Source organism: Ictalurus furcatus, chromosome 28, assembly GCF_023375685.1.
Source record: "Ictalurus furcatus strain D&B chromosome 28, Billie_1.0, whole genome shotgun sequence".
Taxonomy (NCBI): Eukaryota; Metazoa; Chordata; class Actinopteri; order Siluriformes; family Ictaluridae; genus Ictalurus; species Ictalurus furcatus.
Window position 1 is genome coordinate 4,061,363 of NC_071282.1, and position 288,358 is coordinate 4,349,720.

Sequence of the window (288,358 nt, forward strand, 5' to 3'; positions counted from 1 at the left end):
ATCATTTCTGGAATTTCTTTTAACTTTGGCATAGTGTGTTACTCCGTAAGACCTTTTAACCAACTTCAGGTTTGCAGTAATCAGGCCTGGTTACATCTAGTCCAGCTGAACCCCGTTATGAATGCAGTTTCCTAGATTTAGGGAATTATTAACTATGGGAGCAAACACAATTTCACACAGGCCCGGTTGGTATTGGACAACTTTTTGTGCTTCAATAAATAACATTATCATGTAAAAGCTGTATTTTGTGTTTACACAGCTTGCCTTTGGTTTTTTTAGCTTAGATTTTGTTTTCATTTCTGAAACAATTTAGTATGAGATATACACAAAACCAGAAGAAATCATGACTGTACAAATGGTTAAAAGTACTACAATGTGTAACTCATTAACCCTTTAATCCATCAATTATTTTAAAATATATCTAGATCATGTCTTTTTCTTTAAAAAAAAAAAATCTTTTAAAAAACAACAACAAAGAACTAGTTTTAAAAGCTAAGGCATTCATTGGAATCTGGCACAAAAATAATTTCTTTTACTTTTCATTCAGGATTTTGTTTAGAATTGAGAATTGAGAACTGAGAATGTCCAAATAGTCCAGAAATCAGGATAATGAATTATGTTAAATTCCAGCATTGCTCTGATTTGAGATTTTTCTAAAATACCAACCTTAAATTGACTGTCGAGTTTATGGACGTATGCAGGAAAGGGTTATCCATCCATCCATCCATCCATCTTCAACCGCTTACTCCTTTTCAGGGTCACGGGGAACCTGGAGTCTATCCCAGGCAGCATCGGGCACAAGGCGGGGTACACCCTGGACAGGGTGCCAGTCCATCGCAGGGCACACAATCACACACACATTCATACACTACGGACACTTTAGACACGCCAATCAGCCTACCATGCATGTCTTTGGACTGGGTGAGGAAACCGGAGTACCCGGAGGAAACCCCCGCAGCACGGGGAGAACATGCAAACTCCGCACACACAGGGCCGCGGGAGGAAAGGGTTAATAAATATAAAAACGTAACCAATATAAGATGAATAAAGCACTTCAAAATGTGCTGTTATTGGAAAATAATCTACATTGTAGTAGTAACGGTGAATCCACTTCACGCCAGGCTGCATCACACCACCTTGTCACTGATCATTTTCTTATAACAGCACACTCTACTGTATTTTAATCCTTACTTGGTGCACAATGAGGTGTTTGAAAAGCCTAGTAATGCTGCAGTGCCTGATACACTCCCACCACCGCAGCGCTCACTAACATGCCACCCCAACATTAGTATCAATGCTGTTCTGAGATCTAATATAAAGACGCCTTTATTTATCGCATATACATTACAGGACAGTGAAACTCTTTTCTTCACATACCCCAGGTTATTATGAGGCTGGAGTCAGCCATGATGCAGTACCCCTGGAGCAGAGAGGGTTAAGGGTCTTACTCAAGGGCCCAGCTGACATGACAGTAAGTCTTTTGTATACCTCCAAAGTGCACCATAATGGTAGGTTTACTCGATAAACTGGATAGAATAAACTGTTAGTGTATAGAATGTAGTTCTGGATTCAGTGAATATAAATACTGAAGCTGGATAGTTTTCGAGAGAAAAATGCAAAGATTTAAAAACAAAAAAACAACAACAACAGTAACATGACCCATCTCCTCCCATTAGCCTCGCGCATGCGCATGCGCAGTACGCCTCGATTCTACAATGACGTTGCCTAGTCTATGGTCGCTTGTTTTGTTTGGCACTCCCTAGTTTTGTTTCTTCGAGCCGGCGTTTAAAAGTCTGCCCCGGAGAAGCCATGGCCGAAGAGGCCTCGGGAGCCGCCCGCCCGCCCGAGCACGACGGTAAGACCCGTGGGACGCTAAATGTTCTAGTTTGCGGCTTCTTTTCGGTTGAATCCCTCCATGTAGGCCTGCAGGCCTGTGCGCGTCCCCGGACTCGGCGGCGCGCAGTAAGCCGGTGACGCGCTCGCGCTTATCGGATAGAATTTCAGCCTCAGTTCTATGTCATCAAAGTGTTGTTGTTGTTGTTGTTGCTTTTTGCAGCAGTAGCAGCATGTTCAAATATGTCATTAGTCTGTTTACATCTGAGCTTCCGAGCATTAGCCGGCATGCTAGCACTTGCAGGCGCGAAGGCGAGCTGTCAGTCTGCTGGTGAACTTTGACAGCATCGATTCCATGCAGAGACCTGGTGATGCGAGGTCTGTGCACGCTGATAAACACCTGATCACTGTGTCAGCTTGATGGATTTCAGATGAAACCACAGGATGTGGGTGTATTTTAGGGATTGCACATGTCATGATCCTGTACGTTGGTCTGTTTCGTGGAGCTCATAAGCTCAAATGATCCTGACCCTGAGTCTTTACTGATAACACACTGGTGCACGTGCTTGGTTGTCACACTGTGCATCATATGAAACCCATTAAAGGAGTGGCTCATGACATTTACACACATTCATTCTTTTTTTTTTTTGTGTATTTATTTATAGATATATGGCTGAGAGTGCAGAGCAGTGAGCATTAAACATTTTTTTTTTTTGGTTGTCAATTGGAGTGTTCACACCCAGGCGTAAAACGCATGGCGTCAAAGCATCAATTTTGTGTTTTAACGTCAATGGGTTCGTTTTCGACCAACTGGCCAAACCAATAAGATTTGCACTTTTGTTGACGTGCCCGGAGCCGCTGAAGTTACGTAAAAGTACGACTTTGTACTCGAGTACGAAACTGTCTTGCCGCCGAAGAAGAAGCCAAAGGAGAAGATGCAAGCAAGTAGCAAGATGGAAGTTGAGCTACTGGTGTCTTTGGTGTCTGAACGCCGAGAACTTAATGATCAGTGCCACCGCGACTACAAGAACATTGATAAGTGGGAGTTGTTGTGGCAAGGAATATTATATATAATACATAGATATATATATGTGTGTATAATTGCATGTAACTTTAATGAATGAATAGCAGATGAGAACTTCATGACTCATTTATGATGCGTTGGCTATTTTTTGGACGACACTGAAATGCAAGCATATATTCTACATAATCCTACACTAGATCACACTTCCTACACGAAATAGCATCGTTTCTTTATTTGTCTCTTCCCTGCAGATGATAATCCACTGATTGACAGTCCATTGTATTTATTTTGCACCTGGCATATTTATATCTTATATATGTGTATATATATAAGTATTCTTGACCTCTAAAATAGCCAAGTGCCCCATTATTGAGTCGTTGTAAGCTCATATTGACCACAAAAAAGACTATTCATTGTCAGCACTTCATCAGTCTGCAGAAACATTAACATTTTTGGGCACAACAATAGTTGCCTTATACCCACCCCCCCCCCCCCCCCTCCCAAAAAAAATCCAGGTCTTCCCATAAGTATGTGAATGCTATTGCTGTGACTTTGAATGCATTCGAATCATTATTTATTTAAAAAGAGTATATTGTTTAAAATGAGAGCTTCAAGGATTTAGCTTTAAATAAGTATTTATTGCAGTGGCCAAAAAACCAAGGACCTTACGTTTCGATAGAACATGTTCGATCAGAATTGCTGTAGTGAGTGCTGGTGCTTACAGAGATTATGAATTAATCTCATTTAGCCAGTTCGCAAAACGTGTGTGAACTGCTTTTTGCAAAGACGTAAATACCGGCTCTCTTCTTCTTCTTCTTCTCAGTGATGAGCGGGTGTCAGAAACGGAAAGTTGTGCGGCGCCACCTCGTGTACCGGGGGTGTACTTTCATTCAGCGCGTCGCCCGCGTTTAACGCCTGAGTGTGAAAGCAAAAACACGCTGCGGGATAAACGTACCGTTTAACGCGCTGCGAAAAACGTACCGGTGTGAACAGGCCTTAAAACGCTGCCATCGTCGCACACAACTTTATCTCGCATGCACGGTTGACCGAAGGCTTGGAAAGCAGCCAATCGTAGTGCGAACCGTAACTGTTGTAACGTAGGTGTAGATGCATTCGGGTAGTTGTGTTTATACAACTGTTCACGAGCTTCGATCGGGTCACTCGCACCGGTGCGCCTAAACGTCTTTTCATACAGTCGTTTTCGGTCGCAAACGAGACTGAAATGCTCACACTGTAGAGCCCTGCCCAAACAGGCTAGCACTCTGACGCCTTGTTTCAGAAGGAAACGCGTAAACATGCAGCGTCGATTTGGGGACTTAAAGAGATGGAAGCCACTGACCACCCTTGGGTATTCTTCAGACTAATGTGGTTTCCTATGTCACAAGTTGATAAGTAGTCTTGAATAGACTGACAAACCTGCTTTCGGACAGTGATTTAATGGTATTACTTTAAAAAAACTTATCCGAAGTGTGTTGCAGAGGTGTTAACCGTAATGGGTACACTGCTCGGTTTGATGTAGGCGTGCACATTCTTAACATTTTATCACTTGGGGAAACATTGCTGAAGAACATTGGAGGCAACGAATGCGATTTGAGCAAAGAGTTCGCATGTTGCTAAATGGTACTAATAAGCGTCCATTAGATAAATTAGCCATAATAATGATAACACAGGCTATGTGCGACATTAGTAGCCCGTTATTGATGGTACATTGTTCACACGGCGTGTCGATGTGATCGAATCGAACACTGACAGAAGTGAAGCTCTTTAAGCAAGCTGTGATCTGTGAAACTTTAACATATATACATACACATACCTGGGCATCTGATATTTCTTTTATAATCTCATGCCGCCTTACAAAATGGGGGCTATTTTTATCTTGCAAGCACAACAGTGTCCAAAAAAAGCGACTTGCTCGATCCAAAATGGAGCACCGAATGATGTAACAGTTGCCTGTGGTACAGTATGATGTGCATCAAATAGAGGTGGTTCTATGATTTTTATATATATATATATATATTATATTATATATATTTTCATGGGGAGCCAAGGGGGGATTTAAAAAAAAAACATTACCCAGCTGAGGATATACATGTGATGGACCCCTTCAGATTCCTACATCTTTTCCTGCAATGTATTTTGGGGCTTTTGGTCGCACGTGATGATCCTGAATATTTCTCTGTAAACGTACATTTTCACACTCGGCCCAAATATTTGATTCCACACCCAGGACCAGTTCTGGGTTCATTTGAGAGAGGGGCTCATAATCATGTTAAAGAATTCCTTCTGAACTGTTGCTCAGTTACACTATATGATTAAAGGTTTGTGGACACCTGACCATCACAACTATATGTGGGACTTCCCCCAGACTTTTGTCATAAATTTGTACAGGATGCCTTTGTATGCTGTAGCATTATAATTTCCTCTTCACTGGAACGAAGAAGTCGAGCCCAGACCTGTTAAAGCATGACAATGTCCCGGTGCACAATGTGAGGTCTATGAAGACATAATTTGCCAAGGTTGGAGTGAAAGAACTTGAGTGGCCTGAACAGACCCCTGAACACCCCTCCACCCCACTGAACACCTTTGGGATGAACCGGAACGCCAGGCCTCCTTGCCGGACATCACTAACGCTCTTGTGGCTGAATGAGCACAAATCCATACAGCTCCACTCCAAAATGTCGTGGAAAGCCTTCCCCAGAAGAATGGAAGTTATTATAGCAACAAAGAGGGGAAATAAATCTGGATGTTCAGAAAGCACATATCAGTGTAATCGTAAGGTGTTCACAAACTTTTGGCCATATAGTATATTTGACTTTTGGTAGTAAAATGACAAGTTGAACCAGTCACATTACTCTGCTCACAGTACCGACTTAAGATAGCACCAGGGTTCAATCGGAGCAAGCCGCAGACCACCATTTTCAAGAGTACGTCAACAAATGTACCCCACAGACACATGTGTGATGGGATTTTCACTGAAGGCTGTATAGATATATCTTGCTCACAATAAACGAAATGTGGAGAATTTGAGTTAGCACACTGTTATTGTGCTGATTGACCCCAATGGTAAACAATGTTCTACTGCTGTGGCAGGGCTTCTCCAGCAGCGTATCGAGGATCTGGAGCAGGAGCGGGCCGAGTTCCTCAAGCTCAAACAGCAGCTGGAGATGGAGTTCAACCAGAAGCGTGCCAAGTTCAAGGAGCTCTATTTGTCTAAAGAAGGTGAGCATCAAATACTGTTACATGCCAAAAGTTTGCGGCTACTTAAAAGAGAGAATGTGATCCAGTCGATGGCAAGATACTGCAAGATACCTTGCAGTCTTAAATGTCTTGTTATTTAGCTGAATGCTGGGTCACTGGTGCTCCTGGGCTTCAAACTCACTACCTTCCAATCCTAATGTCACAGTCTTAACCAATAGGATACCAGACACTCTATCTCTCTCCATTACCCGTTCATAACTGGATTACTAAGAGCTAAGAGACGCCAGGCAGTAAAGCAACGGTCCATTTAATGGAAAACTCAATCCATCCGTGTAACAGCTGCGAACACAAACGATACCGATTAAAAATTCATATTCGGGTAAGCGCAACCCGTGTTAGAATTCACCTTTAAAAAAATAAAAATAATTTAAAAATTCCATCGCTCTTTTTCTACCTCATCATCCTCGCTAGACTGACTTTTCCACCTCAGCCACATTTTTTTTTAAAAATGAAGTGGATGGATGTCCTAATGGTCCAGTGCACATTAGAGATGATGTTTGCCTTCAAACATAGCACTCGGACAGATTCACACGTTATGTTTTGAGTGCAGTGACATTCTCCTGAAAGCCCACTTTAACATTTACTCTCGTTCAAAAGGCGTGGGCTGCCTGCCATCTAAATTCACTTGATGGTTCCATTAAATACTGTAACGTGCCAAAGGTTTGTGGCTACTTAAAAGAGAGAATTTGACCCGGTTGATGGCAAGATACAATCTTGCAGTCTTAAATGTCTTGTTATTTACCAGCTGAATGCTGGTTCTGTGGTGCTCCTGGGCTTCAAACTCACAACCTTCCAATCCTAATCTCATAGTCTTGACCAGTAAGATACCCGACACTCTATCTCTCTCCATTACCTGTTCATAACGCCATGACACAAAGAGTGGGCTTCCCCTTTTTCTCATGACACATTTTAGCTTATGTGTCACGGTTAAACTCGGATATGCAAATCAATACGCTGTCGACGCTGGAAGGGTTATTTCCTGCAGGCCAGGATGCCGATCTTTCAAATGTTTCAGATCCAAAAATTTGAATGAACCGCCAGAGCAAAGTGTGAAAACCTTTGCGATATTTTTTCTTGTCTGTGCGTGTAGACTTGCATAAAAACCAAACGGATGGAAACCCTAATAGTGGTGTAACTGTCACTTTTCACTACTGCACCTTAAACAAGCACCTAAAACGTTTACGTTTACATCCACACACGCCTTCATTGTGGACATGGTCAAGCGAGGAAGTTCGGAAAGAAATCTGTGTCTGAACTGCTCTGCCACGTTTGCGCTGATTAGCTGGTATCTGGTGTAGAAACTGGTGGGACACCTGCTTGAAATGAGCTGCCAGTCAAATACAAAAGCCTCAAATGATAAAATTATAGCCCATAAATTCCCGTTAGATGAACCTTTTGTTAAAACTCTCAAACTCCTTGCGGTCTACAGCCCACTGTTTTTTGTTTAATGGACAGCTAGTATTCTCGTACGGTTCTGGAAGATGATGAAAACTCAACGCTCTGTTTTGTTTTTTTTTTTTGCTTCCTCGGTGTACCTCTCAGTGGAGCTGAAGCGTCAGGCGGCATCTCTGGAGAGCGCCCAGGCAGAGCTGAGCCACCTGCAGACCCAGCTGGCCAAGGCTACAGCCGAGATGGAGAACATCAAAGCCGTGGCCACCGTCTCGGAGAGCACCAAGCAGGAGGCCATCGACCAGGTCAAGCAGCAGTGGCAGGAGGAAGTGGCGTCCTTACAGGCCATCATGAAAGGTAAGCGTGCGCTGAAATCCACGAGCGGTTCAGGTTTAGCCCAGGTGGAGCTAAGGAGACGGAAAATCTCATCAGAGCCCTGAAATGTTTTTTTTTTTTTTTTTAAATGTGGTTTTTCCTAAGGTATTGTGTTATTTCCTAAACTGTCTTTGGAATTTGGTGACTCGTTCAGCTTGAGAAACTACAGCTTTAAAGATTTTCGAGGGAAAGTGCTTCTAACGCATCTCCGTTACGGAGGTGGCAACTCCTACAGTTTAGTCGTGTTTACGATTACTCAGCTGTTGTTAAAGCGATACAGGAACCAGCTGAAATAGACTCCAGACTATGCACCGATAAACTCTGATTGCTGGAAAGGTTAATTTAGGACATGGAACGTGGAAAGCGCATTTGCGGTTACGTTCACATTAGCTCTGCGAGCTTTGTGGTGAATTCTCAGACCTCATTCTTGCAAAGCTGCAGGTTAAAATGTCCTCCGAGTCGCCATTTCATATTTCTTTGAGTATGTCACTGGCCTACTTCATAATTAGCTTTATTTATTATGTACTGAGCTATTTTGTGTTCCTTGGGCAGACAAGGTATTGTTTTTATTTTGATTATTTTTTAAATAAATACATACTAATATTATACACTTTTATACGTTATTATTATTATTATTATTATTATTAAGTGCAGTGTAAGATGGACATGGACCAGACTGCTAGGTTTTTGCTAGGCAATGTTGGCGCCTCTGTAGTCGTCACTTCAGCGTGAATGTTTTCGTTGCCGTGACAACTTCTTGTTTTTAAAAATAAATTCAAGCGTGTGAGTTCTTTCTCACGTATTATGCTTGTAGCAGGTGCACGTCTACAGTTACACCGACCATGTTAACCATGTTACGCTTGGACTAATGCAGAAGTTATAACACAGTAAACACGGTCTGGAACTTAGGCTAAATAAAAATCCCCCTGCTACCTCAGAGCAGTTCCTGATTTAAATACCGTCCTGAACGGTATCTATGCTGTATCTGACCCGTGTTCAGACACGTTGCGGGACTACGAGGTGCAATTCCACCAACGACTGGAGCAGGAGCGAGCGCAGTGGGCGCAGTATCGCGAAGGGGTCGAGAGAGAGCTGGCCGAACTGCGGCGCCGCCTGTCTGAAGGCCAGGAGGAGGAGAACCTGGAGAACGAGATGAAGAAGGTCAGTAAAAATCACTAATATTTCCTGAAAACGTGAGGCTAATTTTGCTCGAGAAGAATCTGGTGTAATTTTGGTGCGCAGTAGTCATGTTTTCTCGGAACAACGGAAAAACAAACAGTGACTGAGCGGAAACCGGTTTTCCCCCAGGCCCAAGAGGATGCTGAGAAGCTTCGCTCTGTAGTGATGCCGATGGAGCATGAAATCGCTGCTCTCAAGGCCAAGCTGACGAGCGCAGAGGAGCGGGTTAAGGAACTCGAGGCAGCTAAGGTCGGCTATGAGGAAGCGAGAGTCAGACTGCTTCTAATTATTAGAAATGCCTGATTTGACCTTTCTATTTAGTTTCTTGAGAAACTTTAGGGAAGGAAGTACAGCTTGTAAAAGTGTGACACTTTGAATATCTGTGCGTTATTGTTGCACAGGTGAAGGAGCTCAACCACGTTCTCGAGGCCGAGAAGTCGTGCCGGACCGATTTGGAGATGTACGTCGCTGTCCTCAATACCCAGAAATCTGTCCTCCAGGAGGACGCAGAGAAACTTCGGAAAGAGCTCCACGAAGGTGCGCGTTTAGTGTGCAGTGCTGATTCAAGGTCTCACTGTGTGTGTTTCCTTTAGTCAAAGTCAAGCAGCTGCACCAGTTCTAATAATAAACTTGTGCTTAGAATCATTTGCATTTCTTTAAATGGTGCCAAATGGCTTGGGGTCTTAACAACGATCCAAACTTCACGTCCTAATGTTCACAAACGACCAGAGAAACTGTCAAAAACGTGTACTTTACGTCATAGACGTCATTTAAAACATCGCTAGATGGACATCAGGTATAAAATATAAAACGTGTGTGTGTGTCCACGCAGTGTGTCACATGTTGGAACTCGAGCGGCAGCAGCACAACCAGTTGAAGCACACTTGGCAGCGCGCCAACGATCAGTTCCTGGAGTCGCAGCGGCTGCTGATGCGAGACATGCAACGCATAGAGAGCGTGCTGAGCTCTGAACAGCTGCGCCAGGTGGAGGAGATGAAAAGGAGGGACCAGGTACAAGAAGTTCCGCTTTGTCAAACATTAGACCTGTTTATGATGCATTATAATAGCGTCCTCTCTTTCTTTTCGCTTCGGATGCAAATCGAATTCTCACGCTGATGTATATGTTTTTTCTTCTTTCAGGAGGAGGACGAGAAGGAGCGGCTTAGTCAGGCCCAGGAAGCCGGCGAGGACGATGGCGCAGACCACACGGAGGCCGCAGAGGACTCTTTCCTCGGTATTTCCATAGAGGAGGTACCAAAACCACAGCATTAAAAGCATAGTACGACAAAGTCAAGGGCCGTACTTCGTATCGAGCGTCGACTGTTTGACCAGTCCGATATCAGACGCTTTTGCCGGGCTTGTTACCAAGACGACAAGTTCGTAAGCTCGAACTCGCTTAGGATGAGGCTTGTTTTAAGGTAAACAAGACTGGATTTGCACATTTAGAGGCATTTTATATTGAAACGTTTTGATTTCCGGACTCCGATCTAGTATAACCCCACCACACTAAACTAAACCGCGCGCGTATTACGACACTGTGAGCAGGAAGAAGAACAAAACAAACACTTTTCTTACCGTTTTAAATAGTCACTCGTTGACTCGCCGGTCGTAGTTTTGAGTCTTGATGCAGCTCCCCTCAATCTGGCCGGACGTATCCGGTTCTCAATCGATATCGGCGGTTTATTACGAATTATGACGAGTTGTAAATCTTGCATATGGAACTGGGCCCTGCTTTGTTAAACGTCCTCATTTTATTGTCGGCTAACGCCGTCGATACAAACACACCGTCCTGAATCGAAGCCATTCTCCTAAATTGTGTCTTCTGCGCCTTTTCACGTCAGTCCCACCTGAACCACAGCATCCACAGCTCTATACACTCGCTGGACGAGGACGGGCCGGACTCCTGCGATCCCTGTAGAGACGGCCTCCGCCGCGTCCAGTCCACAGACAGCCTGGGCTCGTCCGGAAACGCCCTGCAACCCCAAGGACTCAACCACAAAGCCAAATCAGCCAGCAACCTGGACGAGTCGGAGTTCGGCCCGCTGGTCGGGGCCGAGTACAACCCCTCCGTCGCACCTTCTATCGGCTCCCTGCCTTTCCTCCTCACCAAGGACCAGGAGAAGGCCATCAAGGCCATGACGCCCGAGCAAGAGGAGACGGCATCGCTGCTCTCGAGCATCTCGCAGCGACTCGACGCCACGTACCTGCCTCCAGCCGGCTACCGATTGGTCAGCGACTTGGAGTGGAACCTTCTTCAGCAGGAGGTAGGAGGATCAAAATAACAGAAGGAAAAAATAAAAAAGGGATGTGCGAATAGTATTTGATTGAAGTGCGATTGAAATGCAGTTGGAGCGAAGAGGTTACGCTCACGTAGTGGTGGCCTTTGAACACGAATGAACGTTGGAGAGCTAACAACATGAAGCATATTCGGTAATATTTATTTCAAAATATTAGGTAATACGTTATAATTAATAACAAATTAAATATAGTATATAGATATAGCGAGTGAATTGTGTTGATTTATTTATTTATTTATTCCTTGTTTTCTTTCTTGTGAAGTATTTCTCAAAAATTCTGTACCAACTTTTTGATCTCAATCCATTTCAACCACGTGACTGTGTGGAAGACTCCTAACCGAGGACCACACGAAAATAAAGGTTTAATAGGCAGACAGAGGCGGCCTATTAAATGATTTAAAAAAAAAAAAAAATTGTCATCTGAACTGTGGTGTACAAGTCACATGACGAGTCAAAAGTGCTTTCGATTTTTGTGTGTTCCTCTATCAGGGGACTTTCACATTCTATCCATCGTACCTCATACCCAAAATTAAGGCGCAGATACATGTCCTTTAATTATATATGGTACTTTATTTCCATTTGGTAATATTATGGAACAGTATTATATAAAAATGATAAGACACTTTGTAACGTGTGTGTGTGTGTGTGTGTGTGTGTGTGTGTTGATCTGGCGAGCAGTTGAAGAACGCGGGGAGGAAGTTGGGCCGGCGTTGTGACATGTGCTCCAATTATGAGAAGCAGCTTCAAGTCATGCAGGGGCAGGAGGCAGAGACACGAGATCAGGTCAGACTCATGCTTCTCTTCTATGCGCTTGAGTTCCTCCAGTTTCCTCCCGAACCACTTCTGGCGCTACTCTAAATTGCGCCTAGGTGCGAGTGTGTTTGAAGCATAGCCAGTAGCCATTTTGTTACAGTGGTGGACATGCGAGTTACTTTTGAGTTCTTATAGTTATTAACCTCAATAGTAAAAGTTATAATTATAAAGCTCAAGTACTCTACATCTATATCTCTATCTAATATATATATATATATATATATATATATATATATATATATATATATATATGTCCACTTGATTCTAGTATGTTCTGTTAGTGGAAAGTTCAAGAATTAAAAAGCTCCATGGATGTGATAGATAGCCAATATAGTATTGTGTACACATAAATAATGAGCCTCACTCTGTTCACCTTTGGCCCGTTCAGGTGAAGAAGCTGCAGGCCATGCTCCGGCAGGCCAACGATCATCTGGAGAGGACGATGAGCGAGAAGCAGGAGTTGGAAGACGCTGTGAAGCAGGGCCATGAAGAAACCAACACTAAGGTAGGAAACATTTTTAGCGTCACCGTGCGCCTCGAGTCCGGACGGGCGTGGCCTCGCAGCGACGAGACGAAAGCGTTCCACTTTGTCGTCGTTTAGCAGTGATTTAAAAAAAATTTTTCAAAATCATACACGCACGAGTAGAACTGGAATAGACACCGTGCCGTTTTAGTCAGACGGATGACGCCCGTGTCCAACAGGTCTCGGCGCTTATGCAGAAAGTCCAGGAGTCGGAGACGACGCTGAGCGCGCTCCAGCAAGCCTTCAGCCAGGCCAAGAGGAACACCCAGGAACAGATGGTACGGTCACCACACACACACACACACACACAAACACAAGATCACTGAATGGCTATACGCTGATATTTCACCCAAATAGGAGCTAACAGGAGCTTTTAGTTTATTTTCCAAAAATTTGACAGTGAGGACAATAAAAGTGACTGCAGCCATCCATTCATTCATCTTCATCATCATCATCATCATCAGCAGCAGCAGCAGCAGGAGTGGACACATCAAGAGCAGTAGAATAATTACATCTCCAGGCTATTAGTATGTTATCGATAGTAGACATTTCGGTATGCAGTTTGGTGTTAAGCGTAACCAATCAGGAACAGACAATGCCGCTAGCTCCGCCCCCACGATACCCACATACTTACTGTACAAGTCTTTTGGTTACTTTGAACCACTGAACTGGTGGCCAGTGGAAACAGAATATTTTCTGACACGAAAGGATCCAGAACTCACACAGTGAACCTTTCAGTTAGATCACCAGTTAGATCGTAATTTGTTATGATCTTACCCCCCCCCCCCCCCCCCCCTCCCCCAAATTATTCAGAACCGCGGACGCTCGTTAAACCTTCAGCTTTTTTTGCCTCTTGCTCTGTTGGTGTTGTACCAAGCAGGTGATTTCCTTTTCCTGGGACTCTTCAAACTTTTCTGTACTTTCCTGGAGATTTTATATTGTGTTCTCTGTAACAAACGTCGTGTTTTATTGCACTCGGGAGCGTTCACGCCATTCGTCCGCGTTTCAGCCGCACCTTTTACTTTCTTTTTGTGTGTGTGTGTGTCTAAGGTAAACACTTCTGGAGTTATGAGCACGTGTGTGAACGTATCGTGTAACCCCTGCGCTCTTCAGAAAGAGAGAGGCACGCAGACGAAACGTTAGATGATACGTTAGCCTTTCGAATGCCGGCGACACCACGATTAAAATATCTTTGCGCCTAGTTAACAGTCTACTCTTTTAAAGGTTAAAAAAAAAGTCGTTTTGTTCAGCTCGCTGGAATTTGAACCGGGTCCGAATGGTCTTCTGAAGCCCATGGTTTAAATACCGCACTGGTTTTGCTTTAGCCAGAAGCTAGAAACACTCCTCAGTCATTGCTTGTCGAAAAAGGGAGTTCTCACCAGTCACTGGCTGAGAAAACGACGCAGAGCCGACGCCTACAGCGCTGCTCTCTGTGCTTCATTTAATAAGTCGTGCATTCCTTCAGATCGCTCAGGGTAACATTTGGAGACGGATATCCAGGACGGGGTGAAAGTGGTACAATGCTTAAGTTTTTTTTTTTTTTTTTTGGTCATGGCAGAGCGTTCAAAGTTGAAAAAAATGTCATTTTTCCAAAACGCAAAACCCCAAAACACTGCATGACATCAGGCTCTCTGGACCAATCAGGTCACAAGTTGGAGGCAAGCACGAAAACCAAACAAAAGGTACTCCAACCTGTTTTCGTGTGTGTACTAAAGCACCCTGAATATGCCATGTAAGCTGATTGTGTGTGTGTGTGTGTGTGTGTGTTTCTCCAGGCTGTGTTGCTGAAGTCCCGGGAACAGGTGGCTGAGGAGCTGAGCAGGCTACAGAGAGACAACGAGAGTCTTCAGGGCAAACACAGACTTCACCTGACGCTGCAGCAGGAGGAGAACTTCCAGATGCCCACAACCACCCAGGTACTGCCGAGATCCTCATTTAAGAACACAACTCCTGATTGAAATGTTTTATGGATCTTGAAGCTGTCCAGTCCTAGCTGTGGATAAATTTCTGTCCGAGGAGAGACTCGGACAGCGGACGATGTCCTTCTGTATTCTGAACGGATGTCTGTGATGTCTGTATAACACAACCATGCTGATTTCAAAAATATCGAATTGAAGTGTTGAGGCAATGTAAAAAAAAAAAATAATAATAATAATTTGGTATACATATCCATGTGAACGTTTTACTGTCGTAGTTAATTGTAGCTAATTTTTGGTCTCATAAACCATGGATTCGGATAGTAAAGGATCTTTAAACCCATATTCGCCCCTTAGGAGCTCCAGTCTCTGGTGCTGCAGTACCGCGAGGACATCGTCTCGGCGCGCACGGCATCCGAGCACCTGGAAGAGAAGCTGAAGGCCGAGATCTTGTTCCTGAAGGAGCAGATCCAGGCGGAGCAGTGCCTCAAAGAGAACCTAGAGGACACACTACAGCTGGAGATCGAGGGCTGCAAGGAGGAGATCGGTGAGCCTCTGAGCCGTATAAAAGACGTGTGTGTTGGAGTAGAAGAAAAACTGAATCAGGGAAAGGAAAAAAAAAAAAACCCCATCCAAATGGTTGGAACGTAGCACGTTAGGAATGAAAGGAGTGTTCAGATCCATTGAGCTGTTTTTATTATATTTTCTATTTTTTTTTTTTTAGAGAATGATGTTGAGGTTGCGTACACTTCAAAGGAGTTCTCAAGGAGCTGGTTGCGCCAAGAGGGTTGATTCCTGATCATAAGATGGTTGTCATTTTCTGGATGGGAAAATTAGCACTGTTCCACCACCTAGGAGTCATTTTATTTAAATCTTTAGAAATTTAAGCGTCAACGAATTCTAGACCGTCCCATTTGTTTACTGTTTTCCAGTTTGCGCACCAGCTAGCTCCTCCTTATCGAACGATCGCTACAAACCCGAGAGCGGAAGGCTAACGCCTACGAGACGCGAAGCCTCTGCATGTTTCCAGACGTCACGATCCCGAGCCAAATGTTTCCGCAATTTCAAATAAATAAATAAATAAATAAGCTACAATGGGGAAAATACTATAAATTATTGCATCTACAGGTTGGAACGTTTGAGTCGGAATAGTTTGCAAGCGCGCGAGTATAAACACGACGAGGCCGTAGTAGATGAGTTTTTCCTGTCCGGCGTGATTACGTTTTTACATTTACGGTATTTGGAAGACGCTCTTATCCAGAGCGACTTACGTTTATATCATTTATACAACTGAGCAATTGAGGGTTAAGGGACTTGCCCAAGGGCCCAACAGTGGTAGCTTGGCAGTGCTGGGGCTTGAACTCCTGACCTTCTGATCAGTAACCCAGAGCCTTTAACCACTGATCCACCATCGCCACACGTGTTGACGTTCAATGTCCCCGACGACCTCCGTAGTCCCGTTTAACCATGTTATCAACTGCCGTTTTCAAGACGCGTAAAAGCTTAACAAAACCGCGAGTGGAGTATTCCTGACGTATTTTACGTCGTAGAATATAACGTGAAAACACCTTGAGCTTGTGTTAACCACAGACCTTATTCCAGGCGTTTAACCAAAAACCCTTCGACTTCGGGAACACGGAACCGGAAGTGCTGAGATGTTAACTCGTTTCCGTGTTTTTATGACTCATTTTTGCAGCACTCTATTGCTATTCCACGTTTATTTCTCTTTCATAGCTCCAATGTTCACATTAAACCGATTCGGCTCCCCCTAGTGGTGTGGAGTGTTGTAGAATATCAGTTCTTTTTGAGTGAAATGACTTGGAAGTAGTTCCTTTTTCTTTTTGTTTTGTTTTGTTTTTTTTTGTTCTTGTCCTTCAGAACATGGAGCAAGTACTAGGTATTTGATTGAGGTTGCGGTCAAATCGAAGCTGGTTAAGAAATTACTTTCTTGCTTAACGCCAAAACAAAATGGAAGACCCAGTTCCTCTCATCTGCTCTGATTCAAATCTTTGTTTTCCCTCCCCACCCCCTCTCCTTCTCCTTCTCCCTCTCCCTCTCCCTCCATTGGGGACATGTGTTCAGACATCCTGGAAGGTATGATTCACTGGCTGACTGTAGGTACATGTGTGTAGGCTGTCTGTCTCCACTGGTCGTACTAATTCCATTTTAACGCTCACAGTACATAACATAACACATCACATTAATCTCATCTGAGCACACTGTGTTCTGGAGTGACCGCACCGCTTACACAGACGTCTAGAAGTAGCCGTGTGGCTGTGTGTTGGTAGCAGACCCTCGTGTGGCATGCCCTTGTGTGTGGTAGTCTTGTCTGATGACGTCAGTCACGTTTGTTTCCATGTCGTAAACGTCAGCAGACGAGGTTATGGTGCGTTAACGGCCTGTAGAAGGATAGAGCTGAACTTATGGCTTGTGATTGGGAATGACCGAAGCAAAGACGTGTTTAAATACGTTGCAACCTTTCGTACGAGCGGTTTGACAAGCAGGGAAGAAAACACAAGAGCGTGTGCCGCTGTTATAGGAAAATAATCGACGACCGTCGATTATTTTTTAATATCGGCACATCCTGATGTTTTATTCCTCTTATAACACGGCCATTTTCCAACGCGAACAGGTTTAAGATACAAAAGGACAGCAATGTTATGACTTGCGTTATGTTATAGCAGCGATAAACCATCGTTTACTCAGTATCTTTTTCTAATTTTTTTATTCTTTCTCTTAGAGGTCGACCGATTGAGCGATTTTGCCGGAACTATCGGTTATTTGCAAAAATCCACACCGATAGGTTTTCCCGGTTGAAAAAATCCACACCGATAGGTTTTCCCGGTTGCGTCCGTTGCGGGAGCGGTCGAGAAGGGTCCGCCGTCGTTATACAGTACGAGAGCGGCCTCTAGAGGCGAAATAAAAACCATCGCTGACCAATTTTGCCCTGTTATTTGAAGTGTTTTTAAAATAAATTTTTTTATTTAAATTTTAAAATTTATTTGGGGTGCTACTTTTTGGTTCAGTTTGGATGTCTGTCTTTTATTTACTTTAATATTTATTAATAGTTAATATATATATAAATATTTATTTCATTAAAAAAAGTACAGTACATGTTCATAGTACAGTCAGTACTGTTTATTTTTGTAATAAAGTTCAGCAGTATTTTACTTTGAGTGTTATGTTTTCATTCAGTATCAGTTTTAAAAACTATCGGCCGATTTATCGGTATCGGTAAAATCCACTATCGGTCGACCTCTCCTGTCTCTTTGAGTTAATTAAACAAAAAGCGCAATCTTTTACAAAACACCGACTCTGGAGTCTCCTGCCAAAAATGTTAAATAAACGTCTCCTAATAGCAAGCGTCACCACGTCAACAATTAAACTTTTTTCCTTTGTTAATAATAACAAACATGTCTTTGTTTATTATTATTATTATTATTAATATTAGATTATTGTAAAAATAAAAGTCCTCGTATAAGCAAGGATAACGTATTAGAACAAGCGCGTTAATATAAAAACCATAAGCCTTGCATCCAGCACCATGTGTGTCTTCCGACCATTCAGCAGCACTGTGGTAAAATGTACTTGTCCCTGTGTGATGCTCTGATATCTAACCAGCACTAATGTTCTAGTGTTCTCGCTCTAGATTATGCTTTGTCTTGCTAATGGGACATTTTAATCACCATATCAAGTCTAGTGCTACATACCGATCATACAGTACACAGCGTTTAATTCTGACTTCCGTCTCATCTTCCAGCGTCTTTCTCCAGCCTGAAGACGGAGTTGGAGCGAGTCAAGGCTGAAAAAGAGCAGGTAAAGAACCCTCCGAACTAGCTGGAACATCCCGAATGATAACTGAATAATGGATTGGAGGTGTTTTGAATTTGGCTGAACGTGTCCTGTTCTGTTGTGAACAGCTAGAGAGCAGCTTGGCGGAGAAGAGCCAGGCATTACAGAGTGTCCAGGGTCTGAAAAGCAGCTTGGAGGAACAGCTCAAAGACACACTCTCCAGCAAGGTGCGATCACGTGACTAGAACAGCAAGAAGGATTCGCTCATGAAATGTCCGCCATTATTCCGCTCCCTTTTGGTGAAAATTGCTAACGTGGCCGATTCTAACTCGCCCCTTCTAGGCTTTATTCTTCAGTGTTACGTTTGAATGTACATTTGCCGACTATGAATCACTTTTATTTGCCGAAAGTCTCACTGTGTTCAAAAGTTGGCTTTCATGTTGGAAACCAGTGTGTAAAGTGTAAATATATATATAGCCAATCAGATTAAAACTTTCCAGATCCCGAAGCTCTTGCGACGAGCCGATTCGCCAAAATACCAATGGGAACTTCGGCTCTTTTTAAGGAGTCAGATCGTTTGGTTCGGCTCAATACTGAGAGTCGAGTCTTTTGGCTCCCGAACAGCACGTCGGCGTTTATTTCTCTAAACTGGACAAATTTTTCCAGAAAGGTTGTCGAATAAACCATTAGAAGTCGCATTTCATCCACAGACGACACTGTTGGGACTGACGAAAAGAAATCCGCGGGGGGGGGGGGGGGATTGAATCGGTGAGCCGAGTCAAATAAATCTGACTCCCTGGAACTGTGCGATATCGAAACCAATTGCTGACGGGGTTCAAAACCCACATAAAACCCTCCAGTGAAAGGAGCTAGCTCTGACGCCTGTTACAACTGACTTCTGTCCAACTGGGTGTGCGTTCGGGTTTTTACAGACCGCCCTGGAGAGTCAAGTGTTCGACGAGAAGGACAGAGCACAGAGACTACAGACAGAGCTGGATGTCAGCGAGCAGGTCCAGAGAGACTTTGTCAAGCTTTCACAGACTCTGCAGGTAAATATCATGTTAGTCTCGCGCACCAAATTAAACCTAATCAGGGGATTTAGCATCCTGGGCGCGTTCATTATAGAGTAGGCAGCCATTTTGAAAGTCTTGTGAATTGTATTTTTATCAGCATTACTGTCGTACGTTGTGCTGTTATTGGAAAATGATCACCTCCTGGGTTTGATTTCATACCCATTGCTTACTTTTATGCAATCCCGGGTCTCATTTAAGCCTGTCCTCCTTTTCTCTCAGGTCCAGTTGGAGCGAATCCGGCAGGCGGACTCTGTAGAGCGAATCCGTGCCATCCTCAATGACACCAACCTGACAGACATCAGCCAGCTTCCTGAGACATGATACTCCCTCTTCTACTACTTCTTCTCCTTCTTCTTCTTCTTCTTCTTCTTCATCATCCAGCATCCTTCTTTCTTTCCCTATCTTCTCACACACACACACACACACGAACACACAATTTCGTCCCTATGTTTCTCAGATCTCCCAACACCTCACTGCGTCTCCTAAAACCCTTGCTGAGGGGCGGGACACTGGCATGAGGTGGCCTGGGCTTTTTAAAAACACTTCAGTGTACCTCTAAAGAAAAAAAAGAAAGAAAAGAAGGCTCTGACACACGAGAGGTTGGAGAACACTACGACATTATTACTACAGCTCTTCGAGCATGTGACTAAATGTGAAACGTCTCTGTCATTTTCCCCCCAGTTCATGCTTCACTCTGTTCCTGGCCACCTTTCCGACTTCTACACCATCTGCTGAGCCTAAAAGACGGAGACTTTATGAAGGATCTGCTAGTAGTATTTGTACATACGTGTGTGTATACAGAATATATGTATATTGCGTTAAGTTAATTTGGCCGTACATGTGGCTTCCAGCCGTTTTTCCTGCGTCCGTGACTCATTTCATAGTCATAACCCGTGCTGTGTCAGTATTCCTCCCCTATGTCGTTTTTTTTTTTTTTGTCCCTTTTCTTCGAGTTCAAACACTTACCAGACAAATCGAGGACCTCCACCACTCTGCGATGTTTCGACTTCGGTGGGTCTGATGCCGTTTATAGACGTCCCGTTTTCTATCCCCGGACCTGGCGATTTTTTTCCACCGCTGCGTCACGACACGCTTTCGGAGATGGCCGTAAAGACGGACGAGAGGACACTAAGTCTGTAGCTGCTGCTATGTCCTGAAGCTCGGTGAGGCGAATACCGTGTTCGTCATTTCTACTATAGGGAAACCGTTGGGATTTGTGTCACAATTTCTGAACCGAACGCAAGCGATTGTTTTTTTTTTTTTTTATGAGAATATTAGTCTGGCTGCTTCTTAAACACCTGAATTAGTTCTGGATTAGTCTACTCAGGGGTGGACAAATCGCATGTTTTAAGGCTTGGAAACCTAACAGTCTTTAAAAGAATTAAAAAAAAGAGTAGATAACGTAATGTAATACCATATCCCAGGCTATTTTGCTAGTTATGTATGTGAATGAAATCATCCGTGCAGCTATTTAATCCGAGTCGTAACATCCCGTGTGTGTAGTGCAGCAGGTGGTGAAATTCGGAAAGAGTACTGTGCTGTAGCTACAGCGTTGAGGGGAAGAATCAATTTTGATTAATCGATTTTGATTGATTGGCTTAGCGGATAGCACGTTCGCCTGACACCTCCAGGGTCGGGGGTTCGATTCCCACCGTGACCCTGTGTGTGCGGAGTTTGCATGTTCTCCTCCGGGTACTCCGGTTTCCTCCCCCAGTCCAAAGACATGCATGGTAGGCTGATTGGCGTTTCCAAAGTGTCCGTAGTGTATGAATGGGTGTGTGTGTGTGTGTATGTGATTGTGCCCTGCGATGGACTGGCACCCTGTCCAGGGTGTACCCCGCCTTGTGCCCGATGCTCCCTGGGATAGGCTCCAGGTTTCCCCGCGACCCTGAAAAGGATTAAGCGGTATAGAAGATGGATGGATGGATGGATGGATTCATACCAAATACCAAGTGGTTTTTGGTTGTTCAACAACCAAAGAAAAAAAAAGTCCAGACACGTAATCATCATCATCATCAGGTGATTTGTCCACTCCTGCATGTGACTCACTTTTCTAAACCAGATCATGTGGTAATAACATTACATGTATAGTTTGTACAAATTACGACAACTTATTTTTCACTAGAAGCGCAGCCGTGATTGAGATCACGATGTCGAAATGATGTTCCTCGTGTTGGTGTGGCAACGCGTTTCTCTGGCGCGACACGCACACAATTTCGTTATTAGTAGCTGATGAAATACGGCTTCCTTTTTTCTTTCTCTCTCTCTGTCTCTCATTCAGATGCGAACGTCTAGACAACACGAGCTTACGCAAACGCTGCTGGTTAAATGTGAGCAGCATTTCATGGCTTGAAGAATGTTTTTTTTTTTTTTTTTTTTTAAACTGACGTGTGTCCTCTTTGCCTTTTTAATTCATATCCATCCTGTCCATCTAACACTCAACACACACACACACACACAGGCTACAGTTGTGGATTTCTGCTGCTTCCCCGTTTAATTCTATCCGACACGATGAACTTTCTAACTATTTTTTTTTTTTTTTTAAATATTCACAAAGCTCTAAACGACAATAATATCGTGTGTGGATTAAACCGAGTGACGAGTTCATGTTCCTTTAATCCGGTATGATTTCATGGTTCTACTTGCTTTGTGGAAAACCGTAGTTTAACGACATCATTAACGTTCTGTTCGCATGGAAGATTTATAAACTGTACTGTGTACATATCTCTGTACATATCTAATAAACCAAACTCGACTTAAAGCACAACAGAGGGGTTGATCTTTGGATGATTCGACTTGGTTCATACGTCACAGTTGATCTGACCTCAACAACCACAACACCACACACACACACCCGCATCATTTGTGATGTATACAGTTGTCCCCAAAAGTTTGCATACCCCTTGCAGAATCTGCTCAATCTTAATACTGTTAACAAAAATAAGACGGATCATAAAAATCCCATGTTTATTTATTTAGTACTGTCCCGAAGAAGTGATCTCACGTAACAGATGTTTACATATAGTCCACAAGGCACACTAATAATGTACATACACTTGATTTTTAATACTGTGTCGTTACCTGGATGATCACCGACTGTGTTTGTTTTGTGAGAGCTGTTCATGAGTCCCTTGTCTATCCTGAGCAGTTCTTCAAAAAAATCCTCCAGGTCCTGCACATTCTTTACTTTTCCAGCATCTTCTGCATATGATGTTCGGCTATATGATGTTGAGATCCATCTTTTCACACTGAGGACAACCAAGGGACTCGTACACGACTATTGCATAAGGTGCAAACATTCACTGACGCTCAACACCATACATTAAGAGCCAGGGGGGTGTAAACTTTTGAACAGCATGATCGGTGTAAATAGTTAGTTCCATGTCTCCCAGAAGGCAAAGTACGATCTCATTTAGCGTCTGAAGGGCAGTAGTAAATGAAAAACAAAAAGACCTTTAAACAAAATTTACACCGTTCGTCCTGTTCAAAAGTTTACACCCCCCCGGCTCTTGAGCATCACTGAATGTTTGCACCGTTTGTAATAGGGCACAACTATAAATACAGTTATGTATAAATGTGTCTGAAGGTGGAATAAAGAATCTTTGAAATAAATAAAAACGCACCAAACAATGCAGCCACTTCCTCCCACAAAACCTACTGCTCATTCTGTCACTCAATGATACTCCATTTGTGCACACAGCAGGATGTGGTGGCTCTTTCGTGAGATATAATGCCACAGATAAAAAAAAAATAGCTTCCGTGCCATAAAAGAAGACCACAAGCTTTAAATATCCCTGTTTCTTAGCAACATTAATAGCGCTGGCCGTCTCTGGCAGAACAAGTCGTATACTGTACATATTACTTCTAGACCAAATATCATCTATGTGAGGAATAAAATCAAAATGCAAAAATAAAATCACGTCGCAGAGGAAATGCAAAGTTCTCTCTCTTGAAGTGTCAGTGTTACAAAACACTGACACTGGAGACTCCTTCCGAATGTGTTAAACAGTTTGTATGGAGCGTCGATCGTAGCTAATATGTCCAAGTCCCTGTGTTAGGTGTTAATATAAAAAAACGAAAACATATTTGCCTTACTGCCAGAACTGGCGTCCAACATTTTAAAAATCAACACCTTCTGACCAATCAGAATCGAGATCAACAGTGCTGCGGTGCGCTCACAAATAACCAAGCCTTCTTAAATGTACAAAAACCTTTTATTTCCACCAATGGATTGTTACACTTGTAGACATAACCTAGTAAAGCTACCGTATACAAAGGCGTCAGCTTATCTTTCGTCCTCGTCGTCATCGGACAAGCTGCAAAGGAATCCCAGCACCGTGAGCTGAAAACAGTGTGATGTGTGAGACGTGGACAGCTCTCGCTTCTCGGTCTGCTCTTCAGAAGCTGAAATGGTTCTTGATGTCTTTGATCTGCTTCATCATGTCAGCGATGTGTTCACTCCTACGAGGGAAATGAAAGGACAAACAAGCACTTAACTTGAAGTTTCGGTACTAGCGTCAGTTAGATTTTCTGGTTTTGAATTGATTAAATGACCATGTTGTCACTTGCTGTAGAAAGAGGGTTCTGAATGAATACATTTAATTTACAGCCTACCGCTCACTTGGCATGTCTTGGCATGTCTCACTACCTGGCATGTCAAATGGAGGTAAATAGCAGCAGTAAAAAAAAAAAAAAATATTACTGAGAGTGAGTATGTAAAGCAGTAAGTACATACAGTCAGTAAGCCTGTAATTAAGTCAGTCAGTAAATGAGTATGGCAGTAGGTATGCAAGTCAGTAAGTTAAAAAAAATAAAAAATCAGTATGTCAGGGAGTATGAAAGAAAAACAGTTCTGACAAAGTCAATGTCAGTAAACGAGTCAGTATGCCGGTCAGTAAGTATGTAAACGAGTCAATATGCCGGTCAGTAAGTATGTAAACGAGTCAATATGCCGGTCAGTAAGTAAGTAAACGAGTCAATATGCCGGTCAGTAAGTAATTAAACGAATCAGTCTTTGTCGGTCAGTAAGTAAATGAGTCAGTATGTCGGTCAGTAAGTAAGTAAATGAATCAGTATGTCTGTCAGTAAGTAAACGAGTCAGTCTTTGTCAGTAAGTAAGTAAACGCGTCAGTATGTCGGTCAGTAAGTAAGTAAACGAGTCAGTATTTAGGTCAGTAAGTAAGTAAACGAGTCAGTATTTGGGTCAGTAAGTAAGTAAATGAGTCAGTATGTTGGTCAGTAATTAAATGAGTCAGTCTTTGTCAGTAAGTAAGTAAAGGAGTCAGTATTTGGGTCAGTAAGTAAGTAAATGAGTCAGTATTTGGGTCAGTAAGTAAACAAGTCAGTATTTGGGTCAGTAAGTAAGTAAATGAGTCAGTATGTTGGTCAGTAAGTAAGTAAACAAGTCAGTATTTGGGTCAGTAAGTAAGTAAATGAGTCAGTATGTTGGTCAGTAATTAAATGAGTCAGTCTTTGTCAGTAAGTAAGTAAAGGAGTCAGTATTTGGGTCAGTAAGTAAGTAAACGAGTCAGTATGTTGGGCAGTCAGTAGGTAAATCAGTAAGTATGAAAGAAGGGGAGTTGAGACAATGATGCCGCAGGCCCCTGTGATTATTTTTCACCTCATGTGGTTTATGTGATGAACACAGTGTAGCAGTACAGTGTCATTTGTAATATTTGACACGATTTCTTTTTTTTTTTTAATAGCTGGCAGCCCTAAAATATACAGAGCGAAGGCTGATGGTGGAAGTATTTGAAGCTCTGTGTATGTGTTGACTCACTGTTCCTTTAAGACGCCCTGAACACACTTCCTCTGGTGGGCGTTTAGGGTTATAGTGGCTCGGGCCGAAGACGAGCCTTTATCCATCTGCTTCTTCTGGTAGTCCTTCTTCATGTTCACCTGAGAAATTGTCAGATCAGGAGATGAGACGAGATGATTATTTTTGGGTCTCTATGCAAATAAATAAACGACGGCTCAGACTGTCTAGACTGCTTCTAGTGAATGAATGATGTAGATATCCAACATGCACGTGAATATTTTGCCTTAATATTGCTCCGCCGTTGTCTTGTGAGGTCAAGTGACCAAACATGCACACTACCACGCGTTACGGAAATCCCCCGACCAGCATGACCACGGCATCTTGCTCATGTTCTATTCTTACTTATGTAAGAACACTACCCACGGAGTCGAGCGTGCAGGACAGCACCTAAAGTAACCAAATACCGACGGACACTTTTCCAGAACTTTATACTCGGCATGTTTTGATAGATCCTTGGTCTCCGTGACGCTCCATTCGACTTCTGATGTCGACCAACTAAATTTTGGGGCTTTCACAGCAATGGGGGCGACTGTTCGAGTGCAAGCATGCGGCAACAGGAAGTAGAACGTGTGCCTTCCAGTGCAACTGACCTGTGTGATTCTGTTGTCGAGGTGACGCAGCTGGTCGTTGATGGTCTGCAGCTCTTTCTTCATGTCCTTCTCGCTGTCGGACAGCACGGGAAGCTGACTGCGCAGGCTGCCCAGCACATTCTTCATCCTATATACGCCCACGCAAATGAGTGACCACATTTTTTTTTTTTCGAAATTGGCTGAATTGACGTGAACGTCCTGTTTATAACGAGCAAAAATACTTTTCACCCAGCATTATCTCCAGGAAAAGTCGGAACAAAGCACCTACCTGTTCATAATGGCTTCCTGCCGATATTTAGCGTCCTCGTACTTGTCGGCCAGGCGCTCTGCTGCCTCCCTCAGGCTCTTTCTGTTCGATACAAACCACAGAATGAGCAAAACACCGTGTACTACTGCTGGAAGCCACAAAACTAATGACTGAGGAAAGGCAGTGGGGCATTTTTGTTGATTTACTCTACAGCTAATGACAGCAGAGGACGATGAGGGCGGGGGATAAAAAAGAAATCAGTATTTTACTGATCCAGTGCATCAGATATAAATAAAACAGCTTAAAAAGATACACTGAGGTGGTTTTGGTGCATATTGATTCAAGTCATTTTGAATCAAGGCAGTGTTGATGGCTACCTCTCCTCCCGGCACATTGTGAGGTCCTCCAGCTGCTTGTTCTTCTGGCTGGTCAGCAGTTTGACTCTGTGAGTAAAACAAGCAGCCACCATGATCACAACTGATGTAATAGCACCATAATTAATAAAGCCTAATAATAGTAATAATAAGGAGAGTCTATTCTAGACAAATAAAATCGATTTAAACGTGAACCTTTTCTGCATTTCCTCGCGGGCCAGGTCCAGCTTGAGGATGTACTCCTCCCGAAAGACCTGCGTGGCTCTGTTCAGTAGCTGCAGACACTCTGGAGTGGGAGGGGAGGAGTCCTTATCCCCGGACCTGAAACACACACACACACACACAAACACCAGTCATGTTTACATAATGGAGCCATTATTAACTTAAGATTCAATTAATTCATTTAGTAAATATTGTGCATCGTTGATTATTATAAGGCATGATTATTCTAGAAGCAATTTGCAAACAGCGCCTTCAAGTGACAGTTCTATGATTTGTGTAACTTACCTGAGCATGAGCGGATTGGTGGAGCTGCGTGCCAGTATGTTCCGGATGTGCTGCTCGAACGAGTCGTGAGCCAGTCCACGCAGCGGGGAGCTTACAGACGTCTCCTCCGCTCCCACCCGCGAGCACAGCAGAGGAGGAGACGGAGGACGTATAGAACTACTGCAGGGTGAACAGGGGTTAAAAAACAAAAAAAAAAAATCAGCGTTAACGTCTGCCGTGGGTTCGTGGCTTAACGACGAGACGTTTAGCTAGGACAGAGTTACGGGTCACTTGCAGCAAAGGAAGCAGGAGACACTCGTAAGTGCTGGTGATGCAGATCAAGGTGGCACCCAGAGACAGATCAGACACGATCCAGAAACCACGAACTGGAGCTGGTAAACTATGTACACACACAAGCGCACAAACAAAATGATGGTCAACTCAACCTTAACTGTTTATCTTGAATCAAAAGAAATTACTTCATTATTTAATATCATCTCACACGATATTACCAGGGTCACTTAGCCAAAAAAAAAAAAGGGAAAGGGGGGGGGGTTTCCTATATTGTTAATTTTTTTTTAAATTCCAAATTGAATCTATTCTCACAGCTCTACTACGATGATGTAGATTTTCGCTCTTCTGTTATTACATGACTGTGGATTTTCAAATCTACCTGCTTGCGAGGGGTTTGGTGCAGAGGATGTGCTCGACTATGCAGCGCTGCTCAGCTGTCAGCTCCTGCAGGCTGTCCTTATCCTCCTCATCTGCACATACACATACATCACTTTTATTTATTTTTTGCTGGACTAGCACAAGATCCGAAGACATGGCGTTAAGGCGACGCCGCTACAGCGCGTCCTCACCCGACTGCAGGAACTTGTGGAGTTTGTTGAACCACGTGAGTCCTACACTGTGAACGCCCGCCTCGTGTGTACAGTGGTACCTGTGCTGACAAAGAGGGTCTGAAAAACAAAAACAGACATTTGTATGTATTAAGGGGAGCTATTGATACAGAGCAGGAACAGTGTATGCTGTTGGTAGAGGTCCACTGATTGGTCGGTTTTGCCAAAATCCACAACCATAGTCCGCTGTCGTTATACAGTACGAGAGCGGCCTCTAGAGGCGAAATAAAAACTATCGCTGAGAAATTTTGTTGTGTTATTTGAAGTGGGTTTTTTTTTATTCGTTTTGAATGTCTATAGTTTTATTTGTTATGCTACTTTTTGGTTCAATTTAGATGCATATCTTTTTATTTACTTTAATATATATTAATATTTATTTCATTTAAAAAAAAATTACGGTACATTTTCACGGTACAGTCAGTGCTGTTTATTTTTGCAATAAAATTCAGCAATATTTTACTTTGAGTGTTATGTTTTCATTCGGTTTCAATATTAAAAACTATCGGGTTGATTAATCGGTTATCGGCAGGTACGGCCAGACTTAGTTATCGGTTTCGGTAAAATCCATTATCCACCTCCATGTAATCGGATCGGGCAGGTGAAGTCCGAATCCGCTGGCTCCTCTTCTTCCCCGGCAGCCAGTTTGAGAGTGAGCTCCAGCTCTATGCACTCAAATACGTAGAGCGATGGCACCGTCTCGGATCCTCGCGACCACCTCTCTACGGCCTGAACACACACACACGCAGCAAATATTACACCATATTAACACTGAAGATGAAATTTTTTCAATTAAAAAATTATTGTTTTTTTTTTTTCATTTTTGATTCAATACCAGTATCAGAATATCAGCCAATGTCCAACACTTTAACCAAGGGTGGTAATAATTTTGGACCGGAGTGTAGTGCACTACTGCTGAACCTATACAGACTTTTAAAGTAATTGGAAATGTGCACACTTTATTAAAGGAAGTTTGTTTGTACGTACTCCACCGTCTTCTTCCCCCTCTGCCTCCAACACGACGCAGTGATAGAGGATTCCTGCTTCAGTTGCGATCACCAGGATGTTGGGCACGCAGGGCAGACAGAGCACGGCGCAGGCGTCGTATCCGTAATTATCTTCTGCAGCAGGGTACATGGGTAGAGGACCCAGGAGCTTCCCGAGATTACTGACACACACACACACAGAGAGATAGCAAAACAATGAAAGTGAAAACCCTGCACAACCTATTACACTGAAAACATTCAGAATGTTCTGAATATTACTTAAAATTGAGGGTAATTAATATATACATAATTAACTGCTCTGCGTTTCTAAACAAGAGGTCTTACGTGTAGGTGAGAGACGTGTAACTCAGAAACGTTTCCCCGTTCCCATAGAGGATGTATAACGGGTAAACCAGCAGGTGTTCCTTCAGGCGCGTACCGGCGAGGTGGCGAGGGGCGCTGACTAACGGCCCGAAGTCGAACGCCACCGCGATCTCGCCCAGAGAGGCTGCGTACGAGCGCCTTAGAGGAGAGAAGCAACCCAGTAAAGGGTTTGTTAGAGTAAGTATCGTTAATATTGGGATTCAGTCAACTGCCGGTTTATTCGCAGTGCATGACTTCTCATCTCAGGGCAGCTCCGATTAAAATGCAAGTGACTACACGGTAGGAAAAAAAAAAACGTGTTTACCCTCTTGGGTGGATGCTGGTCTCCTCCTCAGACTGAGACACGGGAAGCATTCGGGCTGGAGTCTGAGGCTCTTTAAGACTGTAGAACCTACAGACACAAACATCAGGTCTTTATAGGTTATTTTGTTTTAGCACCGTTTTCTGATTTCTAACAGCAAAGTCACGTCAATGGAATTTTCTGGAATACATATTGGACAAAATAAATAAATACATAAATAAATAAATAGATAAATAAGTCCCAACGAGGTGATATATATCTTTTAAGTCTTCGGGTCAGAAGCAACTAACTCTTCGATTACAGATCTCTTTATTCATGCTGTTCCCACGTGCTCACGGCTCTCGCGAGTACCTGATGGTGTTGTCTGAGGTGAGCAGCACTAGGTGGGGCTCCTCCGTCTCACTGGGGTACCAAGCAGCCTGGCGCAAGGTCACAGAGGTCAAGCTGGTGAAGAAGCGCTCAGCCACAGGAATAGTCCTGAGAAGAAAGAAGATTATTAGATTAGATTAATGGTACGGGTACGAGTACGAGTACAGGTACGGGTACGAGGACGAGTACAGGTACCGCCCATCCCCCAATCCCTAGAACCATTCATCATCACAGCGGTAGCTCTTGTGAACATTATACGGCGTGGCGCATCATTACTCAACTCACTTGCAATTGATCTCGAGGCGTCCACCTTCGAATTCGGACTTCTTGCCCCATCGTTGGGGTAACTCCAGCACTGTCGCCCCACGCTGACCAACGAGAGCCACATGATACTGAGTGGGACTGAGAAGCACCTGACACACTTCGAACAGCGGTGGGTTGATGCACATCAAAGTCTGTAGACAGGACCAGATAAAAAACAAAACACACACTCAGCAGCAGTCAGACACACAAGAGACTAACACTCAGAGAGGAAATATGCTTTGTTTTGTTTTGCTTTGCTTTTTAACTCATGGGATTTAAACACAGTCACTGACACCAGGAACAATTCTGACTGTCATTTGCAAGCCAAATAACATTAGCTAGCTAGCTAGCTAGCTAACTTTCTATAGTAAAACACTGTGCTGTCGTTTTCTGCAGGTTGGAAGAAATATAAATATATATATATAGTAATGTCTTAACACACTGGCTAATTAGTGAACACGCTACACTTCTAACCTGGTATTTCTCCGTGTGTGAAGGAAGCTCGGAGTTGAGCTGCCGGAGGTTTGTTGTATAAAACACGCTTTCCAAATTGTCCCACACAAACAAATCTCCGTTCAGGCAAAACGTAAGGTTTTTAACGATCCTCCTGCTCGTCCCCTGTGGCTCCAGATTCCGGCTCTCTTGCAGTTTACAGAATATTTCGTGATTAGGGAGCTCATCCCTCCAGCGGTCCCCAGCCAACATCGCCATTATTTTCGTGTGTGTGTTTCGTCGCAGGATGATGACGTCACGCAACTGGCGGGCTCCGTTTTATTAATGGAATATGTTTGTGCGGAGATGTTTGGGATTTGTTTAGTGAATCGCTAGTTTGTTAGTTGGTGCCGTAAATATAATATAATATAATATAATATAATAAACAAATAAACCGAAACAAATCATTTCCTTAAATTATGTCAAATGTTTCCTGTAAAATCAAGGTGTAGGTAGGTGTGAGGGTGTAGGTAGGTACCGTGCTGAAAAAGAGAAAGAAAAAGAAAAAAACAATAGAAACCCTTATAGAATTTGTCATAGTTTTAATGGTTATAATGGGAATTCTGTTGGTTTTAATGGAAACTGTAATGGTCCCTGTGGGTCTCTAGTGCTAATTTGTTGGCTTTAATTGGTGGCAAGTGATGTCTAGTAGATACCATTAAGGACTGATAATGGTAATGGATTTAATGGTTAACAGCTGATGGTTTGTAATGGTAGATGTAGTGGAAACCATTCAAATTTATGTGATGGTTTCTATTGTTTTTTTTAGCATGGTATGTAGGCAGATGGGTGGGTAGGTAAGTGAATGGGTAGGTAGGTGATAGGTAGGTACATAATTGGTTGGTAAGTGAATGGATAGGTAAGTGAATGGGTGGGTAAGTGTGTAGGTAGGTAGATGATGGGAAGGTATGTGAATGGGTAGGTGGATGATGGGTAAGTATGTGAATGGGTAGGTAGATGATGGGAAGGTATGTGAATGGGTAGGTGGATGATGGGTAAGTATGTGAATGGGTAGGTAGATGATGGGTAGATGAGTGAATAGGTAGGTAGATGGGTGACTTAGGACTTTTTTTTTTTTTTAAGTTTCCAGTGCTTTAAGTTAGGGGTTCACAAACCTTTCCAGGGCAAGGCCCCCCAAATGGCATTAACATTTGACCGAGGTAATTCTTACATCTTACATCTTTACATTACATTAGGAATTGATTGTGTGCGTGTGTGTGAGTGTGTGTGGTTGTCTGAGAGTGAGAATTTATTTTTCACACCAAATTGCTGAGGCCCCCGGGCGCCCCCTGGCGGCCCCCACTTTGAAAACCACTGCTTTGAGTGATTTATCCTTAAACAATCAAAATGACAATAACATTGCCACAGTCTAAAAAAGGAATTTTAAAACAAGTCTTTATTGGCAATGTTTCACTTGTGTATTATGCATGCTTATTTGATTTTACTGCATATGGTGTGTACTATAATCTTAATTGTAGTGCCCCTACTAGATGTTCCTTATATCTTTGTACATGATTTCATTTCTTTACATTCTCAAACAGATACAACTAATATACAGTCACATCGTATTAATTAACCCTCCTGCGACAGCATATCCTGCCACAGATGAAAGTGATCATTGTCTTCAGGTGTTGTTTCTGTTTGCTAGACCAAACATCATTAGTAATTTGCACTGTACGATGAAGATGAAGAGACCACCTGTGCTGTGACATTGGTACAAAATACAGATGCTGGGAGGCCCAGAGATATAAAATATAATGCATTCCTTTTTTTTTTTTTTTTTTTAAATATGTGATCATTAAAACTTTGTCGTTGTCCCCTTAAAGTTATGACAATTCCTGTACAGAGGAGAGTCCATCTACCTCCACACAGAATCTTGGCAGTGTAAAAAAAAATTAATTAATTAATTAATTTCCTGATTAAAAATATTTGGTCTGTGTATGTATTACTGACATTTGTAATATAAATTATATTGAATTATCATTCTGTCTTCCTGCAAAGGAGCTGTATAAGGTCCATCTTCAAAGGCAAATTAGAAAAAGTGACCTTCTACAACTTCAATTGCAGGGGAAAAGGTGAACATAAAAAAAAGTCCAGGCTTGAAATTGAATTGTTGAAGCACTGGTTAAAGGTGGACAAAGTGTTTGCCTACTGATTATTATTATTCTGCCAATTATTGTTGAATGGTATATTCTAATATCTGGACTATAGAATGGTATATTCTATATTGCGGAATGGAATATTTTATATTCTGAATACAGAAAATAAAGAAACAATGAACCTCAACTGTTCACTTTGTGCATTAGACATTTAATTAGAAATGATGTGGGCAGATCACATCTTATAACACCCTGCCATCTCGTTGGCTCACTGGGGGTTCCTCTTGCCATCTTCATCAATGGTTCATCATGGTTTATGGCACAAAATTGTGCTGTGTGAGTGCAAGGCACACTGTATGAATGGCCCTACACACCGTTGCCTTTTCTACATGCTCGGCGTCACCCACATTATATACAGAAAACTCCTTGTGGCAAAAAAAAAAAAAAATGAAGGGCAATGCATAAAAGGTGCTCGGTGTTAGGCATTGATCCATGATGTGTCATGTTGGCGATGTGAGGTTTCAAAATCTTACATTAATGATTCTCACGAAAAAAGGTAACACTCCCACAAATATTCATCTGAGTATGAAAAAGCAACAACAACAGCAGCAAGAACAACAACAACACCAACAAGAACAGCAGCAACACCACCACCAACAACAACAACAGCAGCAGCATCAACATTAGCAGCCACAAGAACAACAAAAACAACAGCAACACCAACAGCAGCAACAACAAAAACAACAGCAGCAGCAACACCAACAGCAGCAGCAACAACAGCAACAGCAACAACAACAGCAGCAGCAGCATCAACATTAGCAGCCACAAGAACAACAAAAACAACAGCAACACCAACAGCAGCAGCAGCAGCAACAACAAAAACAACAGCAGCAGCAACACCAACAGCAGCAACACCAACAGCAGCAACAACAAAAACAACAGCAGCAACACCAACAGCAGCAACAACAAAAACAACAGCAGCAGCAGCAACACCAACAGCAGCAACAACAAAAACAACAGCAGCAGCAACACCAACAGCAGCAACAACAAAAACAACAGCAGCAACAACAAAAACAACAGCAGCAGCAACAACAGCAGCAGCAGCAACACCAACAGCAGCAACAACAAAAACAACAGCAGCAGCAACAACAAAAACAACAGCAGCAGCAACAAGAACAGCAGCAGCAGCAGCAACAACAACAACAACAGCAGCGAAATAACAAACCAAACGCAAGGAACCAAGAGGCTATCAGGCTACACATGGACACCAGCTGTCTGGGTCTTACTCCATAGGCCATGCCACAACACAGATATTTATCTGTTGTTCCTGACAATTAAAAATAAAGAAATAATTTTTTGTTTGTTTGTTTGTTCTGCCTGCATATTTTTTTTCTGTTCCTGACACAAAACCGAATGACCAAAAGGTACACGGATCAATGAAGTATTTTGGGGAAGTATTGTTCTCTTTTCCAGTTTTACACGGACTGAAAACAACTTCTGCAAACTTCTACACACACACACACCACAAGATCCGTGATCTCAAAATAACAACATGTCCATTCACGGCCCTCTGAGAGCCCTTTCCCTTGACGGATGATGTAGAACGAGGCTGACAAACCGCGCAGAGCAACAGGTGATCTACACTCACTCAATTCTACACTCACTCAATTCTACACCTACAAAGTACCGGCTAAACCCGGCCAATCAGCGCAGGTGCTGGACAGGGGGTGTTTCAAATAAGGTGGCAGTCATTGGACACGTACAAGTCGCTCGCCCCCTTGTGGCCAAGGAAAGTCTTGCACCACAAGTGCAAACGTGTGATATCCTATTGCATTGTCTCAAAACAGTGGTGTGCGTTCATACCGATGAGACCTCCTCCGCCTGCTCCTGCTCCCTGCTCGCGCAGCTCGGCTCGGTTACACTCGGCGCCTTGCACGAGCGAAATGCAAACCCGAGTCGTTTAATTCGTTTTTTTTTTTTTTTTTTTTTTAAACGGGGACTACAATGTCCCAGAAGAGGGAAGTGAACTCTTGCCCGGACGGGTACAGGGTCCTCAGCACGAGTGAACTACGGGAGCTTCTTCAAGATGAAACAAAAATGGACAAGATCGTGCGCCTCAGTGAAAAGGTGAGATATTTCTGCTTTGGAATTACGACGTGAACTGCACTGGTGCGCGCGCTCTTCCCTTTTCTCTCTCTCTCTCCCTTTTTTTTTTTTTTAACCATGCATCTTTTTGACCGTGCAGATGTTTGGCCAGATTTCCGCTGTACCGGCGTCCAGACCCGCATTCCCCCGCACTCACCGGGGTCGGATTTACGACGCAGTCGTATCGTTTTCTCTGCGGCGTGGTTGGCATCGCTAATAAGCGCGCGCGGATTTTTTTTCTTTCCTCTCTCCCCTCAATGCAGTTCCAAAAATGCCCCCCCCCCAAACCCCCCAGCTCAACAGATAGGCGCTTTAATAGTCTAGATCTCACCTCGGGATTGATTGCGTCATGAATGAACCCCGCATTAATGAATTCATCGCAGCCTAATCACGTGTTTTAAAGTTTGAACCCGAGTTGCATTTCCACGCAGGGACTTTTCACGGATTATCAGGCTGTGATCACGTTGCACGCGCTCCATCCAGCTGTGTATGAACTCTGCTGGCTGGTTTTGACATATGGGCATGACAGCAAGGCATGGCACTTCTCATCATGTCCACCATCAATTTCATATTATGACTACATGACTAATCAGTGTCTAATGGCGTGGTATTAGACTTTGGAACAGAAAAGGTTTTAAAGGGATACCTTGGCAATGGATTTTGATTTTGATGATCACACAGCAGCTTGATCCATATCCAAATGGATCGATCTTGCTGAAAAGAAAACCCCTAATAGAAAGCGTCGCAGTATTTCTATTATTGTAATGCTTATAATGGGAAGCGTATTGGTTTTAATGGAAACTGTAATGGACTGGCACCCTGTCCAGGGTGTACCCCGCCTTGTGCCCGATGCTCCCTGGGATAGGCTCCAGGTTCCCCCGTGACCCTGAAAAGGAGTAAGCGGTAGAAGATGGATGGAAACTGTAATGGTCCGTCTGGTAATTTGTTGCCTTCTATTGGTGGCTTGTTATGTCTAGTGGAGACCGTTAATGGTTAGCTGATGAATTGTAATGGTATTTGTAGTGAAAACCATTAGAATTTCTGTGATGATTGCTATTGTTTTTGTTCAGCATGAGAATGTCCACCATTCTGTTAGGCCACCAGCGGTGGCAGATTTTCAGATTTCCACCTTTAAATCTAAATCACAAGTGGTGGCCCATCGCTGAGGAAATGTCAGCAATGCTGTTGGGTGACTTTGTTTACCCAATGTCATTTTTCCCATTGTGCCACCAGGAGCAACCGACTCTCAGCCACCTTTAAATCCACCTTGCCAAATGTTCTGAAAAGTGCTCTTTAACCACATATAGGCACGGCCAACATAGCCACCCAGAATACACGCTGGGCCGACGTTAGTTTGCTACCTGCATAAGGAGCAAGCCTGAGGTGATCGTGGCAAGAAAACCTCCATGAGAAACCTTAACACGGAACCCATCCTGTTCTGGGCGACACTGCATAGTGGGATTGTAAATCATTACTCTTCTACAACATACATCCTATAAAGTCAAACAGTACTAAATTTATTGAACAGATGTTCAGTTCGTGCATGTTGTGAATAAGAGTCCTGGCATGAGCACAAGACTTTAAGTCTTTATGATACAGAAACAGTTCTCATGTACAAATCTACTCTATCCAAATCATATTATGTCCTGACGCGAAGGCGAGATTCGAGCGCTGCTAATTTGTATTTGCATTGGCCGTCGTCCACTTGGGTGGAACATGTCGGCAGGTGTCACCCTTGAAATAAGCCTTGCCTTTCCAGTTGCTGACCGATTATGTTTCCGAGAAGCCTGTGCCTTGAAGAATCATATGTAGCTGATTAAATCAGAACCGTAGCACTGCATGGATTTAAATAATAACATGATATTAATAATAGAGCAATTCCTAACCCACCGTAACGCTATGTTGTGGCCGTTCGTTCCGCAGCACCACTGATAACCCATCATTCAAAACAAAGTGCGTGCAGTCTTTGTTTTTTTTCTTTTCTTTTTTGTTTTGGCGTCTCTGAACACTCAATCTTTTTGCAGCCAGAGTGCATATTCACAGCGTAGGGAACATTTTATCTTTTAAAAATGTTTCCTGTGTGTAAACGTGCTCCATCCCCGACTGCACTGCTGAAAGTTTATCACCGCCGACCAGCCGTGGGGCTGTGCAGGGTCACGTGACGCCTTGCTCTGGCGCTCGAGCCTCGTCGTTGGCGAGTGATGCACGACGCGCGAGCCGAGTCGCGATGCCTAAATTCATTAGCGCGCAAAGGTCTCCAAGGGCAACTGCTCGGGGACTGCTGTAACGGCTCAGTGAGACGGATGAGAGTCCTCGCCTGAGTGGGTTTCGCTTTACCGTGTACATTACCTGGCATTGTTGTCTTGAAACACTATTCAAGTATGCAAAGCTCCCGTTTGTCTACTTTTAGCAGCGGAGATGAATGAGAGCTTGTTTTCTCATTACGCCGAAGTAAATAAAGGGTACACTTTATAATCTTCACAGAGTCCTGAAGAATTTGGCAAATCCCCCCCCCTTGTAAAACTCTCATTTACGACTTTGACTTGTAATTCACACTTGGCGTGATTTCAAGTGCTCCTGGTGCATATCGCCAACTAAGATGGATGCTGTTCTTGTCGGAATACAGAGAGCCGTGTCGTTTTCTTTGTTCATTTTGTCTCATTTCAATCGCCGTACTGGATATCCTGTGTTTCCAAGTCAAACGCAGTGGTCGTGTGTAACATATTTATTATTTCTGACCTGCAGGGCCGTAACCAGGATCACCATTTTAGTGCAGAAACGTGTCCTAGTTAATACATCACAATCGCAGTATTGCCAGTTTCTCATGCCTCCATTCTTCCACTTCTTCTGCACTGACTCTTGTTAGACCGTTTCATTTTACTGAGGTAAATACTGTATTGTGGTTTAATATTTACGTTCCTTGTTCATTTCTGAATGATGTTACATGATACTATGTCATCAATAGTTAATAACACACTTTTAATCGTGCTATTACGGAAGTTATGTGGGAAGTGGCGGTACAGCGGTTCAGGTTTAGGCGACTGATCGTAAGGCTTACGATGACTTCCCATCAAATTCCCATTAAGTGTTTATTTATAGCCATGTAAGGAGCTTGTAGCGTCACCTGATCAGCTAACATTACTGCAGACAGTAAGCTGATCTGGCTAGCAATGTATATATATATATATATATATATATATATATATATATTAAAAACAAGTACAATCTGAGACGAACATGCTACAAACTGCTAATTTCCCTTATAAACAATCACATATATGGTATATATTGTCTCATAACCTCACACATTTATATCATCGCTGTGTCAGATGCGTTCCATACCGTACCTACTGTAAGAAATGAAAGTCCTCTCATGAAAGATGAACATAATAGGCAGTTAGGTCTATGAGCGATCTTAAAGTGTGCTTAAAGTGTGAGGTCAGCTAGTCGTGCTCATGCGGACATGTTACAAATATCGCTCCTTGTTTAATGTGACGCTTCACCCTAAAACCATCGGAAGTCATATTTCACCCTCCGTAAACAGAGCTCCAGACGAAAATATATTGCAGGTCATGTTCATTTCCTTGACCAGACTTTCTCGGTTTTTAATAAAGTAGGTGTTGCTGTGTCTGCGCTTTCAGCAAGGGGGTGTCGAAATGTGTTGATAAATCGTACAGCAGATGGATTTTGACTTGATAAATCCAGAAAAGTGCAGACACAGTGACACCGGTTTTATTGAAACAGACTCTGCTTGAGGAAATCACAATCTTTTTTTTTTTTTTTTTTTTTTTTTTTTTTCTTCCTTCCTGTTCGATTTAGTTACGGATTGAGGTCTCGTTGTGGGTTGAAGCAGTCTATAATTTTAACCGATGAGTGGAATCAGACGTGTGCAGAAGCGAGTTCTCATCACTTATAATGCTTTATACCACAGCGTTGTTGAATTCTCCAATCTGATTGGTTAAAAAGCTGTTGATGTGCTGTTCTATAGCAGCAGTTTGGTTAGTAGTGCCAGCTGTGAGGCAGATCACGGGTTTATATTAACGCGCTCGTTCTAATACATTAGACGTTTATTTATCTGTGTGGAAGGACACTCAGGAGAGTCGGTCAGAGGTCGAGCTGTAACATCTGTGGCACATTTTTTGAATTTTTCAGACACATCTTCATGTGCTAGAGGGTTCAGTTTCTCCGTGACATGACAAGCTGCATTTTTTTTTTTCAGTCTTAAGCCGGGTGCACGCTGTGCGATTTTTTTTTTTTTTTTTAATAGTCTTTCGTGACTGTCGCTTGTCAGACATGATCCTCGCTGTAAGCCGTGTCACACTGTAGGATTTCAGTTGTCATTAATGTCAGACGGTACGCCAGTCAAGACGTGAATAACGGACGCACGCAAGAAGACTCGCTACAGGACCGTTCCTCAAATCTTCTGACGCTGCCAGAATTTAATCGGAGGAAAAATGTGATCGCGACGGCCGTTAATCGGAACGCGTCAAACTAACGATCAGAGACTACAGATTTTGGCCTAGGATTATAGGGATCTTTGTCTCGGACGACCAAACCGTGGCCACAATCGTACAGTGTGAACCCAGCTTTATTAACTTTGAGAGAACGAGAGGCCGGTTCCTGTGGTATAAACGACTTGGGACGTTCTGTTGCTGGAAAAAAAAAATCGACTTTGGGGTGTAACAATCTTCACATCACATGCCGCATCACATTTTCCTATAACAGCACACAAAAAACCTTGTGTTTAATGTCTTATTTCACAGTAGATCTTGTGGGACAAACCCAGGTCTGTTTGACCTTAAAGTTGAGTTTGGGGCGCTTTTAAGGCGCTTTAGCCTGTTTCAATTGAATCCTGGTGTGTTTACTCTCTGGTGTTTGGGCAGGTGTAAATATTATAGTAGTAGTACAGTATAAAAACAGTCGGGTTTTACTTGTCTAGACTGCTGTCTGTATGAAAACCGTCTGGACTAATCCGCTGTATATTTCGTTAAACTGTTTTAAAGTCACCATTTGCACCAAGATCGCAGGCAAAGGGTTATCATGGTGCAATCACAGAAAACTAGAGATTTAGGTGGATAAAAAATATTAACGCACATATAGAAAAGAATCCTATAAATCATTCAAGTGCAGCAAACCATCGTTTTTTTTTTTGTTTTGTTTTTACTTTGAACTAAGTAACTCGGAGTTTGTGCTCTGAAAGACAGAAAGCTCAAACGATGAATGATGGCCTGAAATGGTTACGAGTAAAGTACCCAGTACAGCTGTCACTGCTGTCTTCTTTAAAACTTTTATACGCCTGCAGCTCACATTCTGTCCTAGTTCAGTTCCCAACATGAACTCCAATGCAATATGTGCCATTGTCGTTCTTGCTGTCTTTGTGACATTTTGATTGTAAAACATAAAACGCATTGCCAGGGAGCAGAACACACAGTTTTCCATTTTATCTACAAACCTCATTGCCAGGCGACAATGGTAACCAGCTGCCTCTGGTGCTCAGACTGATGATGAAAGTGTTACACGAATGTGCGTTGGTTCGGAACAACAAAATAAAGTCGGAAAGCGAAGCGGGGGCAGCAGGCGGAGGGATTCGGTCTCCGTGAAATCGCCCTTAAAGCAAAAATGCACCCTGGACGACTTGCATATTTATTTGTTTTATATAATTAATTTTCACGGCATACAAACGATTTTTTTTTGTCATTTAATTCTTGAGTTGATTTCTTTCATTGGTTTCTTACATTACCCACAATACCCACGTGGGTGCCAGTGGCATTTAGCCCTCGCTTCATCTCTACGTAAAGAGACCGACGCGGCAGCGCTTTAGCGCTTTCATCTATCCAGCTCTCACACCTCTGCTTAAATACATCAACGGTATCACGCTTGTCATCTCATAGATTTGGCTAACTAGCCAAGCCGAGACTCTCCTGTAACCCTGTAGCGCGACTGTGTCATATAGCTGCATCGCATTCTGGAACGTTGAATTAGGGCTGCACGATTATGGCCAAAATGACAATCACGATTATTTTCATCGATATTGAGATTCATTGATTTTTAGGGACGACATATTTTTATTGCGCTTTCACATTTAAATAAACAGACCGCTGCTTTCACCTCCATGTTGTGCTACATTCCTGCTCATGTACAAATCTTTGCATCAAATTAGACCGGTCCTTAAAGTGCATCATCTCGTAGAAGCAAAATATAAATAAAATTGTACCCAAATTATAGGATAAGTCAAAATAATAACGCCATCAACCAAATGAAAATATCAAATTCATCTACATTGTTTTTTTTTTTTATGGGGGGGGGGGGGTTCAGCGTGATGACGGTTAATGTCCCCGACAATGTCTGTAGTCCCATTTAGCAACATGTTAACAATTTTTCAATACACGTAAAAACTTTATAAAAAAAAACAAAACAACCTCACGAGTGGGGTTTTAGTGGTGTATTTTATGTCGTAGAATAAAACATGAAAATATATTCAGCTCGTGTTCACCACACACCTTATTTCAGGGTTTTAACCAAAATCCCATTCAAAAAACCCACTGACTTCGGGACGATGGAATCGGAGTGCTAAAATGCTAACCCGTTTCCCGGTTTTTAGCGTTACAAAATGACGCCATCCCTGTGAGCGTCGCTCTATGGTGACAGGCTGTAAGTTTAGGAAGCGCTTGATCTGATCTGCAGCGGAGTTTTCTATGAGCGGAGGACGTACTTTAAACGTCAGTATCGCAGTCGATCGTGTTCGTGTAATCGTGGGCAGTCAAAATCGTAATCGAGATCGATATTCGATTAATTGTGCAGCCTTACTTTGAATCCAGTATTTGCACAAATCTCTCAACTACTTCTACATTAGATTTAGTATTAATATGATTGCTGGACAACGGCGCGTGAGGAAATAAGTTCTTGTTCTTTTGTCCTTAGAAGCTGACGGCAAAACTTGACTGTTCTACTGTATGTTTGAGACGTTATTGGACATTTCACATATTTCAGGGTGGAGTTTTCCTTTAATTATCTGATGCCTTCATGTAACAAACCTCTGGGAAAATAGCCTAGAATACTATGGAATTGTTTCCTGTAAGACAGCCTAGAATGGTTACCTGTAAGACAGGTTTACTGGAAAAATAGCCCGTCAGTAACGGTTTGCTTTCAAATACAGCTGATACTCAGCATTTAGCCAAAATTTAATCCAAGTAAATCCTTGAAACTGGATTTTAATCCAAGGATTGGTTTGACTACTTAAGCTATGGCAAGTTTGCATGCTTTCTGATTTGTCAAGTCAGTTTGTTCCTCAAGTCAAGCACATCAGACTAAACAATGCATTTAAATCCCCAGACACAATAAAACTGGAAAAACACCCCCGTCCATCCAACGCAAAGGACCTCGACTTTATTATCTGACTGCCACCCAAGCGCATGACTTCAAAGTGTGTTTCCAGACTGTTTGGTCTATGTAGCTTGCTGTAATACCCAAATAGCGTGGCTTTGGAGTGTTTGAAGGATGCAACTGCATTTTTCTCACAGCTGGTGAAAGGCTACAAAAAGGATTTTAGACCAAGTGAATCATTTCCAATAAACCGGATACACAGTAAAAAAAAAATTAAAAAAAACTAACTTTGACCGATCTGCCATGGTAAACAGCTCTATATTCATTTTATGGACTATATATCATCTTAATCACACGGCCTCCTGAGACTTTGTATCCATGAAGTGAGCAGACAGAAATCAAGCGCTAGAGGAAATGGATAATCCATGTTGATTCCTGTTTAGGGTAAGACTGGGAGCTGTTCAGACTGCACTCTGTGCTGTGCTGAGATTGTCAGAATCACAGCAAGAGAGGAAACAGTGGAAGAATAAACACAGTGTTAAGTCTAAGCCAGTGATGTCTTCTGAAGATGGGCCAAATGCTCGGGATTCCAAAGGCTCTGAAATTCAGCGGTCGTGGTTGACGCTGCGATCTCGTTATCCGAGATCGGATTCAAACGGGCCGAGAGACGGCAAAAAAAAAATAAAAATAATCGAAATAAAATGGATGAAGCTCAGACGGTTATGGACTCCGGGTGAGTTATGACACATCTGCAAAGTCAGTAGGCCGGCGTATTAAACGGTCAGGAAGTACGTGCAAGTAATAGAAAGTAAGAGACGAACAGACGACTTTGTAAGTCATTTGCAGCGGTATGCATGTTTTTCCTGGTAATGGCATGGCGTCAAACCACATCCTTTACGAAACACAAGGTGCAAAAGAATCCCTTGTGGTACGAGTTCAGTCTGGTAGGTGAGAATTAATTGTGCTTAAAGGAAATAAAAAATGATTTAATTGTTTGAATGTATACCTTAGGCAAATATAAAGAGTTGAAATCAGTGAATGCCTTTGAGCAGTATTTGACGTAGAATGAACTAGAACGTTCCTCTGTAAACAGGACCAATTACCATGCATGTCCTAAAACGAATTCAAAGGCTTTGGACGCCCCCTTTTTTTAAAAAAAAAACAAACAAACAAACTTTTTCATCATTCTCTGCAAAACCCTGAATATTCATTAGTCCAGTATGGCACCTAATTAAAACCTGAATGCATCATCTGCTATACCATACACAATCAAGCTCAAAAAAAACATGCTCCTTCTTTCCAATCCGATGAATATTCATTAGTGTAGTGTTGGCGACGTAAGTGCTATCCTTCAAGTGTTGGATAGCTTTATTTTGGGTGGCACAATTAAGATGTAGATCCATAACCATACACATGCAAAAACCACAACAATTAAGAACGTTCAGAAATGAGCCTTATATCAACAACTTTGTGCCGATCAGATACATTGGAACCTATGATCGTGAGCCAGCCGCTTTCATCAGCTTAAGTATTTGGCACGAATCATGATTTCTCGGCAATCGTAATGGACGTGCCGTGATATCGGAAACATAGAAGCGTTCAAGGCAGATCAGATTTACAGCACGCAATAGCTCAAGTCCAGTGGAAGCCAACTTTTTTTTTCTCTCTCTCTCTTCTGGAATCAGATTCATTACCCAATCCATTCGTCATTTTGTCGTCTCTATTGCCGAAAAGGTCTCGAGATGTTTAGATGATCCATCTCGGCTCGTACAGCTATTTAGTGGTGGAGAATATGGGTGTCTCTAAAATGGATGGAGAATCCTAGAGGGATTCCATGGGAGCAGGGTTGGCTTTTATTTAGACTGTGAAACCAAAGAACCGGAGAATAATAACTGCTCATGATGGGCTTGCATACAGAACTGTGGGGTGGTTTTTCTCACGCTAATGTAGAACAGGCCTTGAGATCCAAGTAAGGAATAAAGCATGCTGGAACATGCTGTTATAGGATAATAATCAACAACAGGGTGGTGCGATGCCACACAGAGTTACTGTTTCCAATAGCATCATGGTCTGAAGTGTTGTGTTTTGTTTTTTTGTTTTTTTTATTCCTCGTATAGCACGTTCATTTGCCAGTCTTAATTTCGACATTTTAAAAATGTATTTATAGTCGTGTTTAATGTTTCAGAAACTCCGCGAAACAAGTTCATTTCCGATTACATTATAAAAGCTGTAAACAGTCATTCCCTAACCAGCCTCACTTAAATAATTTCCTTAATAAGACCAAAAAAAAAGAATTGCAGCTTATCATGTTATCAGGAAACCGGAAAGCCTTCTGTCTTGAAGACTTTCCTGTGGTAGAAGTGTCACGGTTTCATCTCACACTGTTACTGGAGACTCCTTCCGAAGAGTCTAAATAAAACGTCTCCTCACAGAATGTTTTCGACGTATTAGATAAAGCACACGGTTTTCAGTGCCTTTAAACCAGAAGTACTGTCCGAGCTGTCGTTCGCAGAAAATGAATCGACACCTTTTGAGCATTCAGCAGCGCTTTGGTGTAAAGCATTTGAAAACATTCTTTGTGTCGGGGATGCCAGTCACAACAAAACATGCAAACACGCGGGTTGTTTTGTCTAAGGTGACTCGGTTGATTCGTGTTTTTGAATTTGTCAGTGGTAAACAAGCACAGTGATGCTTATACGTTCGCCGCTGTAATTATTTTGTCTTAGAAAAGCTTGTTCCAGACACACACACACAAACACACACACAATTTCCACTCAGTGGCTTTTCTCCGAGAGGCACCATTTGTTATGTAGAAATTTAACATTTCATTTTCAATCAGTTAAGACCCATGGATAGAGAAAAGAACCATGTGAGTCTGTGTTTGATTCCAAGCCATGCATTTGCGTTAATTACAAAAGGATTACCTAAGTGCACTAAGTTTGTCTGGGGAAAAAAAAAAACCAAAAAAACAGGTGCTGTTGTGTGGGGTGAAATGTAGAATATTAATGATGATTAGCTGCAGCGATGAATTGCACTGTCGGTGCCATGAGGCAGGGAATTTACAAAGGCAGTACATGGCCCTGCTGAGAGAGATAAAAAAAATAAATAGTTTTTTTTTTTTTGAAAAGTTTGAAGTTGGAAGCTATTTTCACAAAAAAAAGGAACCTTACATAACCCCCAAAAGAGAGATTTTTAATCAATTAATTAATTTATTTATTATCAGTCATGCTCTTTTAGGTCATCCTAAGCAGCTCAAGTATGGCTTGTTTGTGTGAGCGTGCAGAAAATCTTCTTGGCGGTTTCACTTTTCCCTCTTAGGAAAAATGGAGAGTGAAATGGAAATGGATCTAGTGGGGATACCAGAGCGGTGTTTGAAGTTATACTGAGGAATAGCAACAAAGGCAATATTCTCCTATTCATCGAGCAAATACAACATTAATCCTCTTATATGCTCTGCTAAGTACAGTAAGGCTCTGCGATATTGAAACACATGAAACTAGTAGTTAAGGCCACCTCCTGGATTCATCTTAATATTTCTGGCTTAAACTAGGGGAAAGAAACACAAATTCCACAAAATTCCAGGACGACCCATACCTCATACTCTGGCACGGGCAATTATGCTTAGCGTAGAGAATGTGGTTTTTCGGGATGGCTGAACTTTTTGCGAATGCTTTCCATTAGGACGTTGGTTTGGAGGTTTGGATTCGTCTCTGCCGTTCCCCAAAGGGCTGGAGTTAGTGGTCTTGGGCAATGTCATGGAGGGCAGAGTTACCAAATGACGTCCTGAACTGTTAAGCAACACATCGTGTACAGGAGTTTTATAATTAGATCTACAGCGAGTGAGTCGTGGCAGACTGAGGCGGTTGTTCATTAAATATCGTCTCCACCACAGCTTCAGGCCTTGGCTCTTCCTGTGTGAGTTAAATATTGTCTTTCATCTGGAAGTCATTCATTTGCACCCACAGCAATGAGTTGGATTATTGGCTTTCGAAAGGTTTTTTTTTGTTGTTGTTGTTTTTGAACGAGGCATCTAAGATGCTTTGTCTATTTCTCGGTGATTCTTTACAGCCGTTCCACTTGCTTGTACAAGGAACACCGAGTTCCATTAACTTAACCTCCTAGATAAAAATAAATCAAAAGCCTGAAAAGGGAATTAAGCAAAACCCCTCTCAACTGAAGCTAGTGCCAGGTTTATAGCTCAAAGTTTACAGCTATATGGTTCCATGCCAAACCCTTTAAAGCATTCACTCTGTCCCTATGAAACACGAGCAGCGCTGTAGCCTTGACCTGGAATTCAAGCTCAATACCCAGCAAGGTGGATCGCCACACCGGTATGAAAAGGCCTGTGGCTTGTACAGGCTCATGGGTGGTCTGCGGTCACAATAAGACTTGTCTACTCATTTTCAAGCTTTCTTCACCATGAATAGTGTGAACTGTCTCCCTGTGACCCATCTGTGGCTCCATACACAGATTTGATTCCTCTCACACTGCTTATGCACATAAATATAAATTTAAAAAAATCCCCAAGAGCTCTATGTGCTAGCATTTCCTCTCTGCTGTAGTCAGACCTTGAACACTGTGTCATGTGTGGAACTGTTGCAAGGCACTGTTGTTGGTTTATTGGGGTCCTGGTGGACAATAAAAAGTCTTGGACATGGGAAAGTTGGAACGCAGTGTGTGCAGGTGTGGATCAGAGATGTAAATCAAGAACAGGAAGAATGAAATTGTTGACTGGCGGAATTTTTTCCGTGTGTAAGATGATGTGCTTTGGGATGGAGTTTCGTTAAGCATTTGTGTGATGGGTCCTTCAATTAGATACAAAGGCTTATTTCCTGCCTTTGTGTTCACTCTTTTTCTAGTTTCTAGTGTTTGCTCGTTGTGTTTTCTTTGCAATTTTGGGTCCCACCTTAAAATTTGATTAGGCTTTGTCTCAAGACCTTAAACTTGCTCCACCTGTCCAATCCTAACAAACGGACGGAATCGCCTGTTGTTCTTGGCTTTCGTGGTTTAATTGGGAATTTGTGTTCAGTTTCAGGAGCTGCAGGTGGAGAGGGAAGCCATGCTGGTGATTAATCGAAGTCTCGCAGAAGAAAGCCTTGCACATCGGCCCCGGCTCCAGAACGGTAAACTTCAATTGGCTGCTAAGTACGGGGAACTCGCAAAGCTGGCCGCTTCCTACAGGGAAAAGCAAAGCCGACTTGGTGAGTAACCGTGCTGAATATGCCAAGGATCTCAGTTCACACGACTTAACCGTTGTGTTGTTCTGCTACCTCTTAAAGTACACTCGTGGTGAGTTCTAACAACGGATGAAAGCATGACCTGATTGTTCACTGGTCCTCAGTAGCTGTCCTTCATTTTTAGGATCGTTAGTATATTTGTGTGACGCCTTTTTTAACCGTCAGTGTTGTTCATTGGAGTGAGCTGTGTTAGAAACACTAAAGCCCACGCGCTTTATCCTTACACACACACATTCAGGACATGTTCCAGAGGGGAAAAAAACAAAGTGAATTAATAATGAGCCAGTGAGCAGCGCTGTACACAGTGCTGTCTTCACCAAGATAGAAAATCCTTGATGGAAGATGTGATCAGCACACCGTTTCAAATGAAAGCTGTCATTAGTGCACCGTTATTTTTATCATTCGCCCATAAAAAGCCCATGTTAAGAACGGCATTTGGACACTCTCAGCACCTGCTAGTGATATTTCGTCATTGCGAGGTGAACTTGTTCCATAATAACATGACCCGATGGTCTGGTGCCACCTTATTCATGAGGTGAACAGACGACTGTTGGCATTCCGACCTCTTCCTGAACTGATCATCCACACATCCCTTAGCACTAGAACAGCCCACCCTATCGACCCCTCCATCCAGGGTGTGGCAGAGTAATTCGGTCCCAAAGGGTGATCCGAGGTCATCAGGTCTCCACCTGGCTTTCCCACCTCCTTTCAACAGGGGCCAGGAATAACTGCTGTTAACCAAAGCAGGCCTACTTAAAGTGCTCAAGTTTCATCGCCCTAACTGAACCACACAATATTAAGCGAGCAGTTTGCATTTGTTGTTCTTTCCTCAATCATTCTAGCCAGAATAAGAGAAATATTATTATCTTCCTCTTCACTGTTCCTCTCTTGGCTAAAACTTTAAGTTTGTCTAGTTCTCACACCCCATTATTTTTCTGTGGTCTGTAATGACCCCTTGGGTATTATCAGCTAATAAAAGTTGAAGCTTGTGGAGATTTTCTGAAAACTAGAGAACATCTGATGGTAAACTGTGGACGAGGTGACCTCGATTGCAAAGTACAAGAGCCAATTTAAACGAAAAAGAACCAACAAGAACAGTGAGCGAGTCTAAACCGCAATGGTCTGGACACTGGGTTTGAACAGGATGACTGCCCATGCTTGCCTGCACTGGTGTTTGCTGGAAAACAAAAGGCTGTAATTAGAACGGCCCTGCAGGGACCTCAGAGGAAGATCTCCCACTCCCTCTCTTTCTGTCTGTCTCTCCCTTCCTATCTTATGTCGGCTTGGTCTGTTTACACTCCCAGCCTATGAAAGATTCAAAGCTGTTGGACGCACTCATATTCCTCCTGGCTGCATTAATTCTCATTAAGGAATGAGAAGCCCTGGGGAGCTACCTCGGCAACAGCCCACCACGATCCTTAAACACCTCTTACCCTCCTTCCTTAAACACCCCTTTCCATCTCCATTTGTAGAGGGAGTCTACATTCCAACTCTCAGCCCAACAAAGCCAATATGAATTATTTGTTGACATTTTCCCAGGACCCTCCCTGCCATTCTACAGACGCAAATGGCGAGGCAGATCCATTTGAAAGGGCCTTTGTTTGGACCACTACCTCCAGTGCAGTTCAAAGAACAAAGCCCAAGATTTGCAAGATTCTCAAAGGTCTTGAATGTGCAGGTTTAGTGTTCACTAGTCCATATCGCCAATGCCATCTTCATAGCACAAGAAGTGCTGTTCTATCAACACAGTCTTTCTCTGTTCCTCTCTTTCCCCCTCGGAGCAGCTGGCCAGTGATGGAAGAAGGGTGGAATGTTCACCTTCCTGTCACCATGTTGCACACGCGAAGCCGCTTCTCCAGCTGCAGCCTGGGGCAGGATGGGTGGGAGAGAGATCCTTCCTCCAACTCTGAACATCTGATTCTCATTCCACCACGGCTACAGGAAAAGTGTGACCGAACGAGAGATACACGTTGAAAAGGACTACATTCCCCTGCACGACTAAGGGAAAAGCCTTGTCTTATGTCTCCGAGCTTTGCATAACCAGGCTCAGACATCAGAGGTGTCAAGAGGGAATAACGCCTATGAAGAGTAGTTCAGTTTCAGGCTTAGAATCTTTAACGGTCTGTTCGAAATGTTTTGCAGGGTTGTTTTTTTCTCTCTCTCGGTATAGTACCGTCACTCTGCTGCTGATGCCTTTACTGGCATACAGATAAGCTTCCTCAAAAATCTTCAACAACATTGTTCTGCTGCTATGCCACATGTTTCCAATAGCACATTCTTGGCCTACATTTTTCTCTGGAGAGTGACATCTTTGGTATGCTTTAGACTATTTGTTCTGCTTGTAAAGCAGCGGTAGTTGTCATAGTTTTGTAATGTGACATAGCAGCTTGGCCTGCTGCTGTCGGACACAGGGAAGCTTGTTTCTGACCATTTTAGCAAGACCGCTTGTAGAAAGACTGGTCTACATACCCATCTGGAGCATGTAAAATAAAGAAATGAGGTGGAAACAGGTGGAGGGATTTGGGGGGGCTTAGGACAAGGCGGAGACGTAAATCATCATCTAGCGTCAAAAAGGGATCAATTCTATTTGAAAGCTCTAGTAAATCAAATGTAGCAATCTATAGCCTAGATGAAGGCTTCACTAACTGTTTAGTATCTGTGAGATTATAATATTTCTTTAGAATAAAGAAAAAACCCTTAGAATAACCTTACTGGTAGATGTGATGCTATTTACAACAAAAGCAGGATGATGGTGGCGTCAATAACTGTGTACAGATGTTCTCGATTGACCAGGACATGAAAATATTGAAGCCATGCACATAAGTTCATTATTGTCCAGTTGAACTTCCTACATGTTTGGCCATTCTACCTCTTTCACATTCAAATAAGGCTTCATGAATCCCAATCAGGGTTGCCAGGTCTCAGCAAACATTTTAAACCCAATTAAATCGCAAAAACTGCACCAAAATCGCTGAAACAAGCCACAAATGTTCAGGCATTGGAACAGGAAGATGTATTTTCTTCTCAGGCGTTGCATTGGAAACAAGGCACCGTGGTGTGCGTCCCCTGGTACGGACATTATCCACTCCTTAATCCCCCTTTCCGTCTCCCAATCCTTGCAATATATCTTACAAAAGAAATGGTTATGTACATGGTGTATACAGTATCTGCACTTACACTTTCCCTTTGTTTGCCTATGTTTGTGGAAATTGATTAGAGATCATTCTGATTATTTGCTATAAAACAAGATCTTGGCGGCCACAGACTACTTTTAAACTAGCCCCCAAAAAATTCCACCCGAAGACTTGCTTCGTATCACCCACAGCCTTGTTTCAAAATTAACCCAATTTGGTGTGAATCCTGAAACCAGTGTGCCGTAATATACACTAACTTATATCATTTGATAGCTAGTGATCTGTGCTGAGATTCATTACAGCAAGAAGAATGGAAACTCAAAGGGAGGTTATAACACTGCTCAAGGTAGAAAACGAAATCTGTCAGATTATATTGTTCCTCTGGGTTCAAACGAACATTACCATAGCTATTATATTACCATTAATGTCTACTGTCTAGCTGGCTTACCATACATTATAATAGTGCAGGAAAAGCCAGTAGAGTGAAAACCTCTCTTAAAATGTCACACACGTGTAGTGCAAAGCTAATACACATCCTTGCTCATGTTACAGTAATTAAGGAATAAAACACAATGGGGTGTATTGTTATAGGTCAATGAGTAATAATCAGTATACCATAGCAGTATGCCAACTGCATGTCACTGCACATCACATAGTTTAAAAAAAAAATAATGTTTTTTAATCCATAATCATTATCGTTAAGTGTAATGGTGTTAATATTTGCACAACATTAAATATAAAATTCAACATGATTTTATTAGCCTATATTATCGGTTACAGGACTGTAGCGGATAATATCGCTTTATACTGTTAGTAGCGGTATTGGTGAGAGAATTTTCATATGGGTTGGGCCCTACTAGAAACCAAAGAGTGTTGGGTGTTTTTTTTTTTTTTTTGTGAGAGAGTGTTATAGTTCTCACTGGTGGGAGAGTTTATGTTTAACAGGATTTGAGTCCCCTGCTTTTTGCCTCTAAGTATTTTAAATAGGACGGGGTGGATATCAAAGTTGGATTAGGGCTATTGAGCTACCCCACACCTTGGCTTAGTCTCTCAGTAGGAGAACGAGGCCTCTCGCAGACGTTTGAAATTCATCCCTTGAAAATCTACCCAACTGCACAAGTCCCTGGAATAATATACTTTCCATTATTTCATCATTGCTAGCCTTGGGTGAGGGTTCACACGAGTTCAAACACACTGAGCGTAAAAAATTAAATTTGAGACATTATTACAAAAAGAACAAAGTGAAGTTTAAATTAATATGCCGTTATGGCACGTTCAGTAAGCATGCTATTGTTGCTTATGGTAGGTTTTGATGAAAACAAGACACGGGCTGATAATATGCAAAGTAAAAAATAACATTATCACGTGTGTAAAACAGCTGCCATGTACTTATTTAACAACATTATGTAAGCTACTTAGCTAATGAGCTTAGCTGTTACTCTTCTAGCAGTAGCTATTTGACTTTAGTAGCTAGGCTAAGTAATTGTTAGTAATACTAAGCACAATCACGCTAGCTACGATTAAGATGTTATATTGTGTAAACCAAGTTAGGTAAAATTAAGCTATTATTTTGTGTGAACTAGTTCCAGAGGTCAATACCAAGCTAGCTAACATTTAGCTAACTCCTCTGTAGCTAAAAGCACTAGTCAGGTTTGCAATTGTGTTATGTAAAACATTAACCAAGTGTAAGCCTTCAGGCTCTCAGTGTTGGTGAGACTTACGTGGTAGGGATTGGCTAGGACAAAATTGTACGGAATAGTAAACATTTCTGTTTTTGTCCAGGGGCAAAAAGCCTGATAACATGTGAACATGCCACTTATCTAATAAATTATTAATAACGATAATAAATTTGCGAAAGGGATAAACGTTTGTAAAAGTGTCTCTTAACACGTGCACTGTCCTAAGCAGTAGACGTGTCTGCTTAAGTAGCCCTTGAGCCTTTTTTTTTTTTCCTGATTCTCTCTCCATCTTTGAGCTCGCATGTATTCATGTGTTTGCATGAGAGGAAACGTTTCCGAAATTGACCCCAAACAGCCGCTGTATAAGGGCCCTCGTGTGCGTCGCCTTTACTCAATCTGCTCCTGTAACGCTCTCACAAGGCTGAGCTGGAGAAATTGCCCGGCTACAGATGTCGGCTCAATGCCTTCGTCAGGAAGTGAGTGAAAACAAGAGCATGAGCAAGGAGTTTGTGCCAGTCGAGCTCATTTTAGCATCCAAACTGGTGCCTGAAGTCATTTTTTCCCCCCCTCTTTTTTTTTTGTTGAGCAAAACAGTTGGCGGTATTTATCTTCAAAAACCACAAGAGAACACCCACTGCTCTGGTGTTTTGACAGGAAGTGTGTATGTTTCGGTGGGGTTGAGTGTGCCTATGCACATGTGAGCAAAAAAAAAAAAGAGCGAGAGAGACCCATTTTCCTGTTTATAGAAGCTTAGCAAAAAAATCTATTTAAATCTATAAAAACTATTGCTTTGTGGAACATCTAACGCGAGACTGTCCGTTATTAATGCCAAAGGTACTGTTCTGATTTTTCAGCTTTCCGTCCTAGCCAAGCAGGAGCTACAGCTGATTTCACTTGTTTAAATCTCGGCCATCAGGTGCGGCCGCGTTTAGTTGAAACGAAAGCCTGCAGTCAGATAAAATCAGACTCCACTGCCGTGAAGTATTCAGATTGATCATTCTTTTGAGCCACGCTTGTAATTTTTAAGTCTACTGGAGCTACTGCTAGTTTCAAACAAGACCCAACCATTGGGAGCATATAAAAGCAAATACTGAAAACGATGTGGTTAGTATGGAGAAATAAAGCAAGTCCCAAAATATGGAATCTCAGAGAAAAGATGCTTTCAGAGAGAAGATAACTATTGGAGAAGAATCAGAAGGGGGAAAAAATCCTTCACGGTGGTTTTCACCAGTGGTTTTTCCTTCTTCTCAGCCTCCTATTGAAGGTTTTGTTTGCGCACCATAAGAACCATTTATTTGCTGCGAATAGAGCTCGGAACCTATAATTTAGTCCTCCAGAAGCCTCTTATGCCTCCAGACCCCTTTATAATCTCATTAGTCCCAATCGTTCCATAGCATTTCGGCAGTCTTTTTACAGCTATAGGTTCTTGGTCGTATCCTGATTGTAAAAAAATAAATAAAAAAAAAGCTGCATTTGTGTGCAGTTTTGTGTCATTCATCTATGCATTTTAATTGAATTGGGACCGTATTCATTTTCAAGTCTCGGTTGCTTTGTTTTTGTGGGGTTTATTTATTTTGGAGGATATCAGGGGGACAGTGTTGACACCATTGTGACAGCCTTGCACTATAGTTCTCGCTTTCCTGGTTCCCACAAGCCTCTAGGTTTTATTGGCTGTAAAGTACCCACCCCCAACACACCCTCCGTCCATGTGAAGTGCCGGAGTCCCGAGGGGCCAACTAGGCAAGTTCTCCCTAGAATGTAGGTCACCTACAGCTGCTCCCTAAGTGAATGTTTCGCTTTGCCTGTCACCTTCGATTACTACTCCTACATCTGGCTAGCGGGGTCATGCAAGTGCCAAGCCATTCATACTCCTTTTACAGCTTCACAAGGTGGAAAGCACTCTAAAGTGATCCAAGCCTGTTTTAGACTGTACGAACTCCAGTTCCCAGACTTCAACGCCACAGACAACCACTACGTCAAACTTCATTTCCCAGCATCCTAATTAAATACAAACTCCACCACACGGCCAGTCACGTGATTAATACCCCAGACCGCAGTCACCCGATTGAGAAACTCAACCCCCCTGTTTGCAATAACACGCTTCCTTTAAACAAACTGGACTTTCATTCGTTCTGTACGAAGTTCGCTCTCCTAGCGCAGCTCTTGTGATGATTCCATGACCATGTATTGTTCATGCACTTTGAGTCTGGTTTTTGCCCCGATCAGTCCCTTGCCCTCGGATTGTGTTTTAGTAAACTCTCGGTTTGCGTCCGACACGTGACTCGTTCCTGACAGCTACGGTGTGCGATTTTTCTCTGTGGCAGCGAAATCAGGGTGAAAAAAATCATACTGTGTAAAACCGGCTTAAGTAGAACAGAGCACACACAGGCAGGGGAGGAAAGATGGCGATGTTATCAGTAGAGGCGACTCTGGCAAGGCAAATTAGTTTTGTTGAATTCTACCGCGTGCAAATCAGACCTTTAAATGTCGCAAGATGTTTAAAGATCTCCCAGCCTGCCGTGCTTGTGTGCATCACATCAACAATTTCCATCTTCACGGCGTGTTCCCAAGCCGAATATGACACGTCAGTCCATTTGGAAGGTATTGTTTTCTCAGGGTTGCGTGGTTGATGAAAAGCTTGCATGCTTTCTATTGTGAGGGGGAAAATTCCTGTATTCAGGTGGCTATGAATCAACACAAGTTCTAACAGGTTTAAAAAAAAAATTTATTTTTTTTTTAGAATGTTTCTAATGCGATCATATAATTTACATACAGTACAATGTAGTAAATGCTACTTTGGCAACCTAAAACGAGGCTTTAAATATAAATATCTCATTTATATCCCAGTATCATGTCCTTATTCCTTTGGCTTCTGACGGTATAGAAATGAAATAAACACAACCCCCAGAAATAACGTTTTTTGAGATTCCCCCAGAGCGACATCGTTTTGTTAATTGCTATAAGTACACGTCTACAAAGCAGACACACACACGCACAAAGAAAAGTTTCCCAACAAAAGAGGCAACATCTGCTTGTAAAATCACAGACGCATATCCACACAAGAGTAAAATGATCAGCCCACCCTTGAGTTGTTGGATATTTGGAGCTGGAATTTTCCCAGGGGCGGAGGGATGGAACTGCTGATCTGGACAGAAATAAAATCACAGTAGCACCTGAAAGGGTGAAATTACCCGTAAAATTACTGCTGACCAAACTCCATTTCTAACAAGTTGGCTTGAATTAAGGAACATAATGGAGGCCAGTTGGTGTCATGGTGCTGACCTGCGCTTGCCCTCCTTAGCTACTAGCGCATACTGTCTTTGCTCATCCTCCCCGTCCCACCCCCCCGAAAGGACTCGGACATGTTAAACTGGCTGGTCGCTATAGCAACCCCACAAGAGCACTCTCTATGGGACAAGACCCCCCCCTGTACTTATTAGTGGAGATGAGCTAACAGAAAATGATTGCTTCCTCTGTCCCCTACAAAGACACTCTCACACAGCAAACAGCACAAGCCCACAGCAACCCATTACTGTGTTTGTGCAAAGCTAACCATCGGGGCTAGTTTTAAAGAAATGTTTGGTGTTCACGCTCTCAACGGCGCCTTGTATTTCTTTCATAGCAACAAACACGATGTGGAAAATCCGTCATAGCCGACCCTCTCGGTGTGAATTTAACTCGCGGTGGTAACGGTAGCTGAAATGTTTTGTGCTCTTTCAGAGACCCACATGCAGAAGCGCGGTCCACAGACGGCTCAGAATCTCCTACAAGATGAGGTGGCACGTGCCGAGGAGCAATCTGAGGTAAACTAGACTACTTATTGACGCACTTTGCAAGCTTCCTCATGTAATGACGGTCAGTGCTACCCGTGTTCTCGCAGCACAACTCGCTGCATTGCTTGCAGTACCACTTATGCAATGCTAAACACACCAGAGAGGAAATGGAGGGGGGAGAAACGGAGAGAAGAAAAAAAAATAACAACTTGGTTAGAAATTGTTTACTGCTTTCAGGGTGACCCAGAAAAGCGTGCAGAGAAACATTATGAACCTCATGTACAAAGCCGTTTCCATTTCCAGGTGTAATCAGGCTGCATTCCGTGTTAAAACCATTGGATGAAATTGGCATACGAATATAACCATCCAGTTCATGCACTTTGGTGAAAAGAAGTACGTGCTTTAATACTGCTTGTCCATTGGGCCGCTTCCGTCCCCCTGTTCGTAGCACGTACTGCAAATTCCGAACATCTCCATACATTTCCCTCAAATCTGACCCATTAAACAGGCCTCTCTCCAAATTTCTGAATCGGACTCGACTGCAGGATGAACGGAATCCAGTCTCATTACACACTTTTCATATAAAGTCTTTTCACACGTATCCTGTTCGTTATCTTCATACAATAGATCAGCCATATTAATGCCTTCCAGACTGTTTATTTGTTCATCGTGAACACATTCATCTCTTTCGTTACTGAATGTGAATTTCCTGTTTAGTCCTACAGTAAGGTGTCGGTCAGCTCACTGCTCGACCGTTTCCACCATTTTGCAGCTCTTAACCTGTAATTCGTGTGTAAACTCGAGTAGAATCCATTTAGCATTCGGATGCGCGAGCGCGTTTTATAAGTCGTGTTTAGCGCTGCACATCATCACGTACGTGACATCTGGCCCTAAATATCTCACTAAGTGGCACAATTTTAATGGGGACTCCAGTCAGATGTAGAACACTATTAATACCTGGGTGTTTTACTAAAACCAGCGGACCATTTTGAAGCCTACTTTATTTAGATAAATTATTGATATAAAGCAAGAGCGCCTCTACAGCAGATACGCCGCAGATAATGTAAAAGTAATGTGGCAGTAAAAGTAAGGCAGATAATAAAAGCTAAAGTGAAAAAACATGTTTTTAGCTGGGGTTTTTTTTTTTGTTTTTTTTTAAATCGGCGATGGAGCCTGATGAACGTTTATTGGTAACGTTTTCCAGATCTGTAGTGCTTTAAAACAAAAGACCGCTTCAAAACTACTTATTTAAAGTTTCATACTGTATATGGAATGTGGAGACGGCTGGCACTAGACGATCTCGAGACACGATTTGGATCATAGTTTATTATTCAGGGATGGTATGAAGGTGGTTCGCGTTCAGAGATTTAAAAACTAGTCATTAAAATTTTACTCAATTGAGATGGTTACAGAATCAATGAACACGGCCTTCTAGTTATTTTCACGTTGCCTCTGACGAGCCACAATTATACCGTATGTGTTTATATTTATAGAGGTTATTAATGAGTTGGGTGTTTTGTTTTTTTTTTTGTCTTTTTGGTCAAATGAATACGTTTGACGTTCGATTCGGTTCGATTTGATTTGTCTGCCACTTTTAACAATAGACGTCATCAACAAAGCAGCTTTAAAGAAATCCAGATATAGATTCAGATCCCTAATGAGTAAGCCAGGTTCGGCGGTTTGTGGCACGCCACAAATGCGACGTGTAACAATATAATCAAACATGCTATTTTTATCCATATCTAACAGCCAGTCTTCCTTCACTGTGGTATTCTCTCAATGTTACGAGCATGCACACACACACACACACACACGCACGCACGCATTCGATAAGGAATGCTTAATTTTTTACATTCTGTTTGCTCGTCTCTCCAAAGATCCACACTATATTCAATATTTAATCTCCTCGCATTAGGAATCCTCCAGATCGAAGCACATAAAGCAATCCAGTGATAACATCGGCTATCCAATTACCATAAACCTGATGCTATTACGTTAACCATAATAGAGTCATGGACAGGATAAAAATGTACACATTTGCTGAGCAGCATGAAAATGACCTTTGTATTCCTCCTGCTGGTGTGGCACCAAACCGAATGAAAAGAACCGTATCAACTCAACAAGACATTATAGCTGAGCTTAACCCTGCTATTATGTCATGGGTCAATTTGGCCCATTTTCACATTTGAGATGTCTGGAAAAACTGCTTAATCTCTCTTTTTCTCTTTGAATTTTTCCCTCATTTCGAGTCATGAACTTACATGCAAAAATACTTCATCGTATGGCTCGTCTCGGACAAGCCGTAATAAAAGTTTACAGTTTTAAGCTGCTCTTTGCTGGGGTTTTTTTTTTTGTGTGTGTGTGTATATTTAAACTGTAGAAGAGATATTTTAACGCATAACGTAATGGATGTAACTTTTTTCCCCCCCGACATAACAGGAGGGTTAAAATTGCTCGTCATGAGCCGTGAAAGCAACACAAACCGATTAACAGGAGCTAAAATCTGTTGAACGCAATATGGCTTCAGTATATGGAGATGATACTCTTACAGTCAGATCTCGCCAGCTTCTCAGCCGGTGTGCACCCGGATCGATCGACGGGCCATAAATAAACATCCTGCTTTCCAGCCCACTGTCAAGGCCTGACTGACAGCCCTGAGACTTCGAGTCATTAAGCTGCTCTGCTCTGATCGATGGCCGGGCTAAATGGATAGTCACCTTGTGCCTGGTATTGCTGTCAGCCAGGTATGAGCAGCCAGCATTTTGTTGGAGGCAAACGTCCCCGTGGCCTATCCATTTACCTGCTGGATTAGAGCCATCGATTTCCTGCCGGAGCAGACAGACTGACATGCAGCATGCTCATATTATAAAAGAGACACGCTAAGCTGTGCAGTGTATATATAAGTTGAGTGACGCGAAAGCGTAAATGAAGTTATATTGACTATATAACATTTGGCTATTTTCTGAGAAGTTTCTAGAAGCTAATTAGTTCGTTAATCCTGAAGGCAGGTATTACTCCGTGCTCAGCAGGGAAAATATTCAGAGTTGTGTCATCCAGAGCTTTAACGTTCTTCTCAGCTGTTCGGTAGAGCACATTTTGAGTCGCTAGATCTGATTGAACAATTGTGTTGAACTTAACTCAGCCTGATTGCGCCATCTGTACGACTCGGTTTAGGTAATGTTATGTTAAAAAGATTCACTAACTGTTGCGGTGTCTTGAAATAGTGTGCCTTTTCAGTTTGCCTTTCAGTTTACAGGAAGTCAGCAACAATAAAGGCACTCCAGACATCCGCCTCTTGGTTTTATTTGACTTTTTCTAAACGTATTTGGTGAATGTATTTATACTTTTACCATAAAGTGACGTTTGGCCTATACTAAAAAAAAAACAACTGTGGGTCTGTTAAAAAACAACAGCATCGTTGTTGTTATTGACCCAAGGAAATAAAAAAAAAAAAGATGCAAAGAAAACAATTTCCCATCGCCTTTTTCTTAGTGAGGATGGTAAAGGGCTCTGAGTCCTTAGTAAGGATTTGATACTGAAATTGCTCAGTATTCAGACCTCGTGTGTAACTACAGACTTAAGCACTATTCAGAAGTTAGATGTAATAGTTGCACAAATGGGGTGGAGTTTGAATGAAGAGGCATGTATTAGGGATGCAGAGTTGTTTAGTGGTTAGCACGTTCGCCTCACACCTCCAGGGTCGGGGGTTCGATTGCCACCGTGGCCCTGTGTGTGCGGAGTTTGCATGTTCTCCCCGTGCTGCGGGGGTTTCCTCCGGGTACTCCGGTTTCCTCCCCCAGTCCAAAGACATGCATGGTAGGCTGATTGGCGTGTCCAAAGTGTCCGTAGTGTATGAATGGGTGTGTGAGTGTGTATGTGATTGTGCCCTGCGATGGTTTGACACCCCATCCAGGGTGTACCCCGCCTTGTGCCCCATGCTCCCTGGGATAGGCTCCAGGTTTCCTCGCGACCCTGTAGGATAAGCGCCATAGAAAATGGATGGATGGACAAATCACAATAGCAGATCCTAATATCCTGCACATAGCCTTGTGGCTTCATTAAGTTTTGCGCACAAATCATTTTCAGATCACGATATATATATATATATATTTTTTTTCTTTAAATGCACAATAACAGGAGGTGTTATTTTATAAGCTGCTGCATAACTAAGAATTAATGTGATAATTACAAGACTCTGATTAGATGTTTATTTCAGTGCTTGCCATTTATTTGCTTGCCGTTTATTCCTGCGCTTGTGATATATCATCATATTAGTATTCTTATTTTTAAGTTGTCTCTTGTTTTTAAGTTACAGCATATTACATTTTACAGCACTGTAAAAAAATTTAAAAAAATAAAAACCCTTCCATTTTCAGTCCATAGTTTCTATCAAGGATTTTTTTTCAGTCTTAAAGGCAGTGGTCTAGTTGTCTAGATGCTATTGGAAAACAGTGCCTCGACACGGACTATATTGTGTTTAACAGGGTGGAAATCAGCGTGAGGCAGCTGGAAGACACAGCAATCATCAATAATTTAATTACCCCGTATTGGGTTGGATAAGGGCCTACCACCTGCTCTCTAGAACAGAATCTCCTGTGGACACGTTAATATCATGTTAAATTAATCACATGCCGTGATCACGCGACTGACTTATGTGTACAGACATGTTAATGTATTGAGTCCCATTCAGGAACTCTTCCTTTGACAAACAGGAAACAAGTACATGAGTGAGAAATGTGTTTCCTGTGAATATTTGCGTTAACAGTGAATTCCCCAGGTTGGGTTTTTTTATTATCATTATTTATTTATTTATTACACTGGAATTATTGTGCTCAAAATAACCAAAAAAAGAGACGTGGTCTGGAACAAGATGAGTCAAAGAATGCTGCATGCTTGTGAATCCGGTCTGACTTCCTGCTCTCTGATAGCTGTTGTTTGACCTCCATAGGAGCTTCTGAAGAGATTCATGGAGGGCCAAGTCCCGCTGGAGGGCTTCCTGGACTCTTTCCAGAGCTTCAGGAAGACGTATCACGTCCGCCGGGCACAGGTTGAGAAGATCCAGGAGCTCAACCGGCCGGAGAGGAAGCAGACCAAGCGCTCGGAGGAGGACGAGGAGGAGGCGGAAGAGCAGAAGAAAAAGGATCAGGGGTCAAAGGAGCTCCGGCCCAACGGCATTACCTCCCACGGGTCGGCTCGCATCTTCCAGGTGCGTTACGGCCTCACGCCGGCCATCCTGGTACCCCTGTCTACGTCCTCGGCTCCATCCACCAGCTTGTCTCCTCTGGACTCGTGCCCAGGACAGCGCCAGGCTTTAGGGCACGGTGCCCCTCATCCGTGCCCTGGGCAACCCGTGGGCCTCAGAGTGATAGGACAGTTACCAGGCTGGCCGATCAGACCGGTGCGGTTACAGCAGCTCTATAGGCCCAGTCCACATCAGCATGAACCTCCATATCGATAACGTCCAAACACTGTGCAGCATTAATGTCTGACTCGAGACCTTTGGGTTAATGTAAACATTTTCATCGGTCAACACAAAGGTCGCTTTCATCCGCCTAAAAAAAAAAGGGAGATGATTGGAAAGCCATAAAATGTCTTGTCTATGTTGTGAACAAGCCAGTGGATTACACAACTCCAGGGCGTCTCTGTCATTGTTGCCTGTTTGTGTCGTTTTGTTTTCTTCCTGTCCCTTTTGTCGGGATATGGCTGCTGCTTTTGTGAAGGAATGAGAGTCGTTAAGACACTGATTTCTGACTGGAAGGACTTGTTTGATGCCAATGATGTTCTGAGAAATGCCAGGCTAATGATATTGCCTTGTTATGGTGATGATAATGATCAATAAAGTCCTATTATAATGTTTATTATAAACCAGTATTTCAGTGCTTCCCAAAGCCCATTTATGTCCTTTATAGGTTGTTGACCAATGCACAGCACTCTCAGAAAAAAAAAAAAAGGCACTAAACTGTAGCTTTCCTTGTCACAGCTGTGGACCTTCTGTTGCTATGTATCTTTTACATGGTAATGTCAATGTAAACGTTAAAGTGTTACTCTAAATGCTAATTCATGGTACAAGACTGACCCTTAAGGTTCTATTGTCTACCTTTGAATGGTTTTTTTTTTTTTTTTTAAAGGTACACTACATTCACACAACCATGTAAAAGATACACACAAGGAATGGTACAGTTTAGAAGTTTACAAGCTGTATTCCTAAAAGTCGATGGCTCTTCACTGAAAATTCTAAAAAGATTGTATTATTTATTCCTTCAGTTGAGACTGTTGGTCCCAGGCTTCGCATAAGACTTGTGTCGCAGAATGTGTTTGTGATTTTGCTCCTGCTGTCAGAAGTGTGGGTCTGTTTCACGAGATACAGACAGATTCATTAACCAAAATTGATTGCAGCTTTCCAAATAAATTGGGGCAAGACACAAAAAACGAACGCGAGTGTGTTCCCACATTATTCAGACTGGAAGTCATATCAAAGAAGGCAGAATCTATTTATTTATGGAAATCCTGTTTAAAATGGAGCGCCATGCGTCATCTTGAAATGCAGCTTGTGTGCTGTGACTAAAAAGACTGGTTTTAATTCCAGGCGCGGTATATTTCATAGCCGCGTAAAAATAAAAACGACTTTTCATGGCGATATGTAGATGGCGATTGCTTTGTGGACAGTTGGGATCGGCAAGACGCTAATATGAAATCGTGTCGTAAGTATCGCAGGAATTGTCAATACTTGTATAACTTATCGTCAATACTTATATACTTCTATATCTGTATTTGTGCCAGCTATTTCATTTTTCTCGCTTTTCCTACAGCGTTAAATTAGCACACCGTATCGCCAAACGTATTTGGACACCTGACCATCACACGCATTTGTGAGCCTTCCCTAAACTGTCGTCACAAAGTCGTAAGCACACAACTGTGCAGAATTCTTTATATGTTGTAGCGTTACAATTTCCTTTCACTGGAACTAAAGGGTCCGAACTTGTTGCATCATGACAATGCCCCTGTGCACAAAGCAAAAAAAGTGGAAAGCCTTCCCAGGAGAGTAGAGGCTGCTATAACAGCAAAGATGGAGACCAACTGTGGGTGTGACGGTCAGGTGTCCACATACTTTTGGTCATATAGTGTATAGAATCGAGCCACGGTATTTTTTAAACGTGGTACTGCGGGGTTTGCTGCTCAGGAAAGCTAAATATACTGAAGATCATCTATCAAGAAGTCTACAAGTGATTGAATATTTTTGCCTTATACCACAGTGCTGTGAAATTCTCAATTCTGATTGGCCAGAAGGTGTCGGTTAACTTTCTATAACGGCAGCACTGATAGCAGTGACGTAATTCGAAGCCGAATAATAAGCAGATTAAACGTGTGGTGTTATGTAACAGAGAGAAACCTTTTAGTCATTGATATAGTGATTTTTTTTTCTGTAAGGAGTCTCCAGTGTCAGAGCGTTGTAACAAACCCTGAGGTAATATATTTGTAAGCTAACTTTCGCCATGGGAAAGTCTTCAGGACAGACGGCTTTGCGGTTTCTCAGTCGATACCAGGAACTCCCTTGATTCATGCATGTTCCATAAATCATTTAAAAAGTACAATGCATCACTCTGTAATTAATAAACAATTGGAATCATTGGCTAATTGCTGTGATATGAGATATTATATTATATTTTGGGAGAAGCTCTAGGAGATAAAAAAACCAGTTGATATTCAAAAGCCTAAAGTATGACCTTTAAAATACATGCATGGATTTAAACATCTGACCTTGCAAATGAGTTCCTTCTTCATGCGTTACTCCATTTCATTGCTGCTATAGCAACAGCCAGCAGTACCTACGGAGATATAATTAATGTTTTGTCCATTGTTGTTTAAATGTCTCAGCACTGAAAGAGAGGAAACTTTCATTCTGCTGGTACAAAGGTTGCTCATGGAAACAAAGTTCCTTCTGCTGTAGTGATGCCAGAGGACAGAAAGGTGAGGAAAACTTGACGCAAATGCCATCTTGAATGGTTACAATGTGACATTCTTTGACGTTTATGGGAGATTACTGGTGGTTCCTATAAAATTTGAAGGTTATATATATGCTTCCCCCAGATAACATCTGGTCAGTGGTGTTCCACTGATGGATGGAGGGGTGCTGATTAATTCTGCACAGAAACAGATGGGCTTGCAATGGACTGATGTCCATCCAGGGTGTATTCCTGCCTCGCACCCGGCGTTCTCCGGATAGGCTCTGGATCCTAGATGAAGTGGTTACTGAAAGTGAGCGAGAAAAACAGATGGGCTTCAGCGAGGAACTGTATACCTACAAAGTGCATCTATAATGTAGGTGTATCTGATAAAATGGCCAAGGAGTGTAGCTCTAAGGTATAGGTTGTGAAGCTAATGAGTTATCCATTGGCGTATTCCAATACGGTAATGAGATTACTTTTTCCGCTGTATAGAAAAGTCAGTATAGAAAAGACATTTACTCATTTGGCTGATGCGTATTATCCAAAGCCACTAGACTAACCTAGGCGTAAATTAACATATATTATACCGCAATACTGTTGAATTCTCAACTCTGATTGGTCCGAAAGTATTTATTAAGTTTCTCCAACAGCAGCTATGACTGTAAAAGAACAAAAAGCACAATGTTTATTAACAAATACAATTTTTTAATCATTTGGGAAATTACTGTGGTATAAGAGGATTAAAACACTTTACAGGATGTGTTGTTAAAGGAAAATATTCCGCTCCACTTCACTTCCACACACGCACGGTCACGTTTTATTCCTTATATTTCTTCTGGAGATGAATTTAGACCCCACCCTGTCTAGAGCATTTCCTAGATGTCACTCGTCTGTGATAGAATCAGCCCATAGGGTCAGGTGGGGTCTACGTTCTAACTGGAATGACCTATCTACCGTAAACGTGAGCCTAAATGGGCCAAGCCTTGGACTCATACATGCATCTCAAAAAGTTTTAATATCGTGGAAAAGTGACTTTTTTTCCCCCCGTAATTGAATTCAAAAAGTGGAACTTTCATATATTCTAGATTCATTACACATAAAGTGAAATATTTTAAGCCTTTTTTTTTTGTTTTGTTTTAATCTCGATGATTATGTCTTACAGCTCATATAAAAAATTCAGTATCTCAAAATATTCGAATAAAGAATTTATAATACAGAAATGTCAAAAAGCTCTGATCAGCGAATGAACTCAAAACACCTGCAAAGGTTTCCTGAGGCTTTAATCTCTCAGTCTGGTTCAGTACACAACCACAATCACGGGGAAGATGGAAGTAAATGTTGCATTTCATTTGGAAATCAAGGTCCCAGAGTCTGGAGGAAGAGTGGAGAGGCACAGAATCCGAGCTGCTTGAAGTCCAGTGTGAAGTTTCCACAGTCAGTGATGGTTTAGGGTGTCGTGTCATCTACTGTGTCGGTCCACTGCGTTTTCTCAAGTCGAGAGTCGATGCAGCGTCTACCAGGAGATTTTAGAGCACTTCATGCTTCCATCTGCTGACGAGCTTTACGGAGATGCTGATTTCCTTTTCCAGCAGGACTTCACACCTGCCCACAGTGCCAAAACTTCTAGTAACTGGTTTGCTGACCTGTGCTCGATCGTTCAGACGACTCGCCTGACCCGAACCCCATAGAGAATCTCCGAGAGACACCGGACTCAACAATACAGACGAGCTGAATTCAGCAGTGTCTCTTGTTCTAACATGAATTATCACAGGGTAGATGGTGTTTGGATTACAAACGCTTTGCCAGAGAGAGGCAAGGTGTCATCTGACTTCTGCGACGGAAACGTTTTTTAAACTTCACGCAGTAAATACGAAGCTGCAGTCATCTGATTACAACAGTGCCTCGCGGTTCAAAAACCCGAAACCTGATATTGGAGTACACTGGAGTACGGTTGGTTTTAAGATGAACATGATAACGGCAAAATTCCCCAAAATCAACAGACCATATCTGAATCATTGGCTGCCCGGGTGAAGATGCAGGCTCGTTGCCGTTTGTTCATTTGGTTCCCATGCAGTTCAGATCTTCTTATTTTATCCAACAAAAGCGTGGAAATAGGACGGCACTGAGGAGCTGAAACGGTGCCAGATTTTTTGACTGTTTTGCATAACAAGAATGTCATATAAAAAAAGGAACAGAGGTGTCGGCTCCTTGAGACAAAACCTTTGAAGAATGTCAAACAGCATGTGTCTTGAGGCGAACCACCCCCTGCTGTCCTGTGATGCATTTCAATAGCCCTGGCTTGACGCAGGGAAGCTTCGGTCGTGTAAAAGTGAATGGTGAATTTAAATGAGGTGGGAGCTGCTATACCTCAGGGCTTTATGAGGGAATATCGATTTGTATGGCATCACAGAGCCGGAACCGGTCTGTATACTGATATGTTGTCATGCGCATGTAAGCCTGTATGTTTGTGTTTTGAGATGTTCACAAGGAAATAAAAGGCAGATTTACTCCATGTTGTGTGAGTTTCATAATCATTTCCAGCTCAAATGATATTGTTTACATTGCTGTAAACTGGGGCAGGATCCAGGATTATGTATGCATGATGGGATTCGTCACTGTACCAGAGAGAGAATGCGTGTCAACTGACTTCTGTAATAGAAACTGATTTCATCTTTCTAAATAAATGCAGTCTAATATCCGATTACAAAATGATGCCTTGAAGTGCCAATCAAATAAAAATCGAAAGATTTCCCAAGAAACGTATCTGTAACATGAAGCTACCCAATGAAGATGCAGGTTCATCGTCATTTACTTTTAAGAAGACCACTTCTCATTTTATGATTACCAACCTGTGAAAAAAAAAGAGAAAATGATACTTCCTGGAACTAAGATCCAAGCATGTCCTCCATACTTTGGAGCTCATCTTTCTATAAGGCAGAACCGTCACTGCTGTTCATTTTCTGCTTGACTTGATGCCCTCAGAAGGAAGATGAAGGGTTACGACCCTATCCTCCCCCACCTCATGCTCCAGACTGTTTGTGAGCTGGCTAGCGGAACCCCCAGAGCAAGGCCAATCTAGTACAGGATGAGCACAGCAGGGTTTATCGAGGTCGATGGCTTTGGATGGCAGGAGCTGTTTATCTTCTTCAAGAGGTTCTGCATGCAAACGACTCCACGATGTCGGTAATGCGAGCCAGCTCGGCCAACGTTACCCCGCAAACGATCCCTATCATTCAAATGGATGTGTCGCTCAGAAACGCACAGTTTACTAAGAGTGGAACTTCTTTCATTTGCAATGTTATTGTTTTTTTTTTTTAATGAACCTATTACATCTACCAAATTTATAGTATTTAAGGTAATCGAATATACTTAATATCAGTACATAGACTCCAGGCTGTAGGCTCCAAAACCCAGAGTCTTTCATTAAGAGGTGTTATTTCTAAAATTTCCAAAAAATGTGGCTTAAAACGTATTATTATATGAAAGTGCTGTGATTCTGATTCTGACAGTCAGTAGGCCAGTCTGTATTACAAACCACAGGTTTACACGTATATATATATTGCGCTCGTGTTAATATGTTTCGTTTCTGTAGTAGCAACTCATCTACAAGGACGTGATCTAAACCTAATGATAAAAAGAATTTTAAAAAGTGTATTATGTAATTATATATACAACACATAATTGTTGATATGTTCAAGTTTTCTGTAAGGAAATGTTTTAACATTAATTGAAGGAGTCTCCAGTGTCAGTGCTTTGTAACAGCCAGTAACAGTCTTCAGGACAGAAGACTTTCCAGGTTTTCAGAAACATTTGACTTATGGCGAAGGAGCGACCCTTTATAGCTGTTATAACGTAGGTGATAACAGGAACTAACTTGGATTTGTGGATGTTCCACACCATTAAATGTAAGTATAAACAGATAATAAGTATGATGTGTTGTTCTTTAATGTTATTTCATTCTTTATTGTAATTAAGAGGTATAAAAGACTCTAGGATGTGCGGTTATAGAAAATAATCAACTTAGGGGTGGTAAGAGTAACTGTTGGACGTTGAGCCAGATCGCATCAAAGCATGAATTATTTTCCTATAACAGTACGCCCTCAAGTGTTTCATTCCTTCATTCAACAATACATTAATTTGAAATGGAGATAAATGCCATTTTAGCAAGTCAAACAATCCTGCTATGAAATATATCAGAATATATATATATTTTTTTGCACAGTTCAGCTGTTGTGATTCCCCAGATTTGATTAAAATTTTAATACATATATTCACCTAACACAGTGTTCATTGTCATCTCTTAACAACTAACACCCGATATTGTCTCAGTACACTGATTGTTAGGCATTCTCCTGACTGTTGCTTTCAGTCAACAGCAAACAATAATCCATCAGTAGTCTATTAGTAAATAATAATTCAGTCTTATGCGTAAAAGTAATTAATATAGTAAAGTAATGGTAAAAGGTATAGTAAAGTGTAATTCCTGAATATAAGACAGTTCTTGGTAATGACCTCTACTTTCACAGTGTACTGCACAAATCTAAATAGAGTCGAATCTACATTTATTTTGGAGTTTACTACGCAATGTGTGCCAAAGAATTGCTGGCACGTTCCTCCAAACCATCTTTACAGAGTCATTTATTAAACAGGGAACCACGCACAGGCTTCCTCGTGAATTCTCTGCAATAATTGCTACCTTGTCAATAATTAATATTCATTTCGTCTATGACATTGCAGCTGATGCTAATAGAGTCTGCGGATTGATTGGCTTGCCCTCAGGCTCCTCGGAGTCTGGGCTCAATATTCCTGCTCTAATCCCTCACCCCTCAGCCATGATGGAAAACCCACCACATTTCCCAATGTTCAAAGATGGATGGACTCTATTAAAACGGATCACTTCCCTCCTTTTCAAGTCAACACAAGGCCGTAGAGTCATACACATATGGGTTTGATGTTCGGTTAAAGGTCTCCTCCAATTAAAACAACCATGTCCGTGGAATTTGTGGGCTTTTTCGCCTGCACGTTCAAACACAAGGGCTGTCCCAAAGAGGAGCCGATGACATTTTTGGCTTAATTTCCACCAAGTTGCATTGACCATAGTAAAGGAACTGCATCATCAAGTGCTGTCACTAAATTGTTAGTGTTTGGACTGTCGTGGAAATTAGACAACACTCGCAGACTCGTCCTCTGAAGGTAAAAACGTTTATTACAGAAAGATGGTTAATACAGGATCGAATAAAGCAGGATAGAATAATTAGAGCGCTCTGAAGTGCTTGTGCTGAACCACTACTATATATATGAAACGCAGAGCGTGACATGATTCTGTGTACCGATAAGAAGCGGTTTGAGGCAGTTCAAACAGGCTTCGTTTTAGGATCTTGGAAGATGTTTAGACGAACCTTGAACCTTTGTGTCTCTGTAAGCAGATAAACATTCTGTACTAATCTCAGTGACATGACATGGCCTTCTTAGGCGTTATCCTCACATGAGAATGAAATAGAACAAGAACAAAACTATTACAAAGTAAAAATTAATAATTTCCCTCACATGACTTATATTGTTTATGTCTGTGCAATCAGGAATAATCAAACTTAGGAATGTACGCACGCAAGGAATGGTAAGACTTCGCAATGAGCTGCTTAAATAGTCAAAAAACTGGAAACGTCCCAGAAGAGACAGCAGAAATTACACTAGAACTCCAGTCAACACAACCTCTGCTGGCAGGTCGGGGAACTGTCCTGACTTCACACTGGTTGTCTGAATAACCAGCTCATTTAAAGTTTAACCAGTTGTTGTCAAAAAAAACAAACAAAAAAAAACCCCACAAACTAAATGAAATATTTATGAGACATTCAAATCTTTGAGAACTTAAACGTGATGAGTGAAGACAGGATGCAAGTACATAAACTATATTTTATTTCAGCATATTCGTAGGCCATATTGAAGGTCAAAGAACAAGCAGGCAGCATCAGACAAGAAAAATCCATAATCAAAAATAAGGAACACACGGAAACTTGGAAAACAGGGCTTGGGCTTAACAACACTAAACACATGATAAGACTTCGCAACAAAACAATAATAGTAGGTTATAAATAGAGAAACTAATTAAGGGATAACAGCAAACAGGCGAACACAACAGGTAAACAAACCAATAACAGGACAGGGGCAGGGACACATGGTGAATGAGAGTCCCTTCCGTTTTTGGTGCTGGGGGAACGGATGATTCCACAGACTCTCAGTAGATGATGGTCTAACGTAACTGTAAGGAAGTAAAATTGTCCGGGTGAGGTCGAGGCAGACTTCATATTGGCGCCCTTCACTGGAACCTCTGATACTGGACCAGTAGAACAGTCACGGTTTTCCAGTGTCAAAAGTTTCCTCTCGAGGTTTATGTTCCTTGTGTCATCTCAGGGAGATTTTCCTTGCCACCGTCGCCTCTGGCTTGTTCATTAGAGATCTAAATCTACATCCATATTTCAGTAAAAATATGCTTTTCTCACTTTTAAAATACTTTGCGTTGTGGAAAAAAGCACAGCACTTCTCAGGGTGGGGTGTTGAGGCTGAGAGAACTTCATTATATCAATGTCTTAGGGTTTTTTTTTTCTCCCACTTGCTGTTTAGAAGGATTAGGCTTCGAGCCTTTACCCGCTGTCAGCGGAATGACTAATGTTCTTTGGATGGAGTAGAGAACTTGAGGTGACATTAATGTGTGTGTGTGGGAGGAGTTGGGATCTGATATAACCCCTGGGATTATACGAGACGCACACAAGCGCCTTTGGACAGCGCTATCTTCTGCAGCTCCGCTGCAGCCTGGACCTGAAGCCCAAGTTTACATAGTATATCATCTGACTCATCTCATCAGATCTCTCTCTTAATCTATTTCCTCTCCATGCGAGCATCCTGTTATGTAACAAGGCACCGCTCGCCGTGCATTACCTCATTGTTGGTGTCACAGGATGGAATTGGGTGGACAGGACAGGAAAGTTGACCACATGAAGGGACTAGGAGACGTCTGAGTCAGAGTCCACGTTGCGATGGCTGCCAAGACATATTAGGACCCACACTTTGTGTGTTTAATCAACACACACACAACTAGCACGGACAAGATTCGACTCTAACACATATACATGTGCACTCGTGTGAATCTAGAGACGTGCACTCGGAGCAGCACACACACGATGCTGTATGAAGAACACGTCGCGGCATGCAAGCTCGCACACATACGAAAACACGGAGACATATAGTGTGTACGCCACAGAAATCTCAGCGGTGTTCTCGTTCACTTGAATGACTGGTTTCAAGGATGTTTATATACAGCTGTAAAAATAGCACGTCCATTCTTTCACACCATGGCATGGCGTCTATATAAATATATACACATGTTTCAAACAGATGAACTTCATCAGCCATGAAAGCACAGGAAAAGCGGCACGGAACCAAATTATATTCAAAACTCCTGCGTGTTTATGCATAATTGAACTCGCACGAATTGAACCTGTGTAGATATACACAATCCCAGTGGAAGTTGTTACCATAGAAACGATAACGTGCTATAGCGAGACTTGAACGGCGCTATAGTAGAAATCTGTAGAAAGTTGCTGTTAAAGTCATTCAGCTGTAGTAATAATAATGAAAAATTAAACTTTATTCTATCTGTACTAACCAAATAATCAGCTGCTCTTTTTTCCCCCCCCAGTTCTGCAATATCGAGTGTACTGCAGTAGAAACTGCAGTGATACACAATGAGTCAAGCGTGATGGTGTTATATATCCTCATATACATTCATCCCCAGTGCCCAAGACTCATCCCATTAACCTGAACCTTGGGGTCAGCAGGCCATTAAAAATTAACAGCATTATTGGATTGTTTTGCTGTAATGGGATTTGCACATGCAGTGTGTGTGTGTGTGAGAGAGAGAGAGAGAGAGAAAGAGAGAGAGATCTCTCTGCAGCACAGGTCTGTTTCATTAATTCAGGGGGCTGAGGGACCACAGCTCCTTTAAACAGCGTTAGGTTTCACGGAGGTGTGTGCGACGAGGGGACGGTGCTCCTTTCCCACATTAATGGTTGACTCTGTGTGACAGGCATTTCAATGCTCCTCACTTAGGCGTAGCATTCCTTTTCCAAGGAGATGTTCTGAAATAATAATGAAAAAAAAAAGCAGGAGGAGAAAAAGACAAAGAAAACAAAAAGAAAAAAAAAAAGATCTAATGTTACCTGGGGCAACAGCCTGTTTGCTGCATACACAATGAAAGGGTTACGGCATACGTGTGGAATGTAAACGTAATAAGCCATCATATGGGAAAGTGTGGGTGAGGCATATGTGTGTGTGTGTGTGTGTGTGTGTGTGTCTAGGTGTTTCCCAGGCGATGAATGCAGAGTGCCCGAGGAAAATGCGTGTGTCTGACATGTAAGAGTATATTCAATAAGAGATACTGACTCCACCTAAGGGCAGACAATAGATTTGAGAGCTTGCTTAGTAGTAATTATATGCTGTGGTTGACTATGTTTAGTGGACTGCTCATATCCTTTATAGTTCCTATCAAACATACCTGAGTCAAGTTCAATTCAATTCAGTTTTATTTGTATAGCGCTTTTAACAATGGACATTGTCCCAGAGCAGCTTTACAGAAATATATGAATTCAGAATATTAATGTTTTAATTGATGAATTTGTCCCTAACGAGCAAACCGGAGGTGACGATGGAGAGGAAAAACTCCCTGAGACGATATGAGGAAGAAACCTTGATAGGAAACAGAGTCAAAAGGGAACCCGTCCTCATCTGGGTGGCACAGAATAGTGTAATTATAAATCCCTTCTATAGATGTACTAATACTACATGGTCAAATAGTGCAATTGTGTAACCAGGAAAATTCATTACAGTTTTTACATGAAGTCTGTTCTGTTGAACTTCTCTACTGTTCACTGATGGAGACTTGAGCGCAAAACCGTTTGTGGTGATTGCAGTGCTGAGGCTATAATAGCAATTTGTAGTCTTGGCCATCATAGCATAACTGTTCACATGAGTTGAGGTCCAAAGCCATCCTCATGGTCTTCAAGGGGCATCATCTTCAGCAATCCCAGTGACCGCCAGGCTGCAGCACGTGGGGCCATCCTCAGCAGGAGCACGTAACTTCCAAATGATGAAAACTCCAACCAGAAGTAGGGCATGAGGATGGATCAGATAGATCCAGAGAGCAGAAGGGGTCAGGATCACTGGTATATCAGGAGTATCATGTGCAGCTTGACAGAAAGTGAGAGGAAGAGAAAGGGAAAGAGAGAGAGATTATTAGGTATGGTTATTGTCCCGTGTTGGTTAAGGACGATGTACATTGTGTGAGTGCAAGCAGGGACTCTATGACTAGCTATGACAGCATAACTAAAAGGGAGAGCCAGAAGGTAACAGACATGATGGCTCTCTGGAACATAAAGCGGCCAGCCACTGCACCATCAACAAACCTGGGTGAACGTGAAAGTGGGGGAGCGACAGTATCCAAACATCCCAGTTCACCACAACACTATTCCCAGAAAGCTTGAGTAAACAAATATGCTTTCAGCCTGGACTTAAACACTGAAACAGTGTCTGAGTCCCAAACACTAATTGGAAGGCTGTTCCAGAAGTGTGGGGCTCTTCCCCCTGCTGTAGCCTTCACTATTCAAGGTACCAATAAATAGCCTGCACCTTTTGATCACAGTAGGCATGGTGGATCATAAAAGACCAAAAGTTCGCTCAGGTACTGTGGCATGAGACCATTCAGTGCTTTATAGGTCAGTAGTAGTATTTTATAATCAATGTGAAATTTTACTGGGATGCAATGTCTCCATTTACATCTACGAACTGATAACAATCAGTCCAATAAGACCTGAGCCAGGAGAGGACTGTTCCCTTAATGCCAACATTTTCTAGTCTATCAAGGAGAATAGATGATCAGTGGAATCAAAAGCTGCACTGAGGTCAAGCAACGCATACAAGTAGATACAACCCTGATCAGAGGTCAGCAGTAGGTCATTTACCACTTTAACCAGCGCTGTCTCTGTGCTACGATGAGGCCTAAATCCTGATTGATACATTTGATGAATGTTATTCTTATGTAGGTACGAGCATAGCTGCTGTGCTACAACCTTTTCTAATATCTTGTTGATAGAGGGCATATTTGATATTGGTCAAGTGGCAATAATTACTCTAATCTAATATCAATATATAATATTTAGGTCTGTTTTTATCTTCTCAAAACATGTTGTTACTCGAGTAAAAGCCATAGACCTATATATCCAATAAAATAACATAATTCAGAATTCTACAATATGTATGGAAATTGAGTCATCAGTGTCCCAATGTGTAGTGACCCAAGGTTGGTCTTGAGAAGGTACGAGAAGCGGTGCAGAGCTCGGGTTGACCGCTAGGTGGCAGTAGGTGTGCTCGTCTCATTTCCCGGATTTATTTACTAACCCGAAGAAGAACGGACCAGATGGAAAAACATGGCGGCGTCTGAGAAAGACTCGGCACCAGGGAAGCCTCCAAAGAAGGAGTCGCAGCCGTTAATCATTGCCAAAACTCCCGCAGAGGAGCAGCGGCTCAAACTGGAGAAATTAATGCGCAACCCGGTGAGTTTTATACTCACTTAGTTAGCCACATGCTAACGGATTCATTCGCTCGGTGGAGGATAAACATCAGTGCTGCGTCTTGAGCCGCGCGCTGAACATGTTTAGTACTTATAGCGTCAAATTAGTGCGTCTCCTGTAGGTAGTTAGCGGTTTTTGGAAAGTAACCGAAATTAGAAACAAGCAGGTGTGGTGATATTTTTTACAGGATAAACCGGCGCCGATTCCGGAAAGACCGAAAGAATGGGCTCCGCGCTCCGCCCCAGAGTTCGTGCGTGACGTCATGGGTAGGTCCACGCGCGCTTATAAGCGCTGCTCAGTGATTGGCTGACTGTTTATTACTGAGCAATATAACCGAGGATATCGGTTTGACGGTATCACGGTATTAATCGGTATTAAAGTATTTAAAACACACATTTACAAGCTGGTGGTGAACACGAACTAAAATTTATGATTTGTGATCAGATTTTTCTACAAAATTGTCTATGTATCTAGAGCTGAATGGACTGTTAGTATACAGGTTACCCGACTGTATCTCTTACAAGTCTAATAATCGTATCTGTAAACAGGTTCCAGTGCTGGAGCAGGCAGCGGCGAATTCCACGTCTACAGGCACTTGAGGCGGCGCGAGTATCAGAGACAGGACTTTCTGGAAGGACTGTCTGAAAAGGTATCCGCTTTATCCGGACGAGATGAGGCGTCACATGTTCGACACTTTCCGAGTTCCGGTGTAGGTCTGTGGTCAGTTAGACTTGAAGTAAAATTCCTGTCTTAAGTACTGCTCAGGTGGGATTAGATTTCCCGACGTCTGCAAGCGTCTTTACGCTAAATATTTCACACGTGCGTTACGTATACGTCGTTTGAAGGCAAACCGATCTTGCTCTTGTTGTGGTGTACGTGCCGGTGCGCGTTGTTGGATTATTAGTAGATCACATGACTAAGTATATAGGCTGTACTGCTGACGTGTAAGGAAGTCCAGTAAGGCCATGAGTTATTTATATTTTTCTGTATTGTTATCTTGATGTCACAATTAACTTTTGTTCGGTTGTTTTCTTGAGAGGGCGTTTTTATTTTTCTCATGATGTCGAAATGTGCTACTAAGCATCGCACGATAGGTACGTAATGGATGGGCGCATCTGTTTTTTGTTTTTTTTTAAAACTTTAATCAGGGACTAACACGAGAGAAAATGTGCAGTTTTCGAGTTTCTGGGTTCGATACTGAGCTCAGGTGACTGTGGAGTTATGTTGTATTTCTCCCCCTAAATTTCCCCTTTGGGATCGGTAAAGTCCATCCACCCATCGATCCATCTCTCCACCCACCCATCCATTCATCTATCCACCCATCCACCCATTAACTCATGGCCTTTCTGGACGTCCGTGGTCCGATCAGCCATAACGTTTAAACCACCTGCCTAATATCGTGCAGGTCCCCCTTATACCACCAAAACACCTCTGATCCGTCGAGGCATGGACTCCACAAGACCTCTGAAGGTGTGCTGTGGTATCTGGCACCAAGACGTTAGCAGCAGATCCTTTAAGTCCTGTAAGTTTCGAGGTGGTGTCTCCATGGATCGGACCTGTTTGTCCGGCACGTCCCACAGACGCTCGATCGGTTATGATCTGGGGAATTTGTAGGCCAAGTCAACAGCTTGTCGTGTTCCTCGAACCATTCCTGAACAATTTTCGAACTAACCACTGCATACCCGGGAACACCCCACAAGACCTGCTGTTTGGACGATGCTCTGACCCAGTTGTCCAGCCATCACAGTTTGACCCTTGTCAAAGTCGCTTAGATCTTTACACTTGCCCATTTTTCCTGCTTCCAACACAACAACTTCGAGAACTGACTGTTCACTAGCTGCCTAATAAATCCCACACCTCGACAGGCACCACTGTAACGAGATAATCAATCTTATTCATTTAAAATGACCTGTTTGATTGACTTAGGTGCTAAAAGGATTACCTAACCTGAATAGACACAACCAGAAACTGGAATACTGCTTGTTATAATCTCTAGAAACGTCTATACGTGCTGCATGTGAGGGTTTGTGTTGTATTTTTTTTATTTTTTCAACCAATTACCAGCATCCTGGTTTATGCAAGTAATGTATTTACTGCCTGAGAATGTAACACGGCCGTATTATTCCCCTACTTCAGCAAAAGCTGGATGAAGACTATAAGAAGAAAATGAAGGAAAATGCGCAGGCAGCTGAGGAGAGGACAGCCAAACGCAGGAAGAAGAGGTGGCCATGTTGTTTCTCATGTTACTTTAAGGGGAGGGAAAAAAAAACCCCAACAGTGTTAATGAGATAAAAAAAAAACTTTAGTGAAACAGTTTGTCAAACAAATTCAACCAGCAACTGACTCATTATTATTATTATTATTATTATTTGGCCGGTAAAAAAATTTTATGTAGCACTTGTCATACAGTGCCCTCCAGAATTATTGGCACTCTTCAGTAAAATTATTCTTAGCTGCCTTTATTATTATTATTATTATTATTATTATTATTATTATTATTATATAACACAATTTATTCTTTGTGTTTCTGGCTGGTGGTTCAGGTGCTCTTAAGAAGACTGAAGACGGCTTATTTTTTTAAACACAAAACCTAGTTGCCAGGCGGTTCAGTCGTGGTCATTGCTAGAGCTTTCAGCAAGATGATGAGCCAAACGTTCTTCCACCTCAACACCGAAACGGTTAAAGAATACACAAAAATCAGTCACATGTTTTGCACTGACCGTCTCAAATCACCGAAAACCCGTGGTCTGACAAGGGAAGGGCACAGACTTAAAAATGTTCAAGGAACTTGTTGGAAAATGTTCTGCATGAAGGAAGGACCCATTTGAAATACAATGTCCCTGTATGTATAGTATCTTTAGCTACCCCCCCCCCCCCGTATTAAGGTTCGTGAAGGGTGCCAATAATTCTGGAGTGTACCATACATACAGGATAAATATACAGCATGTAATGTGAATGAGATTTACGATAAAGTACAAAAGAAAATGTAAAAAAGCGAAAGTGATGCAATATTTTACATGAGTTTTTTTTTTTAATCCCCTTTTTAAAGAACTGGTAATAAAGCACGACTGGCAAATATCAGAAAGTAGTACTATAGCGATTAGGAGCATAAAATAAAGCGGCTTTTCTCGTTTAGGGAGAAGCTCAAGCAGAAAAAGTTGATGGCCAAGAAAGCCAAACAGGAGAGCAAGAACCAAACAGGTATGACACATCCTTCCCACAATATTTCATATTTAATACTTTTAAACCTGCACAGTCTGATCATTAACTGATAAAAATGTCTCCTCAGACTCTGATAACGAGCAGGAGGAGTCCTCGGCGAGCGAGAAAGAAGAGGAGGAGGAAGAGAAAGAACAGGAGGAGGATGGTGCTGAGGAGCCCAGCTTTGTCATGGGAAAGAGGTGATTCCTGAAGACTCTTCTCAGGAAAGCATCATGGTCCTGAATCCCTTCAACATGGAGAATAGACTTTTCTAAAAGCTCAGATGGAATGGTCAACCAGGACTCGTAGAAAATTACCAGACGTTGTATTTCTTCTCAAGAATGTTCTCTCTCCTTAAGGTTTTTTTTTTTTTGTTGTTTTTTTTGTACATATTATATTTTTTAATAAACATCACACAAACACCGGTCCATCTTATTGCCTTGTTGTTAACATGATTTGTTTTCTTTCAGGGAGCGTTGGAAAATTGTTTCAAATCCGTGACATGAAACAAACGACAATTCTCAGTCTTCTAACGAGATTTGTTTTCCCAAAGCTTCCCGCTTGCACCTTGAACAGTATCGTTGCAAGAAATAAAAGGTTTCCAGTCAAGCAAAGCCACCAGTTTGTGTTTTAAGCTTGAAAACCACAAAACCGTATTCATTCTTTAAACCACAACAGCCAGAGGATGTAAACACGAGTTTTATAGCTGCTCTGATTTGACTGTACCGTCAGTACCACTCCGAAGGGTTCGGTCAGAAGGAGGCTGTAACGTTCGTTAGCACATCTGGCCAGCAAAGTACTGTTTCCAAAACTGTTGCTATGACCAAATCTTATGTAAGGAATGAAACACTTCGGGATGTGCTGTTATTATATAGGAGCATGATCACGCGCGGGGTTACTGTTACCACCCTGACGTTCATTTCTTTCCAAGAATCATTCCTTTTTATATCGTAGCTATTTTGCAATGTTACGTTTTTAATTCTTAATTAAACAACGACGTCATATTTGATCCATTTATAGTCGCATTAATGTTGTGGTTAAGGCTCTGGGTTACGGATCAGAAGGTCGGGGGTTGAAGCCCCAGCACTGCCAATCTGCCACTGTTGGGCCCTTGAGCAAGGCCCTTAACCCTCTCTACTCCAGGGGGTGCTGTGTCATGGCTGAACCTGCACTCTGACCCCAACTTCCTGACAGGTTGGGGTATGCGAAGAAAAAATTTCACTGTGCTCTACTGTATATGTGACCAATAACGACTCCTCATCATTATGTTGTAACAGCTATCAACATCCGCAGTTGTTCTATCAATTAATAAGTAAAAAGTGGATGTGGATGTGAATGAGCTGTTACTATAGAAACCGAGCAGGTTTATGAGTTCAACAGCGAACAAATGAATATACAGCGAGGTCTGTAAGTATTTGGACAGGGACACAATTTTCGTCATTTTGCTTCTGTACACCAACACGATGGATTTAAAATGAAGCAACCGATATGGGATTGAAGTGCAGACTTTCGGCTTTAATTTAAGGGGTTTAACAAAAACGCTGCATTAACCGTTTTGGGAATTTCAGCCATTTCTTTACAGAGTCCCTCCATTTTCACCGGCTCAAGAGTAATTGGACAATTGGCCGATAAGCAGTTTCATGGCCAGGTGTGGCCTGTTTCCTCGTTATTTCATGACCGATTAAGGAGATAAAATAGGTCTGGAGTTGATTCAAAATGTTGAATTGTTGTTTGGTAGTTGTTCATAGGAACTCTCGACATGCTGTCCAAAGAGGTGTCGATCATTAGGCTGAACAAACAAAACAGACCGGTCAGAGAGATAAAAGAAACTTTAGGAGTGGCCAAATCACCAAAAGAAGGAATGCACTGGCAGTCTCAGCAACACCAACAGGCCTGGAAGACAACTAAATTGGATGAGCGCAGAATTATTTCCTTGTTGAAGAAAAACCCCTTCACAACATCTAGCCAAGTCAAGAAGTATAATCACCCAAATCATACCACAAAAGCAACCCAAAGGCGTATTAAGGCAAATAAATTCAATATTCTTAAATGTCCGATGAACTCAACCCAACTGAGCATGCCTTTTGCTTAGTGAAGACAAAACCGAAGGCAGAAAGACCCACAAACAAGCAGTAACTGAAGGCAGCTGCAGCAAAGGTCTGCCGGAAATGCAGCACCAAGTATATAGTCACACCAAGTATTAAAAATAATCCTAATATTTATGGTTGTTGGTTTGTCCGATTACGTTTGAGCCTGTGAAAATGGAGGTACTCTGTAAAAAATAAATAAATAAATAAATAAATGGCTGTAATTCCTATGTTCCTAAATGGCTGTTACTGTTACTGCAATATTTTTTTGATAAGCCCCTTGAATTAAATCTGAAAGTCTGCACTTCAATCACATCTAGATTGCTTCATTTCAAATCCATTGTGGTGATGTACAGAGGCAAAATGACAACAAAAAAAACTGTCCCTGTCCAAATACCTGACTGTATCAGTTTTTAAAGTGTCTTTCCTGGCAATGGCTCTCTTTCGTGGCTTCCAGAGGGTTCTGCCTTGTAGCAGGACATGCCCAATTTTCATTTTTTTAAGACCTTCATCTGAATTTCATTTGTCGGTAGATAAATTGACCGGAGTATTCTTTTCCTTTTTCATTTCCCGTTCACCGAAAACTGTACAATATTGTGATAATATTACGAATAAAAGTTGAAAACAAATAGCCCACTGTATGTTGGTCTGTCCTGTTTCACTGCTTTGACTCGGACTCGTATTTCAGCTTAGTTAGAGGGTTTTTTTCCCCAGCGAATCTGAGTCATCATAAACAGCGGTGTAGTGTCTGTGCAGGCCCTGGGCGAGCTGGTTTCACCCATCCCTTTTATTTTCGACTCGATAATCTCAATAGATGTGGCGTTTACATTTGCTGAGTTTGACTGGTGCATATGTGGGACTCTAGGAGAAATTCTACAAAATTCTTGTATTTTTTTCAGCCAACATCATTGCTCTGGACATGTAACTGGTTTGTGGAAAGACTCGCTTAACCAAATGGTGGATTATCGAAGCGTAGATGATTTCATTTCATTTTGTTATTTTTATTCATGCAGGAAGTGGTGCGGTTCCATCATCCATTCGGGAAGACTCGATGGATGCCATGACATCATTAAATAAAATGATCATGAAATAAATCTTGTCGAGGAATAAAAACAAACACCAAACTCCGACTCTCCGTCTGAACACTATAAATGTTTGCGTTTGTGTGTTTACACTCTCAGGAAGCCTTTTCCACTCTGGTGTCAAGTGTCTCTTGTTCACACGGTTGGATCTACGCTTGATTTGATGATTTGGAAAGTGAGTCTTCAGGACTTCAGGGGCCTGTATGGCCCCATGACAAGAGTTTAAAAAGTCAAGCTTTACAAAAAAGATCTGAACCATCCTTTGATTCGTCAGGACATTGTCATTTGCACCTCCCAGTTTCCACTAGAAATGCAAAAACACACACACGCTCCACTCCCTGTAATTGCTATATCCTCCTCTAACCATGGGAGGGATGATATTTAATGGAAAGGCTTTTAAGCGGTAAAACCTGCCAGGTTTGATCCACACGACATTTTATTACAAGAAAGAACGCAGTGTCCTTACTGCTGAACTCCAAAATGAAATCCTACCTAGTGGTCTGTTGGTTGTATATGATGCTCCTTGAGATCTTTCCAGTCAGTGAGTATTTGTTTCCCCTTTATTGCTTTAAAAAAAAAAAAAAAAAAAAATCCTGTATTTGAGTTGTTATTCTTTTGTATTTGTTCATTTATTGTTCATCCTGGAAATTGGCTCACAGCACTAACATGTGGTTATAGTCAACATATAAGTTTTGTGACAACAGGTTATTGTAATGGAAGCGCTGTTTATGCAGATAAAATTCCACGTCTCACTGTTTCTGTTTCGGAAGAAAGTTTTGTGAACCGAGCTCAGAATAGAAATTTATCACCCAAAATGACAAAACCAAAATTTATTCAGCATCTTAAACAGTTCTTGAGTTTGTCCATCTGGGGGAAATGTAAATGCTCTAGAACCCCCTTTAAAAAATGTTATTTTACAATGCTTTAAACCCTGAGAATACTTTATTTCTGTGAGAATTTTTTCTTGCTATGTCTGTATATAGCTTGTCAAAGACATACATATGCGTGTTATATACTGTATATCTCGTACTTGTTCTCTCTCTCTCTCTCTGTATATATATATATATATATATATATATATATATATATATATGACTTTGTCCATCTGGGAGAAATGTGAAGGTCCTATAACATTTAAACAAATCTTCAAATATATAAATGTTCTTTTTAGATTTATTTAATCCCATTCCAGATTTATTCCCCCTTTGCTGTTATAATAACCTCCACTCTTCTGGGAAGGCTTTCCACTAGATTTTGGGGCGTGGCTGTGGGGATTTGTGCTCGTTAAGCTCCAAGAGTATTAGTGAGGTCAGGTATTGATGTCGGGTGAGGAGGCCTGGGGTGCAGTCGGTGCTCCAGTTTATCCCAGAGGTGTTCAGTGAGGTTGAAGACAGAGCTCTGTGGAGGACACCGTAGTTTCACACAGTCACCAGATTGAACTTTCATGGGAGATTTTGGAGTGGCGTGGAATATTGTGGAAATGTATTTTGGAAGAATGGTGTACCCCGTATGATTAAGTAGAGTCCTGGTGGCACTTAATGTTGTGCCTGGTGGCACATAAACATGCACACTGGTAAAGTTCACAGTCAACTGTGTGGTTATGAATACTCCCCTGAAAGTTTTTAGAGTGTAGTCATGACTTTACCATTCAGAGCCTTTTGTCCTTCCTGGTTTATCCTGTTTGGATTAACTATTCAGTCATTCAGGCTACATCATAAACCATACACTCCCATACTAAATATTCACTCAAAACACTACCCCACCTATTGTGGCATACCTTTTTGACCTATTGTTTCCACAATACTCATCGTTTAATTATCACAAAATCACCTACACCGTGAACTAGGTGTGGTAGTCACTGATCCCTGTGTGCTAATTATGACACCTAAATGTGTGGAATTGTTCGTGTGGAATGATAATTTTGCTTTAATTTTGCTACAAGTTTGTAGAATCTAAATTTAAAATTTATATTATATATATATACACTGTAAAACCCTAGATTTTCAGATTCACAGTGTTCAGACATGTTTACTGAGGAAAAGAAGACAAGAAACTCAAGACAAGACTGAACTCGTATGTTAATAATCTTTCTTGGCAATGGCAAGCCACTTCAACAGGTGCAAAAGTAAACAGCTACAGTATTTAGGTCTACAGTTATAACGGATAACATGAAGTAATGATCAAAACACCCGAAACCATACACTGTTGCACTAACTAATACTTCAGAATTGATGATGTCGTGCATGTACCCGAGCGATACATTTGTCTTGTAGTATAGATTTATATTTAAGGTTAGCTTAACTGACCCTTGTATTGAAGTTCAGCCCATAATTTACATGTATGGCCTTATCTAGAACGACTTACATTTATCTCATTTATACAACTGAGCAGTTGAAGGTTAAGGACAGTGCTGGGATTTGAACTCATGACCTTCCAATCAGTACACTCTCAGAAAGCATGTGTTAATATCCTACTCACCTGTTGTGTTAAATTATCCAGTAAATTTAAAAAAAAAAGAAACAAAAGAAATTCACACGAGTGACCAACACAACATTAAGTTATTAAGTTAAATTATTGTCCAATCACGTTGCGGACTTCACCGCCGACGTCATCATCCAACTCTGAACTCGCCTCAAAGAGAATGTTCGTTGCTTTGAGCTTTTGATTGTGAAGCCTGCGGTGAGGAAAATAAATCATCACCATTTAGCGTTAACGCTGCTGAAAATGCCTGGCTGGAGTTTGTGATATTTAGGCAGGGAGCTCTCGAAAATGTATTTATTGGAAAACTGTAACTCAGCGAGTGAATATTAACTTTACCTATCGTGAATATCACGTACTGCTTCCTCAGTGTTGGAGTTACACTACGAGTGTCATGCGTTTATATTCGGCTGTGAAATATGGACTGAGGTTTTTCTATAATTCTCTGGGTCTGCAACTTATCTGAGGCTCCGAGTTAGCGTTAGCTAGCTGGATGCTGTCACCAATCACAGTGGGGATGAGTGACGCTAACCTAGACGCTCATCTGAGTTGATAACATGACTTTAGCATACAGCTTCTAATAATGTTAGATATTCCCGTGACCTTTTTGAAAGTTAACGATAGCGTAGCATTACAGCTATTCACCACGATGTAATACAGAGAGTGGGTTAACGTTAACTACATTTAGCAAGTGTCTTGGACGAGGCAAGCTGTAGAAATCAGCATTAGGAGGATAGGTTAGAGCTGTGTTTCTTCATGTATTCGGCGAATGTTAATGCTGGGTAACAGGTGCAGAGAGTCAGTGGCTAACGGAACTTAGCTAGCGCAGTAATGTCGATGCCAAAAGTTCTTCACAAGGTTAACGTGACAAAAACAGAGGATGGAATTTAGGTTGTAATGCTTTCCATTATCTCTGTAATGTTGGGTGACTAACTAATTAACTAACTAATTAGGAGCTGGAGGCGAGGTGCTAAAGGCAGAAAAATAAATATTCGCAAGTTAGCGAGATTTTCCCGGTGGAGTCTACAGCATCATTTTGTTCAGTAGGAGGGCAGAGGTCACATTTACAAAATTACACAATTTGGGATCCTGTAACGCAATTTCTCAGTTAAAGCCTAAAGGCATCTGTCCATATTTTGTATCTAACAACTACCCAACACTCTTTTTCCTCTTTTACAGCTTCTCAAGTGGCCAGTGGTAAGAAGATTCATCAATTCCAATTTTACATCTGTCAAATGTCACCTGAATTTCATGCAATTGTTTGTTTATTTTGGGAGCATTTTAGTAGAATTTTAGCATACAAACAAATTGCGTTTTAGGATAACTGTAGGGGGGGAAAGTATAAACAACACGTCTCTGTTATTTCTGTGTTATTTTTAACACATCTTGGTGTGGAAATGTACTAACACACAGCATGTGTTAAATGTACTAACACACTGATTGTGTTGAAAGCAACGCAAAATGTGTTGTCCTTAACTAGACACACAGGTGTGTTAAAAATTAACACATGATCCGTTTTAAGAATGTAGTCCAACATCTTAACCACTGAAGGGTGTTGCCCATTATAATATTTATAGTTTTTAAAAGGAACAACATTGTCAAAATTTAGGAACACGCAGTAATATAGGGTGGTTGTTTGGTTTTTTTTTTTTTTGCTAATTTACATAGACTTACTTTTAGTCATGAGTTGATTAAACCTTAGCCAGTACATGTGTATACAACTAACATTGAAATACTCAACATCAATTAAAAATGTGCACACGTACTTTGGTGAATTTGTTAAGGTTACTTGTGGTTTATTACGGCTTAAGTTAACTTGTACTAACATTAAATAATGCAGTTAGTTAAGGCAAGACACTACAAGTAGAAATGATCATTTTTGTCAATACTTTCTTTGAAATTTTTTTAGACAAGTTGCACCTGTAACACGTCAATTTCCTTTATAAACCTTTATACTGTAAATTTTACAACACACACTAACTAAAGTGGAAACGCATTAAAACCGTATCTCTTAAAATCGGTGGGGGGGGGGTTTCCTCCTATATTCATATGCCAACAATCTCAGTTTCTAGATGATGAAGGATATACTACAACAAAACTTTCAAAATGTTCATTAGTGTAGATGTTATACTGAAAAAGTTATATACAGGTTGACCTCAGCCACCCTATCGTGTTTTTGTGGAAATTTGCTCAACATATTCAGACTTTTTGGGAACAACAACCAAAGACTAGATTTTTAATTGGTTTGAAAATCCATAATTTAAAAAAAAAAAAAAAATGCTTTTAAGAATATCATTAATCAACTGGCAAAGGTTGAATGTGATATCTATTGTTTAAACCTGTAGTGTCTAGCCTTAAAGGAACCTTGGTGTAAAGCATTACCATTATTTACTATTTGATTTCCAGTAGGGTCTAGAATATGTAGTTTTTAACATAGCCAAGTCTTAACCTGTCTGGTTAACCACGTTCATTTTGTTCAACAGTTCTGGTTGATCCAATACCAACTCTTTCACAAGATGTGGTCGTACCGGTCACTACCAACACCGTGTACCTTCAGAAGCCATTTTGTTACTTTCAAACAGTCAGTGATCCAATCTGTCTTTCCCCAAACACATGTAGTGTATGGCTGGTGTCTGCACTGAGCACAGGTGAGTTTTAAAAATGTTTTTGACGGGTTAAAACATTTTATGTCTAAAGGAAAATTATGCTTTGATGAAAAATGACAAATAGATAAACTACAGCAAATGGGTGGAGTTTAAATCTTTTTTTAAAATCTTTTAGTACTAATGAAATTTCTCTCAATTCTTAGAATTTCCCTACATTTATGTGCGCTATCAGTACAAATATCCTGATGCTAACTTATAACAAGCTTCCACCTGACTAGCTAACCACATGTTAACATTTCAAGGTGATCTTGTGAAATTTCTATTAAAGTTTTTCATTAGCCACAGTAAATCTTAATTTCCGGTAGTGAAGTATGTTTATTTCCATTAGCCCATTCCATTGTTTTCCCCTTAATGACTAGCATCATCCTAATATATCCCCATAGTTCTTTTGGTAAAATGTCAGCTGATATGAAACAATGTCTGTGTTTTTTCCCCCTTCATCATAGCAAAAGACACATTTGACAGCGACAAAACCGTTCCAGATTTCGTTAACGCCTCTCCATACCCAACTGCGTTCAATCCTGGCGCGAAGAATTACTTTATGACCCAACTTAATCCACAGACTGATTACCCCTGCCCACCCTTTAGTACTCCTACCACTTTCCTAGTTGGAGCACAGGGTGCTTGCAGTAGCGCTAACTGCAATGGTGTGTTGCCTAATGGCTCGACTATGAGGTAGTCCAGATGATGATACTGTATCATTCTAGTTGGTTAAACATATTTTGTCTCTATCTGGTGATCATTTTCATGTTAATGTCTGATCTGTTATTGTTTTTTGCCCACCTAGCTTTAAGTATGTACTTGTCAGTGCAAGCAATGAACTTGTTGCAGAGACAAATTGGTCTGACAACATTACCCTCAACACCGGTAAGGAATCATCAGTCCTCTATTCCAGTCCTTGGAGTGAGCCATTTCAATGAAGGCAACAAAATGTTCAGTCATAACATTCCTCTGTTTTGTTTCCACAGTAAAAGATCCAAACAGTCTTGGTAGCGGTTACGCTGGAAGGTCTGCCGCAATGGTGGTGATCACGGCAATTCTTGCCACTGCTGCGGCTCTGCTTTTGCTGTTGCTGCTGATTGCCTTGATCCTGGCCTGGTAGGTCAACCGCTAAAAATGATTAATATTACCAGCCATGGCTGGCTATAATATTAGACAGAAGGCTAAAATGTAAAATCTATCAATAGCTTGATAATGAAAGCATTAGTGATGAGTCACGAGGTCTCATCGATACCGTAAAAAGAACAATATTAAACACACTAAGAAGCAGAGAGGTAGCTGCGTTCTGAATTTTCTCCGTAATGCTACACTAAACTAAATACTGTTGTCTGTCCTTTTGTGTAAGTTGTACTTTGATCGGATATATACTTAGTCCATCTGCCTGAAGGTTTCTCGTCCGATTTCATAACCTACCTCAGTCAAGTCCATTAGACCCACGATTGTTGGATGTGTCAGTAAAGCATGCTGGAAAATATTAGCGTAAATAGAGAATAAATCTAATGACATGACTGTCACTGAAAGGCCACATACTGTATATCTACAGTCAGGGCTAGAAAGAAATCAGCCCTAGCCCCACTTCTTCGTACCATTCTGTGTGTTTTTCCTTACAACCATTGGTGGTACTGTTGCATTTCGTTCCACAAAAATCCACTTTATTATGATATTTGTTAACAAATAATCAGATATGGATGCCAAAAATGACACGGTTTATCTTAGAAAGACAGGAGGCGTAGCCGTGCTAATCCACTTATACCAGCCGCTAAATATTTCTGATCAAGACGAGGTTCAGTTTCGATACGTTTTGTTCCAGACAACCAGACACCTCAAATGCGTCTAACATAGACGAACGTAAATGAGTCTAGTTCTCATGTGCATGATGTCAAAATGTTCTTAATAGGTCCATTCGTTCAAACAAATGTTGCTATTTTTGGCTATAGCTTTCTCAGAAGGAAATACTCCAGTGCTCTAAATGTTGTAATAAGACATTCAGTAAAAGATTGTCCGAGTTCTCTACACGCTGTTGTCGAATCAGGCTTCACATGTTTTGTCTTGTTCTTAAGCGAAGCGTTAAATGCAAATTATGCGCAAAAGAGTAGGAAAAAAAAGCCGGAGAGTTTCCGCTGTAGCCATGCTGTCACTCTGATATGAAAAGCTGACAGAAAGGTTTCTCTTCCAGCTGCTACAGCAGAGGGAAAACACAGTCAAGCGGGGCGAGACGTCAGACTTCATTGATAGGGTCCCTCCGTATCCCCAGCTATGACTTGCACCACCTGAAAAAGCCTTCCCCCTACGACAACCCTGTATACGAGCAAGACCTCAGGAGGAAGTACACCACGAATCCCACCCTGCCCCAGAAAACCACCACGATCATCACCACGGTCAACTCTGACTCTCCGGACACCATCACCCTGCAGAAAATGTAAAAGAAACTGGAGAAACTCTACGAATTTCACGGCATGCAGGATATCTGACACTTTAGGAAACAATTTGATTAAATGCAAATGTGGCTAAAATCATTGGAGGCAAAGCACAACATGAAAGACTACTAACTAGTTTGATGTCTTTAATTTGACTCTGAGATGAATTTGATTTTTAATGTATGTTTTACTGAAATATTTCAGATTTGATCACCTTTTTCTCACAGAGGTCTGATTTGAAGATTTCACTGTTAAAATTCTCTTTAAAACTCCTATTACTACTACTGCAAATATTAATAATATTAAAATTATAATAGTGATAATAATCTTTATTTAAATCGCACAGTCTTTGTGTTTGTAATAAAGCCCAATATATCAAATATGAAAACCGCAGTAAATCTGTAAGTATAATTATACTTGTTGGGAAAAAAAAAAAAAAATGCTAAATAGTAAAATACGCTAAAATAACTCAAATTAGGTCAGGTTAAACAAGTACATTTTGGCCTGGGTTTACAATTTATAACTTTTTGGAGAAATTGTACAGAACCACCTTGACCACGAATGCTAAAATGGGCTAACAATGAATTCAAGGTAGCAGTACGACTTGTTTAATAGTAAATCTCCTCCTTTATAATGAAAGAATTTCGACAATATTACCAAAGAGTATGTTATAGAAGCGGTGTTGGGGCTTAATAGGCAAACGTTGACCGAAACGGTGTACATAGCAGTAAATAAAATAAAGGTTTATACAGGGGTGGATGAAGTACTAAGAAATTATGAATTAACTAAGTGAAAGTATAGACAGTATGGCAGAATCTGATTAAATTAAGTGTATGTCAGGCTTTCTTGCTAAACGTAAGTGTAGTCAGTTAGATTTTTGTTTCTATTTTGCTGTCTAAGTTTGAAATATTTACCATTAGCTAGAATTTAACTTGCTGCCTAACCAGTTGTGCTAGCTATTTAATCAGTGCTAGTGTCACCTGGCATTAGCAAAGGAAACAAGCTGACTTAGTTAAATATAGCCAGTTAATGTTAGCAAAACTTATGTCAACATACCTCTAGTTTTCAAATTAGATGGAGTTCATGCCTTCTAGAGAGGCAAAAGAGACGGCTCATTTGATACGAGTCTTTGCTTACTCCAGTATATTGAAAAGTTTTACTGAGGTATACGCCAGTGGCTTATCCATACTTAATACTTAAGCATAGTAATGAAGTACAATTATTCAATTATTTTCCACCGTTTGATTGATAAGTCTTGTGTGTATTTACATTCAGTGGAACCTGTGTGTAGACATATTGTACCTATTCTTCTATTGCCACCGCTTCAGTTACTGAAAATAGACTTAACTCCAATGTACCAATGTACCATTTTAAATGGCATAAGTCAAATATATCAGATATATCAGTAATGTCTGGTAGAATAACCAGAAAAGAACAAATGCTGGAATGAACGCTGCACTGCTTTTAACTTTCAAGGCAATATGAAATAAATCAGAATGTTTACCAAAACCCAAAGGGGTGTGAAAGTGCCATAATTAATGTTTAATGAATCGTGATGTTCACCAGGTGGAGCTGTTTGCCATAAAGCTCAATTACACATTTTATAACCTCTAATGGCAAATTATGAGGGACTGCTGAGCAGAGATCATGAGTTATCTTTTAAATCAGACCTTTGACAGATATCTATACTCTGTTTAATGCTGCCTGGACGTATACAACACAGGATTGGACATATCTGCTGAGACGCTAAATCCAGTGTGTTATTGGATAAAAACGGAGTGACCACTGAATCCTAATTCAAACAAATCGGTAGCTACTACTAGCACGGTTGAAAAAATATTATGAGTTAATACTTGGCTGCAATAGAGTGTAATGATGGATTATTTGTAAATGCTTGAGCACAGCCACGGGAACTGGGAGCTAGAACAGTTTGGGCAAATTTATTCATATATTTATTGAGAAATTGCATTTTGAACAGAAATCTAGCCAAAACCTTGTTCCAGACACTTTAAAAACAACATAAAGTTGAAATAAGTGTTAAATACATTGACTATATTATAGACTATATTATAACTTTAAAGTGGCAGTTTGATTTTTTAGGGCCCTCTGCTGTCTGTGTGGCAAATTGCAATTGCCGATTTATTTATTTTTTTTTTTGCAAGCTTTTTCCTTCAACACACCTATTCCACCCCCTGCTGAAACTATTCACACATCATGGGCTTCCTTTTCAGCAGAGTTTTTTCTTTCAGGGCCAGAAAAAAAATCTAAACACAAGCCTGAAATGAAGAAGCTAACCAAATCCATTGCAAGGAAATTTAGCGAATGGATTTCTTTCTTTTTTTTTTTTTTTTTAAAAAAAAAAGGCATCTTTGAAATGATATTCTTTTCAAATGTCTAGAAACACTTCACTTCACTTCACTTCAGATTACAAACAGCACCTTTAAATGCACTTAAAGGAAACCAGTTTCAATAGAAATATCAGGAGCACTTCTGATGTGGGATTTATTGAGGTTTATCTGCCTTAAAGAGATCCAGGTGCAGTCCATTTGGCCATCACCTCGAACAGCTTGAATTCAAGGTGTGCTCTGTGTGTTTAGCTCGACAAAATGATACATACACTGAGGATTTTTGGGTTCTTTAAAGAAGGTTAAATACTTCTCAGCCAACTCTGAGTCCAGTTTTTTTTTTTTCTTCTTTCTTCCATCTTTGACCTCAACGGATAGACGGTTGAGTCACAGAAAGCCCACATAAGCTGGTCTGTCAACTCCAGGTCACCGTTCTACGGGTAAAGGATAAACTTGTGAGCCAGTGAGTCACCCAAGCCCACGCACACACACACACAGGTGCAATACCTTCCTCTTTAGGGATTACTCATGCACAAGAAAAGATCCATTTAATTTAAAGAAGCGCCTTAAGCACTCTGGTTTTCAAGGGAGATGCTGCGCTCGCAATCGTCAATAATTGGTATTCATTTTATTTACAAATTTACAAATTCTTGTCCTCCCAAGGAATCCCTGACTGATGGGGAAAATCTCTCCGGAGCACGAACAGTTCTCTAGCATCCCTGGAAAACCCCTCTGCAAGCTGGGGAAGAATGAGTCATCCTTCGCTCACACCATAATCATGGCAGACCTTTTTTTTTCTTCTTCAAAACCTTAACATTAATCCCTGTGCAAATATTACTGTCAAGCAGCTCCCCACAGTGTGTGTGCATTTAGACACTTTCTCTCCCCCGCTGTAGGCTTGCAATCTTTTTTTTTTTTTTTAATCTAAAAAAACAAACATGACATTTGTCCTTCGGATTTTTTCCCCCCTTGAGCGCCCGATGCTTTATCTTTCCATGTAGACATATGGTTGTGTTGATAAGACTTTTATATCAAGGCACTTTTGTTTGCATTGTGAAAAGTTTCAGTTCCCTTGGTTTTTTTTTTTTTTCCCCCTGGTTCCAACATTTATCAGCAATCTCACCAAGACACAAACACACAGAAGGCAACCGAAACTGCTACATACTCTGAAATCAATTTAAAACAGCGGGTAGAGCTCTGAAGGCAGATATTTCATAAAAATGCAATGTAAAATCTTTTTTTTATTATTATTATTTATTCTGTAAGTAACCATGCACTTGCAATACAAATAGTCACGGCTGAAAAAGAAATGGTGCAATGTATTATTTTTAACTGACAAAACAGCCTAGGTACATCTGTATACCTTTTAAAGAATGCCAAGAATGTATAAATATTCATGAATATGGAAATTGAAAATGGCCTCACTTGTAATCCCACCTCCTTCTTACATTACATTGTTCTGTTGCCAATGATTTATAAGAAATGCAGGCATAGATGCTGGAGAAATCCATCACGATGTTTACGATTTATTCAAAGCTAACATTTGCTACGTACAGTATGTGCAAGCATAATCTTCTGTAGCAGAACGGTTCCTGCTACCGTGCCGTTATTTTTCTATTACACCACAGTATATATTGACAGTAGCCCAACTGATAGGTTTATATTAATGCGCTCGTTCTAATCTGTTATCGTTTCTATAGTAACAGGTAATTCACAGGGATTAAGTGCTTTTTTATAATCTACTACTACTACTACTACTACTACTACTGCATTTATAACATGCTTTTCAATGCCCTAAAGATGCTTACAAAAGTTAACACAGAGAGATAAATCCAGATTAATTTAAACATTCCAAAGACAATTATTAATAATAAACTGTTTAAAAAAAAAAGAAACATGTTCTGATTAATTAACAAAGAAAAATGTCATTGTTTTCTTTTTTGAAGGAGTCTCCAGTGTCAGCACTTTGTAAGTTTTCCACTACTGGAAAGTATTCAGAACCAACAATCACAGCATGGACAAAAAAAACCCCCAAAACAACAACAATTGCATGTTGTCATGCTTATTAAAGTTGTTGTTTTTTTAAAGGTAAGTTTGTGTTGTATAGTTTGTAAGGTGTGAGACAAATTGAACACATACAGGGTCAATTATATTACAGGTCCATAAATATTTGGACACGGAAAGTGTGTTCATTTTAGCTGTTATTTGTTATTTTAGCCGTTATGTGTTGCTTTAGCCGTCTAGCACAGTATACTGGAATTAAATAATGAATATAAGCTCAAAGTGCAGCTTTCAGCCACATATAAAAGGTGCTCAAATTCCCATACTGTTCACCAGATTTGGATGTAAAAACCCATCAAAAATGAAAGTCTGCGCTTATCTAATTTCAATTCCAATATATATTGGTAGACAGCTGAAATAACAATAAATTTGTGAATGCACAAATATTTATAGACCTGACTGTAAATGAATTAAACCCCAAAATCGTCGGTACTTTCATGTGGCGGAAAACTTCCCGACTGTTACTACAGGCTGAAACTCGAGACTCCCCTGCTAGAAAAAAACACAAAACAAAACAATAGAAACTCTCATAGAATTGGTAATGGTTTTAATGGTTACAATGGGAATTATATTGGTTTTAATGGAAACTGTAATGGTCCCTCTGGGTTGCCTTCTACTGGTGGCATGATATGTCTATTGGATACCATTAAGGACCAATACCGGCAATGGTAATGGTTGTAACGGTTAGCTGATGGTTTGTAATGGTATTTGTAGAGGAAAATGTTAGAATTTTTGTGATGGCTTCTATTGTTTGGTTGTTGTTGCTTTTTTTCAGATGGTTTCTATTGTTTTTTTTTTTTTTTCATATCGAAAGTTATCTTTCCATAACTGTTAAAGAAATCTCCTTCCACAAAGCTTCACAATTTCAGTGATTACACAGTAGAGTTTGCATCCATTTACGTGAAAGTCCCAGTGTTCTATAGTTTCTACAGTACTATACGATCGAGCGCATTAATATGAGAGTGCGATTCGCCTTGCAGCCGGAACTACTGTCAGAGCTGCTGGTCCAGACAGAATTCCACATTAGGGTTCAGACCGTCCGTATACATACACAAATACCGTGTTTTTCTGTGGAATTTTACCCAGTTATTAGTCAGTTATTATTAAAACAGCAGGACTTCATGTTAAAGTAACCTGACAGAAAACCCCATCACTCCTGTGGAAGAGTATGGAGATATCAAAGGCTGCCACGCCCTCTTTCAGGGTTGCCAAAAGGAGCTGGTTTTTTATTCATCTATTAATTTATTTAAAACGAGTTCGTCTATTTCAAATGTCGTTCCCTTGTTGAATGTTTCTGGGTGTGTTTATATGAGGTGACGGTAGCACTTCGGATGATATTAAAGTGAACCGAAGAACGGTTTAAAAAAGCGGATTAATGGTGCGGGGATTCATAGCATTCTGGCAACCCGGATCTTCACTCTGGGGTTTGCACGCGCGCTGAGCGTGTCATCCTCGGGGTAAATCTGTCTGGAGTGACCAGCGCGCGCGTGTACGCATGTGCCAGCTGTGTGTCAGCTGTTTGACTGAAATGACTTTGAGTTGTGTTGATATTTGTCATGTTCACAACATCACCTGTTAGTGGATCGAAACGCGCCGAGCCGTGAGAGCTGGTACACCGGTACAGATGGCCAAGAGGAGCACTCTCTTCATCCGGATCGTGGAAGGCAAAAATTTGCCCATCAAGGATATGTGAGTGACAGTTTTATGTCATTTCCGGGGAGAACTCCAAGGGTTTTGGGTTTGAATCCTGGAGGTGTGTGTATGTGTGTGTGTGCGTGTGTGTTGAAGTTCAAGTTCAAGTTCAAGTTCAAGTTCAAGGCTCACAGGATGTGCACAGACCTGGGCAAATGTGACTTGTTACAATAAATAAATAAATAAACAAACAAACAAACATAAATAAATAAATGCATGCATGCAGGATTAAGTTTTTCATACAGGCTGTGATGATAATTCTCAAGATTAATTCTCAAGATCAGAAAACGTTGCATTATTATGACCATACTGTCCATTCCTTTGTATACACACACACACACACACACACACACACACACAAACACACACAGAGTATAATATGTCATTACGTTTGCCATGTATCAGAACAAAAATGTTAATAATAGTAATAATAATAATAATAATAATAAATTCATAAATTGCTCTGTAATCGCCCTAAAACCAATTTCATATCACTTAATCCTACCACAGTGTTTGCTCGACTGTGGTAAACTGTCCTTATGCGAGAATCAATATTTAGCTCAGTCGTGTAACATGATATAATATGACAACGTTAATCCAAATGTGAATAAAAATAGGCATGACACCATAAAAAAAAAAAAAAACCAAAGAGGATTTTATTTCCTCAGTTGATAGCTGTATATGTAATAATATGTATTATTTATTTTTTTGCTTTATATTTCCTATAGGTGGACAGCTGGATACTGTATTGAATGTCAGGCGATTCATTATTACAGTCTTTATTGTTAAACATTGGATCTAGAAATGTATAGGGAAAAAAAAATGGTATCCTGGTTAAAGATGTAAATTCCCTTCATTTTTGAAATGGAGGATTTAAAAAAAAAAAAAAAGGGAAGAAAAAAAAAAGAAGCACTGTTCGCAGTTATTGCCGAGCATGAAAATAATGTGTCTCTTGAATACAGCACGATGGATGGAGCTTCATTCCTCTTAATGGAGTGTGTGCAGAGAGTGCACTTTTCATGGGAACGGTTCGGCGTTAGCGTGTAAGCACACGTCAGATGAGTCTCTAAATATTTGCTCCAGGTGACATGATGATAAAAAGTCGAGCGTGTTCCCTGGATAGTGCTGCCCGTTTGTTTCTGGCAGGTCTTTGAACCAGAATTGAAACAAGTGCTTTTTTGTGTGTGTGTGTGTGTGTGTGTGGGGGGGGGGTATCGGTTATGAAACTTCTCCTTGCCCGCAGCCTCAGCCAGTGTCTTTCCATGTTGCGTTAAACAAATATCCGCGTCATCCGTCAGTTCGCAACATCTGCTGCCTACTGACCCACTGTGCTGAAGTTTTGGGAAGATTTTGAGTCGCCCCAGTTTCTGTTGTCTTTTTCTGTAGGCTTAGTGACATTACGTCGTGTGTGTGTGTGTGTGTGTGTGTGTGTGTGTGTGCTGGCGCTGAGGGACAGATGTCGTGTGGAGTATTTACACTGACACCGTGGTGAGTTTGCCAAGCGGCGCCGCGACAGATTGCAACCGAGCGGCTTCGCCGACAGCCCTTACACACTCACACACACACACACACATTTGGGAATATGAGAATAAATGCCGTTCCATCTGCAGAATTATTTTCAAGAAAAGAGCAGTTGTATTTAAAAGGACCTGAGCGATCAAAGTCCTGCGTGTGTCTTTATGAGTCGTTGCGCTTTATTATGTTTGCGCAGTTTTTCTGCTCATTTTGAAATCTAGCGAATTGTAGATAATGCCGTTTTCTTTCCCGGCCTGCTGCCGTTTAGGATCAGTCGATCTTCTATGAGCAGACGGATCAAACAGTCTCGCACGGCCTTTAAAAAGTTCAGCGGTTGGCTTTGTTACAGGACGGGTGGCTGGACTTCGTCGTCCTTAAGACTGTCCAGACGTGCATTCCAAAAGAGGTTGGGGAGGAACATGTGTGACCCTGTGGGAAAACCTTTATTTATTTATTTATTTATTTATTTATTCATTCATTTTTACAAAGGCAACAACTTGCATTTAAAATACAACAACAACAACAAACTAAAACAGTCTAAAGGGTTTCTTTTAGTTCCTGAGGTTAAGGCTAGGGTTAGATTTAGGTGCAGGCATTAATTACTTAGGTGCAATAATAATGACGTCAGTGGAAGGTCCTCACGAGGTTTGTACTGTAAGACAAACGTGTGTGTGTGTGTGTGTGTGTGTGTGTGTGTGTGTGCGCGTGCACATCATCTACGCTATCATCTTTCTGCAGGTACTGTGCAAACGAAAGCGTGTGGTTCAACTGCCGAGCCACGCAGCTGTCTGATGTAACACCTGAGTCTGACATACAGTTTTTCACCCTTACACTGATAACAATAGTCAGAGATGAATCACCTTCTCCACTGGCACCTTCTCCCTTATTACACACACACACACACGTGCACATATATACACAGCACCAGTGAATGCTAGCACTTCTGGCAGTTTTTACTCCCTCGACGAAGGTCTTCACACTCTCAGCAGCACTTGCTCTATATATGTACCTCGCCTTCGTTATGAAAACACCGCTGTTCCAGGTCTCTAATGACTTTTTTTTTATTGATTAGATTTGCAAGCGTGCCACTGCCGGAGTGAAACAACCAACACGCGGACAAAAACGAGGGGTCTTGATTGACTCGACTAATAATACCCGACGTGCAGCAACACCGTCGGACGGTTTAATCAGAGCTGTAATATTACCTGTACACAGAGTACATGCTATACATTATGTGTATCCCCCCCCCCCCAAAAAAAATACCCAAAAACATTCCAGATCTCATTTTGAAGTTTCGAAATGCCTAAAACATAGGCATGAAAGAAATAAAAGACTTTGAGGTACGACCCCCGATGACGAGCAGTTTTTTTTTAGTCACTTTTTTGGGTCGGTTTAAATTTTGAGAAAACGACTTCAATTGTATTTGGGGGGGGGATCAACTGGTCGTCACACTCAACATCTGTATGAGTAGTGACACATCATGTTTGCGATGACATCAGTGCTTGGTTCATTAGTGACTCAGTGACTGGTGCACTTGGTGTTGACATCACCAAAGGACGTAGAAGAGGACTGCAGTGCGTAGGGTGCGGTTTAGGACGTGTGATTTCAAAGTAATGAACCTCCCCTTTATTTTATTTTTTTTTGTGATGCGTGACATTAAAGCACGATTTCGGCCGGGCAGTCAGACACATCTATCGGTTTGTGCGTCTGTGTCTCTGTCTGTCTGTCAGGCCACCCGTTTGTAACGTGTATATCTTGCCTGGAGGCTGCTTTGAACTGATGCTCTCCAAAGGCTTCACTAGGGACTCCTTCACGTAGGCGTAGCCTTTGGCGTTGGCTTTGACACACCAAAGGATTCACGTCTCTACCTGTGGCACATGGGATGAAAGAGCAATAGGAGCAGGAAAGAAACGAAATCCCAGCTTTTGTGTTAAGCTGTTCATTATAGGTCTGCAGATAAAGACTGGGATTTTGTCTTCGTTCAGTAAAAGCATGGGTTGACTAGAACAGATGTTTTTTCAGGACAATCTTAACAATCACCTGGAAGTCTGATAACAATGCGACTAGGTTATTTTATGTAAACGTTTTGGCCGTACGGTTTTAAATCATTACTCAATTCATCCCTATTTGAAAAGTTATGGGAATTTACATCTTTAACCAGCGCTTTTTAAAAATATATATATATATTTTTATCATTCCGTACTAACTGCTGTTTTTAATCTTTTGTAGAACCGGAAGCAGTGACCCATATTGCATCGTGAGAATTGACAACGAGGCCATTATAAGGTACAGTACGACTGATTTTCTGTTTTCCCCAGGCTCATGTTTGGACCCTTCTTCATCACCAAAGCTCATTTTCTTCCCGGCCTTCGTAATTGAAATCCTGCCTATAATTTGCACAGAATAAACTGCTGAGAGCGGCAGTGCGGACAACAGCAGACGCTGCGATTGGTTGTGCTGTGCGCTGTGATGAAACATCGCTTTATTTATCAATGACGTCTCAACCCCCCGGTGTTCTATCGAGACCCCGGGTGCGGCCTCCACAAATCAAAATGAATCATGCTTCGTGCTGAAACGTCCATTAAAAGAGGTGTCATTGTATCGGTATCAGCACTGAATGACTCAAATGCTGCTTGTGTTTCACATTGCAGTAGCCTATAAATGGGATTCTTTCATATACTGTAATTTAAAATGGTGAAATGACATTCTGAGGTGACACTGAGACACTGCTGAGTAATGAGAGCGCTTAGTCATGAGGAATTAAATGTGCGTATGAATCACAAAGCCCACGGCGTTTCATTGAAACCAGGAGACGAGTATTTTTTTTTTTTTCCAGGCTTCATGTTTACACTGCATTCCAGACCAGGGTACACCGAAAGAAAACACAAGAATCTCTGGTTAATTGTTTACAAGCTGAATTGCCTTCGTGTTTTTCTAATCGCCGAGGGTTTACTGAGGTCTTATCATCACTTCAGTTATTGGTTTCTCTATGTTGCCATGGTTTGTTCAATATCTGGTCAAGTTATTGCTCACCAAGTTTGCTTTACAGTCCAATAGACTGTTTTTTTTTTTTGGCTTTTCCCTTTGTGTTTGTTAAGGGTAAAGGTTTGTTAAGAACAGCTTCAGCTTCAGCTGCAGCTTCTTTGAGTTGTTGTTTGTTTCTCCAGGAGGTGTCTTTCAGGAGGTGAAATGATGCTCAACTGGGTTAAGGTCTGCTGATTGTTTTGACCAGTTTAAAACCTTCCACTCTTTTTTCCCGCTGATAAAGTCTTTTGTTGTGTTGGCAGTGCTTTTCGGGTCATTGTCTTGCTGCATGATGACGTTCGTCCCAATTAGGACGCATTCCTTGGTAAATTGGAAGGCAGAATGTTTCTGTAGATTGCTGCTGTGCTACCATCATGAGTTACATCTTCAATAAAGATTAGCGAGCCTGTTCCAGAAGCAGTCATGCAAGCCCAAGCCATGACACTACCTCCACCATGCTTGACTGATGAGCTTCTTTGTTTTGGATCATGAGCAGATCCATTCTTTCTTCACACTTTGGCCTTTCCATCACTTTGGTAGATGTTAATCTTGGTTCCAAAACATTTGTTTTTCTTTGCAAATTCCAATCTTTGCATCTTGTGGTGTGGATTCTACATTTCTGCACTTGAAGTCTCCTTTGAATGGTGGATTGTGATACCTTCACTCCTGCCCTGTGAAGACTGTTGGTCATATCACTGACTGTTGCTTTGGGATTTTTTATTCACAGAGCTCACAATGTTTCTGTCATCAGCTGTTGTTGCTTTTCTTGCCTGACCTTCCATGTCTGGTTGTTAGTACACGAGTGGTTTCTTTCTATTTCAGGACATTCCAAATTGTTCTACTGGCTATGCCCAATGCTTGTGCAAAGGCTCTGATAGAGTTTCCCCTCTTTTGTCAGCTTCAAAATGGCTTGCTTTTCTCCTATAGACAGCTCTCTGGACTTCATGTTGGTTTATCCTTTTTAACAACAAATGCGAAAACTAGGGCTCAGACCAAGGGTAGACATTCAGAGCTAATAATTCTTTAATCATTCAATTTTACAGGACACACCTGGACAGCAAGAAACACCTATCAGTCACATGTTCCAATATTTTTGATCACTTGAAAAAATGGGTGTGTTTATACAAAAGGTGCCATGTTCTTAGATGTTTAACACAACTAGATGGAAATATGAGGAAATGAAAGCTCAACTTCTGATCTATTATTCATCTTTTGATCATCTCAAACCCAAATGTCCTAAATGCATAGTGGGAAAAATAAAAAGAATTGACCTTGCTGTTTCAATACGTTCAGAGGGGACTATATCTACAAGGAACAGGTGAACATATTCAGGGAGAACAGAGCAATAATAAGAGGATACTTGACTAAAACAACAGTGACTACAGCACATGCTGTTTGTCGCCATAGGAACCGTGACTCATTTGGGGAGGGTGATACTAGGATGCGTGTTTACATTTTTTCAGATCAATGAATCTGGTCGTTCATCATTTACTGAGTCTGCCCATAAACTGCATAATAGCTCACAATACTATTTATATATTTTTCTTTTTGCTTGAAATGACTTCTTTAATCTTACTGATTCGAACTAGGGAGTAGATCTACTCTTCAGTTGATGGCCAAAAGTTTGTGGACACCTGACCATCAAACCCATATGTGGGTTTTTCCCAAGCAGTTGCCACAAAGTTGAAGGCACACAATAGTCTAGAATGTCTTTGTATGCCGTAGCTTTACATATGCCCTTGACTGGAGTTAAGAGGCCCAAACCTGTTCCAGCATGACAATGCCGCTGTGCACAAAGCGAGCTCCATGAAGACATGTTTTGCCAAGTTTGGTGTGGAAGAACTCGAGTGTCCTGCACAGAGCCCTGACCTGGACCCCATGATGAATTGGAATGCTGACTGTACCCCAGGCCTTCTTTCCTGACATCAGTGCCCAACCTCACTAAAACTCTTGTTGCTGAATGGGCACAACCCCCCACAGCCACGCCTTCCAGGAAGTGGAACTTAGTGGAACTTCAAAGGGGGACTTAATCAGGAATTAGATGTTCAAAAAGCAGACATGAATGTGATGTTCAGGTGTCCACCGACTTTTTTCTAAACAGTAGATAGTAATGAGATCATAAGCAAACCTTATAGCTAGCCATCTTAAGTTATAGGAACAGCTGTGGAAATGTTCAATGAAAAACTGAATAAAAAACTTTATTTATTATACAGAATTTGGCATAACCGTTCCCCTGCTGCCTGTGAGTTGTATTGCAATTGCAATACAAACGACCCCAATTTCAAACCTTTGCCTTTATAAGGAAAAGCGGCAGACCTGAGCAGGCCAGATCTGGCTGGGGGTGGAGCCTATTTCTGGGCTAGGAAATTTTTAGACGTGCTGAAACACTTAAAATTACAAACTGCACCATTAATGCCTGTAAGAAAGTGCTTTGTTTTTCGGAGTAAACTCTTAGCAAAAAGGGGTTCCTTGGATAACTGTTCGGTTTATACCAAGAACAAACCCAACAATACTAATATTTCTAACTATAAGAGAAAGATAAAATGGTGGTAACTGGTATTCTTAGCAATTTAAGCTGTTTTTAACTGAAATATTGCTTCAGCAGTGCTTCTTTCTTTCCTACTCAGGACAGCAACAATATGGAAGACGCTGTCGCCTTTCTGGGGAGAGGAATACAATGTCCACGTTCCACCTTCCTTTCACACCGTATCCCTGTATGTGATGGACGAGGACAATCTCAGGTCAGGGTCTCGCTGTGCGTCTCTCACGCACGAACACTGCCATGTCCTCTCCACTTTACCACTTAAACAGATTGTTTGTTTCATTGTCTTCATTCAGAAGGGGCTACTAATGGGAAATTCATATGCTTTATTGCTAATTAGTGTCTCTATACTCTGTATACTGTATATATGACCTAGATATAAATGAATAAATTAACACCGTGAATACGCTCACGTGTTTTTTTGTTTTTTTTAATCTGGCTTGGGTCCAGCCGTGATGACGTCATCGGAAAGGTTTCCATCAGCAAAGAGGCGCTCAGTGTGAAACCACAAGGTAAGGCACTCCCTATGAACGTTTCCTCTGAGCTGCTGTTTATCACAATCCTGATATCGGCACTCAGCTCAGAATCACCCGCAATGACTTAATAGATCACATGACTCCGGGTTTCCATCACTACATCACCATACTTTTGCAAATTCACCCAAAGACTCTATTTCACTTCCTTGAATTGACTGGAATACTTCCTCCTGTCCAAGTTGGGTTTTTCCACCACGTAGCAGAGATGCACAATATGGGGGTTATATAATTTGATTGCAAAATGCCTGGCATTATTTACTTATTTCTTTGAAATAGATTTTATTGGAATTTTTTATACCTCATTTTGTTCAAGGCAGCAACTATATAGGCAGCAAGTGTAGCAATAATAGAGTAATCAACATTAAGCAATTATCAGCTTTATATCTATAGAAATGTATCCGTGTATGTTTTATAATATACATATTGAAGTGACATGCTAAAAAAATTGGCCTGCATTGTTTTGTTCAGTTCATGTGGTTGCCACGGTGCCGCAAATCTCCCACACAAGATCGTCTGAAACCTCTTTGTCAATTGAGAGAGGTTTTAATGTGAAGGCCGGTACTGAAAGACCTAATGGACGAAAAACATCATGGAGGCAGACCAGGCAAGGACCTGACCTAACTGTAGCACCCTATAGTTTTTGTGACCATGGACGTTCAGAACCCTGACATCGCCCTTGCCGAAAAACAATAACCCACGTATAAATCTCTGAGTTTGGTCAATAGCTAACTATCTAACCTTGGCTTTCTTGCTCCACTCGGAGTATGCATGCCTCCACTGATACAACAATTTTCATGCAAAAACAACTACAGTCCAAATAAACAAACTGAATTTGATCAACACAGAAATCCGATTCGCCCTGCTGTCTAAACAAATCCACAGAGGTTATAGAGCTCCGATCGACGGCATAGGTCATGCCTATTGTTTTGGCTCGACCGTCAGTTGTTTATATTTTTATATACGAGCCTCTGTCTCCTGAGAGAAGCGGACCTCTGAAGTGCCGTAAACTTCAAATAGTTTAGTAACCGAGTCCCACCAGGAGGCTTTAAGCTTTCATGCAGGGGCTGACTCATGCAGGGGCAGGGCTTGAGCCTGCAATTGATGTTCAGGAGGCTACAGACAGAGGCAACTGAGTCACAGGGTGCTGCGGGAGCTGACATTATCTCGAGTAGAGGAGAACCTTAGTCACTGCGTGCTTTAACAAAGATTTGCGTCGCTTGAACCTGCGTCAGAACATGGGACCAACAGGGCAAAGGGCCTGTGGTGGGGGATATATGTATATACATATATATGTATGTGTGTATGTATTTATGCGTATGTGTGTGTGGGTGTGTCTAATAACTCAAGTTGTTTTCTCATTCTTCTCATTCGAAATACCAGCTGAAACTCTTATCACGATCAGTGGAAATGTAATGCAGAATAGAACCTGTTAGTCGATCACACGTCGCATTAGTCCCTTTAAGCCTCAGTCGTTATACTGGTGAATTCATGATGCGACATGGTAAAAAATGTGGCCTGCGTTGTTGTTTTTTTTGATGTTTGTTTGTTTCTCTTCAGATCATGTGGTTGCCATGGTTCCTGAAATCCCCCACACAAACACATCTGAAACCTCCGAGGTTGATTAGAAGTCCTTTTGTCAATTGTTATAGCGATCATGTGGATGTCGGTGTTGAAAGAGTCAATACTGTAGTAACAGTGAAGTTAGGAAGGAAACACAAAAGGGCTGTGCTGTTATACAGTAGGAAAATAATCAACGTTGACCATTTCTAATTACATTTAATGTTTTGGAAGGTCCGCGAGAAAAGTTAGTTCCTGTTATCACTTAAGTAATAATGGTCATTCCCACATCAGCCTTTCTTTCTCTCTCTCTCTCTCTCTCTCTCTCTCTCTGTCTCTCAATGTTAACAAGATAAAAATGCAGCTCGTCGTGTTCCCGACAGTCCTGAAGACTTTCCCGTAGTAGAAAACGTTTACGGAATAGCTTTTCCTCTGAATGTTCCAACGCCCTGACACTGGAGACTCCTTCCGAATCATGTTAAACAAACGGGACATTTCACCAGGTCGATAATTGCAAATGGTTTTTATTTTACGTGGAGATGGTATAATAGAAACAATAACGTATGAGAAGATTAACGAACGCATTCTGACCAATCCGAATCAAGAATTCGGTGGTTGAACTAACTAACTAACAATATACCGTATCAGGCATCTATAAGCAGTGTTCTCTCTCATATACAGCCGTAGTGTCTTTTATACCAGAGATGCAGCCCGTATCCAGCTCCGAAATCCGACTCTTTCAATTCACATTCAAGCCGCGTTTGTATGTGGCGCCAAATTTGATTAAAATCTCATTTCTGGACTCGCGACCCAGTTGGACCGTTCAAACCTCTTATCGTTACTTGTGTAGATGTAATGGAAATTCAGAGCCCGTTCTACAGCGCACTAGTCCCGATGGCGCGTTTAAGCACCAGCCATTTATATGCACACGCTCTACTAGTTGCTCTCTCCATGGAGCGAGGCAGCTCTTTGTGCTCTCATTTCCTCCCAATGCACGCCGCTACGACTTAATGAGAAGGCCGTGTTGAGGAAGGCATGGAAATAGCAGCACGCTCCCCACGCCGCAGTTGACAGGGTGTGAATAGGTTGCTCGGCTGGAGCCTAGCAAGTGACTTGAGCTCGTCTCCAGGAAGCTGAGACCTACAAGTAGGAGACCTGAAAGCACACATAATGGCTCTTCTAATAGGTTAAGCCTACACCTGCTGTGCCACCTATAGGGACGCCTACAGAGATACTGATGTGAGGAGTAACCCAGTTTATATGGTAGCTTCTGTAAAACTCTGGCATATGCTCCAATAATCAGACGCCTGATTGACTGACTGCAGTCAGGAGTAGTAGTGATAATGAAAAGTGATGTGGTTAAGGAGCATGACGCAGGCGTCATGATGAGACGGGATGAAATGTGAGAAGGAAGAAGGAAGCTGTAGCTCACAGTTCCAGGTCAGTGAATCACATAGTCACGTAAAGTCCATTTTTACAGTCAGACCGTTCACATGCTTGTAAGCAAGGTAACGTGCGTCATGATATACCACAGCGCTGTTGCATTCTTCATTCTGATTGGAACATACTGTAGATGATACCGTAGGTTTAGCTTAATGCACTTGTTCTTATTGTTGCCATAGTAACAGCTCATCCAGAGAGACTTGTACAGTGGGTTTGTATTAGATTTAGGTGTTTATGTGAACCTTCATTTTCTGATTGAGCTCTTGTAAGTAAATTATTCGGCGGTGTGTGAACGTAGCTTTGTGTGTGTGTGTGTGTGTGTGTGATTTGGTGTTGTTGTAGCTGATCTGGGATCAATAGATCAATACTGACTGTCACTATGGCTGTCATGTCATGTCTCCCAACACCGCAATTGGATGGACTAAATCTCATCCCCGTGGTCTGAGTGTTCTCTCTCTCTCACACACACACACACACACACACACACACACACACACGTCTGGTGGTTATTATAGTGATTTTCAATCCAATTTTCCCCTTTAACTTCAGCCACAGGACTGCGTAATAAACAACGGTTTCGCCATGCTTTCCCATGAGAAAAAAGAAGTGGGCGAAATTTAATTCGTTGTCTTTTCTCGTTACAATGGGTTTGTTTTCCACAATCCCGAGCGCACAGGGACGCAGGCTGGAAATGTTGGGCGAATAACAGTGGCGAGTAATTGAGTAAATTTGCAGAGCTCATTAATGTAGCACGGGTTCAAAGCAAACGCTGAATGCGTCTCTCCGTCACGTTCAGAAATCACCGTCGTGTTTGAAACCCCCCTGGAATGATGCTTGCAAAACGACAGAAGTGTTTTTTTCCATTCAGCTAAATGGTCAAATTGACAGGGCTTGGCCGGATGCAATTTGCGTTCAGGCTACTCAGTGGAGCAAAAAAAGGCATAATGGGCCACGATAAGGCTGACTTGGAATACTAATAGGGAGGAGAACTGCGGTCAGCTTTTCCACTGGGATATACAAAGAGATCTTTAAGGATTTCGCTGAAATTCAGCGATACAGGGCCCTACGTGTGGAGCAAACTTTTCACAGACGAGCCGCAATATTAAACGTAACTATAAATGGATAGAAAGTACAACACATTGTGTCGATAAGGAATGAAAAATGGACTGCTGTTATTGGGAAATAATCAACTTCAGGGCGGTGGTGGCTCAACGGTTAAGGCTCTGGGTTACTGATCAGAAGTGCCAAGCTGCCAGTATTGGGCCCTTGAGCAAGGCCCTTAGCCTTCTCTGCTCCAGGGGCGCTGTATCATGGCTGACCCTGTGCTCTGACCCCAACTTCCTGACAAGCTGGGATATGTAAAGAAAAAGAATTTCGCTATGCTGTAATGTATATGTGAGAAATAAATTCTTCTTCTTCTTCTTCTAACAGTAACTCTGCTTCATGTCAGGCTGCATCACACCACCTTGCCGTTGATTCTTTTCCCATAACAGCACATCACACAGTGTTTTCTTCCTTATTTATCCCATGCCTTACAGTATGTACAGTACTTTCATGGAATGAAAGGAAAGTCTCTTTTTGAATGAAATCTTCGGTCTTCATTTGGTACGCACTATTCCGCAAGCGAGTTATATAATCAATACAGAATTCACACTTGATCAAAGGTCTGAAAGCAGCGTAGCGGTCCTGGGATTTAAACTTCGAACCTTCTGGTCACTAAGGCAGTACCCGAAACCACTGAGCTCCCGCTGACCTGTGTTTACCTGACCCTTTCTGCTCTCCGGACCTGCCTGATCCATCCTGATGCCCTACCTCTGGATGGCGCTCTCATCAACTGGAGGCTACAACCTGGAGATTGCTGAGGACGGTACCGCTTGAAGTACCATGGAAATGGTTTTGGACCTCAATTCCACATGGACGTTCTCGCTGTGGTTGCTGGGACTACGGTCGCTGCGATGGCCTTGGGACTGCAATTACTACATACAGTTTTGCACTCGGGTCTCCTTTAGTGAACAGTGGACTAGTTCAACAAACAGACTTCATATAAAAACCATAACGAACTTCCCTTTACTTTCACACGATCCGTTGTTACCCAGATGAGGACGGGTTCCCTTCTGAGTCTGGTTCCACTCAAGGTTTCTTCCTCATATCATCTTAAGGAGTTTTGCTCAATAGGGATACATTCACACACTTAAAATCTGTATCCTGTGTTTTGATATATCTGTAAAGCAGCTTTGAGACAACGTCCATTGCTAAAAGCGCTATACAAATCGAATCGAATTGAACTGAACTTCATTTCTCTTAATCTTTTTTTTTGTTTTTTTGGTCGATTGATTTCCTAAGAGCCGACGTAACGATGCGTTCTGTCTTTGACCTTGCTTTTGCAGTTCCTGATCTGTCTATAGAGTCTTATTCCTCAGCGGTCTTCGCTCTGATTTTCTCCGACGTGTAATTCTGCCGAAGCTTGCAGGTCTTCTGTTGAGCTGCGGACATGAATTAATCGATTCGAGTAAGCTTCTTAAAGCCTGAGGCGCCGAGCAATTGATATGGTGTCAGATTTATTTTTATTGTACAGTGATTGTATATCTCTAGACAAACTATCAAGGGCTCGATATTGAACCTTACAACAGAGCTTTTTTTTCTGTTAGACAGGGCTCCGCTTTATGTAAAAAATAAATAAATAAATAAATAAAAATGACATATGTTAAAAATTACAAATGTTTACATATAGTCCACATGACACAATAATGACTGAATTTACACAAATGAACTGGTTCAAAAGTTTACATACGCTTGATTTTTAATACCGTGTGTCGTTACCTGGATGATCAACGACTGTTTTAAAAGTATTGTGAGAGTTCATGGATTCCCATTGTTTATCCTGAGCAGTTAAACTGCCCACTGTTCTTCAGAAAAATCCTCCAGGTCCTGCACATTCTTTGCTTTTCCAGAATCTTCTGCATATTTGACCCCTTTCCAGCAGCGGCTATATGATATTGAGATCCATCTTTTTACACGGAGGACGACTGAGGGACTCGTACACGACTATTACATAAGGTACAAACATTCACTGACGCTCAAGAAGGCAACACGATACATTAAGATCCAGGGGGATGTAAACTTTTGAACAGGATGGTCGGTATGAATTGTTCTTATTTTTTCTATTTAGTACTTCCATTCAGAAGCTTACATGTTTCCCAGAAGACAAAATAATAGCAATTTACACCGACACGCAACAGGGTCATGGGTGCCCAAGGCTCACTGATGCATGTGGGGAGCGAAGGCTAGCCCGTCTGGTCCGATCCCACAGAAGACCTACTGTAGCAAAAATTGCTGAAAAAGTTAATGCTGGTGATGATAGAAAGAACACACAGTGCATCACAGCTTGCTGAGTACCGTGCTGACCCCTGTCCTCGCCTGAAAGCGCCTACAATGGGCACGTGAGCATCAAAACTAGACCATGGAGCAATGGAAGACGGTGGCCTGGTCTGTTGAATCATGTTTTCTTTTACATCGTGTGGACGGCCAGATAAGGTGCGTGTGCGTCGCTTATCTGGGGAAAAGATGATACCAGGATGAACTATGGGAAGAAGGCAAGCCGGCGGAGGAAGTGTGATGGCCTGGCCAATGTTCTGCTGGGAAACCTTAGGTCCTGGAATTCATGTGGATGTTACTTTGACACATACCACCCACTGAAACAGATCAAGTACACCCCTTCATGGCAACGGTATTCCCTAATGGCAGTGGCCTCTTACAGCAGTATGCTGTACGTATGCTCCCTGCCACACTGCAAAAACTGTTCAGGAACGGTTTGAGGAACATGACAAAGAGTTCAAGGACTCGACCCAGCCTCAAATTCCCCAGATCTCAGTCCGATCGAGCATCTGTGGGATGTCCCGGACAAACAAGTCCGATCCACGGAGGCCCCACCTCGGATCAGAGCTGTTGTGTTTTGGCAGCACAAGGTGGACCTGCACAATATTAGGCAGGTGGTTTTAACGTTATGGCTGATCGCTGTATATCCACTTCACATTTACATACATAATGCCTTTTGACTTTGTACTTATAAATATGAACAAAATAAGTATGTGTTCCTATGCATTTTTTTAAAAAAAGGAAATTGATAGGGGAAAAAATATTCACAAATTACCAACATTAGTACTTTGTTGCAAAGCTGTTGTTGGCAACTGCAGTAAGAAGTAATTAGTTTTTGGCAGTATTGCGGTTCAATTTTAAAAACTTCTCTTAGCAAATCATCTTCAATTCCCCAATGCATTGTGGGTCCCTCTTGAACTTTTTGGAGTTTCTAAAAGGAACCTTTTTTTTTTTTTTTTTCTCCTCCCAACATGATTAGCTCACTCTCTTTATTGCCAAAGAGCTCATTTTTTGTTTCATGTTTTGTTCCAAAAGAGTTCTGATTCACGTGTGAATTTCAGAAGCACATCTCTGTGTGTCTAAGTGTTGCTTATTGTTCTCTGTGTAGCCGTTGTTCCTGCTGCTTTCAGGTCGTCCTGCAACTCTGAGAGCGTTGGTGTTGTGAAATTTTGCATGCACTGGAAGTATATAAATGACAAAACAAAAATGGTTGAATGCATGTTTCCCTATCAGTGGATGTATTTGTTGTGGTATGTTTTTTTTTTTTATGTCAGATAAAAAGAAAGCAAGATATTATGAAACAGACCACTTTCCTGACAACAAAAGAACATAATGATGGAAGTCTCCAGAAGAACCCGGGGAGATTCTCTTAGAAAAACCGTCTTACCAGCTAATTTCCTTATAAAACTACACATATTACCACCAGAGACCAGCTATCATCTTTTCAAGCAAATTCCTGTCACGCCAAATACTGACGTTGTTTAGTTTATTATTGTTTACTGCTCTTTATAGTGTTTCTTTAATGTTTAAACAGTGAATTTCATTGTTTTTTATTATTTTTGAAGGTATCGTTGCTTTACAGCGGTTCTTTTGCACAGTGCTGTATGTGTATATATGCATGACCTTGCGACAGTTTCAGTGTGTATGGCTGCATATGCATCTCATTGTTTTTGCCATACGCAGGTCTAGATGGCTGGATGAACCTGACTGAGATAGATCCCAATGAGGAGGTTCAGGGAGAGATTCACCTGCAGATCTCAGTGCTGGGGGACGGCGACGTGCCGCGCAAACTGCGCTGTCGAGTTCTGGAGGCCAGGTGAGATTTCAAAATCTGATGACTTCCGTCACTTAAACTGGGCTGACTATGATTAAAAAACGGTACGATAGTGATGTCACAAGTGGTGTATCTTTGATGACAAATTTTGCCATTTAATGTTATGTGTAAAGGAAAAAAAAGTTGTATCATTAACCAGCAAATCCTCTTTTATGTATGTACTGGTTTTGGATATGGAAATGCTTTGGTCTGGTCCAAATGTAGTTTTGTTTCTGTTTTCTAGAGATCTGGCCAAAAAAGACCGCAACGGAGCGTCGGATCCATTTGTCCGAGTCAGATATAATGGCAAAACCCACGAAAGTGCAGTAAGCAATTGCGTCCTCTGCATTCATCCCACAGCCAAACCTCAAAAGTTGAATAGGTTCAGTCAGAGAGAGAGAGAGAGAGAGAGAGCGAGCGAGCGAGAGAGAGGTATAGAAAGTAAGTAAAGAAAAATATAAGAAAGAAATAAAGGTAACAAGATCCAAGGAATGGGAAGGTGAGGAAAACATAATGTAAAAATAAAAGAAAATGGGTAAATAAAAGGTCAAATAAGAAAGAATGAAGAAAAGAAAGCTAGAGAAAAGAAAGGAAGGAAAGGGAAAATGATAGACAGCGAGTAATGGAAGAGATAAATAACAAACAATTCAATTAAGCGAAGCAGAATGCAAGAAGTAAAGAATTAATGAATATAAGACAGAAACAAAATGGAAACGTCCACAATACCTCTCTATTTACATTCATTATTATTTTGTTTTTTTTTAAATTAATTATTAACAAACCTTTCCCTGGTTCTCTGGACAAATATCAAATATCATAGTAAGCATGATCTGTTTTGTATAATGGTAGTATACCTTCCTTGCTGGCTTGCATTCATTTTTTTTTTTTTTTTTTTGTATTTTAAAGTATTTCTTCATTACATTTTGTATAAAGCCTGGTCCTAATCTGTATCAGGGACACTTATTAGCTCTGGGTCTTGCTAATTGTTGTCTCTTTTGCTAATCTCTGGAAGATAAATAGCTAATTGGGCTCACATCTGATGATGTAATCGAGCTGCGTTCGATTGAATTGTGATGCCGTTCACGCGACGCCAGTCTTACACAACGCTGTGGCTGTGTAGGTGGTGAAGAAGTCTTGCTATCCACGCTGGAACGAGAGTTTCGAGTTCGAGCTGGACGACACTCTGGCCGACAGCCTGCTCAGCGTGGAGGTGTGGGACTGGGACCTGGTGAGCAGGAACGACTTCCTCGGAAAGGTAACTTTGGAAAAACTCCTAAATCTTCAGACTGCTTGAATTCAGTGACTTGGCCTGGAGTAACTGCCGTAGGCAAGAAAGAAAATAATAAATTCTGATTTCAGCAATAACTGGAATAACTGCATCGATATGTATAAGAGTACTTTTAAATAATCTAAGTTAATTAATGGGGACACTTTGGGTCTATAAGAGTCAGTATTTGATTTCTATCTAAATACATGACATTTGCACCTCTATAGCAGCGGAAATAGTTCGCGTGATGTAAAATTCAACATGGAGTCACTGGTAACACTTTCTTTGAAGGGTACCTATATTGGGCCTTCATACGTATTGCATAAATGTTTTATTAAGCAATGCTGGAATATTAATGAAAGGCTTTACGTAGACGAGTTTTATATAGAAGAGAGAATAAGGCTCGGTTACCTTTATAGTAATTTTTTCCACCATTTACTCATATGGTTATCTCCAAATTCCCACCCACCAGCCACCTCTCCACTATCACATGACCAACCGGGGAGGGTGAAGGCAAACACGTGCTTCCTCAAAGACCTGTAAAGACGTGTAAAGAGGAAAGTGCCTATCTGCCCTCTTCAGCATACTTGAGCCCACATATCTACGATCGGCTCGTGTCAACGTGATTGACATGAGAGAAACTATGTCTTCCCTCCCACCCATGGCCAGTTTTTCTCCCTACACTACCAGCCGTTGGTCGCTGTGGCATCGTGAGGATTCGAACATGTGATCTCCTGACAACAGAGCGAACCCTTTTCTATTGTGAACCTTTTTTTATTTTATTTATTTATTTATTTACTCTTATCCCTTAACAGCACACACCTGAAGATCACACATCTTCTATAAAGTATCTGAGTTAGCCTGAAGTTGTAGAAGTTTGGGTTCTCCAGAAAGAGAGTGTTATGAATGCAAGATCGATCGTTTCATTTTGAGGAGACGGAAATCAATCGCACGATTGATTACATCACGAGGAACCTCGAGGAACTTCATTCAATACCCATTTCTATTAGCGAAGACAAATCAATAACGAAGACTGAAAATGACAGATTGTCACGAATTCCTCTCTCAAGCATGTGGCGTGTTTCCCAGTGGAAAGGGGATTTGTTTTGTTTACGTTATGGCCATGTTCCTTCGTTTTGGTTTCTGTCTCCGCCCCTGTCTTATCATTGGTTTGTTTCCCTGATGTGTGCGCCTGTTCAGAGTTCAGCCCTCATTCGCAGAGCCTTGTCTTGCGTTTATATGTCTTACGGAGCCTTGTTTAATTTCCCAGTTGGCGCCGGTTGTACAACTAATGCCTGTTTTAATTATTTTTTTGGGTTATGGATTATCACCTTTTGATATTGCCTGTGGGGGGGCACAGCGGCTCCGTGTTTAGCACATTTGCTTCGCATCTCCGGAGCTTGCACGTTCTCCCCGTGTTTCGGGGGTTTCCTCTGGGTTTCCAGTTTCCTCCCTCAGTCCAAAAACATGCGTTGTTGGCTGATTGCCATTTCCAAATTGTCCGTAGTGTGTGAATGTGTGCGCGATTGTGCCCTGTGACGGGTTGGCACCCTGTCCTGTGTGTCCTCCACGTTGGACCCAGAGTTCCCAGGGATAGGCTCCCCTGCGACCTTGTGTATTTGCTGCGTATGTGCTATATATATATATATATATATATATATATATATATATATATATATATATATCGCAATATCGTTTTACAACAGGTATAAACTTTGACTGTAATTGTATACTATTGTTTTTACTAACCGCTTCAGTATTCTGGTAATTGCCAAAGTCATAAGGATTGTATTATTAGTGTGCAAGTGCATTCACGTGAGTTATGGGTGCAGTTTGGATGGAAATTGAAGAAGAAATCATAATGAAGCCCGTAAACATTAAAGGCCTTGTGATGGAGCTTTGGGGGAACGCCAGGATGAATCTGTGCCACTGCTGATTCCATACACCATTATTAAGATTATTTGGTGCTACAGTACTCTTCATATTTACATTTTGAATCAGTGTAGTACTAAACAGTGAGGTGTCAATGATTTGTGTTGGCGTATTTGTGTCTGGATTTATTTTGGCTCGTCAATTATGGAATATAACCTCATCACTCATGTGTGAGATCACATTTTAGGGCTTTTAACCCTCTTAGCTTCCAGTGCGTTCCGTTTCACGTCGGCCGGCTAAACAGTCAGTCAGACCGAATTTCCCACCCTGCGAATAAACGTCTCGATCATTGTCTCTGCCTCGGCTTGCTTTGACATTTAATTTTCGAGCCGTTTGACACGTCACGTCTCGTCTCGTACTCTCCCTCAGGTCCTGTTCAACATCAACAGGCTTCAGTCGGCGCAGCAAGAAGAGGGTTGGTTTCGCCTGGGGCCTGACAAACCCAAACACAGCCAGTACGAGTAAGTGCTTTTCACTTCATGGCATCTACATTACGTCCAACAGCCCACTTCGACACGGAAGAGTGAGTAAAGGAAGATTTAGCAGATTTAGAGACTTGAGATATCTTAAAACAAAAAATTCCCTCAAAACCTGCTTGTCTACGCATCTAAATACAGCTAAATATCTACATACATGTTATGTCACTTAGGAAGCGGTAATCTTTTCCGCGGCTAAACCCTGGACTCTTTTTTTTTCATTCTCTGTATGTGTGTTTATGCAAGGAAGATTATAAAGCAGACTAGGGTGATATCAGGGCTTATGAGAATATAGCGATTGGGTCACGGTGATGACAAATGTGTTGCGTGTGTGTGTGTGTGTGTGTGTGTGTGTGTGTGATGAGGATTAGGAGGAGAGTATTTTGTGGACACGTCATGTCATGGCGGTGTGACAGAGTTTATAGCCCAGACAGATCATCCATCCACCTGCTCATTCATGCATTCACACACTCTTATGCACAGTGTAGTCAGAAGGTGTTGATTAATTTGTGGGGTGGGGTGGGGGGGGTGGTATTTGACTTGACAGTAATATCATCCTATAACTATAAATGATACAAAAAAAGTAAAAAAAGAAAACCTACTACAAACAAATAATCAAACAAATAAATAAATAGGACAACGGCTTTGACATTTATGATTTTCTACATCAGTCATATATAAATGATGTAAATGCGAAATGATAAATAAAGTTATGAAATATTATTTTAAATGAATTCATAATGTAATAGTCAAGTATGGGTATAGGCTTCAGATTTGCCCAGTTATATATTAAAGTCTATATACAAAGGCCAGTAAAGCATGTTTAAACCCATTTCTGCAGCACATATGACAAACCACCGGCACGGGTTTGGCTTTTAAATCCCGTCTCTGGTGACGTGATGCAATCCTAATGAAATCATTTGTGGGGGAAAAAAATTCCGAAGGAAAAAACAAAGCACTCATGATCTACTCCTTTCCCTTCCTGTTTGATGCATACTTGAGTCAGTCAAGCTGCCGTCATTATTTGTTGTCTTAGCCTCCCCCCCCATTCTCTTTTTCCTCGTCTTCTTCTTGATTGTTTTTATTTTTATTTTTTATGCCCCGCCATCTGCTGCCTGCTGTTCGGCGACTGGCTGCCGATGGTGGCGCTTGGCACACGCTCATTTGTCTTCAAAACTCCCACTCTCCCATAAGTGATAGCCCTCTTTGGCATTGAGATCATGGAGTGCAAGTGATGGAGTGGAGCTGAGCGTGGGTGTGCTGTGAGTAGGCGCTGGGAAAATATCACGCCGGAGAAGAAAAATGGATGTGATCAGACTCTTCAGGAGAGCAAAATAATGGCTGGTATTTTATCATAGGAGCCCCGGCGTTGCAGCATGTTCTGTCTGTAAATATATAAAATGGCACAGTGGGATAGGACGAAGTGGAAGTGTATATGCTGCAGAGGACAATTTTTGAAAATGTTTAGTCCTACATTTACATCAAAAAACTGTTTTTATGGACTATATGTTAAAAAAAATAACAATTTAAAGAATTTTAGGCGGCTAGTTGATAAATTGTTGCCGTATGGCAACATTGTGCAATGCTGGAAAGTTTCATATAGTCAAAAATAACACAAAATGTATGAGACTACAATTCCAATTACTGCATTTTCCAGACTATAAGTTCCAGAGTTTTTGCCAACTAGCAAACAGGTCAAAGTGATATCTTCTAGCAAGGAATTACAGTTATACATAGTATGTGGATGGATTTACTCACTCAATAATACATACAAAAATTTGATCCAAACATGTTTTGTAGTATATTTTAACGTGTGACGTAGTATCTTTTAATAATCTTTCAAATATACATTTAATGACGTATCGTTTTAATTATGTCTCTTGAATTCTTAATTCTTTGTCTTGAAACACAAAGCTCAGAAAACAAGGTTGCAAAATGTCTGAAATTACAACATTCTTACTTTGTGAAAATTTAAAAAAATATATATATATTAGAGAATCCTGGTGGGTTTTTTTTGGGGGGGGGGGGGGGGGGTTTGCCTGTTTTTCAATTTATGAATCCATTATCGCGTGTTGTTGCCATATGGCAACAATGACATTTTACCATTTAACAGAATACTCCAAATATATAAACTTGTTTAAATGTCAAAAAAATAAATGTTACCTTGTCTCAGATAATGTTTCAATTTTTCCTTTAAGTACTTTTGCCTAAATGTTGAAAAATGAATCCCATTTTGAGAGTGCTCCGAGGATTACCTTCATCATGCCATGTGATTGCAGAAAATCATGACATGGCTTTTTTTTTTTTTTTTTTTAATTATTATTATTATGTTGAAGTTAAAGCCTCCGTTTTTCCAGTTAAACAGGAAAATAATAGTTTTGTATTATTGCAAAAAAAAAAAATTGGAGATAAATGAATTGTTGCCATATGGCAACACCATGCAGTAAAGAGTTAGCAAATTAAGCAAACCATTTCAAATCATTTTAGAAGTGCGCTGAAGCTCATAATATCGCATCAGCTGCTTTATTTTATTATTACAATTATTATTATTATTATTTTATTTTATTACAACTCACATTTTAGTAAACATTTCAAACAGATCCCAACAGAGCACCAGGATTCAAAGGTTCAATTCTTTCTCAAGCTTCAGCAGATCGGATGCCGCTCTGACCTTTGGCAGCTGCCGCCTACAGACCGTGACATTGTTTTTCCTTTTATGTGCTCGTTTTCAGTTGATTTCTTCGCGCCAGCTTTATACACCTCCATCTACCCACTCGCTGTTAAAGCCGTCTCTTTTATGGCCCGTTTTATTCACAGTAATAGAGTCATTTTCTTTATTATTGTTTGTCTGTCCTTCTGGCCATATTTCCTGGAACCGTTTGAGTGAGTCAGAGCTTGTGGGGGGTTTTTTTCCTCTATAATCTGTCTTCATTGTAAGCTAAAAGCAATACAAATCGTGGTATTCCACGAGAGTATGAACGTGTTTTTGTTGGGGTTTTTTTTTTGGAATGTGGCAAAACTCTTGACTTTTAATGTAGCTAATATTGGAGGTTAAGTATATTTGAGCTTTGTGATGATTGCAGAGTCAGTACACCTCTCTGTTTCTCTCTCTCAATGGCTCTCTAAGAGGTACTCTGGGCTCCTTGCGGCTGCAGCTGCGGCTCAGAGATGAGACGGTCCTGCCATCCAGCCATTACCAGCCGCTCACCGAATTACTGTGCCGGTCCGTCGAGACTCACCTCAACGTGAGTCATTACCATGTACAACCCGCTACAGAGAGGCTCTTATTCCAATTTTAGACACCGTAGCTATAATAGTAATTTTAGAAAATGACTTCTTTCAGCTTGTCTGATGACTACAATGGGATGGCGTAGCCAATTTGGTCACTTTAATGGGAAACTGTTACACAGAGCTTATTTTGCTTTCACGGGGGCGGGGTTCATTTTCATACTTGTCTGGATCAGTGTGAATGGGACATTATTTAGAACACCCGTGACAAAAGAGACTTTTCATTTAGTCTCCTGGAAAAAGTATGAAATAATATGAATGCCACTGTAAAGCCATTGTAAGCCATAGAACAGCGCAGCCATGGAACAGTACATCTACAGTTTCATGTCTTACTGAACGCTCTAACATAAGAATATGGTGTACACGATAGGGCAACTGGCCTGACCTGATCATGCTAATCGACGAGACCACGACGTCCGAGAACAGACAGGAAGTAGCCACTAACCTGGTGAAGCTCTTCCTGGGTCAAGGACTCATCAAGGAGTTCCTGGATGTGCTTTTCAAACTGGAGCTGGAAAAGAATAGTACGTGTGTGTATATATATATATATATATATATATATATATATATATATATATATATATATATATATATATGTGTGTGTGTGTGTGTGTGTGTGTGTGTGTGTGTGTGTGTGTGTGAAATCTTATTTAGCAGCACATAACTCAGGATAAAACCGATTAACACGAGATATGTTAGTAACCCATCCACTGTTTCTGATGTTCCTCAGCCGAACCCAACACCTTATTCAGGAGCAACTCTTTAGCTTCCAAGTCAATGGAGTCCTTTCTAAAGGTAACTGAATCATATGCAGTTTTGCGTGCGACAAGTGAATGCAGTTAGTTTTTAATAAACGCCGCAATGTTGTTCTGTGCTGGAAGGTGGCCGGGATGCAGTATCTCCACAGGCTTCTGGGCCCCATCATCAATCGCATTTTTGAGGAGAAGAAGTACGTGGAACTGGACCCTAACAAGGTGGAACTGAAAGAAGCTGGGTAAGAAACTGAGCCTAGCAATGAAGAACCACAGAAACCATAGGTCCAAATCGTTATGCCAATATTTACCCAGGGGAACTTGCACGTATACAGAGCTTAAAGCACCTGCCTTTGCCGGCTTATAAAATAGCACTTGATCCAGCACATAATATTGCTTTGCATTTTATTCTCGCAGTTACTTAAAATACTGAATCGGGGTCACGAAATCATACGTGTGCGTGGGGTGTTGGCTTTTGATTCAATCTTTTCATTTTTCATTTGTCAAATTATTAAAATAATGCCTTAATAAGGTTTTTGTTTACTTAATGCACTCTCCTATACACAAAGTATATTCATGAATGTTCGAAGGATAAGCTGACCGAGCACTAATCTGTAATGCTTACGGCCCACTTGAATTGAATTCATAATTTAATTCATATCAAGTCTAAACACCATCATTGCAAACACATTTTAAGTGTTCTCAGCATGAAAAGTGGTTCTACTCGGGAACCCCCCCCCCCTTTTTTTTTCTTTCTTCAGTAGTCATCACACAGAAAAACTCAAGTGAAGCAAACGTTGCTCTTTCCTCTTGACCTTCTCTGGTGTGTCTAATGCCCTGTGAAGAACCACACCTGGGCTCATTGAGGTTGAGTGCAACTACAATTAGGCTATCTAATCGGTTTGATTAAGTCTGTGTGCAAAACTTGCCTCATTAGCTTCAGTGCCAGTTAAATTCCCCTGATGAGCCAGATACAAAACAGTGACATGATTAGTAGTGGCTCATTTAACCTTTTTTTTTTTTTGTAAGAGTTTGGAGTTTACCTAAAACAGAGGCTTATTCTGGCATAATTTTTTTTTTGTAAATAAATTGTTTCATGTTTTTATGTTACATTACATATGAGAGTAAATGAGAAAGAAATGCTGTTCGCTCTTCAGTCGGCATTTTCTATCCCTGATTTTTTTTTTTTCAGGATTAAACATAAATGCTTGGGTTTAAAGCCGTTGGTCTAGATGCTACTGAAAAGAACCCTGTCTCGGACACTTCTTCTTAAGAAAAATTAGGCAAACTCTTCGGAACTAACCCTCAAATGGAATAATGGTGACCCAACACTGAATATGTGTAACTTTCCTTGTATAAATATTGACATACTTTTAGACTTAAGCCAGCAACTCTGAATACGACCCGAGGTTCAATAAAAGTTTCAAAACTGGAAACTTACTACCTCTTATGTAGTAAGGAAAAAACCCCTTAAAACTAGAATTGTACTAATGAAGAAGTTATTCACTAGTAGACATCCCACTGTTAATAAATTAAAAAATTTTAGTTTAATGTATTGACATGAAATTGTATGTATATATATATGTGTGTATACAGTATCCCACAAAAGTGAGTACACCCCTCACATTTTTGTAAATATTTGATTATATCTTTTCATGTGTCAACACTGAAGAAATGACACTTTGCTACAATGTAAAGTAGTGAGTGTACAGCTTGTGTAACAGTGTAAATTTGCTGTCCCCTCAAAATAACTCAACACACAGCCATTAATGTCTAAACCGGTCTAAATGTCTAAACCGGACTGGCCAAGCATGTCTCCAGACCCTATTGAGCAACTGTGGGGCATCCTCAAATGGAAGGTCTCTAATATCCACCAGCTCCGTGATGTCATCATGGAGGAGTGGAAGAGGACTCCAGTGGCGACCTGTGAAGCTCTGGTGAACTCCATGAACAAGAGGAGTTAAGGCAGTGCTGGAAAATAATGGTGGCCACACAAAATATTGACACTCTGGGCCCAATTTGGACATTTTCACTTAGGGGTGTACTCACTTTTGTTGCCAGCGGTTTAGACATTAATGGCTGTGTGTTGAGTTATTTTGAGGGGACGGCAAATTTACACTGTTACACAAGCTGTACACTCACTACTTTACATTGTAGCACAGTGTCATTTCTTCAGTGTTGTCACATGAAAAGATATAATCAAATATTTACAAAAATGTGAGGGGTGTACTCACTTTTGTGAGATACTGTGTATATATATATAAGGTATTCGTTAAAGGTAATTTGTGCTTACAGTTGCACGGGACTGCATCGTCTGCAGACGGAAGCCGATGTGATCCAGCAGAGCTCCAGCCTCCTCCAGTCGTACCTGTCCGAGCTGATGGCTGCCATCCTGCAGTCTTCCTCCTACTGCCCGCTGCTCCTCTGCCAGGCCTTCCAGCAGCTCTACCAGCGAGTACAAGCTCGTTTCCCAGACCCAGAGTACAGGGTAATGCTCCACTCAGGAAACTAACACCAGGCTTGCTGTAGATTTGGTGCACGTATGAGACAGCCGAGGCATTTGGATCCATTTTCTCTACGTGCTGTACATATACACGCGTTCACTATTCACTGTTCTGGGATTTTCATCGATCGTTTCGTTCATCCGCAGCGTAGAACCAGGAAACAGGTCTAGCTGTCCGTGATTGATTGCAGGGGTTTGCACAAGGTGCATGAAGTGCTTGAAGTACTTGAGTTTGAAGGTTTGAATTACTGAATGTTCTGGGAAACCTGTATATGAGCCCTTTTCCTGAGAAGCGCTCAAAATGCACTTGTCAGGGAGGGAGGGGCATTCTCTCTTGACACTCAGTGATCTAGGTTATATTTCATGAATGAGGAAATCATTTACGATGGCCATTATTTCAGCCTGCCTGAACAAAAAAAAAAAAAGAGAGAGAGTAATATTTATTGTAATCTAAACAGTAATGACGGGCTGTTTTGAAGATATGTGTTAAGTAAGGAATTACTGGTATTAAAGGACGGTAGTAAATCAACGCCAAGGTGGTATTGCGTGTATAACAACACGTCCCAAAGTGATTCATTATGTCATTATGATCCTCGTATGTCACTTATGCCTTGAATGGGTAAGAACACTGCTGATTCCTAACCATGTCCCTTGCTCTTATAGAAAGTCAAGTTCATTGCTGTGACCAGCTTCCTGTGTCTGCGCTTCATTTCTCCTGCGATCATGTCGCCTAAGCTCTTCCACCTGAGGGAGAAACACGCCGATGCCCGCACCAGCCGCACTCTTCTGCTCCTGGCTAAAGTAATTTCAGCTTCTGCATTGAAACGTCGCATTTCCTCGTTAAAATTAGGGTACAGATTTATACTAAGGAGTAAAGAAATCATTCGAATCTTATCCTCCTGCACCTGTTTGACTGTTAGAGATGCTTTTCGACAAATCTGTAACATCTGTTTACTCAAAACTCACTTGAAAGTGAATGCAGAACAGAGCACGTTTATGAATTTTTTTTTTTTTTCTCGACCAAAGCAATTTGCAAATGAAGCTCGAAATCTGTATAATTACTTTTCCAGAGGGAAGAATTTGTGGTTGTGCTTTACCAGTGTCGGTGATGCAGCTCTAAATAAACACTGAAGTGCTTCGGTTTCCACCTGATTGGGCATAAATTAGACAGAACGTTAGGGAAAAGCACAAGTAACCAGGACGACTGTTCTACTCCGGTGCGCAAACGTTGGGTAAAATTACAGAAGAACATCTTTTCTTAGACCGTACTCCTCATGGTAGACGTTGTCGTTTTGAATTCGCGTTACATAGTCACGTATTTGTGACTTTTGTCAGGGGAAACAAGTCGGAAATCTTGTCTTTTGCTTAACTTAACTGGTTTACGAAAACAACTGATCGGAAAGTCCTTGCTTGTGCACTTATTTGATTTGAATCTTATCGAATGTTCTGTTTGTTTCCAGGCTGTTCAGACCATTGGCAATCTGGACACACTGGTGTGTTGCTCCAAGGAGCCGTGGATGGTGCCACTGCAGCCTGCTATCCAGCAAGGCATCGCCCAACTCAAAGACTTCATCACCCGCCTGGTCAGCTGCCATGACTCGGAAGGTGAACGGATTTGATGAATTATTACTTTGTACAAAGTCGATTCATAGTTAGCGGTGTGCTCATTCCAACTTGTCACGTTTAATCACGCTGGAGACGCGTCCGCTGTCAAAGAAACTCATGTTACTGATGCGATTTTTGGACCGGTGAGTCATTCGGGCAGTGTGAATTAGCATAGGGCATTTGTGGGACGCTAGATTGACATTTGTAGCTTATTATCCTTATGGGAAGTGGTAGCTCAGTGGTTAGGCCATTGGAAGGTCGTTAGTTCAAAATCCCAACACCGCCAAGCTGCCACTGCTGGGCCGTCAAGCAAGGCCCTTAACCCTCGACTGCTCAGTTGTATAAAAAAGTCGCTCTGGATAAGGGCGTCTGCCAAATGCCGTAAATGTATTTACTTTGTTTAGCTTCTGTATGTAAATACCTCAGTAAGTCTCGCACTTTGCCAAGACTTGTCTGCGATTTTGCTTCAACAGCTTGTCTTTTTTCTTCCCTCTTGAAGTTAATAAGACAAAAAAAGAAAGAAACAGCTTGTCATGTTGCCGGAAAAATGCAAAGCAAAAAAACCTCCCTCTGTCCTGAAGACTTTCCTGTGATGGAAAACCTAACGGCTGTTCTTTACCTCTGGAGACTCGTTAAATACACATTTCCTCACAGAAAGTTTCACCGTATCAAAGTTTTTCACGTAGTGGTTAGTACGTTTGCCTCAAACGTGGGTTGGGGGCTCGAATCCCGTCTCTGCCCCGTGTGCACGGAGCTTGCATGTTCTCCCTGTGCCTCGGGGGTTTCCTCTTTGTACTCTGGTTTCCTCCCCCAGTCCACAGACATGCGTTGTAGGCGAATTGGCATTTCTAAATTGTCCGTCGTGTGTGAAATGTGCCCTGCGATGGGTCGGCACCCTGTCCAGGGTGTCCCCCGGCCTTGTGCCCCGAGTTCCCTGGGACAGGCTTCAGACTTCCCCCGCAACCCTGCATAGGATAAACAGTATAGATGATAGTTGGATGTTTTTTTTTTTTAGGCTTTAGTTATGTGGAGCGTCCACCACAGAAGTCCTTGTGCAAGTTGTTACTATAGAAACGATAACATGTCTGAAGAAGCATATTCATTTACGCCTTGCAGCCAGGACTGCTGTCAAAATCTATCAACAGTAGTCGTATCACATGGCAGTACATAAATTACGTTATATTCATATCGTCATTCGTACTTTTCCACTAGATCTCGGTTTGCAAACTCGTATGAGTCTCCAGTGTGGCTCCATGGAAAAAGAAGGCTTCCTCCTCCTGCACAAGACCAAAGACAAGTGCATTCTCATGACCTCTCCCTTTAAGAAGTATTACGTCACGCTCAGCAAAGACATGCTGTCTTACTCACGGGCTCAGCACTCCAAGGTGAGTGGCACTCACGTCTCCGGATCGGTCCTTCTCACCCATCGCTCTCGTCCGCAGTATACGAGAATTCTGAACTTCAAGAACGTTTAGGTTTTTTGTGGGGTTTATTTACGATACAGAAGAGCTCGTCCATCTTCCTGCCCAAGATCCGTGCGGTGGAGAAGGTAGAGGAGAAGTGCTTCGGCAGTGCCAATGTCATGCAGATCATTTCGAGCGAGGACTCCGGGCAGCAGGAGACACTCTACCTGGACTGCAAGGTACATTTTCACAAGGGCTTTCAAATGAACGCAATAAAAACAAGAGGCAGTGGAGGGTCTTAATAAATTGACTTCTTTGTGCTGCGTATAATATCGTCCCCCATTTTCTCCCCCAATTTGGTCATTTGCCAATTCCTGTCCACCAGCAAGTTCTCCCCTATCACCAACCGGGCATGGTGAATGGTGCTTCCTCCGAGACACGTGAAGCCAATTACCGCTATCCGCCCTCATCCTCATACATGAGCTTACAGACACTCACGATTGGCTATTGTAGCTGTGATTGACAGCGGAAACACAGTGTGTCAACCATTCCACCCAGAGAGCACGGCCAATCTTGTGATCTTGAGCTCCGTCGCATCGTCTGGAATTTGAACTCACGATCTCTGGAGAATGCTTGGAAGCCCACAGACATTAAACAGTTTGACTTTGGATAATAAAACATGTCCTGTTAACCACAAGCAGCTTGTGTATAGACTTACACAATTGTTAAAAAAAAAATTTATAAGCAAACTCCCACATCTGGTTTGGCTGTTAAACCAGCACAGGCTCATACAAGGGTGTATATTTGTGTGCACCTAGCTCATGTTTTTACCTCGCATGATGGTTTGGAATAATTTAACCTGCTGCCCATGTAATAATATATGGATAGGATGGCAATAAAATAGAGTTGGATGTGGATATCTAGCATGAAAAGGACAGCTCGTCATGTTACATGATGAGAAACTGGACAATGCAAAGTTCTCTGACCTGCATGGAAAACTGATTCACTGTTACTCTGACACTGGAGACTCCTTCCATAAATGTTAAATAAACAGCATCATACAGACGACTCACAAATCAACAATTACACATTTTTGTTAACAAGCAACAGGTCTGGTTGTTGTTGTTATTGTTGTTGTTGTTGTTATTAGGCTACCTTATGTCAGCATCAGCCATGCAAGTTCCTGCGATTCAGATGTTACTATCGAAATGATAACGTATTCTGACCAAATGTGTTTGAGAATTCAGCACTGCCATGGTATAAGATGGAGTATATTTTCTGTTGAGAATAGAATAAAGGTTTCCTCTTTACACGGCTTTCTCTTCAGAGTGTGAATGAACTGAACCAGTGGCTCTCGGCTTTACGGAAAGCCTGCAGTCACAACACCAACACCATGAGCTGTTATCATCCCGGGATCTACAAAGCTGACAGATGGAGCTGCTGCCACCAAAAGGAGAAAACAGGTACTGCAGATATTGTCACCGTGGCACTATGTCCAAATAAGTGCAAAAGTTTGCATCAAGGGCAGTAGTTTGGAATTGAAAAAAAAAATGATCTTTTGATTTTATTGCACTAAAATCCTTTTTTTTTTTTTTTTTAAATTTAACAATTCACCTTGAGTCAAAGCACCCTTAATATAATCTCTCTAACATTTTTTTTATATAATTTTATTTTACTGAATATATATTTTTGATCAGTTATAATTATACTAATCGCACTCTTGGTAAATCTTCCTAACTCAGACCCAGGCTGCGATAAGACCAGACATGGTGTCACCCTACAGGAATGGTACGACCCACTGGATCCAGACCTGGAAGCTCAGCTGATTTACCGCCACCTGAGCAGCGTCCAACACGCCATGAGGTGCTCACTAATCCAGACAAACTGCTCTGGGAGAAGCTTACTGCGATATATTTAACGTTTTAACTCTCCGTCGATAGCAATAACAACGCAGTAAATACAGTGCTGCATATCTGCGTATCTACGGCACGATGCTTTATAAATAACGAGCCTAAATGTAACATGAGATGCTCTCTAATGTCTTCCAGGGATAAATATTATGAACTGATAAAGCAAGAAGCTGACGACGCAGGCGCTGACCAAGGTGACGTGGAAATGCTTTGTTTTCATATTATGCAAAACATGACGTTACAAAACAGTGCACTACCAAAATTAAAGCGTTGTACCACAAGGACATTAAATTAGCTCCGCCCCCAATTGAAACTCTGCCCAGTGTTTTGCTTAAAAGGCAATTCCAAGGCAAGAAGGTGTGTGGGTGATGGAGATTTTAAAATTGAACTTAAAAAACATACTTTAATACATCACCAAGTAAGGAATAAAGCATACTGATGGGAAAATAATCAATGACATGAACTATAGTTACTGTTACCACCCAGAAGTTGATTATTTTCCAACAACGGTACCCCCCCCCCCCCCCCCCAAAGTGATTTATTCCGCTTATTTATACCACAGCAGTTTTCCAATACTTGTTTTTACATCTGCGAAAACAAATTCGTTAACGTCATCGCTCCTTTTGAAACTTGACTCATGTTTCTCAAATTCCACCCAGATCCGAAGAAGGCGGACGGTATAACGAGACTTTTCGAGATTCTCCGAGATCTGCACGACGCTCACGCGGCAGTAGAAGAGGAGGAACGTTTGAAAAACAAGAACGTTTTCCTCGAGTTACAGACTTAACCAGAGGCTCCCAAAACGAAAGACAGGAAGATGTTCGATACTGCGTCCCACACTGACTTCATTTCCAGGGTTTACGATGTGAACCTGCTAAACTCAAATGCACAGCAAGTCCAAATTTTGGAAAGGTTTGAGAGCAGGTTTGCTTTCCATGGTTGTTGTTTGAGGTAAACGAGTTTACATAATTAGTGGGCTGCCTTTTGAAAGCTCATGTGCGTCCAGGGTAGGTCAAACAGCATGTAGTGCATATTTTACATGAGTGTATAAGTGTTACAGATTAATAAGGTCATGAGTGCGAAGGCGTGAGTTTTGGCTGGTTGTTCTTGCTTATAGGCACTTTATCACGCTCGGTATTTTATCATTGTGTTATATAATCATGCACGCATGATATTTTTTCCTTTGTAAAATAGCAGAGGCCACAAGTTTACAGTATACTCTCATTTTTTAAAATATTACGCTTCCTGTATACCATTTTTATGTTGTTGTTTTTTGTTTTTTTTTTGCAATTCTGCGCTATTTATTCATGTCCCGATCTCTTATTGACTCACAGAAATTCATGCTGTGTCTGAGGTCTGCCACAGCATCAATTTGACCAATTAGCCACGTTATCGATGGCTTCTTGATCCACTCCGGTCTCTATTCAAATGTGTAGGTGCAAGACTGATCAATACTTCAACCCCTGAAGTTGGAAAGGTGGTGGAGATGTGCATCACCATGAAGGAGTCATTGTTTTGGGGGGTTTCCACGCCCCCCCCGGTTGTTTGTTCATAAGGGGCATGTAATTTCATCTACAAAAAAAAAAAAAATGGAATTCTAAAAAGACGAATAAAGTGTAAGTGTTGCGTGTAAGTGTTCTACAACAAACCCGACAATCCCAGATTTAAAGCGAAATCAGCAATCAGTACAGTTCAGCGCAAAAGTTTGCATCCCCTATGGTTTCTGGGTGCGGGGAGAAAAAAAAGTGTAAGTTTATACGTCTGAGAAACTCAGTGTGCTGAATATCATTGTGGAATAAATTTAAATGATTGATTTTTGTCCTAAGCGTGTGCGAACGTTTGCACCCGACTGTATGAAGTGGGAAAGATTACAATACAGTATGGTACTGTAATACATGTCAGATATTACAATCAAGGAAACTACAATTTCATAAAGTTAATCAATGAAGGCAAATATTGAAACAATTGGTTCAACAAAAAAAGCCTACTGTTAACCTGACGTTAAAAAAAATAAATAAAAATACGTGCACATGAATAGTGAATTCTGTTGAATTCACTGCTCAAATCCGATCCTTGTGAACGCTGTTGATTCCCTTGCATTCCCTCTGGACTCCCACCAATGAACAGCTCATATTATCTCCGCTTTATTGACAGTATTGCTAGTGATGCGACACCCGGGATCCTCCATCTGCACTCAGTATTGATATAATCAATCAATTACTCAAATCTCAAAGTATAGAGTTTCTACTGTTGCCATGCTTCAACTTGTCAATTGTCAATTTTGTATATTGTATTAGTTAGTCCCAAACCAGTTTGTATTATAGACCTGTATTTCTGATTGTCTTTTATAGTTTTGTTTTTTGTTATGACACGAATGTAAGATACGGCGCCCTCTAGTAATATAGGCACCCTTGATAAATATGAGCAAAGAAGGCCGGTCTTTATTGTTTAACCTTTTGTCCAAAAAAAAATTCACAAAAACACTTCGCTCTCATGGATATCCAACAATTGCAAACAAAACCCAGGTTTGCCAAAAAGCAGAGTATTTTTGTGATTTAAAAAAAAAAAAAAAAAAACGAAAGGTTAACCAATAAAGACCATTTTCACAGACTTCTTTGCTCATATTTACCAAGGGTGCCAATATTAGTGAAGCGCACTATATGAGGACCTTTTTTTTGTAGGGATCAGCCTTGTTTTGTACACTAGATGGCTCTGCAGCATTGAAATATTTATACTACAAACTGGGCCATAGAAATCTGTGAACCTGTAGAAGGTGTGAAATAATACAGCTATTTAGATTGATGCATTGATTAGAAATGTACACAAACTGACCCATGAAAAAATGATTAAATTGAATTGAAAAGTGACACCCATTCAAGCAAAAGTTCAGTGTTCAAATTCAGTTATCAGTTCACTTTGTCTTGTAGCATAATTTTGAAACTCATCTGCTACAGTAAGCCTGCTTTTGTGAAGTACTCATTTATAAGCTTATTATAAAGTGTTGGGTAATGATGGCAGAATAGATACTTTCTGTAGGATGAATTATGTGTATGTGTCGGGACTAGGATCCCAAAAAGTAGTTGTGTGGGTGGTTCGATATGAAGCTAGCAAGACAAAGAATGTTCATTAACATATGGTACAAGCATATATATATATATAGGGTTGTGAGGTTGCCTGGAGCCTATCCCAGGGAACTCGGGGCACAAGGCGGGGGACACTTTGGACTAACTTTCTGTTGAAGTGGTGGGATTGGTCACATTTTCTGTGAGAGCATTGGTGGAATGGTCAAAGTTTCTGTGGGAGTGGCTGGGATTGGACAACTTTATTGTGGGAATGGACAAGATTGGTGAAGAGTGTCTGTGGAAGTGGGCAGGATTGGTAAAACTTTTAGTGGGAGCAGGCATGATTGATCAAGAGTGTCTACAGGGGCAAGCCAGATTGGTCAAGTGTTCTGCAGGACCTAGTGGGATTAGTCAGGATTGTCTGTAGAAGCAGGGAGATTTGGTCAAACTTTCTGCAGGAGTGGGCAAGATGTGTCAAGAATGTCTATGGGAGTGGGTGGAATTGGTCAAACTTTCTGCGGAAGCAGGCGGGATTGGTCAAATTTTCAGTGGAAGCAGGCGGGATTGGTCAAATTTTCAGTGGAAGCAGGCGGGATTGGACAAATTTTCAGTGGAAGCAGGCAGGATTGGTCAAATTTTCAGTGGAAGCAGGCGGGATTGGACAAATTTTCAGTGGAAGCAGGCAGGATTGGTCAAATTTTCAGTGGAAGCAGGCGGGATTGGACACATTTTCAGTGTAAACAGGCGGGATTGGTCAAACTTTCTGCGGAAGCAGGTGGGATTGGTCAGATTTTCAGTGGAAGCAGACGAGATTGTCAAACTTACTGCACAAGCAGCTGGTAAAGAATGCTTCTGGGAACAGGTAGGATTGGCCAAATTTCTACAAGAGCAGGCAATAGTGGGATTAATAAAACAGTTTGGCGCACCTGTACTGTAAATCACTTTATATAGCACATTTTTCATTTTTAATCAAACAGCCTTTTTCGATTATAGTAATAATCTCCTGTCTTTTTGTTGTTAACACAAAACTGAGTATTAATTTGTACAGAACTGAGTCTGGTTATGTCCAAAATCGAATACTAAATAGGTAACATACTAAACCTACTATCTCAACATACTAACGTTGTTTGGAACGGAGCCCGAGACTGCCTAATAGTCCGTTGAAAGCATTTTTATTTGTTCTCATATTTTGCCTGGTTTTGGAGCTTGTAAAAGGTTCATGAAGTATATATGAGGTCACTTATAAATGGAGTTTAGACACTTATAGGCACTGCTTGCCAATAAGAAGGTTATTGACCAGAATGAAAACTGCCACATGGGTATGTATTCGTGTGTATGACGGCCAGTTAATAAATCTTTGTACTATATAAGCCTTGTGTTCTGTGTTTCATAAAAAAGGAGCTGTTTAAGTGAATCACTGTGTCTTACAAGCTGGAGGAGGAATGCGTTTCCTGTTTACGCCTGTGAAAGTCCATATGTTTCACTCATCGGCTTGCCCACGCAAAACAGACTAGCACACAGCCTGCTGTCGCGGGCTACTAAACAGTAGGTGTATGTGTGGCCATAGGTGGCATATTTTCACAAACTGTTTAGTACAGTAGTGTGCACATTTCTATGGAGTCCTACTCTCAGGCTCTGTGTTATAGCCTACCAAGGCAGTGAGAGGTCTACATATAGCACATACCTTGTCAGAAATAAAGGCTGGAGAAGTTTGTACCTTTATCTCCAATGATTTCTGGGTGAGAAAAAAAGGAAAATGTACTTCTGTTTTACAAGTTCTAAAAAAAATTAAATAAAAAATAATGTTAAAAAATTAAATATGGGTGTTTCCTGAAAGAAGACAACAATCCAAAAGATATGTCAAGATTAGGAGACAAAAAGGTTAGTCAAAGTTGAGTGACCCTCTCTGTTTCCAGACTCGATCTGAAGAAAGCACTGGAAGAAATTTGGCAGAGGTACGACATGTAAGGAATAAAACACTTATTTATAATTATGCCTCCTTTTTTCCCTCTTAAAGTTAATAAGACAACGTTTCTGAAAAAGTCCTCTGTGCTATCCAAGTTGGAATATTAAAAAAAAAAAAAAAGGTATAGCTTTACCTCTGTTGGATAAATACCGGAGATTCCTTCGACAAATGCTAAATCAATGTCTCCTAACTGAACACTTTAATCATATCAGTGATTAAAATCCATTATTATAGAAAATATGACATATTAAAACAAGTGCATGAATATACACCTTGCAGCTGGTCTGACTGTCAGAGCTGCTGTTACTGAAAATGAATCACCCTCTGACCAATCAGAATCAAGCATTCAACAGTGCTGAGTAAAGATTGGTCGAGCATTCTGGGAATTGGGTTGGGGATGAATTTAAAGGGACTGCAGCAGACATTCTAGCATACATGAGAGTTGTCTAGAACCAAAATGATCTGAGGTGAACATCCCAGTGCATTAACCTGTGAGGGGCCAAAAATTTGTACTGGCTCCCCTGTTTGAGGCTACCACCGTTATGACAGTGTTGTAGCCTGAGCATGGCTTATAAAAAAAACAACAAAAAAAAAAACGGTAGCCCTTCTTTTGTGCCAGGTTATATTAACACTGTTGTTGGACCTATAATTCATGCATTTCCATGTGTACGCTAAAATGACTTGAAGAATACATGGAGTCAGGTACTGTAATTAAACTGAGCAGGGGTGTTTCAAGTGACCTCAAATTACATCTCTCGGAGGTCTATTACCCCATGCAGTTTTAATGAATAATATCTACATAGCTTGTTATTGTGGAACCGCATGAACTATATTTTAACTAAATTTCTATTAAATAAATCCAGTTCTGTAAGGTCATTATGTTTATGTCCTTCTTCAACAGCCTTTTAGCTTGTTCTTGCCCCTTTTTGCCACCTCTTGGTGTGTTCTTGCCTCTCTTCCCCACCCTTTAGTGTGTTCTTGCCCCTTTTTGCCACCCCTTAGTGTGTTCTTGTCCCTTTTTGCCACCCCTTAGTGTGTTCTTGTCCCTTTTTGCCACCCTTTAGTGTGCTCTTGCCTCCCTTCCCCACCCCTTAGTGTGCTCTTGCCCCTTTTTGCCAACCCTTAGTGTGTTCTTGTCCCTTTTTGCCACCCTTTAGTGTGCTCTTGCCCCTCTTCCCCACCCCTTAGTGTGCTCTTGCCCCTCGTCCCCATCCGTTTGTGTACTCTTGCCCCTTTTTGCCACCCCTTAGTGTGTTCTTCTCCCTTTTTGCCACCCTTTAGTGTGTTCTTGCCCCTTTTTGCCACCTCTTAGTGTGTTCTTGCCCCTCTTCCCCACTCTTAGTGTGCTCTTGCCCCTTTTTGCCACCCCTTAGTGTGCTCTTGCCCCTTTTTGCCACGCCTTAGTCTGTTCTTGCCCCTCTTCCCCACCCCTTAGTGTGCTTTTGCCCCTCTTCCCCACCCCTTAGTGTGTTCTTGCCTCTTTTCACCACACTTTAGTGTGCTCTTGCCCCTCTTCCTCACCCCTTAGTGTGTTCTTGCCCCTTTTTGCCACCCCTTAGGGTGTTCTTGCCCCTCTTCCCCACCCCTTAATATGTTCTTGTTTCTCTTTGCCACCCTAAGTCTAAAAACCTGGACACACCACTGAAAATGAGCTGTTTATTAAACCAACAGGTCTGTCCAGTCAGTTCAGGACTCTGGCTGCCAGAAATCCTGCATTCCTGAATTCCACATATTTACAGTTTTTTTTTTTTTAGCAGTAGGAGTCAGTGGCTTACTTTTCCCGATTAGCCTGCCTAAGTGATGAACGACTCCGGAGCGGCTCGCCGGAAGTGCAGAAATTCCAGAGGTAGATTCCGGTCCATTTGTGGTGCATCAAGAGCAAGGCTGTTCGATTCCAGAAATCTGGGAATCGACTCCGATTCGTTTGGGTCGATTCCGCACAATCATGGTCTGGATTCCATTCTTTCATTCATTCATTCAAATCTCTAAATCACGTGACAAGAAATGAGAAAATTGTAAAACGAAAAGTGAAATATGAACATCGTATTAAGGACCTTGGCACATTTACAAACGTTTGAACATTCACGTAGAAACACTTGCAGTAGGCTATAATTTGAAAGGATAACTGACCCTATTATCCTTCAGGTAGCATCGATGTAAGCCAATTTTCCTATATGTTGCATTGTTCTGTTTTTGTTTCCCCCCCTCCCAACGTAAAAGAGTGCAAAATGCTTGTGGAGTCGAAGTTTTAGAATCGACTCTTGAGGTCCAATTCCTGGAATCCAAGAATCGACTCTTTTTTTTTTTTTGGTAGCGATTCGCAGCTCGAACGCGCGCATGTACACATTTCTGACTAAAACCTAAGTCCATATTTACTGCTTTAATGCAAAAAACCCCCAATACAATCGAGTTTAAGTTTAATTCACCTTCCTGCAGCATTTCAGTTAAAACCAGACACACGGAAAGAATCACTAGAACATAATCACAGCTATAACGCTGAAGCTACAGTGGGGAATATACTGTATTTAGCTGGAGGTCTGAATGAATAAACAGTGTTTCTGGGTGTTTCTGTCTAAAACAATGATAGAAGAAAAACGCGGAGAGGTTTTAATGATTAAAACAAGGGACACAAGTCTTAGAAATGAACCCTGTACGATGAGAAAACGAGTCAGTTTAACATCATAAAACGAGCCTCTATCTAAAGTGGCCGGCTTTTCTCCCTGCAGTTAGCATCCCGCTACACTCCACCCTCTCCACCTCAGCATCCATGTTTTTCGCATCCGAGTGTGTGTGTGTGTGTGTGTGTGAGAGAGAGAGAGTGTGTGAGTGTAGGGAGTGGCAGCCACGGAGAAATCGCATGCCGGCAGATACGCGAGTGATTTCCATTCAAAGGAAAACGTGAAGCCGCTCTCTGGTTAGGATTTTTATAACGGCTGGACTTTATGAGGTAAACGCCATTTTTTGTTTTGTTTTGCTTTGCTTTAACGGCTGCAGCGCGTGACAGGGCCGCGAGAGCAAACACGCCGCATAGCCAAAACAATAGAGCTCAGTTTAGTCTGCGCCGCTGACACGTTTATAAACTTTAAGGTAATGTCTTCACTGTTTTTGTCTTTCTCATTGTGCCCTCTTCTCCTCAAGGAGTCATTCCCAGGGCTTAAACGCCGCGTTAGATGCTGAATAAGCCTGTATAACCTCTTTGGAGAAGGAGCTCGTCTGCTATCTTGTCTGTCTATCGCGAGTTAATATTACAAAACATATATATATTTATATTTTTTATCATCTTTGAGGGTGAATTACATGTCACAGGATTGGCTTGAGAGTCTGTCTTGTTGGTATACATGCTCGGAAAGGTTAGGGAATGTCTCATATTTGAAACTGGTGTGCCACATCTTAATGTGAAAAAGCTGTCTTTAGCATAGCCTTCAGGGACTTGTCTGAATCCTCAACATGAGGGTGGCTCGATATGAAAAATCCACGGTATGATCACCCTGCAGTCTCATACCGCGGTTTCCGGTATATCACGATATCTGTTTACAGCCAAAAAAAAAGATGACACTGAATGACATTACACTGGGAAGGTACCAATTTATCTAAAAAAAAAAAAAACAACAACAACCCCGAAACAAAGAAAAACATTTACACGGGGTCCAATGGTAGTCTCGTATTGTACAGGTGCGATTTAATTTACTACTAAATATTAAACACTACTATTAGGTAGTAAACACTTCCCGAGTCGCGAAGCGAAAAACGGGACGCGTTTCGTATAGTTTGTGATTGTTATTTTATCGTATTGTCAGATTGTTGCCGGGATTTTGGTTCGCTCCGAACGGAAATAAGCTCCTCTTCTCTACTCCAGCGCCTCTTCGACCGGTTGTGAATGGCGCGTGATCGGATGACCACGTTCGTAGAAAAATACGACCCGCCGGAAACCCGTTCCTCCTGCGGCCTATTCCCTGCGACCTGTTCCTATTGCTGTCCGGATACGGGGGTTTGATCACTGAGGAGGGGTACGTTAAGAAGAACGCGCTCCAAAACGCGTTGAGTTCGTTTTAAACGGATGTGTACACGTAGGACGGGACAGGGAAGTAGATCCTGTGAAAATAAGCAGGGCGATATTAATTGCACGTCTGCGTCACACCTCCGGGGTTGGGGGTTCGAATGCCACCTCCGCCATGCGTGCATGGAGTTTTGCATGTTCTCCTCGTGCTTTAAGGGGTTTCCTCTGGGTCCTCCGGTTTCCTCGCCTGGTCCAGAGACATGCGTTGTAGTCTGAGTGACATTTCCAAATTGTATGTATTGCGTGAATACGTGTGTGATTGTGCCCTGTGGTCCAGGGTGTCTCCTGTCATGTGCCCCTAGTTCCCTGGGATAGGCTCCAGGCTCCCCGCGACCCTGTGTAGGATAAGAGGTACGGAAAATGGATGGATGGATGTTATAAATGATGACACGTTTTCCACCTTCACATTTTTGATAATCATTTCTTTTTACACTATGCGATTTCGCCTTTTAATCTTTTAAGACTTTTACTTCAGCAAGCACTGGTGTCGTTGTTTTATTCGACGCCCCCTTGTCGTTTTATTGTAAATTCCCTTTTCTGTTTTGTTTTCCAGTCATGCTTGCCTCACGAGTTCCTGCGATCTGGAGACTCGACATCAATTCCCAGCTCGAATACACGTGTATACGTTTCTAACGTTAAAAAAAAAAAAAAAAACAGTCCATATTTTGTTGTTGCACTATACGAGATGATCACAATAAAAGAAAATCACGGATGAATTCTACAACAGTTTTCCCTGCATAATTCGTCAACGTTTCTCAATTGTCACTACCGTGTTTGTAGCTATCTCGTGAGTTCCGTGTAATCCGTACGTAATTGTGTAATCCTTACGCAAGATGCCGTACTCCACTCGGTCGTCGTAGCTGCGATTTTGTCTGTGACAGCCGAAAATCGTACCGTGCGATTTATTGTAATCCGGCAGACTAAGACTAGCTAAATTACTTCAGATCCTATTGGGTAGCTAGCTTAAAATACTTTTAATTAAAAAAAAGACAAAATTGTGATGTTTGTGGGTTGTATAGGGAGTAACAGTGTAATAACCGTATAACTTAGACAACATCGCAGTTTTCGTGTTTGGAAATAGTTCATTCAGTAACCAAAATCAGGGTAACAGGTATCCAGGAACATGCTAAAGCCATAATTGTTTATTTTTATTTTAAAATTTGCATTAATTTATCTGGCCCATGCTTCTGTTAAAAAGGAAAGCGAGCCGAACAGTTAAGCATCTTGCTTAAAGACGTTGCAGTAGCTCTGTGGTAGTCATGGGAATCGAACTCATAACCATCTGGCGATTAGCGTGGAACAGAAACTGCCGACTCATCACTACTTTCATATTCATTTCGCGCCTGTAATAAATCAGAAACCATTACTCAGGGTGTGGCTTGGTCTTAATGTATGATAATACTCGCCATCATTCAGTCCAACTCAATTTTACTTGTATAGAGCTTTTAACAGTAGATTTAGCAGCATTACTGAAATCCAGATGTTGAGTTAGATCCATAATGAACAAGCCAGAGGCAACGGTGTCAAGAAGAAAAAAACAATCAGTGAGACGACACGAGGAAGAAACCTTGAGAGGAACCGATCCTCTTCCGGGTGACACCGGACAGCGGCGTTATAGATCGCTCAGTCTTCCACAACGGTTTACTACGGTACTGTGAAAAAGTATTTGCCCCCCCCCTCGTGATTGTTTTCAGACTATTTGGTTTCAAAATGAAGTATGAGACATGGAGAAGATGAGGAAACACAAAGTAGTTTTTAAATGATGATTTGATTTATTGAGGGGGAAAAAGTTACGCAACATCTGTATCACCCATCTATGTGAAAAGTAATCCCCCCAACAGCCTAATAACTGGTTGTACCATTTTTAGCAGCAACAACTGCAACCAAATGCTTTCAAAAACTAGAGATCGGTCCTTTTAATGTCCTGCCACAGCAGCTCGATGGGGTTCAAGTCAGGACTTTGTCTAGGCCATAGGTTCTCAACCTTTTGTAACTAAAGCCCCGCAAAGCCTCCCCTATCATGCCCCCCCCCCAACTTTTATTGTTTTTTTAATATAACTTTTATAAAACTATATAACGGACAGGTATGGAACATGAATGATCAAAAACATTTCTGAACACTAGAACTACTTTGAACAAGAGAACTAGGCTGTAATAACATGGACTATTTTACATGTAAAACATATTGCATTACATTCGTCTTACGTTCTTAAAACATTCACATATGAATGATGTAAATTGGGACGAAGGGCACGTCTCGTTATACAGGACATTGTTAAAGCTCCGTCTCTCAGCCCCTCACTGAACCGAGCAGACGCAGAGAGTGGTGTGAGAGCAGCGGGAAATCGAGACCTCGTGCTTGCAGGACAGTACTGCCGACATTTGGAAAGGTTTGTCCAAAAAGTCACTAGATTTGTCGCTAGGCGCTTTAAAAAAAAACAAGCCGCTAAAGGGGTCTGAAAAGTCGCTAAGTTGGCAACACTGGTCTGCACTGACAGCTAGATAAAAGGCAGGCTAAGCTCCGCCTCTCCCCAGCAATAAATAAATACAGAAGGACAGGGAATGCGGGGTTTTTCATTTATGCACATTATATTTGAAAAGCAATAAAATAAACTGAGTACCCAAATGATGCCCTGTCTGTTTTTTTTTTCCTTGAAAACAATTCGCGCCCCTCTTCCAGTCTCTCCCCCCTGGTTGAGAACCACTGGAGTAGGCCAATCCAAAACCTTCATTCTGTTTCTTTTAAACCATTCAGAGGTGGACTTCCGATCGTGATCTTAATGCATAACTCAGTTGCACTTTTGAACTTCAGATCACCGACTGATGACCAGATATCCTCCTTCAAGATTTTCTGGTAGCGAGCAGAACTCATTATTCTGTAGGGATGTGTGAAGAGGCCAGTCAGAGTTTGCGTTTATTCTTTTCAAGGTCTCTTCCTCGTTTTTTCCTCAGGAACTTTTTTCCTTCATACAGTTCGGTTGGATTCTCCACTATGGAGAATCCGTCTTTGGATAGAATTTTTTTTGTTAGTGTTGGGAAAACTTTTATTAGCCTCTACAGGCATCCATACTATTTGCAGTAGCCAGTCTTTCACTGATCATGGTCTTTGAGTTTTGAAACATCTGCCCTTGGGAGTGTCTGGCTAAACGAATGATGTTCTCGGGTGCATTCAGGGAACCGAAATTGAAGGATCATGGTAAGTAAATCTCGCATAAGTCATTTTATCTTAGTTGCCGAGGTCTGAAACTGTAAACAAAAGGGGGGAAAATGATGGACCAACAGCATCCAACCAATCAGGACAAAGAGTTGTCTCTACTTTCCGGTCAGTGGTGCTGCTTGTTAACTCAGAAAGTTACCGCTTTTTAACTAATATTCAAGCTTTTAGGGATCTGGTTTTGGAAGGAACGTTGAAATGAAGGCTTGTATTGTTTTGAAGTTGTTAATATGGGGTTGTAATTTAGGTTGGAGTTTACTAACGGAGAGCAAACGTCTGTTTCTGATCAGATCACACGTCTTCTCAGTCCAACAGGTAAAATGGAGAGAGAGCGACCCACGGTCTGAACGTCTAGTGCCTCGTGGAATACCCCTCCCCTCCCCCCCTCTTAGCGGACACCATGAACATGCTGAAGTCAAGCGGCCTTAAGATCCCCGGCAGGGGTCCGAAGCACTCCAGCCCAGTGGGACGAACCACCACGGGGTCACCGTCCTCCCCTGCAACTCAGAAAGACAGTAAGTCGCCATTTTGTCCCTAATCTCTCACTGCCAGTCCCCAACACACAGGAAGTAATGATGCTTTCGTCAACGGTTAACCATGATTCAGCTGTTTTCACCAGAGAAAATGGCAGCAGGGAATATCTTAATTTCAGAGCGTCAAGATCAGGAACGAGCTTTTTATTTTTTCCTGCATCATGATTGCTGACACAGACCATGAACTGAGTAATAATCTCTAGGGCTGAGTACTACAGTACATTGTGTGATACAGAAGGGCGTCATGGTTCAGCGCCGCTGTGGAATGCTTTGAGCGGGAAAAAGAGGAAACACAGGAAGTGAAGTCTCGCTATGTAAACAGCAAGCAGCCTGTAGCTGCACATGGTTTATAAAGGGATCTCTCGTTTGCTGTTTATCAGGTTATGTTATGGCGGAAACACTATTTGTCTTATATACGAGGCACGGCTATCAGAAAGAGCTTGCATTGTTTCTAAACTTAACGTAATGATCCATCCAACATCAGTGACATTTTTTATTGCTGTGGTGTAGGAGCTTGCCCTGTTTTTCTCATTTTTATAGACCTCGTAATTTCATCCACCGAACAGAATTATGGGCTTGTCTTCGCCAAGAAGCAAGGGCTTATCCAAAATATGACATCTGGTCTCATGATGTCCCCCAAATCAAACACAGGGCTGGAGATGATGCTGATTATTGGAACCTGTACCACTGCGCTATTGGCATAAGCAAAGTAAAATACTTCGGCGCGTGCAGTTATTGGAAAACACTCAACTTCGGGGTGGTAACAGGATCTCCGCTACTTGCTGAAATCTGTTCTCATGTACCAGCGCTAAGAAGATACATCTTTAGGTGTTTAAGTTGGATTAGCCCTACAAAAGACCATGCAGATTCCATTCAGATTGAATTCATCCCATGAATAATGCATGCTCTCGGAGACAGCCTTCAGATTGGCGTCACTAGCTGGAATATTTCTAAATGCACTTGTCTGACTACTTGGTGTTCATTGAGTTTTGGGTTTGGCCCTCTATAAATTAAACGTTTTTACATACCTTGACTTTACTTCAAGATGTGACCGTCTGTCCAATCCCCATCACGTACGTCTCTGCCGGAACAGAGCACGTTTACGTTTGAATAAATAAATAAAAGGGGGGGGAAAAAAGAAAAGAAATGCTTGTACATATAACAATGTGAATATAACATTGGCAAGCGAGGGCAGGGCTAGCTGTCGAAGAGCCAGCTGTAATTACAGCCCAATTCACCAAACGTGACATTAGACAATGGGACAGCGAACAAGCAGTGCATTTGCGGTTATTTTGGTTCTCTAGGTCTGTGTAATGAGTATCATTACAGTATAAACACTTTGGTTTTGCAGAGCCTGTAGCTTTGGAGCCGATTCCGCATGTAGAAAATGATTTGGCTCAAACAAACACGCGAAACAAAATGAATTCATCGTCTGTGTGGCGAGACTGCTAATGGATATTAATTAAGCTTTATTTTGAATTTGACTTGTTGGAATTGAACGAACCATGGTAAGACCATCCGCTACTGATTGAGACCATTGGTCCATGGGTCATACCGAAATATTGTTGTGTGGAACCAGCAAAAAAAGTGTGTAATACTATGACCTAAACGTTAGCTTGGGCATCTGAACTGTGAAACAAAATAGTAACCTAGTTGTTACTTATGTTATAACAGATATTAACAGTCATTTCCCTCACTAGCCTCTTGTTTTCTCTTTTTTTTGACGTTTCAGTGTTGTTAAAGGAGCAGCTTTACTTCTGACTGTGATAAAGTGCTGATGCTGGAGACTCCTTCCAAAAATACTAAATGAACATCTACTTTTAAAACATTTTTAAAAAATCGGTTTATGTGGAACGTCCACCATACAAGTCCCCATTCCCGTAGTTACTCCAGAAACTTTAACCAATCAGAAACGAGAATTCAGAACCACTGTGGTAGAGAGTCACTTGGGTACTAAGATGTTAGTATTTTTTTAGGTGATATTGGTATTGCGTCCATATTTCCGTTGTCCTCATGACGTTTATGCTTCATTGTGAAAAAAGAAAAAAATAGATATTAAGCATAAAGGAATTGAGTTGGACGGATTGAGTTGTGTTTCAGAGTTTGTGGACTAAAATGGTCTAAATGAAGTGTATCTGTTCCATGAGACATGCAGCTTTTGGTGTGAGCTAGCATCCCATGCTAATTTCTGAGATGTCGGGTTTTTCCAGCAGATGTTACAGATGTTACATTGACTCAACTCTTCCAGTTAGGTACATTGTAAATAAAGCAGATCATACTGTAGAAAGGAAACCGATTATATTCTGCTATACAAACAGTAGGATGAGAGTCTTAATGTGTCTAGGGAAGCAACCATGAGGGTTGGGCTACTCTGAGACGCTGTGTATGTGTGTGTGTGTGTGTGTGTGTGTGTGTGTGTGTGTGTGTGTGAGAGAGAGAGAGAGAGGCTGAGCTAAGGTCATTGTGCTGGCCCATCCTGCTGAATGGTGGGATTCAGTCAGAGGGAGGAGTTGACTAGGCCACAATAGTGCTCTTCTCTTCCTTTTTCCTCGAACATGTGTGCGCATTCAAGTGTATGTGTGTGTGTGTGTTTGTGTGTCCTCCCCAATTCCCTGTTACCCTGGCAACTTAGCCACTTGGGCAAACGATGCGGTGGGCCTTCAGCAGTTTCTCCTTCCCGATCCATGACTTCCGGCATGAGTTCTGCACTTAGCGACCAGCTTTAACGCCACACGGCCAGTGATAGAATGACGGATGCAGGTCACGTGTGAGCCTCGAGATCTGAATACACCCTCAAACAAAACCGTATCCACCTGTAGGGTTGTTTTCTTGACTTAAGGATGTAGAGGATTTTAAAGCCGTTACTGTCTTTTGAATAAAATCGGAAAATCTAATTGACGTCATAGGGTGTGTCGATCTTGTCTCGACCCAGGGAATCCAGGAATGCCTGGATTGGCTTTTAAAATTTGCACACACGGTTCAAAAGTTATGACCATAAACGTACTTCCAAATTTGACCCGATGGTGGTGCTAGAGCGTTGGAAGCACTTGGCCCAAATTTGGTCAGAATGTTCCTTAGAAACTCCCCAATCAGTGTGCCAAATTTCACAACTTTTTACCAGACGGTTCTATGGGCTGCCATTGACTCCCTAGTCAGAAGAGGAAGAAAAAGAATAATAAGAAAAGGTGGTATAACAACATACAGTATTTATAACATAAAGTTATAAAATTTTGGCCCCAAAATTCAGACAGGACATAACAATTCCAAGGTTTCAACATGACTGTTAAAATTTTAAAGCAAAACAGTAAACAAATGGTGGCCTCATCCTTAGATGCTTGCTCTTGGTCTGATATCTTTTGTGCACTTTTCTGGCCTCAAGCCTCAGGATCTCTACACTTCTGTGCACCAGTTTTCATCAGGAAAACAAACATCTGAATGTGAAGAAAAATTCACACAATCCTGTCTTAAAAAGTGATTCAAGTTTTGTACAAAGGTGAAACTACAGGAGAAGGTTTGCGGTTTTGTCATCTGTCATGTCAGTCAAATTGTGTTTTTCTGTTAAAGTAGGTGGTTCTCGGCTACATTTACTGGTGGAATGTACCAGATTCCCTAGAAAATTCTAGCACTCTGGCTTGCAAGACTGAATAGACGTTAGCGTCTACAAAACACCATGCGGTTAAGACTGGATATCAGTGACTGGAGAACATTACTCTGGGTAAATGAATAAAAAATGAGTCTGAAATAATTTTGTTTATGATATAAGCAAAATATCGCTTTTTTACTTTCTACATGAAACGAGCACATAGTGTAGCACTACTGCAAAATTGTACACGCTCGCTAATATTCAAATGCATACGGATGCTAAATAATCTCTGGAAAATCCAAATGCAACAGGACCCTAAGGTTCATTTTTCATCCCGAAATGTTCGGTTTTTAACTTTTAATATTTTCCAGTAGAGAAAAAAAACTATCATTTGTTAATGGTGTTATATTCCTCCTTTGTAATATTTGGCTCAAGTCAGTGTTTGATTCATCCTGCAGCTTGAGTAACCTTTTGCTGAATAAGCAATCATTAGCTGTTTTGTTTTCATGGTGTCGTTTTCAGTTGGTAGGAATGCGAACACTCAGGTTCAGACAATATGAACACGGTCCAAATGACCCCGTCTGCCAGCTGACAAGGAGGGAAAGCTGAACACAGTACTGTTTCCCGTCATTTAACATGAAACACGCATTCTCAGATGCTGGCACTAATTTTGCTTATATCTTGACTCCATGCATGACTGAGTTTGCCAGTCGAACATATGGGAGCAATTGGCGCAGCTATTCCCCCCTCCCCCCGTCTCCCCCAACAAGACCACAAGCTAAAGAACCAGCTGCATGTGTCAAAGGCTGAGGTTGATAATCTGTGTATTACGGCAAAATCCCACTGATTCGGGGAAAGCGGCGTAGCGCTGAGTGCGGCACGAAGACTCCCATGACCTGGAGGAGAAGATACGAGCCAACGCTCTAATGCAGTGCAATGAATGAAGTGTGTGGGGAGTGTGGTTGGCAGCCGGTCTGATGTAAATACTGGAAAGAACTTGTGGCTGAATAAACCACGGTCACAAAATATAGCCGTATATTATCGTATATTAGTATATGCCTTTTGTACGAAATCAGCTACGTGTGTAATTAATATGACGTGGTAGTTTTACATGCTGGCCTAAAGTTTTGTATTTAGAAAAGCATTACACGCTCTAATAAAGAAAAAAAAATCGGACACCACTCCGAATTTATTTGCTATTGTACAGTATATAAGTAGTGAAGGAAGAATAACGGTAACGGCACGCTTCCGATGTGTAAAAAGCATTGACATATTTGTGAAGCCAGAGTGGAACTTGGGGGTAAAAGTTGGGGAATTTTCTTAAACGCTCTTGAGAGCAATAAAATAAAAATAGCGGTGGCTTCTGTGCTTGTGCTAAAAAACGTGAAGGTGAACTAGTAAGGAATGTCAGTTAGCTAGCTAGCTAGCTAGGAAAAGTGACTAAGACAAAATACGAAAATGTTAGTCGGAATAATTTTACCCAAATGTTAAGTTAAGATAATGTGATGTAAACTTGTTTTTTTCCCCTCCTGAAGCTACATAGCTTAAGACCAAGGATGTCTTGCAAGCTAGCAAGGAAAATAAGCTAACCTTGTTATCTAACTTTGTGAGAAATGGTAGCGAATGAAATTGAGCTAAAATGCAGAACAAGCCAATTAGTGCTAAACGTAAATGTTAAATATTGTCCTGTGATTGACTGAGGTGAGCACAATGACTCGCATCTCGCAAGCTAGCATGGAATATCAGTTAACGAAGATATCGAGGTAGCTAGCTGCAGTTAGCATGCGATTGATGCGTCGTTCTAGCAAGAAATACGTGAACCTAGTAAAGGGTGCCGTATTCCAAAATACATCTTAGATGAAGAGTCGAGAGAGTTTAGTATCTGGTTCATGCGTGTAGGGAAAATGATATCCGCAGCTCATTTCATCCATCGGGCAGTTCGGAAAAACAAATCAGAGTCTCTTGGGCGACTGAGGCTCCACCAACAATTATGAATTACTGAACTGTTTGTACAGTTGACTCGTCATTGTATTATTCATATAATACATTAAATTCGACACATTGATTCTATGTATATTGATTGATTAATTGACTGATTCATTGATCAAACATCTCCTTCCAGATGTTCCTCACAAACAGCCCCTGCCGGCCCCGAGCAGCAGCGCATCTGACAAGTCGAGCTCGAAAGCTTCGGAGGTCGGCGACGAAGTGCCGAGCGACTTCGCGCTGGGCGAGCGTGTGTGGGTGAACGGCGTGAAGCCCGGCCGCGTGGCTTATCTCGGTGAGACCCAGTTTGCCCCGGGTCAGTGGGCCGGCGTTGTTCTTGATGAACCCGTGGGCAAAAACGACGGCTCAGTGGGCGGCGTGCGCTACTTCGAGTGCCTGTCTCTCCAGGGTATCTTCACGCGGCCCTCCAAGCTCACGCGCCAGCCAGCATCCGAAAGCAGCGATGCCCACCCTGCAGACCCGCACGCTGGACCGAACTGCACCGGAGCCCAGCGTGTGGTCGTGCCCCTGCGAGAGGGAATACTAAACAGCGCGACTAAGACAGGCAACGAGTCCGGCTCCAACATGTCCGACAGCGGCTCGGTGAAGAAAGGTGGAGAGAAGGATCTGCGAGTGGGAGACCGCGTGCTGGTGAGTCTGATTTGGTTCTGATTATAGTTGCAACACTGTAAAACCCTAGTTGGAATTTTCTAACTATATTATTAGAGATAGCCCAAGTACACCTGCCCTAACCCTTTTAAAAATATATCTATCTATCCATCTATCCGTCTTCTGGTTGACTTAACCCAGAGCTTGCCATTGAGCCACTTAATCACTGTAGAGATGGAAAGGCCACATGTCAGCTCCACTCCCCGACCCCCAGCAATTTTCCTGCACAGCCTGTCTTCTCTTGATTGGCTTCGGGTCAGATTGCCTTCCACTTAGCACAGCGCTGGCTAAAAGCTTTCTGACCAGTCAATAGTGTTAATCAAATGGGATTACCACTGAGGAGCCGCCACCAGTGATCAGCTTTCGATCGGCAGCTCTAACTGTCCAGCTGCGTGTTTTTCCGTTGAGGCATCGTGGAGGCTTTACACACCGTTCAGCACCAGTCTAGTGTCTGTTTAGACGGTTACAATTACACAGTACAGTCGTACTCTTTGTAGGTAGTGTGGAACTATGGAGCATATCAGAGAGCGGTTTTCTGCGTGAAGTGTAGATCGCTTTGAAGGGTTTTGTAGATCGCTTTGTGGGGAACGACTAAGACCTACACATCCGGTGATAACTATCCCAATTTCCAATGTTGTCAGTGGTTCGAACTAGAGGTCGACTGATTGATCGGTTTTGCTGATTAATCGGCACCAGTAACGACTGCCGGAGCGGCTGAGAAGAACGAGAGCGGCCTCTATAGGCGAAATAAAAATCACTGACAAATTTTGTTGTGTTATTTGAAGTGTTTTTTTTCCCATTTTATTCATTTTGGATGTCTCTATTTTTTATTTCTTATTTGGAGTGTTACTGTTATATTTTCTTTACTTTAATATTTATTAATAGTTTATATATTGATATTTATTTCATTAAAAAAAGGACATTTTCATGGGACAGTCAGTACTATTTACTGTTTATATTTGTAATAAAGTTGAGCAGTATTTTACTTTGTTATGTTTTCGGTTGATTAATCGGTTATTGGCATGACATAGTTATCGGTGCCGGTAAAATCACTGTCAGTCGACCTCTTGTTGGAACGTGTGGTTATACCACAGCGACGTTGAATTCTCAAATCTGATTGGTCAAAAGGTTTCGACTATATTATCTTCTATAACAGCAGCTCCGACGACAGTTCAGGTAACAAGGCAAATCGCAGGTCTGTATAACTGTGCTCTTTCTAATACGTTGTTGTTTCCGTAGAAGCAACCGACACAGAGACTTCCATATAAATGTAGAGAGAAACACTGTATGGCGAGGAGACGTTTGTTTAGCTTTTTTGGAAGGAGTCTCCAGTGTCAGCGCTCAGAGGTAAAGCTGAAACTTTTACGTTTTCCGACGTCTTCGGGACAGAGCTGCTTTATTTATTTATTTATTTATTTATTTATTTTGCCTAATTAGCTTAGTATAAGAGGCTGGTGAAGACAGCTGCTATAACCTAAGTGATGTATATAACTGCTGCTATAACTGGAAGTAACTTGCTTTGCGGACTTGTTTTTTTTTTCGGTTGTTCTTTGTTTTTTTATATATATAGTAACTTGAGCAACTTTATTGGATAATACACTCAGCTAACTTTATTCTAGCTTATTTACGTCTGATTTATGAAGCGACGGGGCCTGTGAATGATTTCTGAGAATGAACCGTTCTTCTTTTCAGGATGATTTTATATTCACTTTGGAGAACAGGGTACATATTGGCGTTTTTTTTCTAAGACGTCTCTATTGCAGCTGAATTGCGTCAGTTTTCAGTCTGTTTTCACCCGGGCTTCAGGTAGCTGCTGGCTGTTTGAAATTAGACACCATTTCAGGGAGAAGCTATTCGTTCAGCTTCTTTGTATGGGCTTCTACAGTCGAGTGCAAAACTTTACCTACCCTTAGGACAGAAACAGGAATACGTTTGATTTCTAATGCAAGACATTAAATATGTTTCTTAGTTATTATGGTCAAATGAACAAAATCCCAAAGGTATCTTTTTGACAGATTTGTATGTACCTTTCTGAATGTGGTGTACATTTTGCCTCTTTGGAATTCTTTGTATTTGTAGACGAATAAGAAAATAAAGGTCTATTTTTTAATTTCTGTTCAAAAGCCATGGGGCGGGGCGGGGGTGCAAATTTTTGCTCTCACGTTCGCTGACGTTTGCTCCCAGAGAGGCATCTCATATTACCATGACCGCATGATAGCACGTGAAGGACTCCTCAAAGTCGTGTAACTCAGCAAAGAAACGTTTTTTTTTTGTAAATATGCTCAGAGCTCGTGGTATTCCTCTGACGAGCCTCATCAGAGTGTCTCACACAGGCATGAATGGTAGAGGAGGGGGAAAAAAATAATCGTATGATAGGCTGATCTGTTTACAAATAACATTCGCAGTACAATTAATAAATGGTTTCATTTGGGGAAACTTCCAGAATAGTTTTTATCGTCTTTTTATTATGTTTTTGTTTGTTCATCAAATAATGTATTCTGTTTTGTTTTTCTTGTATTCCATAATCTCAATCATTTAATTTCCTTATAACGTAAGGAATAAAACACTACAGGGGTGCTATGAGAAAGTAAACAACGACGGAATGATAATGAGTCTTTATTAGTCACATATACATTACACCACAGTGAAATTCTTCTCTTCGCATACCCCAACATGTTAGGAAGTTGGGGTCAGAGTACAGGGTCAGCCATGATACAGCGCCCCCTGGAGCAGAGAGGGTTATGGGCCTTGCTCAAGGGCCCAACAGTGGCAGCTTGGCAATGCTGGGGCTTGAACCCCTGACCTTCTGATCAGTAACCCAGAGCCTTAACCGCCAAGCCACCACTGCCCCGCGGCATGGTAACGGGAAGTTCGAATAACACGGTCTGAAGGGTTTAGTTTTTAATTTTGTATTGGTTTATACACACTTACATTTAACGTTGTGAAATGTCCACGAGACAAGTTAGCTCCTGCTATCGCTTACATTTTACACTCATATAAATTCAGCTTGTCACGTTACCAGCAGCTTTACTTCTCATTGATACAACACTGGAGACTCCTTCGCTAACGTCGCCTTATAGGAGACGTCACCATATCAACGATAGTGCATTTTCCGATCCGTTTATGTGGAGCGCCTGCCACACAAGTGCTTCCCTATGCTAGGCATTTACTTAGCAGTGCGGTCGTCGCTACCACGCAAGGTCTCTCGACTCATATCCTGCATTCGACTAAAAGGTCGTACTGTAATGTGACATTTCCGACCTCCGACTAGGAAAAAAAAACATGGAATTCCTACTTGGGAACTCAGGACGGTGTGTTTAGCCCGGAGCTAAAGCAGCAAGCGATGTCGAATCAAAATGGCCGCTCTCAGCATCAACAGGAAAACAAAGTCACTTTAAAGGAGTTATGCGGTGTAGATATAGTTATTTGCTTTAAATCAGAGGTGAAGCCACACCTGATAGTCTGTTGAAAGCCAAGCTCAACCGATTTAAACAGGTGGAACCAGGTGTTGCTTCGGCTTGATTGAAACGGAAACCCGCACCCACACACTGGCCCTTTGCGGATAAGATTGGACGCCCCTGCGTTAGATCGTTCAACATACGGACGTATTTACTTGTGAAATCTGACTACACTGTTTGGAGGAGGGAAATATCCATCACTCATCACTGTTAGCTGGCTTGTTGCTAACAAATATGGACGCGTCACAATCCGTAGCGTGTATTCATGAATCGCTTCACTTCGTCTCTATCACACGCTCACGGTCAGTTACTCTTACACACAGCTAGCGCAACACCCAGGAAAAAGTGATTCCGATCCTGTAACGTGTAACACAGCCATGTTAAATTTAAATTGAGCTTAAATATTAACGTTCTTACAGTATACGACATATGTTGAGCTTTTAACGCCTGCCTATTGAAACAGGTTCTCAAAGGACAAAGGGGATTATGATTCAGCAGCTGTTTACATCCCTATGGTGGTTCTTTACAAACGCTCTCAAGCTAAGGAGCCCAAAGGTTTTGTGTTGTGGAGATGATCGAATGCTAGATTTGTGGTGGGTTTCATTCATTGTGTCATTAATTAAGAGCAGCTGAAATCCTAAGAACGTTTCCAAGGGTCGGCTGCTGTTGTCCAGCCGGCGTTTTTGTCATTTCGGGTAGCCTGCGTGAGGAACAGGAAGGTGGATGACGTGACTGCCAAGTCGAGGCCCATGCAGATGTTCTGCCTGATCTCACTGCTACTGTGTTGAGGGCGAATCCAGAAGCTGATGAGAGCGAGATCCTGTCTTTTGTATCCCAGCGTATATTTTAGTACACTACCTGACCAGACTTGTTTTTCCTTTCTCAGCGACTCATTCTTGCTTTGAATTTTGGATCCGATCAAACGCTTCCTGCTCGACAATCACCTGCTGGGAAAGTAAACACTGAACGAGGACGTAGGAAGACCAAAAGTACAGTCAGCTATTACCGAGCCTCTCTTTATCCGTGTTTGAGTTGCCACGTCATTTAGCCAAAACAGCAGTGGAGTGAAATTTGATGCGCTGGTGAAATCTGGCATCACAAGCGAAGATCCAGATCGAATGCTACACTTGCATGGGATGAGAATTAAAGCTAGTGTTTAAAATGACTGCTGTTTCTCCTTCTGTGTCTGCGACTGTCCTGACACTTACTTCAGTGCATTACATGGAGTCGAGGTTATAGATATGTACGGAATAAAACGAGACCGGGTATGCTGTTATAGGAAAATACTCAGCGTTGAGAAATGGAGTTACCCTTAACCATCGCACTTTATTCCTGTTATACTACAGAAATTTGCCAACACTAACAATGTTTTGCTTGAACAGGACGTCTTCCGTTTTTGTCCGTTTATAGTTGCATTTAAAGTTGTGGACCTTCCTCGAAGCAAGTTAGTTCCTGTTAACTCTTACGTTATAGCAGTTATAAACTAGAGCTTGACTGATAGTGGATTTTACCGATATTACCGAATAAGTCGGGCGGTACCTGCCGATAACCGATTAATCAACCGTTATAGTTTTTAAAATTGATACTGAATGAAAACATAGCACTCAAAGTACACTATAGTAAAGTAAATATAGTGTGTGTGTGTGTGTGTGTATATATATATATATATATATATAATTTATTACAAAAATAAACAGTGCTGACTGACATGTGAAAATGTACTGTACTTTAAAAAAATTGAAATAAATATATAAATATTAATATATATTAACTATTAATAAATATTGAAGTAAATAAAAGATATACATCCAAACCGAAGGAAAAACTAGCACTCCAAATAACAAATAAAAATAGAGACATCCACAATGAATCAAAACACACTTCAAATAACACAACAAAATTTGTCAGCGATTTGTCAGTTTTCATTCCGCCTCTAGAGGCCGCTCTCGTCGGTGTGGATTTTTGCCGATAAACGATCGTTCCAGCAGTCGGTTATCGGTGCAGATTAATCCATAAACAGAGCACTGATACTGGAGACTCCTTCCAAAAAAAAAAAGCTAAATAAACATCTCACAGAAATCATCTCACCATATCAAGAATGTTACATGATAACATATTAGAGGTGCTCTTATAGAAAATGAATCAACACCTTCTAACCAATTAGAAATGAGAATTCAAAAGTGCTCAGGTATGCAACGTAACAACGGGTCTGGTTTCAGGAATGACGCCAGTGTTGTGCTTTATTTTGGCTTTGCCAGCATGTATAACGAGAATTAAAGGTAGCACCAAGAAAAGAGAGAAGCAGTTATTCCAGTTGATTCTGTAACATCTATGACGTTAACCGGATTGACGAGCTGCACCACGTTCAGTAGATTTCACTCACTTTTTGGATGAAACTCATCAGAACTTTTTAATAGGTTCTTCCAGTGGGTTCGATTGTCTGGACAATTGCAGTCACTTACAAGCCCTTGCGTCCATCCGGATGTCTTCTCTGCCAGACTTGGAAAACCTTCAGGGATAAAGGTTCATGTAATAAGCCACCTCCACCTGCAATACCAACACCCCCAGAAAGATTTAGACGAGAAACGGAAAAACACTTTGTACTCCAGTTTGCTTCCAACACATGCGGAATAAGGCTGCCTCATCTGCTTCCTGTCACGAGAAAGGACACGAACTCACAGCTGCAGAGCTTGACTTCTTTTCCACTGCGACTCAAACGAAGTAACGGTGTTAATACTGTCGACAAGAAATGTAACATAGTACATAGTAGTACCATAACTACCATCAAACTACAGCAGGTTGTTTCAATGGTAACTTGAGGACTAAACTGGATATAATGTGGACCTGATGTGTTCTGTTAGTGGACAGTTCAGGAATAAGCTGTATACCAGAATATTATTATACACGTTTAAATAATCAGCCTAAAAATGGAATAATTGGACACTATATGGCCAAACACACAAATGTATAGAATGTCTTTGTATGCTCTGGCATTATGAATTCCCTTCCCTGGAACTAAGAGGCCTCAAACCCGATCCAGCATGACAACGCGCCCGTGCACAAGCCAAGCTCCGTGAAGACGTGGTTTGCCAAGTTTGAAGTGGAAGAACTCGAGTGTAATGCACAGAGCCCTGGCCTCAACCCCACTGAACCACCAGGCCTGCGCACTTGACCTCAGTTCCTGACCTCACTAATGCTCTTGTGGTGAATGAGCACAAATCCCCACAGCCACGCTTTAAAATCTAGTGGAAAGCCTTCCCAGATGAGTGGCGGTCATTAGAACAGCAAAATGGGGACCAACTCCCATGTTAACACCTCTGGTTTTAGAATGGGTAGATATGAGTGTGATAGTCAGGTGTCCACATACTTTTGGCCATATAACGTAGTTAAAGAGGCCCCTGGCTATGAAATGTTCGAGAACCGTTCTTTAGAGTTCTCGCACATTTGTCGACTTGTAGTGTAGATGAAATTCTTATTTTAACTGCTGGTGTGTGCGATAGTGGAAAATACGATATAATTACAAAGATATAGGTGTAAATACAACGTGCAGCCTGATAAGTGTCTGGCGTCATCCAACTAACATGTGGCCAAAATAACTAAAAACCAATGAAACTTTCATGTCAAGACGAAAACTGACTTCAAAATCCGTGCCAAAATGAACAATACCAGCCAGGAAAGAAAACCATGCTCACACTGCTCCTCTTATCACATCCAGTGTGAAGGTTAGCTTTGAGATTCACACAAAAGCTCCTCTGTCTGAGGTTTTGCTGGGGATACGACCCTGAACACTGTGCAACACTGGCCCGTGTTTTGCTCGGTCCAAAATGGACAAGGTGGCCTTTGTTTCCCGGGTAAAGCTGTGGCGCCGATCCGCGAGGCAACATTATCTATTGACATGCTTGAATTTATTGGGTGAATGAGGTTTGTTTACGAGTAGTGGGAAATGATCCAAAGGGTGACTATCATTCTTCCAAGGAATCAGTAAAAAATACATATATATATAGTTAAACGAATATCAGTCAAGTAGCATTTGGAATGTTCAATCAAAAACGTGCCACAGGGCTCTATTTCAGGACCGTTGTCAATTTGAATTATTTGCTTATTCCTTTGTTTTTATGTAGGAGTAAAACTCCAAAAGTCTGAACTTGCCAGACAAAGGTACACTCGGACAGTTACTTCAATGTTAACGTTTTCTAAATATTGATTAAAATATCTCATTTGAATTTTGGTCTGTTACTGCTACTGTACAGGTTCCTTACTCCCTTAATGCTGCATTCGACTTGCATCGGAAGTGGGGAGTCGGAGCTCGGAATTACGTCAGTTTAAACCCCCATACGTTCGAGCTGCAGAGTGGGAAAAAATATCCGTCTTTTGTTAGCAACAGTGATGAGTGATCCTTCTCAAAACAGCAACCTGTACAGTCGGTATTAAAGATTTAACAAGCGAATATGGCTGTGGATTGATCTAAGGCAAATTCTGGTATATACAGTATAACCCATTTAAAGCAAGGAGCAGCCATGTCCTGAGATATGGGGGCGTTTTCTTTGTTTTGTTTTTTTGTTTTGTCCAAAGACATGCATGGTAGGTTGATTGGCATGTCCAAAGTGTCTGTAGTGTGTGAGTGTGTATGTGATTGTGCCCTGCGATGGATTGGCACCCCGTCCAGGGTGTACCCCGCCTTGTGCCCAATGCTCCCTGGGATAAGCTCCAGGTTCCCTGCGAGCTTATTAGGGTAAGCGCTATAGAAAATGGATGGATGGATGGATGAACAAAAGGTGTATATGAGGTGTATTATACAGTATTTCTCATGGCTTACCATCACATGATTAATTGTACGTGTGGAAGATTGTACCCTCACAGTTAGTGGCTCAGTGCTGATGCTCAGCAGTTTGCAAGTACATAGTTGGTATCAACCGGAGAGGTCATGGCAGCTCTCAGATTGCTCCTCTTTACTCTGCACGCCCTGACTTTTACTTCTCCATGCCACATTCCCGGGTTTGATGTGATGCATAATTTAGCAGTGAAGCGATTCATGCGATCTGCATGGAACCAGAGCTGCTGTCAAACTGCTTCTAGGTGGTCTTTGTCTTTGTGTGTGTGTGTGTGAGCACACGGACGGGACTTTTCTAGCGTGTGACCCATTTTCATTCACGATATCTGGGTGCATGTAGGGCAGATCGGACTCGTGCCCAATTAGGTCTCGGAGCGAGCGCAGGCCGTGCCAACTTGCAGGCATGCAGAAGCCATCCTGATTTCCTTCCCTGAGTTTGACACATGGCATGAGTTCTTTCAGGATGGACTGATGTTAGTCTTCCTACGCATCATTACCCATAGTGACTTCTGATCTGATTTTCTTTCAGTGCGCTTGCGAGGAATGTATTTTTACATACCTAAGTATTTCCTGATATATATGGGTCACCAGAGCTTAATGCTGCCAGTTCATTTTGAACCAAACCTTTTTTTCTTTTTTCTTGTTGGACAAACATAACTGTAATAGGTAAAAGGTTAAAAGCAGCACTTAAGTGCCACAAGGCTTTATGATATTTGATATTTACGATTTGAAATATTTGAATGTTTCTTTCTTTAATACTTACTCCGGGGTCCAAACTGAGTAAAAAAAAAAGGCTCAATGTTATGTCCTGTGTTGATGTAAAATATACTAATTTGTTCTTTTCTTTAATATTTACAGTCAGGTCCAAAAACAGTAAAAGTGCCACACGGCTCTATAATAAGTCCTCTGTGGATTCGGAACAATCGTTTGTTCCTTTCTTTGCAGTAGGGTCGCAAGTCAGTGATAAAATAGGTAAAAAAAAAAATGTAAAATTTTTTTTAAAAAGTGCCACAAGGTTCTACATTACTCCCTGTTTCAAGTTGACATTTATTCATTTGTCACTTTCTTTAATATTTACAGTACAGTCTAAGATCAGTAACAATTTTTTTTCTTATAGTGCCTCAAGGCTCGATGTTAAGTCCTGTTCCATATTCGTTTGTTTCTTTCTTTAATACTCAGACTGGCGTCTAAAATCACACATTAAGTAAACAAAAAAGTGCCACAAGGCTCTACGTTAAGTCCTGCATTGATTTGAAATATATTCATTTGTTCCTAATATTTACAGCAGAATCAGTTACGTTCAGTAAAAAGTGCCACGAGGCTCTGTGTTAAGTCCTGTCTCTGTTTGACATATATTCTTTTTTAAAATATTTACAGTAGTCCAGGAGTTTTTAATAAAAAAAAACTAATTACGCTTATTAATTTAAATACGCTTTTTTTTTTTTGCTAAATGATATTTCTCAAGTGAGGTCATAACATTCTTCAATACTAATTAAATAGTAGTTTTACCTACGTTTTTTTTTTTTATTCTAAAGGGCTTGTTTTGTCATTTTTTTCATGCATAATTAAAAAAAAAATCATTTTTAATATAATACCAGGATGAAAGTGCTGCTACTTCACTTTGAAGCGCTAATATAATTTTGACATTACATCATCCTTCACTAATCCAAGTAAAAGAATAAAAATGCATAATTACGCAGCAGATACTGTAAATTCTTGCTGTTGTTGATGTTTATAAGATCACGCCATCTCCGACACTGCTACGCTCCTTTATTCTCTGCTCAGGTGGGCGGAACGAAGACTGGCGTGGTGCGCTACGTAGGAGAGACAGACTTTGCCAAGGGCGAGTGGTGCGGCGTGGAGTTGGACGAGCCTCTAGGGAAGAACGACGGAGCCGTGGCCGGGACCAGGTCTGGTGCAAGAATCCTTCTCCGCCCACATAATAATACACTGCGCCCAAACCGAACAAATCTTAGACAGAAAAACAAATAGATGCATTATATTACATTCCACACACTGCCAGCCAGTCCATTTACCAAATCTGTTGGGTTTTGTTTTGTTTTGTTTGTGCAACAATAATAGATTTAAACAGTAATAAAAACTTAAGAAACCTTTTTGGCGGCGTGTATAACTACAGGTACGACTCTGTACGGGAAATCGAGTCGCAGAAACGGACGCAGTCGGTCACGACGACGAGGAATTACGGGCGCTGTCCGTAATCATGTCTAAGTGACGCTGCAGATACTAAGACGCTAGATAAATAATTGAATAACATCCCCGTGCGCTTCTGGCTTTCTTGTCATTACATTTAAGCAGAAATTAGTTCATGCAGTTTGTTCTCGGAGCAGAGCTAAAATATTTAACGTTCGGAAATACTGTCAGACTCGCTCGTACAGAAAATGAATCAACACCTCCTGGCCAATCAGAATCGAGAACTCAGCAATGCTGTGGTAGTAAGACTTATCTTTTATTTGGGCTGCAAATATGGCAGTTTCAGTGTTCAGTTTCCGTATTTTAGTGCCTCATGTCAAGACCTTTGACCTACTTGTTCTGCATCTGTTCAGGTACTTCCAGTGCCCACACAAATTCGGCCTGTTTGCCCCCATCCACAAGGTGATCCGCATCGGCTTCCCGTCCACAAGTCCGGCCAAGGCCAAGAAGAGCAAGCGCGTAGCCATGGGAGTGTCTTCGCTGGCTCACAGCCCCAGCAGCTCATCCATCAGCTCTGTCAGCTCCGTAGCCTCCAGCGTCGGCGGCAGACCCAGCCGCACAGGCCTGGTGAGGGAGAGAGGGGGCCGGATTGTTGCCAGAGCGTTAACCCTACTATTATGTTGGGGGGGGGAATTACATCCATTATGTTATTTGTCAAAATGTCTTACACAGTTTAAATACACACAAAAACAGCAAAGAACAGCTTAAAACAGTAAACCTTGTCCAAGACAAGAAATATTTGCGTGTAAGTTCATGACCCTAAATGAGAAACCAGTATTTCAGACACCTCAAATGTAGAAATGGGTCCAATTGACCCATAACATAATAGGAGGGTTAAAATGAAGTGATATTTTCAGCTATAAAATCTCTTGTGGAAAATGTTATAGAGATGGCAGATATTAGCATTCATTTGCAAAGCAGGAGGTGAACATGAGGTACTGTATGGACACGAGGATCTGTTTAGAAAACCGCACATGAAGGTCAGACGTACCGTAGTCGAATAAGGTACAGACTGTACTCGTGAAGCATAGCCGATCCCCGTCACTGTTTCGGTCATGTGACACATTATACGTCTCTTTTTACCCCCCCACCACCACCCCACACAGTTGACGGAGACGTCGTCCCGTTACGCGCGCAAGATCTCCGGCACCACCGCGCTGCAGGAGGCGCTCAAAGAAAAGCAGCAGCACATCGAACAGCTCCTGGCCGAGCGCGACCTGGAGCGAGCCGAAGTGGCCAAGGCCACCAGTCACATCTGTGAGGTGGAGAAAGAACTGAACACACTCAAAGCCCAGCACCTGCAGGTTCGTTTTAGTCTCATAAAAGCAGCGTAGTTTTTTTTTTTTTTTTTTTTTTTGCCATATTGGAAAAACGTAATGACAACGTTATAAAGTGCTGACACTGGAGACTCCTTCCATAAACACTACAGGTAGCTGCACCAAATCAGAGATGATGCCTCTTTGTTTTTTGACAGAGCTAAACGTTTGTGTTTTGTCTAAGGGGTAGAGCTAATTTGCTGCCCAGAAATAATTAAGAGCTAGTCAGATTTATTGCTTGGCGGTAACAGTTTTTTTTTTTTTTTTTTAAACGTATATTTGAAATTCTATGATTATTACAGGTCTAGAAATACTTTTTTTTCTATTACAATATATTTCCAATGTTATATTTCCAGTCGAGCATTTTCCCAGTTATCCTCTTCTGTACCTTCTGCAGTATGCAACAGAGACAGAGAGCAACCTGCAGCAAGTGCGCACCCTATTGGCCAATGCACAGAGAGACAAAATGGAACTGGCCAATCAGCTCGAGGAGGAGAAAAGGTACAACCCCAAGTGCCACATTTGCTCCACGTGCGATGCTTTATGCTCCAAAGGACATGCTTTTCTGACTCCTAGCGGTTGTTCTGTGCTAAAACAGGAAAGTGGAGGACCTTCAGTTCAGGGTGGAGGAGGAATCCATCACCAAAGGGGATCTAGAGGTATTTCACTGCACAAGTACCATGGAAAAAAAATCCCAAATCACGCAGTATACGCATAGTGAGGTATTCACTGTACAAACAGTACACTATATTAATGCAAATGACTAAATCTATTAATATAATATGTTTGACATAAAGTAAAGGATAATAAAACACGTACACAGAATCGCTTCTCTTCCGGAAAGTTGCATTTGCTCAGTGAAAAATGATCTACAGACAAACTGAGAAAAATGATTATTACATTGTGATAGACTACAGTGACTTTTTCATGGTTTGTAGAGTTACAACAAAGAACACCAAATTCAAGGGTGTGAATATTTATGCACTTTCCTTCATCTCAGTTTCCTCTCCTTAAGATATCTTTTCATAAAGTTAAAATTCTCTTCTTGTACTTTGTGTCCTGTGTTTCTCCTTTCTCTTTTCTCTGTCTCTCTCTCTCTCTCCTTCTCTCGTTCTTTTTTTTTTTTTTTTTATCTCTCCGTAGACTCAGACCAAACTGGAGCATGCCCGTATTCGGCAGCTCGAGCGGAATCTGCGTTTGGAAAAGTCCAAAGCAGAGAAGTTTCAGAAAGAGTTAGAGGAAAAGATGGTAAACATGCAGTGAGAGTAGATGTCACACCTGCTTGTAGCCATCGTTTAACCCCTACCCCCCCCCCCCCTTTCCTTTTCTTCTTTTGGTTCCTCCATCCTGTGATGCACCAGCCTTGCACATTGAGCACATTAAGATCTCTATCATTTGACTTGCAGCTAGAATGTTCCATCTGATGCGCTTGTATGGTAGCTTCATCAGCTATCCTTGCTAATTCAGGGGTGGACAAATCATAAATTCATTAGCTCGCCCACCGGGCAAGTGAAAGTACCCATGTGTTGCTCAGTCCCATGTTTCGGTTACCGGAAACCTGACTAGTTAGAGGTCGACCGATTTATTCGCTTTTGTCGGAACTATCAGTTATAAGCAAAAATCCACACCGATGGTTGTTCCCGGTTGCATCCGTTGTAGGAGCGGCTGAGAAGGGTCCGCTGTCATTATACAGTACGAGAGCGGCCTCTAGAGGCGAAATAATAACTATCGCTGACAAATTTTGTTGTGTTATTTGAAGTGTTTTTGATTAATTGTGAATGTCTCTGTTTTTACTTGTTATTTGGAGTGCTACATTTTCCTTCAGTTTTTATGTATATCTTTTATTCACTTGAATATTTATTAATAGTTAATATATATTAATATTTATATATTTATTTAAAGAAAAATTTTTTGTACAAATACATGTTCATAGTTCAGTCAGTGCTGTTTATTTTTGTAATAATGTTCAGCAATGTTTTACTTTGAATGTTATGGTTTCATTCAGTATCACTTTTTAAAAAATCGGTTGATTAATCAGTTATCGGTAGGTACCGCCCGACTTAGTTATCGTATCGGTATCGGTAAAATCCACTATCGGTCGACCTCATTAGCTAGTTAAGTGCACTGATACAGATGATTATACGATCATGTAGCAAGCTTTAAGTTGTGGTGTTCTGTCGGATGTTATTGGAGTTCTCGATATATTAATAGAAAAGTATATATGACAACTATGGATTACAAACTAAAAGCCCGGACACAGAATCTTTCCTGGGTTACTGATTTGTCCATTCCTGCTTATGTTGCTCTCCTTACACCAATGGACGGTTGCTATTCTGCATAGCAACAGATCGGCTAAGTGACCTATATGGTACGTGAACCTAATAAACTGGGAACTTAACTGACCTGTCTGGGTTCCCTTCCTGAAATAAAAGCTCGCACTTCATCTCACCGTAATAACCGAAGTCGCATTATTAGATTAGACCTAATTAGATTTTGCTGCTGTATTTTCCAATAGAATTACAGTAACAAGGACATTCAAGTTGGGGACCTTTTGACCCCTGTCCGTCCATGCGGTGCAGTTCCATCACTGACATTCAGGGTCTTTCAGAACTCCTCCTTCTGTCCTCAGAACCTTACTATTCTCTGTATATTTTAATCCTTTCCATCTCAGCAGGGCTCTAAGGCAGGTTTGGAGTGCGTTTGAACCATAATCCCATTTATCATCCGAGTGATCTTCAGCCTAGAACGCCAGTAACCTGACGGTTGGGGTGAAGAATAGTCTTAGGAATTTGGGGGTTCCTAAAAGGGTTTCTACAGACGCTGGAACCACATTGTGTTGTAGGATTCTAGAGAGAACAATTAAGGTTTCCCCTAGAGGGGCAAAGCAATATATTATTATACAGGGTTCCAAGTAGAAGCCTTGAATTTCTAGTATATAGACAAAAGTCGTATAACCCAGACGTCAGTATTGTAGAAAACCAAAGCTAAAAAACTGAAATGAATTTGCAATTCATTAATGGTTCCTTAGAAGGGTTTTAGTCATGAGAACTGTTGTGAGGTTCTACACAGAACCTGAAAACGTTTCTAAAGAGTATTCAAACTGGGAGGTATTGGGAATGGGGGTGATTGGGTCTCCAAAATGAAATGACTGTTTCAGACCTGCCGAGATTTTATTTTATTTTTACGAATGAGTGCCACATTTTAACATCCGAGTACGTTTTGAACGGTTTGATATTAACCGACACCTCACCACTTCACAATGTTTTGACTCCTGCCCTCGTTTTGACTCCGTTTTCCCGGCTTGAAAAAATACACAGACACTTTCTTTCATAATAAATATAACGTCAAAATTTTTTTTTTTTTTAAATTCTAAAAAACTGGGAAGTGAGCCCCATGGGGAAAAAAGTTTGAATATGTCTACTCTAGAGACCCTTTGGAGCCTTTTATTCTAATAGTGTCTTATGAAAGTCAGTCAGAATATGTCAAAAAATCTTCCTACACCAAAGCGCTTTCATAACATATTTACTTCATTGAAATGCTGATTGCGTTTTGTTCTTGCATAGCGTTATACGATATAGACGTAGATGGGTGACAAATTAAAAAAAAAGAAAAAAACAAACGCTGCTACGGGGGGCATTTATTTATTTTGCTGGCATGGTTTGGCTCACATCGTCCCCTGCAATGGCCTTCACAAACACCAGATCTCAACCCAGTTGAACACTTCTGAGGTTTCGGAGTGGCGTGTTAGACAGCTATAGTCATTAAAACACCAACTGTGTGAAGATCTTTTAGAAGAACGGTGTTCATCCCTCCAGTCCAGCTCCAGAGACTTGTGGAATCAATGCCAAGTTGTTCTGGTGACTTGTGTCGGCCAAACACCTCACTAAGACGGTGTCGTCCCCCTTCCCCATCTCCGTCCCCATTAATTTGTCACCCATCTGTATAAAATCATTTATAGAGTCACATTGCACACGTACAATTTAATGTTTCTTTTCCCACAATGAAATGTTCCTTTCAGCTGAAATGTGATGGCACACTTTCCGCCATTTTAACGAAACGTGCCGTGTTGTGGTCGTAAAGCTGGGGCAGTGTCACGTGCACTGACCCAAATTTCCAATTCAAGCTTTCCTATTTATTAACAGGGCAGAAGGCGCCATCAGGCAACACCCATGAGGTTGGGTAAGAGTATCAAGGTGAAATGAAACCGCTAATCCCGTGTGTAGTCTAAACTTTCTAAACATCTTCCTAAATCAGCAGCGAACACTAAGAAGAGTGGTGTGATCTCTGTCTTTCCTTTTCCCCCCCGTCTTCTCTCTTTTGGGATCGCGCCTCCTCCGAACGTTTTTCCTATGCCGTCTGATGGCAGCGTATCTCTTCAGCGATTTCCTGAGAAATGCAAGGGCACGATCCCTGTAAATCTCTTGTCAACACTAACACTAGGTCTCCTCTTTCGAAACTCGGGATTCTTCAACTGGCTCCTCTTTCACAGCTTGTTGTAGATATGTGTGTGTATATGTGTGCGTGTCCTGAATGCATCATCTCACATTATGCTTGGCTGCTTTTAGGAACACAGTGCAAAGAATGGCTTGCTTGGGTTCGTGTCCTTTCCCCTCGTAGGTTGCCTTTTCTATGCTTTTTCAACATAAGGCGTTTGTGAAACGATGCTTTTTAAAATCGGACTTTCACTTGGCTGTAAAAACGTCAGCGGTTTGATCGAGTGCACGTGCAAAGCGACGCTGACGCTGGATTAGAGAACGCCGAAAGTTCTGTTTTTGCGGGTGACTCGGCAGAACATTTTCGAAAACTAGCCAGTATAAACGATTTAATCTTGAGATGAATTACGATTCTGTTGGTTTGGCTTCATACCAGCATTTTTTATGTTTCAGTAATTACTATGGGTTTGGACCGTTCTCAACGTTAAAATGTTCTGCTCTTGAATTTAACCCATGAAAAGCAGGAACTAAAGGCTTAACCGCATTCACAAGAGGAACGGCGTATTAAAAACCTCTTCTTTGTCCATCAGCAAACCACGGTTGAAGAGAAGAGCCGAGTGATGCAGCTGGAGGAGGAATTAACCTTGCGCAAAGCCGAGGTGGAGGAGCTCCAGGCACGCCTGCAGAGAGCCTCGTCCTCCGTAGTGGAAGGCGAAGATGTGATTTCAAGCTCCGAGGCTCTCGTTCTCCGAGAACGCCTCGAATCTGCACGCCGCGAGGAGAGCAGCCAGCTGCGTGAACGCTACGAGGCCATGCTGAGCTCCAGCCGCCAAGAAACCGAACGCCTCAAAGCCACCACAGAACGGCAGGCCTCAGAGATCACAAAACTGCGCCAACGGCTCCAGCAGGCCACCCGTGAGAACATGGAGATGATGGATAGCTGGAAGGCCAAGCTGGACGCCCTGGTTGGAGACCACCAGCGAGCCCTGGAGGAGCTCAAATCCTCACTGATCAACGATTCCAAAGCGTCCGAGAAGGGCGGGGTAGAGGGAGACGGTCCCACACCTGAAATGAGGGCCACCGTGGAGAGCATGAGGATGGAGCGGCAGCTGGAGGTGGAGAACCTCAAGGCCAAGCACGAGATCGAAGTGGCCGTGCTGGCCAAGGAACGCGAGGAGCTTCGAGCCAAGGTCCAAGAACTACAAGATAAGCTAGAGGAGAGCGAAGAGAATGCCAGGAGCAACCCAGAGCTCAGCGAGTCCATGGAGAAGCTTCAGGAGGCCGAGCTGAAGGTCGCCGGATTGAGGGAACGGTTAGAGTTGGCCGAGAAGAAGATGGCTGACTACGAGGCTCTTCAGAACGCCGAAGCACAAAGCAGAGCTGAGATCCGAGACCTGCAAGAGAAGCTGAGGGTTAGCGAGAACCGACTGCAGGCTGTCGAGGCCGATCACATCAGCCAGGACGTCAACGTGAGCGATTAAATTGAAGGTTTATTGTCTTTGATGTGTTTCTCTACATTTCGATGTTGTCTGCAATGTTTTTTTTTGTTTTTCACAGATGATAGAAAATAATGACAACTCTGAAGAGAAGATTAAGTTAAAGCAAAATATAGAAGGTCTGTAAATCAATCCCAATGCCCTATTTATTTCCCGCCTTTAAAAAAAACTTCTTTTTTTTTCAATGTGAATGCCATTTATTTTCTCTTATGCTTTTATATTTTCACAGAAACGTTGGAGAAACTGGCAAAAAGGGAAAAAGAAGTTTCCACTCTTACTACACAAGTAGATGACCTCAAAACACAGATAACAGGTAATGACTATGTTCTCCATGCAGATTCATTTGCTGCAGGGAAATCTCGGATGCATTACCCTATTGGGAATAGTGTGTGTGTGTGTGTGTGTGTGTGTGTGTGTGTTTTCTTAAAAGTGCGTTGGGTAAGAGACTCTAGGGCAGAGGTGTCTAATCTTATCCGGAAAGGGCCGGTGTGTGTGCAGGTTTTCATTCCAACCAAGCAGAAGCCCCACCTGAGTTTACTGAAAGCTAAGCTCAACTGATTAAACAGGTGGAATCAGGTTTTGGCTCCTGATTGGTTGGAATGAAAACCTGCACCCACACCGGCCCTTTGCGGATAAGATTGGACAGCCCTGCTCGTGGGCTTTCAAAATAGACAGAAAGCCATTCGAATTTGTTTCCTCCTTGTGTCCCGTTGGCTCATTTGGTAGCTCGCTAATTAACTTTACTTTGTGGAATGCTAGGACTTGGCAAAGATTTGCTGAAAGTCAGGGTTATTTATGGGGAGTGTGATGATTGGGAAGAAGCGGTTTTGATTAGTAGTTTGGGGAATTAGAAAGAGTTAAAACTACGGCTCTGTGATATTTCCTCATCATTTGCAACGGTAAGAGAAGTAACAGTATCGACCAGCGCACCTGTTGAACAACTAAAGCATTGTTCTCTATATTATTTGCTCGTAGCCTTGGAGACTAAAGTCCGTGCGGGGGAGAGGAAGACCGACGGCCTCCTCAGAGACAAGACGCGTCTGGAGGCGGAGCTGGAAGCCATCACCAAGAAATCCCACGATGCATCAGGCCAGCTGGTGATCATTAGCCAGGAACTTCTGAAGAAAGAGAGGTAAAGAATGTTAGCAAGGTTTATAAAAGTGGTATTAGAGCCAGATGATATAAACTTCTCAAAAGCCATCTGGAGGCTGATTTAAGTTACTTATTTATGGTCTTGTTTCATGAAGTACACTTTGGAACAAAGCGCCGTCCTCTCTCTCTCTCTCTCTCTCTCTCTCTCTCTCTCTCTCGCTCTACACACACACATGCACACACACATCCATATCCTCCTCAAATAGCTGTTCCACCTTCTCACTTCATCTTCTTCACTGAAATCTGTAGGATGTCACTCCCCATCCCAGAGTACACCCATGAATCGTTCTCATTTCACCATTTAATCTACTTAAGAACCGTTTGGGTTAATGAGGACAATCCGTCTAATTAAAACTCCTCTTTAAGTGTTATCCAGCCTTTCAGATCGATGCCATATCCCGACTCCGAATGCGACCTGTGCTTTTAGTGGTTATTTACATTCAAACAGAGGCTTAAAAAGACGTATAGACCTGACAAGTAGAGATGAGAAATTCAGTATCGAGAAATACTATACTATCGGTATCGGTTATCGGTATCAGCCGGTATCACTCTGAATAATCGATACCCGATTATTCAGCGTGATACCGGCTGATACCGATACCGATAGTTCTGCCTTTTATGCCTTCTTTTAAATTAATAATATTTAATTCCACATTTCTGAAGGAAATGCAAATGAAAACTTTATTCTCTCTATTTCAATAAGTTGTTTCACAGTAACTGGTCTCATCAACAGAAAACACATTACTCTCATTAACATTAACACATGAACTCCATTCTGAAGATTAAAGTAAGATTTCTTAACTTATTGAATGTTATTCATTCATATAAACATTGAATTGTATTCACATCGGTGAATCTCTAGTGATGAGTGAACGTGATCAATAATTACAAACTAATACAAGTGTAAATAATCAGTTATACTGTATATCATGATATTGCGTGGACATAAGCCTCATAGCACCTGCGCGATGTCTTCATTTCTGAGAAAGTGAACTAGATAGGTGGCTATTTGTCTGTTCATGTATCATATGCTGTATATTTTTACTGGACTCGTTTTTTATTTTGATATTATATATATGCCCGGTGCTTGGACCCCCACATATCGCTGCTTGAGGGAATATTTATATTTCTAATCACAACTGATTGTCATTTTTTTTTAATGGGCCTAAATCCAAACCTGAAAATGCAAACAAGTATACATAAAGTAAACGGCATATTTAAGCAAAATGTTTATAACAGCGCTGTTTATATGACACGAAACATTTTGAGGCTTCTGTGGGTGGAACGTTCAGGACTTAAAAGCTCCCAACGTCAATGAACGAGTATGACGGTACATCATACGTTTACTTAACGTGTCATATTTCAGTAGTTACTGAAATAATCACGTCCTTAAAATAAATCTGTCAGATTTCTGGAAAAAAATCAACAAAAAAAAACGTAAAAACCTTCTGTTCTGAGCGATCTTCTTTTGATTACTTTGTATTTGTGATCGTGCGAATATTTTCACGTGTTCGTGCCAGGAGCCTGAACGAGCTGCGCGTCTTGCTGCTGGACTCGCCGCGCCACTCGCCGGGCATGGACCGCGACCTGAGCCGTGAGGTGCACAAGTCCGAGTGGAAGGTGAAGGAACAGAAGCTGCAGGATGACATCAAGAGCCTGAGGGAGAAACTGCTGCTTCTGGTGAGCCTCTTCGATGTCCGCCATTTTGATTTACTTAATACTTAATTTGACAAATCAGTCAAAAGTCATTCTGGTTACTTGCTATGTTTCTGGATGACTAGTGTCTGGATTGAAAATGTCTGTATTATTTGAAATCCTTACTCCACGTTTGGTTTCTCGCACCCTCTCCTGACCTCAGGGGCGCGAAAGGTCGTCGCCTGAGCATCGCCGCTTCTCTATGATGGAAGCGTCGGGGACGGACGCCGAGGTGGCGCGCCTGCGCCAGCGGCTCTTGAGCACCGAGGAGGCCTTGAGGAACGCGTTGGAGCACAACCAGGAAGTGGACCAGCTGGTGCAGGCCATGCGTATGCGACCCGATAAGAGCCAGGTAAAGCTGCGCAAACGCCACAAATCCTATTTCTCCATCTGCTCTTACCTGCAGTGTGATTTCGAATCTTAAGTGTTCAAGCCGCATCGCGGTTGTACCATCTTCAGAACCGAGCATTGCTGTATTATAGGGGTGTAACGCAATGCCGCTATCGGTATTTGTTTAGTGCTCAAATGATACGTATCTGTATCTGTGTACGGTTTGAAACCCACAGTGGGCGTGGCCTAAATGGAACGTTCTCATGGGGTTCATCTTTTAACAGGCATACAGCAGCGCAAATTCGGCGAATGGGATCCATCAGCAAGACGCTACCTTCGTGGAAGAGGTTCAAATAAAACATCAACTCAATTTTCTACACGATTTCGTTTTTTCTCATTCTGATTGATACCTTGTTATGTACTCGTGTATAATTTATATTTGTGTATCTGTTTAGGGAAAGCACTGATGACGGGGGTCGTTGAAGCACCGCTCGACCATTTAGGGGGGAAAAAATCACGGAGGTACGCTGCAAAAAAAAAAAAGAATGAAAAAAAAACACCCCCCGAGACGTCTGACGCTTAGACCTCGGACTAACGCCTCATCGGACAGCTTCGCATTCTTTTCACAGTTAGCGCCAAGCCGACGAACAACCACTGCAACCACTTAGCAAATGTGTATGTAAAACAGTGTGAGATGCTATTTAAAAAAAAAACAAAAAAACAAAACAAACAAAGCATTATCTTTGAAGCGGTACATTACGGTTACGGTTTTAGACTCGGACCACCGATCCACCTTGTACACTACCTCCAGAGAAAAAGCAGCGGTCTTAATGCTCGAGACCTCGAGAAGTGAAGTGCTGTAGTCCGATTGGTCAGGACGCAGTTTAGGAAACCTTTTGGCCTCGATTTATACGTTAATTTATTCGCCTTTTATGCTGTCGGAGTTAGACGGAGCGGTCCTGTCGAATTTTTTTTTTTGCCTTGAAAGATTTGCTACTCTCCCTCTGTAGTGAATGTCTGAGTCAAGGAGACGGGATGATTCCACACGGGCTTGTTCTTGTTTTGTTTTTTTTTTCCTTACGTACTGTACGAACGCCACAGTGTTCAGCCACCTACCAGTATCCATCCTCCTATAATCCAGTAAATAGTGCACCATTTTAGGGATGCCAGCGTTTCAAACGAATGGGACTTCGCCACTGTAAAAAAAATAAAAAATAATTAAAAAAAACCCCCTCGAGAAATCAAACGCTCTGACTTATTATTCAGCCTAGTACTGTGTTTATGCTGTATATTTATGTGTCAAGATACAGTTTACAGTTTTCGCTGTAAGCCAGCTAGGTCGAAGTGAATTCGGGCTTCGAACGTACGCCATCTAATTGAACGACAATACCAATCCGCGTTTCCGATTTTCTACAAGCGAGCAGGTTTGAAGGATAGCAGGTCAATTTGAGAAACGATATCCACCCTGTTACGACGATTAGCTCAACGACGGTTTCAGTCTTTCTATCGGTGTGAATATTACAGGGTTACGACTAAGGGATTTCATATCGGCAAGAACGGATAAAACGATAGGGCTGGCCCCGAGTTTTGCAACAAAAAAAAACAACAACAGAAAAAAACACGAAGCCGTTGGACTCGGATGTTCTTTTATGCTGTCACAAAATCAGTTTACTCCCTTGGCTCTAGCTGTAACCGTTCCTGAGATTCAATCATTAAACAGAAATAAAACAGAACTCCTGCATTGTGTGTCTGTGTGTGTGTGTGTGTTGTTGTTTTTTTTTTTTTTATGATGATAATATCAATAACGACACGTTAACTAAACTGACGTTGACGTTCACAAGACGGTAAGTGGTTCATATTCGGGTAACCCGAATAACCTTCATGTGATCGTCAAGTGAGATTTTTATTTCGGCAAAACGCACGCATTGATCACCTCTTACTATGTAGACGATGAATCATTATCAAATGCTCAAATCCGATTGGTCGGAAGGTGTTCCGGCTGCAAGGCAAATCACAGGTTCATATTAACGCGCTTGAATGATCTATCATTTCATGCTCCGTGTGATCCGGAACAAAGAAAAAAAACAAAACGTTTATTTAACATGTGTATGGAAGGAGTCTCCAGTGTCAGCGCTTTGCAACAGTCAGAGGTAACCCTTGCGCTTTGTTGTTGTAGTCCTTGTTGTTGTATTCACTTCAAAATAGAGAAGGCACACAAGGGGACAATGGTTGAGAATTATTGATAACAGGAACGAAGTTGTCGTGACGTGTTGTTCCACAACACGAATCGTAACCATGAATGGATAAAAAGTCTAAGTATTTTCTTCCTTAACAAAGAAGAATATCACGTGTTTGACGGATGTTGATTGTAACTATAAACGGATAAAAAGAATGTTGGGGTTTTTTTTTCTGTACTTAATAAAAGATTATAATCGTTGACAAGTCGCTGGAAAATGATCAACTTCGGAGTGGTTACAGTAACTCTGCTTTCACAAGAGGGAAACTAGAACTCAGGTACTGTAATAGCTGAATAATAACATTTCTAAAAACAAACAAAAAAAAAAGCAAAACGAGGTTTCTTATTACACTCGAGGTTCTTATTACCCTTGAGTTTTTTTTTTTTGGACATAACCTTTGTTCTAATTTACAGCACATCTGCCAGCGATGAGTCCCACAGGAGCCAGCAGGAGGCAGCATCTTTATACTTAATACTTCAACCTAATGGTTATAAATCATTTAAACTCATACTTCAGATATGAATAGAGAAATAATCTTGAGAAATGTTTGGCTTTTATTGGAGTAACTCCCGTTCTGGAAAACGCACGGTATGTAACATGGGTATATTGGGCTGACTAGACTGTTGTTCACTCTGGTGATGGTTCATTTGGGTTTTTACAGGTATAAATCTTCCATACTATTTAATATTACCGATTGGTATTACATTGGCAGATTGCTCCGGACAGAGTGTGTGTGTGTGTGTGTGTGTGTGTGTGTGTGAATAATAATTTTTTTTTTCAACTGACGTGTAAACAATTCAATTGGCTAGAAAGATGAAATTTCTGTAACATAAAAAATTGAAAAATCATTATTTGCAAATTAAATTAGACCGGTAGGCCTACTCCAGATTCTGAACGAACTTGGTCATATATTTCTACTAAATTGAATCATATTGTATCATTGGAATTGGTGTGGAAGCCTGTGGTTTACAAACCCCTGCTATATATTAGGGGTGCGTTGATATCTGAAATTGTTATTGATATACGATCTTGATGGCGATCTAGACAAATCTATATGATGTACAAAGTATAACTACGTCAACTTGGCCACACCTGACCGTCCACACGACGTAAAAGAAACCGTGATTCATCAGAGCCTCGGGTGCCCATGACCCTGTCAACGGATCACCGCTTGTCCTTCCTTGGACCATTTTTGGGATGCCAGGAACCCCCTGACAAGACTTTCCGTTTTGGAGATGCTCTGACCCAGTCGTCCAGACATCACAATTTGGCCCTCGTCAAAAGTCACTCAGATCCTTACGCTTGCCCATTTTTCCTGCGTCCAACACGTCAACTTTGAGAACTGACTGTTCACTTGTTTCCTGATATATCCCACACCTCGACAGGCACCACCGTGACGAGATTAATCAATGTTAATCACTTCACCTGTCAGTGGTTTGAACGTAAAGGCTGACCGGTGTATATATATCCTACCGATCAGCCATATTTGCCATCTATTGTTCAGAGAAGCAGGTAACACTTTTCAGAGCTCCACCGTCCCTGGTTCGACGATCCTGAGCTCGGATTTTAGTTTCAAACGGTCTGGCCCGGGTTTCATCCGGGTTCTCCGGTTTCCTAACGAAAGACCATGCGTATTATAGGCGGATTAACTAGCCAACGTATCTAGGCGTGAACGTACACGTTCAAAGTAGTGAGTGAGTCTACGAGCATTGTATTTAATTTAATCCGAAATCAACTTGAATCGCAGCTCTTTCTTTCTCAGAAACGGTCAAGTGTACATACAAGTGTCAGAGTGTGCATTCTTCGGAGGGGTGAAAAAGTTATTTATTTATTTATTTTGTTTTATTTTATTATTTTTTTTAAAATAATAATCATAATTATTATTATTATAAATTATTTGTTGCTGTTGTTTTTAAAAAGAAAAAAATCTTTTTATTCAACCCTTACCTCAACCCTTACCCCAACACACACACACACACACGCACACACACACACACACACACACACACAGATGGCTCTTTAATCCTGTATGTAAATCACAGCCAATGGATGCGGGTGTTGAGCTGGGCTGGGATTAGCGAAAGCGAATGAGTTTCAATTTTACTGGATTACAGAACAAAGAAAAGGGGAAAGGGGACACTGTCCCTGCGTTAAAGACAAGAAAAAAGGACGGGGGGAGGAAAAAAAACGCAGCAAATCTCGCTGTAATCTCACCCGGAAAGGAAGACGAACACGCTCCAGATTATGCGGGTTTTGTGAAGTCAGTGTGGCGTTGTTTTAGACGGGAATTCCGCCCTGCACTATTGGATTAAACACGGAGAATCAAAAACCCCAACAACAACAACAACCCAGTCTGGGATTGACAAGGTAAATACAAACCACAAGAGCTAAGAAAGCATTCGGTTTTTAATTTCTAATATGTCAAATTATAACCAGGTAATAACAAAACCTTTCTCGAACACGTGACTTTTTTTTTTTTTTTTTTTTTTTTTTTTTTTTTTAAATGGCTGAAATTACAGATTATAATTCTCCAGGGGGAGGAGGACGGCTAGTTTAGCCAGTGTTTTCAACTGTTAGCAAAAATTAGCAATGCTAACCAGGGAGGGGGGGCGGGGGGGAGAGGAAAAAAAAAAACCAAACAAACCCGCCTCTGGATAGTGTTTTTAAGATATTTATATGAACTCTGAGGTGTTTAAGGAAACATATTTCAGTTTCCGGTGCTGTTTTGTACCGAGTGTGCCCTCTGGTCGTTTTTTTCACCGTTAGCAACTTGCTGTAAAACTGAACACTTTCCATTGTTACTGGCTTGAAGAGGTGTGTTTGGAGAGGTGTGTGTTTATATATATAACAATAAAAATAAGAATAAGAGAAAGAGAGAGAGAAAACATTCAAGAAAATATTGTGGTGTTTTTTGTTGTTGTTGTTGTTTTGTTTAGAGTTCTGCTTAGAGTGTAATAGACATTAAAAATGTGCCATGAACCGAGAAGGTCATGTTTGCAATGTCAAATGCACATTATTACTGCTGGTTATAACAGGTTAGTGTATCACTAGGCTAATTGGAGTAAATGACACAAAGCTGGATGGGACAGCAATACAAACTCACACCTTCTTTTAACATCTTATACTTCAATTCAGCTGTATGTTTAGCTTATTTAAAAGCTTAACGTTATAGGGTTTGAAATAAAAAAAAAAAAATATATATATATATATATATATATATAATTTAACATTCCTTCTAATATCTTTCTCACAAACCCTATTTGGATGGGATTAGTTTTACACCTATAAGGCGAAGGAATGTGATTATAACCGGAGTCGGTCTAGGATTTTAATTCCTTCTGAATGTAATTCATCTAATAGATCGGTCCTTCCAGGATTTCGCAGGAAAAAATTCAAGCAAGCCGCGGTATTTCGGAGGGACTCGCGATTTTTCGAAATCGCCGCAGGTTTTCCGCGGGTCCGGGTCGAGACGCGTCGCGCGATGTCGTTCGCGTTCGGCCGAAGCGCCCTTCGATTCGCGTGTACGGCTAGGAGCTCTCGTTTTGTCGACAAACCTCACTGCGAATGGTGGCGCGAAACGGTTTTGACGCGGTTGCAATTTCACAAGTTCGAGTAGTTTTCCGTTTGTAAACGCGCAAAAAAAAAAAACGACGCAAGTTGCATCAGAAATTTTTTTTTGGGGGGGGGAGGGAAGCCGCAGTAAAATCGAGCATTTTTGGTCGCAACGGTCGTGGAAAAATTCTGCGGAACCCGGTTCGGACTAGGGCTGGGTATCGCGAGCGATTTGGTGAATCGATTGTTCTTTATATATTTCGATTCAATCCAGTATCGTTTAGTTTCCTTTAATTTCATTTAAAGTGCTAGTTTTACAGACATGGAATCCACGTTTTAATATAAATGCTGGTAACGGAAACCCTCTTACTTAGCTATATTACTGAAATACACATTTACTTTAACAATAGGGCCCACACAGTTATCTTGAATTGCTTTTTACTTTTACTTTGAGTAACAGACATCGTAATAAGAAATCATAAATATGTGCATACGATACGCACAAGGTAAGCGCAATCTGCACATTGATGTAAAAAAAAATAAAAACGTTGTAAACGTGCAACAGTGAAATTCATTAACAACTTGAAACATGTTTAAGAAATAAAACCGTTTTCAGAATTCAAAACATGAACGATGGCGAACGTGTTCAGGACGAGAGGCCGACTACAGATAATATTCACATCATCTCAAGTAAAGCACGCGCGTTAAGAATCGATTTGGGGATTTCTCGAATCTGTATCGTTTCGTTAAATTGAACATCGATTAAATTCGGAGAATCGATATTTTTTACCCAGCCCTAGTTTGGACTTGTTCTCCCCGTGCTGCGGGGGTTTCCTCCGGGTACTCCGGTTTCCTCCCCCAGTCCAAAGACATGCATGGTAGGCTGATTGGCGTGTCCAAAGTGTCGTAGTGTATGAATGGGTGTGTGAGTGTGTATGTCATTTTGCCCTGCGATGGACTGGCACCCCGTCCAGGGTGTACCCCGCCTTGTGCCTGATGCTTCCTGGGATAGGCTCCAGGTTCCCCGCGGCCCTGAAAAGGATAAGCGGTATAGAAGATGGATGGATGGATGGATGGTTTGGACTGACGTCCCGTCCGGATAGACACGATCGCACTGCGTCTGGTCCGAACGAATAGGTTTCGCATTTTTTCTTTGGTACAAAAACATCCCAGACACTCCAGGAAGCATCACTCAGGGACAGTCTCTGTAATTAACGTGCGTGTCCTAGTATGTTATCGTTTCTATAGTAGCGACTCCCTCATAGGGACTTGTATGGCAGATTCTCCACATAATCTAAGGCCAATGATTAAAAACAAACCATTATTTTTTAACGTACAGTTCTCCTTTCAGTCTCCCCTTTTGTCCATGCTCAATGTTTGTGTAATGCCTCTGATTGATTTTCCCCCTCTTTTCTCAGCTTCAAAACGGCTTACTTTTCTCCCATAGACAGCTCTCTGATCTTCATGTTGGCTTATCGTTTTTTAACAACAAACGTAGTCTTCACAGGTGAAACCGAGAGTAGATGTTTACAGCTGTTTACTGTTTAAACAGTCAATCTAACAGGACACACCTGGGTCTGATGCACATTGTGCCATGTCTTTGAACACATCTACATGCAAATACGAGGAAACGAAAGCTGAAATTCCCAACTCTCTTCTCGTGTTCATCTTTTGAGCTCAAACCCGAATGTCGTCAGTCTACAGCAACAACAAATCGATTTGACCCACTGTTCCAATAGTTACGGAGGGGACTGTATGTATTGATGAAATCTAGCCTTTTCCGGTATGGTGATGTGATTTCTTTTCTTTTTTTGGCACGTAGCTAAAACGCCACTAGTGCAATCTACCCAGTAGTCGAGTTGTTAGCATGGTGAAGAGTTTGTACTTTGTCGTCTTGTGCTGAACGGGGAAAATGCGATTCTAGTTGTCCAAGAAGACAGTTTTCATAAAGTTACAACATTCAATCAAGAGCTATTATAGTCTACGTGTTCCTGGACTTGCTTTAAATGTCCTAGTTAGGATCAATTCGAATATGAACTCTTTTATCAAACACTCGCTTCTTGGACACAGGGATTTCGTGTTAGTCCAGATCAAGGTTACGTCATGGCAAACCGAAGTACAGCGCCAACGACGAGTATCGGCCAACGATCGCTATTTAACTGATAGTTCCGGTACAGTCGTAACGCGCTAAGGTGGTGTGACTCTTCTTGGGTTGAAATATTACCATAGACCCATGTTTACTGAGCAACTTCACTTCTTATATGCCAAAGACAAATCAAATAAAAATGTACGTTTGCCGCTTAGCAAAGCTCTCCACCATTAAATGAACGCTGACATTATCTTATATTATTTTTTTTGTGGACATTAATATCCACACACATCCTATGAGTGGGCGGCATCTAACAATTTATCACAGTGGGCATCTCCAACACTGCATTTTTCTATTTCTGAATGAGGATATTTGTTAACCATGATGTTCATAATGTATTAAAAAAAAATACAGATGTTATTGTGTGGATACGTACTGAGCGTCGTTAAAAGTGATTATCCAAGCTGATGATTTCGCTAGCAGTATAAGCTTTATAGTCAGGAAGAGATTGATTGCAGCCATCACACAGTTATTAGCCTTTCCCATCACATTTCGATGACATTTGCCTCTTTAGCACTTCATCACATGAATTTGATTACTGACCAACCAATGACAGGATGGTGGAGGTGAGGGAAAAGTCTTTAAAAAGACCGCGTGAGTCCTGAGCATGATCATCAGACGTGTCCAGGTGGAAATGTCATCGGACCGGATCGTCTTTTCCACCACGTTGGGTTTCGCTAGCAGCGGGAGCTGCACGCCTCTTACGGAGAAACCTGCTCAGGGATCCACGAAACGGAAGGAAAGCTCTCTAAAACACCACACGGGCCGTTTGTTCAACAACTTAGATTTCCAGAACGTTTCTTCCAGGGCTCGAATAGCCGGAATAAATAAATAAGTAAATAAAGAGCCGTAGCCGGGCAGAGAGACTCCGGGCGAGGCAGAAGTCATTAATCTGACCGCTTAAGCATGTCAGTCTGGCTTGCTCTCTCTACGTTTGGGAATGTTCCTAAAAAGCTGATGCCCTTTTTCTTTGCCTTTGTGGTCTCATCTGGTGGACTGAAAACGCTGAAAGAGACACTTTTACCCGCCACAAGCTTTTTTTTTTTATCTTCAAAAAGTGCCAAAATGGTTGTTTCTATGAAAAGCAACCCCATAAAGGGACTTGGCAGTGCTAAACATGGGTTTAGAAGCACGCAGCCTAAAAGCATCTGCGATCGTTTGCGATTTAACACCTCGAGTCCGCACACTGGCTGCACGGTGACCTCAGGAATATGCACGCACATGAACCAATATGACAAAATCACAACTGTAAAGCGAAGGCAGCGTCCCGGTTTCGCAATTGCACGCTAAGCGGGATCGCAGCCGGCCGGACGTGAGCCGTAATGGCTTTCGGAGAGGCCTCGCTCGGCTTCAGACGAGTAGCCGTGTCTGGGCTTCGCTGGCTCTCTTCACTGGGTTTGCGTGTGCGGTTTTTGGCTTCGCCCCGAGGCCAGGATAATGGCTCCCAGTGTCTGCAGAGATTAAAAGGCCCGGGCCGCATTGTTCGCATGCCTCGAGATTAGTTTCCAAGGAGACGGATTGCTGTTGCCATGAGAATGCAGGGCCAGGAATTAGGATTGTGATCTTGTTTTCTTCCCTGGACAATCCACCCCGTTTCTTTTTAAAGATTGGCCGTTTTTTTTTTATTTTCTTGGAAGTGTCTTTAGGTTTTGATTACACTGATAACACGTAGCTTGACCCTCAGTGGCATCGTCCGTTTCTTCATTCAAGCAAATCGTTATTTGTTTATTTTCCATTGAATGCTTTTGAGCTGCAGTTCCCGACTTTACCCAAAATATGACTATTTTATCTTATTTACCTATTTATTACATGGATACTTTTATTATTATTGTTACAATACAATAATGTAGGTTGAAGTTATGATACGTTGCTTTTCTGTAGTGGTTAGCACGTATTGCCTTGGCACGTGTTCTCCGTGTGCTTCGGGGGTTTCCTCCGGGTACTCCGTTTTCTTCCGCCCAGTCCAAAGACATGCGTTGTAGGCTGATTGGGATTTCCAAATTGTCCGTCGCATGTGAAAGTGTGTGTAAAATGGCGAAAACGTTTCGTGTCGCTTACGTTATAACAGCTACTTTTAAACGCCGTAAACAAACAGACGACACAAAACGATAAACGGCGTTACCTCCGACAGTTTCAAAGTGCCGACACTGGAGACTCCTTCTGTAAATGTTACATGAAGATCTCCTTACGGAAAACGTCGCCATGTCGACGATTAAACGCTGTGTGTTTATCTGTTACTACAGGAACGAGTGCATTAACACACACCTGCGATTCGAGTTAAAGCCGAAACGGCTGCTGTTATAGCGAATCCCAGCCAACGCTACTATTACTAATCGTACGCTGGGTCCGGGTCGGCATGACAACGTTTGTTTAATGCTAACCGCTTAGGTGTAACGTTCCCAATTTGGAAGCCAGGAATGTAAAGGAGCCTCCAAACACCACGGAGCCGCAGTTCAGTTACAGATTATCTCTCTCGCCAGGTGGCGCGTGGTTTCCGAGAGCGAATTAGCAGAGAAGGGCATTAAGGCAATAATCTGAGCCAGTTTTAATTGGTTGACAAAGGCTTATCGTAATTAGCAACTTTCGCATGTGTAACGGATTTCGGTGCATTAGCGCACATGAGGGTATTACTATCACTTTTTAAAGCTTCTTAAAGGTTTTTATATCCTCGACTGCGTTTCTCAGACACGAAAGCAGCTTTCGGAGAAGAGCACCGAGTCAAAACAGTGCTGTTTAAAGAGCAAAGACTGCGGTGCTGTTCTCATCCAGTCCATACAGTCTCGTCTGTATCGCCGATTATCAGTGCTGTATCGTTTCTCTGAACGATCTTGAAGTTGTACTTCTGCTCTGTGATACGGTATCGGATGTGATTTCTAACCGCGACGTTTGACCCTTCAGAGACATGGCGCAGCTGCGGAAGCTGGGCTGCGAAGGGATGAGGCTGAACTCTCGTGCCGAGCTCCGCGGACCACAGACATCTGCCAGACACGAAATCCTGACCAGCTTGGTGTCGGCGCTGGACTCTGTGGTACGACTCGCTCTCTGCTTCAGTGAACATTTTTTAGAGGAACCCGATTCCAAAGTGCACCGTCCTCTCTTTTTACTACAGGAAAATAATTAGTAATGATGATTTATTATTATTATTATTATCATTATTATTATTGGGTCTGGCAACGTTTTTTGTACTGGAATCAGCTTGAATACGCTGCATTATAGGCGTTCTAAATGCTGACTTTCTGTCATTCCTGCAGTGCACCGCTATGTCTAAGCTGAATGCCGAGGTCGCCTGCGTCACCGTGCACGAGGACAGCGTGATCGCCGTAGGAACCGAAAAGGGGAGAATTTTCCTCAATTCCAGGAAGGAAATACAGACAGACTTTCATAAATTCTGCAGTGAGTTTTTTTTTTTTTTCCTCAGACGGCTTTTCTCCACGTGTACGAGGACGTGTACGTTAGACCAACATCTCTGAATTATGAATTTCTCGAAAATGTTATTCGTTTAGCCAGGGAAGGGCCCCGCAGAGCATGACATTAAAATAGTATTTGGCACTGTTGTCTAGTTGTTTTCTCTGTATGTTTGAATACATTTATACATATTTTTTTATTCCACAGGGGTGTCCTGTCTGCAAGCATTAAACTCAATCAGCTCCCACGCCAAAGCTCCAGACCCAGAAAGCAGCCATACTGGTAAAGACGCTTTACCGCCAGCGAAACAGCAGCGAGCCTTAACGGACGCTCACTCCAATATCTTTGTCCTGAGGAAGATGGTGGAAGAAGTCTTCAGCGTGCTTTATAGTAAGAACTTCAACCCTGTAATACCGAGTGCTCCTTTATTTCAGCGCCCAAGTCTGAAAGCTTTCTGCCGGTGTTTTCAGCACCACCCTGGCTGTGAAGCATGGTGGTGGTAGCATCGTGTTATGAGGTGTCCCTGGCCTCTCGGTTTATTTCCCTGACTAATCCCCCTTTTTTACTTGGTCACTCTTGCTGGATATTTAGATGCATCGCATATCACGTATAGTGCTGTAGATGTTTCCGATTTTTTTTTGCTTGAGAATTCAAATCACGAAGTGACTACAAGGTTATACCACCAGAGCAGCCGTCTTTTGACCTTTTGCAGCGACCTGGATCGCTGAAAACCTGATGGACCACAGAGTGTGATGTGTTTCAGGTGAGGCTGTAGGGAAGAGCAGCCTGGTCCCCGTGCCTTATGAGTGGATTCAGAAGGAGCCTGGTGCTGTGCTCATTCATGGCCTCCCTGATGGCGTGACCCTGAGAAGACCTGCTGATTACGACACCAAGACCTTAATGAAGATCCTGGAGCAGAGCAACCGCATTCGCTTCATCGTCAAACGGTCAGAGACGAGAAATCCTGCATAATAATGATCCTTGACACGTAGAAAACATACACGTGGTTTGGTTTGTGGTTTCTGTCGTTGTATAATTACAAGCGCTCGAGTCTGATTTGTTTGTTTAGGATGTTATTGCTCCGTTATATGTTTTTGCTCCGTTAGTATGGCTCCGTTATTCGCATGCAGGCTTACGTAAGCGGGTGGCGGTTAGCTAGCTACCAACATGGAGATTTTTTTACAGTGTCCACCCACAGTTCTGAACAATAGAACATCTCTCCTGCTAAAAACAGATTCTACTATTGATCGTATAGGTTAATGTTAAGGGCTGATTCACCTCAGAAATGCTAGCATGACTAACAGAAAACTAAAGCTAACAAGCACCGGTTAGCAATATCGTGCTTAACACTATCTTCTTACCGTTAATTGCTAATAGTAATATTAGCAATTTTGTTTTGAAGTATTACTTTTTTTTTAAAAATATATATACTCACTATTTTCATTTTAAACTAAAGAATTTATATGGAGAAATTATAGCAAGGTGTATATTAATATAAAGGGCTAATTCACCTCAGAAATGCTAGCATAAGTAACAGTGAATGAAGGCTAACAAGCACCAGTTAGCAATATCATGCTTAACACTAGCTTCTTACCATTAAATACTAGTAGTAATATTAGCAATTTTGGTTTGAAGTATTACTTTAATATATGTACTATTTTCATTTTAAACTAAAGAATTTATATGGAGAAACGATAGCAAGGTGTATATTAATATAAAGAGCTAATTCACCTCAGAAACGCTAGCATGGCTAACAGTGAATGAAGGCTAAGAACAACTAGTTAGCATGGTTGTGTGCGCTTAACTGCTCCTTCTCGCTCTCCTTTTTTTTTTTACATCGCTAGCAATGTGAATAATTTTCACTTAAGTCCATCTGTAAAGGTCTGAGGTAAAATGTTGATGCAGAATTAATATACAGTACTGATGATAAAGAAGTTTGGCTGTGGATGTTCAAAGGGCTAGTGCAGTTAACAATTATTAAAGGCCAGAGGGTGCTAGTTCGTGCGATGGTAAAGCTTTGTGTGCTTATTATAGCTAGAAACGTTAGAAGAATATGTATTTCCTAACGTGTGGGAGGTAAAATGTTGATATAAAATCTAATTTAATGATTATAAGGATCCATATAGATTTGGTTGCTCTGTCAGTTGAAGGTATTAATTCACCTCCAGAGCCCTTTTTATCGATGAAGCATGATTAGCGTTAGCATGATTTGCATAATTCACCTTTTTTTTTTTTTTACACATCTATCAGGCTTTCATATGAATTCTGTGACATTTGTTGTGACGCCCACAGATATGAAACGCTAGCATGACTAACATAGAATGACAGCTAACAAGCTCCCGTTAGCATGAGTATTAGCTCTGATAGCAGAGTGAAGCAGCGTAGCTGGAACTGAGATAAAATTCTTTTCTGAATTCAGAGTGCCAGACGAAGCCCCACGCGATGGTAAATCCTGTCCGGAAACCAATCACCACCCCTCCCCTGCTGTTAAGAGTGCCAGCAACCACACGCCTGTTAAAACCCCTGCACAGGAAGTGCCTGCTAGCAGCTCCATGCTCTCCAGCTTCCTGTATGGAATGCCCGTGCCTTCCCAGACGCACCCGGACGCTAAGGGCGATTCAAAGCCCTCGGTGATGCACGGCCTGGTCAAGGAACGGCTATCAGCGTGGGCACCGAGCGACGAGAAGGCGGCTGTGCCCAAAGAGGTCACTGACAACGGTGAGCGGTTTCCCACGTGCAACATAAAACATGTTACATTGATCCACTTTAGGTAGTATATCTCATTTCGGTTTTAGCAGACCTTGTTCGGCAATTTTGTTCGTGTTTTCCTCATGAGTTTTTTTTTTTGATTGATGGATTACCCGGGTGTTTTCTAGGTGAGCGGATACCACTTGCAGGAGACGTCGCTCAGAGCCCTCCCAGCATCCACATCTCCAAACGCCTACTCTTCTCCATAGTACATGAGAAATCAGGTGTGCAGCAGATCCAAAATCGTATACACAGTGTAATGATAATGATAATGAGTCTTTATTGGTCACATATACATTAAAGCACAGTGAAATTCTTTTCGTTGGGGTCAGCCGTGATACAGTGCCCGTGGAATAGAGAGGGTTAAGGGCCTTGCTCAGGGGCCCAACGGTGGCTGCTTGGCAGTGCTGGGGCTTGAACCCCTGACCTTCCGATCAATGACCCAGAGCCTTAACCGCCAGCCGACAGCACCAGCCAACAAATTAGCACCGGAATTGCTAAACACATTCACTGTCGTTCAGGGTGGAGTGTTCCTTGAACTTTTCCTTTAAGCGGAATCCTGAACAACCACTGGAATCAGAACCATCCATCCATCCATGCATTTTCCATACCGCTTACCCTACACAGAGTCATGGGGAGCCTGGAGCCTATCCCGGGGAACTCAGGGCACAAGCTGGGGGACACCCTTGAAGGGGCGTCAACCCATCGTAGGGCACAATCGCACACCCTACAGACAATTTGGACATGCCAATCAGCCTACAACGGATGTTTTTCGACTGGGGGAGGAAACCGGAGTACCCGGAGGAAACCCCCGAAGCACGGGGAAGAACACTTAAACTCCGCACACACAGGGCGGAGGCGGTATTCGAACCACCAACCCCGCAGGTGCGAGGCAAACATGCTAATCACTAAGCGACTGTGCCCCTCTCAGCCCTTTAAAATCAAGACTTTAAATGTAAACACTTAAATACCATTGAGCCCCTAAAGAAATGACCAGTGGTGGATGATTTAAAAATATAGGAGCTTGGCCAGGACACCACAGCCTTCAATTTCAACTTCTGTTTCTTCAGAACGAGCAACAGGAAGCCCTCAGACACTGCCAAGAGTCAGGACCCGCGTTAATTGTCTCCACTGACTAATACAAACAAACCCAGTAGACAAAACAAAGAGCTGGATCTCGACAGCACGCTGTAGGCAAGACACTTTTAAAGCAGCCAGTGTTTTCAGACAAACGTGATTTAGAGCTGCTCTGATGCCAAAGGTTATGCTTCAGTGTGGCGCGAAATGAAATAACAGTATAATTATAACTGAAAAAGAGACACTAGGGTATTGATTCAGTCTTGGTCGCCTTCCAAGCTATTGTCTGAAACGCACTGCTTTTGTGTTCGAAAATATTAACGTCCAGTGCATCGATTCGGCTCTTTACATCTCTGCAGGAGACCACACGGTCTTAACGTTATCTTCTTGTCTCGTGCAGAAAAATGGGACGCGTTCATCAGAGAGACGGAGGACATCAACACACTGCGGGAATGCGTGCAGATCCTATTTAATAGCCGCTACGGTGAGCCATCCACCATTACCTACTCTCACGCACACACACACACACACACACACACACACACACACACACACACAGAGGACTCTGTTCTTATAGTTGCATAGTGGATTTACGGTAATACGGAAAGAAGGAATAAAACACAGCGTGGGCGTTTTATTAAAGGAAAATAACAAATGGGTGGTATCACGATGTGATTATTTTCTAATAAGGTTTTGTTCCTCTTATACCGCAGCAATTTACCAAGACTAATATTTTTATCTATTTAATTTGATCTATTTATTTATCTATTTATTTGTTCACTTTCCCATGTTGGAAAACGTAGTTATAGCTTTTTTTTTTTTTTTACAACGCTCCGACACTGGAGACTCCTTCCAGAAATCTCCTCAGAGATAACTTCACCATATCAACAATCAGCCACATTTTTTTTTTAAATAAACATTCGTGGAAGCTTCATCATACAAGTTTCTGCGTGCGTTGTTACTATAGAAACAAAAATGTATAAAAACATTTTTTTAAACCACATCCATATACTATATGTCAGATTTTCCTCCTGGCTGGCCTTTGACCAATCAGAATCGAGAACTCAATAGAGCTGTGGTTTAAGGCAAAATATAATATCGTGATACTACAATATGTATCATAATATTTAGCTTTTTCAGATTGCAAGCAATATGGCCTGTTCGATCTTTATTTTATTTCTTCCTCCTGTCTAATTGAAATGTTCAGTGTTTAACAGAGACTTGAAGATATTCATGTTCCTGTCGTCTACTGTATTCGTCTATACATTGTGATACGTTTGTTTGATCAAATCGCCCAGTCCCGATTATCGGTACTTATAAGTAACCGTGACTAATTGTACGTGTTGAAACACCAGCTGAAGCGTTGGGCTTGGATCACATGGTCCCCGTGCCGTACCGAAAGATCGCCTGCGATCCGGAGGCGGTCGAGATCATCGGAATCCCGGACAAGATCCCATTTAAGAGGCCGTGCACCTACGGGGTGCCCAAACTCAAACGGATCTTGGAAGAGAGACACGGCGTCCGCTTCGTCGTGAGACGGTGAGTCCTCTCCGTCATTTGATTCGTCTTTAAAGCTGATTCGTCTTTAGTCGTTCTCAGATAAAATTGTAAACGGAGACAGGACCACGTTAGACGCTGGGACATAGAGTATTACCGAGCCCATCCCAGCCAGATGGATCGTGACATACTTTCTTAAAAGTATAGGCAGCAAGATACTAAAAAAAAAACAACAACATTTCCCCTACCAAATTTGCATAAAATTAATTTGCATTAACCAATAGTATGAATCTCAGTGTAGGCGTTTTTGTAGCATGTGCACGTGGAAAATGACGAAATAAATGACATCCGGTGTGCTTAAGCGTTCAAAATTTAGAGTTGGGTTTTATCTAGAGGGTCTTGACTTTTCAAAAGAAATGACTCGGATGCCACTGTTTAACATTTGTAAATAACTAGATCCCTGAAACAGATGTGACGGAGACACACAAATTCAGTTCGTTTACTCTTTCATTTCAGCTCAACAGCGACTGCATGTACAGAAGTGTCGCTGTTGTTTTTTTTTTTTGTTTTGTTTGTTTGTTTGTTTGTCATTCTCGTTTATCTCGTGAATAAAGCTTCCAGCCTCCTGGTGCCATCTGGCAGATTGGCGTCTGCCGTCCAAAGCGTCGCGCCGCTCGCTGGGTGTAGTAACCACTGCCATCCACGTGCCAGCGTGCGCCCGCCGATTTGGCTTAATGAGGAAATCTCCTGCTGAGTCGGCAGCCTTGCGCATCCAAATAAAGCAGTTCAGTATGCTGGGGCGCATGCCCGCTTCTAGGCTGTTGTTTGTTTACGTACTTGTTTATTCCTTTTCAGGATGTTTGATGAGCGGATCTTCACTGGTGAGTGACGGATTTACTGAATGGCATCTCACAGCGGGGTTTGTGTTTGCTGTGACAGGGTTTTGATGTGCAGCTAAATTACATTTGAGCATTCTGTTGCTTAGCTTTCTTTTTCTTTCTTTCTTTTTTTTTTTAATCAGCTGCAGGGAAAGTAGCTAAAGAGGAAGGCAAGCAGGACGGCTCCTCCCCCGAAGACGGCTTCCCGGAAGGGCTTAGGGTGCCGAGCTCCGCCCTCGAGCTAGTCAGCAACACCCACAGCAGCAGGTACCTGACGTCGGCGTCGCGACTGGCAGCTCGGCTGATTAGTTTTAAACGCCCGAGCCTGCGCGCTCAGCCAAAGCAAACGGTGCTAATTGTTGTTGAACTTCAGCAGAGCACTATGCTCTTTAAGCACACCAGCGTAAAGCCCTTCAGCGACACTTTTAAATTATTCCCTGCCAGTCAGGGTTAGCCGTGTTTACTCGCTAAATTGCTCTTGCTTGTCCTCTTGCTTTGTTGCTTTAAAAGTCTTTGTCTTTCAGATCCACCAGCTCCTGTGTCAGTCCCTTAGCCGACTGTGAAGCAGGTGAGCCTCCATCACTCTACTCTCAGCTTAATGGCAGTAATGGCTTCAAAGTTGTTTTCTTTGAACGTTCGTTTTTTGTTGGGTTTTTTTTTGAGTTATGGACAAAGAAATGTGTTTTCTTTAGGGCCTTCGGGAGACTGCGTAGCTTTAAAAAAGGTCAAAACTGAGCCACCAGATGGAGAAATTATTCAGGTCACTGTACCAGGTAGGAGCTTCCTTTCCCCCTGCTGCACGTGATAGACATTAATTTCCACTTAACCCATAATCCTCTACTGCATGAATGATTACATTTACATACTTATTTTTTCTTACTTTAATTAGTTCAAGTAATACATTTTTATTTATTTTATTTATTAATATTTTTTTTTGGAGGGGGGGTTGGTATGTGTAATGGTGGAATGCATCATATAGTCACAAATAACACAACAATTATTGCATTTTCCCGACTATAAACTGCAGAGTTTTTTTTTTTTGTTTTTTTTGTTTTTTTTTACCACTTGTAGACGTGTAAAAGTCTAAAATATCTTCTAGAAAGGAATTACAATAGTAAAAAGTATGTGGATGGATTTACTCACTCAGAATACATACAGAAAGTCACACCCAGACATGTTTTGGGTGAAGTATCTTTTTAGTTCTTTCTCTTGAATTCTTAACTCTTTCTCTTGAAATATAGCATTTAGAAAATAAGGTGTAAAATGTCTGAATTTACAACCGTTTTTCTTACTTTGAATGTGAAAGAAATGTAAATATACTATTGGAGAAGCCCTGTGTCCTTTTTTTTTTTTTTTTTTTTTTTTTTTTTTGCTATGTAGCCCTGTTTCAATTCATGAATTCACAGTTCCATTATCGCATATTGTTGCCGTATGGCAACAATTACATTTGATCACTTAACAACATACTCAAAATATATAAACTTAAAAAAAAACTTATCTCAGATAGTGTTTCATTTTTTTTATATACCTTCACCATGTCATGTGATTGCAGAAAAATGTGCACCAGTACTTCCTGGTCATGTGACATGGCATTTTTTTTTTTGTGTTCAGGACAAATTCAAACAATTCCTAAAAGGCACTTTATATCCTAACCCTAGGCTGCGTGTAAATGTATCTGGTCTTTTACATAAGTCAATGAGCAAGATGCCTGTTTTTTTTGCATATAATTATTTGTGTTAAAATTGATCGTTCACACAGTTTGAATCTGCAGGCTAGTTAGATGGCTCTGTTTGTAAAGCCAGCAGGATAGCTGTTTAATTCTGTTATTTGCTATACGTTGCTGCTCCCTTAGGGAAATAAAGCTCATTAACAATTCAGACCCATCACCCTGTTTTGCATGGACTGCAGCATCTCATCTCCCCACGTTTGTTTGGATCGTTTCGTCTCGCTTAATACTATTTAGATAAAATGTCTTCTGATGCATAATCGGACGTGGAGGAGGATACCGAGCAGGAGAAGACACGACGACTCAAAACCGATTTCTCTCCTTTAGAGAACACTGCAGCTTCGGAGGAGCCAAGTGAGCCTCCGGTTGAACTTGTGACCCCTGATCTCCGGCGCCCCCTGGAGCCTCTAGCAGGTAACTGCATCCTTGTCTTTTCTCCCATCAGGAGCTGGGACGCCGCCCCCTTCTGGCTTTGGAAATCTCTCCTTCGGACACGGTGGTAGATTTCAGTGAACAAAAGCAGGGAACTGGTGACGGACCTTTCTAGATAATCACCCCGTCTTTTCCCTGTCGCTAACGTAGCTTCCTTGTCTGCTCCCTAGTCCACGTCCCCTTGTGCTTGTGTCGAAGAAATAAATCATTTTTAGTCCGATATTACACGGTCAGCTTCAACCTGTCTTGAAATCCAGCTCCCGCCTGTTGGTCATCCAATACTGGATTACTATCATTTGTATATTGGAACCTGATTGGCTGTTATCGTTTATGACGCAACGGCGCTTGAGTGGGAGATTTTCACTCAAAGTGATCGCCTTTGAAAAAATCAGATCCTGAAAAAAAAACACGTTAAGTTTGCCTCAGATTGATAAAAGCCGCATAAAGTGTAGAATGGATTCGCGCATCGTCGCTGTTGAATCTGCTGTTTGTTTAGTTTTGTTGTTTGCTGAGAATCTGCGTTGGCGTTGGAGAAAATTCCACCCGTGGTTTGTCTCGGAATAAGAAATCATTTTTTTCTTCTCAATAAAACTTTATTGGAATAAGAAGTCATGAAATTTTTTACCTTTGCAAATTTGACACTCTCCGAAATTAGTCCGTAGAGGACACTTTCTGGCGTCAGCTATATCAGGTATCAGCTAAACAGTAGTCCCAGCTCTGAGAAAGAACCCCTTATATGCCTTTTCTTCCTCCCTGTATGTTGTTCCGTCAGTCCTAGATAACAGTAGCGCTTTCCCTTAGTCTCCCAATCCTGGATACAATACCAATACCAACCAATACAGTGTTACAACACGAGTTAATATCACTGTTCAGCTCAATCCCGAGGTAGCCACGAGTCGTATCGGTCAAAACCGTCAGTGTGAATTCCTGATACTCGATATGAAAGAAATTCGGAATATAACCCGTGGCTGCACATCTGGAGTTGAATTGTTCCTATTAACTCGCAGTTATTACTATTATTATTATTTTTTTATTTCATTCGAATAATTTCATTTAATATGTTATTTTAAAGTCTGCTTTACACAAATGGTCATTGGAGTAAGCGACAGGTGAGTGGAACATTAAAAGTAACATCTGGGAGTATTAAGAATAGCTAGTTTTACCCATCCACATACCGAAAGCCGTGGCTTCGCGTGTTGTGTAACGTGAACAATCTTTGCTGTTTAGTCGAAGAATTGGCGCAGAAGTCCGCACCGCAAGGGCTCAAGAGAGTCGTTGAAGGTAAGCCGCATTTGATCAAACGCTCGCGCGCGTTTACGCAAACGCTAGTCCGTTTGTTTGATTGTCTGCCCGTTCTTCTAGAAGACATCGGCGAGATGATTCTTCAGCTGCGAAAGCAAGTGGAGAGCCTCTTCAGCACGAAATACGGTGAGGGAGCCGCGTGCGGCGTTACGTGGGTCCGTAACGGAATTAAAATGGCGTCACTTAACAAATATCGATGTGGTGAGGAGGAATTTATTTCACATTTACGGAAGGAGTCTCCAGTGATGTTGGTGAATAAATAAATCGGTCTCACCTCCCGATTGTTGATTGTTTTCCTATAACAGCACTTCAGGGTATGTGGTCTGGGGTATATTTTGTAGAAGACATTTCTCATTTCCACACTCTTCTATAGCGGAGGCTCTGGGCCTGCCTGAGCCAGTAAAGGTGCCCTACTCGAAGTTCCAGATGTATCCCGAGGACCTGTACGTCACAGGACTGCCAGAAGGGATCACTTTCCGGAGACCAAATTGCTTCGGAGCAGCCAAACTTCGGAAGATTCTCAGTGCCAGTAACCAGATCCAGTTTGTTATCAAAAGGTGGGTCGAAAAAAAAAAAGAAAACAGATATTACAGCACATTTATGTATCCGATTAAAAATCCAGGGCGTTTACGTACAGCAGTCTATATATGGAACAGGCAAAGAATAACGTCAGATTAATGAAATGATTTCGGTCTCAATTCCAGGCCAGATTTGCTAACCGAAACTCAACTGAAGCATGAGCTGCCCTCTCAGCCAGTTTGTGATCCAGGTAAATCTTTTCAGAATTACAGTTACCCTTTATTTAGACACAAAAAAATAACCAAAAGATTTGAGATTGAGACTGAGATGTTTCTCGTCATCACGGCAGAGTGCGATCCTAAAGACAACCCGGCGGAAGACCCCGGACCTGCCTCCAAGAGACCTGGATTCTTAGGTAATCACGTGACCAGACTACACACGGTTCACGTTTGAAAAGACTCTAGGCCTAACCGCTGTCTCGTTGTCTCGATTCACAGATAGCTTAGAAGCCAAACTGTCTCGCATCGACTTGGCCAACACGCTGAGGGAGCAGGTCCAGGATCTGTTCAACAGGAAGTACGGCGAGGCACTGGGCATCAAGTATCCCGTGCAAGTGCCTTACAAGAGGATCAAGAGCAACCCCGGCTCGGTGATCATCGAAGGCTTGCCTCCGGGAATCCCGTTCAGGAAACCCTGCACGTTCGGCTCGCAGAACCTCGAGAGGATCCTGGCTGTGGCTGATAAGATCTCCTTTACCATTATGAGGTGAGAGAATTATTATTGTTTTGAATATGATGATGGGCAAGCTACAATGGAGAGTAGGGGAAAAAAATAAAAAATAACTGTACATTTGGTCCATGGCTTGCTATCTCACCCTCGCAACCCCCCCCAGCCCAAAAGACCCCTATCTGACCCCCCTCCCAACAGCACAAGAGTTAGCATCTAGTCCATGGCTTCCTATCTGACCCCCCAACCCCCACCCCAACAGACCCCCCCTACCAACAGCACGAGAGTTAGCATCTAATCCATAGCTTCTTATCTGACCCCCCCCCCACCCCAACTGACCCCTATCTGACAGCCCCCCCCCCAACTCCCCCCAAAACGAGAGTTAGCATCTAGACTTTCGCCCATAAAAGGAAAAAAACATGATGAGGGTGTACAATTATAGGAAAATAATCAGTGATGCAGTGGTGCGAGGCAACTCGATTACCTTTCCTACCATGTTATTCGTTATTTTCCTATCTCAGCTCATTCTGAAGTGTTTAATTCGTCTTAAACCGCGGCGATTTTCCAACACTGACAATTTGACAAATACAACTTAATGCCACGCGACCTCCTCGAAACAAACTCGTTCCTCTTATCTACAATACAGCTTTACCTTTGACTGTTACAAAGCGCTGACACTGGAGACTCCTTCCAAAAAATATGCATCATTAGTTCCTTAGCAATAAATGCCAAGCTTTTAATAAATTGGCGAAATAAAAATATTTTTTTACGGTCAACTTGTGGACTTTTCGGAAACTTTTCAAAGAACAGAAGGAGAGATATTTAACATACTCGATGTGTAAAATTTCATTCCAAAAGCAAACATTTTGTTTTGTCTTTACAGGCCTTTCCAAGGACTTATCCCCAAACCAGGTACGTATTCTGGAAGCGTTTTACTTAATCGGCTCGCTTAAGAATGTGTCGCATTTTTAATCCCTGCCGGAAACCCCCCAAACAATCCAGCTTGCACTAGCACGGCTTGCTTGCGCTAAAGAGATTTTTCTTCTCTTCTCTTTACCAGCACCGAGGAGAATCACTTTACTGAAGAAAGCGTACTCGTCGATAAGCGGTAAGAAGCGTTGTATCGGTTCCTTGTTATCTACATTTTCATTTCGTGACGCCATAAATAAAAACGCACGTTCGTGACATCGCACGTTTGTCCCCCACGAAAAAAAAACAAAACGTCTTCGTTATTATACAGCAGAAGAGGAAGACATCAATCGCATGGGTGAAAAAGTCATATTGAGGGAACAAGTCAAAGAGCTGTTCAATAAGAAATACGGTCAGTATAAAGATAACGTTAAATCGTTTACGCTTACGATACAAACGAGCTCATGGCTCGGACGTTTATATGTCTAGGAGAAGCTCTAGGTCTGGATCGACCCGTCGTGGTCCCGTACAAGCTGATCCGAGCCAGTCCCGACTCTCTGGAGGTGTGCGGACTCCCGGAAGACGTTCCTTTCAGAAACCCTAACACGTACGACATCATTCGCTTGGAGAAGATCCTTCAGGCTCGAGATGACATAACTATCAATATCAAAACACCTCTTCAGTACGTATAGAGCGTCTTATACGAGTATGTACTGTACTGCATGTTGCGACTTTGTAGTGAATTAATATTAGTGTTATCTAATGTGTTTTTCTGTTTAGGCCTTTCGTACAGCTTTGTCCACAGACTTCAAGTTCAGGTATGTTCCTGGGATTCATTTTTCACTAGTCAGCCAATTAAAAAAAAAAAAAAAAAACTCGACTAGTCACCTTTTTCATTCAGGGCATATTAATTTTTTTTTAGCGCAGTTAAATGCTGATAAGCAAAACACTTCCTGCTGGAGTGTGTTTTTATTTTTTTAAGGCCATACTGTTAATGATGGAAAATAAATAAATCAGTGCAATAAATGTACCGAACAATTCATCTTCGTGGACGCTCGGCTGAAAAATGTCGATTCTGGAACCGAGAGCACGCAGCTTGGAAGCTCGCGTCGGTCCTCCCGAGCTCTCCTTATAGCTCTGTGAGCGCTCTTCCCAGGCTGATCATGAGCTGGGGGTTGAAACGCCGCCACCATGTTCTAGAGGCATCCGAAAACAAGTCTAGATCGGTCCCTGTCAGCAGACGCGCTCAAAACTAGCCGAACGGGGTCGGAAAGCGATGTGCAACCCGTGGCTCTGAACACGCCCCCTACAGTACAGACAGTGCTGGTGTCAGCGCAAGAATGTTACTCCGATTTTATTTCACTTTATAGGTCCACAGAAATAACTGTTGGAGGAGTTCTTTCAGGGGTGCACACCTCTACATGTCATACAATGTAATAATGTACATGAAAGCAATATGGAGACTAGCAAGATCCCCCAAAGCAACGACTAGCGAGTGTGTTAGTTGAATAGTTTAACTCTAAGCAACCCCTATCCCAATATGTTTAGCAACAGAAATACAGATTAATAATTATTTGGAACACGTTGTACATTTTTGCCAATCGCTTGCAGAAGGAAATGAAGTCGCAGTCAATCGACGCAAACGGAAACGAGTGCCGGATAACAGTCGAACTGCGCCGCCTCCAGGAGCGGACTCTGCCAATTCGACCAATCAGATCCCAGTGATGGTACGCACCAACCGCCGTTTTCACACTGACTGCTGCTAATTCTGATTTTTTTTTTTTTTTTTTTACATTTCCCGGGCTGAAAATACTGAATATTTTCCCCGTCTCTCTCTCTCTCTCATTAGCAATGGCCCATGTACATGGTGGACTACAGTGGAGTCAACGTCCAAGTTCCAGGGAAGGTTAAATACTAAGAAGGACAGAAGCACCCTGCGGGAGATCCCCGTTTTCAACTCGTTCGGAGCTCTGCGTCTGATCGCGCTGTATACCGAACCCGTGCGTGGAAAGCCGGCAATCATGAACTCCTCGAGCGTGATGACAAACAGGACGAGGACGTGCTCGTCGTGCTTTCAGGATGCCGGGTGCTTGATTGCGAAATTACACAGGCCGTCACTTTCCAATTTGTCAAGTTGTGCTTTATTTCCGAGAAGGCTGTTTGTGAAAGGAGTGTTTTCATTCTCTAGTGAGTAATGCATTACTTTGCATTATATGGTTGCCCTGTACATGAGGCCCTGCGAGCAATCATTAACTAACACTCTCATTAAGGATAATGCAAATGGATTCTGCTGGGAAGTGTCTATTCCTCGAAACGATTATTGATGGGAAGAAGAAACCTAACTGGTGCTGAACACATGCATACTGCATATCTACTCCTGTAGTAACTGGCTTTGCCTCATCGCTAAATGTTGTATTATTTATTTATTTATTTAAATAAAAGTAAAGGAATTTGCATATGCAGGGAATGTAAGCTGTTCAGTACAAAAGTACTACGTGCTGAATTCTGTGACTGATAACACTAAAACAATTAGCTACTGTATGTACTCAGAGAGGTTTTTATTTTGTATTATTTTCTTTCTTTTTCTTTACTGATTACATTGAGTTGGAGTACTCTAACATGATAGCACTAACATATTCCAATGAAAGGCTTTTTGTATTATTATTATTATTATTATTATTATTATTATTATAGCCTTGTAAGTTACTCCTACACTCATGGATCGTGGGGGATGATATTTCACAGAGAAAAAACACCATGAATGTATTGTATGTAAAGGAAAGACTGGTGTAATGTTATTCAATATGGACCGTCTCTGGAATCACCAGTATTTATATGCTGTACTTTAATGCCATTTAGGCCTTTTAAAATAAAATGTGTTGCCTTGCGTTCACTGCATTTGAGCGTGATGGTGCATTAAAGATGTCACACTGAATTTTTTTTTTTTTTTTTTTTAAATAAATGCCCATAACACAGTTGATTCCATTGCAAGGAGATATTTCTGCATGAATGTAAAGAACAGTATTACTGTAATATTCAAAATCGTTTTGATCTCCGGGGTCCAGTCACGCTTTGCCGGTAACGCCTTGTCGTGAATTGTTGCGCAAAACACTAAAGAGATCACAGATGAACATACTGTTTATGTACCATTCTCATACTGTTCAACACAGGTTTTGTGATGATAGCTCAGCGCCAACCCTGACAAATTCATGATGAAATCTGATTATCCAGTGGTTCTCAATTATTCAAGTCACCTTTAGAATTCCAGCTACAGATCATCACAGCAATACAGATACCAAATCTCAGCGTACAGCGCCCCCCATTGATGACCATGCCCCAAATTTAGCAGACGTCTCCAGACCCTTGTTCTAAACATACTGTAGCTTGAAATGTTTTGTGTGAATTTATTGCTGTCTGTTCAGAATTGACTGAGAAATGTGACAGCCATGTTTTGAAGATCTGTGAAAATTCAAAAACTATAACATAAGTATTGTAAAGGTTCTGTAAATTATTCAAATTAGCCTAAAATATAAGTGGGCAGAGCTGAAGAGTCAGAATTTCTAATTTGTTCACAATTAACCAAGGAATCAGATGGTAAAAAGCGTCATCTGCTGGTATAATTTGGGACTTTACCCAGATGAACATTACATGTTTTTTTGACAATGGAAATATACATGAAGAATAGACAAATTTTATTTATTTATTTATTTATTTATTTAAAATAAATAAATAATACTACTACTACTACTAAGTAGAAGAAGAGGAAAAACAGCAACAATACTAGTAGTACTTTTACTACTACTACTACTAAGTAGAAGAAGAAGAACGGCAACAATACTAGTAGTATTTTTACTATTACTACTACTAGTAGTAGAAGAAGAGGAAGTGCTACTACTACTACTAGTAATAATAATAATAAGAGAAGAAGAAGAGCAACAATAATACTACTAGTAGTAGTACTTTCACTACTACTACTACTACTACTGATAATAATAAGAAGAAGAAGAAGAAGAAGAGGAAGAAGAACAACAATACTACTACTACTACTACTAGTAGGAGTAATAGTAGTAATAATAATAATAAGAAGAAGAAGAAGAAAAAGAACAACAACAATACTACTACTACTGCTACTACTAGCAGTGGTAGTAATAATAATAAGAATAATAATAAGAAGAAGAACAAAAACAACAATACTACTACTACTACTGCTACTACTAGTAGTGGTAATAATAAGAATAAGATTAATAAGAATAAGAAGACCAACAACAACAAAAACAACAATACTACTACTGCTACTACTAGTAGTGGTAATAATAAGAATAAGAATAAGAACAACAACAAAAACAACAATACTACTACTACTACTGCTACTACTAGTAGTGGTAGTAATAATAATAATAATAATAATAATAATAATAATAATAATAATAATAATAAAAGAAGAAAGGAAGAAGAAGACCAAGAAGAGGAGCAACAACGATACTAATAGTAAAATACTTTTACTACTACTACTACTAGTAATAATAAAAACAACAATACTAGTACTATTACTACTGCTATTAGTAGTAATTATAAGAAGAGCAACAATACTACTAGTAGCAGTAATAATAATTATTATTATTACTGTTATTTTTTAAAATTATTATTATTATTATTATTATTAATATTACTCTTATTATTATTATGGTGTATTTGATGAGATGTTTTCAGTTTAGTTTCTTTCCTCAGGGGGCTTGTGTATTGTTCAGAGAGAGCACACTGTCGCTGGCTTCCCGCTTTTGTTTTCGTTTGTTTTGTACTTCGCTTAGCGACGCCTCAGTGAGCATAGCAGCGGGGACACACACACACTTCAGGACATTTTTAACAACTTAGCCTCATGTAAAAGAGGGGAAAATGGTTGTGTCAGTAGTTTATCTCACTGTAACTTGATCATTTATTCAGGGTTTGGCGCTGTGAAGCTGAACTGCTAGGTTGTAGGTGAATAACTGAGGAAAAGAGGCGCTAGCTGGCTAACCCCCGACAGCTAAATTAGCTAGTTAGCTTTAGCTGTTAAAAAAAAGAAAGATGCGAGCTGATTTTTAGCGAGACTGAAACACTTTGTAAGAAGAGCTGTGTTTAACAGACAGGCGAACAAGCTGGGTTATTCAGACGAGGAGGCATTTCCAGCTCCTCAGATGAACCTGGTTAGCTAGCGGAAACGGCTGTTAGCTCGCTTTGGAAAAATTAGCTACTTTGGCACCCGCGCGAGCGTTTCCACACGAGCCTGGTCCGAGGAATGGCCACCGCTTCCGGTTTCTCTTCTGGCGTGAGCGGCTCGCGGAGCGGCGCGTCTCTGACCGCGTCCTCGTCCGGAGCGGGCGGCCAGGCGCAGGGCATGGTGGCGGTGTGGGAGTGGCAGGATGATGCGGGATCGTGGCGGCCCTACAGCGGCCAGGTGAGCTGCTTCATAGAGCAGTGTCTCCAGCATCATCGGAGCGCAGGCCCGACTGTCACCACCATCTCCCTGGGGCAGAGTGACCCGAGCCTGGCCGCCTACATCATCGACATCCCGAGTCTCAAGCAGTTCCGACAGGACACCGGTAAGCATCTCTTTCTAACTGTTTTCCTGCCTGGTTATTAGGACACTTTCCATCCACAGGGGTGCCAATACATATGCGGGGACCCATAGTTTGTGTAATTCACTTTTCAGCCAGTGTCACCACCTTATTGAACCCGGGACAGTAGAGCTGTGAGGTGCCATCACCACCATGCCATCACCACCATGCCGCTACCATCACCACCATGCCGCTACCACCACTACCATCACTACCATGTTATCACCACCATGCCACCACCACCACCATGCTATCACTACAATGCCACCATGCTGCCACCACCATGCTGCCACCACCACCACCACCATGCCACCACCACCACCACCATTCTTCCGCCCCCTCCTTAAAGATTTGTATTTTTATTTAAAATGTTATAATCCAGCAAGTCAAATATTAGGCTCGTTATTTAAATGGTCGTTTATTTCATCCGTAGAGCGTTTTTATTCCTGAACACTCCACTAAGAATCTTATTTACATTATTATAAACATTATTTATAAGGCCATTTGTTTTTCTTTTCTTTTTTTTATTGAGGTTTGGATGAAGTCTATTCAATTCATGTGACAAGTCAAACAGGACAGGCTGCTCAACTCAATAATAACAATAATAATGTGTCAACCTTGGTAATGGTGAATTGTGATTTCCCTTCACTGTAAACCATTGTTTAAAAACAAATAAATAAATTATAGGCCTCCTGGCTATGCGTCACAGACCCAAAATTGAGAACAGCTGATTTAGTGTGTTCTTGGACAGTCTCGAAAAGTCCTGAAAATGGGAAAGAATCCTGTTTAAAGTGAGTCGGTTAGGTTTTAACCCGAGAGTCTATACAGCATGATGGTGCTGGGTGTGTCCAAAAGAAATCCTCATGATCACGATGTCTGAGCTTCAATAGAAAGCGCATGCCTGTAATAACCGCACCGGACCGGAGCCAGTACAGGAAAAGGCCGACGCAACTGTGAGTGTCTGCTGACTCTGTAAAGTCTGTGACACGTGGCCTTTTCCGCCGCGTCACGTGCGGTACAGGGGCGCTATCGGTTCTCTTTAGTGTCTCCGCGATGGCGACCTTGTTTTTGAAAGACTCGTGACACCTGCACTACCCGCTGACCGAACAGGACGGACGGACGGACGAGGAAACAATCGCAGGAAGCATGCTTCGGGTTTCGACAGGAAGGACAGAGTTTGTGGCTTAAAAATAGCATTTGCGCAAACTACGAGGTCATTTTAGGTACGTTTTGCATTTGTAAGCAAAAGCAGCCGGATAAGTTTTTAATGTTGCGTTTGTGGAAGAACAAACGGGCTCATAGTCGTGATGACTGCTAACCCGATCACGGTCATATCGTATCATCGTGGACAGCCTCTTGTCCGATCCGTCTGTCTGCGCTGCTCTTATCTTCGGTGTTTTGTTTTCCTGCAGGTAAGATCCGCTCGGTGCGACGCAGCATCTTCCCTCAGTCGTCTGCACTGGGCAGCGGCGTGCTCTGGGAATGGGCCAACGACGAGGGCGGCTGGACGGCATACGAAATGCACGTCTCTGGTTTGCTGGAGCACAGTTACGTGGCACACCAGACCACGGCTGACTTGGGACCACATGGCCATAACTACGTGGTGGACTTCACATCGCTCGAACAGGTTAACAAGAGCTCCGGCTATCGGCGGCGCGTGCGCAGGCAGACCGGCCCTCCGTACCCTCCCGCGGCAGCCTCGGGCATGGGCTCGGTCATCCACTCAGGCCCAGCGTGCACGTGCCAGCAGTGTTTGAGCCACGGACCCATGCCCGGCCGCTCGCGCCACTCTTTCTCGGCTGGAGCCGGCCCGTCCTCGGCATACTCTCCGTATCCCAGAAGGCCGCTCTCTGTAGGGAACATGGCTTGGGGAGGACCCTGGAGCCCAGCAGCTACGTCTATGGCTCAGCCTCCAGGGCCGGTGCCGTCCTTTCCGAGTACTCCCAACGGCTCGAGGTGAGAATGAGCGATTTGGGCAGGGGGAGTGTTTCCAGATGTCAACCCTGAATGCTGGCCATTTGGCCCTTGTGCAAACTTAGTTGAGGTTCTGTACGATCCTGTTTGGAGGACGGTTTTCATGGACCTGGTTCTATAGCATAGCGTTTCTCTTCTTCTCGAGTTCTCTGCTTTGATGTTTTTATCGTGTCGGATCAGTTGGATTTGACTCGGCTTCCCTCCGACGCTCAGAGCTTCGAACTTCTGCTTCTTGTTTCTAAAGCTCTTCTCACCTCTTTATTTTTTTCACTCTCTCTCTCGTTAGCTTCTTACCGTTGTCTGTAGTTTCCACGCGGAACGCAAAAGAACGAACGGTTGTTTTAGCTTAGCTAAGAGATTTCCAAATTAGCTTCTCGTCGATCGGAGGTGGGCTGGGACTCTACGTGGCGTTCAGAGGCGCTAGAGGAACGGCAGGAACCGAACGTCTTTTCCCGCATACTCGGCGACTTTGCGCTGAAGTGTGAGCAAACTTGCGTCAGCGTTATAAACTGGGGGAACAAAACCGATCTCGCAAGCGATCTGACGCTCGCATGCCGCTCTGATCAGGCACGAGATACGAGTAACACTTTTGCTAACGCTTGAAATCGGACCGCCAGGCATGTGATTGGTTAAATGAAACGTTTCGCCTGCCGTTTGTGCGATAATGGAAAAACGTTTCCGTGAACGGGCGGTTTACAAACACGTGCTAAGTTGGTACAAAAGTGTATGGTTTATTATGTTTTATTACATCCTGATGGGGATGAGTTAATGGCGATGAGTCAGCTTAACAGTAGGCTGTGTGTGTGTGTGTGTGTGTGTGTGAGAGAGAGAGAGCGCGAGAGAGAGTCATTAGGGAAATTACACGGTCAAGTGCACCAGCACAACCTCAGTCACTGATGAAATGAAAATAAAATGCTCTAAAATGGTATGACTGAAGGGGTGTAATAGAAGCGCTCCTGTACTGCTAATCGTATCCAGTCTTAACGCCATTATCTAGTTCTTTAAGCAAATGGTTCATGACTTGCAGCACTCCGCGGTGTCACGTGACGTCCAAGTGGCGTTAATGTTCTCGTTTTAGCTCTAGCCAACGTTACAAAGGTTGGGGAAAGGCTTTTGCTTTAAGGCGACGCCGTTCTACGGTGTCTACGTAGAGACGTCAAACGCGGAACCTTTAAGGCGAGGCCGACGCGGCGATCCGAACCGCCGTCCGAGCCGCGGTTAATGAAAACGAGTTTGACCTGATCAGATCCGAGAATTCGAACGCGGCGCTGTGGCGTAAACCCTGATATAATAAGGAACGGTGCGCAAAATGAATTATCAACTGATGATTTTTATTCTTTCTGTTTCCACAGCATTCCAGCTATTCCCTTACAGCTGAACGGCTCCAGCAGCGTGAGTGCAGCCCTGGCAGGTACTGTACACACATGGTCCAAAAAACAACCCAGCTCCCACCACAACCCCCCCTCCTCCTCTCATGTGTCTTTTGTCTTTAGTTCCTCTACGTTACCCCTAAATGTACGTTTAGACCTTGTGAGTGTCAGTCAGTCAGTCAGTCAATCACTCAGTCAGCGAACCAGGAGAGGATCCCCCTGCCATGAAGATTAGTGTGTACCCTTGACTTGGCTCAGATATTGTGATCAATTCCCAAAAGTTTCCCAACTGGTCCAGTCATAGATCATCATCAGCATGGTATGTCCTTTTTTTTTTAAATAACATACAAAAGCTGTCCCCCATCTCAGCAATGCTCTTATTTTTACCAGCAGGTCATACGACAGCCTAGATATTCTAGTTTTATAGATTGGAAATGACAGGATCTCGGGGGGAGGAGGAGGTAAGCGGGAGGGAATTTTTTGGGGGTATCTGTAGCTTATCAGCATGAAAGAAAGAAAGAAGGAGCTCGGCGAAAGACAGAACTAGGATAACGAGCCGTTGGCCGCACCTCCGCGGCGAGCCGGATGGGAGTCTGACGGAACGACTCGCTAAAGCGCAGTCAGGTGGATGACACTCACTGTCAGGTTTCCTTTCCGTCAAGGGACGCTCCGAACCCGCGCCCTCATCACAGCATGCAACCACCCCCTCACTTGTGGTTGGCCTGCTCCACTTTTTTGGCTCATCACTTTTCCTCTCCTCCCTCCCTCCTTCCCTCCCTCCCTCCCTCCCCCGCATGTTTTCCGCCTGGCTCTCGGGGCCGGCTGTCCAGGCATGGCTTCCATTTTGATGTCAGCAGCAGGACTGGGAGTTCGCTTCATGACCAGCCCGTCCGGCAGGCCCAACCAAGCCCAGGCCAGCTCCGTTAAGAGGGCAAAGAGACAGCACAGGACAGGTAGCTAAGCCGTGCCAAACCTAAACACCAAACCCCGCACCCTTGAACTTCCCCTGCTGCCCACACCCCTCTTTTCTTCTCCTCACACGATTCTGCTGCCTGCTCTAAACGCCGCTTCGCTTCGTTTCTTTTCGTTTTTTGTGTTATTTACAGAAAATTCGAGTGTGTATGTGTGTGTGTGTGTGGTATTGTGATTCACTGCTGGTCCGTGCAATAACGGACGTTACGTTGCACATGCGCTCCACAACCACTCACGCCGCCGCCTTTTGCCATGCCTGCATCGCTTGTCTGTTTGTGCTCGTCCGTTACTGGCTTTGTGATGTGCACGTCCTTTACCCCCTGCGAGACTAAACGCACATGTACACGTGTCGCATGCCAACACCGTGCAACGCGCTTCCTCTGGCTGCTTTTTGTTTCCGAAACCGTTCAGGCGGGGAGGTCCGACGAGGTTCAGACAAAGACTGACACTTACAAGCAAGCCTAACCCACTTCCTTTTCATATCCGCTAACAAAAGCGTTTCAGTGTCGACACGCAGCGCCGTCGCAGCATCGCACCTAGAACTCGTAGCGTGAAGCGCGTCACGAAACCGCTGCGTATCGAATTCCCTCGCTATAGCTGGATACTCTGGGAAAAGTGCTACTAGACGATTGATTTTTGTCTTTAGTAAATCGTACTTGCTTTGACGCCGGGTTGCGCGTTCAGGAAGTGGCGCTGGTGCAACTATAAGCGAAACCCTTTCCCAGAGTACGCCGAGCTTAAACTGCTTAACGTCTCAGCGTGGCCCTTTTTTTGTTTTTTTTTTTTCCTTTTCACGTGGTTTGTGGTTCTTAATGCTGGAGCGAGGCCTTTTTTTTTCTTTCTTTGTTTCAGTGTAGAACTTGCGTTGTCACAGAGAGTCTGTCAGAATCGATTTTTTTTCTGAGCTGTAGCTGCGACAGATTTGTGTATATATATATATATATATATTCTTCAGTTGAAGGGATGCTTAGCTTTCGGATTTTTCAGTGTTTCGGTTGTGTGTCCCCAGCTGCCCAGAAACCTGAAGACGTCATTAAGAAGTACATGGAGGAAATGCGCGTGATCCCCGACGAGGTAAGAGTTGCGTCGTCATCAAATTGCGCCTCTCGGCTGTTTCGAGACGTTTATTTATTACGTGTCGTGCGACAGTACTGTGTCGCTGCACGAGTGTTTTATTCCTTTGTTAATAGAAATGTAATCTCTTGTTGGACTTAACGCTAGGAAGATGACTGTGAGATCATGGGTAATGGAATTTAGTCGCTCTTTGTCACTTTGTCATTTCAGGACTGCATGATTTGCATGGAGCGTCTGTCGTGTCCGTCCGGCTACGACAGCCCTGAAGGTTGCGGCCAGGCCCTGCAGCCCGGCACGGTGGGCAAGTTCACCAAGTGTGGACACACCTTGCACATGCTCTGCATGCTGGCCATGTACAACAACGGCAACAAGGTAATGACGCTTACGATGCCGAGCTTCGCCGTGCACGATGTAATGCTAGATGTTCGCATGACCCAAAGACCAGGTGTGTTTTCGACAACAGAAACGGATTTGATCTGTAATTCGGTACCAGGGGTTCCAGCAGTATGGCTTTTAAATGACTCGGGTCAAGAGTTAACGGTACTTAGGGGGGATGATTAGTTACGTCAAAACCAACAAATGTTTCACTTCTCATAAAGAACCCCAAAACAACTTGTAGCACACAGTCTTTGAGTAAAGCCGTGTGTAAATGTTTGCATGAGCCAAACGGAGCTAAAAACATATGCTGGGATTTATAGAGCTTTCGTAAATGTCCGCTTTTCTTTGTGTTCATGTGTATATGATGATTAATGGCAACGACCCATTTAAAAAAAAAAAAAAGTTTTGATTCGAGTCACAGCACATAAAAGGCTAATTTATGGAGAGAATTTAGGTGTGTGTGTGTGTGCGTAATATTTCCGTAATGTCATTTAGGCCTAACCCTAGGTATAAGATTCAAAGCCGGTCAGTCGAGGCTTACAGGATTTTCATGAATACCTGGTGGTTGTTTTTTTTTTTGTTTTTTTTAAGTTTATAAACTAATTACGTGTAAATCCATTTGTGTCCTGCTTCATAAATGAGTCCCAGTGATTTTAAAGCATAAACAACGGTACTTTCATTTATTTATTTATTTTTTACAGAGGGTTTTTTTAAAAAATTTTTTTACCGGTTAACATTTTATTAGTGTTTCCCACAGGGACGGGGTCAGGGGTCTTTAGACGTACACGGAATATAACGACAGATGTTCGAAATAACAAAGGCAGCTTTATTTCCAGTCATTCTGTGTGTGTGTGTGTGTGTGTGTGTGTGTGTCCACCTGCATCAGCTCAGCTGTGGTGGAGTTTCTGTCTCAGACGCCATTTGTTCTCCTGAACCAGTAGCCTGAAATAATAACTTGGCATCATTTCCTCTTCATTCTCTAGGCAGCGTTGTTGTGAAGTTCTGCGTTAGTTCACGGGTATTTATAACCAGCGTTTCTGAATTCAAGGGGGTTTTGTTATGTGGCTATGCATGCCACAATAGCCATAACGCATGCAGAAAACGAAAGCATGCTGCTCAGTGCTCTCTCTCTCTCTCGCTCTCTCTCTCTCTCACTCACTCTCACTCTCACGCTTACTCTTTCACTTTAACCCTTACTCTCTCTTTTCCTCTAACCCCAAGCTGCGTTCATGTCGCAGCCACAAGGTGTGCTGTGTTATCATTCAATAAAAATGAAAATATCTAAAAAATAAAAAAATATATATATATTTTAAACTTAAGAGCCTATATACCTGTGTGCCCTGTATGGAAACACTCGTCTTTCAAGTCCACCGATATCGCACTTCATCTAGTGCACGAATGAAGCAGAATTATTTCTTGGTGTGTTTGGTTCCCTGTTTTGATGGACATTGAGAAAACGCTTTAAAACAAAATATATTTACGGGCATGCGTGTTGTTTTGAAATCACTTCTGTATTTTTTGTATGCAGTCTTTTCTGTTGTATTTGTGTGTATTTCCTCTTTTTGACTTTTTTGTTGTTGTTGTTGCTGTGTCTGTTCTACGAAAGGACGGCAGCCTGCAGTGCCCCTCTTGCAAGACAATCTATGGGGAAAAGACAGGCACTCAACCAAAGGGCAAGATGGAAATATACAGCATCCCTCAATCCCTCCCGGGCCACCCCGACTGCAGCACTATACAGATCATCTACAACATCCCACCTGGAATGCAGGTAGGAAATGTATTTCAAATGCAATGCTACATAAAACAAAGGCAACCTGTGTAAACACAACAAAATATATATATATATATATATATATACATACATATATATATATATATATATATATATATATATATATATATATATATATATATATATTTTTATTGAAGCCAAAAAAAAAAGTGATCCAACACCCATCACCAATGTGAAAAACTAATTGCTCCCTTAAATGTTCAATCTGGTTGTGCTACCCTTTAGCAGCGATAACTGCAACCAAACGTTTCAGATAACTGGAGATCAGACTTTCACAGTCTGATGTGAAACAGTCCACAGCTGTGGAGGAACTTTGGCCCACTCTTTTTGCAGAACTGCTTCAGTTGGGGGAAGATCTTCGAGCATGAACTGCCCGTTTAAGCTCCTGACACGGCGGAGGACTTTGACTAGGCCACTCCAAAACTTTAATTGAGTTTTTTCTTTTTGTTGGCCTATTCAGAGGTGGAATTACTCCTATGCTTTGGATCATTGTCTTGCTGTATAATCCAGTTGCACTTAAGTTTCAAGACCGGACATTCTCCTTTAGGATTTTCTGCTGGAGAGCAGAATCCATGTTTTCCTCAACCCTGCTGTAGAAAAGCATCCCCACACCATCACACCTCCACCACCATGCTGGACTGTAGGTATGATTGTTCTTTTTGTGGAAATCAGTGTTTGGTTTGCACCAGATATAACAGGATCCCTGTCTTCCAAACAGTTCCACTTTCGACTCATCAGTCCACAGGACATTCTCCAAAAATGTTTGAGGATCATCAAGGTTTGTTTTGGTAAAATTCAGACAAGCCTCAATGTTCTTCTGCGTAAGCAGTGGTTTTCACCTCGCCACTCTTCCACGGATGCCATTTTTGCCCAGAGTCTCTCTGATAGTGGAGTCATGAACAGTGACCTTTACTGATGCAGGAGAGGCCTGTAGTTCCTTTGATGTTGTCTTTGAGTCTTTTGTGACCTGCTGGATGAGTCGTCGCTGTGCTCTTGGAGGAATTTTGGAAGGTCAGCCACTTCCAAACCTTTGGAAGGTTCACTACTGTGCCGAGTTTTCCCATTTGGAGATAAAGGCTCTCACTGTGGTTCTTTGGAGTCCCAGAGTTTTTGAAATAGCTTTGTAACCCTTCCCAGTTACAAATGAAGAACCGGACACGTTAATTACTTTAATCAAGAGTTTTGCGTTTCTGTCCTCAGGGTCCCGAGCACCCCAATCCTGGCCAGCCGTACACCTGTCGAGGTTTTCCACGCTTCGGCTTCCTGCCTGACAACGACAAGGGCAGAAAGGTATGGAATGGTTTTAATTTACACAGTCACTGAGGAAGAGGAAGAGTTCCTCCTAGACAAAACAGCCAAAAGTGTGTAAACGACAAAGAATGGTCCAGAATGTCCGACAAATAAGGTCTGAGTGTTCTATCGTTTTTGACAGTTACTTAACAGTTCTTCACTAACGTAAGCCAAAGCATTCGTTATTCGCCGAAGGACCATAGTGGAGAACACGTCGAGGAGATTGCAAATAACACTGTGTGTTAATATCATGTAAGCGTAAACATATCTTAATATTGTAGAGTAAAACAGTTGGAATTTGGCTTGTAAGAAATCAGTTTCAAGCAGTTCTCTCAGTTTCTTAAACAATAAGTATAAAATCTAGTGCCTATGGAGTACGTTAGCTAATATTTCTTCTTCAGCAAACTGCATATGAAACGACTCTAGATCAGTCTAGTGGTCTAGATTACAGTTACTATTGCGTCAGGGATGGCTGGTATAAACGGGGCTTCATTTTTCATCCAGATTAGATTGTACATTGTTAACAATTGGATTATTTCGGACTTTTACTGAACCGAGTGCAACAGCACCACCAAATGACATAAACAATACACAGATTGGTATGAAGAAGCGATGCTGCGACTGAATTCTCTCTAGCCCAGACTGTAGATTCATGCAGCTCAGTGTCAGTTGATTACACAGAAAGAAACACCCCTAGTTTCGATCTCCATTTGGGATGGTTTCCTAACAAGGACGCAGATGAAATACCATCACTTGTACATTGTGTTTGTTTACGCTAAAAAGTTTATACTTCCAACATGCTCTATGCTATTCCTTCACAGGTTCTGGAGCTGCTAAAGGTGGCGTGGATGCGGCGGTTGATCTTCACGGTAGGCACGTCCAGCACGACAGGCGAGCCTGACACGGTGGTGTGGAACGAGATCCACCACAAGACCGAGATGATGTCGAACGTATCGGGCCACGGCTACCCGGACCCCAACTATCTGGACAACGTGCTGGCAGAGCTGGCGGCGCAGGGCGTAACCGAGGACTGCCTGAAAAGAGACACGCCTCGGTCACGTGAGCCCGAGTAGCTTGCCAGACCCCTACGCGAAATCTGTGCAATCGCTAACCAAGCTTGACAATAAAGAGACACCGTGTAAGATCATAGTAAGATTTTGGAGCATGTAGAAATGCTTGGATTAATGGCGTATAATCGTAAGATGCCGTCACTGGAAGAAAAAAAACATACAAAAAAAAACAACCTGTATTGCATCTTTCGCGAAAATCACCTAGCTAGGATTTAAGAACTGATTCTCTGTAACATCTAGGTTTTTAAAAAATATATACATATAACAAAACGGCTGTGCACGTAGGTCCAACATACACGAAAACAGCCTCCTGTCAGTGATCGTTCTCCATCGATTGGTAACACAGACGTTCAGAACCTTTACGAAATCTTACTCGGTACACGAGAAAATAAGGGAAGGTCGGTTTACAGTATGTTTTTAGTGAATGTATATACGCGTAGGTGGTGATGGGATCAGCGGAGGATTTCTCCCCGTCACTTCAGTGTTTCTGAACGCTCCGGCATCTCCATTTCCGAACAGCTATGTCACTTTTACGAGACCATATGAGAGGCAGCTATGATTTGGGTTCGAACATGCAATTTTCCGTAGCACTTTAGCTTTTGCGGTGCTGTGAATCATAAAGGGATTTCTAAAGCCAAGTGTAGCTTTAAAAAAAAACAAAACAACAACAACAAAAAAAACAACATTCTTTCCCGGCATGGCATGTATTAAAATACACAGTTTCTAGTACATTCCGACACTTCTTCCAACTTCTCTATAACAGATCTCTTCATATAAAACACCAGGGCAAGGATTGACAATTCATGTTTAAAATAAAAAAGCAAAAAAAACCAAAAAAAAAGCAGTGGCATCGTATAGTGGAGTCGTATTACAAAAAAAAAAAAAATTATACTATGTAATTATTGCAAAACAATGCAAATAGTTTTTACTAGTACTGTATTAATTGTATTACAAAATTAAAGTGTTACAAATTGCGACCATTTTAATTCATGCTTTTTGAAATGCTTTGTTGCTACTATTAATAGGATATCTGAAAGCACAAGGGAATTGTTTTTTGTATGATCTATTAATGTTTATAATGTTTCTCTGCCCCCCCCCCCCCACACACAAACACAAACACACACATCTCGCCTCTACATCTTCCCCCAGACTTTCTAATGCAGAGAAACTTAGGAGGAAAGCAAAAATTGGATGGACTCTTCATTTGGAGAAACTAATAGCACGTTAACTTAAGATGAATAGGGAAATGATTGCTGAGCCAGAATTCCCACAATGCAGCGCAAGTTCCATTACTTGCCACAGCTGGTGACACTCTGTCCTCAGTGGCTACACGTTGTGCTGCTCGAATTTCCTTCCCAATCATCATCTACGATGGGGGAAATAAAATGTATGCAAACATCGATCCATTTATCTCTCTCTCTCTCTGGTGTGTGTGTGTGTGTGTGTATGTGTGTGTATAAATATATATACACAGTGGGGGAAATAAGTATTGAACGTGTCAGCATTTTTTTCAGTAAATATATTTCCAGTTTTATTTTCACCAGACATCAGTATTAACTCAAGAAATCTGGAAATATAAAGAATTCACAACATTAAAGTCCATAAATAAAGTTATGTGTAATAAAGTGGAATGATACAGGAAAAAAGTATTGAACATGTTAAGAAAAAGCAGTTCTCCAAAGCAAGGTAAGGCAAGGAACCAGCTGAAATCCGTAAGTAATTATACCCCCTGTCTGTGCAAATTAATATCAGCTGGGTTAATAAATTGATGGTCTATAAAAAGGCTTTTCGTTACCAAGGTGTCGCACAAGAAACATCTCATGATGGGTGAAAGCAAAGAGCTCTTGATGGAATCGGATACAGACGTATTTCAAAACTTCTGAATCTCCCAGTAAGCACCATTGGGGCCATCCGCAAGTGGAAGCAACATCACTCGATCATCAACCGGCCACGCACAGGAGCTCGTTGCAAGATTTCTCACCAGGGAGTCAGAAGAACAGTCAGAAGAGTAGCCCAAGAGCAAAGGACCACTCAGAAAGAGCTCCAGAAACACTTGGAGGCAGCAGGTGCCATCGTCATAGAGAAAACATTTGGCAATGCACTCCACTGCTCACACTCACCCCACAAGACTCCATTACTAAAGAAAAGGCATGTTGAAGCTTGTTTAAAGTTTGCTACAACTCATTTGGACAAGCCTATGAAATACTAGGAGAGTGTAGTCTGGTCAGACGAGAGCAAAATTGAACTTTTTGGATGTCATACTACACACCATGTTTGGAGAAGAAATGGCACTGCACATCACCCTAAAAACACTACACCAACAGTGAAGTTTGGAGGTGAAGCATCATGGTGTGGGGCTGTTTTTCATCACATGGTACTGGCAGACTTCATATAACTGAAGGAACGATGAATGGAGCCCTTTACCGGGAGATTCTTGAGAAGAATCTGCTGCCATCCACCAGGATGATGAAGATGAGACGTGGGTGGAGCTTCCAGCAGGACGACGATCCAAAGCATACAGCAAAGGAAACTCTTAGTTGGTTTCAGAGGGTAAAACAATCAAGGTGTTAGAATGGCCCAGTCAATCGCCCGACTCAAATCCAATTGAACAAGATTTAAAGACAATATGTTGAGAAGAACAGGCCAAAATCACATAAATACTGCGGTCCATTAATTTCTTCATACAGGAAGTGTCTTGAAGTGTCATTACAAACAAATGTTTCTCCACTAAGTATTAAATGCATTTCAGTTAGCGTCTTCAATACTTTTTTTTCCACTTTATTACACATAACTTTATTTATGGACTTTAATGTGTGGATTTCTTGAGTTAATACCAAAGTCTGGTGACAATTTCGTGTGAATAACCTCATTGGAAATATATTTACTGAAAAAAATGTTGATTCGTTCAATACTCATTTCCCCCACTGTATATACACTACCTAACAAAAGTTTAGACACACTCATTCTTTATTTTTATTTTGTTTTCTCCACATTGTAGAATAAAGTCATCAAAACATCTGGAGTAACACAAATAGAACTATGGGAATTATGTTGTGATAAAAAGTCCAAAATAAATGAAAATAATTTAGTATTTTATCATCAGACACGCTTTTTTGCTTAGAATTTCCAGAAATGTATTCTTGGCATTTTCTCGATCGATTTCTTGAGGAATCACCCTGAGATGCTTTTTAAACAGTATTAAAGGAATTCCCGCCTACGCTGGACTTTTTTCGGCTGCTTTTCGGAATATTTCGCTCCCAGTCATCAAATGAAATAAATGAATATATTAGCACAATTATAGTTTTGTCTACATCACTGATTTCAAACATTTAATCATACACTTTCAGATCAAAAGATTTTTAAGATCATGAGAAACATTTCAGTCGAGTGTCTCAAACGTTTTTACATACACACACCGATCAGCCATCACATTAAAACCACATGCCTGATATTGTGTAGCTCCCCTTTGTGGCACCAAAAACAGCTCTGACTTGTCGAGGTATTGACTCCACAAGGCCTCTGTAGGTGTGCTGTGGTATCTGGCACCAAGACATCATGAGCAGGTCCTTTAAGTCCTCTAAGCTGCTCTTTGTCATGTTCCTCAAACCATTCCTGAACAATATTTGCAGTGTGGCACAGCGCATTATCCTGCTGAAAGAGACCACTGCCATTAGGGAATACCATGCCATGAAGGTGTGTGCTTGGTCTGCAGCAGTGTTTAAGTAGGTGATCCGTATCCACATGATTGCCAGGACCAAAGGGTTTCCAGCAGAACATTGCATAGAGCAGTGGTTCTTAACCTGGGGGTCACGGGAAAACTTTTATTTTAAACGATTGTACACCGAGGTTCACAGAGAAGCCACTAGCGGATTTTTGGATATACGTGCACGCCGAATACGGAGAACGGAATGACATGGCATAGAAAAAAAATCTCCCATTCACATCAACCTATCTCTGTGAGGCTGTTTTTCTAGCACAGGTGTACCTGAAGAACAAGTATAGAGCCAGACTCGTGGTTGATAGTTTACATCTTTTCCTCAATCGTGACTTGACCGCATCGCATCCTCTATCCAAGCGCGACCATCCCACCGAGTGAATAGTCTGAAACATTGGGCGGGGCAAGTGGGGCTGGGTGAGAGGGGTGGGCTAACGAGCGGGGGGTGGTGTTACAAAACGACGTCATTCTTAAAAGTGGGGTTGCACTCGCAAAAAGGTAAAAGAAAACAAGGAAGGCATTCATCAAGGCTCTTCTCTGTTTTGGCACCTAGGTGGTGGAATGAACTTCCCCTAGATGTCCGAACAGCTGAGTCACTGGCGGTCTTCAAACGACGTCTAAAGACCTTCCTCCTCTTAAAATAGTTAAATGAAAACTTACCTCCCCAACAGAGTTTTCAGACTGATGGTATTCTTAGTCCGTGACCTAGTGAACCAGTACGGGATGTATTTATTGCTAGAGACTTCAAAGCACTTCTGTAAGTCGCTCTGGATAAGGGTGTGTGCCAAGTACCATAAATGTAAATGTAAAACGTGATTCATCAGACCAGGCCACCTTCTTCCATTGCTCCATGGTCCAGTTCTGATGCTCACGTGCCCATTGTAGATGCTTTCAGAGGTGGACAGGCGTCAGCATGGGCACTCTGCAGTTACGCAGCTCCATACACAGCAAACTGCAGCGCACTTTGTGTTCTGGCTCCTTTCTATCATCGCCAGTATTAACTTTATCAGCAGTTTGTGCTACAGTAGCTCTTCTGTGGGATCGGACCATCCAGGCTAGCCTTCGCTCCCTACGTGCATCAATGAACCTTGGGCGTCCATGACCCTGTCAACGGATCACCGCTTGTCCTTTTTTGGATGACTTTTGGTAGGTACTAACCACTGCATACCAGGAGCACCATACTAGACCTGCCATTTGGGAGATGCTCTGACCCAGTCGTCGAGCCATAACAATTTGGGCCTTGTCAAAGTCGCTCAGATCCTTATGCTTGCCCCTTTTTCCTGCTTTCAACACCTCAATTTCGAGAATTGACTGTTCACGTCCTGCCTAATATGTCCCACCCCTTGACAGGTGCCACTGTAACGAGATAATCAATGTTATTAACGTCACCTGTTAGTGGTTTTAATGTTATGGCTGATCGGTGAATATATGCAATACACATTTAATCATACAATATAATGTTTCTGCTCTAGTTATTACAGTTCAATCAAAATTATTCAACCCTCATCGCAAATCAGGTTTATTGTCAAAATGTACAGACTTCCAGCTGTTTGCGATGAACAAATCAAACAAAAGCAATTCAAATTGTTCAACACAACGATTGCTTCAAGTGGTTTTCCCCAAATTCACCTGAAAATGCAACTTATAATGACTTCTCCAGTTTCAAAATTATTCAACCCCCTGAATAGAATCCCTCACAACAGCACAAATACACAAAACAGGTGTTGTCTCAAGCACACATGATGCAGTTAATCAAGGGCTTCATTAGTTGCACCAGTTGTGCTTGAGATGGAACACATGAAATACCTGAACTGGCTAGGGGCTCAAAATATATTAAATACCTGTGCGGGGCAGAAAAAGGAAGCTATCAACGGCTGCAACCAGATTTCTGAGAAGCAGGTTGTGAAAAACCCTCGAGTGACTGCCAAAGACCTGCAGCAAGACTTGGTGGCAACAGGCACTGATGTTTCAGTGAGCACAGTAATGCGCGTACTACTTGCAGAAGGTTTCCATGCCAGAACTCCAAGACGTTCACCACTACTGACCCAAAAGCACAAAAACGTCGGGTCAAAATAATATAAATAAGCCACAGAAGTTTTGGGATTCTGTTCTGTGGAGCGATGAAACAAAACTGGAACTTTTCGGCACGATGGATCAGCGGTACGTCTGGAGGAAGAAGAATGAAGAAAGAACACTCTGTCCACAGTCAAGCATGGTGGTGGCTCGGTGATGCTCTGCGGCTGCTTTGCATCCTCTGACACTGGAAACCTGCAGCGTGTGGAAGGCGAGATGGATCCATTGAAGTATCAGGAAATCCTAGGAGAAAACATCATGCCGCCTGTGAGGAAGCTGAAGCTTGGGCATCATTGGTCCTTCCAACAGGACAATGATCCCAAGCATACCTCAAATTCCACCAAGGCTTGGTTGCAGAAGAAGTCCTGGAAGATTCTACACGGCCATCACAGTCACCTGACTTAAACCCAATAGAAAATCTCTGGTGGGATTTGAAGAAGGCGGTTGCAGCACGCAAACCCAAGAATATTAATGAACTGGACTCCATTGCTCATGAGGAATGGGCTAAGGTTCCTCAGGAACGCTGCCAGAAGCTGGTGTCTGGCTCTGCATCTTGTTTGTAGCAGGTCACATCAGCAAAAGGGTGCTCTACTGGAGAAATCATTATAAGTTGCATTTTCTGTTGAATTTGTGGAAACCACTTGAAGCATTCGTCATGTCGAACTATTTCAATTGCTTTTGTTTGATTTGTTCGTTGCAAACAGCTGAAAGTCTGTACATTTTGACAATAAACCTGATTTGCAATGAGGGTTGAATCATTTTGACTGCAACTGTAAATGCACAATAATTTAATTTGTTTTTATTTGTTTGTTCTTCCGAGTAGCAGGTTGTCACACATGGCACGAGACCCTGTAGGTGAAATATACGTTTTTTGTTTTTTTAAAAAAAAATACAACAACCTTCCCTCACTTCACCTTGTGCTAATCCATGCAGCTTCTACTAATTCCCCCAAAAGCCTTACAAATTGCACCTGTTTAATTCTTAAAGTGACAATAACAAGAGCATTAAGCACTATTGCTGTCGTCGGCAAGTTAATGTAGCCCTCTAATATGGATTTGCTGAGCGAAGGAAAGCAAGAGACAATTTGTCTCATTTTGTATAACGTAAACACAGTGTAGTCGTGTGTTTTTCTGTTCTGTGCACATCTATACCTCCTGGTTTTAGGGTGCCTTGGATACATAAACAGGTCTGGGTTTTTCACAAAACCCCATGCAACCAAACATGTTAAATGAAACCCCCTTTCTCTCTCTCTCTCTCTCTCTCTCTCTCTCTCTCTCTCTCTCTCTCTCTTTTCTTTCCAAACAATCTTCCTAGCAGATCCTTTATATTCCCCTTTCTCCATCAGAGGGCAGTATTGAACTGTGATATTTGTACCCATCCAAAATCTCACCCAAATGACTCTCCTTGCTCAGAAATGATATTGTGGATTTTGTGGGGGGGAAAGAAAAGAAACATGTTTTCTCAGATGTTGTCGGAGGCATGATAATGTCTCGCAGTAAAGCTGTCACACCTACCTGTCATAACTAAATAAGCATCTTCCACAACAGAGGCAGAACAGGGCACGCTCCATTCGTTTAGGCCATTGCGAAGATGTTTTCTTCCCGAAACGTTGTTTGCTCGAAGAAGCCGTGGCTCCTCCCTGACACGCCGCACACTCTAAGCCTCGGATGTGTGACTAGGCCATGTTGATGGTTCATTACTCAACATAAATTCAGCAGTGCACGAAATGAAGTGAAAGGTGAGTAAGCCATGTTCACTTATTTTATGTTGACGATGCCACTCTGTTGATAACTACAGGCTCAGATGTGTGGCTCGTTATGATTTAAAGGGATTTGGATCCCAGTGGAAAAAAAAAAGTGTAGGTTTTGACTTGAACAGGTGAGTAACCTGATTGTCACAAAATATCCGCTGAAGCTAAACGCACTAAGGTAGGAAATGACAAACGATGTGATTTATTCATTTGGCAACAATTCCATTTTTATGCATGAAAAGAAACATACTTTTTTTTTTCCATCTGTTTATTGTTAGTTTTTTTTCTTTTTCCTGAAGTTAAGATGAGATAAAAGTTCTCTTACATTGCACTGACATTGAACACAACTTCCTTCCAAACATACCAAATAAATGTCTCCTCCCAGAAAACTACACCATATCGACGATTGCATTTCACACCATACAAGTCCCAGTGTAGGTTGTTACTGTAGAAACGATAATGTATTAGAACTAATCTAAGAGCCAATGTGGTAGAAAAGTAATCGACATTACTGATTACTAATTGTAGTAAAGGAAGCGTTTGAAATGTGTGTGTGTGTGTTTTTGTTTTTTTTTCTTTTTCAATCCACTGCACTCAATTATAGATAAATGCGACTAATTCGTAAATTCTTAATTCATAAACATCTACACATCTAGCCTGAGCTGAAATCAGAGACGGTAAATGAGAAGGATAGTCATGTTTTCTAACAATAAAGTCTGATTGACATATTGCGCACAAGCCTAAAACTGACCTTATGATTGCATTTCGCATGGGTGCTATGTCAACATGGAGTGAAGCTCAAAATATCCGAACACAATTAACTAACGATGCTCCAACGAGCCAAAAAAGGTCCGAAGCCGAAGGCCTCTCAAAATCAATTTAGTCAATGTAGCCGTACAGAAAGTAAAGCCATGTCAGCTTTTTGAGCCGCACGCTCGATAGATAGAAAAATAATTCTGTTATGTCTAATAGTGCTCCTCTAAATGACTATAGGCATTTACTTTGAAGCAACGCGTCGACGGGCCGACGTGCGAGAGCTTACTTCTTTTCTTCTTCTGATGAAGACTTCCATCAAACTCTACTCAACACTACTTCTTCCATGAAACAAAGAAGGGGGTGAGAAAAAACCCTTGTATTTTAACTTCACTATTGTAACTTCTATTTTAAGCTTTGGCACCTTGGAATTGTAAGATTTTCCCTGACCTTTCTGTGAAACTGACCTTCAATAAAATCACAACAAAAGGAACTTTTAAACTTTAGATTATTCAAGATTTTTTTTTTTTTAAGTGTAAAACTTTTCAGTATACAATCACGATAAAAAAAAAAATGACATAGATTTAAAACATAATTTGACATTTATAGCAACATTTAAAACTTATAATAATAATAAGAGGAAGAAGTTATAACGAGTAATTATTACTAATTTGTAAATTACCAGAGTATTATAGAAGTGGTTTGATATTTTTTTTCAGCACAAGAAAGAAATTTGACAGATCGTTCACAGAAGTTGTCTTTATCTAACAATAAAGTTCAGTTACATATGGTGTCTCAAATCATTTGCTTTAAATAGTTTCTAACGTGAATGTTTTTCATGGATTGGCATGTAGCCTAGACAGTGGCGCGCTCTTCCTATGAAAGCTATCTCTTCACGCTCCATCTTCATGGACGTAATGAGTCCCAGTCTGACTGCATCTTATTAAGAAACATCTATGCTGTTTGTTGTCGGTAATTAAAACGAGTGGAGAGGGGAGTTGTGATGAATGTATTCCAGTGCAAATACAGTTCGTCCCTCAACACACTGCTCCTTTCCCTCCTCGTGCTCGCTATCGAAAAGGCTGCGATGATGGTTTTGATTTTGGAACGGACGACGATTTTGAGGCCGATAATATAAAAGACACGTTTTTAAAACAAAAGAGAGCTAATTTGATGCTTTTAAAACGAACCTACGTTACATGGCACAGGCATGCGGAAGAAAAAATGTTTGCTTAACGACTGGCTATGGGAAATAAGGCGGTGGAGTCACGTCTGGTTTTATGGCGCCATCCATTTCGGCTTTCAATCGGAACCTGACTGAATCGAGCACATCGGCTGCATCCTGTAACAAATGTGGGCAGTTGTGCTGAAAGGAAGCTGCATCTTGACCACCGAGCAGGATTCATTAACGGAGATCATTTGTCAGCACAAAACCTCCAGCTCAAAGTTGACCTCCAGTGCAGCTGATTATAATTCAACTCTCACGACGCCAGACCACTCGGGTCATCATTTCCCAGATTCCACTGCAGGAAAACAAGCTATAATCAGTAATCTGCTGATAGGGAAGCTCCATCAAACTCCAAGCCCTCTATCTTCCCAGAATCAAGTGCAACTCTATAAGAATTCCCAAAGTAGCTTGCATACCAAAATTACAAATGGGGTCATGGTGTGGCGATTGCAGGACTTGTCGCTTTTCTGGTGACTTTATTTACAGTCAAGGCAAATGTGTATATATATCCAAATATGATCAAATGTATTCATGAGTATGAAAACTATTTAAGTTAAAAGAGAAAATTAATTAATGTGGGAAAATTATTTGGAAACCGCAAATGACCGACATTAGTACTTTATTCCAAGCTATTGTTGGCAATAGAAATAGACTTTGAGACGTGTGATAAGAAGTAATTAGCTTTTTACAGCATTATGGCTCAGTTTTGGCCCATTGCTCTTGGCAAATTGTCTTCAATTCCCCAAGGTTAAGAGGATCCCACTGATTGACTCGCAGTTTTAAAATCGTCTATAAGGTTTCGCTGGGATTCAAGTCAGAAGATTGACTACGGCATGCAAGGGCTTCTTGAGTTGTCTTCTTGAACCATCCATCTTCACCCCAGATTCATTTTCTTGAGATTAAAATCTCTAATATATCCTGGTACAGTACTTCGCTCTGTTCGTGCTTCCGTTGATTATGCGTAAAGCTGCAGTAGTGTTTGCAGACACGCAGCCCTGTATATCTTCATGCTCCCACCACCGTGCTTCACTGTAGGCTTTCCTGGGATCATAAGCGCAACCCTTTTTTCTCCAAACATGACGAGCTGAATTATTGCCAAAGAGCTCTATTACCAGGTAATATTGTTTCAAAAAAGCTCTGATTTGTGTAAATGCTTTTAGACACGCATGTCTGTGCTTCTGGAGTATTGAGTGAGGTGTAGGAACTGAGATGATTGCCGTCCAGTTCATTGTGTGTTGTTCTCTGCTGCTTTCAGGTCATCCTGCAACTCTTTTTGAGTGAAACCGACCCCATTTTGGTAACATTTTATTTTAACGTACATATATGGTTACTTAAGGCTTTTTTACTGGTTTAATAACGATCAAAACAGACACATGTAAAAAAAAAAGGTTAATAATTTGAGCTTAATTATACAAATAACTCAACTTTAATTAACCCCTTATTTGTGTTCTTTAAACTAGAATGGTCCTACAATTTCTAAGAAATTTCATGTGAATTCTACCCCATCAATCAGTTGCACTGCCACATCTCATTAATGAATGCTGATCACACCGGGTATGTTCCTGACTCCTGCTGGAAAATTGCTAATTTCCAGGAGTTCTGCCTCTTGTGAGTTCTCATAAAAAATTCTGCTCCGCCTCACAGTTGAGCCGATCTCAGTTCATTACCGGCGACTGACAAAGCCAAGCTTCCCAGCCCTTATCCTGCAGCTTGTAATTAATAATGTAAATGGATAGGAATCTCATGCTCCAAGGGGTTCCAAAGTGCCATAACATTTCCATTTCTGCACCACGTGTGTGTCGGAGACTGGTTCCGACTGTGCTTCGCTTCCTTTCATCTTAGCCAGCAGTACGAAAATGCCAAAAACAATGTCCTTTAGAATAAATATTCAGCCAAGAGGGCTGTAAGAGGTCTGCTAAATTAGCTCCAAACCGTGGCCTCTGGCTCGCCTCTCTCAAGCATATCTGCTTCCTCATTAAAAAGATATGCTGTATGTTTTGCTGGATCAATTTGAGCAAATGGGAGGTTTCCCACCCCCGCCCCCCCCTCTGTGTGCTGGCTACTCTTAGGATATATGAGGTAATAAGTATTTTTTGGCTGCACTGTCAGTGCTGCAAGTTTGGATATTAGCTTTTTAATTAGATAATAAGTGAAATATTGGGATGTTCTGTCAGCGTCTCAGGATTGCGTTATGGCCTCACTTCAGGCCAGTACTTGGGACTCATTCAGAGACTGGTCTTCTTTGCTAACAGCCCTCACGAGGAATAATCTAGACTCTCCATTTCCTGATGCCATCCATCAAATTATCTATCGATCCTCGGCATCTGAAAATTGGACAGGAACCTCTATCTAGACTGAGGCCTAACCTGTCTCTCTGGTTTAATGGGCAATATGAGATGACGAAGAGCTCTTCAGACAGAGAATTTGAGGATAACTCTAGCAATAAAAATAATAAAGACGACGGTGCAGAATGATAACTGTGGGTTTTGTAGGTTGGTAACCGAAATATTAACAAACCCAAGACTCTCAACAGTGTCTGCTTTATCATTGTGGGATGATATGCTTCAGTATAGCAAAAGCAGGACTGGGTTAATCAATTATGTGGCCCTGAAAACTTTCTTCGGGTGGAATCCTTGCAGTTACAAAGCACTGACACTGGAGACTCCTTCCCTAAATGTTAAATAAATGTCTCCTTACAGAAAGCGTAAACGTTTATAAGTAGTCATTGATTATGTGGAATGTCCGCCATACGAGTCCTGAGTCTGCCAGTGCTATACACAGTGATTAAAATTTTTTAACATTAATCTTACATTGATTCATTTATCAGTTGCTTTTATCTGAAGCGATTTACAAATGAGGAAATACAAGCAAAGCGATATCTCAAGCAGAGGACAATACTAGTAGTGCTACCATACCAGATTTTTAATTGAGGGGGAGGGGCAAGTTAGGGGTTAGTTAAGTGTTCACGGAAGAGGTGGGTCTTTAGCCATTTTTTGAAGATAGTGACAGATCTGCTGTCCGGATTGAGGTTGGACGTTCATTCCACCCTTGAGGGACAGTCAGTTTGAAGGTTCTGGAAAGAGACCTCGTGCCTCACTGAGTAGGCACAACCAGGCGTCGGTCGTTAACAGATCGCAGGTTGCGTGAGGGAACGTAAACCTCTAGGAGAGCGTTGCGGTAACGGGGTGCTGTTCCAGACAAGGTCTTATACGTGAGCATTAAGGCCTTGAATTTGATGGGACAAATTCATGGGTTCTTTTGGGCTGGTTGAAGACGACACGTGCTGCTGCATTCTGAATTATCTGAAGGGTTTTAATGGAGCTGGCTGGGAGGCCCGAGAGTAGTGCATTGCAATAGTCCAGTTTTGAGATAATATAACCCTGGACAAGTAGCTGTGTGGCCTGTTTGATGATATAGGGTCTGATTTTCTTGATGTTGTACAGAATGAACCTACAGGATCGTGCAATTGTTGAAATGTAGTCTGTAAAGATCAAGCTGTCATCGAAAGCCACCTCAAGGTTTCTGGCTGTCCTGGTGGGTTGAGTGTGGTTGAGCCAAGATGTACGGTGAGGTTTTGGTTGATTGAGGGGCAGGCAGGGATGACGAGAAGCTCAGTTTTTGCCAAGTTGAGCTTAAGGTGGTGTTCCTTCATCCAGTTGAGATATCAGACAGGCAAGCAGAGATTAGTGCAGAGACAGATGGATCATCAGCCTGGAAGGACAAATAGAGCAGGGTGTCATCAGTATAGCAATGATATGAGAAGCCATGAGACTCAATAAGAGATGTAGTATAGATAGAAAAGAGCAGTGGACCCAGAACTGACCCCTGAGGAACGCCAGTTTCCCAACTGAATATGAATATCTGAATTTGCTCGAATCTAGCAACACGTAAACAGCTCATAGCAACAAGGAAGCACAATCACAGCTTCTATCTGACAGCCGATGCTAAAACTAGTTTCAACTAAAAATCAAGAAAGAAATGCTTACCAGCTACTGTTTGCCCTGAATGACTAATCGCTTACCCATTGTTTAAACTTAATTTTTGATCTAATACAGTGTATCTCTAAACCTACTTATTTATTTAAAAAGCGTATTAATAGGCAGTTGACTTGTATGCGTGAAACAAATGAAAACTGCGGCAAGGGCTAAAGTGTCATTCACACGTATGATTAAAGATAGACCTTCCAAAACCAAAATACTGCATTCCTAATATTTACTGAAGAATTGTCAGACTTAATTATGCTGTGCTTCACACGCTCAACAAGAAAATCTGGACAGGTTTGTTATTCGTGAAGCTTAGATGGTTTCTTACTTTTCTTTGCTAATAACTCGCTGCAAAAAACAAACAAACAGATTGTGGTTCATTTTTCTTCCCGTGATGTGAGAATAAAAGCATACTTGTGTGATATTTTTGTTTTAGGAGAAGCTACCAAACTGGTCTGTGTGGGAGGGAATGTAGCTTTTTTTTAAAGGCTAATTCAGCTCTATGTCTTTACTCTTTAATGTCATGACTAGTCTCGTGTTTCATTCTATTTGAATACGATAAGACGGAAATTTAGAGTGGAGCGGTCAGTCAGAATTTCCGCTCAGAAACTTGAATACGCCACCTGGAATACCAAGATGAACACACTTGACACCTGAAAAATGGTGGTCCCTTTGCACCCCTGCCCAATGGAAATTTCAGTGTACAGGGTGCCTGGTTTGATCCTGAGCTCGGTTGACTTTCTGTATGTGTGGAGTTCATGTTCTCCTCATGTCTGTGTGGGTTTCTTCCAGGTTCTCCAGTTTCCTCCCACTGCCCAAAAACATCCTGGTAGATGAATTGGTGTGTCTGAATTGCCCCTTGGTGTGAATGAGTATGTGTGGGGTGCCATGTGATGGACAGTTCCACCAAGTGTGTATTCCCAATGTTCCCAGGATAGGTTCCAGAGCCTACGTGACCCCGACCAGGATAAAACAGTTACTGAAGATGAATGAATGATCACTGGACGTCCATGTTTTCCAAAGAAGCTCAGGATAATTGAATGCCGCATAAGATGCACGTTGTTCGTTTGAAACAGCCAGCTATCTTCCTAAAATATAAAAGCACCCCAAGAAGTATGCATGAAAAGAAATCAAAATTTGACTTCTTTATGGAGAAAACGCCCTGGTTAAGAACTACTACCTCAGAGAAAATCACCGTTGCCTCTTTACTAGGCCCATAATACTCGTCCCTCACAATCCCATACGTAGCGCTTCTATCCGCATGAAGGTGACATATTCCCAGACACTCTCCGCCTTGAGCGTGCAGTGATTAATGATTTGCATTAAACTGCTGTGCAGAGTGGAGGCTAAAAAACCTTGTCCTTTAGGTTTTCTTTATTTAAGTCAGTGATGCAAAATGAGATGAGAATGCTTGAGAATCTCTGTCCCCAAATAAATTCATAGCTAACGACTGCTTTGGCTCAATTAGCAACCTGATGGAAAACGTGGTGTCCTGAACTGACAGCATTACAAGCCACACTAACAACAAAAAAAAAGCTGATTACAGCGTGCTGAACAATAATTAAGATGTTATAATGGGCACGGTGCAGTTAGTCATTAAACAGCCATGTGGTGAGGACAGCGCTGCCTGGCAGTTCATCATTCCTGAGGTAAAGAGCTGGAGAAGATGTCTTCTGAACAGGCACAACCCTGATCACGTTGATGCTGTAACCTTGAGAGTAATAATACATGTAGTCAGGTGCATAAGTATTTGGACACCTCGGCACACCACCATAAGGGGGGCGCACAGTGGCTTAGTGGCTTAGTTTGCATGCGCTGCGGGCGTTTCCTCCGGGTACTCCGGTTTCCTCCCCCAGTCCAAAGACATGCATGGTAGGCTGATTGGCATGTCGGAAAAAGTGTCGTAGTGTATGAATGGGTGTGTGAGTGTGTATGTGTTTGTGTGCCCTGCGATGTATTGGCACCCTGTCCAGGGTGTACCCCGCCTCGTGCCCGATGCTTCCTGGGATAGGCTCCAGGTTCCCCGTGACCCTGAAAAAGGATAAAAGCAGATGAAGATGAGTGAGTGAGTGAGTGACACCACCATAAAGGATTTGAAATGATGAAATCAAAGGTGTGATTGAAATGTAGACTTTCAGCTTTAATTCAGACCTTTACCGCAGCCACCTTCAGTCGCTGATTGTTTGTGGGTCTTTCTGCCTTCAGTTTTGTCTTCAGTAAGTGAAAAACAGCACAGTTAATTTGAGGTCATCGGACATTTAAGAACATTTAATCTCTTTGCCTTAAAAAGCTCTCGTTTTGCTTTCGCGGTACGTTTTGGGTCATTATCCATCTGTACTGTGAAGTGCCGTCCCAGCAGTTTTGCAGCATTTGACTGAATCTGCAGAATGTATGGCTCTATACGCTTCAGAATTCACCTTGCTACTTTTCAATAAACACCAGTGCCTCAGTACCATTGGCAGCCATACATAATACTCATAACATAATCATAACACTGCCTCAACATGTTTGCAGATGATGCGGTAGGCTTCGGAACATGAGCCCTTCTTTTCCTTCTCCATACTCTTCTCGTCCCATCATTCTGGTACAAGTTAATCTTGGCAACGTCTAATCTGGCCTTTCTGTTCTTGAGTGTTACCGGTGGTTTTCATCTTGAGCTAAACCGTCTGCATTTAGCTTCATCAAGGTTTCTCTTGATTGTAGACTTTGACAATGATATGCCTACCTTCTCCAGAGTGTTCTTGACTTGACTGGATGTTGTGAAGGGGTTTTTCTTCAACAAGGAAAGAATTCTGCATTCATCCACTTTAGTTGTCTTCCATGGTCTTCCAGACCTTTTGGTGTTGCTGAGATCGCCAGATCATTCCTTCTTTTTAAGAATGTAACAAATTGTTGATTTGGCCACTCTGAAAGTTTCTGCTATCTCTCTGATAGGTTTGATTTGGTTTTTTTTTTCAGCCTAATGATGGCCTCCTTCACTTGCATCGACACCTCTTTGGACAGCATATCGAGAGTTCCCATGAACAGCTACCAAACACTTTGACTCAAATCCAGACCTTTTTATCTCCTTAATCTGTTATGAAATAATGAGGAAAAAGGCCACACCTGGCGACGAAACTGCTTATCAGTCAATTGTCCAATTACTTTTGAGCCTGCGAAAATTAAGGGACTCTGTAAAAAACAAAACAAAAGTCTATAATTCCTAAACGGTTAATGCAATATTTATGTTAAACCCCTTTAATTAAAGCGGAAAGTCTACATCACGTCTTGACTGCTTCGTTTCCAATCCCTTGTAGTGGTGTACAGAGGCAAAAAAAATAAAAATAAATTGTGTCCCTGTCCAAATACTTATGGACCTGATTGTAAGCAGTAAACAAACAGGCATGTTTTTAGCTACATTTCCAGCAGTTGCAGCGTCTGCCCAACCCGATTTAATCCACCCTCTGACTTTGAAAATAGTACGCTTCACAGTTACCAAAGATGAATGAATGAACGCAACCTGTATGCTCCAAAGTTAAAGAACGTGGCCTTTCTTTGTCCTGCGAACCTCTTATCTGACCTCCGGGATTAAAGTTTAAAGTAAATCCGTGACTTTCTGCCCCAATGCACTCCTCTACTCTTAGTAGGCCTGGGTGATGCGACGAAAATATATATCACGATTCTCAATGTAATTTCTATGATACACGATATACAAGTTTGATAACAAACTGCCAGCAATACAGCAGAATTGCGTTAAAATGCTTATAAATAATGATTTGTTCACGCTTACTACACAAATTTATAGTAAAATGCATTTTTATTTATGCTTAATTATTATTATTTTTTTTAAAAAGCTAATATTTAATAATAAACAACAAACATTTTACAAGTACAAAATTTTAACATCACATCAGCTGGTTCCAGTCAGTTTGCAATTTCTTATATATATATATATATATATATATATATATATATATAAGTGTATTGTCACGCAACATATCATGATATCGTTATTATATCATGATATCGGTATTATATCATCATATCGCCCAGCCGTACTATTGAGACATGTATTTTTTGAACTTGAAACGCATTTATCTCCATCCATTCAGTTCCCATCAAAAACCTCCCATTTTGACCTCTCTAGTTCACTCTGGCCTTTAGCTAAATAATTTACATAAATGCATGTGATTGAATAAACATCAACAGAGGATCTACTCCAGAAGTCAAGCTTGTCATGTTTAGAAAATTAGACTCGATGAACTATAACTTTTTTATTATTATTATTATTTTTAATTCATTGGCTCTTCTACAGTATTTATTTTTTTCAGGAGCTCAGGTCGGTCCAATATAATACTTTGCTGGGTCCCCAGGAAATGAGCTCTGACATAAATAAAACCTCAAGTGGCTTCTAAACCGAGACCTGTGGCCTCTCCATATGATCTCTGCCTACTCTGTTCAGCTCTGTTATGAATATATGAATGCAGTTTATCAGTGTAGCTGCTGCCCTTGCGAATTATAAACGGCTTTGCGTAGCTCAACTGTTTTGGCTCATATTGAACGGAAACTTTCTAGCATCATTTGAGATGGGTCTAATGATTCTGGTCCTAATTTGTATGTAGGAGCTGTATTTTCATGAGAAGTTAGTGGTCCTGACCTGCACTGATGTCACAGGAGGACATTGCTATTGCCTTTAATAGGAGTAAAATTGTAAAAGTAAGGGATAACGGTCAATTTTGGCTGTTAGCTCCTAAAAACAGAAGCACAAGAGCATCTTTTCTCAATCCTCATTTTCCAGCGATCACATTTAATGAGAAACTAGTGGAGACGGTGACGCAGACGCCGGACTCATGGATCCAGAATGCACTGCAGGGACTCAGCTCGGCTAGTCAGTGATCCACAAGGCAGCTATCATGTCGCCATTGATGTCGTTATTAGCATATGAGGTGAAGCTTTGGGAGCTGATTTGTTTGAGCAGAATGTACAGATGTGGAGGTGAGAGAGCTGGACAGAATGAAAGACTAACGCGCCGCTGCTTTGCATTCTTTAGAGATGTAGAGATGGCCGGAGGGCTAAATCCCGCTGGCAACACTACCAGCATTTGAACGTTAACCAAAGTGAAAACACGACCAAGAACTTGAAAAAAAAAAAAAAAAGTCAGCTCAGAATCTCATTATGAAATAAATCTCGGACGGCACCGGAGGTCACATGTTAATCATAAAAATTAATATGCAAGTCATTCAGGGAGGATTTTTCCTTTAATAATAATCGAATTCATGCCCAATTTCTCGCTCATACTTTGACACGCATGCTATGCATCCACAACTACTTACAGTACACACACACACACACAAACAAATAAGCCCGCATTGACTCAGTGCCAGGAGACAGTGCTGCTGCCAAGAGATGGCAAATCAGCAGCGGACACTTGGGTTAGAATCATGCATCTTCGAGCAAACAGCCGTGACTGTTTTTCTCCACCAGTGCGATAGCTAAGGGTCAGAGCAGGACGTGCAGCTGAAACCACAGATTGTTCAGGCTTTTTCTTGTTAAGAGAAAGTTCTTTCCACCGCCTATAACTTCCACTCGGGAAAAAGGAAAATTGTTTTACTAATGCATTGGGCATTAATCAAATGTGGGCTTCTTTGGCAGTCATGCACGTTATTGGGTTGAAAGCAGTGCACCTCGTTTCTATCTTCACTCCCCTTTTGTTGTTTTTCGCTGAATTAACAAGCTCTCAAAATTTAAACCGAGTTAATTGACTTTCGCACCTTCGCTGAGGATCGGAGCGATAATGGAGCACTTGGAGGTGCTTTAAACCGTACCGACGCATACGGGGGAAAATACACACGAGTCTATCCGTGTGTCGGCCCCGGAAGTGATTTATGCTCAATCTGAGGCTGAAGCAAATAGAGTAGGCAGCAGAGGTGCTATACCTAATTCATACGTTGCTTATTCCTCACCTCCCGCCTGCGTGCACTTACCGCCCTGCAAGGCGCCTTTACTGGTTCGAGCGGTTCATTAAGAATGTGTGAGTGATGAATGAGTTCCACAACAGGTTTTGCTCATTTGGAGGTTAGGGGCTTATTGATTTCGCTGCGCCGTGCTTGTAGGACGCATCGGCATGAATCAGTATGTGCAATGATGCTCTCCCGTTCATCATCCAAAGATCTGCGGCGCCCTACAGCCCAATGTAACCTGCCTATCCATACTTCCTAACCCTTTGGAGCTTAAACTGACTGACAGTTTATTTATTTATTTATTTATTTGTTCACATTTCCCCCATACATTTTCTAGACATTCAACAACTCTCTGACGACTATTTATCATCTCCATGAATGATCAATGGGCAATCTGACAATATAAAATATGAATTATAGCATTCATTGTCTTGCAGTGATTATTCTTCAGTAACATATTACAGCTTTCCTCTGTGTGCACTGGAGAGATCTCCTATTACAAACAATGCTGCTGCTCCATTTCAGAAAATCCTAGGCTGATGGTGGATATAGAAAATATTCCCATGGGGTTGCTCACTGTATCAACACTTTGCCATGATGTATCTCTTACGAGATGTGGCTAAATATTATTTCTAATCACCCCAGGGCTTTATGACTGATTGGTTATAAAGCATTCTATCAATGAACAGCAAGGGAAAAAAAAGAAAGAACGTATATATATATATATATATATATATATATATATATATATATATATATATATATATATATATATATACACACACACACACATGTATATATACTGGGTTTCGTATTCTCACCTATATATATATATATATATGTATGTATGTATGTATGTGAGAATACAAAACCCAGTATCAAGCTAAACTTTACAGATGTAAGTTGATGTAGGCTACATATGCTACCAGTCAAACATTTGGACATACTAGACACACACACACACACACACACACACATATTCACACACCCATTCATACAGTATGGACAGTTTTGGACATGCCAATCAGACTACAATGCATGTTTTTGGACTGGGGGAGGAAGCTGGAGTACCCAGAGGAAACCCCCAAAGCACGAGGAGAACATGCAAGCTCCACACAGACATAAACTAAATTCTAATTCATTAGATGAAAACTTTACATAATACCTTACATAAATGCAGTTAAAAAAAAAAAGCTAGGTTTTTCTCCAAGTAATCCTCCAAACTCCTCTTCCTTTTTTTCTTTTTAACTGGAAGAAAAACAGAACGTGGCCTATCGTTCTGGCCAAATTGACCCTGTTTGGCTCCTCAGTGTACAGAAATACACAGGATCAAATGGCAAAATGTCAACAAAACAAGGTTCCTGTGTTATAAATTTGTATGTTTTCAATGGTTAAGGTTAGGAGCAAGGTTACAAGTTGAAGCTTTTTTTTTGTTAGAATACCTCCAAATTTTGTGCGAGATTAAATTGGATCCTGTTATTCATAAATCATATACAGTCTATCAAATGCTCATGCTTCACCAGACTGGATAGACATAGGCAGTGTTGCGTTAGTATGCTTGATGTCACTCTTGAGATGGACACTAACTCCTTCTAATGCAATAATGTGTAAACATTGAGAAATGTACAGCGGGTTTCCAAATGATCAATAAATTCAATTTCAACAACATACATCGAAAGCTTAACAGAAATCCAGAGCTTGAGAAAAGCAAAAGTAGTAGGGGCAAGGAAATGTCCTTGAGGGAGCACAAGGATGAATCCTTGACTCAAATGGGTAACCCTGACATCACGTAATATTTATTGGAATTCTAATTAGCTAAATTGATTTCGTTGAATTTCATTGAAAAACAAGAGCTCAAACCGCTAACCCCAGTCTTTACCTTAACCTTCTCTTACATCCACACTAGCATGAGTCGCTGACATTTTAAATGTGTCTCTATGGCCATGTTTGGCGACCATTTCATTTGGACCTTGCCTGTCCAATTGCTTCAGCTGTATATTGTTCATATTCTAATAAAACCCAGGAAAAATTGGCACCAAGGTTTGTCTTCCATTTTCGCATGTGCAATTAAAAACTGAAGGGCATAGGATTGGTCTGAGGAATTCACTGCAGCCAATCATTTCTATTTGTATCGTAGTTGCTTTATTGCATTATAAATAATTTGCACAGAACCCCTATTTTGGTTATTTAACAATTCCCGTCCACTAGCCAGCTTTCCGTCATATCACACGACAGCTACCGTGTTGGTTAGTGTCGCTCTGACTGACAGGGGAGAGTGCAACCCCATCCCATGCAACCAAAGAGCATGGCCAGTTCTTGGCTCCTGGCCATGGATGGCTGTAGAATTGAAAGGGTTTAAACCTGTGATGTCCTGGCGATGGGGCAAACTCTTTTCTGTTGCACCAGAACTGAGAAAATTGCTCATGCAAGTGTGCAAGGATTAGTCTTGCAGTCCAGATTTCCTTGCTATCAGTAGACTCTGGTTGTTTTTGTCCACTGGAGTGGACAAGAACTACCTACTTTAACAAGAATACCTCTTTTGACTGACATAAACAACTGTAGTTGGTTGGTTGGTTGTACTGCTTGACATGTAGTGAAACGGGTCGGTCCGGTGGAACAGTGGCTAGCGTTGCCGCCTCACAGCTAAAGTGTCCCAGTTCAATCTTGATCTTGTTTTGTTGTCTGTGTGGAATTTCACACACTCTCCCCATGTCTGCGTGGGTTTCCTGCAGGTTCTCAGTTTCTTCCCATCTACCAAACATGCCAGTAGATGGAATTTGGTGGCTCTAAATCGCCCGTATAAGTGTGTGGTGCCCTGTGATGGACTGGCTTCCCATTTCGTCTGTTTTTCTGCCTCACACCCAGTGTTCCTGGGATAGGCTCCAGATCCGCTATGACTCTGACCAGGGTAAAATAGTTGTTACCACCTGAAAACTGTGGTTTGCTAGACTTCTAGATGCCTGAGGACAAGACTAGGACTTAGACTAGACTAGGACTAGGACAAGACTAAACCTCATAAATAATCCAGCGACTATATCATGCTTCAGAAAGCTCCTTGACCTCAAGTTTTTTTCCTTGTTTCCTTGTTTCCCAGCGCATGGATGTGTCCTGACATCCAATGAAGCTGTAACTGACAAGATTGCGATAAGGGTGGATTAGCAGGATGAGAGCTGCCAAGTCGAATCAACTTCCTGGGATGCATCATGCAGGTTTGGAGAGAGGGATTAGGGACTCAGTCGCCCTTTAATGTGGATCAGCGTAAGCCCAAGCCCTATTCAGTCCAATTTGGACTAATGACCAAAGAATCCTTTTACATTGCGTGATTTTTGTTTTTTGTTCGAAAGCGCACTCCACCACCGTAATCAAAACACCACTTGAGGGAATATATTTTGGAAGAATCCTGTTCATCACTCCAGTACAAATCTAGAGACTTGTAGAATCAATGCCAAGCTGTTCTGCTTGCCCAACCGCTCACTAAGATGCTTCATGTTGTCTTTTCCTTTAATCTGTCGATAATTAATCGGTACATTTTAAATGACACTAGTGAATTGCCCCCATTTATAATGCAATTGGAATTTATTACTGGCACTTTAGTTGAGGGAATAGAAGCCTGCGAATAGCTTTGTTTACATTGGGCTCATCAGTTTAATTTTCACCTTTATATTCTAATCAGTGCTCAGCTCAAATAACCGCTCTGTACAAAATAAACATCGTCCCCTACTGAAACAGTCAGATCCGCTCTAAATCTCAGGAGCACAGTCAAACATCCATAACAAGTGAGAACATACTGCGTAGGCTCTCCTCTGGCGTAGTGGAGGTGTGTGTGGGTGTAAGTGAGCCAGGAGAGGGGAAAGGAGCTGTACACACGTACACTGGAGAAAACACCATGCTTACTTTCTCAGCAAGTGCTAATCAGGTAGAACAGAAATGAGTGTAGTGTTCTCTGTCCCACTGTGTGGGTTCAGTTCTGCAGGGTTGCTAGGTCTGTGTGACAAAACCAAACGAAAAACAGTTGGGTTTTTCCAAAAATCTGCTCCTGCAAAGCGTGTACTAAGCTGTAAAATCATGATACTAAAGCCATGTATACCGTAATGATGCCTTTGTACATAATACAACATTTTTATTTATTTATTTATTTTTCTACACGTTTTCCCTCTAAACGTGCCTTAAACGGTCTCATTAATACATTCTCAAGAGTATGAGTAAACAAATTCGCAGATACAGCACAAGCACCTTCATGCATTTTTATTTAAATGTATGTACCATAGTTATAATAACTTATTTCTAGTGATGCCATTTCACCAGGCATTTACTATTTGCCTGAAGAAAAAAATCTAGTTCATGTATTTGGTTAAAGGGGACCTATTATGCAAAATTTACTTTTACGTGGTGTTTGAACGTAAATGTGTGTCGGCAATGTGTGTACACAACCATTGTACAATGGTAAAAATCCACCCACTCCTTTTTTTTATACTCCCCATAAATCCTAAAGTGTGTCTCAAAATGAGTCGTTCGCATTTTCTATCCAACGTGACGTCACATTGGAACAGGCCCCGCCCATGACTGGTGATGGACTCTGCTTCATTAGCATAGCTCCTCCCCTGAGTGAGCTGCACACAGTCCGCCATGTTCTCCGCGCTGGAGCAGTCTCAGCTTCGTAAGAGTTTTGTTGTTGGCTGTAAGAATGAACATAAGAGCCTTCATGCACTCCCGGCATCAGAGCCACTGAGGACGCAGTGGAGAAGTTTTATTTCTGAAGGAAGTGTGCCCCAAAAAATAGCTAAATTCGTGTATGTTTGTTCGAATCATTTTACACCAGACTCTGTGAACGAGGGTCAATACAAAGCAGGATTTGCTGAAAAGTTTATTCTCAAGCACGGATCTCTACCAAATGTTCGTGATCTGGCTTCATATCCAGAAGACGCAAGTATCGCACTCTATATTTTGTGAATGTTTGCAAATCGCCTTACCGAATGCGCTTGTTAGCAAATTCCACGGCTAATGCGGCTAAAAATTCCATCGTCTCTTATTGTATTCACAGACGCTTACTGTCTGTATAATTCATACATGTAGGGCTGAACACCGGTATTTACGGTGTCAGACATACCGGTTCTCCTGATTTGCTGTTGCCATAGTAAGAGAAGCACGAGCTGTGAAGGCACAGCCGTCTTCCGGAAAGGGGGCGGGGAGCAGCAGCTCGTTTGCATTTAAAGAGACACACGTGAAAACAGCGTGTTTATGCTTCCACCCAAAAAGCGGCATATACAGCATGGTATAATAAATGATCCGTGGGGTATTTTGAGCTGAAACTTCACAGACACATCCTGGGGACACCGGAGACTTATATTACATCTTTTTAAAAAGGCATAATAGGTCTCAATACAAATACAAATAAAACACAATTCTGGTCATTATTGGGAATATGTCAAGCCATTATAAAAGCGTCTGCAAATCTAAAACCCAATAATTTTAGTCCCTCTCACATTCACAGACACACACACACACACACACACACACACACACACACACACACAGCAATCCTGAGATGATTTGTTCTTGTTCTTGACCAGTTCATTCACAGCCTCTTGCTTTCAATAGAAAAGACACCATCATTGTTTCACAGAGACACTAATCAAGCTGTTATTTTCTCATCTGCTTGTCGTTGATTAAGGCTTGTGTTGAAGGAATTTAAACGTGCTTCTTTAATCAGTCGTGCGCTTCTTCACCCCTTACACTTCTCCAATCTGGAGGGAGACTTGTATGCACAAAGAGTCCTTAAACTTTTGCTCATTTGCTGTAGGATAAGCTTCAAATTTCTTGACATTATCTCACTGTAAGCCTATAAAATGTGCATGTTTGTTTATTGTGATGCCCTGATTACCCAGGCTTCCTGGATATCACTGACATTCACCACATTCGCAAATTAAATGAATAAATGTGAAATGCTCATGTTTCCATTGATATAAAAGAAGCAAAGAATAAAATACTTGGGAGGTGCGCTGTTATGTTATGTAAATAGTCATATTAACCCGAGATGAACCGGAGATTTTATTACCACCATGTAGTTGATGCAGAGAAACTGCTTCGTATCACGATGCTCCCACCACCGTGCTTCACTGTGGGTATGGTGTTCTTGGGATCATAAGCACAACATGTCTGGGACTGATTTAAATAATTTAATGAACATATAGTTGCTAACGTTCCTGCAGACGTCCGAACCAGTTGTGCTAACAGGGATGTTTAAGGTCTTTGCTACGGCTCTGTAGCTTTTTCCACTCAAGTATTTAATTCAAGCGCTTAATAATATTGTCCCTGGGTACTTTAGGAAGCTCCTTAACCTTCACCATGATTGCTACTTATTGGGTGAAATCTTCCCGACAAGTGGCAACATCTTGACACCAGGGTCAATTTGCACAAGAACATTTTTATTTATAATTTTTTTTTTACAATGTTTATATCTAGAACCTTTATGAAACGTTTACAATCAAAGATTTGTATGAGAAATATGTACAATACTCATGTCATTCCTAGAAAACAAGGGAGTGAGTTTAAAAAGAAAGAACGAAAAGAAATACACAAAATCAACTTGTGAGCAAGTGCTATATAAGTGTTAAATACGACTAGATGTTTCCACAGTCACTTGCTGTCAGGCATAGCATTCGACCATAAAACTTGCATCAACATGATCGTAAAAACACCATGCTCATTAGTTCCATGGCTAACGAGAAGCTTGATTGAGCATGGAAGCAAATCAGCACTTTTCCAGCTTGTGCTTTTCAGTTGCAAACTCCTCATCATCTAAATAATGACCTTGTATGGTGAAATATCTGCTTGAGCTGCTTTAACTGATGATAAGTTAGACGGGTGGTGGTAGCTCACAGGTTAAGATGTTGGACGGCTGATCAGAAGGTCAGGAGTTCAAATCCCAGCACCACCAAGCTGCCACCGCCTGAGCAATGACCAGTTAAATGAAATAAATGTAAGTCGTTCTGGATAAGGGTGTCTGTCAAATGCCATAAATGTAAAAGTAGTTTCCCAATATGGCATCGGTTGTATGAAAACATGTCTCTGAAAGGCTTCCTAGTGAAGGACCAGAACCGTTAAGAATTCGTTAAAATGACCATTTTTTCATTTCTTGGATGAAGCAAGAGGAATAGATTAGTGGGGGCCTTTGTAAAAAGCCCATCGATGGTGCTAAAGCTTAATATTATTCTCATTTACCATTACTTTTTAAGTTCTTATGCATTGTATCTGAATAACACAGAGTAATCTGCTCATTATCCTATCCTAAATGCAGTTACGTTTCAAATCACTAAAGAGTTCTCAACAGGAAAGCACAACATTAATTGTCTGCAATTTCAGCTGATGCAACGCTCTCTTGTATTATCACAATTTTCCCAGCAGCCTTTGCTGGACAGTTATCTGTTGAATTACAGAGTTACAGTGCCTTGCATAACTATTCACATGGAGTTCATTAGGAGGTCATGAATCTACACTAATTCAAATAAACCATTCTACTGAAGTGGTTACTTGAACACAATATGAAATATCTGGAATCTTCCGCAAGTTCAACAGACAGTTGAAATCATGGGAAGAAGAACATGAAGTTCCCGCACTGTTTAATTCCCACTTAATATTCAGTGATACTGAGATATTAACTGACGCGATCACTATTATGGGACAACACTGTTACGCAAATGATCAATTAAAGCCGAGTTATTAATAATAAAAAAAAAAGATTATTTGAAGTAAAAAATTAGAAAGGATTTAAGGTCCTCATGCCATTAACATGGATGCTAATTAACCATATTTTGTGTATTTGCTAATTCTATGCGAAAACCTCAATCCTGCCACTCATTTAAGAATAGAACGTCAGATAAAGAAACCATATGAAAAATGTAATATTGGTTAATACATTTTTAATTAAATGCATGTTTTCTTCGAACCGATGTTCAAAAATGATAAATAAATGGCACCCTAATCATGGAATCACCCGCTTCCTGTTCTTACTAATTATAAACCTTGGGAAGATAAGTTTAGGAGTTTGTCATGGCCACCACTTCAAGAATGTTGGAAAGTGGCCAGGTCTTCCTGGGAAAGTGCGGCCGATGCAATATTGATGTTCAAATATGTTACCATGGTTTATGGTCCCAGAGCACTAAAAGCTGCCCAGAGAGCACAGGTTCGACCCTGCAATGATGAATTTATGAGAGGAGACAAATTGGCGTCAATTAAGAAGCTCTGCCAGGACATCTCCCATTGGTCATAAAAAAGTCTTCCGCTTGAAGCACCTTTATATAGCCAGGAAAGTAAACGCAAAGTGCACACAGCACTACCGGGAAGATTTTACACTGTGTTAAATGGAAACATGTGACAGGAGATTAGACATACGGTATGTTTGCGTGGCATGAATACCATTTAAAATGATCCTGTATGCATGATTTAAAAAAAAAAAAAAAAAAAAAGCTTTAATATAATTTCAATTTGAGAGTATAGTGAGTGGTTGTACCATGTGGTGGTGCGAGACACATGTTTAACATGAACGGTGAACACGTCCATCTGTGAAAGTGCCTCGCTTTACAGGCGACATACATAAATTATCGTTAGCTAGATTTATAGGTGATGCCACTTAACGGAGTGCCTCAGAAACTCAGTTTCTTAGCCAAAGCTAGCCATTTTGAAAATCTCGATCCAATCAAACTTCACTGATCCCTCCAAAGCCACACACATGCGTTCAACCTGCCTAAGCGAATCGCCTGATTTCCAATCCAAAACGGGGAGCTTTCTGAAATTCCAAGCATCATGACTGTTAGAAAGTTCCCTCATGTTTACTAAACCTGGGATGCTGCTGAGAAACATGTTTTACCCACTCATATTGTAAGCCAATTGGATGTCATTGTGGCTGAATACTGGCAAACAACCAAAATATAAAAATTGGTTTTGGCCCAAGGTATGTTTTTCTACCAGTAATATACTTCAACTTTAAGAAACCATATATTTCAAATATATTTCACCAAAACTGGGTGGAAATGTTCTTATTTTCTTATATACTGTATGTTGGATATAACCCTAGTCTGAATACAAATAACTTTCGCCATGTAAACATTGATATTGGTAACTTAACTCACCAATTTTTTATATTGAGACCTTAATGAGTGGGAGAGATTTTGTTGGATTTTCTCACATACCGAAGATGTTATCAGAGCCGTGAACCCTTCATACAAGTTTGATCATGTGATTTCGCCTTGATCAAATTTGCATTGGGTATACGTACATTTGTCTTTTCTTGAACAATACATTCCATTCAATTGTAATTCCATTAGCTTGAATTCAACCACTTTATACAGTAATAGCAAAGTTTCCTAAGAACAAGATGGCCAGTGCTTTTTTTTCTCTCTCTCTCTCGAATATATTATGAACAGAATGCAAGCTACTTCAGTGTCCATGGAAAAACTGTTAAAACGTCAAGCACAGCGAGGTCAAACAGTACTTTAATAATGCTAAGGGTTTCTAAATCGGAAAGACAATGGGCTAACTCACCTTTCATCTATGTAATGAACTGGAGCCGACTGTGCTATAATTCAGCAGAGCTTGGCAGTGCGGAAACCGTGAGCACTTTGAACCTGATGGCTTAGTCACGCCTCAACGCCTCTCATAATTGTGACTTGGACCTCAAAGCAGCCGTGATTCACATGAAAGTTATCGCTCTTTTGTTTTAACCCTCCAAGAACATCACATTGAAGAATAGCTGAGACAGGAAATGTCATTTGTGCGCCAGTGGTATTTAAACAGCAGACTAAAACCAGAGCTACTTATCCATCCAAAAAAAAAATATTCAATTTAATGTCATTTATGAAACCATCTGTGCCACAACCCTGTGGTGTGCAATCAGAGTCCTGTTCATTTCTGTTTATACTCTTAAAATAAGCAGAATTGAATCTAATAAACTAATTTTCCTTAGCAGATTGGTCCGAGCTGCTACCTTTCGATTCGACCATCTGCCTTATGAGTTTGTAAAATGCAACGCTACCCTTCCTGACGTTAATAATGATTAAAATTCAAAATGACAACATTAAAATAGCAAAGTCTATCGGTTGAGACATGCCCTTACTGTGCAATGTTCCATGTTTTTCCTCTTCGCTCGTAAACAAAGAGAGAAGCCCGGGCCCTGTATCCTCACATCAATCCTGCATGTCTAGTTGTCCAGACGATGACTGATGGATCGATATGCTAATGCGCCTGCTGCTAATGCGACAACTCCAGCAGATTGAGAGCAACCATGATAAATCACCTGGAGAAATAAACACGCAGAAGGTTACACCGTTTGTCTGCTCACCTTCTGCTGTGACGGGGAGGCTTTCTTGTCATCGCTTTTATGGAACTCAAATCAAGTCACCTGGATTCTTCTCACCTACACCTACTTGTATGCAACTGAATTGTGGAAAGGAAAGTCAATGAATCTCTGGTGACCTGGGACACATCTGTCCCTGTCCGAACGCATTAGGGTTTAACAGTAGGGTTTTTTTTATATGTGGGGGTGGAGTTTGAGATGTCATATTCTACCAGTCTCAGCACTGTCAACTTGAAGACCTCGGCCCAGAGCCTTTGTAATATCCCAGCTGATTGCCTCTTACACTTCACTCTTCAGCTCACCTGGGGCAGTGTCAAGTGCTCAGATGGGTCAATGGTAATTCAGGTTTCCATCAGCAGCATGTTCTTGCTCTTTCTGAACAACAGAGTTGTCTTCAGAGAGCTTTTGCCAAGGTTGAGAGCACTCACTTCCCTTACTATTAACTCCATATTTGAACCCATGAGCCTGTATCCCATGGGGTTTGATGGTGTACCACCAGTATACATGGCTTAAGGATGAAAAACAAACACATTATTCGGAATGAACAGATATGTTCTGAACAGATACAAATACAGACACGAATAGGAGGATTTTTGTTAAAAAGCTTGCCAGAAAGGTTCACATGGCATCTGGTTGAAACGACAGGACTGACATCCCACAGAAGGCAAAAAGCCAAGCGAGTGGAAGGTTTTCATTTTTATGTGGGCCTTGAGTCAGTGGTCAGATATGAAGCTCACAGGACTAAGAAAGACCACCTTTGATGAATGTATGGCCATAATAATTTATACTTGCACTGCTGTCACATAGCTCCAAGGTCCTGAGTTTGCGTGTACCATCCAGGGTGTCTTTCTACCAGCCATCCAGATGAATTTTGGATCTACAGCAAACTCTGAACAGACTAAGAAGCAATTACCCCTGCAGTGGTATGTCATTGAATGTCATCTTGCATGACAATTCAGAAACAAATACCATAATATACTCAGAGGTGAACTTAGAGGGCAAGCAAATACAGCCATCGATTACCTCCCATACACACCCTCAATGTGTGGATATTGTCTGCACAAGACCATCATTCACATAGCCTCTGTTCAGAGATAAATCTGCAGCATTGTTAATGTAGAGCCTTTGGGATTAATAGCAGGTTGAACATATTATCATTCTCAATTAGCTACTCAGTGCCTCTATGTAATCAGTGTCCTCTTTAGTGGAAACCTGTCACTCCCCCATCATGCAGAGTTGGTAATTGTCCTGCATCTACTGTGTTTGTGTGTATGTGTGCAAATGCTGCTATGAAGCTAGGAGTTTATTAGTTAGCGAATGTCAAAACATAATAATAATAATAATAATAATAATAATAAAAACAACGACCATGTGGAGAGGCTTACTGGTTAGCACATTTGCCTTGCACCTCCAGGGTTGGGGGTTCGATTCTCGCCTCTGCCCTGTGTGCATGGAGTTTGCATGTTCTCACCGTGCTTCGGGGGTTTCCTCTGGGTACTCCGGTTTCCTCCCCCAGTCCAAAGACATGCGTTGTAAGCTGATTGGTATTTCCAAATTGTCCATAGTGTGTGAATGTGCGTGTGAGTGTGTGTGCGATTATGCCCTGCGATGGGTTCGCACCATGTCCAGTGTGTCCCCCGCCTTGTGCCCTGAGTCTCCTGAGATAGACTCCAGGCTCCCCACTATACTGTGTAGGATAAGCAGTACAGAAAATGGATGGATGGATAAACATATGGTGTCACAAAGTGCAAGAAATGACAAGAAAGCTAGAATGGAAAGCATTTCCTGGTATGTCATTCTTTTGGAAATTTGTATACATGATCATGTCTGGAAAAGTGTAGAAAGATATTACAAGCTCCATGGCCTGTGGGTGGACAGTCTTATGCTGAGACTACAGAGCAGAGTCTTGCAACTGGCATTGACTCAAAGTCTAAGATTGCTTAATCCTGTTTTTCTCCAAAGCAGGTGCTATCCAATAAAATGTGATAAAACAAACTAAATGATGCATTTTTTTTTTTTTTGACTCTGGTATGGTTAAATATGGAGGAATCATAATGATGACCTTCTGTGAATATCAGTATGGTACAAGTACTGAGCATAAGTGCGATTTGACACGTATATGAAATGAACTGTCTGAATACTATTTTGGAAAGGTGTTCCACACCCAAACTGCCTCCTAAGCTATGCCTCTGGGTCGTGTGCTAGATAATTGGTTTGTATTTGGTCAGGGTGAATGGGGAAGTGAGGAGGCACGGTCCAAATGGGGTCCAAATGCCACTGAGCACAGTGAAAGAGATCTAAGATTATCATACTGTGAATCCCTGTAGCAGACTCTTCCAGGCTCTCGCTTTTCTCCTAGGCCAAAAGACGACTCCAATGAGGGGTACATCAAGATTTAAACGCGGTTAGAACACAAAGCCATCATTCATGCACAAGGATTATTAGCATAACGCTACGCTCGCAATAAATAGACCAGAACAGGAGCAGCGAATAATACATTTACATCAAGGCAAGCAGGACCAGGGATTATGAAGAGATTGGATCCAATTTGGGTTATCATCTTTGCGAGCGGAAAAAAAAAAATCCAGACAATTGGTCGCCCAACAAATATAGGTCTGGTTGATTTGGTTACCAGAGCTACGCACGTCCAGAATATTGGTGCGTATTACATTACACGGGGAGGTTTTCAGATCTGTTTGCAAACTCTCATTATCTCGTTAGGTTCATTCAGACAATTACAGAGACCCACCAAAACAATGTTTGGAGGAAACCAAACAAAACAGTGCACATTTAGTACTCCATGAAGAATGTTTAAACTGAGTCAGTTGGGTTAATGGGCGGTAGTTGGAAAACTTTTTGCTGAAGCAACAATTAAGCGCTAGTACTTTAGCGTGGAAGTTTTATACCAGTCTTATGATGAAATCTGTTGCTTTGCACCTGTTCTGCTACTACAAATCTTCACGTGTAAACTCTTTTCAGTTTATCATTCAGCTCATAACTCATGATTCACTTGTCTCTAGTTTTATACAGAATAGTGGGTTGTAAGAAGAAGCTTCCATCAGGATCTTATTGAAGACATTATTTAGCAGCTGGTTCTTTTGGGAAATGTATCCCAATAATCCCCAATTCATTATATTGCTTGTGCCCAGAAACGTTAACCTAGTTGTGTTTGTAAATGTTTCATTTAAAGCTTCTAGATGTAATATATATATATATATATTTCCCTTTCAATGGCAAAATTGGTGGGGCAGCGAGGGAGGTGGGGTTGCTCTTTTCTACCACACCGATTAATCTGAAGTAAATGCCTTCAAGGATTCAAGTCTGCATCTCAATATCACACTACACACTAAATAGGATGCGTAAATAGTACTGGAGCAATGACATACTAAAACTGTACGTTTTTTTATTTATTTATTTTTTTTTAAATACAATCAATCAACAACAGGAAAAAAAAAAACCCATCTCACCTGCTGTAGATTTAATATTTTGTTCTGTAATGTGTACATTTTCTAATTTGGCCACTGTCGTAAATGAGGACATGCTTTCAGATTTAAAGAAAGAAAGAAACTGTAATAAGTCAACGAGCAATTGCTCTCCATTTCTTTCTGCAGAGTAAAATACATTTTTAGAAAAATAGAGTTAGATTAGATTTGGGTTTGAAAATCAGAACAGAGAGTTGATGGTCATGACCGCTGGGTGTAAAATTGTAAAATAGAGCTATGATATGGTTTGACCGTCCCACCACAGCAGTGCACAGCGGTTTGTGTGTGTGTGTGTGTGTGTGTGTGTGTGTGTGTGTGTGTATGGAGGGGTCTGCTCCCTGAAACAGCTGCTGCGCCTACCGCTTCAGATGCGCCATTAACACTTCAAGCTGTGAGTGGGGAATGAAATTAACTTATTGATCTTTGCTTTAATGAAGCTATTAGGAAACGGAAACGGAGAGAGGAAGACAGGAGCGGAGGAAAGCGAGACAGACTGAGAGAGAGACAGAGAGAGAGATAGAGAGTCTCTGGTCTCCCATTTAAGAGAGGAAAGCTTAAGTAGCTGGGCATTAAACGCACCAGGCATTAAATGGTTTTTAGAAATGGAACTTCGCTCTGTCTCGATGACCGATTCGTGCTTGAAAAAGCGAGTCGACGTGTGCATTAAAATGTTGCTGGTGCTCCAGTGACACTTTTATCAGTTTATCCCTCTCCTCTGCGGCATGACTCGTAATCCACCTGATTTCACACAAATAGGATTTTCGACCCCGAACTCCAGATTCTCTACATTACCTCTCAGGCTTCTTGTCCCTCTCCATTAGGATCATGTTTAAATCTGCCACAGTGCTGTTGGCTCATACAATCGCACGTGTATTACATGTAATAAAGCAAATAGAGAGCCGATACGATTCTATATTTGAGCTTGAGTAGTACTTATGTACTACTACAACTCTTACAATATCATACCTAGCACTCCTGCCCTACCTCTTGGAACACCTTATGGGCTCGTTTGAACAACTAAATCCACAATAAATGTACCCATCTGCCAAAATCTATCTGGTCCTCAAAGCCAAATGCTGCCTGTTTTCCTCTCGATACACCTACACTGTATCTAATCCACCGCCTTCGTCTGCTTTGCCTCCAGTCACTTACCTCTTTTGTTTGTTCACTGCTACAGAGAAGCAGGAAATCTGCCACTGCATGGCCAGGTTTTTATTGAATTATTATTACTTTTTTTTTTCTCTCTCCAAAAACTTCCTCTGGGCTGTTTCGCACCACCTAATAAAGCAGTTGTAAACCTCACTCACTGATTTGATGCAATTAGGTTATAGTTCTTATTATAATGCCGTTATTGTTCGGGTGGATGAGTTCAGTTGATGCCCGTGGCCATGGATTCGGTTAGAAAGAAATGAAGTCCTGTGTTTGCTTTGCTCCGGGTAGATTTATTGATTATATGTGTCAGTCTAGGATACAGAGGAAATCTGAGCCCATTAATAAGGCACTTGTGTTGCGCTTTATTTCTAAAGCACGGAATATGTATTAGATCTTTACACGCCGGATTTGCAATTACCGTCAACAGTATGAAAGCTCTATTCGAACCGACGAGCGCAGGTAAGCGAGACGGCGAATCCTCCTGCGAGTATATAATGCTCCGTTTTGGCTTTAATAATGCACCGGGGGACTAAAGGCGTCCAGTTCAGTGACCAGTTCATGAATTTGTCAGTGTTCAATTACACACCACGGCCTGCACCTTTGCACGGGTGTGATCATTGAGGGAGTCAGCGTTTTTCTGATCGCGCGTAGCTCTGAATACAAATAAACGTCGGCATTCAAGAAACCCGGAAGTGTGAAGCAAGTTTGCAGGAATAAAATTCTTCAGTTGAAATAGTCTTTTTTTTTTTTTTGTTACCAGTAGGTCTCACTTATTATTATTAGTATTAAGTATTAATTAGTATTTAGTATTAAAACAATGATAAGTACCAGCCTTTAAAAATGGAGAAGGATAGAAGTATTGATGCGGACGTTTGAAAGTCTTGCACCATTGTTAAACAGTGCTCTTCTTTTTGGATAAACAGCTTTCCAGACAATACGTGTCTTGGAGGAAGCACGTGGTAACCTTGTAACCTGCTTGGTTGTTGTTTATGTGATATGGAGAGCTAGCTTGTGAGTGGGTACTGGAAATTGACCAAATTGCTTTGAGAAAACAATGTATAAATAATCCCTCCAGCAAGAATCCTATTATCGCAAAACTGCTCGAAAATCACACGGAACCTGAGGGCTGAAACTCTGCTAGGTTTCGGAGTCCAATAAACAAGCAAAAAGTAACCTGTCTTTAACACTAAAATGTGCTCGATCGATAGTGTTTAGTCTGAGCCTTTATTTTGGAACAATACCCCACCAATGAGCCCCAAGTCGCGAGGAAAATGCATTACGTTTCCTTTAACTGACATACGGAGAGAGTCCTCTACTCTGATTGTATAGCAAAGTAAATCAATGTGTCATTTCTGCTCTGCAACTAAAGGGCAAGGCCTTGTCGGGATAAATGTCAACTGTTGTATCGGCAGCCGCGAGATCAGATTTAGCTGAAGAATGAGGCATTGTCTGACTGTTCAAACATCAGAATAGATCCTGATCAAACATCGCTGAATTAACACACGGAGGTTGTTTGAGGACACAGCGAGTGCTTTAAGAGCTGTTACGTAGTACCATGACGCATACCACACCACAGCGCCGTTGAATTCTCGAATCCGAACGTGTGAAAAAATAAGTACACCCCATGGAGATTGTCGTCTTTTTTGACATATTTGGACAAGCGAACATTTGATCCTCTATCAATTGACACATAAAATTGACAGTTTGTAGTAACTTTCACAATCCATAAACTTCGAATCGGGTGCCAGTGATTAGAACCTGCTTAGGGAGTGCGGGTGGAACCTGTCTTATTTAAACCTCTCATATCTAGTGTCTGCTGTTCCCTGAGTTATTGAGGTGTGTGGTGTCTAACTCTAAAGACTTCAGAAAGAAAGGAAAAAAAAAAAAGGTTGTGGCCGCCTATGAGTATGGCAAGGGATTTAAAATGATCGCCAAATGATTTGCAATACGTCGTTCCACTGTAAGGAAAATCAAGTGGCGCAGATTTCAAACGACTGCAAATTCAGACCGTCTGATGCACAAAGAAATCTCCAAGAACCCCAACATTTCATCACAGGATCTGCAGGTAAGTCTTGCAACTGATGGCGTCATAGTGCGTGCTTCTACAATCTGAAAGAGTTTCACAGATGTTCCACAACATCGATTGTAACCATAAATGGATAAAAAAGTATCGGGAGTGGTAACAGTAAGTGCACTTCCTGCGTAGCCACATCACACCATCTCATCATTAATTATTGTTCTATAACAGAACATCCTCAAGAGTTCCATTCCTTATATGGTACATGGTGTTATGCTGAATTAAAGACAGGAATGAGGAAAGGCTGGTACAGTATAGTACTTTTCAGACACACACACACACAAATTTTTGCTATAAATGGCCCAGTTCGTTTTAAACGTTCATTTCATTTACTGTACTTGGGCACAGTTAATTGCCACCTGTAGCTCTATAATTCCTTCTGAAACATTTTCTAGCAGCCAAAAAGCTGTTCGCTCTGAGAATTAGCACCAAACCGAGTCACAGCGTGAGATCTTTGTACCTTGGAAGCCGTGTCTTGCCAATTATCAAGACAAGATTTTCTCTTAACCTGAGAACAAACGGAGGTTTTTTGAGGATTTTCTCTTAAATAAGAGGATGCGTGTCCTCGTGTTCCTTTGCTACGTGAAGAAATTACAGGGGTTTTTTTTTTCCCTCTCTGAAATGAGGTATGTTATACAAGAACACCATTATAAATGATCAAACCTGCCATCCTCTCACTTTCCAAATGCAAAGAATGTGTGCCTCATCTGATGCAACCCCAAAACCCCAAAAGCATTTTCATCACTCTTTGGAAAAATTCTCTCGAATTGATACAGTATTTATTCGCGGATGTCACGCTGTTCTGTGGAAAATAATAGTGCCCTTTAAGTCAGGGCACCTCAAATGTGTTTCTCCAACCTCCCCACCCCCCACCTTAATGATAAACCTGGCCACTAATATGAGCCTACAGATGAAATATGGAGTTCTCGGAAGAGTTAAACAAACAGTGCTGAAGTCTACCGTGATAAATGCGCAGCAAGGAACATTACCCCTGCAAAACAAATTGCATTTAGATCTGCTGCATGATGAATTAATTCCGACCAAAGGCGAGCACCAGAGCTCCAACAGAAGAGTCAGTATATATTATCTGGCTTCTGTTTGTGTGGTGAACGAAAGTGCAGCTAGTTTCTGGAGATGCTCTTTTTTTTTTTTTTCCTTAGAAAAATGTGTGAATGTTTATAGTTCGAAGCGACTAAGGACAAGGATTGCACTCATCTTCTGAGATGGAAGTTATGGAGCTGTTGATATGACATGGTGGTTATTTTGTGATAGGGTCTGGTCATGGGATACCATGGTTACACATTGTCTTATTAACAGGAACTATCTTGTTTTGCGCACATTCTACCAAGTAATATGTAATATTATCTCCAAACTTTGGGGTGCTGTGGTCTCATTCTGGTCTAATAATAATGATTCCTCAATATCCATCTATCCATCCATCCATCCAGCCGTCCATTTTTCATACTGCTTATCCTACACAGGGTAGAGGGGAGCCTGGAGCCTATCCCAGGGGTCTCGGGGCATAAGGTGGGGGACACCCTGGACGGGGTGCCAACCCATCGCAGGGCACAATCGCACATACATTCACACACTATGGACAATTTGGAAATGCCAATCAGCCTACAATGCATATCTTTGGACTTGGGGAGAAAACCGGAGTACCCGGAGGAAACCCCAAAAGCACGGGGAGATCATGTAAACTCCACGCACACAGGCCGAGGCGGGATTCTAACCCCTTTTTAAAATACAACAATTATTGATACAAGTTAAGAACAAGTACATTGTTGCCACCAAATAGATCTCGGGAAACTTGTGACCTCAGTGTATTCATTTGTGGCTACACCTTATTACCATCAGTGTCTCCATAGACATGAACAAATAAATGTGAAATGTACTGTATGAGTAAATCATGTTCAGATATCGAATCATATGTCAGTTTGAATCCAGCTCATCTAGAACCACCAAACCTGCCACGGTCAAAGTCACTGAGATCCCGTTTTATTTCCGATGTGAGCATGAACTGAAGCTCTTGACCTCTGTCTACATGATTTTATGTATTGCGCTACTGCCACATGATTGGCTGATTGGATAATGAAGAAGCAGGTGTACAGCCCTGCTGAAAAAACAAACAAACAATAGAAGCACTCATAGAGTTTGTAATGGTTTGAATGGTTATGGTTTTAAGGGGAAGTGTATTGGTGTGAATGGAAACTGAAATGGTCCCTGTGGGCTCTACTGGTTATTTGTTTCCGTCTATTGGTGTCTAGTGGATACCGTTGAGGACCGATAATAATAACGGTAATGCTTTTAATAGTTAGCTGATGGTTTGTAGTGGTATTTGTAGTGGAAACCATTAAAATTTCAGTGATGGTTTCAGCATAGTAAGCCAATAAGTTCACTGAACATCAAACTTGACCATAAAAAAAATATAAATTCCCATATTTCATATTTCTGCATTTTATACATTTCAACACTCACATGACCTGCATTTATATGTGGTACAAAGTTTTGCAAAGCATTTTACAGCTTGAGAAAAGGCTATAACCTGCTGAATGTATAGTCACCAACATAGAAATGAGCCTTCCTTGTATTTGAATTTCAAGGCCAGGCTTTACCGGCTGGCAAATTACTCCTAGCTGAATGGTGCACACACTGCGAGGTTCATTTTCTCCCAGCAAAGGCTTCTATATATCTCGCCGAGAGATAAGACACTCCGATCGTGATTGGACAAGGTTGAATGATGGAGCTTATCCTGATATGTGCCTTTCATACAGCTAATGTCACCGCGTGCACAGTAAAGAGAAACAAATGGCCACTGGAGAGAGGAGAAGGTTGGCACGCCACCACCAGACACCAGCTGGAGAGACATGCTCATGCGCATTTAATCTCACATTACAGATTCCTTCAGCTTTCCTGTGTGATAAATTCATCTGATTAAACTGTCCCGTTCCATGCACAGGAGATTTAAATGTAAGCGCACTGATTAAGAATTAGTTTAATGTCAGTGCTCATAGGAGTCTATCATCGTTTTCCCTTTTTTTTTTGTTGAGATCTTTATTATTATATCATGACGGAAAGAAGAAATATTGCGTATACAGCTAGGACAACAGTTGTCCTGCAGTGCTTCGGGAGCCGTAATGGGTTTAACCCTTATGACATCTTAATTAAAGCATAATCACGGTTTTATTTATATAAGTATTTACACTTTACCTAATCTCTTCTTTCGTGTAGAACTTTTGACTTTTACTCACAAGTGAAAGGAAATTCTCTTCTTTCTCCTCACTACATTTCTCTTTGATTATACATTTACATAATCATGAGCTGACTTTTTAGCATTTAGCTTCAAGGAGCTGTTTTTAGCATTTACTTTCAAGGAGCTGATCTAAAATCCTAACAAATCTACAAATCTAAACTTTAACAAATCGTGACAGCAAAAATGAGACCTTTTTTCTTCACTGCTACCTACACGTTGTATTTATCACGGTAGTTTGCTTTGCCATTGCTAGCTATTAGTATTCAGCTAATTTGCAGCATCAGAGGGGAGCGTATCTATGTTCCCAGTTCTCTGTGTTCCCCAGATTTATACGGCACATAATGAACACATGGTGATTTAAAGCTGGAGTTAGCCTTCAGCATACGTGAGAGCTGGGACATGTTCATAGATAACATTTTGTTCCTTTTATGACCGTTTACCTTGTTTTATAGGCTTCAGTATGGCATTTCTTCAGTTTAGTGTGTACATTTCACTATTGTTCAGGCACGGAGTTGAACTGTATGAATGTAGACTAACAGCTATTTTTAGAGCAGCACAAAATAGGGTTCAGTTAATAGGGCCCTGGGAAAATAAGTCCTGACTACATAAAACGTTCTGAAGGTCGAAGTTTATTTAATGTGTGTCAACAGAATACTAAACTGGGGAACATAGGACCCTGGGAACATAGGAATGACCCCAATCACATCAGAGCTATTATCATGCTAGCTAACAACAGCCTAATTTCTGTTAAACTCGTTGAATGCTAATAGCTAGCTGGCATAATACAAACTACCCAGATAAAAACAAAATGTACACTTCATTCCTCATCTTTCACATGTTAGCTAGCTCTTAGCATTCATCTAGAGTGCATGGTCAGAGCTATTGTCATGCTAGCTAACCTTCGAGAGATGAGGAATAGGGCGGGAGCACATCTATGTTCCCAGGGTCCTATGTGCCCCAGTTCCCATGGTCCTATGTTCCCCAGTTCCCAGGGTCCTATGTTCTCCCGATTTATATGGCACATAATGAACACATGACAAAGGGTCCTATGTTCCCCAGTTCCCAGGGTCCTATGTTCCCCAGTTCCCAGGGTCCTATGTTCCCCTGTTCCCAGGGTCCTATGTTCCCCAGTTCTATATAGCACATAATGGGAACCTGCGAAATGTGGTCCTAGCTCAGTATTCGCTTAAAATGACATAGGTTATTGTGGGAACTTGTCAAAGGGGTTTTCTGTTCCCCAGCACGGCTGTACAGCTCTCAGTATAAAAGACCTAAACTTGCGGGAACTAAAAAAACGGTTGGAGTCATGGAATCACAAAAGGTCATAGCTTCCTGAGGTGAAAACTAACCTAGTATGTTTTTGAATCTAACGCTCATGACATCATGCCTCATGTGTCTAATTTAATCCAGTTTGTTTTTGCCTCCAAATATGCTAGTGTGTTTTCACTGCATTCATTTTAATTAAGTTTATTTCGAACACCTTTTTTATTTTATTTATTTATTTATTTATTTATTTATTTATTTATTTATTTAAGCTGTGACTGACATCTCACTGCTGAAATTTTGAAATACCCATGCAATGATAGTTACATTATGTGGGGAACAAAGGACCCTGGGAACAGAGGACCCTTTTCCATGTGTTAATTACAGTATGTGCTATATAGACCTGTGAACATAGGAATGACCTCAATACGGCTAGTTATCCTAGTTAATGGGTTCCGAAATTGATTTCTTGATGAAAGCAACTAAAAACAAGATACTTTATTTGATTTTTTTTTTCAAGCTGAGAGGCTTCAGAATACATGACGTCATTTTCAGCAAGGGACGTGGTGAGCATCGATGCTCAATGGTTTTTGCAGTACATTGTGGGATTTTTTAGGGAGCGAACGATTCAGGACACTGGAAGGATTTTGCAATTGAGACAGCCCTTAAAATGGCCGACTCCCTGATCAGTTCCCTGACTACTGAACTAGGGAGCTGGTTGAGATACACTCAGTGTGTAAATTTGAGGTATATATATATATATATATATATAAATTAGTAAATTTACTTTCATATTTAATATATACATGCAAAATTAAGAGTTGGTACTTTTCTGTTTTAATATGAATTCGAAGCTGTGCTAGAAGTCTAAGTATATGTGAAGCAGATCACACTAGTGCCATGTAAGCTTCATTTTTAAATGTACCAATAATAATATAGTTATTAAAACTTGCTTCTCAGTATACTAATTGTTCAGGTTTACTCACTGGGTCCAGAATATTTGTTTTTAATGTTTTTTGTTGTGGACTTTTTTTTTTTTTTATAACCCTAATGTAATCAAAAGCGAGAATAGGGTTTGGAAATCCACCATACTTGTTAGATCATTAGTCATGAGGTACTAAGCAATGAATAAAACATGACAGCATGCTGTTGTAGGCAAATATGATTGCGGTTACCACTCTGAAGATGATTTTATTTATTAACGAATGGCGTTTAATGTTCTGGAACGTCCATGAAACAAGTTCCTGTTATCATGTATGTTATAACAGCTATAAACAGTCATTTTTTTCTCTCTTACTTGACATTAATAAGACACACACACACAAAAAAAACACACCACACAATCAAACCCCCCCCCCACACACAGCTTCTTAATATTACTGAAAACCCGCAAAGCCCTGCGTCGTAAGACTTTCCCGTATTGGAAAACTTACAGCTTCTCTTCTGACTGTTACAAAGCACTAACACTGGAGACTCCTTCCATTAATGCTAAATAACCGTTGATGTAATATTGAACCACAGTAAACTAATCACAATCCAGCAGTACAATGGTGCAGTGGTATAAAAATGTATTAACATACTCCATTTTTTTGGGGGATAAATCTTTCCCAGTATCTTCTTAACCTTAATTAATAATTAGTAAAGTTGTAGACATTTTCAGAGTACCATGTCTCCTGATGGTGTGATCCTGGGTGTCCTACTGGTGATTTTTGGGCTCAAAAGTCACTCAAGCACAACAAAATCTTAGATACGGATTTGTCCTTTGAGACTGACAGCTTCTCTGTAATCATAGCTCAGTGCAGTGGTTTTACTTGATACTGACCCACCTGCTGAATACCAATGCACCATATCCGCTGCTTTTTCCCCGAATAAATATAAAAGTGCTGTGAATATAAAAACACAAGAAGTGGAATGTTTGTTTTTCTTGCACTAACCTTAACTCTGAATTAAGACCTTAGTTGACTTACTCATATGTTATTATATCTTGACCTCATTAGGTGAAACCGCACCCCCTTTCTTTGTGTCATTGATACACGACCTTACTGTACAAGCTCATAAGGTTCGAAATAAACTCTATACCAAAGTACGCAACCTATTACTTTTCTTACTGTGTAAAATGTTGAACTTGAAGATAAAATCGACCTTTTTTTTTCGTCTTCCTTTCATTGTTCCTGCCAAGTGAAAGGGTTATCAATCATTCGCATGTAATTAGTCACACTGGAATCACGTTTGCAATTGTTTTCGAGGAAAACTTCAGTTAAATGAGGCAGTGTTAATGTTATGGTGCTACGTGTCGCCTTTCTGCTTTACGGTTATTTGTTTCTTGCTGTTCCTTAATGGCTGGTACAGGCCTGTGTCTGTAATCAAGAGAAGTTCTCCTGGGATCGCACTCAAATTAACTCAGTAATTACCTACAACTAATTCTCAATGTGACACCGCTAGCTTTTTCACCACTACACTCCTTTTCATTTCCTCTTCATTTCCTCAGGTAATAGATACGGACGTCTACGGATTGTCTCCGAGAGAATGCCGTCCGTTTTTCTTGGCCACTCGGATCAGATATAAATGTATTGCCGACTTGTTCGGGGCACATCTAATTGTGGCCTGACGGGGACACGTACGTCATATTACTTGATAGAAAACCTCATTAAAGCCTCATACTCCAGTAATACGCATACATTTGGATCATGCAGCTGATTCTATTAATGACATGTCAAATTGAAATGAGATAAAAGTTCCTGAGGCCCTGTTTTGGCAACCACCTCAAGCGTTCGTTCTCGTGCAGAGCCGTTGATGTAGGCCCACAGCCTCGCATTTTAAAGTGGATTTAAGTGATTTTTGGCAAACGTCTCCCAGACGTAGCAATCAAAAAAAGACCCACCCTTTCATTTCAATCCAACATTCGACATCCAGTCTTGTCTGTGAAAGCGCTCCAGAGAGACACAGCGCAGCGTCGTGATTCAGAAAGTGCCCACGTGGAAGCAGACTTTCGTTCCACGCCTGAATCCAGATCAAGAAAGTTAGTCGATGCGAATATACTATGAGATTCTAGGCCAATTAGTGTTTTGTTAAGATGGCCCATATCTAGGAAAATGAATGGGGGTGTAAAACATTACAGGTTACACCATGGTAAAGATTGTTTTTGTTCCTTCAAAACATGGGCTAGCTTTAGATCACTCTCGATCTATCAAGACATCACTCAGGAAACTCAGGAAAGAGTCCGATCTGCAGAAAGTCTTTCACTTACCAGTGTTGCAGTGCCAAAGAGATAACTCTCTACAGAAAGAGCATTTTTTTTCGAACACCTTGCCCGACATTTGAAAAAATACGAGACAGCACTAATATTTATGGAACATTTGCCTCCCACAGAAGCTGAAAGCATACTCCTCACTCACTGCAAGACTTCAAAGAAGATCTACTAAAGAACTTTGCAAGTTCTTAAAACACAGATGATTACAGTGATGGGAATGTTCAGGATGGGGAACTGTCCATAACTGATGAGTCAGGAATTGAACCCCCATCCCTGGAGGTGCGAGGCAAACGCGCCAACCACTAAGCCACCGTGCCCCCCCTTATACACTCATGTATATTTGCAAATTAATTGCCACTACCAAAGACTAAATACCTGATTGTAGATTCCTGGAAGAACACAGACCTTCTTTTCCTTCAGAAAATGTACTTTAGTGATAGCTATCAGGTTGTAAAAACAGTTTAACTGTTCTAAAGCAAAAAAAATAACCCAAAACAAACCCAACAACACAAGACTATGGCAGCTTTAATTAACTTAAGGTATGAAGGAGAGAATTAGGGAAGACAGGAAATACACCAGCAGGTCTGAATAATTAGACAAGCTATTGATATGCAAGACTAGCAGAGTTTTAGATAACAGGCAGACGGTGTAATGATGTGTAATGATGTCGCAAAGCCGGCAAAGCACTTGATAAATCCTTGTTAACAGTGATATTGTTTGCACCTATAGGGAAGCTTGTTAATGCGGCTGCTGTTAAACGTCTTACTAACGCCCTGACTGTAGTTTATAGGACCTGCCATGTGCTGTAAAGGAACGGCATCATTTGTCTACATTTACATTTAATTGTAAATGTAAAATTTGCGAAAATCTCCAACCATCAGTGAAAAACAAGGAATGTCGTTTATGTCCTATGCACAAACAACCACCAGCTGGTACAGGTTATGCATCATTCCTAAGAAAACAAGATACTGCTTTTTGTTTCTTGTTTTATCCATTTTTATTGATCTTAAACACCATGGAACGCGATAAATAATCTGAGAAACAGTCTATCGCCGAGCGCGACTGGATTAATCAACATGCTATGAAACGAACGTGAATAATGACATACCAGCCTAAAATCATCATATTCAGTGGGGTTGAGGTGAGGTTTGAAAAAATAAAAAGAGGGGAAAAAGGGAAATTGTAATGCTACAGCATACAAAGGCATCCTATACAATTGTGCGCTTCTACCAATATGGGAATGCTTTGGTGAAGAACCACATATGGGTGTGATGGTCAGGTGTCCACAAACATTTCGCTGTATAGTGTATGTTAATGTTAGCAAATGCTAGGAAACGGATGAGCTAATGCGTATCGCAACACTTTGAGAAGACTAAGTGGGAAAACATACAGAGGTGCTAATGAGTTCAGAGAATGCAGACTGTAATGAAGACTGACTGGAGTCTCAGAGACATAAATAATAGTCATTAGTCTGATAAACAAGTTGTTCTTTCAATGGAGCGCCACGTGGTGTTTGTTAAATATATTTGAAGTAAGTTATGTGAGTGTGATTTATGGGTATCTAACGAAGTATGATATATGAAACTTGATGTAGCGAAAGTCTCATGTGATGTTTGTTAAACATATTTTATAGCAAGTTATATGAGTATGATATACGAGAGTCTATTTAGAAAGCGATATGTCAGACCGAATGTCAGCAAAAACGTGTGTAGTCGTCTTTCATTGAAGTGAAAGCGGATATATAGTATACCTATTGGTGTCAATTACAGCTGGGCTTTGCGATGAAGATGAACAAAATTAGAATAATATCGAGCACACTACACATATTATATAATCAAGAGCACACCAATATGCTCAACAGGGCCGTTGAATTGTCCATTCTGATTGGTCAGAAGGTGTCGATTCGTTTTCTATAACAAGCGCTCGTTCTGATACATTATCGTTTCTATAGTAACAATGTACACAAGTACTTGTACGGCACACAACCAGACTAAAAACGAGTCTCCAGTGTCAGTGCTTTGAAAGGTGAATTTCATTTATATAACGCTTTTAACAATGGACATTGTCTCAAAGCAGCTTTACAGAAATATATGAACGCAGGAAAAAGATTTTAAGTGTGTGAATTGATCCCTATTGAGCGAGCCGGTGGCGACGGTGGCGAGGAAAAACACCCTGAGATGATATGAGGAAGAAACCTTGAGTGGAACCAGACTCAGAAGGGAACCCGTCCTCATCTGGGTACCAACGGATCGTGTGAAAGTAAAGGGAAGTTCGTTATGGTTTTAACATGACGTCTCTTTGTTGAACTAGTCCACTGTTCACTAAAGGAGACCCGAGTGCAAAACTGCATGTGGTAATTGCAGTCCCAAGGCCATCGCAGCAACCGTAGTCCCAGCAAGCACAGTGAGAACGTCCATGTGGAATTGAGGTCCAAAACCATTTCCATGGTACTTCAAGCGGTACCGTCCTCAGCGATCTCCAGGTTGTAGCCTCCAGTTGATGAGCGATCCATCCAGAGGTAGGGCATCAGGATGGATCAGGCAGGTCCGGAGAGCCGAAAGAAAGTCAGAAGTAAAGCTGTAAGTAATAAAGTAGCTAGCTACACTACAAGCTACTAAACTGCGGAAAAGCAACTGCGACCATTTCACTTTATTGTGCAGCTACTCTATAGAGTACATAGTATAGCATTAAACATAGATTGTGCTTGTCTCTTTGTAAACCACTCTTAAAGTTTATGTAACTTTGCTAGAAAAAGAACAACAATCATCAAAAAAAAACAAAACAACAACTCTCAGTTCAGTTTGTTTCTTTAAATATCTATCTAGCTAGTTTGATCATGGTGCTTGGTATAAAAAAGGAGCTAGTTACTAAAAGGAAAAGCTACATTGCAGGGTTAGGGTTAGTCTCCATACATAGGGGAAATTAACACTTTTTAGCAAAATGTCTTCCAAATATTTTAAATCATTCTCACGGCTGGATCGGGAAGCTGTCGCAAGGTTGCTATTCCCCAATACTGCATGAGACGCTGACCTTATTGACTTAAAGGCGCGTGAGGGAACGAGTGTTTATAGCTCCTATATCGTACAGTATGTGATAACAGGAAGTAGGGTTATTTAACCCTAACCCTAACCCTAACCCGGAAGTAGGCATTTCACAGATTTTCCATTGATAATATGTCATTCTTTAACAAATGCAAAAAAATTGGTTAGTGTTGGAATATTGTTGTGATATAAGAGAGGAACTGATAAGTTTACTATGAACACTCTGGCCTCTCTGTTCTTTGTTCCTGAGTTACTCAGCGGCCAGTGTCAAATCCTCCTATTTAAATTTTTTGAAAATAGGTTTATACTATTTATTTACAATAATCCTGAGAGAAACACTACTCAGTGGCCAGAGCCAACTGAAGCCGAAGCGTAAAAAAAAACAAACACAATAAAAGCCTTTTTCTCAATAAAATAAAGCCTTTTATTATTATTATTTTATTTTTTTTTTTTACAACACAATAAGTATTCAACTAACAGAAACACTTTTGGGTGTTTTGTTCATTTAGTAATTAGAAAATGTATCTGTCTTAAGTGATCAGCTGAGTCTTTTAAGCTCTCTGTGTTTTATTCTTAGCACAAACCACATACCACCTTTATTAAATTAAGAATTCCAAACCAAACTCGTGTGCTGATTGCACCTTTTTGTCACCTCATCTTATTTTTAATGTGTGAAAACTGGTCTACACGGTGTGCTGCATGAAATCTGCCATTGTGATAATGTTTTAGTAACTTTATGGTTTTTTGTAACTTTATCAGTGTGTGCGGAGTTTGCATGTTCTCCCCGTGTTGCGGGGGTTTCCTCCGGGTACTCCGGTTTCCTCCCCCAGTCCAAAGACATGCATGGTAGGCTGATTGGCGTGTCTAAAGTGTCCGTAGTGTATGAATAGGTGTGTCAATGTGTGTGTGAATGTGTATGTGATTGTGCCCTGTGATGGATTGGCACCCCGTCCAGGGTGTACCCCGCCTTGTGCCCGATGCTCCCCGGGATAGGCTCCAGGTTCCCCGTGACCCTATAGGATAAGCGCTATGGAAAATGTATGGATGGATGGATGTAACTTTATCACAGAATGTTCCTGTTAACCTCACCAAGGAAGGTTTCACATAACCTTGCTTTGACAATGAGTTCGGTGCTCGAGATAAAGTCATCGAGATAAAGTCACAAAGTCTAAATGTCAAAGTCATTTAGATCAGATTTGCGGACGTGTTAAAATGCGCAAGGCTAAATGAATATTCATCTCAAATCTATACACTTTCTTTCATAAACTCGCATTCACTTTAAAAGCCCGCTTAGACGAAATAATAAAAGCACTGGGCATTTCCTGCCTCTATTATGCAGGTTTTAATGAACTGTTAAACTACAGTTTAGTTTGACATATCGCAACCTAAGTTAAGCGGGGAACATTCAAACTGGAGGAAAATCGAGGGGGCGGGCGTAATGGAAATGGCTGACTAATTAATTGTTTTGTTTTCATTTTACTTTTCATGTCACGTCACAACATGAACAATTATTTATCACATAGAATATTTGAAAAACATCATATAACAACATTAGTACATATTATATAACATATTAAATATGAAATTCCTGTTCATAATATATTACAAGAATGACATGTAATATAATATATTATAATACTAATGAGATATTAATATAATGTATGAATTATACTATGAAGATATATAAAATATCAATATGTAATGCAAACAATGTAGTCATGAAGACCTTAATTAACACACTTTCTTGTCCTTTTTTCCCCCCGAGACAGCAAGCAATTTATTGATCTATTTTTTTTTCATTTCAGCAGGGGAAGTTGGCGGCCCTTTTTTCTCAGCACGACTCTTTCCAGTTTCCCCCTGGTCTGTTATTTTCACTTGAAGCTCCTGTCGATTACTTTTACTTCCTTAACCTTTGCACTCACGTCTCTGAATTTTACAGTTTTCCACTTTTTGTAAAACATGCCAGAATTTTGTCTTTTCTTTTAGCCACATTTTGGAGCGTTTTTTTTACGCTTCCTTCGCTCTCTCACCTTCGCTGAAAAATCATTTGGGGTTATATTAACTGATTCAGGCATGAAACTTCCTCCCGTTGCTGTCAACTTCTCGTGCTCTGGTTTCGACATGCTGACAAATTGAAATAGGTAGCTGACATGAGTAGTTGTGATTATTAAATCAAACTTGTCAGATGTTCCCATTTCTAAAAATTGTACACAGTTTTTAAACTAATACCGTGTTAGGCGCTGTATTGTAGGCTTGCATAAAATGTGCAGAATGCTCTAAAGCTAAAGCGTAAACTTAACCCAAATCTAACACTAACTTAACAGGTTTATATTAATGCACGTATTCTAATGCATTATCATTTCTCAAGTAATAGCTAATTATACAGGGGCTTGTGTGGTGGAAGTTACACATAGTAATATTTTTAAAAATGTGTCCAGTGTCAGCACTTGTGTCAAAGCTGTAACGTTAAGTTTTTCCGCCACAGGGAAGTCTTCAGGACAGAGGGCTTTGTGATTTGTTATAGCTGCTTTAACGTAAGTCATAACAGGAACTAACTTGTTTTGCATACACATTTTTGCACAACATGAAATGGAACTATAAATGGATCAAATGTATGACGTGCCGTTAGAAATAAAATAGTTAGTGTTGGCTAAATGCTGTGGTATAGGCGGAATAAAACACGACAGGATGCGCTGTTATTGGATAAGATAAGATAATACTTTATTAATCCCCAGATGGAGAAATTAGGGTGTCACAGAAACCTGGTCAGTGGTATGGAGTATACCATGGCAATAGACACTGCCTGAGTGAAGAAAATTTGATAAGGAAGAAAGGGCTTTAAATCACCATGGTGTGGTTTCTGTGGTAACAGTTGACTGTACAGTTATTGGGCATTCTTTAAAATTGCTACGGTTTGTTTTTTTCCCACTCTTTGGTTGCGATTCCCAAAGGGACGCCCCGTCCCCCCACCCACCGTCCCCCCCCACCCCAGCTCTCAAGACCTCCTTCAGCTCTAATTCAAAACATGTTGACCTCTTCATGCCCTCTGTCTACCCAAAAGCGACGGGGCTTTAATGTTCCGGAAAGTCCCAGGAGCCAAGCTGTGACGCCGAGATAGTGCCCCAGCTTTGACACCTTGATTCAAAAGGCACCTTTCCGAGACCTTGATGGCATTATCGAAGGTGTTTAAAAGGGATAAATCCACAAACAGCCTGCCAAGAGTTTTATTCTTCCTGACGGTTCCCCCCACTTTCACCTGGCTCCTTGTCAAACTGCGGTTGCGTGAAGGCTTCCAAAAAGGCAGAACCAGGCCGTGTGGAGAGTGGAACAGGATTCGGCTTGAGTCAAGTGTCTGCCAGCTCTTCAGAGGGAATCTCAAATGAGCCTTGGAAATGAAGGGATTCGATTCTCTCTCTCCCCCCCCCACCTCTCTCTCTCTCTTTCTCTCTCTTGCTTGCTCTCTCTCATCTCTCTCTCCATGCGTTATCGTGTACCCTTAGGAGTAGTTCCTGACAATATGATGATGAAAAGGAGATGAGGAAAAACACAACTGTAAGAAAGCCTGTGATTTTTCTGTTCTAATATGGCCATTACTGTAATAGCATCATTATATAGAGTGTCTGAGAACAAAGGATGAAAGAGGCTTTGAGGGTGATCTCATATATTATCTCGTCTGTGATAGCTTCGAAAAGTGTGCCCCCTACTTGCATCATGATTATCTATGATTTCCTCTCTGAACGCTACTTCACCGCGTATTTTGGGTTAGGGGGAAAAGAAATGTTCTGCATGTACGAGAAGTCATAGTAAGCTGTGTTACATTAATATTAGAAGTTATATGTGGTTAAAGCACTTACGTCTATTGGATCTCCAGTAATCATACAGTTGAATTTAAAATGTAGATGAGAAGATTGCTACTCAGAATGCAATTTGATTTAACCTTTTAAACGCCAAGGACTTTTTTTTGGCCGTTCTAGAGTTACATTCTTTGCTTTCATTACTATATCAATTAGAGTACAGATCAAATTGCACACACTTAGGATGAAATGGAGACATAAGGAATAAAACTTCTAGTAAAATAATCATCAGGGGAGTGTTACCACTGCCAGGTTGCTTATTTTCCAATAACAGCATTTCCCAAAGTGTTTTATTCCTTGTACATGACAGCAATTTGATTACATTTTTTTTTTTTTATTAATGAATGGCACATTCATACCGTGAAATAAGTTATTTCCTGTTTGCCTTTAAACAGTCTTTTTAGGCTATTTAAGTCTTTACCTCATCAACCTCTCCTTTTTCTCTCTCTTCAGGGTAATAAGACTAAAAACGCTCGCCATGTTACATAGAAATTGCAAAGCCATCTGTCCTGAAGACTTTCCTATGCAGGACGCGCTGACACTAGAGACTCTTTCCTCTCATTCAAAACCTCACCATGACAAAGATGAAACACCCCCCCCCCCCATTCCAGTTACTCTATGTGGAGTGCCCGCAGTGCTTCAATGAAAAAAAATTGATGTGATTTGATCTATAATTATTTTATTCATATAAGCAGGACTATGGTCAGAGCTGCTGTTATGGAAAATTAATCAACACCTTTGACCAATCAGATTAAAGAAATTTAACAGCACCGTGATATAAATAAAATATATGTGTTGTATTTTTTTGTCTTCATTCAGGATTTACCCACTTTCCAAACATTTTGTGAATTTGGAAATTGTTAGTTAATCATTCACAGTAGTTACTAAATAATATGCTTCAAGGTAACCAAGTTATATAATGTTGTATTATGGGTTAATATCTAAAAGAACCCTGAGGGTAGAATAATTGTGTCACTAGTTCCAGTTCGACTTGATTTCGTATCTGAATACATGAACACTTTGAGTATCTTCAAACATATGCCTTTCATTGTGACAAGCCTGCACCTGCTCCCTTATCATATTTCATGACAGAATCTGAAAGGAACTCATATTATACACACTTTGGTAATTCATCAAAGTCTAATCAATGTCAAAGTTTTGCACTTTGTGACAAACAATATTGACAAAACGATGCGTAGTTTCAGAACATCTCCCATTTAGTTAAGGATTTACTTTTGGCATGTTGGAGAGTTCCAAACTCAAATGACAGGTAGTTATGCAGGAAAACAGATCCTCATTAAATCAGGTGTCAATTTTGATTTTGTGTGCATTTCAGATCTGTTACTAAGCATTCTGGGATTTGCACCCTTCAGAGCTTGTATATTGTTCTTATCTTCATTTTTATTTGAGCAGACATCCCGAATTTCTTGAGAACAGATGGCTATAAAAATGCACATGTAAGCAGGATAAATATTGTTGTGAGTTGCCTCATGCAGTAATGATGTATCGCTCAGAAGGCCACAAAAAAACCCAGAACATTTTATAGACACAATGTCTCAAAGTAGTGCATCTGTGTGGAAAAGTAGATTTTGTAATACAAGTGGGAGGACTACAGTTCAAAAAGCCATTTTGATTTTGACTTATGTTGTTTTTTTTTGTTTTTTTTTTCTTTTTCAGCTGACACTAGTCAATGGTGTTGACCACAAATTTCATGGGGAGTGTTTCTCATGTTCTCACACTAGCTATGTTTGCATGTACACACACACACTATGGGCAATTTGGAAATGCCAATCATTCTACAGCACATGTATTTGGACTGGGGGAGGAAACTGGAGTATCCAGAGGAAACCCCCAAAGCACAGGAAGAACCAGAAAGCTCCACACAGCCAGGGTGGAGGCGTGAGGCAAATGTGCTAACCACTAAGCCACCGTGCCCCAATTCACCTTAATCAGAATGGAGTAAACCAACTGAGACCACAATTTTTTAAAAATAAACCATTAAACAGAAGAATAAGAGCCATAAACGTTTGTTTTTGACAATGGTTGGTCCAAGTGTAGGAAGATCCATACATAAAAAAAAAATGAGAATTGCAACAAATGAAATAGAGGCCCATTGGGGAAAGGATCATTCTGTCCCATGCTCGCTCTATGTACTTTTTCATTGGAGGAGGAGCAATGGACAGGCGAGTTAATGACAGGTTTGCCAGGGCCGTGCTTTGTATGCCAAATTAAGTTTAAAAATACTAGTTTAAAAATACTCAAAACATACAAGCTCATCTGTGAAACATGGTGGAGGTAGTGTCATGGCTTGGGGCTTGCATGTCTGCTTCTGGAACATTCTCACTTATCTTTATTGATGATGGATCTCATAATGGTAGCAGCAGAATCAATTCAGAAGTTTACAGGATATTTTGTATGCCAATTTACAAAAAAATGCATCCAAATGAATCTGGAGGAACTTTATCATGCAGCAAGACAAGCGCTGCAAACTCAACAAAGGACTGGACAAGTCAATCACCAGATCTTAACCCAACTGAGCAGCATTTCACCTCTTGAAGAGGAGACTGAAGGGAAAAACCCCTAGAAACAAACAACAATTGAAAGAGGTTGCGGTAAAAACCTGGAAAAGCATCACAAAAGAAGAAACCAACAATTTGGTGATGTCACTGAGTCTCAGGCTTGATGCAGTTATTGCAAGCAAGGGATATGCAACCAAATATTAAGTGTTATTGCTTTAATTTACGTCAATTTGTTCCTATACTTTTGCTCACCTAAACATTTGGAGGTCTGATGCAAAAGATTCTATGTTTTATATAAATGCCGGAAATACAAGCTGAAATACTAAGCTTTCATCTCATATCCATCTTTTGACCTCAAACCCAAATGCCTGATGTATAGCACAAACAATTGAAGTGGCCGTGCTGTTCCAAAAAGATTAGCAGGGTACTGTAATAACACTTGTTTGAAGAGTGGTGAAACTGAAACCATTTTAAATCATGCAATGCAATTAAAAAGCTGACAAAAGGCTTAATCTTTAGTCTTAGTCAGTTCCCATGACTATCAAGGTCTAGGGTTTTCAAACATTTCACGGCTAGCGACCTTTTTAGCTGAAAAGAAAACCAACTAACCTCCTCAGCACAGATTTCTTTTATGAACTATTAAAATCCAAGGCTCATTATTCTCATGTGTCAAATAATATTCTGCCTGTTTGAACCATAGAGCTTTTTGTTCCTGAACTTTCCACTGAAAGAACACAATTAGGTCCACTTGGTTTTTTTCTCTCTCAGTTATTAAACTGAGCATTAAACCCATGTCATTCAAGTGGCCAGTCAAATAGGCTAATAACTGTGAAAACTCAACAAAAAAAATATTCGCATCGGCAATGGTGGGTTTAAGTAAAGTAAAGCTGTTTCAGTAATGTTGGATTGTGATTTCCATTTGTGGCTCAAGATCAGTGGCTTTTCATAATAACTGAAATGAATGAAATGCTCAAAGTGAATGTGCTTTATTAATCACTTATTTATTTATTTATTTATTTACAATACCTTTTCAATGAACTATACTATAGACTTCAGAAACTGCTGATCTCCTGAGAAAACATCCAGTGAGTGTCATTTCTGCACATGGAAATGCCAATGGCCAGATTGGTACGAGCTGCCAGGAAGTCTACGGTAACTCAAATAACCACACTTTACAACCATAGTGAGCAGAAAAGCATCTCAGAACAGCACAGCGCATGAAACTTTAAGAAAACAGCAGGACATCACTTCAGGTTCCACTTCTGTCAGCCAACAACAAGAATCTGAGGCTATCGTGGGCACAGGCTCAGCAAAATTAGCAGTTAAAGATTAGAAAAACACCATACATGTATCTGTACTCATCTGCGTACACTCTCTGATCTTCATATCTGCTCTCTGTCCCTATAACTCTCAACTCACACAATTGGAGATTTTAGTATGGTTTTAGTGTGGCTGACCCAAAACTACGGAACACTCTTTTATCTCCGTCTCTGTTCCTGCACACTTTTTAAAACTCAGCCAAAACAACAATCTTTTCCACTTGCTTTCCCACCCACCTAATGACTCATGCACATCTGGTGTTTTTGTGCCCTCTACATATTAGTTTGCGTATCTGTTTTTATCTAATAGTTGTACAAAACATGCTGTTTTCTTTGTATTCCTTATTCGTTTGATTAAATAAATGTTTTTTTTTCTTATTTGTTCCTTTTACATGGTCCGAGAGGTGCGTCTAAAGTGTCCTCAGGCTCTCTGAAAGGCACTGAGAAATTAAATGCTATCATGATATTATAAGCCATCCCTGTCCATATTTATACAAACCTTTTATAATAATAAAGAATGAGTTGGTCCATCTTCCGTAACAGCAGCTGCTCATGCTTGGAAGAGAACATTCGCCTACTGAGCTTGGAGGAACTTCAATTCTGAATTTGATACAAATTCCATATGATTGATAGACACTTGGCATGTTCCTGGATGTATTTTGGCTTCCTCTCTCTCTCTCTCTCTCTCTCTCTCTCTCTCTCTCTCTCTCTCTTGCTCCCCTACACATTTAGGAGGACCAGATCCGGGAGATCGGGAATGACATCATCGCATTAGAAGAATATAAAAGGGAAAATGTCGTCAACAAAGACGCCACATTTGCTCCCATTACAGTACATCACTCCCAGTTACGAACTGTCATGCAGTTTTATGTTCTTATACTTATGTTCTTATATTAACTTTATGCTAGTTTTTTTTTTTTTTTACCTGGATGATTTGTTCAACTTTGCATACTAACGCGTTATGCTAGCTTTTGCACTCGTTTCTCATCTTAGTAAACTGCAGCGTTACGCTAGAGTCAGAAATGATGTATGTAAGCTACATGCTTGGTTGTATGTTGTTCTCTTAACTTTAACTTTTAAAGTTTCGTTGTGCTATAGATGTCATCAATAGACATTTTTCAGTTTTTCTGTTCTCCAATCATTGTTATGGTATGAAAAAAGGAAGCTGTTTATCATATTTACAACAACGACAACAACATAAAAATAAATAAATAATAATAATTAGAGATGTATCGGCCGATAATCGGTATCAGCTGATAAAGGCTATTTTTTTCACACTATGGGCCATCGGCTAAGAGTTTAAAAACATCCGATGATCAGGGCCGATTATATCCTGTCAATCAAAAGAGGGCGGGAAAACACATGGATTTCGTGCTGCGTGTAAAGACGATGTCTCTTGTGTGGAACGACGACAAAACTGCAGTTTGTAATCTCTGTAATCTCTGCACTGTTTAAATTTTACACCGGAAGTGAGCAGCAGTGAAGCGGGAGTTTCGGCGTCGAGTCTAATTCATTAATTTGTTTTTTGCTCGCGCTGAATTAAAGGGTGAGTACACCGCTGAAAGATTTAAATGAAGTTGAGTTGACAAAAAAGTTTATATTGCACAGAAAAATATATTTGCAGAGTAGTATATTTCATATCCAGTTAATGTTCATATATAAAAAAGTTGATATTATATATGACCTGTTAGATGTTCAGTGATGAAGTAGAAATGCTTGTGTTTGTGGAGAGTGAGTGTGAAGCCTCAGAGGAGGATTTTTAGATTTCAGTCAATGTTTATATGAATGAATAACATTCAATAAGTTAAGAAATCTTACTTTAATCTTCAGAATTTAGTTCATGTGTTAATATTAATGAGAGTTAATGTGTTTTCTGTTGATGAGACCAGTTACTGTGAAACAACTTGTTGAAATGGAGAGTTTTTATTCGCATTTCCTTCAGAATTGTGGAATTCATTATTATTCATTTATAAGAAGGTATAAAAGGCAGAACTATCGGTATCGGTCGATATCACTCTCAATAATCGGTTATCGTATTGGCTGAGAAATTTAGTATCGATGCATCACTAATAATCATAATAATCTGTTTAAAGGTTAATGGCTTGCTAGTAGAAATTTGTTCCTACAACTTATATGTTGCAGCAATGTTGTGGGAATGTTTTTATTTGAAAGCTTCACCTTAAGGTTTATTTAATATATTATTATGACAAACAAACCAATACTAAAACCTGAGTACAAGTAACAAAGTAACTCATGCTTGTGTTAATTAATGTTTTGTTTTTCAATTAAAGGGAAGGTATTGTGTTTTTATTTCATTTTTGTTTGGAATAGGGAAAATAATAATAATAAAAACCCCTCAGTATTTATTTACATATATTTTATTTATATTTATTTGTTTATTTTTTTGGTGTTACTCATCCCAGTGCTAACTAATGCTAAGTTAAGCTTATTTTTCAGCACATATGCATCAAAATGACAAATCTCGTGTCTAGTCTCTTTGATTTACCTTATGGCCCTTGCTTGCCATTGGCCCAACAACCCTGATGATAACTTTTTAAAATTTTTTTTACCAGAAACTATTTCATCTATATTTTGGTAACTTGATATCTCAAGCTAGTCGATATAGTAGAATAAACTTTTAAATACATTACTTTTTCAGCCCCATGCTTTTGAGGACATGTATGCGAATGCTTCCCAGTCCCAACGGCACATCACTGTCATCCTCAGTCTCCATCCCCCACTGCGTCGAACTGAGCCTGGATTTCTTTGTTGTTCTGGATGCTTGAGTGTAACGAGAAGCTATAGAGCCAGCACCAGAGTTCAAAGTCAACCCATAGAGAATTAATGTGCGTTTCGGCTGCTGCTAAGTTGATGAGAGCCTCTTCCCAGGATTTGTGAACGCCCCTTGAGGGATGGCATTGTTCTAAGGGCAGTAAGAAGCAGTACTCTGGAGCCATGTTAACGCTGTCCTGAGTGAGGCTTTGTCACATGTCAAGGACACACCAGTAACAAGAATGGGGTGAAAACTCTTCTTCTAGGTGCAAAAAAAATGTTTTTGTGACAGTAAAGGTCATCCATTTTACACATTTTATACAATGCAACAATAAATGAAGTTGAATGCAAATCATTTATTTTTTAAATGAATTCCAAATAGTTTAAAAATGAAATGTGCGTGGACCCACATAAGGCAAAAAACCAACCAGAGCACAGTTTAAAGAGAAGCAAAGGCAAGAAGTCAAAGTTTTGCCTCCCTTTGGATCCCCAGTCCTTATTTAAAGACTGCAGTGAATGAAATCTGGCTATATTTTAGGCATAGACATATCCTTTATATACATATAACAGATATGTGAAGAGGTCTGAGACAAGATTGAACTTTTGTACTCTAACAATAAATGCATAGAAAGTATGTTACGTTCTTCATTAATTAATAATAATAATAAAAATACCTCGTAATTGTTAGCAATTTGCTGTGATATAAGAGGAAAAATACATTTTAGGACATGCTGTTATATGAAAATAATCACTTTGGGATCCCCCAGTATCTATACAGAATTTAAACATATGCTTTTTGACAAATTTTGTTGCATGTGGTGATAAAAACATCTGACAAACCTAACACACTATAAAATAATCTTTCTCTTCTTTATTTTGTCCTAAGCGAATGTATATGTTAACAGTATTTGCTTCATGCCGCATACTCACTCTTGTTCGTGCACGTTGCCTTCACACGATGTCAAAAATACACCCCCAAATAATATGGATTATAATGTTACTAGAACTGCAAAAAAATAAAATAAAATAAATAAAATAAATAAATACATCAAAATAAATGTTTAGCTCAATAACAATGATTAATCTTGATGAAAAGGTTCCCCATGCAGCGTGGAGCAGGAGGGTACCAAGAGTTCTGTGCTAAAAGGAGAATTTGTTACACGGTGTCAAGCTGTTTGAGCCACAGTGCAAGAGCGCAGCTATTTAAAGGACCTATTAATCTTCACGATGCACTCAACTTTGGGCTGAATGTAGCATGAATAAACCGCCACGTGAATACAGGACAAAGGTGGCTAAATACAGCGCCCTGATAATTCACCTTGTTTAACCTGCCTGAAGGTTTAAATCTGTCAGTAATAGCTGCCACTGTTCTTGGTGGCAGCAGCCAAACACTTCATCAAAACAGAAGACAGTATCGATGAGAGCGCAGTAGAGGATTACTGTCAGCTGAGAAAACACGAGTATTTGGAGTGTCTTCATTCGCATTCAGAGATTGCACGCCAGAGAGAATAGTTAAATGGATAAACAGGTAACTTAAGGGTTTAGGTAACACAATGAGGTACTTAATGATTCATAAATCATTAGCAATAATTCTAATGACTCAAAAAGCTCTATTAATGTGCTGTAAATAATTCCTTGACAACTTATAATGACGTTGTAATGCAAGTGTCACTATTCATTATAATGCTATGTGCTGTAATGAATTCAAATATTACTTTATAACTAATAATGATCTGTGAAGAAAGAAATGGTCACGTGTATTAAACATTCTTTAAAAAAAATATAAATATTACAAACACTTCATTCCAGATTAATTAAATACAATAGTATCTCACAACTTTCCTACAATGAGCAATAATTTAACATTCATTATGAATGATAAAATTATTACACGGTTATAATGATTAATATAGCCGTAAGTAGTGATGAAGAGGTCAAGCAGTTTGTGACCCCATCCCATGCCAACCATCAGCATGTGTTATCGAGAAGAAATTGGATGGCAATACGTCAAGCCTTTGCTGAGACCTTGTCTCATTGCCAGTGTTCAGTGACCCTCCCAACGTACAAATGAACTGGAAGCTTGTTTGTTAAAATCAGGTCATATTGCTAAACATATTTGCCAAGTTTGGTATCAATGCATAAAAGCATTGCTGAGAAATTCTAGTGCATGTCAAGGACGAACTGCACCATATGTCAAAAATCTGAGAAATAATTTTTGACATGGTTGGTGCAATGATACAAACTGCATGGAAATTGGACAAAATATGCTGAAGAAACTATTAAAAATGTTGGGAAATCTAATACGGTGGAAATTGTGGAGTTATTTCCCCAAAAGTGTGTACAAATTAGAGCACTTGAGGGACATACGCCAAAGTTACTCTGAAGGTAGTTGAGATTGTCCTTTATCACTGTACCAAAGTTTGTATAAAAATGGGCTATGGGCTGCCATAGATTCCCATATGGAAGTATAGTAATCACAGAAAGAAGAAAATAATAATGATTATTGTTATAATTATTCAGTGCTTGGCACCAAATTGTTATGATACCGTTTATAATGAATATAGGTTTCACATAAATTGTTACTTTTTCTTTGCCCAATTCACTGCCCATTAGGTGAACTAGGGCGCCTCAAATTGTCTTAACCTGAAAAATATAATGCATACTACTTAAGAAAAAAGGCATACATTTAAAATGTATGCATGTACAAATGAATAAATGAATAACTACTTAAGGTCATATAATGATATGTGCAACCATGGAGTTATTAAGTGCTCACCTCATAGCTTCAGTACTGGGGTTCCTCAGAGATCACTTCTTGGTCCATCTCTGAATCTCTGGGTTTAGTGGTCAGTTCTGATTGCTATGCTGCTGGCACAAAACTTGACTTCTCTTGTTCTCTATACAGTATATCCTGAGTCTCCCAGATGATACAGGACTGTGTTTCTGACATTTCTTCCTGGATGAAACCCCATCATCTGATATTCAACCTCGACAAAACAGAACTGATCCGACTGCCGGCCAAGAACTCCTCTATGCTGGACCTCTCATAATTTCATTTAACCCAAGTTATATGGGTTTTTATTTATTTTTTTTTAAATCGAATGTACAGTTTATTTAACATTTAAATAAACCTCAGTTAAAATGTGCTTTCTTTTTTACGTCAACATCATCTATAATGTGTTAATGCTGAAGTTCACTGTCGGTTCATGCAGTAAATAATGTCAGCTAAGGGAACCTTAATGTAAAGTCTTATTATGTTTCTATATGTTATGAAGAAAAGGTTGCAGAACACCCAGAAAACATGAAAGAGACTATTCTTGAAACCTAGAACACTGAATAAGCTAGAATGTTGCAGCAAATTCAAAACTCTCATCTTTGTAGTCCAGGCCTCAAAGGACTCTGCACCAGATTAGGTTCAGAAGTACACACCAGCAAGTGTTCAACCTCAGGGTGACTGGCATGTTCTCCTCTGAGATCTAAGATCTTCAGTGTCATGACCCCTCAGTGCTGAAATGAGCTCTGCCCTCCACTAGGAACATCCTCATATCTCCATTATTTCTGGAAAGAACTAAAGACCTGTCTCTTTAGACTGTTTCTTTCACTTGGGTAAGAGTGCCTGCAAAATAACTCAATCGAACCCCTAATGTGCTCTTATGTCAAATGTGTATCGTGATCGGTTAGAAAACAAAATTCTAGGATATAGCAGCCTGGTCTAAAGGAAAATATGATACAGGGCCTTGTATAGTGGATGCTCCACATAAAATTCCATCCATCCATCCATCTTCTACCGCTTACTCCTTTTCAGGGTCACGGGGAACCTGGAGCCTATCCCAGGGGGATGCTCCACATAAAATTATTTTTCAAAAAGTGTTGCTGATATGGTGAAGTGAGTGTGGTTGATATTGTTGATATGGTGAAGTGAGTATGGTTGATATTGTTGATATGGTGAAGCTTTCTGTAAGGAGGCGTTTCTTTAACATTTTTAAATGGAGGTAAATCTGTAACTTTTTCCGCTACTGTAGAGTCTCCTCATAGTGTTATTTATATTTCTTGGTAACAAGCTGCAATTATTTTGTCTTACTAAGTTCAAGAGAGAGAGAAAAAAGAGTTGCTGGTGACATTCCAGCTGCTACCTTGTAAGTAATAAGTGATGACATGTTTCACTGATGTTCCACCGCAACATCCCTGAGATCCATACTGCAGTGCTACGCGTCTGCCATGCTGTCTGAAGTTTTACAGCTAAAATAAGTTTGGCGACATTAAACAAACCAATATGCGCTTCATGCCAAACCGATTCATAACGATGAGCAATGCACTGAGTCACGCATAGCGTATGTCATTACTCTATTGTTCTAACATGCTGCTTGATAAAGGACACCTAAATAGGCTGAAACATATTTATCCTCCAATGTGCTGGCAGTTATTTAACACAGCTGTCACAGTGACTTGTTTCCCATCCCAGTTGCTAATGAACGAGGTTGGGAGCGGGCTCTAACTCGATCGAACCCATTTAACTCGGCAGTCTGCGGGCCTAAACAGTTAATCATCTCATGTCATCCAGCAAATGCCCCCGAGGTATTCAGAAACGTGAAGCACTTCATTGTCTAAGCTGTTCAATACGTGGCATGTCATGCACTCAGAAGGGCTAAGTGCATAAACTGCAACCCTATTTAAGATGGATGTACTGGCTTGCCAATGAATTATATATTCACTGAGCTCTGGATTATGCTAGCTGCCACATAAAACAATGAAATCATACACGCTTACATTTATCCCAAGGAAATTGAGAGCTGAGGTTATTATCCACCCTATGATTAGCTTTTGACATCTCCCCATCTGAGTGCTGTTAAAGGATCCCTCATAGCTTATTCAAATCCCTTACAACGAACACCATCATTCTGTGTTGCACTGCCTGAGAAGTGTTAGCAAATAAATGACATTTTTGCTGGGTGCACCCATGTTAAACATTTCCTGTATTGTAAATGAATGAAAAACATCTCAGTTGTGCAACTTCAGTGATATACTTCATCCATGTGCTTTAATTAGCATCACAAACCTTGTTTGCATTTATGTTTTCTAATAGGCAGGTGTCATGAACAATGGTGCACTCAGGTTGGGAATGGGCCTTGAATGATGGGCATGCCATCATCTTTGACTGCATGACCAGCCTTGATTAATTCATCCACTGGTGTACCTGACTACCAAAGGAACTCAGAATGCTGCTCCTCCCTTCCAGGAGTTGCTGCCATCTCCTGAGTACTACTCAGGTTCCCTCCTTCACTTTCAGTTTATTTTCTGGATTATTTGTATATAAACTCATGTATACTACTCAGCAATTGCAAAGGATTGCCAGTCCTCCTGTACTGAGTAAGTTCTGAGTTCTGAGTAAGTTCTGAGTCCTGAGTAAGTTCTGAGGTCTGAGTACGTAAGTTCTGAATTCTGAGTATGTTCTTAGTTCTACGTAAGTTCTGAGTTCTGAGTAAATAAATTCTGAGTTCTGGGTTCTGAATTAGTTCTGAATTCTGATTAAGTTTTGGGTTCTAGGTAAGGCCTGAGTTCTGAATAAGTTCTGAGTAAATTCTGAATTCTGAGTTAGCAAGTTCTGAATTCTCCCTATGTTCTGAGTAAGTATGTTCTGAAGTCTGAGTAGGTTCTGAGTTCTGATAACATCCTGAGTTCTGACTAAGTTCTGAGTTCTGATTAAGGTCTGAATTCTTGAGTACGTTCCAAGTAAGTAAATTCTATCTTCTGAATAAGTTCTGAGTTCCGATTAAGGTCTTATTATTCCAGACTGCCTTGTTGATTCTGTGACTCTTGCCTTGAGTCGTGTTATTGTCTTTGGATTACACTTTTGCACGTGTACCAGCTATTTCTTGCCTGATTTCCTTGAGCTGTTGTATTATCGTTTCAATAACCTCATGTACCTTGATTTAACTCTATTCTCCACTGTTACACACAAGTACGCTGACTCTATAATGTTGCACCTTTCACTTGTATTTTAGGCATTTTTATTCATTTCAACCCAGTTTCTCTCCAATTTCTCACAGACAGTTCCCAAGACTAAAGAAGTGGGAGGACGAAATGTGGGTGGAACTTCCAGGGTGAGGAGAACTGGCCTGCTTGGTCTTGCTTTTTTCATGACCTGGTACAAACAAAGTGTGTCTCTTGAGCAGCTTTGCATTCTTCTTGAATAATGAATGACTACTGTACAAACAGTACATCATCCACATCTGCACTTCCCGTCTGAGTTTTTCCCCCCTCAAAGGTATTTTTCACTTTAGCATGCTGTGTGCCACTTTATGCAGCTCTGGCACATCACAGCATGGCCTTTATATTGCTTCTATTGCTGTGTTTGCAAACTGATTTTTCCAAGGGATCATGTTTGAATTTTGTTCGATGTTATATGAATGTAGCTATAAGAAAAGGTATCTATGCTAACTGCATCTATAACTTTAAAGCTTAGTATCTTTTTATATGGCATGCAAATGGTTATGACTTGGCATGTGAGATCATCTTTTAATTGCTTTGTATAAAGTAAATGTTGCCATTCACAGTTGGTGCGTTCCAGTTTAACACTGATTTATTAATTTAGCAGAAAATGATCAATTATGTACAGGCATCTTATAGCACGCTGAAACATATGTTTGGAAAGCAGCAAAATATCCGCTGGACCCAAATGCCTTCAAGAGCAAATAGGACCCGTCAACATTTTGACACATTTGACACAATGCTCGATCAAATAAGTGATGCCCCAGTTTAGGAAAAGAAGTCTAAGCTGAACACCTGTCAATGTGTCTGCTCTTCCTCCTGTCTTGCTCCTGTCCTCCTCCACAACTCCAACTACGAAAACAAGTCAATAAATGTCCAAAGTGACAAAGCTGACGTACCTTCCCATTCCTCCTCCTCTCCTTCCTACCCTGTTTGCAGTGTTCGCGTTCCATGACCCAGTCCAAAGCTAATGACTCATGTTAATGGAAGCAGACATGGCACAGAAGCATTAGCTTTCCCCTAATAAAGACTGACGCTGCTGTTGAGAACTCATGTTGGTATCCAAGCCTTTCCTCCTCTTGTTCCTTCTTTGTGCTCACCTTGCTCAGAAAGTGCAAACAGTGACGGGTGCTGTGTTGATGTGCCTCATTAGCTCAAGAGGTAGCCGCCTCACTTGGATTTTGTGCCGAGTGTACAGAGTAGCTCAAGCAAACACCTAGTAATAAATAACTGAAAGCTGAGGTAGTGTCTCGTCACAGGGAACTTGAAGAGGTGGTGAGAAGATCAGAGATGACTCATTTGTGTTCGAGTGTGTTGAAGCGTCTGGAACTGCTATTCAGATTGATAAGGGCATCTGCTATATTGTGACAGTCTAAGATAAGAGTACATTAAGGAATACTTTGTGATTCTACAAGCAGAAGTTAGTATGTTTGCTGGCTAAACAAGTGTACTAGAAAATGCACCTGCAATACGTCTTGTATTGGGACAGGATGTAGGACATTGGGGTTGACTTTCTGGAGAATACACACACAATCACTCAATCATCCCTTTCTTCTAGTCAGAGACAGCTGGAGGGAGTCACATCAGTTTTTTCAAGCTCTTGTATACTTGTAAAAATGTTCTTAAGTGTAATTATTCTGTAGTTATATACTGTATATATTTTATATATATATATATATATATATATATATATATACACACTTTAAAATACACATTAAAATGTGTTTGTGAGCTGCAAATAAAGTAATGGCACCTTCTTTTCTGAAAGATTAAGGCAATTCAATATCAGATTAAAATCATCTATACAAACATTTCTTATAACGCATTACGTTAAGAATCCATAATGTTGATCATTTATTATAACAACGTATATATTGCATACACAGGCATCATTTATTACATGTTTGAATGCATCTAGACAGTTGTGCTCATAAGTTTACATACACCTTGCAGAATCTGCAAAATGTTAATAATTAAATATATATATATACGAGAGATCGTTAGAATCGCATCGTGTTTTCTTCATTTCACATAACAGATGTTTACATCTAGGCCACAAGACACAATGAGAACTCGATTTACACAAATGAACCCGTTCAAAAGTTTACATGCGAGTAGTAATATCATACCGTTTCTGTCAAGATGTCAAATTGATTGATTTATGACCCTGTGATTTATGACCCTTCATGTTCCCCTGACTGACAGTTCTGTAGGTTGTGTAAATTTATGACCACTGGCAACCAAATTGATCTCTAGGTATGTGGGCGTATGTGGGTGTGCATGCTACTGGCAGTTGTCTGTCTGTGTGAGATATGGACATGTGTTTTCTGGGATTTGTTGCCCAGAATGCTTACAGTATGTTGTGTTGAGGACTGTGTTATCCACACAGTGCATACATCAGTGGTATAAGTGAGTCTTTGTTTCTGAAATTACTTTTGTGGAAAGTATTGTTTAATTTGAAGCATAAGCATACTTACAGGCGAATATGGTTGTTGTAAGAAAAGTGTATCAAATGGGTAGCTAAGATCCGTACGCGTATTACTGCGGTCGATCCGTTTTGTGTACAGTAACTAGGCTATCAGAAAATACTAGACATGATGATTGAATCTGGCTCTTGTATTAGAATTACGGTCATTTTATGTATAATCATGTTGTCAAGAAACGATCAGACTGATGTTTGTGAAATTATTGAAACGTTTGTTGATCACATTCTTGAGAAAAAACACTGCGATGTGTATAAAATTTCGACAGTCCCTTCGATGTTGTACGATACCGTTGCTCTCTTTTACTGAAATAAATACCAAAACGTTAAACCATCTGTGTTGTTCTTTGCGTAGACTGAGGTGTCAATATGTCCGAAGAAATGAGAATATATATTACGTATATATAATGTTACCCACCTTCTAAACATGGTTCTTTAGGAGGTACAAACATTTTAAAAACAATTAAAGAATGGCTTTTTTGGAATGGCTTGCCGGTGAGGATACTTACACGCTACACAGCACTTGAGAACTTCCGCTCTAAAATACAAAGAGGAGTCGGTGAATTTTGTCTATGGCGATTGACACCCCCATGTCCCACTGACCCCACTTTGACTTGACTCGAATTGATTGTAAGCCGCAATCATCGAGATTAAAACAACAACAACAACAAAAAAAAAGCCTTGAAATATTTCACTTTATATGTAATGAATCTAGAATATATGAAAGTTCCACTTTTTGAATTAAATTACGGGAAAAAACGAACTTTTCCACGATATTCTAATTTTCGAGATGCACCTGTATAGTTCTATTTAAATGCTGTTTTGTCCTCACCATTTCATCACGAGATTCAGATGTGGTTAAATCTCAACATGGAAGGAAAAGTGAGGAGCTGACTTATTTCGACCCCGATACAGTGTATCTGAAGCAAAGAAAACGCGACAAGGGATCTCCTGAAACAACACCGTGAACACGCCAAGATTTCACCTGTTTTAATAAGGATAATGAGTTGTTGCGATTTCTGGTTGAGCACTATTCATGGAGGAGGATATAGGATAAGCTTTAAGACCCAATCTATCTATGATGGTTGAGTAATATTAATGCTTGGCATTCTTAACTGACAGCTCATGAAAATCAAAAATCCACTATCTTAAAATATTAGGATAAAGAATTTATAATACAGAATTGTCGACCTTCTGAAAGGTATGTCAATTTATGCACTCGATACTTGGTTGGAGCTCGTTTTTCATGAATTACTGCATCAGTGCGGCGAGACATGGAGGCAATCACCCTGTGGTACTGCTGAGGTGTTATGGAAGCCCAGGTTGCTTTGATCTGGTCCAATGTCATTTGGGACCAAATAGCAAGCTGAATTTTCTCAACATACATTTGTTATTGTGTACTTTGTTGTACTTAGCTGTTGAAAGAGATTTCCTGTCCCATGCTGTAATGATGGCTGGAAACTAGGAATGATTTTTTTAAAAAAATTCTTTTATTCTGATCACAATCAGCCAGTTATATTGTTTCTGAGTTTAGTCTTTGTTTAGACCTTGCTGATGCTGAAGAAGCAAAAATCTAAGGCGACCTTAACCTTCAGACTGATGATTTCAATTTCTGCAGACAATGCTTGAAAAGAAAACATGTATAATGAAAATGAAAAGGTAGAAAGGGGTTCTAGGAATTAGCTAATGTGTTGTAAAATTAATCATAAGCAGCAGGATGGCAGGGTCTCTCTCTCTCTCTCTCTCTCTCTCTCTCTCTCTCTCTCTCTCAATCTCTCTTTACATCGCTATTAAAGTAGTGCTTAAACAGATCCACAGCAGGCAAATATACATACAGACAGTTTTATTTTGTACATGCATACCAACTTAATCTTCACCTATCATCATTCCCTGTTAAAGAAATCTGTCACCACCTAATAAAACAGTTTAAGTCACTAACCAAAGTAAGCATACAAACTGAAGCTATGATAAAAGAACAAAAACAACGAACTTTTCTTAATGAAATTCCTAAAACCTCTGACCAAGAGTATGGCTGTTTCATCGGCCTATTAAATAAATGTCAGAACTTCAGGCTGAAAAATAAGGACAACTGCCATAAAACAATGATAATGCACTAACACTTAAGAGGGCTGAATGGCAGATGTTATTAAACAATATCATTATGTTTTTCCTTATGATGGCTTATATTTTATGAACTATATATCTTATATATCTTATATTACTTTTTGCCTTTTCTTATACGTTGACATGGGAGAAGAGGGGCCGATGGGCAATGTTGGTGCGAAGGTAAGCCTGCACGAGGACCTGTCTATGCAACTGTAACTGACTAGTCAACTTAATCCTTCATATGGTATTCATAAGTTGCCATAAGTGTCTGCTACTCTATGGATCAGGCTGAAGTTTGAACAAAATGCACTGTAAAACCGGATAAGTTCATTTAACTCCCAAAATTTGAGGAAACTAATTACCTCAAAATTTTTACATCGATCAAGCAATTATTTTAAGCCAAATACACTTAAATATAACAAAAAATTAACTCAAACTTGTTATATTTATGTATATTTGGCTTAAAGAAATTGATTGATTGATTGTAATTAGTTTCCTCAAATTTTTGGAGTTAAATGAACTTATCCGGTTTTACAGTGTGGTTTGACTTAATATAATAGCAGCAGTAGTGTACAAGTCATTTCTTCCGAATTTGTTTATTAACTTTTGCAATTTTTGCATGCCTAAATATAATGTATTTACCAGATTCTAACATTCAGATGCTCCTAAACAAATTATTACAAATTATTACAAAGTAAACAAATTAAACGAAAAAGGCCTAAACAAATTATTACAAAGTTTGCAACTTATCAGCAGAGACTGTGCTATCTTTTCACATTTTTAATTCGGAAAAATAACTTCACTGAAATATTTCAGAGAGAAAAAAATATCTTTGTTTACACTAAATGTCTAATATTTTGTTCCGTTGGAAATTTGCCTTAACTGTTCAATTATTTTGGAACCTTTAAAAATAATTTGCCTGCTTCTATACCTTTGGCGTATAGTGTATATGACTGCTCACTTTCATAAACCAATACAAGGCGTTACAATGTAATCATTTTGACTCCAGATCAGGAGGGAGCAAAGACATACTGCGGATCCGCTCTATATTATATATACATGCCTTAGATATAACACCTCTCTTAGGGCCATGTTGGGATGTTCCCATGTTGAAGTAGAACTCCCATGCATCAGATCACCCCAATTACTCTTGTATACTCATTCCATGCCATCATACTTTTTGCCTGACAAAGCCATTCACAAAACATATTTGACAGTTGGCCTAATGCTAAAATCACCAGATACATCAGTTTTGTCTTGCTATCATCACCAAATGAAAATGTTTATACCTCACGTAATGTAGTCACGGCGTGTGTGTACATTTTTCACACTACATTAAGGGTGGAAATCCTTATCGACTGCGGAACAGAAACGTACTCAGTGTGTCTCCACCGATTTATTTCACATTGGAGTACAACCATTTTTCTTTTCTTTTTTTTTTTCTTCACCATTATGGACGAAACACCCGTTTTCTTTTAAATCATCATCTTTTGTGTAAAAAGTGTGAAAAGATGGCTCTTGAAATCATATAGCCACTGTTGGAAAGGGGTTCTTTGGAAAACCAAATAATGTGCAGGACCTGGAGGATTTCTCTGAAGAACAGTGGGCAGTTTAACAGCTCAGGACAAACAAGGGACTCATGAACAGCTCTCACAAAACATAAACACAGTCGGTGATCATCCAGGTAACGACACATATTAAGAATCAAGTGTGTGTAAACTTTTGAACGGGTTCATTTGTGTAAATTCAGTGATTATTGTGTCCTGTCGACTATATGTAAACATCTGTTATGTGAAATAGCTTCTTCAGGGCGGGACTAAATAAAACACAATGCAATCTTTGTGATCCTTTTTTTTTTATTATTATTTTTAACCATTAACTGCAAGGCATATGTAAACTTATGACCTCAGCTATAGTTAAGGGCTTGTGTTCATAGGCCTACATGACACCCACATAAGCACTATGAGTTGGCAACCTAACTCTTAAAACCAGTGCCAATATTTATTATTGTCCAGAGATCGCGAGTATCAATCCTGACAGTGTGTCTTACAATGCCAACGTGTATCCGAGGAAGCAAGTGTTAGCCTGCATTGTTCATGATGTTCTAATGTAAGTCAACCTGGAAAGTGTGATAGCCTTATTTAAAAAAAAAAAAAAATATCACACGGCTTACGTTGACGTAACATCAGAAATAATCAGAATGAAATGTTTTTATGACAGCTGGAATAATCCTTTTTCAATGTTATGTAGTTATGTCAGCTATCATGGAACGCTGTTGGATGCATAGACTACATATGTAGTCTTATGAACAACATAACATCTCTAGACTACGTTGGGAGTAAGAGAAACCTAGTTGCCAGTCAGTGTGTTTGTCCTACTTTGATTATTTTTACATTTGGAGTTGGGGTCTGATGTCATGTATTGTATACCACTCTAAATCATTCGTTTGTATTTTAAATTTTTTTTGTTGCATTACGATTTTATGTTCTCGGCTTTATATTCTCATGTTTGTTATCTGGCCGTAGATTTCAGTCTCAACCAAGCAACAGAATTCCAAATATCATGAGCTGCTTAAATCGAGAAGGAGAATTTGTATTCACTGGCTTCTTATGATTATCGTCATCCAAATTGCTACCCTTGGGATGTATTTCTCTGCCTCCAGCAATTTATTGAGTGTGATTATGACTTATACAACAGGAGTTAATCACACCACCATTATTCAGGTTTTAATAGGCCCGTTTCATTTGTTTTATTCTTTTGATCTTGGGGTTATAGAGCAAAACTCAGGGGCTGGCCGTTAAGACAGCAAAGTGAACGGTAAAGTTTTCTAACTCTTATTAGTTTTCTCTTGTTTCATGATGCAAGTAGTGGTTCAGACCATGACTTGGTTTTGTATGAGTTCATCAAATCAAGCCTACTCTTGTACTCTGGATTAGAGTCATTTGTTTAAGGAGGGAAAAAAATAACCATAGCAACAACAACAACAAAAATTCTAACAAACCGTCTGGCGGTGTATATAAGAAAATAGTATTTTTAACACAGACATTATCATTTAATTATTAACAAGGAACTGATTTATGAAAAAATGTAAGCTTTTCAAAGAGCTGAAATACTTGAAGAAGCAGAAGTGTGATACATAAAATTATGCAGATACAGGTCAAGAGCTTTAAGTAATGTTTATGTCAAACAATGGGGAAAAATGTGAAAAAGAGGAAACACAGCAGCTGAAAAATTGGAAAAAGGCCAGACGGTGTTTACATTCCGATCTTCAACCATCCAGTTTGGTTGCGCCGGTGCAGATTCCTGTTCTTGGCTGACAGGAGTGGAACCAGATGTTGTCCCATCCACCTCAGTGTTCGAAGTATTATGTGTTCTGAGATGCTTATCTGCTCATCACGGTTGTAAAGAACAGTTAATTTACTCTTCAGCTTGAACCAGTCTGTCCTCTGACCTCTCTCATCAACTGCACAACTGCTGTACAATGGATCATTTTTGGCTTTACCATTCTGTCTAAAATCTAAACACTGTTATGTGTGTGATAATCCCAGGAGATCAGCAGTTTCTGAAATGCTCAGACCTGTCCATCTGGCATCAACAACCATGCCACGGTCAATGCCACTGAGATCCCCCCGTCCCTATGATGTGAATATCAACTAAAGCTCTTGAATTGTATCTGCATGATGTTATGCATTGTGCTGCTGCCTCGTAATTGGCTTTTTGGATAATTGCATGAGTTAATTGCATGAAGTTACCTAGATACCCTATATGGCCAAATGTTTGTGGAGCCCTGACTATCACACTCATATGAGGTTCTTCAACAAACTGTTGCCACAAAATCGGATGCAAACATTGTATAAGATGTCTTTGTATGCTGTAGCTTTACAATTTCTCTTCCCTGGAACTATTGGGCCCAAACCTGTTCTGGCAGAACAATGCCCCTGTGCACATGAAGACATAGTTTGCCAAGGTTGCAGTGGAAGAACTCGAGTGGGCCTGCACAGCACCTTGACCTCAACCTCAATGAATACCTTTGGGATGAACTGGAATGCCGACTGCACCTCAACATCAGCACTTGACCTTATTGGCGAAGAAGTGTAGATGTTATTATAACAGCAAATAAAGTTTTGTTTAGCCATATAGTGTATTTATAACTGGGTAGCTAATGCCACGTAATTTGACCTAATAAGGCAAATGTTTGTGCACTCTTTTTAGTTAGTAGGTACCTTCTTGTATCATTTCAAAGCAATAATTACATTTTCCAATTACTCCAAATGTAACTGATCAGCCTGGCTTCTTAGATTTCGCAAGTAATACTTATAACCGCCTGATTAGCAGTGCAAAAATCTGCTACATCATCAAAGTTGTTTTCCTCAGAAATTTCATCTTCACATAAACCGGTTCCTAAAATACCACGTTATAAGCTTTATTATCATCCAAATCACATTTGCACGATTATGCCTTCAGACTTTGGGTCAAATCTCCTATCTGGATCTGACACTGGCACAGATTGAAACAAACTATCTGCTGAGGAAGAAGGTTATTCAGCTTTAAAATGGCTGCAAGCTATGCAATGTATTTTCTCCATTTGTATAGATAACAGTGTTAAATAGTGTTTTAAAAAAAAATCAGATATGCAAGTCTGTTTGATTTCATACTGAACTCAGGCGTGTGTGTGTGTGTCTGATTTATGAACTAGTACACTGGAAGATATACGTTTTTCCCACTACTTAGGTATACTGTAAAACCGGATACGTACGTTGAACTCCAAAAAATTGAGGAAACGAATAACCTCCAAATTTTTAAGTTGATAAATCTATTTCTTTAAGCCAAATACACTTAAATATAACAAGTCTGAGCTAAATTTTTGTTCTATTTAAGTGTATTTGGCTTAAAGAAATTGCTTTATCGACGTAAAAATTTCGAGGTAATTAGTTTCCTCAAATCTTTTGAGTTAAATGAACTTTCTGGTTTTACAGTGTAGTGTCTCACCACAGAAGCATGAACTTGTGTCTCCTGTAAATCTCTCTTTTGAAATCAACATGCTTCCTCACACAAGGCACAAGGCATTACTGCTCCCTCAATTTCACAATTCAACAATGATGTTTTTGTGCTAAGAGTTTCATATATTTGAGATTGCAAAGTACCACCACTCAAGGTCAAACGTGTACAGAGTGAGCCACTAGCCAACATTTATACATATCACTGTCTCAGAGCGTTAAGGGAAGACCATGACCCCGTTTTATCTACCGATTTGTCAGGAACACTCAATAGATGTGGCAATTCAGAGCTGGAGCACGACTCAATCATCGCTCAATGATCTGCTGAGCAAAATCTGCACTGCTGATAACTGCCTCTGCTCTTGGAGTGATTTAATATATATATATAACTAATATATATATAATGTTCTGTCACCAAGATTATGATATCTCAATACTGTAAGAAAAATGTTGACTTTTCTAATGAAATCCTCCCTCAGCAAATCCATGATGTCTCTTTACCACTGATATACATATATATAAATAAAAAAGACTGTGAAAAATTGTCTTTATTGTTTAACCTTTTGATCTTTTGTTAAAAAAATTCACAAAAATACTCTGCTCTTATAGATAACAAATAACACAGGTTTGACAGTGGGTAAGACCAAGGAATGTAGCTGTGATGTGCGGAAAAAGGTTGTCGAGCTTCACAAAATGGGAAGTGGCTATAAGGAAATAGCACAAGTGTTGAAAATGCCCATTTCCACCATCAGGTCAATAATTAAGAAGTTCCAGTCAACTGGAAATGTTATGAATTGGACGTATGTCTATGTCGTCTCAACGCACTGTGAAGAGGATGATTCAAGTGGCCAAAAAATCTTCAAGGATCACAGCTGGAGAATTGCAGAAGTGAGTTGCTTCTTGGGGTCAGAAAGTCTCCAAAACTACAATCCGTAGTCACCTACATCACCACAAGTTGTTTGGAAGGGTTTCAAGAAAAAAGCCTCTACTCTCATCCAAAAACAAACTCGAGCATCTTCAGTTTGCCAGACACTACTGGAACTTCAAATGGGATCGGGTTCTATGGTCAGATGAAACCAAAACAGAGTTTTTTGGTAATAAACACCAGAGGTGGTTTTCGCACGCACAGAGAGGTAGCCATATGGAAAAGTACCTCATGCCCACGGTTAAATATGGTGGTGGCTCTTTAATGTTTTGGGCTGTTTTTCTACCAGAGGACCTGGACATTCTGTTAGGATACATGGCATCATGGACTCTATCAAATATCCACAGATATTAAATGAAAACCTGACTGCCTCTGCCAGAAAGCTCAAAATGTGCCGTGGTTGAATCTTCCAGCAGGACAATGATCCAAAACCTACAGCAGAATCAACACAAAAATGGTTTACTGACCACAAAATCAAAGTCCTGCCATGACCATCCCAGTCCCCTGACCTGAACCCCATAGAAAACCTGTGGGGTGAACTGAAGAGGAGAGTGCACCAGCAATAATAGCAATATAACACTGCAATCTGAATTCCAGCAGCTGTTATAGAAAATTAATTAACACCCTCACACCAGTCAGATTTGAAAATTCAGCAGTGCTGTGCTATAATCATTTAGAAAAACCTGCAAGCATGACATTGTGACTCAATCAACAATCTATAACTTTAATTATGTCTTCATGACATTTATTAATTAGAAGTCATAAAAGTCTGTCCTTTGGTGCCGACTGAAAGAAGCATTTTTCAACAAACATGAATTATAATTAATTTTAAAATATTCAGTGTATTCAAGCGAAAGCAAACTTAAGAGGATGTCGAGCTGACTGGAGTCTATTTGCATATTTGACATTAATTAATAGTGCTCACTGAGCAGGGTTAGAGAAAAAAAAAATCACCAGGCCTTTGGAGGAAATGAAAATGGAACGCACTCTCAGATTACTCTGTTGACATGCGCTAGTGAAACAAATAGCTCCGTATGAAGACTGTCTCAGCAGTGGGATCAGTTAAGAGGCTGAACCTTAATAATGAAGTTTCAAGTCTGAGAGAAGCAGCTCCTTACACAGACATTATTCTAACGGCTGGCCAAGGAGCAGATGCAGGATTCATGTACAGTTAAGAGCTTTATTGAGGACACCAGGCAGATAAATCCAAAACATGAATCAACAGCGTGGCCAGAAGGTCAGGCGATCGGCAAACGGGCATTAACTAGGCAGAACAGAGTCGAATAGAGAGTACTTGAACAGGATAAAAACAATGACACGGAAATGAGGAACGAGGCTTGATCCACGACAGAGACTACGAGCAACTGAGCGTAATACTTCGCGTCTGAACAAAGACACACGAGGGGTTTAAATAACGAACATAATCAGGTTAGAAACACGAAACAGCTGAGAACAATGATCACACATAAGGGAAAAAAGCAATGACAATACAGGGGTGGAGACAGGACAGAATTCAGAACAAATACATGTAGAAAGTAAACAAAGTCAAAAGGTCCTGTTGGTTATGTATCTAAAAAATAAAATATGTTGTTATTTAACAAAGATGGATAATAATAGAAGTTTTCTCTAAGGAAATGTTTATTTAACATTTATGGAAGGAGTCTCCAGTGTCAGCACTTAAACGACTGTTCATAGCTACCACAAGGTTAAAAGTACCATTACTGGGCCTCATTTATCAAGCTCGTTTGTTCAAACTCAAACTCGTTTGTTGGAGCATTTACATATAAACTCTGCTGCACATGACAAGCGCTTCATTTTGGAAAAGCGTTTGTATCCTACCTCTGCTCCTGAGTGTGTGTAAATTTATGTATAATAGGACTAAATGTACTGTAAGCCTTGACTGATCAGTTTCAAATCATAATTTGTGACGAGTTACTGGTCTTTTATATACGTAGATTATGCAAAGTTGTCAAGTTTAAATAGCTAGTACTTTACATCACACACACAAATGTAAAGAAATCTTTCTTTAAAAAAAAAAAAAAAAAAAAATTCACACCTAATTCACCTTCTCCATAACTTATATACTATATATACACTATATATTTTCATTGGCATGAATGAAAGTCAAAATATAACTTTCACTTCTACCTGAAAAAGTCTATTTCAGCCTTTTAGTCATCATTTCAGCTGTGTGAGCTTTGCCTTTTATGGAGTTGTGTGGGTGTCAACAAATGCAAATCAGCTGTACAAAGTAGTACAAAGAAAATCGGCGTTTCTGAAACTTTTCAGAAAGTGTTTTTGCACTTATGCAAACATTTGCGCACAACTAAATAAAAGATTGATTAATGTTTTGTTTTTTTTTCATTGTTAGCAAGTTTCTGTAGCATAAAAGGAAGTAATCGCTTTGGGACATGCAGTTATTAGAAAACAATCGACTCCGGAGTGCTAAAAGTAACTACACATCACGTCAGACTGCATCACACCACCCCATCATTCGTTATTTTCCTATACATGCACTCCCTGCCATGTTTTATTACTTACTTAACAACAACCCTAAAAAACGCCAGCACTTTGACTCATTCGCAAAAGTTTCTTCTTGAGAAATGAGCTTGAGTCGTCTCAGTTTTTCTACCTGGCTCTTCTCCAACCGCGTGTCCTTCCATCAGCATCTTCCTGGAGGTTCGACAGGCTGCGCTGTATGCAGAGGAAAGATGGGAATGCTTTGAATTTTAATGAAATATGCCATTGTGAGTAGTCCAAGTAATTAATTCTTCAATCACATATTTGCAAAGGTCACAAGGAGGCTGTTGCCATTGCAATGAATTAAAAAAAAAACAACCCAAAAGCAACCAAAAAAAGAAGAAAAATCCTTCTTCGAGGCCAGGACCAAAATGTTCTGTTATACAGTGCTGATGACAGAATATCAGCTCCACCATTCATCACTTTGTGAAGTTAATAACTGCAGACACATGCGCCATTTTTTGATGAGCTCAACAGAGGAGATGTGTTGGGCTGCTAATTTTCATTTTGACCACACGCTGAATAAATGAAAGGTCTTGTGTACCAGGACACAACATGTTTCTCATTTTAAAAAGTACAGCTAATTCAAGGACAGAGTGTGGGTGTTAGCATTGGACTGCTTCCTGCTGCTGGTCATTTCGTTTAGAGTGATCAAGAAACTAATCCAATTTACAAAATCTTTCCACCAAAGTGTTACCATCATTGTGAGCAAATACGACCGAAGGAAAACGGCAGTGAGACGGACGGCTCTGAAATCGGATCACGAAGTTAAGCGACGTACAGAAAGTCTGCGTTCTGATCAAGTTACTCTTATTGTCTTTGGGATACAGTATACATCCTGCAAGTCAGGCAGGGTTTAATGTTTCAATGAGACAGCAGGCAAAAAGAAAACCAAAACAAAAAAAGCACAAAAAGATAAAAAATAAAATGCTGCAGGTAAAAGCACCCTAAGTAGGACGGTATAAGACTAATGCCATGATGGCTAACGAACAGCATTAACCTTGGCCTGGACCTGATGCAAAAGGCAACAATCTCAATTTGTAACCGTATATGCGCTTTCAAGCTTAAAGGCAATCAATAGCACTCTGTGATAACACAATTATATGACTGACTGGGACGGCAAAGGCAAGCCGTTTAGAATCGCATCAAACATAATTGTGTCAAGCACCAATCAATAGTCATTTTCAAATGTAATGCTTATTTTTAAACATGGCTGATGTGCATCACTCACCGATAAATGAACATGACGGTGTTTTATATGTGACATCGGTTCAGTTGGGTATCGGAAACCTGATGGTGGAAAACGAAACACACTTTGACTAATTCACTAATTCATAACACTTTCCATTAAGGTTTCCGTAACCGATTTAACCTTAGCCGAATGAATGCATTGACCTTACGAAGGATTTGCTTTGTTCTCTAATTGTGTTCATATTACGCCTATGGAATCTAAGTATGCCATTATTACCCTGCAGCTCATTACGACTTTGACATTGCTCGTGTTTTGTGTTTTTAATTTTTTTTTTTCCAGTAATGTTTTTGCACAGTTTTCCCCCCATGTGTGTACGTCGTTAAATTAATGAGAAATGCAAAGAATTGTGGGTTGCAGAGAGGTAAGTTATTATTCCGTGGGAACCTGACATGAATTTGGAGTTCTGCAGGTCTCAGATGTGAATGAAGATGACTTTACCTCCGGACTTAACCCTAGAAATAATTACAGCAAATCTAAAAAAAATAAATAAATAAATAATAAAAATAAAAATAACACCATGAAATAATTTGAGGACAGCTGGTCACATTTCACATTGACATACACTGACAACTAATTCCCCTTCCACACGTTCTCTCAGTAAAAATATACACATATATATATATAATTTGTTAATTGTTCTCACCATGGTAACAGCATGCTCCCCCCCCCCCCACTTCATTTTCTTCTCGCTTCCATTTTGTTTTTCTGTACTTTTTTTCTGGTCTATTAAAAGAAGAAAGAAGAAAGCATAGGTCTGACCTGTGGTAACAACTGTAACACCTGTTACTATACAGCACTGTACAAAAGTTTTAGGCACCCTAGTTTTTTTTTTTTTTAATGCAAACTTTTATAGATTTTTTCTTTTTTCTTTTTATTTTATGACTTTACAAAAACATCTGAGATTCCCAAATATTAGTTTTCTAGCGCAAAATGAAACGTTACAGAAAAATCTTTTGTATGTCATTAAAGAAAGCAGCGGATTACGTAAGAGACACTTTTCAGACAAAAAAAAAAAAAAAAAGAAGGCTGCTGGGTTTCGCTGCAGAAATAAGAAGCGAGTGTGACAGTCAACGTCTCCAGAAGAGCCGTGGCTCCAGAAAAACTTACCAGCTAATTTCCTTATAAAACTGCACAAATTTGTCACACCAAATATTGAGTTTGTTTCATTTACTACTGTTTACTACTGTTACTGTAGAAACATTTACTTTCATTATTTTGACAGCATCTTCGCTCTACAGCATTTCTTTGCATGCGCCTAAAACGTTTTCACAGTACTGCATATTTAAAAAAAACAAAACCCTCAATAACATTATAATATTGACAAAGTAACTATCACTTTTATTAAATAAGCCAAACAGTAAACCAACTAATGTGTCTATGTTTATTGCTCTCATGCAAATACTACTATAAAGTTATTTGAAGGAGTGAATTGATATTTTATTTACTCATCACGGTGTGAACAGCCATGTTGGTTTCACATCATATGCTGAGCTTGGGGCTGAGGACAGCTTCTCGTTCCAAGCTGAGGGGGTGTTTTCTTTGGTTTTCTCCTAGTCAGAAGTTGGAAATCCCTAGCGATTTAGTTCTTTCGTTTTAGCTAACAAGTTACCTACGTATATGTTGGCAACCGTGTTCTTAGGCTAACATATTGTGTGAACCAAGGAGCCACGTTCAATAGCATTAGGCTAACTACTATATTATATGAACCAGTAATTAGTATCACCAGCATGTTAGCTAGCACTAGTACAACAGCTTTGTAATTAAACGCAGTCATCTGATTTACTCGGAAGTGATAGCTGTTATGCTTCAAGTATTTTACTTAAAACATAAATGAATATAGTTTGAACGCGAGTACATTTTTTTTTTCTCGGAAAATTTTGAAATTGATCATCGTTATGCAAAGAGGTGATGAAACAAGCATGACTATGGTTTAAAAGCTGGTGGGAAGGGCAACTTGACATTTAAGTAACATCCTTCTGTCTTGAAATGCGATTGATTTGTGGTTACCTCCAGCATTGTGCAACAACGATGACTACATAAGAGCAGAGAAGACCTGCTTCTGTAGCATCCGTATTATGGAGCTGGAAGGTTGGAGAGCCAGATACCCTAGCAGAATGCAGATCAAGCTAATGTGCCTATCACTTCATGCAGTGCAACACGGGGAAAAAACGACTAGCTTCGTGAACATCCGTTCATAGCTTCCTTCTCTTCCGCATGCCTGTTAGTCAGCTCCGAGCTTTGCGCTGGTCATCAAAAATCAGTGGTGCATTAAATATATTATGATGGTGATGTTCTCATTCTGATGACAAAATAACAACATGGTTTTTGCGCCGTGGGGCTAATTTTTCTGCGGCAGTGTGCTAAATGCATTAACCTTACGAACGATTTGCTTTGCGCTCATATTGTGCCTATGGAATCTAATTACGCCATTATTACACTGCAGCTCATTACGGCTTTGTCATTGCTCAGGTTTTTTTTTTTTTTTTCCAGTAATGTTTTGGCACAGTTTTCCCACATGTTTGTATGTCATTATATTAATGAGAAACGCAAGGAAGAGGCAAAAGCAGAGAGGCAAGTTATTCATTCCAGCCATCAGTGAGAACCTGACATGCATTGTGAGTTCTGCAGGTCTCAGACGGGAACGAAGATGAAAATGAAGTCTGCTGTTTTATCTCAGCTTTGGCTGTTAGTGCTTAAAAAGCCCAGATTTTAGCCTGGGCTTCAATAACAAGAGTTACTCACTTGTCGCCGTGTTGCAACGACAACACTAAGAGGGAGTGCAATTTCAGAAAGCGATTGTGATGGAAGAAACCTTTTAGATTGACCATGTTTCATAGTTTATGTTCTTGATTATCTTTTGTCTTTGTACAGCAGGCTTGAGAAAAGCTGTGTGTGGTGCACTGTATTTACAACATATCCCCAGCTGTTTATCTTTTTTCTTTTTTCTTTTTTCAATTCCAGCTGGTTCCAGCAATGGCTGCAAAGCAAATGGAAGTTGTAGTGGTTGCCAAAAGTTTCTGATGCTTACAATTGGATTCACCTGGAGCCAATTTCTGTGGAAAATCAACTCGATTCTAAGCAAAAAATGGCAGGAGTTCTAATGATTAAAATAGATTTTTGTTGAATTTTATATGAATGTTGTAATGCAATAACATATGAAACAATAACACCAACTGAACATTATTGCCCTGTGATAAATTACTGGATTTTCTATTTGTAGTCATTATTTGGTTACCATATGCCTTCATTTGAATGTATTTAGTGCGATGATGTACGACACTTGCACTTTAAGCACATCTGATTGAGTATGGTATTTGGTATACGGAGTATGTAATTGGAAAATTTTTGTTTAATTGTTGCATAATTGGACTACCTGTTGACTAGTCAAGCTAAATGTCACCTCAGATTCCTGTTCTTGGCTGGCACGAGTGGAACCCAGTGTGGTTTACTGCTGTTGTAGCTCATTCACCTAAAGGTTCAGTGTGGTGTGCTTTCTGAGATGCTTTTCTGCTCAACACAGTTGTAAAGAGTGATTATTTGAGCAACCATAGCCTTCCAGTTAGCTCAAACCAGTCTGGCCATTCTCCTCTTAAACCAGTCTGGCCATTCTCCTCTCATTCTCCATTCTCCTCTCATTCTGCCACTCACAGAATGTTTTTTTTTTTTTTTTTGGCACCAGACTGTGTAAACGTTAGAGACTGTATGAAAATCCCAGGAGATTTCTGAAAAATTCAAAGCAGCCCAACTGGCACCAACAGCCATGCTGATCAGACTCACGTTTGAACTGAACTGCTTTGACCGGCACGATTTTGTGCATTGTGCTGTTCCCATGTAACTGGCTACTTGGATAATTGTGTGAATGTGCACAAGTGTTCTTAGCAAAGTGGTTGTTGAGAGGATGTGGTAATCACTGGCGCAAAATGACCAGGTTTAAAGAAGGACACATTATACTTTTCATCCATTTATAGTTATATTTAATGTTGTGTGACGTCCACGAAACAAGTTCCTGTTATGTCATTACAGCATGTTACCCTGTTTAAATGCTACCATGAATTCTTATGGATTTGTAATGGTTGGATCTTGGTGATAAAACCCGTTCCGTATCATCACTAGATGATATCTAAATCTGTGCATGTCGAAACACACCATAGGACATGATACAACAGGTGCCCAAAGAATTTAGTATTGCGTTCTGAGGTTAATGTTTCCTCCCGCTGTTTCTTTGCCGAGATTGGGTAACCTTTTCCAATTTCCCTGGAAATCCTTTGAAGAGGGGACCTTCAGAATACCATCTGCACCTGGAAGCTTCATCAACGAATTTATTATTCGTTATTCCCTGGTACACCCGGTGGATATGAGCCAACCGCTACATGTCTGAACCTGTGAGATGTGTTTGGCTATATTCCCTTCTATGTCTGGCACCTGGAGAGTGGGCTAGTGTTCAGAGGAGGTAATATCACATCATGTGATAGTTTGTTTTCAGGATTGACAGATTATTTTCTGTCAGATTATTATTATTATTATTATTATTATTATTATTATTATTATTATTATTATTTTTTTACAATTGGGAGATCTATGTTTGGGTGAATGAACAGAAATTTGGGCTGGTTTATCATATTTTTTCCAAATTACATTACACGGTTGAACCAGGAAATTTAACCTATTAACTTGACTAAAAACTGACAAATGGTGTTCATTACTCTTGAGAGAACGTAACCTACTGCCGTGTCTACCATGTGACAGGTTTTAATATGTAATATTTCAAGCATTTTTCAAAGCCTTTGGGAAGATTTGAGCAACTGTTGGGCTGAAAACCATCTGGCAGAGCAGGCTATCTTTGATTCCTTAGGCAGATTGTGTATAGGCGTGCTATTACCGCATCCGTGTTCTGTAGGGGAAACTCGGGCAGATAAGAAGACTTCCTTTCCCCAGATTTCAAAGCATTCATGCATTGTACTCGCTGGCAAACTCAAATGTTAGTTTCTGCTCATCATTATCAGGTGCTTAACAATCCCCAACGTTCAATGTTTGTTACTGCCAAGACGATCAAAATTGTAGTATTGTATTCAAACAGCAACCAGGAGCAAAAGCAAATTCCTTACTGAAACTCAAACAATAACGTCCCTTTAGTATAGTAAGCCTATATTAAGAATATTTTTTAATTGAAGGCTCCCTCACGTACTTTACAGAAAAATCCACACTGAAACACAAATTACTTGTTGAACACCCTATTCCAGATTTAGTCCCCCTTTTGCTGTTTTAAGAACCTCCACTCTTCTGGGAAGGCTTTCCACTAGATTTTAGAATGTGGCTGTGGGGATTTGTGCTCATTCACGACAAGAGGTCAAGCACCAGTGGGGTTGTTCACCAGTTGGGTGTTCAGTGGGGTTGAGGTTAGGGCTCTGTGCAAGACACTCAGACATTCTTCTACACCACCTTGGCAACCCGTGCCTTTATGGAGCTCACTTTGTGCACAGGGGCATTGTCATGATGGAACAGGTTTGGGCCCTTTAGTTGCGGTGAAGAAAAATTGTAATGCTACAGCATACAAAGACATTCTACACAGATTCATTGTTATCTTGGATGCCACTGAAGAGCACACGTTAATGATAAAGATAAATATACAAGTCATTTAAGGTGGATGCAAGTCATTTAAGGTGGATTTACCATTTAATAGATTTTTGCATTCGTTTCAGGTTTTATGACTTCATAAAAGGTCAGAGATTAATTTTAATCAAAAAGTTCTAGAGGTTGACGTGGACATTCTTTCAATTCAGTATATAGTAAGCTTATAGTAATACTGACAAGACATGTATGGAGACATTTGTATTTAGCAAAAGCATTGTTATAGCATTGTCTGAGCACCAGCAGGGCTGAACCAAATAATTTATGTTTAATCACAGCAGTGGAAAAAAGCCCCCTTCTTACCTTCTCTTACTTTACCATACCATACCTTACCTTACCAGCACTCTTATTAAAAGCAACGCAAGAGCTAAGTA

General features: G+C 41.1%; 9 protein-coding genes across 19 annotated transcripts; 8 read left to right on the top strand and 1 right to left on the bottom strand.

The window, feature by feature from the left end:
- The first annotated feature begins 1,692 nt into the window (after positions 1–1,692).
- rabep1 (rabaptin, RAB GTPase binding effector protein 1) lies at positions 1,693–22,319 on the top strand. 2 transcript variants are annotated; one of them, XM_053618342.1, is made up of 18 exons: positions 1,694–1,855; positions 5,948–6,076; positions 7,658–7,861; positions 8,880–9,040; positions 9,188–9,307; positions 9,460–9,595; positions 9,891–10,069; positions 10,199–10,309; positions 10,900–11,322; positions 12,034–12,138; positions 12,557–12,673; positions 12,871–12,969; positions 14,467–14,607; positions 14,965–15,154; positions 18,368–18,423; positions 18,528–18,626; positions 19,332–19,448; positions 19,692–22,319. In XM_053618342.1, the coding sequence occupies exons 1-18, from the start codon at positions 1,810–1,812 to the stop codon at positions 19,791–19,793; spliced, it is 2,535 nt and encodes an 844-aa protein (XP_053474317.1). In that variant the 5' UTR covers positions 1,694–1,809; the 3' UTR covers positions 19,794–22,319. The 2 variants fall into 2 exon arrangements, with proteins under 2 accessions (XP_053474318.1, XP_053474317.1); XM_053618343.1 differs by lacking the exons at positions 18,368–18,423; positions 18,528–18,626; positions 19,332–19,448; positions 19,692–22,319 and adding an exon at positions 15,332–18,360 and having other exon boundaries at positions 1,693–1,855.
- Positions 22,320–22,705: 386 nt separating this feature from the next.
- On the bottom strand, positions 22,706–30,967 carry nup88 (nucleoporin 88). The gene is made up of 17 exons (XM_053618344.1): positions 30,704–30,967; positions 30,212–30,381; positions 29,909–30,034; positions 29,561–29,647; positions 29,218–29,394; positions 28,874–29,054; positions 28,465–28,615; positions 27,851–27,949; positions 27,661–27,751; positions 27,283–27,387; positions 27,009–27,167; positions 26,697–26,822; positions 26,505–26,570; positions 26,149–26,229; positions 25,881–26,007; positions 25,252–25,370; positions 22,706–23,933 (listed from the first exon to the last, which is right to left on the bottom strand). The coding sequence occupies exons 1-17, from the start codon at positions 30,938–30,940 to the stop codon at positions 23,870–23,872; spliced, it is 2,166 nt and encodes a 721-aa protein (XP_053474319.1). The 5' UTR covers positions 30,941–30,967; the 3' UTR covers positions 22,706–23,869.
- A 3,279-nt stretch (positions 30,968–34,246) lies between these two features.
- Positions 34,247–61,982, top strand: vps37d (VPS37D subunit of ESCRT-I). Of its 2 annotated transcripts, none has more exons than XM_053618347.1 (4): positions 34,247–34,947; positions 47,318–47,489; positions 56,059–56,141; positions 61,060–61,982. In XM_053618347.1, the coding sequence occupies exons 1-4, from the start codon at positions 34,825–34,827 to the stop codon at positions 61,567–61,569; spliced, it is 888 nt and encodes a 295-aa protein (XP_053474322.1). In that variant the 5' UTR covers positions 34,247–34,824; the 3' UTR covers positions 61,570–61,982. The 2 variants fall into 2 exon arrangements, with proteins under 2 accessions (XP_053474322.1, XP_053474323.1); XM_053618348.1 differs by lacking the exon at positions 34,247–34,947 and adding an exon at positions 41,650–43,021.
- A 12,468-nt stretch (positions 61,983–74,450) lies between these two features.
- Positions 74,451–78,305, top strand: prkrip1 (PRKR interacting protein 1). The gene is made up of 6 exons (XM_053618351.1): positions 74,451–74,661; positions 74,867–74,945; positions 75,228–75,328; positions 76,816–76,901; positions 77,816–77,880; positions 77,969–78,305. Exons 1-6 carry the CDS (start codon positions 74,536–74,538, stop codon positions 78,082–78,084), a joined length of 573 nt encoding a protein of 190 aa, XP_053474326.1. The 5' UTR covers positions 74,451–74,535; the 3' UTR covers positions 78,085–78,305.
- A 3,176-nt stretch (positions 78,306–81,481) lies between these two features.
- Positions 81,482–88,738, top strand: upk3b (uroplakin 3b). The gene is made up of 7 exons (XM_053618346.1): positions 81,482–81,590; positions 84,707–84,724; positions 86,011–86,175; positions 86,640–86,868; positions 86,981–87,060; positions 87,162–87,291; positions 88,370–88,738. Exons 1-7 carry the CDS (start codon positions 81,530–81,532, stop codon positions 88,614–88,616), a joined length of 930 nt encoding a protein of 309 aa, XP_053474321.1. The 5' UTR covers positions 81,482–81,529; the 3' UTR covers positions 88,617–88,738.
- A 4,748-nt stretch (positions 88,739–93,486) lies between these two features.
- Positions 93,487–131,621, top strand: rasa4 (RAS p21 protein activator 4). The gene is made up of 21 exons (XM_053618098.1): positions 93,487–94,705; positions 98,453–98,509; positions 101,875–101,988; positions 102,240–102,301; positions 110,384–110,516; positions 110,758–110,839; positions 111,634–111,768; positions 114,082–114,173; positions 117,316–117,433; positions 117,847–118,000; positions 118,207–118,271; positions 118,358–118,470; positions 120,524–120,716; positions 121,395–121,532; positions 122,192–122,336; positions 123,549–123,721; positions 123,841–123,978; positions 125,067–125,202; positions 125,482–125,602; positions 125,788–125,843; positions 126,309–131,621. Exons 1-21 carry the CDS (start codon positions 94,641–94,643, stop codon positions 126,434–126,436), a joined length of 2,418 nt encoding a protein of 805 aa, XP_053474073.1. The 5' UTR covers positions 93,487–94,640; the 3' UTR covers positions 126,437–131,621.
- A 1,654-nt stretch (positions 131,622–133,275) lies between these two features.
- Positions 133,276–167,374, top strand: clip2 (CAP-GLY domain containing linker protein 2). Of its 3 annotated transcripts, none has more exons than XM_053618090.1 (17): positions 133,276–133,624; positions 138,256–138,463; positions 144,187–144,701; positions 154,794–154,918; positions 155,573–155,786; positions 156,326–156,523; positions 156,933–157,036; positions 157,134–157,194; positions 157,679–157,783; positions 161,559–162,437; positions 162,526–162,583; positions 162,694–162,777; positions 163,440–163,596; positions 165,137–165,296; positions 165,475–165,663; positions 165,926–165,988; positions 166,097–167,374. In XM_053618090.1, the coding sequence occupies exons 2-17, from the start codon at positions 138,349–138,351 to the stop codon at positions 166,106–166,108; spliced, it is 3,039 nt and encodes a 1,012-aa protein (XP_053474065.1). In that variant the 5' UTR covers positions 133,276–133,624; positions 138,256–138,348; the 3' UTR covers positions 166,109–167,374. The 3 variants fall into 3 exon arrangements, with proteins under 3 accessions (XP_053474065.1, XP_053474066.1, XP_053474067.1); XM_053618091.1 differs by lacking the exon at positions 157,679–157,783 and adding an exon at positions 160,678–160,728 and having other exon boundaries at positions 133,277–133,624; XM_053618092.1 differs by lacking the exon at positions 157,679–157,783 and having other exon boundaries at positions 133,277–133,624.
- A 2,367-nt stretch (positions 167,375–169,741) lies between these two features.
- On the top strand, positions 169,742–192,377 carry gtf2ird1 (GTF2I repeat domain containing 1). Of its 5 annotated transcripts, none has more exons than XM_053618271.1 (27): positions 169,742–170,245; positions 176,478–176,607; positions 176,831–176,972; positions 177,192–177,374; positions 177,748–177,931; positions 179,404–179,702; positions 179,861–179,956; positions 181,210–181,293; positions 182,165–182,348; positions 183,162–183,187; positions 183,328–183,451; positions 183,709–183,752; positions 183,877–183,957; positions 185,238–185,324; positions 186,570–186,623; positions 186,705–186,770; positions 187,018–187,201; positions 187,349–187,413; positions 187,513–187,578; positions 187,661–187,928; positions 188,773–188,801; positions 188,950–188,997; positions 189,130–189,210; positions 189,288–189,480; positions 189,579–189,616; positions 190,410–190,525; positions 190,648–192,376. In XM_053618271.1, exons 2-27 carry the CDS (start codon positions 176,482–176,484, stop codon positions 190,714–190,716), a joined length of 2,937 nt encoding a protein of 978 aa, XP_053474246.1. In that variant the 5' UTR covers positions 169,742–170,245; positions 176,478–176,481; the 3' UTR covers positions 190,717–192,376. The 5 variants fall into 5 exon arrangements, with proteins under 5 accessions (XP_053474246.1, XP_053474248.1, XP_053474247.1 ...); XM_053618273.1 differs by having other exon boundaries at positions 189,133–189,210; XM_053618272.1 differs by having other exon boundaries at positions 186,708–186,770.
- Positions 192,378–192,585: 208 nt separating this feature from the next.
- On the top strand, positions 192,586–207,403 carry dtx2 (deltex 2, E3 ubiquitin ligase). Of its 3 annotated transcripts, none has more exons than XM_053618221.1 (10): positions 192,586–193,286; positions 193,527–194,377; positions 195,805–196,348; positions 197,719–197,777; positions 198,567–198,689; positions 199,718–199,782; positions 199,993–200,154; positions 201,767–201,928; positions 203,153–203,242; positions 204,064–207,403. In XM_053618221.1, the coding sequence occupies exons 2-10, from the start codon at positions 194,074–194,076 to the stop codon at positions 204,313–204,315; spliced, it is 1,761 nt and encodes a 586-aa protein (XP_053474196.1). In that variant the 5' UTR covers positions 192,586–193,286; positions 193,527–194,073; the 3' UTR covers positions 204,316–207,403. The 3 variants fall into 3 exon arrangements, with proteins under 3 accessions (XP_053474196.1, XP_053474197.1, XP_053474198.1); XM_053618222.1 differs by having other exon boundaries at positions 193,921–194,377; XM_053618223.1 differs by lacking the exon at positions 198,567–198,689 and having other exon boundaries at positions 192,590–193,286.
- Positions 207,404–288,358: the final 80,955 nt, after the last annotated feature.

Bases quoted from the DNA above. Each gene is read 5' to 3' on its own strand.
- rasa4 (XM_053618098.1), top strand. From the start codon at position 94,641: ATGGCCAAGAGGAGCACTCTCTTCATCCGGATCGTGGAAGGCAAAAAT. The intron at 102,302-110,383 runs GTAAGGCACTCC...TGCCATACGCAG, and splicing joins GCTCAGTGTGAAACCACAAG to GTCTAGATGGCTGGATGAAC. The intron at 125,603-125,787 runs GTGCTCACTAAT...AATGTCTTCCAG, and splicing joins AGCGTCCAACACGCCATGAG to GGATAAATATTATGAACTGA.
- vps37d (XM_053618347.1), top strand. From the start codon at position 34,825: ATGTCCCAGAAGAGGGAAGTGAACTCTTGCCCGGACGGGTACAGGGTC. The intron at 34,948-47,317 runs GTGAGATATTTC...ATTTGTGTTCAG, and splicing joins TCGTGCGCCTCAGTGAAAAG to TTTCAGGAGCTGCAGGTGGA. The intron at 56,142-61,059 runs GTAAACTAGACT...TGACCTCCATAG, and splicing joins GTGCCGAGGAGCAATCTGAG to GAGCTTCTGAAGAGATTCAT.
- gtf2ird1 (XM_053618269.1), top strand. From the start codon at position 176,482: ATGGCGCAGCTGCGGAAGCTGGGCTGCGAAGGGATGAGGCTGAACTCT. The intron at 181,294-182,164 runs GTGAGCCATCCA...TTGAAACACCAG, and splicing joins CCTATTTAATAGCCGCTACG to CTGAAGCGTTGGGCTTGGAT. The intron at 187,202-187,348 runs GTGGGTCGAAAA...TCTCAATTCCAG, and splicing joins ATCCAGTTTGTTATCAAAAG to GCCAGATTTGCTAACCGAAA.
- rabep1 (XM_053618342.1), top strand. From the start codon at position 1,810: ATGGCCGAAGAGGCCTCGGGAGCCGCCCGCCCGCCCGAGCACGACG. The intron at 6,077-7,657 runs GTGAGCATCAAA...TGTACCTCTCAG, and splicing joins GCTCTATTTGTCTAAAGAAG to TGGAGCTGAAGCGTCAGGCG. The intron at 19,449-19,691 runs GTAAATATCATG...CTTTTCTCTCAG, and splicing joins AGCTTTCACAGACTCTGCAG to GTCCAGTTGGAGCGAATCCG.
- nup88 (XM_053618344.1), bottom strand. From the start codon at position 30,940: ATGGCGATGTTGGCTGGGGACCGCTGGAGGGATGAGCTCCCTAATCAC. The intron at 27,752-27,850 runs GTGAGGACGCGC...GTGTATGTGCAG, and splicing joins CCACAAGTTCCTGCAGTCGG to ATGAGGAGGATAAGGACAGC. The intron at 26,571-26,696 runs GTTCACGTTTAA...TTTTACTCACAG, and splicing joins CGCGAGGAAATGCAGAAAAG to AGTCAAACTGCTGACCAGCC.
- upk3b (XM_053618346.1), top strand. From the start codon at position 81,530: ATGAAATCCTACCTAGTGGTCTGTTGGTTGTATATGATGCTCCTTGAG. The intron at 86,176-86,639 runs GTGAGTTTTAAA...CCTTCATCATAG, and splicing joins GGTGTCTGCACTGAGCACAG to CAAAAGACACATTTGACAGC. The intron at 87,292-88,369 runs GTAGGTCAACCG...TTTCTCTTCCAG, and splicing joins ATTGCCTTGATCCTGGCCTG to CTGCTACAGCAGAGGGAAAA.
- dtx2 (XM_053618221.1), top strand. From the start codon at position 194,074: ATGGCCACCGCTTCCGGTTTCTCTTCTGGCGTGAGCGGCTCGCGGAGC. The intron at 199,783-199,992 runs GTAAGAGTTGCG...TTGTCATTTCAG, and splicing joins TGCGCGTGATCCCCGACGAG to GACTGCATGATTTGCATGGA. The intron at 201,929-203,152 runs GTAGGAAATGTA...TTCTGTCCTCAG, and splicing joins ACATCCCACCTGGAATGCAG to GGTCCCGAGCACCCCAATCC.
- prkrip1 (XM_053618351.1), top strand. From the start codon at position 74,536: ATGGCGGCGTCTGAGAAAGACTCGGCACCAGGGAAGCCTCCAAAGAAG. The intron at 74,946-75,227 runs GTAGGTCCACGC...ATCTGTAAACAG, and splicing joins GTTCGTGCGTGACGTCATGG to GTTCCAGTGCTGGAGCAGGC. The intron at 77,881-77,968 runs GTATGACACATC...ATGTCTCCTCAG, and splicing joins GGAGAGCAAGAACCAAACAG to ACTCTGATAACGAGCAGGAG.
- clip2 (XM_053618090.1), top strand. From the start codon at position 138,349: ATGAACATGCTGAAGTCAAGCGGCCTTAAGATCCCCGGCAGGGGTCCG. The intron at 157,037-157,133 runs GTACAACCCCAA...GTGCTAAAACAG, and splicing joins CAGCTCGAGGAGGAGAAAAG to GAAAGTGGAGGACCTTCAGT. The intron at 157,784-161,558 runs GTAAACATGCAG...TTTGTCCATCAG, and splicing joins AAGAGTTAGAGGAAAAGATG to CAAACCACGGTTGAAGAGAA.